Genomic DNA, 210,735 nt, shown 5'->3' on the forward strand with positions numbered 1-210,735 from the left:
AAAAGAAATAGCTAGTTTTAAGGTGAACTAATTATGCATTGGGTAGCTCACTAGAGTTGCCTTGTGAAAACTGCAGAAAGGTGCTCACAGTAATTCCTTTTGGAATTATTAGTTTGTAGGGATAACAGTCCTATTTGGCAGCACAGCAACATAAAGGCAAATATGTTTTATATGTAGGATTGTATGTATTTTACAATAAAAGTAATGCTATAAATTTTCAAATTAGTACTCAAAGCATTTAATGTTTTAGGACTTAAATTGATTCAGGCATTAATAGTTTGCCAATTACTTTGCTATTTCAGTGCTTAGCTTGTAGTTTTATAGTGTGCAATATTTAAATAAACGAGAACAAACGTTCAAATTTCTAATACAATACGTAAAGTGTATACATATTTATCCACAGGATGTGCTGGCAAATTTCGAAAAAGCTGTCTCTTACCATGACTCACTAAAGGAAAATAAATAATTATTCAATACACTGATACTGTACATGTCCAAAAATCAGGAGGAAAAGCTTTGATCTGAATTTGTGTGTGCAACTGATGGCTTCATGCATGTACCAGGAACTGTTTACTTACTTCATGCATTCAGTGTTTGGACAAGTTTCAGAAACAAAATAATTTTTCTTTAAGGGTGTGATGTGTTAATCATACGTTTGGAAAAATAGGTCATGTAAATTCCAGTCTAATGACTATGTCTTTATATTTTTAAAGTTGCCAAAAAAGAGGAAGAGAGAGGTTTCCAGTATGCTGGAGTCTGATAGCCTTCATTAAACTGCACTGCTAGTGGGGTTGCTGCTGGCACTTGATGCATGAAACTATGTTGTTCTTTGCCAGTTGTACATATTACAGTATTTGACACCATGAAAATGCCAGACTAATTTAGGTACTGGCAGATTTCTTGCTACCACAGTTAACACTTTAAACAGGAGGGATTTTGATGTCTACATAATTACAAGCACTGTATTAAAATTTCTTTTAAGTATGTGTGTGTCTTTTTTTTTTCGAATTTCCACAGAAACTTTTTCAAACTTAGCACAATAATCACCTATTTGCTATTGGGGGGAGGTATTCGTTGGTTTTGTTTGGTTGGTGTTTTTTTTTCACTCCTCTGTCGCTCCTTATGTCTACAGTTGGCGTGTTTTTACTTGGAGTGGCTTGAACATACCGCATGTAATCTGTGCTGTTTGGCTCAAGTGGTTAGTCTGGTCTTCACTGAATGCTTTAACAACAGATTTTCCATTTTAGTTTCTACACTGTTGCCTTCTCAAAGTAAAAATACTTTACTACGATCTTGCTTATGTTATAAATCAAGTTAAAATAGTATTATTACCAGAGTTGGGCCATAAAAACAAGGAAATGTCATTCCTTTTTAATGTTTCTGATTATATACAGCCTAAGTCTACTCAGCAAATTGTGATTTCCTTTCTTCTGCACTCAAATTGGCTTTGAGGGTCTATAGTTAAAAACAATTAGACTTTGATTTGCAAGAACAATTTGCAGCAAAATTTTTGGTTTGAAGAACATTCTGGTGTGGCAAGAAAGACATGTTTAACTTTGTCAGTTTTAAAGACTTATTTTTACTTACAGTAACATATTGAACATACAATAATAAATACTGTAGAAAAATGCCTGAGAAATAAGAGTGCATTAAAAATTCATGCCTGCCTGCAGCAAATGTGAAATAAGTTATCTTTCCAGGAACTTAAGATGTAGTTTTTATCCTTATTCAGAATTTTACTTTGGACCATTAATATATACAATCACAGCCCTAAAATATCATGGTTTCTTCCTGAGATGAAAAAAAAGCCCTCATCTAGTTCCTGCAGAAACCATTTTCACAAACATTGATTCAGTCCCTCCATGCTATAACCCTTCCTCTTCCAGAGGAGCCTTCCACAGCCTGAGCCAGCTTTAGGTTTCATTTACCACTGGGGGAAATAAAAAGTGTCAGCTTCTACTGCCCTCCCTTTTTTTCTTTCTTTTTTTTTTTTTTAATTGATTTACCTTAATGCTGATTTAAGATGTTTAACTTGGCTTCTTGGAATGTCTGTGTCTCCAGTTAATATTACTTTGCCCAAAAGCTTGGAAGTTTGTGTTCCTACAAAAGATAACTATTCCCTCAGCCAGCATGTGATTTCCAAAGTAGAACTTTAATTCCTTAAGTAAAAAAAAAAAGGGGGGAAGGGAAGCATAGAAGTTTTATAAAACTAAACAAATCAGTACTTTGATTCACCTACCTGTCAGTAAACCATCAAAGGCGTTTGTTTATAAGGTTATTGCTGAACATTAATAGTTGTAGATTTTCAAATTCCTGTTTAAAGGCATTCTAAAGCAGTATATTACTAGTCTGCATTTAACATACTTGTACTTTAATGAGATACTCCAGACATATTGCAGAACAGAAATCAAATTTGCTTATTATACTAAATATTGCCAGAATATATGGACTACAAAAGTGCTTGGGTTTTTGGAAAGGAGATGCAGAGAGATTATGACAATAAATGCTGTAATCCAAGAAGTAAAGAATTACACTTAATTGTATCTTCTCTGCAGGCAAAGAATGAGGTCATACTTACATAGCTGACAGCAGCCTCACTGCTGTAAGGATCTTCTGAATTTGAAATAAACTCACACTTCAGTTTTGATTTGTGGTAAATCTGATTCTGTATTGGATGTTCTCTGCTGTGCTATTTTTATCAATCTGATATGTCAAATTTTGTGGATATCAAAAATCCATCCTGATCTGTTTAAAAAGCAGAAAGGAAAAACCAAATGATGCTTAGTATGCCTCCTTGGCGCATATAAAAAGCATTTAGCTGACTCTCATTGTAACTACCATGGTTTTATCTTTTGAATATCACTGCCTTTATTTTTAAAAACTGCACTGATCCCATCCCATGGCAAATTTAGTATCAGAGATTTTAGAGATCAGTGTATTTAAGACAGGATTGAAGAATAAGGCTAATGGTAAAACTGCGTAGTTGTATTTCTGTATTATTTTTAAAAATCAGATTTAATTTATGTCACCGCAGTAATTAGACTCAGCGTAATGGAAAATAATAATAATTAAAAAAAAAAGGTAAAAAACCAGTTTGATACTTCTGTAACTTTACCATAGCCAAAATACGTTGTAAAAATGAAAGAAAACCCAAAACATCATGGGGGGAGGGGGAGGGTCCACTTTATACATTAATTAGCTGAGACCACCTCTCAAACAAAATGCAACAGCTATTTTAACTACACCATGCAATACTACGGAGTAGCTTAACAGACAATTAACTATCCGTTTGAAACTGCAGGAACTCTGTAAGTAGGGTGCTGTTACCTGAACTGGAATTTAACCAGGATGTGGAAGTTTATTTACTGGTTTTTACAAAACAACTGTTGTATGCTGATCAAGAAATAGGACGTTTCCAAGGAACAGTATTATTAATGGCCTCCATTCACAGGTAAAGACAGAGCCTTAAGAACAAAACTGCCCCAGGACAGAAAATCTCCAGGTTTCCAATGTGCAAGGTAACTGCCTTCAGGCAGTTGTTGAGAGGGCAGCCACAGCTGGAAGAAGTTGCACTGATTTTGAAGAAGCTATCTAAGAAGTGATAGCTACTGATGAAGAAGCTATCTATCTAAGAAATGCTAAGATAGCTACTGAATCGAATCATACTATGTTGGACTTCGTCTTTATTAAGGAAACAACAGGGCAGACAGAAAGGGAAAGAAGTGTGGTGGTTCTGTTGTTTTGTTTTTGTTTGAACAATATCATATGCATTAGGACTAAAATTATCTTATGTTCCTACCTGTTTAGTTTCACTGTGACAGCATGTAAAAACTACAAGATACCTTGTATTAGGATTTTATCTCATTAAGGTGTTCTGTATCACCTAAAGTAACTGTTTTCCTTAGAGCAGAACAGATGCTTTTCCTCAAATATATTAATTTGCAAGTATACTTAATGTGACTAAGTCATATTGAGATAGAGAATGAAACACTTGATACCAAACCACTTATTGAAAAAGTCAATTTGATATTAGTCAATTTGTATCAGTTTTCTTTTGACTATGTAATATTATATATGTATATATATGTAATATTACTTCAAGTGAAATTTTGGCTTCTTGTTATTTTATATCTTTTCATATTTTATGGGGTTTGTGATGTTAAAGGTTATCAGTCCACTTCACCTTACTAAAATACTGGGGGAAAAAAAAACATTAAAATTTTCAGTGATTCAGCATAAACCCCAGTACTTTCTTTCTACTGGAAGTCTGCGGATGTCTAATGTTTGCTCTTATTCAGAAATTTTTAAAAACACTGGACCTTGCTGCAGAATGGAATTTCTAAGTAGATCCAATGTTATGTACTTGTAGGCAAGTTTCATTTCATCTATTAGTGTCACCTGAATGAACAAATACTTTTACCTGTCAAGACAGACTCTACTCCACTGTCTGTACAATTAATTTACCAGAAGTTAATTGCTTGCCAATCATAAGTGATACATGAACCCATTTACCTCACACTGCCTGACCTTCAATTAATAGACTATTAAAACAATATAAAAATCTATTTCATTTCTTTCCCCAAAGGGTTTCATAGAGGCTTTATTTCCAAGTACAGATCCTATACAAACCTGCATATTTTACAGAATTTTCTGATACCACAACTCAACAACTTCAAAAGTCTACGATATACAAGTACCTTGAGGTATCCTGCTTAGTGTCAATTTTCCTCACTCATCATTTGTTACACAAAAGCTGGCTAGCTTACAGCAACCCTTGCACTTGACTTCTGTCACAAACATCTGCAAATTACTCCAACTGCTTATAAAAATAAATTAGGGAACTTCTTAAAGTCTAAACCCACTAGCACTCACTTATGAATTAAATTTCACTAACTAGTTTCCAAACTTGAATAATGTGCCACGCTGCACGTCTTATGCTGAAAAAAAAGACAAGGAGATAAGGGGAGCAGGGAGTAATGTGCATTTAAAAACACCTGTATAAACTGGTTTTTTTTTGAAGGAAATCCTTTGTTCAGTATGTGATTCTTTGTAACTGTCACATGATAGAACTTAATTATTTAGATAGGAAGCTGACTCCATGGCTATTTAGTTGCTGCTGAATAGGGAACAAGGCTGCCTTTTGCTTTCCTGTAAATTCTGACCTTTTTGTTTGGTTGGTTTTGTCCCTTTAAAATCCACCTATCCTTTCTACTTTTTAACATTTCACACCCTCTGTCACTGGAAATGGGGCCACATTCTTTCCCAGTGAATAACACCAGCAACAAAAGAAACTCAAATTTAGAAAGCCACAGGCAGCTAAGGACCATCTTGAAGTTTCAGAGACACAAAACTACAGTCACTCCTTGTAACAAGACAGTCTACAGTTTCTGATTTATTTGAGGACTAGGTAAAAATCAGTTAGCTCAGACCTGCCAAATTCACAGCAATTTCAAGTCCAGAGAAGAAGGGAGTCAGATCCTAAGACAAGCTCCACTCCACCCTGCTCATGACATTCAGACTCGTATCTGTAACCAGATTTAGCTCACATACAGAATTCAGGATGGAGCAGAGGTGGTGTAATTTGGATCTGGGCTTATCTGTAATAGATAACTTATTAAAACAAAACAAAACAAAACAAAAAAAAAACCCACAACCCCAAAACAGTTGATGTATCATGAAAAGATGTTTAAGCCTTCTTCAAATAGATGATTGAAAACTGAACTCTTTCAATTACTTTATTCCTCTGTTTACATTCACCAAAACTTGGAAGAATCATACAATTGTCTGAATCACAGAACAGTTAGCTTTGGAAAGGACCTTAAAGCTCATCCAGTTCCTACCCCCCTGCCATGGGCAAGGTCACCTTCTGCTAGACAAGTTTGCTCAAAGCCCCATCCAACCTGGCCTTGAACACTGCCAGTGATGGGGCAGCCACAGCTTCTCTGGACAACCTGTGCCAATACCTCACCACACTCATAGTGAAGAATTTTTTCCTAATATCTAATCTAAATATTTCATCTTAAAGCCATTCCCCCTGCTCCTATCACTACATTCCCTTGTAAAAAGTCCCTCTCCAGGTTTCTTGTAGGCTCCTTTTAGGTAAAAACACACTAACCTGGGCATAGTTCATATTTTCTATGTAGTTCTGCAATTTTCGAGCTATGACTTCTGGTTTTGTGCAGTGGTGATGGTTAGGAGAGAACAATGCATACTCCAAAACCAAGTAAGAATTTTATCTGTACACCAGTGTTTGTTATAAATTCGCCCATTTTCCACATGCAAAAATAAACTATACACAGTAATAAGAGTAGAAAATTAAAAAGGTAAGTACTCAGCAGAACAAATTTTCCCCTCATTCATACACACGTTGGTAATTATTTTCCTCAGCAGCATTACACAGTTTGTGACTGATGACTCTTAAAGGCAAATGTTTTGGACTCTCCTAATTGTTGGTGGTTACACATCTTCTTTTTGAATTCAGCAGCGATCAAAGGCACATACAAATTAATCCCTATCTGGATTATGTTTAAACCTATTAGGATTGAAATAGAAAACAAGCAACACTTTCATAATTTAAGCTTGTTTCATTTACCTTTCAACACTCTATGCTGTCAGGTTCACCCCTTTGAGGATGGCAGGTTATGTCACTCCCAAGTGTGACTGCAGCCACTGTCAGATGTATGTTCTTCTGCGGGCTCAGCAACAAGACATTACCAACCATGGCAGCACATACCCATAAACTAAAGCTCCCAATGTATTTTCACATAGCTCTTCACTGGATCTGGAACTCCCACTCATATGTAAACGGAGGGGGGGGGGGGCAAAAGAAATCCACAACAATCTCCTTTTTATCTCTGAATTTTAATAGTATGCCATGCTTTTTAAAAATCTTCTTGCAAGTTTGTCCAGCTAGTTTCAAAAAGTATTTTTTTTGTATCTTCCAAATATGCAAAACCAAAATCAAATTCAAAAGGAGCCTTTTACTTACTGATCACAAATAATGACACTTAAAATATACTTATGCTTTACTCAGGTCTATTTATTTCACCTCCTAGCTCTGCATCTTTCGTTTGTTAATGTGAAACTTCCTAATGCACAGCCAGCTGCAGACTGTCTACCACACACGTTCATCTTTGCTCCTTTGATTTCTTTTGCTCATTCATACCTTTTCTTGTGTTCCCATTTCTCATATCCAGCAATGGGCCAAGGGACAAACCTTTTAGAAAGGAGCAGAGAGAAACACCAAAATAAGGTTTTGGTAAGGCAGAATATTACCACAAATATGCTTAAATTCTGGAAAATATAAAGCACTTGGTTAATAAAAATAACAGATTATGTCAGCATTTGTGTACTTCCTTTAGAGTTACTTCTTGCTTGTTAAATGAAGCTGCTTCTTCAGGGAGATTAAGGCTCTATTGCTAGTTAACATTCTTCTCCCCTAAAAGTAACATTGCTCTGTTCTCTCTTACTATATTCGGAATTTGATAGACTTCTCAACATATTTTATCATTTAAATCTTTTTTACTATGAGGCTGGTGAGAGAACATATTGTTACAGGTCTTGAAGCAAGGATACATGCCTAACAGAGTGCATCCAGGCAGTGTCAAGCTAAAGGATACTGAAAATGGATGAAAAAATGGTTCACTCAAGTTTTCTTCTCATTGTGCTGGATGGTGGCTGCTGAGCAAATCTCAAAGGAAGTTTAAAAAATATTGATGAAGTATAGATCAATGGCATTCCATAAGCAAAAACTGACTAAAATCCCCCTGATAAAGTAGTGACTTAAATGTTCACATGCTGGCTAAAAGTCTGTGCCTTTTTAATGGTATCAGATAAAGAAAGTTCATGATTTTAGCATGCACTTCCCTGAAACTATAAATGATTAGGTATAATTATGCAGTGTCTGGAAGATAAAAAGAACAGTACAGAGGCATACTTAAGAAAGCAAGTGTTTATGTGCTTGATACAGTGTAGTTATACTACACTGTGTACACAGAGTACACATGAGCTGCCTTGACAAATTCAGATAGGATATAAATAGTGGTATTAGATGTTGGTGAAATTGTAAGTGGATACGTATCAGGCTACTTTACAAGCAGTAATCCCTCTGCTGGCATTTAATATCATCACTTCCAGCAATCACTCTACGATCATGAGCATTTTTATGTTCTGTCATGGAGAATTTTTGGTTAGAAATCTGACTACTGCGAACACAGCTTTTATATTACTAAGCATCTATGTTTGTCAGGAATATGCTTTTCCCAGTTCTATATTTGCTCATGCTTTGTCTAGCCTACTTCTGGCTTTATCTACTCAATACCTGATATTCTGTCTTCTCTTTAGTCACAAATTCATTGTCTGCTCTGTTAAATATCCATTCAAGTATTGGCTCAAATAACCTTAGATACCTTCTCTGCTGCCACATACCCTGAATTTAGGAAAATCTTCTTCCACTGATACTCAGTATTCTCTGCTGCTGAATCACCATATTGTCAGTGTGCTCCTCTGTCATACTGTCTGATGACCTGTGTTGATGTAAACACCCAGCGCATTATTTGTAAGGATGAAGTGACCGGAGCTGTACAATCCAAAGAAGTAATTTTATTTTGTAAATTCAAATGTAAATTGTTCTTTACAAGGGTTTGAAATTCCAACTTTCATATCCAAGTTCCCAAATGGTATAATGGTATAATGTTTTAATGATTATCCCCTCAAGCCATTCACAGAACTCATAGACTGAATGCTTTCCTAGCAGCATAAACCTATATGATCAATATACTTCCTTTGTTCAAAGGCAAACTGTAATGATTCTATTGCTCACAGTCATACCCAAACACTTTGATGCTTCCCCAAGTTTGATAAATGCAACCCCTTTTTAAGCCTCTGAATAGTATACCACATACCTATCCATTCACCATGAAATGACCCCATCATTACAGTACAGCTCTGAGACTGTTCATCCATTCATCAGACATCTTTCTTTGACCATAATGGTAAATTCCAAGTTCATATTAATTTGTAAAGTTTCATATGATTCTTTTCTGTACTGCAAGCAGCAGACATTGTATCTGTGAAAGAATTAGGAAGAGAAGCATCACAAATACAATCCATACTTTCCACAAAGGAACCTCTTAATCGGAGGCTCTTAACTCTAACATGTGTTAGTTCCACACGTTCTGATTTTTTAACAGGTCATAGGACAGTTCTCATCTAATGGGGCAGAGGGAGAGATTCTGCTCATACTGATTTCCCACCAGTAGGTAGCTGCCATGAGCTAAATGCATTGCCAAACTCCCAGTTTCCTCAGTGTTACTTCCTCTAAGCAGACCCATACACTCAGAAATTCCCCAGATCCGCCCTGTTATTTGAAAAAAAATACAGCAAACATAGAAAGCCATACACTACTACTACAACTATAGGTAATTGCAGCTTTCCTTGCAACCTTGCTGGGGAAAAAAAATCTGGGAAGGACTTTGCAGAATCAAAAAGATGAATTTGAAACAGACTCTTTTTAAGCAACCTTTGGCTGATGATATAACACTCTTTGTCATAACTGCTTCTACTGTGCAGCAAGTATTAGCCAATAAAAGGCTAATGAAAAAATACAGGCTATTCTTGAGTGTGCCATAAATAAAATAACTTCACTTAATTAACAAAAATAGAATATAAGCTAACATCATGCTTAATGATCTAACTACAGAGACTGTTCATAAATTCAGTTACCTGGGATCAAATTTACCCAATCAGAACCTGTCCAATAGAAACTGGAAAAATTTGAAGAATAGTCGATCCATCCACGGCTTCACTTATAAAAGCCTGGGGGAAAAAATCACCCCAAAAGTAGAAGACATGACTACTGAAATGCTTAATTTTTTGCTGTAGCTACTCATGAATGTGACTTTTGATAAATTATTGATAGTGACACAAAGCAAATTGAAGCTTTTGAGATGCGGTGCAAGAGAAGATTCTTGCCTGTCTCCTGGACAGAAAAGATGATAAATGCTCCTATTAAATATATTATTGGAGAAAAGTAGACTTGGTTGTCAGAAATGAATAGGTGTAAATGTGTGTGCTTTGGACACATCAGGAGTGGAGATGGAAATAACCTTGAGAACGTAATTATGTAGGGAATGGTGACAAGTCATCATAACAGAGAGCAGCTAGAAAGGAGGTGGACAGATGACATGCAGTAGGCTGCTGTGACTTCAGTTTCTGAACGCTCAAAACTAGCACTGGATCAAAGAGGCTTCTAAAATTCTCCTATGAAATCACCAATATGCAGATGCCAATAAATTGATTTTACTTCACTTGCAAGCAAAGGAAGCAAGTGCAATTGTTCTGTCAATACAGTATTTGTAAATTACAAGTGTATTTTCCAGTATACACTTTTCCATAATGGCTTAAATATACTGACAATGACCATCTCTGTCATTTCTGAATGTGTCTTGATACCAGAGGTTCGGTGACAATTCTGTATCATCTGGGAAGTATAGCTGTCTCTTGAGAATAGCCATGAGCAGGTTGATTAGAGACCAAGACAACAAAGGGAACCTTGTGGCTGGAGTCTACTAGAAGCCAGCAGATCAAGGGGACCTCTTATGGTTATCCTCATTATGCTATTACCAGGTAATAGACAGCCCTACCACAGGGGATGTGATACTGCACAAGTGAGCTACTCAGCAACATCAAGAGTGGAGGTAGCCTGCACTGCAGTGATCATGCACTGGTGGAGTTGCAGTCCTGAGGGATATGGGTCAGGCAAAGTCGGGACCCTGAATTTTAGGAAATCAAACCTCCAGCTGTTCAACGAGTTAGTCAACAGGTCACATCCAGAGGGTAGTTGGAACTAGATGATCTTAAAGATCCCTCCCTTTCAACCAAGACTATTCTAAGATTTTGTTATAACTGTCCTATCTCCAAGCGTGACTCAGAATAAGGACATTTTCAGACAGCACAGGAGAAAGCCCTCCTTATCAAACCCAAAACAAAATAACATGTAGACAGACTGTGGCTAGGGATCAGTTTCAAACGAGTTTCATCATACAGTTTCATCATACACTATTTGGTTCTTCCCTTTATTCAGAACTGGTGCTATTACATGAAAAGTCAGTTGAGTTGCGGGACCCTTCTCTTTTTCAAGGAAGCACTTTGTGTGTCCAACTGATTATCTTCATAAGATAATACACACAAGTCCTCCTCCACCCTTTCAATGATTTTGCTTTGTCTATGTAGAACATGGGAGATAAATGTAAATCCCTGTTTTTGGGATGAAACATGCTTCCTGGTCTATTCTAATATGAAAACAGTTTCACTGAAAATACCCTCCGGAATGGGACACCTTTTGGAGGTCTTCCATTATGGCAACCCACATTGTGAAGAAATCCACCTCTGACCCACCTCAATTTACAACAGATGTAAAATACATCAATTCTTTAGTAAAAATAGGTAGTTAAAACAATTAGGTGCTATTATCAAAGATATGTTACGCTTCAGAGTTTAGTTAGAAACCTCAGGAATATCTCTGAAGATCCAGGGCAGCAAACTTAAAGGCTGTAATTTTAACTGGAGGAGCTGCATGCAACTGCAGGTGGGAGAGAAGCAACAGACATGCAAAAAGAAAAGACAACCAGAAATAAGGACTAATACCAAAGAAAAGAAAAACTAACAGAAAAAGCTTCTACGTGAAACTGAAGACAAAAACTTATTTCCCAAGGTTTGATTTTTACTGAGTTCAGAGAAACTGGTGTATTGCAGGAAAAAAAAAAAAAAAGCATAACACTGAAAAAGTAAATAGGTTTTCATGAAGGTGAAAAAAACCCCTTCATGATTAGGAAGCAACTCACCAGAAATCAACCTGCTAGATATAAAAAACTGGCTAAATGCTAGACTTGAAAACAAGTAATTAAGCTTTTTTCCTCCCCCTCTTGACCTATTTGACTGTGACTTAAAAAATCTAATCGTGAAGGACCACGCTCTACAGCCTGGTTCTGCAAAGCAGGAGCTTTCAAGAGCACAGTTATTATTAGGAAGACAAGTGCTTTCTTAACCTACCAGATAGGATTTCTTACTTGTCTGCCCAGCAGACTGACAGATATGGCTTATTCTGCAATTCATGACATGCTGTTCTTAAAATTTAGTTCTTGGTCATTATTACTATCCATGCTTACTGCTCTAACAAAGACCTGAGGACAACCATTAAGCTGTTCTGGAAACGTGTGCATAGCTTAATTTAATCAACATGAATGAAAGGATTTTCTGTCTTAAAGTAATCACTCCATACTCTCTTCTGCTTCACCTGAAAGCTGTTTTGTTCTAAAAACCTTGTGCTACATTATTTCCCCTACCAGTAAAATCACCACATTCTTCTTTTCTTGGTACTTTCCTTTAACATCTCCTGACCATAACAGAGAATCAAGAGTGTTCAGCACCTTGTATTCCAGTCTGCTTATAAATTACACTTGCAGTGGTAGTCTAAAATAAGTTAATAAACAAACAACAAACATCCTGGAGTAAGTACATTCCAATAAAAATAATGGGAGTAAAAGTAAATAAACTCCAACAGAAATTTGTCCAGGTAGGAATTCAACAAAAAGACTGAAGGACTGGGTCTTATTATTAGACACAGCCATCCATTAAAATGCAAGGGATCATGTGAACCTGGAAGCAGAGTCCAAGTCAGATCTCAAATGCTTGCTGAAATTAGAAGGGTGAAGGTCAAACAAGCAAAGGCAACAAACCAGACACTAGCAGCTGTAATCATATCTGTGAGCAGACTTCAGGACTATTCAGATTAAGAGTTCCATAGGTCAGATTATCTGAAGCTTTTATGTTTGCACATTCTGAAAATGCCATGCGTATATTCAAGCTAATTGGCAGTTAAGTGTTCATTCATACCTCCCTTAATGGAGTGTGCTGTCAGAACCACACACTTTATTTTAGCCCTTTAGAACTTCAAATAGTGCAGAAGTACCTATCTTGCTGCTTCTCTTCCTGAGAAAAGATGTGACCGTTGCCTAATCATCCCAGAATTTGCACCTACTCCTCTCAACCACTTTTCTGATCATGATTCCACCAAGATTGATACAAAACACCATGTACCTGACTAGCAGCTTCTAAATTAAAGCCGATCCTCAGAGTGCTCTGATAGTTGTACAATACTGGGCTGGCAAAATACTCCCACCGTGGACCTAGGGTATGTCAGGAAGGTTGTGTTAATACCAGAACCTACAGTCAGACATTGAATTATACCAGAGTGGTGCAGTCTGCCACTAGAAACTGCATCTGTATCTAACGGCTGATTCCAACACTGATGCTGAGGGGTGATCCAGGTTTTCATACTTCTGATTAATCATTACCTATGAAAGCAGAAATCTAGTGTGAACCTCTCCTAGATACTCAACTTTCTACTTATGTATTTCAGGACTTTTTGTGTGATACTGCAGACACAAACCCTTGAGAATTAAAATTATTTTAATAATCTACAGTAATTGCTAGCTTCATTATTTATCTGAACTCTGCAAAAAGAGAGTTCTTGGTCCACAATCAAGAGTACTTCAGCGTAGGGCTTCACAAACAACTTCCTTGAGATTAAATAAAACTGTAATTAATTGAGCAAAATTTGACTTTTCAAGTGAAATCTTTCATATGCCACATCTAACTACATTAGTTTTAGTGTACATATGCCTTAGAATGCAAGATTTTATCTTAATTCTTCAGTGGAAAATAAAAGTGACTACAAGTGCATGCATACTAGAGGCTCTGCACTGTTTGTCCTTCACTTACTAAAAGAAAGTTGTAGAAGTGTAGCCCCTCTACCTTCTCATTCTCACTCCTACTTCATGAGCTGTTGTATAAAAATTTCTAGGTAAAGATGGCATCAGTTCATGAAAAACTTGTAACTACACACTGCGGATCACATTAATGATATACACAAACCACTGCTTTTTAATAATAAAAGAATATTTGAAAATCATAGAATACTTTGGGTTGGAAGGAACCCACAAATAAACATTAAAACCCAGAAGTTCTGAGTCTTGAGTGACATTTTTGGGCTATAACACCCATAACACTTCAATTCTGCCCAAAGAGAGGCCTGCCTCACACCTTCCTAGCTTTATGCTTTGGTCAAGAAAAAAACTTTAACAAAGGTCACTTCAAATTTATTTCTTGCATTATTTTTACTAATTGATATTCTCTCCTTTTCTATTTAAACTGAAGACAGCTCATACAGGTTCTTGATACATACTTTTTTAGTTACAATCTTCTAGGATCTGTTTTTGACTTATTCACACAAGTGTATTAAAATAAGGAATCTGCACCACATTGATGTGGGATGCAAAGTACCTAAATTAACAACTGTAAGAATGAAAACAATTTGTTAGCGGTGTAATAGTTCTGACAGTACACATTATTTTACTGACATCAAATAACAGCTGATAGCTAGTCTGAGTACTTCAGCTCTAAGGCAAATGTAAATGGACACTTAAATTGGGATTAGGAAAAAGATTAATCACTTGGTGTTGGCTTTATTTGTTTATTAAATCAGTACAACCTTGTTAAAAGTTATTCATGTATCCCACTCTTAAGGTCATCTGTCCATTGTCAATGCTCCAATCCATTGATCCTTAAGCCTCGAGAGAATCCTTTTATTTAACTTGGACTCACAGCTACATTTAAATGCTATGTGTGGTGGCACCCTTCTAGATTTCAAGATCAGAGTCTGAGACCACCTAAGTGTTCCTTCCAACTCCCAGTTATTTTCACAACAAAGAATCCTTCTGAGGCAGTTTCATAGAGGCTATGGACACTCAAGGCTTTAACTCCCTAGGACAAAACAAGGAACACAGGTATAGGAGAGCAATTTCCTACCCACATGCTATTGCACCAGAAACACTTGGGAGCGCTTCAGTCTTTGCACATTTCCTCCCACACCTTGTAAATCTGGAATTTGGCATACTTCACCATAATATTACTTACCTAGCCCTTTCCTATCATCTCGTCCTCCTGCATCTTTCCTGCATGACTGGCAGGCCATGTCAGCCCCTTTGCTGTGTCCAGCAAGGCCTCTGAGGAGCCATCTCTCGAAAGAGATCAGTGGTTCCAGCCTTCTACTTTTAATGTGCTCTAGCAAAAACTTTTTAGAGATTTTACAAACTGAGGAAAATGATACTTTTAACTGGTTCAAGTAACTGAGAGTAGTCAGCTGAAGACCCTAAATTAGTCTTAAAAGTCATCTTTCAGCTGTCATGCACCTTCCCTGAACAGGGTGGGCATATGGCAAACACTTTATAGCCACCTATGCTTCAGACATGCACATAATACAGACTGAAACCAGACAGATACATCCATCCCCTTTGCTACTGAGTTTCCAAACATACCCCATCTCTTGCAAATACTGAAGAATATTAAATTACAAAGACATTTTGCATGGAAGGATTTCCTGAGGTGGCTGGCAAGGGCTCCTCTGGAATGCATATTCAGGTTTCTCCTAGAGATTTATAACTAAATTCATGTTTGAGAAACTCATCTGCCAACAAGGAAGATTTTGGCATCAATGCGTGGATGCTGCTCTTCCCCCCAGCTTCCTGAAGAAGGCCTATTTGCTCCTTTGTGCCACAGCACGCTCTGTGCCACCCCACACACCACTCCCCCCATTTGCTGATTTACCAAGCCGACCAGGGCTCACTACCGACCCCCGATGCCTGAGAACCGGCCAGACGAGACCGCACGGCCATGAGCACGGCTCCATGAAGAAACACAAACATGTCTCTTCCCCTCTCGCACTCTCCGCTGCCGCCCTGCAGCCGGGCACCCGCCGGCCCCCTCCCCGGCAGTCGCGGCAGCCGGCCCCTCGGCGCCCCGGCATCACCCTCGAAGCCAGCCGTTGCCCCCCGCCGCCCGGGAGGAGAGCCCCGCAGAGTCAGGACCTGAGCCTCACTCAGGCCGCGGCCCGCCCGGCCCGGCTGCTCCGGAGGTTTTGGCGCCAAGCGAGAGGCAGCGCTGCGGCGGCCGCGCCCGGTACTACCCGCCGCCTCCGCCGCCGCCTTACGCAGGGCTCGGCGAGAAGCAAGACTTACTGGCCGGCCTCGCCCAGGCCCCGGGCCTGGGGCTGAGGGGTCCTGGCTGGGCGGCGCTTCGGGCCCAGCCCCAGGCCCGAGGGCGGGCGAGCAGGCGGGCAGGGGGGCGGTGCGGAGCCTCCTCCCGGGCTGTTCTTCCCCGGCCGGACGGAGAGCGGCACTGTGTCCCCGCGGCGCACGCTCCGCCGGAGCCTCCCCCTCTCCCCAGCCGCCGCTGCCGCCACCGAGCAGCTTCCCCCAACCCCCACCCCTCCCCGAGCAGGAGCCGCCGCCGCACCGCGGAGCAGAGAGGTGGCGGAGCAGTCAGGGCAGCGGTCGGCGGGGGTGGCAGCGGAGCGGCGAGGACCACCCGGCACGGAGGCTACTCAATGCTGCACCTTCCGGAGCTGCATGAGGTAAAGGCGGCTCCGGGTCCCGCTTCCCTCTGTGGCCGCTCCCCCCCTCCGCGCTGCCTGCGGCCGGCGGGGGTGTGTGCGCGGAGTCGGGTGTTGGGGTGGCTCTTTGTGGGTCCGGCTGGGCGCGAGGTGGCGAGGCGAGGAGGGGTGGCGGGGCGAGGGGCTGAGGGGACATGAAGTTGCGGGAACAAATGGAAAGTGGAGAGTGGCCTGGTCCCCTCCCCGGGGGGGCTCCCGGGGCCGCGGGAGGGGGCGGGTGGGGGTCTCGGCGCCGGGCGAGCGGGCCGGCAGGGCTGTTTTGTTTGTGCTCGCCGCCGCCTCCCTCCCTCCCTCCCCCTCTCCTGTTGGTTTCTCTGCCTCCTGATAGTTTTGAGGCCTAACTGTTTAGGCCTCGTCTCCCGGCTCCGGGGCCGGTGTGCCGGCGCCGGAGCACCCCCCTCGGGGCCGGGAATTGCACCCCCTCCCCTCTCCTTTGGCCGTAACGGGCCCTCGGACCCGAGGCATCCTTCGATCGACCCCGAAATTTCATTGTAAACCCGTCGGCTCCGAACTAACAGTGTTGGGCTGGAGCAGCCCCGCAATGAAAGGAGGCGCCCGGAGGGGAATGGAGGGGCCGGAGCTGTGAGGAGCGGCGGCGGCAGCGGCGGGCCGGGCCTCGCTGCGGCACCGCCTGGGGTAGGGGAGGCGGCGGAGGGGGAGGCGGCCGGCGGGGTGATAACCGGGGCCTTCTGCGAATTGAGGGTGAGAAATGGAAAAAGAGGGTTAGAAAGTCGTTTCCATTCTGCTGAACTTTTGTTTTCTGACCGATAGAGGCCGGTAGAGGACTGTGGAGAAGGAAAGTTTATAACCAGCAGCACCAGGATGGACTTCCCTGCTACCCAACCAAAACCTGCTGCCGATGGTAAAATCATCTACTATCCTCCTGGAGTGAAAGAGATTACGGACAAAATTACCAACGATGAGGTGGTTAAACGGTTAAAGGTGAGCAGTCCTGATCATCACCCCTTTTCCTGCAACTTTTGCTTGTTCAGGTAAACATTTCATAACTGGAAAGGAGAACAGCTAGAGTTTCCTCGGCACAGTTGAAATATCTCCTTCTTGCCTGCAGACCGTTGTGGGAATACCACCTCTTTACTTTTCCTTAAAAGAGGAAGAGTCATTTTTGTGATTCGTGACCATAGCCTTGCAAGTAATTGTAAAGCCAGAGTTAATACACTCAGCTGCTATTTTGTGTGTGAAATATGTCCAGTTTTGGAGAGAGGTCTGAAGTGGAATCATGAGTAATAATGTAGGATATGTTACTGAAAACTTTGGTAAGCTAGAAGAAGGTTTTTGTGGGTTTCAGCACTTTGAGCAAGCGTAGTTGAGCAAGGGAAACAAGTAGATCTAGTTAAGGGTATTCTTTACTGAAAAGATAGCACTGGTAGCAAACAGCAAAGTAATTTCTAGAGTTGGTAGATCGAACATTGAAGTTGTTTCATAGGTAAATCCTGTCTCAGATTTTAGAATTTGATATAATACTTCATATTTCTTTCCTGTTCAGTACAACTGGTACTTGGCAAAGTTGCAAAATTTTCATAAGCCAAAGTGACTGTTACAAAAGCATCTTCTCTGCTTGCTTGACAGCATCTTGGGGAGACTGAAGCTTATCTCTGTTTTTTTATTTTTTTAATCCCTTTTTCGACTGGAAACATGATATGCTACTGTGATGCAGTAGTATTATTACTTAACACTGTGCTGAAAATAGAGAATAAAGTTGAGCATCGATCAAATATTGACACAACTTGCTAGTTAACTCTGTGGTCTTCAGATCAGAAAGTTGTTGTAACATGGGATTTGGTCCTATGCCTAGGGTGAAGAGATAATCATAATTTTTTTAGAGATTGAAAATACTGCCTCTGCTGATGATCTGTTTCCCATCACAGCAGTGACCACACAAAGATTAAAAACCAGAAATCATGGTCTTGCCTAATCACTTAGTACACTGAAAAATCTCTTTGCCTATAAATGTGAAGAGAATGTGGGCTTTGTGCTTAGCTTTTAAAGCAGCAAGACACACGTCAGTTGTTTCTTTGAAAATGAGCCTTGTTGTCCAATTACATTTATGCAAAGTGTGAATGGACAAGTCCAGCCTAGTATTTTCAGAACTGTGGTGGAATATTGCCAGTTACAGGAGAAGATCCTAGAGCTTTGATTGTTTGAACAGAGACCTCGTATGAAAGTCTGTGTTGAAAGGAGTGCAATTTTGAGGTGCTTATTGAAATGAGTATTTTATTTTGTCCTGGCTGGAGAACTTGCAATGGTGAGCTGTGCCATTCCTAGGTAATAGGAATAATAGAATTTCAAAGTCATGCATATGTTGTGCTAAATTAATGTGTATGTATTGGACATAATTTTCAGGCTAAGAGCAGATCTTTTCTTGGTTGTGTTTTTTTTTGTGTTTTTTTTTGTTTGTTTGTTTCTGTCATTTCTTTTAATGAAATAGTGTTAAGGAATAAGGATGACTTCAAGACTGTAGACTGAATGGAACAAACACTTTGTTAGTGGACCTACCATCACTGAAACAACAGAGGAAGATTTTTCTTATCTTATTGGTATAGTTTCACCTGCATTTGAGGTTTGTTTTTTTTTTTTTTGTCAGATACTGGCTTTACTGAAGCATCAAGAAAATTAGAAGTTCTGTGCACTTTAGAACTAAACAAGAAGTCTTTTTTTTTTCCTTTATGTCTTTGTATAGACATATATAATCTTCAGTCATGAAATCCATGTTCCTTTGTATCAGCTTGATTTATAAAAACATTCATTTGGCATGCAGAATATTATGATGATGCAGTGCTTGGGATGGAAATGCTTAAAAAAGTGGGCTTTTGTTTTTTTTATTTATAAGACAACTTTCCATAACTTAAATATGATCTAATGATAAACGCTGGCTTTAACAGAATGTACAAATTCAGGCATGAGCCAGTCCTTGGAAATTGTAGGGGTTTTGCTGCTGCCTTGGCCATGCATGATCTAAAGATGCTCTGTGTGTCTCTTAGAAAAGGTGTGTGTGTAACTTTTTGTTTTGGCCACCAGGCTTTGGGTCAGTTCCTGCAAATTTTTGTTCTTTTAGCTTATTGAAGTCATGGCCAACTTAATTGGTTACAAATTTGTGTCTTCATTAGCAAGTTTTCTGATACTGCATCTGTATTTTTGTGTCCAGATAGCTTCTCGTAATGAAGGCTTTTCTTATTATTGGAACTTGAGACATTCTGGGCACCTGTCCCAGAGTGCCTGAGCAGCAGCTTTTGTGCCAAGGACTTCTAAAAAGAATGTTTTTCTATCCTTTCCTTCCTTCTGCTTGGGGTTGTGGGTAATAAAATGTAGGCCAGATTATTTTACAGTGTTTTGATATATCTGATAACATTAGCACAGTCCTGGAAGTACTGAGAATTTTAAAATCAACATGCACCTCTGAAGTGATGTAGAAAGGAAAAGCCTCTGGATTGCATATGTATGATGAGTGAAACACTAGTTCAGGTGCTTAATGGAGTCAAAAAGGTGTTTTCTGGCATTAAATTACACTGATGGGTCAGTGCCTTTTTAGAGTGAGGTGGTTATGTGATGTATAATTCCAGCTATTGAAGAAGTGATTTTTAACTGGTGTGGCTGGGGACAAGTGTTCATTTCATAGATCAAATAATATTTAATCAAACTAGGCAGCTAGCATGTAGTGGAGAGCTCACTGTACTTTGACTACAGAACAACTTTTTTTTTTTTTAGGTTAATGTTCCTCTTTAAAATGCATCTGTTCAAGTTATATGGTGATTGGTTTCATGGCTGTAAGTCAGGTGCTTGTCAATTTAGTAAGGCTTGTGGGGAAGGTGGTAACTTATTCAACCAAGTGACAAAGGTGGAGAAAACCAAACTATTACAAGGTAACCAAGTACTCCTCCTTTAGTTCCAAAATTGGGCCAGCAACTACATGCAAGTTGAGAAAAATTGTACTAGCAGTGTTATATTTCTTTCCAAAAGATAGTTGAAGGTTGAAAGAACTTTTAGAAACTCAGCATCTGCTTTGCTGCAGTGCTTCTCTCTGACTATTGGAATTGTTTCAAAATTGACTGTATTTTACTGCTTTGTCAAACTCCAGACTTGTATATTGCTGTCAGTAAACTTAAATCTCAGATACAACTTTCTTTGGTCACAAGAGACTATCTTGATCTCATTTATATAAAACCTTGTAATCACTATGAATAAGATCAATAGTAGTGTACTTAATTGTCAGATACAGTAAAAATAGCCCCATTGATCCAAAATGCCTGGAGACGTTCTCAGAGACTGACTTAAACACCCAACAGAAGTGGCTCACTCTGCTGCTTGTCCCAGGCTCTCTTCTGTACCTCTCTATAAGCATTTTGTTTTGCTGCATGCCAAAACGGATGGGTGAACAGATCTGGGTTAAATCTTCAGAGAAAAGAAAACAAAAAAAAAAAACCCAAAACAAAAAAAAAACAACTAAACAAAACAAATCTGTGTTAATTTTAGCCTGAATAATTTCCTTGCCTGATTTATCCTGAGAGCTCATAAATACTTGTGCTAGCATAGGGGAAAAAGCAGCTTCTTTCTGTGGCAGTCCTGCCCTAGAGTGCTGACAGAACTTCAGAGTTGATTCAGATGTTTACAGATGTTATCTTCTGAGATGGAGATGGGGACTTTTGTATTTTTTCTGCAAAACTATCTTGCCTGCTAAATATTTTTAAGTAAAAGAAATAATGCATGATGATGAGTTCAGATACAGCTTTGTACCAGCAACTATAGTTTAGTAAAGCATATGATGAGGCTGTAGAAAGAAAGGAAAACATTTGTAGTCCAGTGTTTGTTTTTACCCATAAATACCAGTGTAAGCAACACAAATTCATAAAATCTGTAAAAAGCACATTAGTCAGACACTAAAGATACAAAATTACCCGCACCCCTCAAAAAAAGGAGGAAATTTCTGAAACCTTCCAAAGAAAAAGGACTGATAAATTAGTTTCAGTACAGGGATTTTTTGACAAAGGTTTAAGGCACTGTAAGAAATATGTTTTTGTGAAATTGAGAGTTTATAAGTTAGAATTTAGTGAGGGCAATGAAGTTCTTTACCATCGCTGGTGTTGTTTACCATGCTGTGTTTTGTTGTTGTTGTTGCTGGGGAGTACTTTTCCTTTTTTCAACCAGTCCAGTAGTCTTTTTTGGCATTTTCTGTGAAAGTTTCTTTTGATTTCCATACTACCACTCCCCCCTTCACTGTCTTTCCCAATTCTTCCCTGCCACCCCACCCCAAGGCCTAGCTTCTGATCACCTGGAAAAGTTAGTGCATGTGTCTTGAAGTCTTCATTATCTTGTCCCATGGCATTTCTTAGTTATCTGATACGTGTTTGTGCCAGAGTGAAACAAACACTTTCCTTCTTCCCATTGTCTTTCTGCATGTTCCTCTTGTTATTGGATGTTGGCCTCTTTGCAGTTGGGCCTGTCATGTCTTTATCTTTGAAAGGTTATCCTTATATCACTAAAAGTAGTTAATGCTAATAATCTATCACGTTACCCATAGGTGGTTTTAGGCATCTGTTACATAATGTGAAATTTGAGAAAGGTTGCTTGTTTGCTGCTTAAATGTTCTGGAGTATGCTGGAGGTATGTGAAAAGAAAAAAAAGTTGCTCTTCACTCACCTGATGTTTCTGCATAAATTAATGGCTCCTCTCTGAGACTGTTTAGCTAGATGGACCTTTAATCTGACATGGTTGTGCCTAGGTAGTTGCTTTGAATGAAACCAAAAAAATACAAGTTAAAGTATCATCTGGGAGAAGAAAATCTTTTCTATTGTAATAGACTAAAATTTGGTACCTTTGAGGGGAAAAAGGTAAACATTAAGTATGCTGGATTATATTAGTTAATAAATACGGTTTGCTGTCAAGACTTAGACAGTATGGCTAAGTCCTCTGATTTTTCATGGCTAAGACCTCTGACTTGCATGTACTTACATGCTTATATTTAAGAATTAGAAGTAGCTTTGTGGAGGTCATATAGCCAGGTTACAGAAACGATCCACAATTAATTATTCTAACAATTAGAAAACTTACATTAATTGTATTTAACTGCAGACTGCAGTTTGCAATGTTCTTGAGCTATTGCTAGCCACATAAGCCTGAAGCCAAATTTCTAATTTGATTTTGCTCATAGTTTAATCTTTTTAATTAGTTTGACTCTTGTAACAATCAAGTTTTTCATTAACTAGGACAGGCCACTAGTCAGACACAGAGAAATCTTGTTCTGATTTTCTTTTTTTTTTTCCTTCTTTTTTTCTTTTCCATTTTTTTTATTCCAGTGGAATATTAGCTGTTTGCTTTGTAAATGTCCCAGTTTTCTCCATCCTTAGAGAAATAGACCATATGTAGGCTCACCCAGTTCCCCCAGATGCTCCTGAATTTCAGATTGATTGATGACGACACCCCTTTGGTTTTGTATCTGATAATTTTCTTTTGTTACAAGTGCATCAGTAATTAGTGGCGATTTCACATGTACAATATTATTGTAATGGTTTCCTGGCAACAATAAGATAAATATATTGTGAAAGAAAAGAAGCCCCAATTTAAAAGGGGGAAGAAACAGAAGCTGCTAAATTAGGAATGATGACTTATGATGACAGACCACCAAAATGCACAGGCTAGTTCAGAAGTCCTTATGTCTGGTCACCAATCTGTGTTAAAGATTCTTCATACAAGATTTTTTTCCAGACTGCAGTATCTTTTTAATCATCATTGTTACCTAGAAATCTAAAATGCATGCTTATTGCTGGTGTCACTCAAAGCAATGTGTATTCTATTAGAAAGCTCCAAAAAGTACTAATTTTATTCTTGCACTAGTACTTTTTTTTGTGGGATGGGTACATCATGTTAATCACAGTTTAAAAGATGGGGAACTGAAGAGCTACTGAAAAGGGAAAATCCAAATACAAGAAAGACAAGCTGGCTTCATATGCCTGAGTTGGCATTTCTAAAATGTGACTTCTGAAGTGACTATGCATTCTGTTGCACTTTGTGTTCAGACCACAAGTTCCTTTGATTTCAGTTACATTTCTGAGTGCCTAGCACTAATGTAAACCAGACCTCATTTTCTCTACTTAAGAACCCAGAAAATGACAAATGTTTTCTGTGAGAACTTTGTTATAGGCTATTTAACAAGCATTGTATAGAAACTTTGTGATAGGTGGCTTAACATCAGGCTTAACTGTTTTTAAAGATAGCATAGGATTCCTTTCTTGCAGTGTTTTCCTTCAGTTACAGCCTTCCAGCTTCATTTAATAAGAAAGATGGCCTTTGGGCAGTATGCTTCTCTACCAGACAACCTTGATTAACTCCAGATCAAGTCCTTTCTGTGGACTAAAGGAAGTAATGGCTTCAAGTTTTCATGGTGGGGTGGGTATTTTGTGTGTGTGCATTGTTGGTTTTGTTTGTGTGTTTTGTGTGTTTTTTGTTGTTGTTGGTTTGGGTTTTTTTGTTTGTTTGGTTGGTTTTATTTTTTTTTCTAAGGGGAAAAACCCAACAAAACCCTGAAGATACATAATCACTTACCAAAGAGTGCATAAACATTAGGATTGAGGAGGCTGACTGGAGGTTTTAGAAGCATAAGATTGTTTACTGTGGAAAAGAGATGAAAGGAATTATTGTGATAAAAGCATACAAAATAATGAATGACAGATAGCAAATTAGGAATTTCTGGTTTTGACCCCTTCCTGAAGAAAGAGCACTCGTTAAAATAGAAACTGGAATAATTGTTGAAGGTTAAGTATTTCTTAGGGTTATACTGGAAGGTTGCGGCTGAGTAGAGCTGAACTGGTGTTGTCTTTCATATAAGTGACATGCTTTAATCATATAAATCACTTACTTTGGGTGCCTGTCAGTATGTATTTTTATGGTATAATGTGGGAGACTTTTTTGTGTATTCACATAATTTAAATAAAGTTTGGATACAAGATCCTTGACATGTAGCTGTATTTTCATGAGGAGTTTGTACACAAAGGTCTGCAAAACAGCAGGAGCCTTAACTGTGCTCAAAGACTCATAAATGAAGTGTTAATCTCACACCAGTGAAGTGAAAGAAAAATTATCCCTTGGTTTGCAGAAAGTAATATGGAGATGATTGGTAGGAAGGGAAATTAAACGTTATCTGAGGTTACTTTTCTTCCTTGTCTACTTGAATAAATTCATATTATTTTGTCTGCTTAATGCATATGTGCATCTTTGCAACCAGAAAGAAAAATGACAAAATAATTAGCAGATCATTCGTTCATGGTATATATTATAGCCATTCTGGTAGTTAAAGAAACCAGACTTTTGCCTGGTCACCAATCTGTGTTAAAGATTCTTCATACAAGATTTTTTTCCAGACTGCAGTATCTTTTTAATCATTATTGTTACCTACAAATCTAAAACACATGCTTATTGCTGGTGTCACTCAAAGCAATGTGTGTTTGCTGGCTCTGCAGCTGCAGTAAACTAATGAGCTGTATTCCCTCTGCTGTGCTGACATCAGGATTTGGCTGTTGCAAAGATGTCTTAAGCATGATGACGTACTGTTAAAGGTAAACAAAGATAAAATTGGCACTGAGTATGTTCCTGCTTAGAAATTAATGTTGAAAACTCCGTGGTACCTAGATAGCATGGGATATTCTAAACATATGTTTTATTTATGTGAAACAGAAGATACATACTTATCTGATGAAGATGTCAAGAGCTGCATTGTTAGGATCAGCTTTGCAGCCATGGCAGGGGAAAAATCCATTAAAATTTACTGTGAAGACACTGGTCAGCCTTTTTAATTTCTTGGCTATTTTCAAGTGAGTTCCCACTTGTTTCTAGTTGTTCAGTCATATTACCTAATCTTAATGGTACTCTGTTGTCATGTATGAATAGAGCCTGTCACCTTTTGCTGCCACACAATTTGATGGTCATTAGCACTTTTAGGCCTTGCATTTTTAGTGTTGTATTTTAATATCTCATGGCAGAAATTACATCATTTATTCTCCAGGAGATTTATCAAAACTTTCCAAACTGTTGAAGCAGAGAAAAAGTTTTGTGCTAGCAAAACACATCATAAGCATTAAGGAGACATTGGTCTCTTCTATTTACAAATATTTTTTTTTTAACAGATACAGACACTGTAGATGGAAGAGAAGGAGAAAGACTATTTTAAAAGGAGTTTGGAGAAATCGGGTATTTCTGGAGTCTTCCCCCAAACCCTTCCTTGCTGGCTATAGCACCTGAAAAATGCACACGATTTTTTTTTTTAAAAGTAGTCATGTTAATGTGTAGTAGTGTTAGCATTTGCTTGGAGTCACTAAAGGATTCCCTTTCCTCTGTGATTGTAGTCTCTGTCCATCTGACAGCTTTCTGTGAAAATAACCTGATTGGCCATCAAGGAATAGCTTTAGATCTGCAGGTGTACAGGTGTGTTTTGTTTTGTTTTACTACTCTGTAACTTACTGATCTGTTTACTTTAATTGTTGCATCTAGCATGAGGGACCATCAAAAGGCCAACTTAAAACTTTTACTCATTATGAAAATCTTACTACTGCAGTTTTAGTGCCTGAGAATTAGTCTCATAAATGGAAAGAAAACATATTTGTGTCTTTCAGTTTATTTTGGGTATGTGATAGAGCTTTGTCTGGACAAATGTTTTTAGCTTGCTTTTCTAATGAATCCAATCAGCCAGTCTAATTTCTTTGTTCCTGATCTTCCCTGAAGTTACATTAGTTCAAAGTTTGCTGGCAGTTGGGCAAAGGTTTCAGAGATGAAAGATTTGTCTAATTGGTGCTGAGCAGAATAGAGACATCCTAATTCTGTTGATAAAAGGAAACTGGACCAGCACTGTTAAACATTTCAAAAGGCAGCAGCCCTTGTGGTAGCTGGAATAAATTCAACTAATGTCCACATGGGCGTTTCAGACATAGAGGGTATGCTGCCCCTTCCCCAGCCCTCCAGGCAGGGCACCCGGGGGAAGTGGGCAGGCAGTGCGAGAGGATGAGAGTGAGGGATACAGAAGGGGGAGTGAGTTGGCAGCTCTTCTGGGGGAGAGTGATGGAAAACAGATCTTTTGGAAACCAGCCATCCTTAATACTGTTGCGCATGATAAAACTCATTCATATAGCAGCAATAAAGGAGATAAAACACTAAAATGAAGCACAAAAACTTTTTAGTACTCTCTTAAACCACAGACTGGTAGAGGGCTGTGTATGGTATTTGAAAACATTACTAGTTTTTTAACTTAAAGCCAGTGGCTCTTTAGTTAATGTTTTCTATAGTATTTTTCTCACATAATTTGAGAGGGTCCTGGTGGTTTTTTTTGGCTGCTTAGAATCATGGTGATATTATAAATGCTGAGGCAAAATGTGTCCGGTGAAACTAGAATTGACCTTAGGAAGTGCTTAATATGTAGAAAATTTGCAATTTGAGCTTTATGATACAGTGTGGATGTAAAGTTTGTTAAGTTTTTCCTTGAAAAAAACTGATTTACTTTACTTGTGTTACTAATTTAATGAAAGTGCTGTTGGATATTTGCCCTTAAAATTTTTACTCTTCCTTCAGAGAGAGTATTCAAAGTAGGGTAAATCTTGTTGGTTTAGTACCATTTTGTGTTTTAACTGTGGTGTTCTGTTACTGTTTGAAAATACATGCATGTACTTAATTATCCAAAATGCAGTAATGGTTCTCCATAATAAACTCATTATTGAAATTTAATCAAACCATATGAATAATTTACTAGGGAAATATTGGAAATTAAATTTTGAGGACTATGAAACCTGTTATTTTCTTGTGATTTAGGAATAAAACCTGGTAGTTATTTAACTGTTACTGACTGCAGTGCTTTTCTGTGGGCTTTAGTCCTGATGTACTAGTCAGAAAGGATATAATTTTTCTTTTAAAACATTGTTTACATGAAACAGTAAAGAAGAATCATTGAGAAATTATGCCCCTTTGTACAATAGCACAATGTATTGTAGAATAAGTGAAGTTCAGTTCTTAAGCTGTTGAAGTAGTAAGAATGAGATGAAGTAAACTCAGTACTCTTTTGATAGTAGAAATAGAATTCAGCAATCTGGGGGGAGATGGAAAAGGCTACCCTATATGTTTGGTTTTCTTAACAGGGTGGTTCTTTCTCAGCACTGAACTGCTATACTAACAAAGCAAACCAAAGAACTGCTAGGCAACTTTAAAGCTTTTTTTGCTGAAAATACATGTTTATTCAAATACCTTATTCATCCTTTGTAAATGTAGTTGGCATGTGTTATTATTTCTGAAAAACTTCTAATCCATCTCTTCTATAAAGCTCCCGCTTCTGCTATCACCAGTAAAATTCCAGTGGCAAGAAAAGCAGAACTATTTTTGCTTGTGTGAAGTCAGTAAATTAAGGTCTAGGAGTTGCATTTGTGAGCTGTTAGCGACATTTTTTCTTCGAAAATGTAGAATATGAAAGAAGGCATAACTCTGCAGCCTAAGGGAAATTGGGAAATCTGGAAGTAAGATTGCAGCTTTGTTCCAGTTGGAACCAGTAGTCTAGACTGCTGTAAAATCACGAAAATTTTGCTTTAGGAAATGGGAGGGTTCACCCAGTACAAAATCTGTATCTTTGAAATGGAGTGAAAACCAAGTTAAAGCCTGTGTTTCTAAACCTCAGCGAGGGTGGCGTGTAATATTTTTCAGTTGCTCTCTTTTAGTCCTAGCCTTTGTTTTGCTTTAAAGGTTAAAACTCCTTCAGTTGGATTACAAAGTAAAAATACTGCCATTTAATTTTGTTTCATTTTGACATATTTGCCTGTTGTTCTTGGTTTAGGTACTTGTGCAAATTCGGAGCTTTCTGGTGAATTGGATTTGTTGTGTAGATTAAAGCGCATTAATCCTAGAGTTGCAGTGCTCTGTGCTGTTTCTGATACTAAAATTGGTTTGTCATGCCCATATAGAGCTGAGAGGATGGAGTTGTTCACTGCATTATATCTAGCAGTGACGCTGGTTTCAGAGACATCTTCAGGGACTGTCACACTGGCTCTGTCTGCCTCCTGAGAAATTGTACTGTTGAACTGTGCCCTAATTCACGCTGTCCTGAGACTCTTTAGAGTCAGTCTGACTCCAGTCTGTACGTGGGCTGTGATGAGTTTCTGTATACTATCTGATTTAACACCTGTCAACACTTTGGTTAGAAGCCTGGCATCATGCAACATCCCCATAAAATTAACCTTAAAACCAGTCTTGGAATTTCAGAAATGAGGAAAATATTAATTGCTAGTATTTTTAGAGGGATTGTTGAGATTTTTCCCACTGCTTTTCATAATTTTTATCAATCTGCTTGAAAACAAAACTGTGGGCAAAATAGGAAGGTGGAAAAGTGGAGGGGTAAGTAATGATAGGTTAGTTCCACAAGTCAGGTTAGTAATCTGAGCTGATGTGCACAGTGGGTATTTCAACACAGTCAAAAGCACGTTAGTTTATCTAAAAATAAAAAAGTGCAGGTCCCCTTTACAAACTGCCATAATTCTGTTTTGGAAGTCATCCTGATATTGTTGTACCTTGGTATTCGACTACTTTGAGTACTCTGTAAATTGACGCTGCTACTGAAGGAAACAGTTACTCATCTCCACTCCTGTTCAGGGAGAATAACGATTCAAAGTCATTTGCCTTATTGAGTCATAGAAACAAATCAAGTTGGTGAAGAGTAAGAAGGGGGAAAAAAAAAAGTTAAAAATAGAGGCACGCAGTGGTTGTAGGCAAGGAGGGGGAAAGTAGTGTAGTTGGAAATGCTGGAGTTGCTACACCAGTAGCTGGAGGAGTGCCCCAAATCAAGCCCTGGTATACTTCACTCTACTGGAATGCTTGGAAGCACAAACACCAAAGCCAGTGCTTTGAGTTAGTAAAGTACTCTGGCTTGCTTGTGGGCCATGCTTTTCCACATGCCAATCCAGGTGTGTCTCTGGCCTGCAGACTAGTGGATTGCAGAAGTGATCCTATTCAAAACCGCTTTTTTTTTTTTTTTTTCCAGGTTAGTTTTCACTTGGGTCAATGTGACTTAATGCAGTCACTTACTACCCCCTCCTTGTGTTGGCCAAAGCTATCTGACAGTCTTGGGTTGGCAGAACTGTATTTGCAGTGACAGCTTAATTTTAGAATACTGTGTTCATTGTGTTTGACCTTATTAAATCAACCTAAAGATTCATTAAACTGTACCCTAAGACTGGACTGAAGCAATCCTACTCTCCCCTATGCGTTTTTTACAGCTATGCAGCGAGCTGCTTCAGGAAGCAGAGCTATTTGGAAAGTAACCTGACCAACAAAACGGATGTTTCAGTGGTGTCACTCATCAGCTGGAGTAATGGAGGGACAGGTCTGACACATTTGGATTGACTCACACTGCAGTAAAACTGCACCTTAAGAAATTCTACAAACATCCCTCACCTCCCCCCCCCCCCCGCTTGATGAGGCAGTATCTGTCTACAAAATGGTGTCCCTTGTTTCAGAGAACTGCAAATATAACTGCAGTGAATGATGTGCTACCCTTCCACATCTGAAAAAGAAACTATGATACAGAAGAGACTGTTTTCTGGTTAGGAATAATTGAAATCAGTGCTGTATTTAATCACAAATGTGTGGATTGTGGTGGTGCTGGTAATTATGAGCGAACGTGAATGTTGTGGAATCCACGATGAATTTTCTAATGTTTTAGCTGACTGGCTGCTATAATAGATCATACTATTCATTCTAGTACATGATTGCTTTCAAAATAAATGGATTTCATATTGGAATTTAGATTTGCTGTGGTAATAGTCAGTGAGAGGTACTGACATACGCTTCTATATCTAGGGATGTTTGGTTTGCTCTTTTTTTGTCTTGTTGTCTTTCCCATTTGAACAAAAGAAAGATTTGAGGTTTCAGTGTTTTTCAGGCTTCCCTAAGCCCAATGGCTCACAGTTCTGTACCAGTATTATGATTATGAGAGGTGGTCTTTGATGTTTAGACTGGTCTTTTCCTGTTCTGCAGTCCAAACTACGAAGTTTTGTGCTGTGACTTGAACTGCAGTAGGTGGTACAGGCAAACAGGTTTGTCTTCATGTCAGCTCTCATTCTCATTTTTTTTCCCCCTACCTCCTAATGCCTGTAGTAGTTGCTTGTTCTTTAATTAAGGACTTAAACTAACCTACAGGATGTATAACTGTTTGTAGGGGAATATGTATGTGCATATGTACACATATATAAAAATCAGTCTTTTATTTCCATATAATCACACATTCAAAAAATACTGTACTACCCAGCAGACGGGCACCATAAATAGCTCTCACCCCCCAGGCATGAACTTATAAAATGCAAATAGTAGAATCTTGTGTGTCATCCCAAAGCCAGCATTGACACTCCACAGAGCTCATAGCAGAACAGATCATGAGTTTACTGTTGCACATGAAGCTTTTCCAGATTTATTCATAGAAAGTGAAAATGAGTCTTCTTTAACTGTTGCTCATTTAACTCTTATTTCTTACACTTAAGGGCCTGAGAGTTGTGCAGAATATATTGTTAAGGACTTTTTGATAGGCCAGAAATCTGTCTGCTGGTGAAAAATGTTTAAATATAATTTTGTTTATTCTTTGAAGAGACAGTGTTTACAGGGAGCTTGCACTTTTGTGGTGGTGTATGTATTGAAATTCTGCAGTTGCCAAACTTCAGCCAACCTTAGAACTGCATTTCACCCATATTTCTAGTAGTAAGTTGTTTGGAAACTTCTATGAAAATAACTGCACGGGAGTGTTGCCAGACGCTGTTGGATGAATGTTTTTAGATAAGAAAAGTTAAATTTTGTGCTTATGTCTCATGTATGCTTAAGAGCAAGTGTTTTATTTTGACAGTCACCTGGTCAACTAGTTGTCATTCTCCTGCAGTTTGAGAGAGATCTGTTTGTCCTTTATAGGTAACGCTTCCCCTCCATTTTTCATTTTCCCCAATTATTCATTGTTTTTTTATAATTCTTTCTAGTGTTTTAGTTGCTTTTTAAATCTCCAGCATATGAATGTGCTGAGCCTCTTCAATTTTCAAGTCAGAGAAACAAAAATAGAGAGTAAACAAATTCTTAAACAATGACTTGATTGTGGCTTCAGGCACTTCAATCCAGTACTCTAAAGTGTGTGCTTTCTTATGTATTCTGGGCAACCATAAATTTTTAGGCTGAGGCTTGCTGCCTTCTCTGTAAACTTCTTGGATTTCCCCTTGGTACTGTCTCTGGCACAGATGCAGACACTTTTGAAGTGACCAAAGCCTCTCCCAGTGGTTATCAAATTTATGCTTGAGTGTACAGGTTAGTATTTTCTCAGGTGTCTGATTTTATAGAAGGAATCAGCCACATGTTCCAACTATTTCAAGTAAGGCAGAACTTACTGCTGCAGTGTATACACTGTCTTGAGACAGTGTTACTGTTGGATTGGTAGAATTTATTGAATAAGTTTAAACTACTGTGAGACTCTTAGAAACTAATATTTAGTGGGTAACAAAATATTTCTAATAGGCTATTAAAGTGTTAAAGTAATTTTTGGAGCTTAACCTCGAGTGGATTGACTTTTATGGTTTGTGCTTTTAGTGTTGAAATTTCTCAAATTTTGTCATAGAGGGGATAAGTGATTTTCTGGATGAACATGACAAAGCGTTTTGTAAGTACAGAGCTACTGTGCTTCAAGTGTTGTAAGTACACTGGACCTGTAAAATTTTTCTGTGATTCCTGTGTTTGCATTTTTTATGAGAATATTGCTGGCAGCTGTTTGAATGGTATTTAGTACTTGCAGGTTGCTGATTTCAGCAATGTAGTTTAGTGAAGTGCTATTTTAATCTAAATTCAGCATGGTTCATTCTGAGACCCCCCCTTTTTTTTTCTTAGATAATGAAATTGTTATACTAAGCAGAGAGCTTCAAAATAAAGCAGAAGTGAATGTAGAGGTTAAAATGGGCCAATGTTGCACAATGCAGGTGATGTGAGTAACCAACAACTGTCTGGGAAATCTGCCTAATGGTGGGTAACGGATGTGCATAGTGGGTATGGTTATATCATGAAGTCTTTATCTGAAGTCAGTTTCTACCATGATTTCAGATGCTTTCTATGGTTTGGGGAACATCTGTGATCTTTAAATATTTCACAAATAAAGTCTTAGCACAAGAAGAACTTCTTACTGGAACTTCTTAAAAAAAATATGTCAGACATGTATTAACAACAAAAGTCTTACATTAATGTTTTATATCCGATATATTGCCTGCTTCTTATCCTGGCAAAATCTGTAGCTGTAAAACTGTGTGATTACATATAAGGAATGTTGAGAGACAGGTACAGTAGTTACGGGCATATTCTAGCCATCCACAAGGCAATAATTTGATGAAACTGATAGGCAAAATAGTTACAGAACTCTGATGGAGGAGATCAGGAGTTACTTAAAGTTCTCAAACTATTAGAGAAGAATTCCCAGAGAGGAATTTTATTAGCCTGAAATTCAGAAAATCAGTAAAGCCACCACAACTCTGGGAGATGACACATAATTCTTTAAAAGAGTATTGCTAGTCCAGAAAGGTAGAGTTCTGTAAGAGTAGTTAGTTTGATTATTTTGTTTTTCCCCTTTAGTTAGGCAAAAGAGAGACTTAGCTTTGAAAATACATGTTTTAGATGAGCGATAATTTTTGACCAGCTGAATGTAGCTATGTGGCTTGAAGATACTATTAAAATGTTTTGCCAAAGTTAGCACCAACTGAAAATACCTGTGATTGGGTGTAAACATCAAGGTTCAGCGAATAAAACCATATATGAGCTAGAGGCATGAATGGGAGTATCTGTTTCTTTCCAGTCTTCCTGTCTTCCTCAGTCTCCTGCTTTTGCCTTTTCCTTTGTCATACAAATGCACCTCCCATACTGAAAATGGAAAAGTCTACATTCTTGTGTGAGATACTGTAGCATGAAATGAAGAGTAAATACCTTAAAAATAACTTTTTAAATACTGTCATATAAAGTCTCCCAAAATGCTTTCTGAAAGTTATATATTCAATTTGAAATATTTCCACATTTTAATATTGGCAATTATGATATTACAGGTTTAATTTATTGAGATTTTTTTATGTTATTCTGTGCTGTCTACATTATAATAAATTACATAGGCTTGTTGTATTCATTTTCCAGGCTTATTTCTCAGAAACTGAATATCCTACACATAACCATTATGTCTTCAGCATCATCATATTGCTGAGCACTGTGGTTTTGATTTTCATATCCTTTTATCAGCAACATTGATGCCTTTTATTTTTCCTGTAGTCTCCCCATTTTAAAGAAAATTAAAATGGAAAAATTCTTAAAAATACTTCTTTATTCTTTTAAAATGCATTAGAAGTCAGTCTGTTACTAGGGTTACTTGCCATTGTTCAGAGTAAAATAAATTATCTTTATTAAAATAGTTAATAAATAGTTTTAAATAAGTTATCAAGCTTATTAAATGGGCTAAGTTGTACCTGGCTTTTAGTAACATGGTCGAGTGGAAAGTGTCCTGGCATCTGGCAGGGGGTTGGAACTAGATGAGCTTTAAGGTCCCTTCCAGTCCAAACCATTCTATGATTCTAATAGATGAATTCCACCAATAGAATACTTTTCCATACACTAATTATAGATGATTTTCTTACTCCTTATTTAAGAGTTAAATAAACTTATAGCCAGGAAGCCACTCCACATATGTTTTGGATTCAGTTTTTCACATACCAGTTCTTTTTCTGTCATTTAAGAATTTCCTGCAATGTTGTTTTTAATGGGACTACTTAAAAATAAAATGAAGCCACCAGCCACAAGGAGAGTAAGAAGATTTTGCTTTCAGTCCGTTCTAGAGTGCTCTGGTTTTGAGCTTGGTAGCTGCTTAATGAGAAAACTTTTTTTTTTTGTTAATAATACAGATAATAGTCCTCAACAGGTAGCAAAATTTTCTGATAAAGTAGTGCTTCACTGGAGAAAGCTAGTTTATTTGAATAGGAGTTCTTTGTCGCTTTATATGCCACCTGCTTTTGGATGGTCTGAGTCAGGAAGACTGTGATGTACCACGGGGTGTACTGCGCTGTAGTGTAGAAATAGACATGGATATAGCCTTTAAAACATTAGTATTGTGGAAAGCATAGCCTTTAGTTGTGTTTTAATGTGGAACTCTTAACATCTGGTTTTGTTGTGAGAACTGAGCCTAAATACTCACTTCAGAATTAATTCTTACAGTCAATTTACAGTAGAAATGAAAATGCTGTTGTTGTTCTTGTCCAGCACCACCTTCTCTTTGGAAGAGGATATGAATTATCACACAGCAGTGAGCTGGTTCTAAAGAATCCTCTCTCTCACATCTGGAGGCTATTACCAAAGTACTTAGGAAACTTTGTACGGAAATGGAAACTCCTTCACCTGGGGAGTACACTTTTAAGTTTTGGGGTTTTATTTTTTTTTTTGTTTTGCCCCAGCCGTCTGTAACACTTGCTACTATACCTAGGGGAAAAGGACTATTTAATTAAATGCTTCTAACTAATGGTGTCTTGAATTATCATTAGAACATTTAAAGACTAGGTTCTTCTTAGTCCCTCTGCAAATACCCTTTTGTTACGTATCTATCCATGGGGAAGCAAAGTTTCTGAGAACTTAGAACACTTTCAGTGTTTTTAATTTATCAACCTTCTTTAGAGTACTTAAACAATTGTCAGACTTTGGCAGGAATATTGGCAAGAATCCCGTTGCAGATCTTCCCAGTAATAGAGACTAGGTACTGCTGAGGACTCAATTGCTTTAAAAAATAAAACAAAAATGGGAAAATGGGTGCTGTGGCACCACACTGAAATCATGGATGTGTAAGAGATGGTGAGTGGCATGAGTATGAAAAGATAATGATCTGATAAATATGTTCACTGCTGTGTACTTTTCATTATTTGAGAATACATATCCATACATTGTTAAAATGTGTGATTTGATCCACAGTATTATAGCTGCGTAATAGAAAAATAGTGTGAAACCGCTTAAAACTAGGATAACAAAATACTGACAGGATTTCAATACGTATGGCGAGCTAACGATATTTCTTAATGTTTCTTGCATTAATATGACTTTAAAAGGTCTTGGGTTGAGTAGCCAAGTGTCATGCATCAAAAGCTGACTGCTGTCAAAAAGTAGATTTAAAGAGATAATTTCTGCTAATGACAAACCATCCAGTGACCTAAGGTTAGATAATACTCTTCATGCTTGGAAAGCTTTTAGCTGTTTGGGGAACAGAAAGCATGATGAGGTAGGTGAATTAGTTTGGTTGATCGTAACCAAGGAGGATTTCACAGAATTCCTATTAAGTCAGATAATTTAAGTGAGTAGAGTGAATCCAGTGGAAGCTCTTAGGTTGAATGTCAAAAGTAAGGTGAGGAATAGAGAGAAAACAAAATTACTTGCTGACTTTATGAAGTTGAAAAGGACTAAGGGGAGACTGATGTGTCAGTCTAGACCATTCGGTGAAATCTTTCACTGAACAAAAATACGATAGAACTTAATGCTGGGTAAGGAGCCAAATGATAAATACTGTGGGTATTATGTTCTTATATAAATTAGGCATGTGTGCTTTTTTGACTAGTGTGTGCATGTGCTCTGTACAATACTGCAGTACAGTGAACCTTTGCCTCCAAAGGTATGAGATGAGGATGTGATGAGAATAATAAGAACCTGGAAGCAAAATAAAAGTGATGGCCTAGAAAGGTAAATGGGAGATCTCTGGAAATAATAATTCAATTAAAAGTAATAAATGAATTGATTCTTGGGATACAAGTTTTGGAAATTACTGTAACAACATGTTTCTGAGACCTTGAATTTAAAATGATGCGTGCTTACATCTTATGCCAGTTTCTAATGCATAGAGATGAAGGTAGAAGGGGGACTAGTAGGATTTGGATATAGCTGCCTATTTCAGGCTTCGTGTGCTTGCCACTATTAAGGTTAAGAAGTTGTGTGACAATTAGGTTGTTAAGAGTTTATGTACCAGAAAGCTAAGTTATTCTTCCCACTATAGTCTTGGCCATTGAATTCTAACTGCCTGCCCTTCTACTGGCTCTGGAACCTATCAGATCTCTCTGTGATCTAATTATACCTGTCAGAAAACTGAGAGTTGTTCTGAGGAGGTTTTTGGGCAGGTTAGTGGATTAAATTGACTGATACTGAACATGTGTTGGGGCCAGCGCAAAATAAACAGTGGCCCTGCATAACTAGAAGTAGGACAGGATAAGTAATGGAAAAGGGAGAAGGAGGTAGTGGCAGCAAGTGGCTAAATTAGATCTCCATGGAACCAAAACCATAGATGCTGGGAGAGGGGATTTAAACTGTGTGCTGCTGTGACTCCTTGTTGGCAGACCGGTCTGAATTTCCATTTGTGCTTTGCTTCCTTCAGTGTTTTTTTTACCTTGTCAGTGTGTACAGAGCTGTAAGAAAGTTAGTACTCCAACCAGTCAGTTACAAGGGAAGTTGTGTTAAATTCCAGGGCATTTAAGCTGATTATAATCCACTTTATCCTTAATGAGGAATTTTCACATCACACGAAAGCACAGCCTGTTTTGATGGAGTGTTTTTTTTGTGGGGGGAGTACTTTTGGTCTGGTTTGGGTTATTTTATTTTTTTTGTTTGTTTGTTTGTGGGTTGGTTTGGTTTTTTGTGGGTGGGTGATGGTGGGGATTTTTGTTAACTGCAGTGGATATAAATGAACTTGCAGGATGTTTTTATGTGAAGCATAGTGGTACCTGCTTAAAGACAAAAGGAATAGACTTGCCTTTGAAGTATCCTTTGGCTTGGAGAAAAAAAATGCACTTCACTATCACAGATAGTAGTGAAGGAACTGAGGTTGCTCAAAAATTATTTAAAATCTTACTACAATAAAAACTTAGTCAAAGATACTAAAGTAGGCAGTTCTGAGCAAGATGTTTTGTCAAACTTGTAGTGATAAGGAAGGGCAGTGTAGTATTGTCCTTGCACATCACAAGTCTCATTTTTCCCATGGACTTGTTCATGGCCAGAGTACAAGATTTATTAAGTGAAGTGATAACCCTATTATGATTATCTTCTGCTGGGCAGGAAGGACACCTTTTACTTCGTTTTGTGCTGTTGTAATCTTGGGAAGCATGATTTTTTTTTTTTTTTTCAGCCTTTCCTTGCAGTAGTCCATACAAGTTACTGTAATTAAGTCAATGTTATGTAACTGATTTTGCAGGGCAGAATATTCCACGACTGTTTAAATTGCATGTTCTAACATGTACCATGAAAGACATTTTGGTTTAAGGCATTTGATTTTTTTTTTTCTCCCATTTTCCTTGCCATTTTGCCCCACCTGTTGCATTTATGTTACTTGAGGAATCTTCTAGATTTACAGCAGAATCGAAATTCTGCTTTGTGCTAATTGTGGAGATACAACATGTGGCTAATTGTACAACCTCTCTCCCAAATTGGTAACAATGCTTGTCCCGTTTTGATTATGGTGCTGTACATGTGTGATGCTTATTCATTATGTAGTTACTTAAAAACACACATCGAGGAAGTTACTTCAAATAATTAATGAATGGCTTGGTATACTGTTTTTATTACAAGTAATAGTCTTTATGCTTTTTAGTATGTCTGATTAATTTAACATCTGGGCTCTTGGGAAATAGTCCGAGTTGCTCAATGAAAGTAAAACAATACAGAATATGCTGTTCTACCCATGTGGAGGCAGTGGTAAATTTACTAATTACAGCAGCAAAACTTCACAAAAAATGCATAGCAACAATGAACTGGAGACAAATTCACATTATCATAGAATGGTTTGGGCTGGAAGCGACCTAAAGGATCATCAAGTTCCAGCCCCCCTGCTGTGGGCAGGGACACCTTCCACTAGACCAAGTTGCTCAAAGCCCCATCCAACCTGGCCTTGAACACTGCCAGGGATGGGGCAGCCACAGGTTTTCAGGACAACCTGTTCCACTGTCTCACCAGCCTCATATGAGTGAAGAATTTCTTCCAAGTGTCTAATCTAGATCCGTCCTCTTTCAGTTTAAAGCCATCCTCCCTTGTCTTGTCGCTGCATGCAATGTTAGTAGCTCTTCCCTTGTCCACCAATACTAACCCTATCACAGAAGGCTGCCAGATTTAAGGGGCATCGTGATTTATTGTTAGTGTAGCCATGTTGGCTGTCACCAATCATCCCCTTATTGTCCATGTGCCTTAACATAGTTTCCAGGGGGATCTGCTCAGTGATCTTGCCAGGCACCAAGGTGAGGCTGACCACCCATTAGTTTCCCAGGTGTTCCTTTCCCCCCCCCCTTTTAAAAATGGGGGTTATGTTTTCCCTTTTCCAGTCAGCAGGAACTTCACCTCACTGCCACAGCTTCTCAAATAGGATTGATAGTGGCTTAGTCATTTCATCTGCCATTTCCCTCAGGACCTGTGGGTGCAGCTCATCAGGTCCCATGGACTTGTGTGCCTTCAGGTTCCTTAGATGTTCTTGAACCTGGTCTTCTACAGCAGGCAGTTATTCATTTTCCCAGTCCCTGCCTTTGCCTTCTGTGACTTTTCATTGCCTCCACCTTCTGTAAGATTCCTTTTTGTGTTGGATTGTGTCCAGGACCTCCTTGTTCATCCATGCAGGCCTCCTGATGTTTTTGCCTGACCTTCCCTTTGCTGGGAGCATCACTCCGAAGGAGATCCTCCTGAGCTTGGAGGAGGTAATCCTTGAACATGGACCAGCTTTCTTGTGCCCCTCTTCCCTCCATGGTTTTGTTCCATGGTACTCTACCAAGCAGATCCCTGAAGAGGCCAGTGTGCTCTGCTGAAGTCTAGGGTAGAGAGCTTGCTGCACACCCTCTTTGCTGCTCTAAGGATCTTGAACTCCACCATTTCACAGTCACTGCAGCCAAGACTGTTCTGGAGCTTAACATTCCCCACCAGCTTTTCCTTGTTGGTGAGAACAAGGTCCAGCATAGCACCTGTCCTCATTGGCTTTTCAGTCAATTGGAGAAATAATTTATCATCTATTCTTGGAACCTCCTGGATTGCTTATACCCTGCTGTGTTGTCTCTCCAATAGATATTGGGGTGGTTGAAGTCCCCCACGAGGAGCAGGGCTTGTGAACATGAGGCTGTTCCTATCTGTCTCTAGAGGGCCTTGTCCACTTGGTCTTCCTGGTTGGGTGGCCTGTAGCATATACCCACTGTAACACAGCCTGACCAGAGCTTATGTATCAGGATTAAAGGGAGGGCAGTCCTCAGCAGCTTCAGTCGGCTGCTCATCCATCCCCAGATTAAGGTCTGTGCACTCCATCTGATCATTGACACAGACAACACCCTCTCCTCGTCTTCCCTGTCTTCCCTAAAGAGCCTGTCTCCTTCCGTTCCAGCACTCTAGTCACAGAAACCATCCCACCACATCTCCGAGATGTCAGTAAGATCACAGCACTGCAGGCATACACAGGTCTCTTAACTCCTCTTGATTATTGTCCTTGCTAGGTAGGTTTGTCTAGAGGCATTTAAGATGGGTCCCTGATGAAGCCAACTTACTGGCTGGAGTGGCTGGAATTCCGTTGTGCTATTCTTCTGGTGCTCTCCTGTTGACCTGCTATCCTTCTCCAGGCTGTGGGCATCTCTTGCTGGCACTAGCATCAAACTGGTTGGAGTGGGATGGATGGAGGTTCTTCTCCCATGGCAACTTTAGTTCAGGCGTGGTCTGTGCATTTCTCTGCGTTGGGTGAAAGGGTAGTGCAGAGTGACTGGTTGAGCAGTGTGTGTTCTTAACGCTTGGATGAATGCCTTCCTGAAAGCTTTAAATTCTTTAATTTTCAGTATGTTCATAATGTGCTAAGAGTGACCTGTGGTGGTCTTCACTTAACTATTGTGGGGTTTTTTTTGCTAGTTTGAGTGACATGTTTGCATTTATCTATCTCTAATGTAATAATCGAAGCATTTCACTTATATGTTTGCAGAGCCTGGGAGAGTAAAATCTTGGTCTAATAATTAGAATTTGAAGGTACTATGGTAAAAATGGCAATAATGAAAATTTATAGAATAGTTTTAACACTTTTATTTCTCCAGTCTAACTAAAGTACCTTCACCATACTTTCATCAGTATGTGACAACTTAATGGAGATACAGAATGAATTTAATAGTAAAAGTGAATAACTGGATTTTGTTTATGTTTGCTAGTAATTAGTGTTTGTTTTGAGTGCTTAACTTTTTGGAAAAGAATGGATTATGTTACATTAATATTTTTAAATAATACTCTTCTGTCTCCTGCTGTTTGCAGAGGGCAGTAACAGTGTTCGGTGGTGGGAGCTACAAAGTCTGTAGGGAATTATACAAATGAATAGTAGTGCTCTAGCTAGGGTTGTTTCAACTGTACAACAAAACTTCAGTTAGACAATAATACTGGAATTTGAAAAGTAGTGAGTTCATGTTACGGGGTGTTGGTTTAGGCTGGGATAGAGTTAATTTTCTTCCTAGTAGCTGGTGCAGTGCTGTGTTTTGGCTTTAGTCTGAAGCAGTGCTGATAACACACCAATGTTTTAGTTGCTGCTAAGTAGCACTTACCCTCATCAAGGGCTCTTCAGTCTCATGCTCTGCCAGTAAGGAGGGGCATGGGAAGCTGGGAGGAAGCAGAGACAGGACACCTGACTCAAACTAACCAAAGGGGTATTCCATACCACAGCATGTAATGCCCAGTATATAAACTGGGGGGAGTTACCCAGAGGCCCACATCACTGCTCAGGAACAGGCTGGACATGGGTTAGCGGGTGGTGAGCAATTGTATTGTGCATCACTTGGTTGTTTTTGTTGTGTTTTTTTTTTTAATTCTCTCTCTCTTTCCTGTTATTACTACTCCTGCTCCTACTAGTATATTTCACTTTCTCTCAGTTACTGAACTGTTCCCATCTTAACCTGTGGGTTTTACCTTTTTCCAATGCTCCTCCCCATCCCACTGAGGGTGCGGGGAGTGAGTGAGCAGCTGCATCCTATTTAGTTGCTAACTGGGGCTAAACCATGCCGTATGGTTTAATCACTATTTCCTGGACTAAAACCTGGCTTAATATGATAATAATTAGTATGTAACTCTGAAGTAGCTACTTCATTCTGCTAGAGAAATATTTATGTAATGGTAGATTCAAAACTTTGGGAAATTAAAACTTCTTCTAGATCTAAAATGAAAACCTTAATGCAGAGAGCAGTTGAGTGTGTGTGTGTGTGTGTGTGTGTGTGTGTTTGGCTTGGGCTTTTTTTTGTTTTTTTCAATTAGAGCAAGGGTGATTAGGGTGACTCAGATGACATCTTGAATATAATTTGCTTTAATAGAGTACCTGTAGTATGAATAACTTCAGTAAAGATTTTTCTGAACATGCAGATTCTTGGAAAAAATAATTGTTCTAAAACCTGTCTGGTAGTAGCAATTCCTATCTTCTCTCTTCAGTTGTATTTTTACTTCCTTCTGGTTCAATGAAACATTAACCACAACTTGAATTTTTTGGAGCTTATTTACTTTGTCATTTTCCTGCATTGTTGCATTTGTGTATACTAGTAGCCATATGAGTGGCTTTCAGATCAGGTTTAAAATTTAAAGACTTTAATTATTTGAGCCTTTTCTTTGTCTCTATAGAGTGTGCTTCAGGTTTCTAGGTTCATTAGCAGATTAATTTAACAGGTCAGTTTCTGACTGTCACAATTAATACTGGTGTTGCAGTGATGTGGCTAAAAATTTAACTATGAAAATCTTTCTAAACCCATTCTGAGCAGTTCTTCCTAAGATGTTATCAATATTTACTAGGTATCATGCAACTTGCATACTGCTGCTGGGTGTTTTAAGTTCCTATGACAAAACTCATAATTTGCAACAGGACATGGAATGGAGTTGTAGGAAATATAGAAAGACTTGCAACTCTGGCTAGCACAGAATTTATGTAAGATTTTCGGGAAGTATGCTTAATTTTACATGTTTATATTTCTAATGGTTCTGTGTATCTCAAGTAATACCGATCCCAGGCGATTAGAAGGAACTTTTCTTTGTCAGATGTTATCACAGAAAATAATTTGCAGTATGTTGTCATTTAACTTCTTTGGGTTATTGGGCGTATTTGTGAACTACGATCCTAGACCAGTTGCATTAAACAACATAATCGTGAAGGGAGGAAGGGAAGGTAGTTCTTGTCATAGAGAAAACAAGACAAAGGATAGCTGTAGAGAGAAATGCGAGTACCCCAGGGAATCATGGATCTATTGTTGGTCAGTGCGTTGTAGTTGAGGATATGTGGTTCTAGTATGAATAACTGATTTCATTAAACATGGACTGTCTTGTACTTTTACAGACTTAAGTTGCTTTCTTAATTGTTACTTGATAACTACTTTTTCAGTTTTGCTAGAGGGCAAGAGTACCTGTCCTGTAACTGATGAAATTTTGAGCAAGTTCTTGGCTGTCTGGTGAGTGTGAAGAGCCAAGCATGGTTTGTATTTAGTGTCTGGACTTTTTCTTTTTTAACCTTTTCTTCTATTTTAACAGTTAATTTCAAATATAGATTAGCAAGCATTTGGAAATAATTGTTGTGTGATACTGTAATCATTGTCAGTGTTTGCTTGGCTATAGCGACTACTCCCAGGCTGTAGGATTTTAGTTGATTGTATATATTCAAGAAATATGTAGAATTATTGTATTGAAGTATGATGACATTCCAACAAATTAATGGCTTTATTAATTCCATTTTTCCCAAATCTTGCATGTGCCCTGGTACTAGCAAGGATTTACATCATGATTTTAACTGTGGTCCAGCCCTGTGTAGTTTGTTTATATGTTACTTTCATTTTTATTTATATATATATATTCATTTTTTTGTGTGTGTGTACCCCACGTGTATTATGTATATTGCTTTGGTGCCTGGGATCCTAGATATAGACCAAGATACTATCCTGTTATCTGTTTGTGTGTGTCATAAACAGAGCATCATGCACCAAAGACTTGTTATAAAACAAAAGACAACACTCAAGAGCAAGCAGATATGTGTCTATAAAGAAACCATGGAAGAGAAGCATAGATCAGTATGTTAAATAGCAGTTGCAGCATGCCAATGGCCCAGTTACTGCCCAAGTGTTGTTTTGTAATAGAAAAGAAGTATCAAGGACTGCTTTACTGAGAAACAGAATGAGGTTTTGTGGATGTTTGTTGGCATTTCCTTCTGAAAACAAGAGCAGTACAGGAAAATCTGTAAGGCTGGTGTGTTTTCAAAGAAGCAAGACAGTGCCAAATACTAGTTTCATTACTTTAATCCCAGAATATCCTAGTGTTTTGTTACAGAGTAAGAAAGTTGTGTGTTTTCACAGCATCATGCTGACTTCCATGTCTGGTCTTGACATAATAGAGCAGGGATATATGCAAGATTTTATGCATATTGACATATGAACATGAGAACTTGTAGGGAGATCTGAATCTAAGTTTATGATATGCATAGGGAGAAAGGAGATCTGGCTTATGGGAAAGATCAGATGATTGCTTATATAGGTTATCTAAAAAATATTAAAATGACTGGTGTGGTGGTTTGGGAGGTTTTTTCCCCTTATTTTGTTTTGGGTGTGTTTTTTTTTTTTGTTTATTTGTTTTTGTTTTAAACCTTCCTTATTGAAAGAATCTGGTAGGGTTTGAAGCCTGCCTTATCTGTGGCTTTGATTCTGGTATATAGGAAGCACAGGTGATGGTGTGACACTTTGACAGACCTGTGCTGTAGATAAGAAGATGGTTTTGTCCTTTTAGCTAGTGTTTCAAAATGTATCTTTAGAATATTTTTAGGGAAACAGGCCAATGCAGGTATAATTTGGAATTTTACAGGCTGTGGTTGTAAACTTCTCTTTTATTCTATTATGTCCTCCCCGCTCCGTTCCTTTCATTTTTAGTTCTGCTTAGGTTGCTTCATGAAAGAATGTACTTGCACATTTTATAGAAATTGCGGAGGGTTTTAAGTAACGTACTGTGGGGAAGATTGTTGCCAAACATTTATTTTAATGTACAACATCTACTGTGTTTAAAACTGGGCTCCAAAACGCAGGGAGGAGGTAAAGCTGAAAGACAGTGTTTTCACGTTGGAAGTGGGGGCATGTTTAATAATGGAAGAACAACCTTGGTATGATTTGAATGACCCAATAACAAGAGAATTGTGGTAAGAGTAGGAGATGTGTTTATTAGCAGGTAAGCTCAATCTCTTCTTGTGTTTTACTGTGTTTTAGTATTCTAGAGGCAAATTTGACCTGTCAAGATTTATCATTCTGTGTTTTCTCTTGCATCTCTCTAATGGGTATATTAAATCCAACTGGTATGCAATATGGCTGTTCTTCACAATTTTAACTCTTAAGGATGCTCAAGCAACGTGGAGGACACAAAGAGCAATCTGATTAAGGTCATAGTAAGAATCTGTGGCACATCTCTCAGTTCTGTGCTGATGTCTTAGAAGTGATCCTCATTCTTTAACAAACCCTATTCCAGAAGCTGAACCTGCAGCTTTTTATTTGTTCAAACTAAATTTTCACTTTTAGTTCAGGTGACTCAATTAACTGGGGTTGTATAATAACTCAAAATAAACAAGTTTGGTGGCATTTCATAGGAATTGGTACTTAGTTGTGCTAGAAGAAACAAGGAAACCACATAGTTTATTTTTTTCATTATATAGATAAGGCTGTTGATGCAGGTTTCAGTCTATAGCAGGAATAGATATACAGCATTAGAGATGCTTTCCGTGGGGGATTAAATTCTTACCTGGTATCTAGTTTGACTAAACTAGATTAAAGGATTGTGCATCTGTAAAATAGTTCTTCAGCTCTGTGCCTTGATACAGGCAGAGTGTAAGACTGGCCTCTTAGGCTCTTCTCAAGTCATGGCGTAGTGGTTAGAGCAACTGCATTGTACTGTGATGTCTGCACTAGACCAGATGGCTTGCAGCCCCTCATGTTGTATACTGAGGCAAGTCGTCCCTTTGAAGAGGTCTGGGGCTGCTTTGGTGAAGAGGTGCTGCCATCTCCAACCTCACTGGTATACAGCAGTTTCCGTGCTGCAGCTCAGGTTAAGATTAACGAAAAAAGGAGAGCTGCAAAGCATTTTTTTTTTTTTTTTTTTTTAGTGTCTCAACTGTAAATACCAACTTGAGTAAGCCTTTAAGTATCAGATTAACGTTTCTCTTTTCCTGATGTTTGTCCTAACAACAACATTTTAGTACTGGCTTGTGCAATCGAAAATGTGTTGATGGTATTGCATCCTTTTAGAAAGTACTGTTTAGTAACAAGGAATAAAAGCAGAAAGCGCTCGAATGGGGTTTTTCCTGTGTTTTCAGATGGTGGTAAAAACCTTCATGGATATGGACCAGGACTCGGAGGACGAGAAGCAGCAGTATCTCCCATTAGCCTTGCACCTTGCATCTGAATTCTTCCTCAGGAATCCCAATAAAGATGTGCGCCTCCTTGTAGCGTGTTGCTTGGCTGATATCTTTCGTATCTATGCTCCTGAAGCTCCATATACTTCCCATGACAAACTTAAGGTAAAAATGCTTTAAAAAAATAAAGGCTTTCTTCCTACCTCTTTCTCCTTCTGTGGGAAAAAAAACCAAACCCACAACACCACCCCCAAAAACATCCCCAAACTGCTACCCGTAACTTTTATTTATTGCATTTATATTCACATTTAGTTTTACTAAAGAGATTTTGCTTTAGTCCTGTGAGTCAGTATAGTACTTTAAGGGCCATAGGTGTGTAAAGGAATGCTAAGTAACTGGTGTCTGAGTTGGTGATAGCTTTCTGTTAGTGCCTGAAAAAGACAATTTAATGTTCCCATGTCATGAGTTTGTAAATATGGGTAGATGTCATTACTGCAGGGTTGTATTTTTATTCTGTACTGAATCAAGCTTTAAACACTTTATTGTTTTTTTGACAGGACATTTTCTTGTTTATTACAAGACAATTAAAAGGCTTGGAGGACACGAAGAGCCCCCAGTTTAACAGATACTTTTACTTGTTAGAGGTAACACAATAATTACCATTTTCAGTAGATGATATTTGCTCTGTAAGCCTATGAAAAGTAATCAGTCTTTCTACGGATGTGCCAGTATGCTTGGGAAATTTCTTTTATTCTGTAAATTGTACCAGGCTCATTAAAGTTTGATGAATCACTTCTTCTGGGAGTTACAATTCTGTTTGTGTTTAGTAAGTTTATGCAGTCTGTAGTTGAGAACATTAAGCTGATTGGTTTTTATTAACATTTAGCTTTATTTTACAATTCTATACATTGTTTTTTGTATCATGCATCCTTGAATTTATATTACCTCATCAAAAGAGAATTTGTGATTAAAATGGTGATTAAAATGCAAATCTGCTTATATTATTGATGGGAGAAGGAATACAAGATTTTGGTTTAAAAACGCTAGAAAAATCTACTCTTGACAAGAAGTGTGGGGGTTTTAATCAGTGTGCATTTAGAGACAGTGTTGTTTGTAAACCTTTTATTGATGTTTAAAACTATTGTTTCATGGCATGAAGAAAAAAGTTGAGCAAGATGGATTTCTTACACTAACAGTTTCTGTCAATCAGCTTTTATACATAAGAAATAGGATTATTCTGTAGTTATTTTTTTCTGGATGCATATTGCAAAGCCCTTTTGTGTTAAGAGCTCTTTATATGCAAAGCAAATACCATCTCTTTCCCCAGAAGGTTTACAATCTATTGTATGTTTTTCCTTAAATAGAAAAAAATGTAACTAACATGATTATATTTATGTGACTTAATATGAAGTTTTAATGTCATTAATATCCTATTTTTGTTTTAGAATTTAGCGTGGGTTAAATCTTACAACATCTGCTTTGAGTTAGAAGATTGCAATGAAATTTTTATTCAGCTTTTTAGGACTCTTTTTTCAGTTATAAAGTAAGTGGAATTGCTTCAGTTATAATAAACTGTCAAACTAGCATTATTTTTGGGGGTAGACTGAATCCTTGCATAGCCTACAAATAAATATGACTGAATAGAGCAAGTCCTCATTCCTTCAAGCAAGGAGATACAGGGAAAGCAAATGAGTGTGAATTACTGACAATATGGAGGGGTGTCTGTTTAAAAGTAGGCACGTTTTAAAATTTCTGGCCCGTGTTTTTACAGTATGCTTAATTTTGACTCATTTATCTACAGTTATGTTTCCATGTTTGTTATTTTCTTCTTTTGTCTTGTTTTTCTTAAAGCAAAGCTGGGGTGTTACAGGTTTTCGAAGCTTTCTGTAAGAGAGGAAAGGCACATAAAATAGTTTCAAGATGTGGAGAGTGTAAGGGAGGGCAAGCTGGATATCATTAGGCATTGTTTCTTAACAGTGCTGTTAGTATTTGTTAGGGTCTGAAAATTCAGTATTGATAATATTCTTTATCATCTCAGTAATAGCCACAACCAGAAGGTACAAATGCATATGCTGGATTTGATGAGTTCTATCATCATGGAAGGCGATGGAGTAACTCAGGAGCTGCTGGACTCGATTTTGATAAACCTCATTCCTGCACACAAGGTCTGCAAAGTAAAATATTGTAGTAGTATACTATTATAACAGTATTTTTTATTGCCTTTTGCTTATTGTGTATCTCTGCACACACTTTGGCCATCACAGCTACTGTTTGATTGTTTAGTTTTTTTTTTTCAAAGCCTTGGGGAAGCAGTGGATTGAACATTTCCTTTGTTCATTAGCTGTGGCCAGATTATTCGGTATCAAGAGATTCTGCCTACTTGGCACTTCCAGAACTCTGTACTGAAACAGTAATAAAGTATTTTCAAGCAAATGTAATATATATAATAGGAAAATGTATCTTAAGGCTTCTTGGTTGTTTTGATTTTTAGTTTTTTTTTAGTTTGGGTTGGTTTTGTTTTAAATTGAAAAGATGTGAAGTATTAATTTTTTATTAAAAAAGAAAAAACAGAAGAAAGATAATTCCCTAAGACCTCTATGGTGACTTGCTGCTTGCCTCAGCTTGCCGATCAGACTCCCTTCCACCTCCCCCATTGGTTTGTTGATTTTCTTTTTTTTTTTTTTTTTTTTTCCCCAGTGTCGTCCCCCTTAGATTTTTCTCTTAGTAAAACCTAATTATTACCTGAAGTACAGTACTTTTTAAGTTAGTTGGTTGCTTTTAGTATCACAGTATCACAGTATGCTAGAGATTGGAAGGGACCTCGAAAGATCATCTAGTCCAATCCCCCTGCCGGAGCAGGAACACCTAGATAGTGTTACACAGGAATGTGTCCAGGCGGGTTTTGAATGTCTCCAGGGAAGGAGACTCCACAACCTCCCTGGGCAGCCTGTTCCAGTGTTCTGTCACCCTCACTGAGAAGAAGTTTCTTCTCAAGTTTAAGTGGGACCTCTTGTGTTCCAGTTTGTACCCATTACCCCTTGTCCATTCTTTATGAGCTCCATAATCATTCTGCCTTTTGTGAAGTTCAGTGTATCTTTAACTCACTTATAGGTGATCCCCCTCTCTTCCTAGAGGAGTCTTATTTGAGCTCCTCCCAGCAGATTGCTGCTGTCATGCAGGTGTTGTCTTAGCCCATCTACACAGCTACTTGGACAGGTTTTTTAGAGATGCCCGCTGTACAGTCAGCTCCATGAACTGTCACCGATTTCATTGTGTGAAACAACTTACCTGGTCACTGTGTCTGCAGTTGAGCTTTTGAAGTAACTTTACTGTAATGGGCAAATGAAGTTGAAAGGAGAATGAACACAACTCCCTTAGCGGTCAAATCAGGGAAAGTGAGGTGCAGGCTGGCGTTGCCCTGCATTGAACAAGAAAATTCCCTTGCTGTAACTCTTGTGCCTCTTACTGAATGTTGTGTGAAGAACAGTAAGTTTTAGTTATGAGCTACAGTAAATGAACGGTACTCTGATTTAAAATAATGACAAAATTAAGGCAGCTCCATCTGTGACTACATAATTAAAGTTAAATTAGCATATAAAAAATCAGGGATAATTCCTTTGGTTACCTAAAGAGGAAAAATTCCTGGAAACATGTATCACAGGAGTAACTAAGCCATGGCCATTGTGATTTACTTGCAAAATCTCAGCAATGGATGTATGAAGATGTCTATCTTCTCAGTTTGCATTTGTTTTGTTGTGACCATGAGGTAGGAATATCATTCTCTCAGCTCATTTTTACTGACAGCAACAAGGTGATTGATGCCTTATTAAAACTGTTAACAGGAAGGGAGGCATCTTATTCATAACAGTAGAAAAAGAGCACTTTTGAAAATGCACTGTCTTTGTAAGTTGCTTATAATCAACTATAGACAGTAGAGATCAGGAATGGGGATGTGTGTGTCAGGTGCCAGGCATTGCTCTGAGGATGCAAAGACCTGGTAAACTTTTTACAACTGAACAGTGTATTGTGACTACTTGGTATAAGCAAAGTAAAAGTGAGTATAATCCTTTAGCATTAACATTGTTAGCTTAATCATAGAATTTTGCCTAATTAAGGAAATTTTTAAAAAAGGCTCTGAGAAAGAGGGAGGAAAACTTGGTGTAAATGTTGGGTTGTACTGCATTTTTAGTATTTCTTACAAGACTGGTGGGCAGTCTTTACTGGCTCTTGGCCATCAGGAATGATCAAATAATAAGCTGTAGTCAGTGCTCAGTATCATACTTAGGGGAGTGTTTTGGTCTGTTCTGACTTGTTTGTTTCCTGTAACAACAGAACTTAAAATACTGCTTTGCCATGGTAGTTTAAAAAAAAACAACAAACAACCCAAACAACCCGAAAGTCCTTTTGTTTGCACTGCCAAACAGAGTTTGACTGCAGTAATTATGTTCTTTCATGAACAGATCTCCTAGGAAATTCTGTGTTTATATTGTTTGTCTGTAGGTATGTAAATCAGAAGCACCATAGCTTGAAAAGCAGTTGTTTTCTTGTGGAGAACATATAATAAATGTACTTTTATGTCTGTGCAAAGCAATTGAATACTAGTCATTCTTTGGTATGACATAATAAAATTATCTGTGTGATTTAATGGAAGTTCATCTTTGTAAAGGAGCTGAAATAATGTGGTTTGGATATAATGTATTCCACTTTTTTGGTGGGTTTGTTTTTTAAAAAACTCTTGCATTGTGTAAGGCAGTCCTGCAGTAAAAAGAAATATACCAGTACGTAGATGTGAAGTAAATTCTACTTCAGCCTGCAAATTATATTCATTTGTACCTCCATTATCAGTAAAGTGGTTTTACTGTACATTGTTCTCTCTGTCTGTGCTAATCTGGCTCTCCTCCAGTAAATCCAGGTTTTCAATAGCAGAATAGTATGTCACATTTTGCTCAGACCACCTATGGCATGAAACTGTAGTTCTTTTTATGAACTTTAAAATCAGTGCTATTTAGTGAATATTTTTCTTGCCACTCTTATGATCAAGGCTATTCCTTAAAAACGTGTATTTCATGTAATGAAAATCAGTATTTTCTTCTTCATCCTCTGTAGCATGGCCAATCCAGACCTTTAAGGATTTATTTTGTTTTATTCTCCAAACAGATTAATTATTTGTATATTACTTATTAATAGATACATTTTTATTTTATATATATATGTATTTTAAAAAAAAAACAACACAAACAACTTCAGTGCAAGAAATCTCTGAAGCTTTATTGAAGATCCAAACAAAATGTATTTTTTGTATGAGGTTGACAGTGCTTTAGTTTAATACAGACATATCTGCCAACAAGATTTTAATCATGGTCTGGTATGGAGAGAAACTTCTGGTTTGAATTTGAGAAGAGCTTGAACATATCTTGTCTGTCTGCTATAATGAGACCATCAGCTTAGTGCTGTGATGACTGAGAAGATATTTGTTGGAGCCTTTGACATTTATTTCTCATTGCTATCAGTTGATGAACTGTCTTTCAGTTTGTCATGTCATTAGCTAAAAGAACACGAGGGAGTCATTCTCAGTGTAGACTTGCCAAATACTGGCTTTCCAAGAATCAGTCATCCTTAGGCTTTACCTGTATTTTGTCTGCAGTCATTTATAATTTTCAGGGCAATCGCCTAATCCACCTTTCTCCTCCACCCTTCCCCCTTCTCCTCCAAGCTGCAATTATCCCTAGATGAGATAGATACTGGACATTGGATTTTGTGCAGATTTGGACAGTCACATTTTTCAGATATGCAGTTACATGCTTTATCTTGCTCAAGAGTAATAAAAACAATGTTCAGATTTGTTATGTTGTAATCAAATATTTATTTGGAAAGTTTGCAGCTAACTTTGCCCAAGTTTAGATGCTTTCTTTGGGCTATCTCAGACCGTACAGTACAGTCTATGGGGAAGTTAGTGCACAGTTACCCTGTAGACAGTGCCGAATTTTGCTACAGATTGTGCCTTTCATGAGTATGTGAAGGGGAAAAAATCTCACATTTAAATAGTAAGTTAGACTTAGTTAATTTTTCAGTTAATTACTGAAGTGTGCGTGGTAATGTTCCTTCACAATTTTTAATGTGATTGCATGTGGAAACTTTTTATAGATATGAATGCAATGCTAAAGGTAACAACTGGAATGATGGAAGTCTTAAAATAATGTGCAGAAGTGATGGTTTTGGGATAGATTTAAGTGTGTGGAAAAAATAGTTTTAAGATATTTTTTTTTAAGTCTATAGTTGTGGAATTAACATAACTGAACTTTGACAGCTTTGAAAACAAATAGATTGGTGGTAAAACATACCTTCCTATGGTCATGGTCTTTCAAGGTTGGGAGAGAAAAGTACAGTCACCTGAAATAGTTTGTCTCTAAAATTTTATTGTTATATTTTCTTTATTTCAGAACCTTAATAAACAAGCATTTGATCTTGCAAAAGTCCTGTTGAAAAGGACGGTCCAGACCATTGAACCGTGTATTGCCAATGTATGTAAATTATTTAATTCATGTTACCTACAGTTAACAAGTGTTCTTGTTACTTTCTTTATTGGAGATTTGTTTGCTTGTTTAAAAATGACTGTTTATAAAAGATACATTTTGCAATACAGCTACAAGAGTACCATTTCCAAATAGGATATTACTACCTTGGGTGTTAAAGAAGTATGTGAGGTGTTTCAAATAAGTAAAAAGGAAATTAATTTTTACTTATCTCAGCCTAAGTAAGGCAAAGCCTAAATCCTAGGCTGTGAAAGTGTGACCATCAAAAAAATCCTGTCGGAACAAAAAGGAATTGTTAGTACTTCATGTATCCAGTAACCAGACAGCCTCATTTCGTACCAAGCTGTAGAATGAAACATTTCAAACTACCAGCACTTCACTGGGTTTTTTTTTTTTCCATCCTAAACTTGTTTTAGTCATAAACAGTAAGGGGTTTCTTACAAATCTTCCTTCTACTGTAATGCCTTTTGTTGTATTTCAATGTTGTATGTTCTACTTACTAAAGCAGCAACTGCTGTCTTGTGGGGATGTCTGTTGCATTCCTTGAGTGCTGAAGCCAGTAGATTTCTTAGAAGTCAGAGTAGTTTAAAAAGGGAATTAGGCAAATTCATAAAAGATTAATCAGTAAGTATTTAAAAGTTCAAGAAGTCTCACTAACAAGTAACACTTTCAAATTCCCCTGTTTCTTTAAGCTTTTGTGATTAGTCATAGCTGGGAGGAGGATGGTGCTTAAAGTGACCTTTGGGTTGATTTAATATTATTCTTCTTACTTTCTTATTCAAGTGTATAATAGCTTCATAGCATTTGCACTGCTCAAATACTATTAAATCACAGTATGTAGTAAGTTCATATCCAAGCATATTAAAATCTAGCAAACGCAAAATAAATTATTCATATTTTAGTCTACCTTGTTTTTTTTTCTGTAAGATCACTGATAGCATTGATACATTATTGTCAGTATCGCAAGACGTCTCATAAAGTCATCTGACAGTCTTTAAAATGGATTAAAAGTAGAGAAGCTTCTCTTTAAATGAATATACGTTTTAAATTAACAGTTCTTTCATTTGCTGTTAATTTTGCTGTTAATTTTGCTGGGGAGATAATTACTGATATTTTGAATTATCAAATTACCATGGATTAATCCTGATGGAAGTAACAGAACTGAACTATGAACTATGAAGGATGTTTGTAGTTTACTTGAGCCATAACTGCAAGGGTGAAATGCTTTCATGTGATGAAAAAATGTGCATTGAGTACCTTCCATTAGAAGGTATGTATGAGGAATGAAAGTATGATACTACATTAAAATACTTTTTTTAAAAATAGTGTTTGCATTAGTGAAGGAAAACATGCTAAATAATATTGTTTGAATTCTAGTTTTTTAACCAGGTTCTGGTACTGGGAAAGTCTTCAGTAAGTGACTTATCAGAACATGTGTTCGACTTGATACAAGAGCTTTTTGCCATAGATCCTCACTTACTGCTGTCTGTCATGCCACAGCTTGAATTCAAGCTGAAGGTAGGTTACAATATGGCTTTCAACAAGTGATAGAATTTGTGTGGATATTATAGAGTGCAGATTTAGTTAAGTGTCCTATTGGAGGGATAGAATTTTGTATTTATCACTTAATGTTACGTTTATCCTTAAAATAAAAGGGAGGACATTTGAAAGTTGTATACTTTTGTGAGCTTTGCTATTATGCGCATAAAATAGATGATCATTATATGGCTTAACTCAAAAGTTACATGTACTTAATCTTTGGGTTTCACCTCAAATGTATAAAGTAATAAGGCTTTGGCTGGCTTATCTCATGAAATGCAAGTGTGTCATCTTCAGTTTTGATTTACAGATTTTTCTTTTGTGAAATTAATATTTAATAGTAGAGGAAGTATTTCCAAATATTTTCTCAGATCTGCATGATCAGCTAATAAGGCTTCTTTTGAATCCTTGAAAAGTGAATTTATCTGGATTTGGGGTTTTGTCTTTTGTATGATTGTACATTGACGAGAGAAATAACTGCGTGTGCATGTACATACAGGGTATGGTGGCAACAAACAACAAAGAAATACGTATTTAGTGAAATGACATGTATATTTTATTAGTACACATCTCTTTATAACAGCTTAGTTGGTGTCTTTTCCACATGCATGAAATAGTCTGAAAGTATGTTTTAAAACAAAAGTAAGATCAGCCATTGTTGAAATTAAGGATGTATATTATTCAAACTATAGTATGTGGGGGTTTATTCCATAAAGAGAACAAATTTGAAAGCACACCTATCTATTTAATATGTTAACTTAATAGGTGTTTGTGTATTTTTATTCATATTCATCTAATAATCTAATTAGGGACACTATGAATTATCAGAAATTATTTTAAACTCGCTTTTTTAGTCTAATTTACAAAAGCTGAAGGAAAAGGAACCCAGAAATTATCATTAAGATATTACAGGTAATGATTTACAGTTTTATTTTCATGTTTTGACTTTTAGAGCAATGATGGAGAAGAACGCTTAGCTGTTGTTCGACTTCTGGCTAAACTCTTTGGCTCCAAAGATTCTGATCTGGCCACACAAAACCGTCCTCTTTGGCAGTGTTTTCTTGGGCGGTAAGGGAAACTGAGATAGAATTCTGAATTTTATTTTTTTGGTTGGTTTTGGTTTTTGTTTTTTTTCCCTGAATTTTGTGATAGTATTGCATTTTCATTGTGTTCTTAAAGGATGTAGTTATTTGTATTTGAACAAGTTCTTTTATTAAATCTTTGAAGCAGAGACTTGCAAATAGTAGTATTTTAGAATGGAGAAGCCTGAAGGACTGCACCTATACTGCTGTCAGCTGTGGGAGTATAGGTTAGATGTATAGCACATTACATACATAACAGCAATCACATAATAGCTATACCAGCATTATCTGAAATATCATACTATTCCAGCTATGTCTGCAACTGTATCTGGTTTATTTGACGTTTAACTTACTGAGTGAAGAGAAATTTCATTTTAAGTAAATACAGGAATTTATCTTTAAAAAAAAGTGAATGTTTTCAAATGGTACATGTTATGGCAATTTATATTTTTATAATTTCATTTGTGTATATAAACATATACACACATACATGATTAACAGTGTATGGAGAATGAACAAAAAAACCTGTTTCATCCATATGTAGCATATCCATCCCTTAATTTTAGTCCTGATGTAATGTCACAAGAAATAACATAAGAATTTGTACGAGGTACATTATGGAGGTAAATACAAAACATTTATATTGTATTATTTAGCCATATAAAAGTATTCTAATAGTACAGCATGCTATCAGCACATGTCACTACATAGAGAATAATCTTGATCTGCAAGGCTAATTAAAAGTTAACATTCATCGTCTTCTGTCCCTCTAGGTTCAATGATATCCATGTCCCCGTGAGATTAGAGAGTGTGAAATTCGCCAGTCATTGTTTAATGAACCATCCAGACTTAGCAAAAGACCTCACTGGTGAGATGCTTATGCAGGGGTTTAGAATAATTTTAAGAAATGAGCAAGGAAGAATGTAATTATCTCGGTACACAGCTGTAGAGTTCTAAAATGTATCAAGTCCAATGCTTAATGCTGGATGGAAGAGCTGACTACCGAGGAATTGCTTTCTGCTGAAGGCAAACGGTAGCTAATAGAAAAAGGAGTGTGACATTGTGCGAACTTTTCTAGAGTGAGTCTTTAAGAAGCTACCCATTGCAGGATGAGTTTTAAAGTATTTTCAGATCTAATGAAACTTTTGGCAAGCCAAAGCAAATATTGGTGCAACATTTTGCTTCACTGTTCAAAAAATTGAGTGTGTTCCCCAGTACTCTCTTCCAGAGAGTTTAGAAAATGCCATTGTGCTAATCTAAACTATGAAGTTTCTTCATTCACTTCAGCATCATTTTTTCACTATAAGCAGAATTTCAGGCTTAACTGAAAATACTGTTCTTCTGATGCAAGCTAACCTACAGCAATTGTCAGTATTTTTCAGTTATTTGCCTTCTTTGCTCTTTGGGAATAAGAGTGTCTGCTCTTCTTGTTCTCACTCTCCCACCTCCTTTTATTTTTTGTATATTCTAATCGGCTTTATTTCACTTGCCGCAAATGAGGTTATTGTAAAAGCTGTGCACTTTTATATTATTCTGATACACTTATATAATTGCTCTATATTTAACATAGTGCTGGAGCAGATGTTTCCTGTAGGCAGTTATGCGTCTAATACATTATATGCTTGTGATATGTGGCTGTCATTTAATGTTTTAACATGATTAATAAATTGGAATACGTTGTATCTACATAAAAAGCCAAGTTTTTCATTGTTTCTGATCGCAACAGAATATTTGAAGGTTAGATCACATGACCCAGAAGAAGCCATTCGACATGATGTTATTGTTACAATTATTACTGCGGGCAAGAGAGATCTTTCTTTAGTCAATGACCAGCTGCTGGGCTTTGTAAGGGAAAGAACGCTAGACAAACGGGTAAGTGTTAATATTTCATCTTCAGGAATGTCTGCTGCTAATGTAATTTGGTAAAAGTAAAACAAAAGCCACCATAGAAATGGAGTTGGCTATTAACCCGAATGCTGTGGGGGAAAACCAGTTCTCTTATAGAACATCTTAATGTAGATTCCAAATTACGGAATAAAAAAGTGTTGTCAAGCAAATCGGATCATTTGACTTGTGAGGAACACAATCATGTTATAAGAACCTAAGACTTACTACGTATGTTCAGGCCAAAGGTCCCTATAGCCGAGTAGAATTCTCACAGCAGTCAGTCTTGGCTTCCAGCAATTTGTGATTTAAGGATTTCTTAAATCTTGCTTGATCACATTCATCATAACTTTTTATGGAGCTTTATTCCATGAACTTAACCAGGTTCGTTCTTTAAGTTACTTGGACTTTATAAAAATCCATGGAATTTGCATTGGTAAATTCAAGTATAATGCATTATAGAAAAAGTAACTTCACTTGTTTATTTTAAACACGTCCAGTAATTTCTCAGGGTATCTTGTTCTTGCATTATGTAAAATAATAAATATTATGACCTGCTTATGATTAACAAATATATATATCTCATCTTCTCCACTCCTTTGCTTTCTAAGCTAGAGTCACCTGATTAACTTCCACACAAATTGATAATTGCATGCTTCTGATCGTTGTTGTGTGGTTGTTCTATATCCTGTTGAAACCAAGGTGACCAGACTAGGCCATGGTATTTAAGGTGTGCACTGTGTTGTGTACATGCTTATGATAATTTTTGTGTTCTTACCCTTTAACATTCTGCATTTATGTTATTTTTGAGCATTGAGCAGACAGTTTTGGAAGATATCCATGTTGACTTCAATATTTTTCCGGAATAATTTTAGATGATGCATTTGCCTAATACTATACATGCAGAGTTAATGCAGGTGGCCTTGAAATGAATTTCTTTCATTTCATACTGTAACAATTCAGTAGCATGACATTTTTCTGCAGTTCTTCATTACAGTGTTGGATTTGACTACCTCAGTAAACTTTATGCACACTCTTCAGTTAATTTTCTAGTATTTTTTCATATGTTAAGTGTCACAGGTTCCCTGCTGACTCCATCAATAGGTCCCTTTGTTCCCATCATTGTGAAAACCAGTCATTTATTTCCACCCATTGACATTGTCCCCTGTGTTTTAGTTAATAATTAATTCACAACAACATTTTTATTTTAAGATCCTCTGATGTGAGACTTTGATGGAAGGGTTTTGGTATTTTAGTGCATTTTACTGATATACTTTGTGGTTCTGCTAAAATTAAATTTTTCTTGGGCAAAACTTCCCCTTTTGTAGTCATTCCCATAACTTCATTTTTCAGCAGTGTCTGCTCTTTGTTGTTACTGTTTTGTTTCAACCTGTTTGCCCATTCAAAATCAAATGCTCTGGTGAGTGGTGCTCTGTTCTTCTTGGGACCCTTTAGTTTCTTTCATATTTGCTGTATCCAGTCTGTTTATTGATAGATTGCAATAGCAGGGTAAGTTACTATTTGGCGTATCATTTCTAATGCCTGTAGAAGTTATGGATGGGATACTACCTGGTCTCACTGCTCATTTTATTAATTTGTTTTAAAATGTCTTCTGATGACACCATAAGAAAGCTCTTCAGACCTCCTGGAATAGATCTTGTTTGTCTTGCAGCCCTCTGGAAGGCTTCCTGCTTCTGGAGGCTTTAGTGAAGATGTTTTACTAATATGCCGTGAATAATTTGTTTCTGAAACTTTTGCCATACTTTATCAAGGTTTTATCTCCAACTTGCCAGAGCTTATACTCTTTGCTGTTTACACTCTTTCGGATGTGGCTCCATGCTCTTTAGAGGGTGATGTTGTAAGAGCAGATTTCTCTGTGCAACGTTGATTTTGGGTTGGTTTTTTTTTTTCCTTTGTTCCTTTTTCATAAGGGGCATCTTTCCTAGAACTTACGTCATTCTAGAGAGTTAATTTAATTATTTTAAAATTATTTTCTATTTTTTTATGTTTGCCTTTCAAGATGAGAATATTACTGTAATGGATTTTGAGAAGAGGATGTCTGTTGTCTTTGCACAGAATGAAATTGTGATTTTGAGTATGTTTGTTATTATAAAGAAATTGTACCTGCAGCTTGACCTTGCATGTTTCTCGTGAGGGATTAAGACCACCTTACTTCCTTCTTTTTAAGCCATTAAACAGACATATCCAAAACATCATGTGTGGGATATAAAACTTTTAGTGTGACCACCACTTCACACTGGGCCTCTCAGGATGGGAAGATTGTTACTGTGTCTTCCACGTGGTGTTTCTGTTCTACTTTAGCGTGTTGCCATCAGTAAGAGGCAGCCAGTTGTACCACTGTAATACTTATTTCTATGGAGCTAAGGATTTTTGGTTCATGTAGCCTTAAACCCAGTATGGTACTACGTAATGTTCTAGCATGTTTGATGTAGTGATTTCACACCAGGCACAGGTTTGGTAATACATTAAATTTCAAGGTTAGGTGCCTTTTCAGGCACTCACCAGTGAAAAATAATTTCACCTTTAGTTGATGTTTCTCTTACAAAAATCTCTGGAGAGAGCTTTAATGAAAATACATCCTGAGGAGAAATGAAAACTCGATGGCTGACTAGGAATTAATACACAAATATTAGCATTTGAAGTAAACCTAACAAAATAGCCTGTCTTTATGCATATCATTAGTGTTATAAAGTGTGTGTGGAGGCTGTGTGAACTTTCAGAGGGTGTTTTTTTTTCTTTAGGATTTTTCTGCAGTTTGGTAGGAGGGTATTGATTTGTCCATATAACTGTTTTTATATTTTCTATATAGGATTTTTGGAGTTCCAGGCAGAATGCATTACACCTATTTTAATTATTCTTTTGATTTAAAGAACTCAATTACATAATGTATTCACCCCATGTAGCCAGGTTTCTGCTGGGTGAATCTACTGCAAATTACTAAGTGATCATTTGTCAATTTGACTGCATCTAATTCTTTTCAGGCCTGCAGTCATCTGTCAAATGAGTATAGGTATTACTATAAGAAGAACATTTGTCCAATAAGCTGAAGTAAAATGATGATTATTTAAACACACTAATCTGTTATTTCAGTTCTGCCTTTTTTCTTTATAAAATAATGTGAAAATTTAAATTTAAATAATGCTGTTATACCATTTATTTAATCTGTTTTTTTTCTCCTGACCATATTCTAATTGGCACAGTATTAGTAAAGATAGACTAATAACTTTTTTTAGAGTAAAAGTTTTTGGCTAAAAGACAGTGCTTTGTTTTTTTAGAAAATATCCTTACTAATTTGATCTGTATGGGCATTTGCACAATGATTACAGCTATTAAAAAAACAACAACAAACCCAAACAAACACACAACCCCCTTAACAGCTGTAGTTTTCAAATCAATTTTTACTGGTCCTCCAGTTGGAAAAATAACTCTGGGAACAGATGCTTTCCAAAAGCTGAAATCCAGTGTTTGGTAAGAATGGTGAGGAATTTTTCCTTTGGAACATTGTCTCTAGGGTCTTTCCAGTGATTTCACTTTTCAGAACAGTCAGTTTTAGGAGACATTTAAAAATTTTATTTTATTTTTTTAATAAGCTTTAAAAATTTTTCAGGTACTTTTTCCTTTATACTGGAGTAACTTTAAAAACCTGAAAACTTAGGGAAGAGTTTTGACAGTTGACTTCTGTTCCCATTTCTCTCAGCAGCCTTTGTGGCGTAGGGAGTCTCTTTGTGAGAACAGGCTTTTTACCTCGTCAGCTTGAAGTCAGAAGCTATAGAATGAGACCCCATAAGAACAGACTCCCATCTTCTATTTCTCTGTGCACACTTTTTTCTGCATGTGTTAGTTTTGATGGCTGCTCCTCTGTGAGTGTTAAAAACCATCGTGGCTTTTTCCAGGTGAAGGAGAAAGATTTCCAGATGTTAATATTCTTAACTCTATGTAAGGAACAGGTTAGCTATTCCAGGAGGTATAGGATTGTCCTGAAATTGAATAACAGGTTTATTTTTTTTAATAACTCAGCCCACCATTCTTCAGTGAGGGAGTTTAATTATGCTGGTTAACCAAGGAAGCTAAGACTGTCAAAAGTAGTTTGTTAATTAAATCATGGTAATACTTCTCTTACCTGAGTCTCCCTTTTAAGCTGATCATCATGTTCCCCTTTATTTTCAGTTGCCTTCGTCTTTTACCCTCTTGTATGCTATTTGAGCTTTAATTCCCAGTAGCACCTGACTCTTATCCACCCCTCCAAACTGTATCTGCTCTTCAGTGACTTGCTTCCATTGTGTCTCAAAGCGTTCTCTGAAGGATTCTGTCCAGTGCCTTCCATCTTCTCATCTTCTGCCTGAAACTGGCTTTCTGCCTGCTCTGACTTATACTCTCTACAGTAGTTTCAATGATGAGGAATCTATTGATACTCCAAACCTTCTTTCCATACAACTCTTTGTTAAGTATTCTGCTTTCATTTTAGGCTTATTTTTTCTAGAATCATTCATTGCAATCCTTAATCCATTGTCTTCTGGTAATAGTTTTGTCATCCTTCTTGTCTTGCATAGGAAATCTGATTGCATTGTAAGGGTATATCTGAACACATTAAAATATTAATACTTTTCTGAAAATGTTTCCTCTTTCAGACCTTTATTTTCTTTAAAATGTGCTTTAGATCACAGTGGGTGAGAAGTTGAACAATTACATCTATGTATATCTAAATGTTTTCTCTTTTCTGAAAACAGTGTTATACTTTATGCTGTCAAAGTCATTGCCTGTTACTTGTGGTTTTAATATTTAAGAAATCTGTAGCAAAACACAATTCTATTTTTCCATCTTCTTGATATAACCTACTCCAGCAGCTAGTGGTGTGTAAGACTGTTGTGCTAACATATTATCTTCAAGATTTTTACTTTCTTTGCCCTTTAAGAAAAGGAAGTCAATCAGTAAAACTGTTAAGAAATTAAACCTGCAGTATCACTTAGTGTTATTAAAACAAACCCTCAGTGTAAAAAAAAAAAAAAAAAGTAAAAAATGATGCGCTGTGTGAATAGTAGTATCTACGTTTATGCTTGACAGGGTGAAATGATTTGAGTGTTGGTAGTCATTGGAGGTCAAGACCAAACCTGATATCTGGTGTGTTCTGGAAGAAATCCTCTTCAGTTTGAATTTCATGCATTTCTTTTAAATGGTGAGGGAAACAAATTTCTGCTGGAGTTGTCTCTATAAATAATTCAGTGGGAGGCGCTATTCTCTCTAGATTAATCCTCAGTCTGTTTTGGTATGATTCCTTGCGCAAATCATCATAGGGGCGGTTATGGATCTTGTCTGTTAAAGTGGTTAATAACGAGAGATTTCCTGTTTACATGAGGGAATAAAGTAGTGACCACCAAAAACAAGGATGAAAACCCAGGAATTCCAGCTGTGGAAGTTGTAGTCTGACTTTTTCCTGGATCCCTGGAGTCTTGCTGTGGTTAGTTTGATGCTTCAGCAAAAAGTGCCTTTCCCGCTGTCCTGAAAGTGGCCTGAGTTCAAGCTCTGTCAGGTTTAGCTAGGCCTAAGCTCTGGATCTCCCATTTCTAGACAAGTGTGCTGTAAGACAGTGTAAGGCTTTGTGGGGAGAAAGAAGTCTGCCACCTTTGCTTGGTGCCCGTTTCTGAATAGGTAAGTCTTCCTTTTTCAGCCAGTATTTGGAACTTATTCAGGCATACGTGTTAAGCTGTATTTTAAAAAATAAACTAGTTCCCAGATTTTCTTTTCTCAGCACAGAGGTTTACCGGATTCCTCTGTGTAGGCAATACTTCATTTGCATAGTACAGGAAGGAAACCCCTTGTGTAGTCTTTACAAATTCTCATTTAGAGGCTCTAAACAGCACTTTTCAGCTTTTGAAGTGTCTTAAGTGTAGGAGATCAGAATATGTTTTCATGCTTCTGTATCTTTACTGTGTTTTATGTATGTTTGGTACTTATTTACCAAAACCACTTCCTCACCTCCTTTTTATTTCTTCCTCCACAAGTGGCGAGTAAGAAAAGAAGCTATGATGGGGCTTGCGCAGCTATACAAGAAGTATTGTCTTCATGCAGAGGCTGGAAAAGATGCTGCAGAGAAAGTGAGCTGGATAAAGGATAAACTTTTGCACATATATTATCAAAATAGCATTGATGACAAGTGAGTCAACCTAAGCCTCCATAATTCTAGTTTTTTTATAGTGATAAAAAATACTCTGCAAATAATTGCTTATCCTGAAAAGCTGTTATATCTCATCCTGTATTTTTAGTTTCAAGTATGATGTATTTCATTATCATATCATATCATTAAGATATTCAGGATGGTTGCATTACTTGGTCATGTGTTCATTCTGTTTACTGTGATGATAGTAAATGGTCATTAACTAACTACTGCATGGAAAAAAAACTGTCAAATTTCTTGTTTACTGTACCCAGTTCTTGTTTGTATTGCTACTTCCCAGAAACTACAGTGTTAAAATGCATGATCTGTAAATATTGTGCATTTATGTACCACAGTATATGCACAGACATCTCCTTTTGGTATGCTGTGTAGAAATGGACCCTTCAGTTAGATCAAAAGCTGAAGAAATATCAAGGTGCTTCTGGTGTTGTCTAGTCTTACCAGTTTTGTCAGTCAGTCCCTTAATTTTTTTGAAATAATATTTTGGCTTAAAGCATTTTGAAGATAGTTTTCAACTCTCACTATTAATTCTTTGCTTTCATAAGGAGAGCCAAACTCTGCAATCATACAAAGGATTTCAGACTAGATTTTTAATACTGCAGACTCAGAAATTTCTTCATAGTGTTCTTTAGCATCTCAGTTATACAGTCTGCTACCTCAGTATGTTTCATAATCTTGGTGACTAGTCTTAGTGACTAGTGAATAGGCTAATAGCCTCCTTCAGTTGCCAGTTATGATAGTGAATTCTTACCACTGCAGTGGTGAAGGCTCTTATTTTGTTCATCTGGCTGATCATAATTACACTGCAAGTCTGCTGAGGTAGAAGTATCAAATAGTGAAAAATGAGGGAATCTTTACATAGTTTAAACAAAGCTAATTCTGCATATGTATCGGCATCAAATATACTTTAATTTGCATATTTGATAGATTCATTCGTGGGGTTTTTTTCTATCATGTTCATGACTTGCTGTCAGTACACAGGTTTGATGGTGAGCAGAGAATGAATCAGAAGTTCCATACTGAATGGTGCAGATGTTTTCAATGTTCCTGCTCATGAGAAATGTGGAAAACTGTCAGGGAAGTGAGGCAAGGAGTTTTAAACAAAGATTATGTCATCAAAACTGAGTTTCTTTGACGGGATTTCTTCTGAAAGTCTGATTAAGCCATTGAATCTGGTCTTTTCATTAGTAGGTATGGATTGTATACTGTTTCTTCTGTGGGTATCCAGTGGAAGATTGGCAGCCTGACTTTCAGTGTTTCTCTAGTTCAGTTTGGTACCGTGAGGGTGGTGAGGTACTGAAACAGGTTGCCCAGAGAAGTTGTGGATGCCCCATCGCTGGAAGTGATCAAGGCCAGGTTGAATGGGGGTTTGAACTAGTGGAAGGTGTTCCTGCCTATGGCAGGGGACTTGGAACTAGATAATCTTGAAGGTCCCTTCCAATCCAAACTATTCTATGATTCTATGAATTTTCCGTCAAATTAGACTGACAATGAAGTTCTTGCTCAGTCACAGCATTGGGTTGTTTTCTCCATCTCAGGGGATAATAATGTATTTCAATGTCATGATTTTCAGAATTAGAAAGTTAGTACTTTTAGCACCTGAAGAGCTGTAGATATGCTATGATCTTTTAAAAGAGAATCCATCCAATCTTTTAAATATGCAGGCATAGGTCATAATTAGCCAACTCTAGCCTGTGTTCCTTCCATAATGAGGGAGGAGTATAAAGAGTAACAATGAGCACCTGTCTGAGCCTTGGAATATTTTCTGTTGTGTGCAGAGGACAGCACAAGTTCTCTCAAAAATAATAGTACAGTATCACACACTATTCAGGCATGAAGTAGAACAGAACAAATTTTCTCCACACATCCTTAACTCTTTCACTTTATAATGATGTTACTTGACTATTGATATGCATGTCTACTCAAACAGTTCTTATGGTTAGAAGTTCTCAATCTTATCAGCTGTGTGCTCTGGGCTTCTTTGTCTTACAATAAATGCACAGAGAAAGAAGTAAGATAACCACATCTTAAATACTGCCCTGTTACCCACTCTTGATACACTAGCCAGTGTGACCCAGAGGTATTCCCTATTTGTAAATCTTTACCCTAACGAACGTGGACCAGGAAAGGCATGATACAGTCTCCCCATGTGGATTGACAGTTTCTAGAGCATATAGAATAGAATGACAGAATGAACTAGGTTGGAAGAGAACTTTAAGATAGTCACATCCAACTTTTACCCTGGACTGCCAAGTCCACCACTAAACCATGTCAACTAAGGGAAATGTTTCTACATGTCTGTAGAAACATGGGCTAGAGCCATGTTCATAAATTAAGGTAACTCCGATGCCACCAATCGCCTAGCATGTTAAATAAGAGATGGAGTCCCCTGAGATCTGAAGATCCCCAAGAGATTTAGTTCTTGGAGTCATCAGTAGTAAAATGTATATTTATGTATGTTTAAAGGCAGAAAGCCAGGTTTTCTTTAATATGTACAGGGTACCTTGAAATAGTTGTATCCATATTCATGGTCATACTTTTATTCTTCTGCCTTGCCATTCCTCTTGGAATTTTCTTTGAGCAGAAACAAAGTGTGTTTGAAACCTGTGCTGCCTTGTATGATCTTTGTATAAGACACTCCCAAAGTACTTACTGCTTGTGAATCATGGTGAAATAGTTTGTAAAATTAACTACACAAGGTGTTTGTCCATAAATATATCGTATAGTTTGAACATCGTGCACAGGTCTCATTGCTGTGGATTAAATGAATGCGTGAATTATTTCTTCATTTGGGGATGGTTATTAATGAACTGTACAGTCATATTTTGTAGTTCAAGTTTTGTATTTTATGTAAAACTTTAAATATGTGTTATCCTTTTTTTAAAAGGGGACAGTTGGAGACCATTTTTGCTGGTTTGGTTTGCTCTCACTTAGTTTTCCTTTTGGTGCTTTTGTTGTATACCTTCTGGTGCTCCTTTGTCTCCGCCTTTTTAATGCTGATTTTTAGCTCCTCTAGTAGAATACACAAATATAACTCCGGGGGGGGGAGGAAGTAAAAATCTGAAGTATCCTTGCGGGAAGCGTTAAGATAAAACTGAGGAAAAAAAGCAAAACATTTGAAACTACTTATTTTTCTTCTCTATTTGGGCTCTTTATTCTCTGTATCCCTCTGTCTTTTTTATGAGAGTGAACAAAGAATGGTTCTCAGAGCCTAGAGAAAAAAAGAGAATTTGGATGGTGACAAATAAAGCAGTTACTCCCTCTTAAAGGTAAATATGAAAGAACATGGACAAGCTCTCAAGAAGCAGTTCTTGCTAATCTTTCTATCAACAGTGGAAAAGATCTTTACAGATGAGAAAAAGACCACTACTTTTTTTTCTTCTCTGATGAAAAATCTAATTTCAGTGACTTCTGATATTTCTTAGGTTTTTCAGCTGTCTAAAAGTTATCACCACTTTTGGAAATGTACAGTTTTTATCTCTTTTCCTGCAGATTATTAGTAGAAAAAATCTTTGCTCAGTATCTTGTTCCACACAATTTGGAAACGGAAGAGCGAATGAAGTGCTTGTACTATTTGTATGCTAGTTTGGATCCAAATGCTGTCAAGTGAGTATAGTTTCTATTGAGAAAATGCTTGCTTTCTCAGCTTTTTCCAACATCTATATAATCATCCTTGTAGTATCAGCATTTAGATAAAAATATAAGTAATTGATGCTTAGTATTATTTGCAAGAGTATTTCAAAACATTTCTCTTTTATATAGAAAATCCACATGTCCATTAGACAAAACAATACCTTGATATTTGAAGACTGATTTTATCCATTTGTTTTCATCCAGTGACCATAATGCAGACTTAAAAATGTCCAACTAGTAAATTCTAGATTGGCTCTATATTAGGGTCCATAATGAAGGTATCTGTAACTGAATTCTTATTTATACTGGCCTGTGTTTTATGTTGGGAAATGTTATTTTCAAGATGATTTGTGTGTTTGTGAGACATACTGTGGCTGTCCCACATATGTGAAATTGTTCCAAGCAGAATAATAAGAGAGGGGATGTTCTGTAAAAAGAGAAAATCAGTTCCACCTTGTTTGGAACAGGTTTGTTTACTACTTGGTAGGTTTTGATTGTACCTAGCAGATGTTGCACTTGTATTAGTAAACAGGATTGGTTATTTATGTTGCATCTAGCATGTTCTTGTCATGGATAAATGGGTAAGCTTTTCTTTTCTGGTTTTGCACTTTTGCAGAGCACTGAATGAGATGTGGAAGTGCCAGAACATGCTAAGGAGTCACGTACGAGAATTACTAGACTTGCATAAGCAACCCACTGTACGGTTTTGAAAATATTAACACTTTATACAGTGGACCTGCTAGACTAATTTATCGGGGGGTGTTTAATACTATATTATTGTTTCTGCAATGTGAATTTGTTATTCTGCTGATTTCTATATGTAGAAAATGTTCTGTTCTCATGAAGTAAAGTTGATTTCAGTAATGCTTAAATGTATATGGTCTCCTAAAGTTTACTGTTATTTTATATTACTGGTCAGTAACTTTGGGAAAAGTAAAAAAAAAAAAATCATCGGCGTGTTTTTGTCTGCTTTTGACAGGCCTTTTTTTGTTTTCATTTTACAGTGTACTTTGAGAGCGGAATATGTTGTGATGTAAAGCAATGATTTAGTTGTTTGCTCGAAAACAAAAGTTTTTTAGTATTTATACTGAAATTTTATTTATAAGCATATTTTCTTCAAACTACCACAAACTTTAAGTAGAAGGGCATTGCTTTGGGGGTGTGGTGTGTTTTGGAGTTGGATATGGAGGAATTGTTTGGGGGTTTTTATTGAGGTTTTTTACCCAACAGCTTATTTTAATCTGTTATATGAATTAGTGAAATTTTTTAGCTTTTTGATATTGCAAGGTTTTTTCCCCCCTTATTCTGTGTGTAGTAGCTGCTAATGATGCTGCTATACTATTCTAGTGCTCATTCTTAAAATAGAAACATAAACCATAAGATTCCAGAGTAGACTGTAGTGCTGGAGAGCTAACAGATCAGCTTAAAGGTGTATTTGTGTAAGGGACATATCACTGATTTGTTCGTTTGTTTTTGCTGTTGTCCTCAGTCAGAAGCAAACAGTGCTGCCATGTTTGGAAAGCTGATGACCATAGCAAGTAAGTGCTAATGAGTTCTGTAAACTGTTATTGCAGCATTCCTGGAAATTTTATTTCTGTGAATATTGGCATACTGAAGTGGCACACTTTATCTTATGATGAATCGTGTTTAATCATACAGAAAACCTTCCAGATCCTGGAAAAGCACAAGATTTTGTGAAGAAATTCAATCAGGTTCTGGGAGACGATGAGAAACTTCGGTCCCAGCTTGAGCTGCTAATTAGCCCTACGTGTTCTTGCAAACAGGCAGATGTCTGTGTGGTAAGGAAATGGAAAAGCAAGCTTTCACACTTCAAATGTTTGTGCTTAAACCGATTCTTTGGAGTTCATGGTCTCCTTTGGTACTTTAACAGGATTTTTATTTTATGAAAATCAGAAAAATATACCTTTTTGGTTAACCTGTAGAGATTATGGAAAATACAGTTTATGATCATAATCTTGCTTCCTGTTGAAAACATTAGCTTTATTCCTTCCTGGAAATATGAGCATCAAGAATGAAATCTAAAAGACTAACATAGTCTTCTGTGGTTCTTAAATTGTCTTCTGACACTGGTGAAATTTCTGAGTACCAACAAGCCAGATATTATACTCTGAAATTTGTACAGGGAAGGGAACAGAATGACCTTAAGAACTATGTCCACATCACTTGATATAGAAAGTATGCCTCCTTCTAAGCTAGTAAACTTTGTTCATTGGGAATGCAGTGATGCAGTTTCAAAAGGAAGGTTTCTTCCCTCTTCCTGAAAATAATTTAGCATAACAGAACAATTTCCTGGTTTGTAGGGTCTGCAGCATTCAGCCATTTAGGAGAAGGAATGTCAAGAAGTCATTTCTTTTGAGAGATTTTTAGACTCGCGCTCAAAACAGAAAATAACTTCTTGTTCACCTTCTGCTGGGTTTGCAGCTGAATTTAGTGCTCTTGACATCTGGGGCATTCAGAGGGGAAAACCAGGTTTTTGGATCCAGAGCAAGTACATAGGATCTGAACATCTGTTGTAGCAAAGGTAGTGTGCTTCTGCACATCTGCAAGTAGTGCTGTTTTTTTCATTGTTTCTTATGAAACCTCACATATACAACAGGGCTACCTACAGATTTATGCGTTACTCGTCAGTGTAGATATTTAAATTGCATCTACATTGCACTTAGGTGTCCCTTGACTCTGTTTTGGTTCTGGCTTGCAATTCCTTAAGAAACTATGAAGAGCTCTTCTAAATGAAGAACATTTAGAAACCTAAATGCATCTTGCATTCAAGTAGTTTGTAAAGCATGTCTGCTTTCAATATAATGTGATAAAGATCTGGAGCTAACAGCCCCCCTTAGAATATGTTTCACTGTATAGACAATCTGTGGTTAGAAGAAGTGGCTATACTTAGCTTATTCAACATGCTTAAGAAGTAAGTAAAATGAGTACAATTCTTGTTTGTATCTAACATTCTTGTAGAGAGAGATAGCCCGGAAACTCGCAAATCCTAAGCAGCCAACAAATCCTTTTCTGGAAATGGTCAAATTTCTCTTGGAAAGAATTGCCCCTGTACATATTGACTCGGAAGCCATTAGGTAAGTTTCAAAGATCATACTAACTCATAATGATTGTAAAGATGATCTGAATGACGAGGGATAGGGGTTTTAGAAAGGGGGTATTTTCTTGGGATTTAGATTAATCTGTTGTAGAAGTAAAAAATAATACTTTTTAAAAATAAATATTTTATGTAGATGTCTTAGTTTCCAGCAGCCTGGGTGGCTGGGCTTGCAGAGGATGCAGTTTTACAGGGTTTTTTAATACTTCTTTGCAGTGTTGTCTGCAAATGATTTTTAAAAAATCAGTAGTTGTTCCTGGTGAAACTGCTATTTGTGGAACTTCTGGTGAAAATTACGATCATAATTTTCACATAATTAACTGCAACAGTCCTGCATATAGCAGGTGAAGTAATTAGCTTTTGTGGGATTGTGTAAGAGTGTTTGGATTTCTTTTGAGACTGTCTGGCAAGCTAATTGCATTCGGAAACTCATGCAACTGTGTGTTGAGCTGAATGCTGCCAACATGATGAGTTTTCTTTGGGGGTTTTTGTTTGTTTTATTCCTTCACCCTTTCTCCCCAGAAAAATTAAGTCTGTATAAAGCTTAACTCGGAAGAAAAAGGAATGGTTGAATACCTTGATTACAAAACAAAACCAAAAAATCAAACTCCACACAACCTTCCCCCATAACGAACTATTGTGTTCCCTTTATTTATTGTCAAAACCAAGTAATCTTTGTACATTGTCACACTCATTTGCTTTTTTTCTTTTTGTGTCTGTTATTTCAGTGCACTAGTAAAACTAATGAATAAATCCATAGAGGGGACAGCTGATGATGAAGAGGAGGGTGTAAGTCCTGACACTGCTATTCGTGCAGGACTTGAACTTCTCAAGGTAATCTACATTAATGCACCTATAGTTTGTAATGGAAGGGACAAAAGTGGTATGACTAATGAATTAATGTTAGCATGGTTTTAATAGTTATTATTTAGATAATTACTTTTTCAATGTATGAATGTGTTTAGTTATTTAATACTTGAGAAAAGAATAATGTAAGGAATGGTTGTGTTTTTTTTTAAAGAAGTATGGTTTGAAAAGGGTGCCTAGGCTTTAAATACGCACATTAAAGCAGAAATTGGTTTCTACTTAGGGGAGTCATTTAGAAGAAAGTGCAGAGGTAAAGTGAGAGGAACAGAAATGGGGAAATTAGGAGGGGTACATTCTTTGGGGCCTGTGTGATCCTGGAAGGAGGGCAAGCAATAAACTGAAGAGCCAAGTTATGTAGAGGGGAAAAAAGGAGGATGGAGGAACTTGTGTTCCCCGTGGTGATGAGAGATGGCTGGAGTAGAAAGAAGGATTTGAAATATTTGAAAAACATCTGTGATGGATTTGGCAGCTCACTGATGAGACATTACTTTTAACATGTTACAAAGGGAAGTATGAAAGCATAAGAGAGAGAGAAGGGCAAGGTTACATAATTTTCTTTTCAGAAGTGTGAGTGAATGAGGTGGAGTTTATGGAGACACATCACACCAAATTTGGTAATGGCAACCATGGTAGAAATAGTTATATGGAAGCATGCAAAGAAGTAATGTAACTTGGAAATCTGCCAGGGTTGAAGATTCTGTTGCTGTGACATGGATATTTTTGAGAATGTTATTTCATTCACTGATACTTGTGCAAGTGGGCAACTCTGATCAAAGAAACCAAGACAAATCCAAAGATTTCACAAAATACATGCAACTTTTCATTCTTCTCCCTACCTTACATTATCTGAAATTTAGTTAATATAGTTTTGCTTTGGGAGAAGCTCTTGTTCTCTCCTATGTTACCTTGAATGTCTGCATGCTTAGTTTTTTTGATGTTTATTCTATTTAACGGGGTGTGTTATATTTCATTAGCTTTAGATTAAAAGGCTAGTAATCCATTTTGTTTGTAGGTACCTTACCTTCCTCGATGTCTTTTCTGCTCAGAGACTATAGGTTCTGGAGAAGCTAAGATTTCAGTTCAGTTAAATTAAGTTGAAAAAAAACCCATTCTTAAGTATATTGTAATATAGATGAATACTTTTGAATAAGTGTTCATTTTAATAAATACATTTACATATTCAAGTAATGTAGCATCTTACAAAATATTTGGAGGATGGGAGGCCCTGAAGAACAAAGCATAGATTAGTTTATTTGAAAATGTTTATATCACATTCCCCAAAATGGACTTACTGAACGTAATAATCTCATGTGAGCATGTAATAGCTATTGATGATGATGGTAATGCTCATAAACAGCCATAATTTTGTTTTTCTGATGATTCAGTAACCGTAAATAAATACACCTTTGTTTTAATGTCTATCTGCAGGTTCTGTCCTTTACACATCCTACCTCGTTCCACTCTGCAGAGACCTATGAGTCTCTGCTTCAGTGCCTCAGGATGGAAGATGATAAGGTAGCTGAGGCAGCCATACAGATTTTCAGAAACACGGGTCACAAAATAGAAACAGATTTGCCACAGATAAGATCGTGAGTGTATTTCTTTACATGCTGCTTTTCATACCTAGATTTCTTCCTCTTGATCGTTTATTCAGTATGTTGCCCCTAAAATTAACTTTATAGTCTTGTAAATGTGAACAGCTTCTCTTCCATTATTTTGTATTCCTTTACTACCTTTCTGTCTCTTCATTTTTTGTGTTCTGGGAATGTTTGTGTATTTATTGAAGATGATAGGTGGTACTTAAAACTCTTCTTATAGTAGGCATATTAAAAGCAGTGTGTAGTATGTTTCCCAGGTTACAAAATAAGCAACAGCAAGAATATGCTGAAGATATAATTCTTTGGCATCGTTTCTACTCCTATCTGCCCTTCATGCAGTTTTTCTATCTTTGTAAGGAAGAAAAGTATAATCTGTGATGGCTCACAGCTCTGTTTGTTATGAAACAAGTTGGGAAACGAGATCCAAAAGCAGGCATGAATTTCTAACAAAGAATAATTGGCTCTCTGTAAGTCATCATTATACAATTCATGCTTTAACTGCTGATTAAAGTGGCATAATCTACTAGGTATTCACAAGCTATTGAAAACCTTGTGGGTAACATCTAAGACCTTAAAATTAGCCTCTTAGTAACTAACCGAGATTATACAGCACAGGTTTCAAATTCTTCTTTGTTGAAATAGCATCTGGAATATTACCATGCTGAATTGCATACCAGCGTACACATGAAGTTTTCAGGGAACTGAAAAGGCAACCTGAGCAATTTTTGTGGATTTGAGTCAGATTTTGGGCAAAAGAAAAATGTTGGAAGTTCACATACAAGACTCCTTTGAAGACACTTGTAGGAGTGAAGAGAAGAAAAAGCACAGCAATCCCCATTGCCAGTATAGTTCCCAGTATAGTTGTCTGTACTTCCAGTTGTCTGTACTTCCATACTAGAGTTTAGTCAAAACTGCACATTGCTGGGGTATGCCATCTTCTGTCAAAGGAGCTCATATTGCTGACGTTTGTTTTGTCTTCATGCCTTAGCAAGGTATTGCTGAAGTATAGTCTGGGCAGTCTCAAATAACTTAAAAATATAACTGTCAAAACGGAGGTTTAGCCTTTGGGATGGTTTACAAGCAAGTCAGGTTAATGTTCTGAAAGCCAAAACCACCAGGTCAGTGTGTTTACAGTGACACAAAAAGAAGTCTGAGGACAAGTAGATGTTCCAGATTTTATATTCAGAAATCTTTAACATAAATGGAAGATTTTATATAATCAGCAAGATAGTTTGTTTCAAGTGACCTGTGTTTTGTTGTTATGTTGGGTGTTTTTAAAGCACTTGTTTAAAGCAAGCAGGCTGCTTCCTGTCCTTTGAAGTAGTTTTCACCAGCAGTAGCCCAAGTTCTTCCTCATGTGGACTGCCATATGTATCTAGAGTGATGGAAGCATTGGGCATGCTCAGATAGAGCCTGTGCACTATGTGTAAACTTGTAGATGTAAACATTTAAAGGTGCATGTAAACATGTCAGGTTTCACCTTTTGTAGATCTATGTCAGTTGTGGTGTGAGGAGGTATATGGTGTGTAAATGGGGCATCAGTGCTTGACAAAGTCCCTTTAATGTGCCCATATTTACACTATGAAAACTGTAGGTTAAGCATTGAAGCTTATTTTAACTAGCTTTTACTGAATTCTTTGCTATTTTGGTTCTTAATGCAATTTGTGGAGTCTTGGCAGGTTTGAGAAGAGACATTTTTCGTACTTCAGGATACTCTTAACATTTTTCTAGGAAATCTTCTGTTTGTTTTGGGGTTTTGTATGTTTTTTGATGAAATTGCATGAGAATTCATTCTTTCAACCCTTCAAGCTGTTCTTCCACCTCGTTGCTCATCTCAGTTATGTAGATTGTGTCAGTGAAGGCTGGACACTAAATAATCCATGTACTAAATGCTGTATTGTTACTCTACCTCTCAAGAGCACAAGGAATTTTCTTTTAGGTGATTCTCTCCCTCGGACTCTTTCTAGGTAATTTTGTTTTCTCCTGTCAGTTGCTGGATGAGTTGTGTGGTAAACCTCATGAGTAGTGTCTCAGATGGTGACCTCTTGCTTTCCAGTGCTCTCATAAGTGGAACCAACCAGTCTCACCAACCTTGACCTGGGCTCTAGAGTGGCTTCTGCCCTGCTCTTGCCTTCCATGGCCTCTTAGCAGTAGATAGATTTCATGGAATTCAAATGCAAAAGCTCAAAACCAAGCAGTTGTTTACATGAGTATATGTTGCAGTTAAAGACCAAAGGTTAAGCAGTAAAGGCATATAAATATACTGCTGTTTAATGGTTACTCCTAGCTTTCATAGATTTCCTTCAGCCCTGTCACTTCAAAGCTTGGGTAATAACCCCAGGTGTTTACCTTAGCTGAACCTGTCAGTTCCCCCCACCTTCTATTTGGCTTCCTAAACTGCATTATTATGATCAGTATTTTCTTTTGTGCTTGATTTTTCCCTGTGGGCTTTTTTCTGCTTAAATGTGAACAGTCATATGTTCAACAAGTATTACTTAATACAGTTCCATCCTGCTTTTCACTTATGATCATGATCTTTCCTGAACAGACGTCAAAGGATGGTGAATTTTGAGGATAGATTTGTGTAGATGAAGAGCTTTATTTTTTTGTGGATTGCAAATTGCATTTCGAAATATTTTGTTTAACGTTCACAGAACACTAATTCCCATTTTGCATCAGAAAGCAAAAAGAGGCACTCCTCATCAGGCAAAACAAGCTGTTCACTGTATACATGCCATATTTTCAAATAAAGAAGTGCAACTTGCACAGATCTTTGAGGTATGTCTTTCTTTTTTGTTTTTACAATCTGTTTCTGTTGTTCTTAATTGATACTACTAATTAACATTAATTCAGACTGTTTATTAACATAATTTATGAGGTTGGGAAACCTACAGGTGCATGATAGTCAAGATAAGCTGTTAATATTACATAGCAAATGATTAATGTTTCTCTCTTATAGTCAAGATTTTGTAGTATTCTGATGCCTGATAGATTGGGTATTCCTTTTTTGTCTACACAGGAAAAGTTTGGGGAAAGTAAGCTAAATATGCTGGAATGATGTACACTAAATTCCATGAGGACATTTAGCAGATACTCAATGAGAGATAACATCCTCTACTTTCAAACTTCTATTAAATTGCTTTGCTTTAAGGTCTTTGCAGGTACAGCGCTTTCTGACAAAGGAAGCTAGTGCAGAATAACTACTTGACTCTTAGGCTCAGACATTAGCTTACTGCTTGCTTAGACAAGTTGTAAAGCAGAAAGTCGCCTTCTCCATACCAGAGGGTTTATTAATTTTCACTGTAATCTCTCAAATAATAACATTATTAATCTGCACTTGTCGAATATTTTAGGTCCTTAATCATGGCTATCTCTGAACCTGGTCATAATTCACAAGTGTGAAAAGCTTTGACTTTAAGAGTTTGGTCTCTGCTTAGACTTCTCTGAGAGTGCATGTTCCTTCCATAACACCAAAATATGATGTGAGGATGCTGGGTGATACAGTAGCACAGAATTATCCTGGTGATTGTTTCCTAGCAAAGAAATACTGATTGCTAATAGCAATGTCCCTAGTTGTTTCCAAGTGTTTTTTATTTTCTGCCAGTTGCAGTTACAATTTAGGTTTTCACAGCTCCTGAACAGCATTGAGTCAGTTTTTCCCATGTCTCCCAGGTCTGAATCTATTTCTCCATTAAAATGGGAAGAGATTGTAAAATTTGTTTTGCCCGTATCTCGTGAGATTTTTGGTTACTCTCTTAAATAGGAAATTCTTTCTCCATTTTTATTTGCTAATGTTATTAATTCTTATAGAAAAACTGTGAAACTCAGTAGCAATCCAGCAGGAAAATAAATTATTTTTAGGCATGCTAATTTACTTATTTATATATAGCTGAATATATAGCTTTTATATATATATATATATATATATTTGAATTTATTATTTTTTTTTCCCCCTTTCCTCAGCCTCTTAGTAGAAGTTTGAATGCTGATGTACCAGAGCAACTTATAACTCCATTAGTCTCATTGGGTCATATTTCTATGTTGGCCCCAGACCAGTTTGCTTCTCCAATGAAATCTGTTGTTGCAAACTTCATTGTGAAAGATCTTCTAATGAATGACAGGGTAAGATTTTTTTTTTTTTAAAGTCCTTATTATTCTATTTGCTTGTTGTCAGCTCTGTGGGGAGTAGAGCTTTTTCTGTTAAAGAAATAAATAAAGAAATGTTCTGTAAATGGCTAGCACAGTGATAATTGCATTATAAAAGATCTTTGTGTGAAAGACTGCTTAGTCCTTGATTTTTTTTCCATTTTTACTTCTGCATTTTCTGTATGAGTTGAACCAGTTCTTAAACTTACATGGATGTCTGTAGTCAACAGGTGAGAAAAATGGAAAATTGTGGTCTCCAGATGAAGAAGTTTCTCCAGAAGTACTAGCAAAGGTGAGTGATCTGCTGTCAGTAATAATGCCTATATTTGAGGTTAAAAATCTACTTTTTTTTCCAAGTTGTGAAACAGTATTAAAATAAATCCATTTGAGTACTTTTGCATTAGTCTTCTTAGAATATGCGGTGTTGTGGAGTTTTTGTGGATTATACGCACAGTTGTAGAGCTGTTGAAAGTTATGCATTTTGGTGTCTTCACTTACCAATATTAATTATGCTGAATGTTGAGAAAATTGAGGTTCAAAAGTTTGTTTTCCTTCCAAGAAAATAGATTTGACTTTACTGACTGTAAACAGAATTGAAATAAATTGACACCCTAATAAACTGTATTCATTCAGCTTTATAGGCTATTTACTGTGAACCTTATGGCCATTTCTAGAAATGTTTGTCTAGTTGCTCTTACCTTTAATCATGTAGCAAGTATCTGGCATCATCTAGATGCACATGGTGAGGACACTGAACCATATTTGAAATGTCCTTATGTCACAGACTGCTACTTCCTCCTTCACTCTGTAAATAGGTACTGCTTAGTTCTGTTCCTTAAAAATAAATAGGCTCAAAAAAAATAGGATTCTGTGGAAATGTCAGTTTGACAGCAGCAGGTTTTAGTGACTTACCAACTCTAGGAGGTAATTTCATTGTTGATTTGTTTGTGTTTGATAGGTGCAAGCAATTAAACTTTTGGTACGCTGGCTGTTGGGTATGAAAAACAACCAGTCAAAATCTGCAAATTCCACACTCCGGTTATTATCAGCTATGCTCGTCAGCGAAGGAGACTTGACAGAACAGAAACGGATCAGGTCAGATTTTGTTCCTTTCAGGCTACCATCAGTTTTGTTGTAGAATTTCAAAGAATATTAATTATTTTGGAGTTTCTTTAGAATTTTAAGGTGAGAGAAGTATTGGCTAATGGGTTGTTAGAAAATAGATCTGATTGGAATTCAGTATTAGAAGTGAAATGGCAGAACAAAAATAGGCTTGATACTCCTTTATTGTAATTTACTAATAATCTAACTCTGTAGATATCTTGACAGTAAAAGACATACTAGGAGTAAAAGACCGGCAGGAGTGTCTTTGAAAACAACTGAGTGATGAGATTTAACACACTTGGGAGTTGGGTGATTTTGCGTGGAGCTTTTTTATTCCAGCAGTGAGGTAACTTTGCACCTCATCTTCATTCTGAGGGTGAAGGAAGGAAAGATAAAACCTGTGGCAGAAACATTACTTTCAGTTAGACAGTGATGTGAAAACAAGAGACTTTACTCATTTCAGTGTTTTACTAGAATCAGTTATTTTGTGGGGAAAGCAAGCACCTTATTTTCACAGGTTTGGTTGGATTAATTTAGCTCAATCTGAAGTTATAGAACTGTGATCTAATCTGACAAAGGAAAGCCTTAATTGCTCATTGATCTTAAAAAAAAGAAGAAATCCTGACATGCAAGTAATTTAAGAATCATTGGGTGAGTTTTGTTTTGTTGTTTTTTTCCTCTCCTGTTTGTGTAGTAAATCAGATATGTCTCGACTGCGGTTAGCTGCTGGTAGTGCAATAATGAAGCTTGCGCAGGAACCCTGTTACCATGAAATAATTACTCCAGAACAGTTCCAGCTCTGTGCACTTGTCATTAATGTAAGTAACTGCATCTGAATTGAAGTGACTTTTAATTAATTGAGTTCAGAGTCCTTACATCTGAACTTCTGTTGCTGCTACACTGAGTATTTTCTATTTCTCATTGCAGCTTTTAAAAGTTCTCGAAATTGCAAGATACTTACTGTGCTGCACCTGTTGATATTTTAAAAAGTCTCCTCATAATTCCACCTAGAATGCCTCTTTTATTTTTTGTGTGGTTTTCTGTTTTAAACCCAAGATTTTTATAGTTGCGGTCTTTGTGTTTTGCTGTAGGATGAGTGCTACCAAGTGAGGCAGATATTTGCCCAGAAACTGCATAAGGCACTTGTGAAGTTACTGCTCCCTTTGGAATATATGGCAATCTTTGCTTTGTGTGCCAAAGACCCTGTGAAGGAGAGAAGAGCACATGCCAGACAGTGCTTGCTCAAAAACATCAGTATACGAAGAGAATATATTAAGCAGAATCCTATGGCTAATGGTTAGTATATCAGTAAAATTGTTAAGAATAGTCAAATAGTAAACTGAAAGGAATAATGGTTAAAACTAAAGCAAATTGCTTCTGTAAAGAAATACTGAATAAGTTTAATTTGTTTCCTCATCTTTATATTGGACACATTCAAACCTTAATTTACTTGGTTTAGCATAGCATAAACCATAAAATACTTTTCTGTACATTGCTAAGAATTACACTTGTCAAATATAGTGTTGTTACTGTGGTAGTTGTATTGCTCAAAAAATAAAATGGTGGTATTTGATATTTGAGGCTTTATCACAGTGTTCCTGACGTAAGATTAAGTAGTTTCTTAGTAGTAAAACTCACTAATTTCTTTTTAATGATTTGTTAAAAGTAAAATTTGTAGGAAGAAAATGCAAGTTGAAATTTTTACATTCCACATTTGAAAAAATAATACTTTGAAAAAGTGTTTCTTGTGATGTGCATGTGGGGGTATTATAGATGATATTTATGATTATTTTCTTTTGTTATTGTAGAAAAATTGCTATCCTTGCTGCCTGAATATGTGGTACCATATATGATTCACTTACTGGCACATGATCCAGATTTCACAAAACCTCAGGATATTGATCAACTTCGTGATGTCAAAGAGTAAGTGCCAAATGATTCTAGAATTGTTATGCTGAGAATTTTTCCATGCTTGGAGAAAACTGATTAGGAAGAGAGGTACTCTTCACTTCGTCAATGACATTTTGCAAAACAGTAATCATGAAAGTGTGTAACACTTTAACCAAGGGAAGAAGGCATCAACAATTGCTTAGCAGTATTTGTGAAAGCCCAAATGGTAGCCTGTAGGTCACACCATAGTATACCAAATAAGTGGAGTTGTCTTCTCATAAAGTGAAGTAATGATTTTAGATTCTTGTATTTGTCTAGGAATACCTGTAGAATTTCCCAACGCACTTACAGGATGCCAAGCAGTGTCAGTTCAGATATTATCAGATACAGAGATTTTCCAAGACTTGAAATCCAATTTTTTTTTCTTTTTTCCCCCTTATGCGAATCTGCTGGAATTCATGTTAAGTTTGCTGCTGACTTATCATTTGGACTGTATGCCTGCAGTGCAGCTTAGTGCTTCTTGATCTATTCAGCACAGATCAGTGTACACAAGCCTGTCATAAAGAAGCATGTTCTGTACTGCTTCTACTTTGAGACCTTCTTGTATGCCTCAAATAATCTTTAATACCTTAAGTATAACTTTTGTATTCCTTTGTGTCTTGTAATGAATTTTAAAAAATAGTTAAGTTTTGACACTTTCTAAAAGTTGTTAAAGCACACAGACACACACACAGACGCACAGATCTTTGGGTTCAGTGTTCTGGGGTTTATTTTTGGTGGAACTGTGAGCACTGTTGCTCTTACAAAGACATGTATAAGCACATACTACAACATACATCATCAGAAAAGCAGTTCATTCTTGGTACAGATAGGTGAGTTCACATCTTAATTCTTTTTGCACCTTCACCTGTGAGGGTCCAAGCCTGATTCTTTCTTTAAATGAAAAAATTTGTTTCGATTTCTGAGTTACTTGTCTCACACCTAGTCAGAATCTGAAGTCAGTGGAGACTTCTTACCTAATTATCAAGTCTGCATTTTGTCCCAGGACCCTCTGTTCCTTCCAACATCTGGAAGCATCCTCTAGCATGTGCTCTATCCAAAATACATTGAACAAATTCTGATTCACAGTTCTTGACTTAATACTTATCTGAGAAGTGCTTTCTGTAGTGCACTAGAAGTTTTTTTTGACCCCCTTTGTATAGCTTTTCTTTGTTGTCAGATTTCCTCCCTCATGTTTGTCACAGGCTGGCTAAACTAGCCAGAGAGGACTGCTCCAAACAAAGAAATACTCTGTACAGGAATTTTGGCAGCAGTACCTCTCTGAGTAGTCTCCTGAGATAAATGCAAAACATTTTTGTCATGTAATGTAATACAGTTTCTTGCAAGAGTTCTGAGGCTCATAGTGTTCACTTTAAAGTGTTAACATAGCCACTTGCAAACTTGGAAAAGCAAACTTGGCAGTGTGTTTTGCAGTTGTCTCCCTAGTTTGTCTTGGTTTTACATGGCCTAAATTCAGTCACGTAAAGTAAATACAATGCTTAGCGAGTTCCTTAGCTATAATCTGTGGTGCTTATCTTTAGGAAGTTTAAGATTGTTCTGCAGAGGTGTGTTTGAGGTTGTTTCTTAGGTTGAGACAATGTCTTTTTCTTCCAAATTCATATTCCAAAAATACTGAAATAGATACAGAGAATGAACTTCCTTCATGTGACTGTGTTCCTCTAGGTGCCTGTTTTTTCTATGTGAAATCCCACTGTTCTGGAAAGGTCTTGTTGGGGGTTGATAATGATTTGATTTGTTGACTTAGTGAGGAAGTTAAACTATTGAAGTTGATACATGTTAACTGGAATTACCAGAGTAAAATTTGTCCTCAGTAGTAATATTCGGTTTTGTAGGAGTGGGATCAGTATGGTATTGGTACTGTAATCATCCCATTTAAGTTATTGAGAATAGTGAATAGATGGATGTAAAGGTATCCAAGAGATTTATTTACTAAAGCCTTTATAGCTCTTTGATGCGTCAGAATATAGATGTCTTATTTTATTTCAACACCAGATAACTGTTGAAGTGTTTTGACAGAGCACAACCCTCTTTTACTTCGAGATCTTGAGAGAAATGTTCCTTCATCTCTTGTGTTACAATCTTTAATTTGTATCAGTTAAGAAGATTGGGGCTTTTGTGGACAGGGAATTCTGATGTTCAGCCATCCTGTTTTTCTAGTTTTTTATTAGCAGCTTTCTGCAAGATAATCTGTCTTCCAGAGCTTTAGAATTAAATTAGCTACTGGTGAAGCCTGCATTTCTCATACCCTCCCATATGTCTTTCTCAACTAAGCACAATTTTACCGTATTATGACTGTTGACCTCGTAGCCACGTGCAGCTGTAAATAGCAAATGATTGCGTGGATGAACCAGTTGTGCTTTATATCATAATTGAAATATTCTTAAAGCAAACTTTTTAGTCAAAATATAATGGGTTCTCCCAATCAATAAATAAGATTTAAAGAAAGAAAATTAGAAAAGCTAATTCCATTACGTCTATCTGTAAGGATTTCTTTTCCTCCCATATGGACCATTAGCAAAAATCTGACCTGCTCAGTTTTGGATCTCCTCTCCTATTTGGATTCCTGTATTAAACCACATAGTCTATCAGCAGTATGACTTGTTTAAGCCTGTTTTGAGTATGGTTATGGTTCATTGTTGATAGGAACCCCAAGGTAGTGATTACAGAATTTCATCTGTATGATGGTAGCACCAAGATTCTTGCTTCATATTTGGAAGAGGAAAACCTTGTTTGGTTGGGCTGCATCTATAGATAAAATACGAAGCACACTAATTTGGCAGATTTATTCTGAAAAGAATAATTAAGACTCTGTGCGTTTAAAGTCTAGATTCTGTTTCCACCTTCAGATGATGTTACCTGTTTATATCTTCAAATTGATTGTGGTTTCTTAAGAAAAGCTAGTACAGCTGACAAATTTTTAAGACATTGTTATGTTGGGGCGCTACAGTATAAAAGCTGGAATGTAATTGCTTGTGGTTTTATGGCTTTTTAGGTGCCTGTGGTTTATGCTTGAAGTTTTAATGACAAAGAATGAGAACAATAGCCATGCCTTCATGAAAAAGATGGCAGAAAGCATCAAGCTTACCCGAGATGCTCAGTCTCCTGATGAGCCAAAGGCAAATGAAGTAAGAAAAGCAATTCAGATAAGTGTTGTGAAACCTTCAGCCCATCACCCAACACTTGATGAACAGGATTTGCAGGAAATCTGAAAGCACTAGTTCAGACATTTTTAGGATCTTTTAGAGAGAGTGTTAATTGCAAGCATTGTCTGTATGTTGCCAATCTTATTCTTTCAGAACCTTGTTGACCTTGTCCGGCACACAATACCTAATGAAGTTAATAAACAAAATCTGTTAAATATTACTGTTTCTACCTGCCTGCCTGCCTTACTGTAACTCCTACTGCCTAGTTTCCCAACATAAATGTCTTCTGTGGTTTGGGGGAGGAAATGCTGCATTATACTGCTGCTGTTAAACCTCTTAGTTTCTAGCAGAGATTAGAAACCATTTATGGTGATTTGATTGAGCCAGCGATTCTATTTTACAGCATAGGCATTACTAGTTTTTTAAAAGTAAAGTCATATGAGAAACAGGGACTTCTGTATGTGGTTGAAAAGACAACAGTATGGTTAATGACGTAATTACAAAATACGTCCTTTGTGGTGGTTATTTCAACACAGATGAAATTTTTTTGAAGAATTCTGTTTTATGTACCCTTTAAAACAGTAATTCCTAAAGCATGCTTGTCTTTTTTTTTTTTTTTCTTCAGAAACTGTATACAGTGTGTGATGTAGCACTATGTGTCATCAACAGCAAAAGTGCTTTGTGCAATGCAGATTCACCGAAGGACCCTGTATTGCCAACCAAATTTTTTACGCAACCTGAGAAGGTATATTTGTTAATTTCCAAAGTAACAAGGGGAAATACCTTTTATTTTTATGTTTGAAAGCTGGTTATCTCCATAACTTAACATCATGAGTAGGAAAATGCATATATTTTATCCTCAGCTATTAATTTTTTTGAACATCAGTTGTAAGCTGTGCTGTCTCTTTATTATGAACATATGCCAGAAATGTTTGTAGCCAGGTGAGAGCTATGAGAATGTATGTATAAGCTGACTGTATATCTGCATTGGAATGCAAAGCAGACAGAAAAGAAAAAGGGAATGTTTTTGTCTTACCAGTGGTATGTTTATATCTGTCAGTAGCGGTTTGGCTGTTTTGCTTGCTGTACAATTTGGTCCTTTTGTTGTCTAGTAATAGTCTTAGTGAGTACAACTCAACTGTCAGCAATAGCAGTATGTGCTTTAAGAGGCATACTTCTAAAATGTGTAAGCAGAACCAAAGTAATTCCTTGGCCCAGACTTGATGTGTTGGCTGTACTGAAGAATATAATTCACATTTTTCAGTGTCTTAGACTGTTAGGTAACAGCCTTTCCAGAGTTTGTTTAAAAAAAAAGTTTAGAATGAAAAAGGTTAATCCCGACTTCAGGTACGACATACTGACATTCAGTAATGCTTGCTACAAATCTCCAAAATACAGTTTTGACCTATCTTTAGTAGATTGATTCATTTGCAGCACGTTGCATGGCGTGAAATGCATGTAGCACTTGATAGTAGCATCTAGTTTGAGAAGTCAGTCATGTATATATGAAAAAGCAACAGCAAGATTGAGAGATCAAAACACATGCTGATTTTTATTTTCTATACAGGATTTTTGCAATGACAGGAATTACATTTCAGAAGAGACAAGGGTTCTTCTTTTGACAGGAAAGGTACTGTATTTTGACATGTTACATCCTTTGAATATCACTTGGGATTTATTTTAAGTGTTATGGACTGCTGTAGTTTAAAAATGGTGTTAAGGTTTTGAGTACAATAATTTTTTTTAATGGCATATTTAGCACCTTTACCATTATGCCAGGTGAGTAGACACCAGGATTGCTACCTGTGCACTGAGACATAGATTCTTTCTTAACTATGTTTTTTACATAACCATAGGTTTTTCTATTATTCAGATAAGAGTGGCATAAAGCTATGATACAGATACTGAATTGTGACGCCATTAGCATAGGAGATCTGAAATTTTCAATCTCAGTATTTTTAATACAGCGGTTAATGCTGTTAAATTCAGCTGTAAATGTCTACACCTGTTTGCATGTCTTATTTTATTTCAGACATAATTTGGCTGATAACTTTCACAGGGGAGAGAAATTACAAAGTCTTGGTGGGGGGAATAACAGGAAAAAATACCAAAAAACCCAGAACCTATTCTTACACCTTTTACCATGAGCTGCCCTTTCTTGGGGTTCAGAAACTTTCTAGGTTTTCCTTTCCTATCTTCTGGTTAAATTACGTCAGAATCCTTTTTAGTCTAGCCCAATAAATTACCTCTTTTGTTTTTTCTTGAGCTTAGTGAAAGAATGCTGGATAACGTGTAAAGTGTAAGAATCCTTAGAACAGTATAAATCATGGTTTTAATATAAATTTCATGTGCATTTATTAGTTTTCATGTCCTGTGTTTCATGAACTGTTACTGCATTGGTTCCTGAAGTCTTCAGTTAGAGCAAAACTATGTGGTAATTCTTCATTGTAAGAGTAGAGACAGATGATCACTGTACATAGCTATATCATTTGAAATTGCTTGTTCTCACACCAATTTTTCATTTACACGAAAGGTTTCTGCTGTCAGAGCAGTTCATGTGAGTGAGGTTTGCTGGTGAGGTTTGCTCAGTGTCAGAATCCTGCCTTTTCCTTGTTCACCCTACGACACAAGCCTGTACACTACTCAGCTGGGTTGGAGTTACAAGTAGGAATGGAGGAGGCAAGCAGAAAACAACCTTCCTTAGCAGCAGCTGTTACCAGGCTGGTGCTTTAAATATCTTCAGAAGAACATATATATCTACTGCTGTAATTGTTTCACCTTTGGCAGTGTTCAAATGTAATGAACTAAGCATCTGAAGCAGGTTTAGTTGGCTGTGTAAACTTACCATATTTCTCATTTGATAAGGCATTCTGCAATGTAGGCGAAAGCTGTTTAATGTTCTGGGAAAACAAACATTTATTTAATGCCTAATAGAATACACAAGCATGTGCTTCTTTTTTTTCATACGTCCATTACAGAAAATGAAGATGTGTAAGGATACCCCCACTGACTGAGACCAGTGGTCCTTTTTGGCCTGGTATTGTTTTTCCAGAGGGACCAATACAGCGTGATTAGGTGCAAGTCTGGTCACTTTCTGCAATACATTCTCCTTCTTACTCGCTGAGCATTCATAATTTTGATGATGGGATGCTAGCCTCTGCATCTGTGCATGTTGGTTTTGAGATTTGCTTATGGAATTGTTACCAAAATTATCTGCTCTGATTTTAAACCTCTGGATGCTCTGACTTCAGAACCTCTTATGGCAGTAGGTGCCAGAAATTTGCAACATGGTTGCAAAATTCTGCACAACCTGGTTGTGCAGAAGCCCTTCCTCTCGAACTTTTTTTTCTCTCTTCTATTAGCTGTGCAGAATGCTGCATACTTTTTATAAAGTACTTACAAAACCATAGAATCATTTAGGTTGGAAAAGACCCTTAAGATCGTGTCCAACGGTTAATGTGGTACTGTCAAGTCCACCACTAAACTATGTCCCTGTGCACCATATCTATAGGTCTTTTAAATATCTCCAGGGACAGTGACTCTACCACTTCCCTGAGCAGCCTGTTTCAACCCTCTTGGTGAAGAAATTATTTCTAATATCCAAACTAAACCTCCCCTCAACAACTTGAGGCCATTTCCTCTTGTCCTGTTACATGGGAGAAGAGACTGACACCCACATCACTACAACTTCTTTTTAGACAGTGATAAGTTCTCCCCTGAGCCTCCTTTTCTCCAATTTAAACAACCCCAGTTCCCTCTTACCCTGGTAAGAGTTGTGCTCCAGATCCTTCACCAGCTTCCTTGCCCTTCTTTGGACATGCAGTAAATTGAGTTATTCAGTAAATAGAACAAATAAAATACAAGAATAATATGTTTAAGTAGATGTTGTGCAGCATTAGTAGCATGATGTAGCTACTGAACATGTGCTCAGTAACAGGCTGTTTCTGCAGAGATCATAGCTTTTTCTTTTTACTAGCCAAATGTTTCCTATCATCTGTGGTATCTCTCTCCTGCCTGCTCCCTCATAACTTCCACACATAGGAATTATATTTTCTTGTGGGAATGTTAATAAATTAACTTGGTCTCTGAGGAAATGTAAAGTTACATGAAGAATGTGACATGCCAGTTATGAAAACTTTTTTGACTACTCTCCAGAGGCAGAATAAAAACTTCAGGCTGCCTAGCCAGCCTGACCAGGTTGATTGGTCAACAGACACCAGCCGTATCAAGATCTAAAATACCATCGCTGTATCAGAACACAGGAGTAGATAGTGTTAAATATTTTTATGCTAGCTTTCTGTATAGTAAAAGTATACAAACTTCCTACTGTCGTAATGAACCTAATTCTGTATTACCTTTTGGAAAGCATTTCCCTGAGGTGCTTTGCTTTGCAAATACAAGGTGTTAGAATCACAGAATATCTCAAATTGGAAGGGACTCATAAGGGTCATCTAGTCTGACTCCCTGCTCTTCACATGACTGCCTACGGCTAGGCTGTATGACTTTGGAGTGCTATCCAGGTGCTCCTTGAAATCTGACAGACTTTGTGCATTACCACTTCCCTTCATTCTCGGTGAAGAACCTTTTCCTAATGTCCAGTCTGAACTTCCCCTGACACAGCTTCAGTCCATTTCCTTGTGTTCTGTTGCTGGTCACGGGAGAGGAGATAAGCACTTCCCCACTCCTGCCCTCCGTGAGGAAGTTGTAGACTGTGATGAGGTCACCCCTTGGCCTTCTCCACTGACCAAACCAAGTGATCTCAGCCACTTCTCGAAAGTTTTGCCCTCAAGGCCTTTCACCATCTTGATCGCCATCCTCTGGACAAACTGTAATAGTTTAATGTCCTTCTTATACTGAGGTACCAAAAGCCGCACACAGTACTCAAGCTGGGGCTGCACCAGCGCAGTGTAGAGTGGGACAGTCACCTCCTTCAGCCATGGAGGAAGTGCATGGAACCTTGATGCAGCTCAGGATGTGGTTGGTCTTCCTGGCTGCCAAGGGCACACTGTTGACTCATGTTCAACTTGCCATCAACACAAACCCCCAGCTCTCTTTCTGCAAGGCTGCTCTCCAGCCTCTCATCCCTCCCATTTGTATGTATAACCAGCAGTACCCCATTCCAGGTGGAGAATCAGGCACTTGCTTTTGTTAAATTTCATACTCTTGGTGATTGTTCAGCTCTCTAGTCTGTCCAGATCTCTCTGTAAGGCTTCTCTACCCTCAAGGGAGTCCACAGCTCCTAGTTTAGTATCATCAGCAAACTTAATGTACATGCAACTCCTGTGTCTAGATAATTTATAAAAACACTTAAGAGCTCTGGCCCTAAAATTGAGCCTTGGGGAACCACACTGGTGACTGCCACTGGCCTGATGTAACCCCATTTACTATGACTCTTTAAGCCTGACCCATCAGCCAGTTGCACACCTGACATATTAAATGGACTTACCTAGCTGTGTGCTGGACAGTTTATCCAGAAGGATTCTGTGAGACAGTATCAAAAGCTTTTCTAAAGTCCAAACCCACCACATGTACTGGCTTCCCTTGGTGACCTAGAAGGGTGACCTTATCATAAAAGGAAATTATGTTGGTTAAGCAGGATTTTCCCCTCATGAATCCGTGCTGGTTATGACCAGTGACTGTGTTGTCTCTCAAGTGTTTTTCACTAACTCCCAGAATAACCTTCTCCATAATTATACCGGCACTGAAGTGAGACTGATAAGCCTGTAATTACCAGCATCTTCCTTCTTACCCTTCTTGAAAACTGGGAAAGCATTTGTCAGCTTCCAGTTGACTGGGACCTCTCTGGTTTCCCAAGACCATTGAAAAATGATGGAGGGAGGTCCTGCACTAACAACAGCCAGCTTTTTTAGTACCCTGGGATGAATCCCATTGGGCCACATGTATTTATGTGCATGCAGCTGAAGCAGCAAATCTCAAATAATTTCAGGGTCTCCTGGAAGTTAATCATCCTCCCCAAGTCATAGTCATCTAATAAAGGACATTCCAGGGGCCATCACTGGTGTTGAAGACAGAGGCAAAGAAAGCATTAAACATCTTTGCTTTATCACCTCCTGTTTGTGAGGTGACCAACCTTGTCGAGCAGCGTCCCAGAGTTCTTTCTGATAACTGGCTCCTTCAGCAGCCTGAAGTCTGCTCTAGCCACAAGGATCAAAGTTTTGGTGGCAGTTTTTCTCCTGGTGCCAATGATTTGAAACTCCGCTACTTTGTCATCAGTTTAAGACAACCACCAGTCACCACTTTGCTCACAAGTCCCTCTCTGTTTACAAGCCACAGATCTAGGAAGGCCCCTTTCATAGTCGCCTCCTGTAGTACCTGCACAAAGGAGTTACCTTCAGTGTGCTTCAGGAATTTCCTGGATCTGTTTGACTCCACTGTATGATATTCACAGTTGATGTCTGGAAAGTTAAAATTGCCCATAAAGGCAAGGGCTGTTGATCTAGATTTATCCTTTATTTCCTTGTAGAACAAGTTATCAGTGGTGTCATCCTGCGTGGATGGGTTGTAGTAGATTCTCTCAACATCATCTGCTTTATTTGCTTCCCCATTTGTCCTTAGCCAGAGGCTCTCAGCCATGTTGAGACTAGTATTACCTAACATTCTGGCTTTTGTTGAGACTTCTCCAGCTGCTGTCCCTTCATGAGAAAGAGCAAGGCAATTCAGGAAGTGCTGTTAAATTATAAGAAATAAAAGTAGGACAGACAGTGTTTTTTAAAGTAAAGATGAGGTCTGTACCTCTGAGCTGGTGGCATTGGGATTGAGACTGTTAATTCAGAAAAAAGTACCTTAAAATACTCAAGTAAATATTTTAAAAATTAAGTATCTATGTGAAGTTGCTATTTCTTAATATTTAAACATATTCTTCCAGCCAAAGCCAACTGGTGTATTAGGTACAGTAAACAAACCATTGTCTGCAACTGGAAGAAGGCCATACATCAGAACTACAGGATCAGAGACTGGAAGCAATATCAGCGTAAACTCTGAGCTGAGCTCTTCTGCAGGAAACAGATCGAGGTAAAGGGGTTTGAAATTTCTTTCAGTAACTCTCTACTTCATCTTCTACAGTGTGCTTGCATGTTTTAAGACAGGAGATGATTCAGTTTGTGCCAGTGTGTTTGAAGAGCACTTCTATTTTGTTCAATTTTAAGAAATATAATAGTAGTCTGTAGGCAAAATTTCCATCTCTGCTTTTTGTTTTGGGATTTTGGTTTTTTTTTGTTGTTGTTTTTTTCTTTTTTTCAGCAGACAAAAATTTAGCCCAGTCTTTAGGTGTAATTACATGTAATAGAACATAAGATAATGTAAGAGATGCTATACTGCTACAGTCTGAAATGGTGGTGGTTAATATTCATATTTTTGTGTCAGAACTGAAGAGACCAGCCATACAGTTTTTGCAGCCCACACATCTTTTTTTTAATGTATAAATTAGCATTAATCCTGATTGGTAACAACAGACATTTTTGATGTAGCCTAAATGTTTAAGATTAAGAACAATTAAAAGGAACTTGCTGAAGAGGACCAGGATCTCAGTGGAAAGATGCAACATATCACTGTAATATTCGGTCTTTCTTCTACTAAGTGTTATTTTATGTGAATCCAGTGGTTTTAAATTTGTCATAAATCTGGAGAAACAGTTTACACTTTCAGGTTTTAAGATGGATTAATTTGGTTTTGAATTGGTTAACTGGCTAAGAGTTAAAGAAAGTAGAGAAAGTCAACTCTAGTTGCTGCATTTCATAAGGCCAAAAAGAAGTACAACTGCGTTCAGAATTTGTTCTGTAAGAGTGCATGATATGTGCTGTAATAATTGTATATTTTTAAACTGTATTTGTTTTAAAACTATTGTATGTTTGTGTAAATTAACTTGAAGTTGGTGGTGAATTGCTGGTCTTTATTTTGGTTCACTACTTTTGCCAGTATTGGCTTTTTCTATCTGGAAAAAGAACACAGCCTCATGTAGAGCACTGGTCTTAAGTTTGCAAAAAGCATTATAAAGCATTGTGTCGGTGATAAGGGATATGGCTCGGTAGCTAATCCCTTCTAGATCTTTCCTGGTTCTCAGAAAGAAAATCTGTGTGATCTTGGGCAAATTCATTTCTCTTTTTTTTTTTTAATTAATTTAGCCTGTCTGCATTAATTTAGCCTGTCTGCATTAATTTTTTAAATTTTTTTTATTATTATTTTTAACTAATTGCAAACGTCTTTTCTCTTTTGTTCTGTGTATTTTATTTTTTTCCTTCAATTATGCTACCAGGGAACAAAGTTCGGATATATCAGAAACTGGGGTCAGTGAAAATGATGAAAATCCTGTGAGGATTATTTCAGTCACACCAGCAAAGACGGAACCTGTGAAAAACAAGGTATGTCTGGGTATTTTTATGAACTGTACCTGTATAATAAGCTTGGCACTGGGGGTCTATTTAGTACATCTCACTGCAGTTTTAACTTATAAAACATACAATTGCATGAAGTTTAACAAAGGTAAATGTGAAGTCCCTGTGCCTGCACACAGCAGTACAGCAGTACAATTCAGGCAGCAGTACAACATTCTGGGATCTGCATGTCTGGGGTGTAACTTGCCTAAGAAGAGCTTGAGGGACCATCCCAGTAGACAACCAATGGAGCATGAGTTGACGGTGTGCCTTAGCAGCACTGAAGGCAAGCTGGGTCCTGGGCTGCATCAGCAGGAGTATAGCCAGCAGATTGAGGGATGTCTTTATTCCATCCTATTTGGCATTCACTAGGCTACAGCTGGAATACTGTGTCCAGAATACTGTGTCCTTGCCAGTTCAGCACATACTGAAAAACTGGAGAGAGCTTAACAGAGAAAGGCTTGGAGGAGTTGCTATATGAAGAAAGGTTGAAAGTGTTGGATTTTTTCAGCCTAGAGTAGAAAATCCTTGAGGGGATTTAATCAATCTTTCAATATCTAAAAGATAAATGGAGAAGATGGAAGCACTTTCTTCTCAGGGCTGCATGGTGACAGGACAAAAGGCTACAGGCAGAAGTTGCTTCAGAGGAAATTGTGAGGAAAATTAATCACTGGAATAGGTTGCCCAGAAAAGTGGTGGGATGTTGCTGTTCATGGCTTGGCTTGTCAAGGGCTCTTGATAACCCTGCTTTCAACAAGAAGGCTTAACCAGAGGATATCCAGAGGTCACTTCCAACCTAGATGGTTCTGTGAGTCTAAAATCAAAATAGACATTTTGTAATAATGTAAGAACACATAGATGGTTCATGCTGCATGCACTTTAAGTCATATTCCTACTCAGTCTTTTTTTGATTAGATGAAATCAGAGTAATAAGCAGGTGACTTGGGTTTGTATCATCATTTAGAAAAGTCAGGGGTTTTATTAATCTTTTAAAATAACATCCACATAATGCTCACACCTCTGAGCTAATGAAGAAAAAGTCTCAGATTTCAACATATGGTTCCTTTTTTGGTTCTTTCCCCAAAATAGGGTTCTTCTGAAAAGTTAAGAGAAGTTAGGTAAAGCCTTTATGAAATCAGTCTTCAAAAATGCTTTCTGCCTTCTTGAAACTTGGCTTTGGTTGAAATTATCGAAGAGTGGTTGTCTGTAAAGTTTTTGGGAATAGCAGTTGTAAATGTCTGCCATGAAGCTGCTGGAATGCTAATAAAGAATAGATACTGCCTGACTTATTTAAACATTTAAGAAATACTGGTGGAATGTTCAGCACAGAAGGTCTGTGGTTCAGATGCAGCACTTACATTAGTGAGTGGCCTCAGCTAGTTTGTTTGAAACTGCAGAGTCATCCCAGCCATACTTCTTCAGTGCCCTTTTCTCTGCCCCTCCTCCTAACTGTTCTGGAAGCCAACGTTCAAATGAAGGTCTAGCATCCAGTGGCTTCCTTTTTGTTTTCCTGTGAATACTTTTCTGTGTAGAGACCTACATTGCCACCACCCTTTCTGTTTCTCATACGCAGACACTGCTTCATGAAATTTTATCAGTTCCATTACCTTGTTCGGTATATTGAGGAAAACATGCATGTAGGCTGTACCTATTCAGACATGACAAAGAAATGGCAAAGGCAGCCAAGTTTAATTTGAGACTAGGTCTTGCTCCCTTTGTTATTTGCAAACCTTGGTGGTTTTTTTTTGCTTTACTGGCATTTAGGGCTTTAATAATCTGCATTTTACTGAAGGTTGGTCTCAGACTTTGCATGTATTGAAGTAAATATCATTTGCTGTACCAGCATCATTATTCTTGCTCCTCAGTTCTCTCCTGTCAGTTGGGAAAGAGGCAGTAAAAGGAACTTGTCCAGAAGCCTCATGGGAGGATCTGAGGTTATTAATCTTGCTGTAATCTCACTTTCAAGCAGCAAAAAGATACATTGGGAACAGATATTAACATTACACACAGTGGAAAAAGCCTTTTTGCAAGGTTAATGCCTGAAATCCCATTTAGTGAAAGTAGGCCTAAGATGATGTGATGTGTTTTTTGTAAGAACAGTTATTGTTTTATAAACTTGTGTTTCTGCTGGAGGGAGGTAACAGTTGCAGTTCACCTTTGGGAATCTTTTTTTTCTTCACATTCATGATTTTTACTTTATAGGAGATTAATTCTGATCAGGCTACACAAGGAAACAGCACTGAACGTGGGAAAAAACGAACAGCAACAGCATCTGGAACTGAAAATATTCATCAAAAACCAGAAGAAAAAAATGTAGATGAAACAGGACCATCACTTGCAGCAAAAACCAGGAGAGGGCGTCCACCCAAACCTGAACCTCAGGGCACCACTGCAAAAAATGAGGAAACAAACAAACCACCTGTCCGAGGAAGGAAAAGGGCAGCAGTCAGTCAAGAAAGTCCAGGGAGTTTAGAGGCAGGTAATGCCAAAGCACCAAAACAGCAAGACACAGCAAAAAAGCCAGCAGCAGCACAGAGACAAATTGATCTACAAAGGTAAAAATAAACAAATTATAAAACACATGGGTGGGGTGGGCTTTTCTTGTCCCAAGATATACCCTGAATGTCCAATTATAACAGGTCCAGCATAGTTAAAGGGCACAATTAAAACATGATGATTTTATGAACACTGTGGTGCAACATACATTATGTTGCGTTCTGGTTTTTAAAGGTACCAGGCAACTAGAATTGGAAAAACTGAGTTTATTTGGTCAGGACAGGGTAAACTAACCTGTTTTCACCAAATTTTACTTCTTTGTTTGTTACTTCATGGTTCCCCTTACTAGTCTTGCATTGTAAAAGGACTAAGAATTGAGGGTATTTCAGTGTGTTCATTAATGCCAAGTACACAGGAATTTAGGTGCTCTGTTCTGCTTCAGTTCATTGATAAAAAAAAGGCTTGAAAACTGTCCTTAGTAAACACAACAAATTGTGATTCTGACTAATTCTTTTATGATATTTTGTGTCTGTGCTTGTTTAATATTAACAGTATTTCCATATATATATATTTTAAGTAAATCAAAAGCAGAATTTGGTACTGTGTAAACTACAAAACAGCTCTTGGATGACGATTTGTTTTTCTGTACTTCAGTGTTTAAGTGTGTTGATTTGATTTCCAATATAAACAAACCACAAATGCACATAAACACTGAGAAATTTGTTTAGCTGATACAATGAGAATGTTAATGCAAAATTGTCCAAAGTTATGATGCAGTAAGAGATCAGCAAACCAGTATGCTGGAAGAAATCACGAATGAATCTAAAGGAAGAAAGAATCATTGGAGTGTTTTCTTTCTAGAGATCTTGTAAATTAAAGAGAATCTTGCAGAGAAACTCAAAAAGAATTACCTTTTCCTCTCACAGCAAGGTTCATACACTAGTAAATTGTTCAGTCATTCAAGAGAGTAGTATCTGTGTACTCCCTTGCAATGCTTGTTTTATATGTCAGGTTCGTTAAGTCTTCATATCAGACTGCACTATCCATAGCCTGTAATAAGCCATCTGTATCAGAGAACTTCTTTAAATGTGTAATACCTCAGTGTTCTTGGAAAAAATATCAAAACATTGTTAACGTTTTTCAGAAGCCAGGTGCTTGGAAGTGATGGAGATTCACTGTTGGAGATAGACTCAAGTCCCGAATGTTCCCAAAATGCAATGGATCTTTTTAAGGCCTGTGGGAGCAGCCAGGAAGATACTGAGGATACAGAGATAGCAGAGGGAGGCTTCCTTAAGGTGTAGCAGGCATCTTATATAGGACAATTCCGTGTTTTTTTTAATTGTAGCTTATACAGTAAGATATCAAAACAAATCTGTCTGTCTGCTAGGAAAACATGTGAAAATAGTGTGTCTGATAGATTTTATTACTGCTTTTAAGTAGATGCACAACTTACTGTAAATATTTGAAAAACATCTGAAGTAATGCTTGTTCTTAAGAAAGGCTATTTTTACAAACCTGGGTAATTAAATACAGTTAATTCTAACAAGTTATCATTCTTATTCTCCGATTCCAGTGAAAGCTATGGATAAGTTATGTTTCTGTTTATGCTGAAAAAACATGACTCGGTTATGGAATAATTATTATTCAACTTGCATATTTTCAAGTTTCTCAGGAAGTTGTGCTATAAAATAAGGAAGTGAAGTTCTATTCAATTAACTGTAATCGCTGAGAAGGTGAAAGATGGAGTTGGAAAAAGTCACATTATAAAGAGTGTAAAAGCTAAAATGTAAACAATATAGGTAGGGTTTTGCTGCAGAATTGTAATTTGCATGTCCTTAAAATTAACTTTTATTTTCTCTTCTCCCCTAAAAAAGGTAAAAAGAAAACTTGCTCGAAAAGGGAGGAAATGAAGGCCAAATAAAGGCATGCTCCAAGCTTCTGCAAAAACTAGGATTCAGAAATTTCCTGTACAGGAACTGAAATTATTTCAAAACACACAGCTTTCAGCTCTGAAACCAGAAGGAAAACTATGCTTCCCTTTCACATGAAATTAATCCTTCTCAATGGAAATGTAAAGCAGAAACTCTTGAGAAAGAGGCTAAAAGCATCTGTACTTATTTCCCCAGAGACTTTTTTTATGAAAAGTCAATAATTAAGCAAATTGCTTAACACTTGGTTCCAGTTGCTGCATTCTGGAGTTAAAAAGTGTATTTACACCATTAATTTTCATGCTGCATTTTTTTTTTTTTAAAGGAAGTCAGAGGAGGTCCTTACACTGACGTTGAAAATTCATGATTCTAGAGCCAGGTATTCCCATGTTTCACAGCAAAAGTCTACTGAATGGATTTGAAACAAGACTAGAGGAAAAAGAAATCACAAAAAGTTTTTTTGCTTTACTTTTGGAGACTGTTTTATGTATAATTCTTTCTGCCTGCCTACTTTTCTGCAAGAATAGGATGTACAGATTTCAGTTCCCTGCTATGAAAAGTCATGTGGTGGCAATTTTATAAATGTTGCTTTCTGATTTTTATCAGAGTGGGAAAGTAATCACTTAAAATTATTATAAATTCGCAAGTAGACATTTCATTTTTTAATTTCCCTCCATTTTAGTTTAATATAATTTGCAATAAATGTACATATTGATGTTTGTTTTATAAAAACATATATCACTTTTAAGTGTTTTTACTCCTACGGTTCTGTTGGAATATTCTAAATTTTAAAGGAGTAAAGGCAGTCCAGCATTTGATTTTATAATGTTTGTCACCAGATTTTTATTATTGATGTAAAGAAAACAAAAAAAAATCAATTTTTAAAAATAGTTGGACTTTGGCAGCTTTGTAAGGAAAGTTGGAAATGTTTAGGATTGCTCTCAATTTTAAGCATTGTGCTGATTGGAAGTAAGTCTGTTTTGCATTTTGTCTTCCTGTCCAGGCTCATTTTTTTAATGTTTATTTTAGAAGATTGTTGCATCAATATTATGTTTCCTGGCATTGTTCAGCATAGATACAGTGTACACTTTTATGTACACATGATCATATTTAAGTTTGTTGCATAAAATAAACGCTTCTAGGTGTCATGTGGCAGTCTTTTAATTCCTTTTTTTATCTTTTTTTTTTTTTTTTTGCAGAAAAAGATACTTGCTGTATCTGTGCATGGTCTTGGATGTTCCTAGAAATACTGAATTGAGCAGAGACGTTGTAATGCAGACGGTTACTAGTTGAAAAGGGGGTTTAGGTGAAGTTACACTGGGTTTATCTTGTAAAGTTTTATGGGCAGAAGGGGGCTGGTCTGCAGAGTGACAGTGAGCAAGCCCTAATGGCTTCCCCTGCCTCCACATTTTTCCTCTGCAGATTGGTTTGAAATCTCTTGATTCGTTGTGGAAGAGCTAGATACTGCTGACATTAGTTAGGATTACTTGCTCTTCTAAAATGGGTAGGGTGTGGTTCTGTGCTTTTAAGCAATGACTAAGTTTCTTAAATGAGTTTTCAACTGGTGCTACAGTTATTTTTCCTCAGTAACAGAGAAAATCAGACTCTCTTCATAAAGCAGCGCATGCTGCATTCTCAAAAGCAGCCTGCATCGTTTTGACTTGAAGGATCTGAAATGGCTTTGACAGAGGGGAGACTGGGATATTTAAAAAGCATTTAATGACATGTCCGTCAGGGCTTGGATTCCCAAAACTGAAATAATTTCACGAGATGCATTTAGTTATCATAGCGCAGTTTTCTTTTTTAGTGCCCTGGTCACATACTTCCCTCACGGAAAGTTACGGTATTTTGGTTTAAACTCAGTTTTAAAGTGTTTTTTCTAGATGTTTTTAGCTGCTATGTAAAAAAGAAACTCTTTTAGAAATGAGCTCTGGTAGCTACTGGTGTGCCTCGAACAGTGATTTGAAACTGGGACTTGACACATGTTGCAGATATGCAGAATTTTCTCCAAAAGCTTTGATTTTTGTGAAGTGGGGAGTTGCTGGGGTTTGGATTTTGGTTTGTGGGGAGGGTGTCCCCGGTTTTGGTCAGTTTTTAATCAGCTTAAGTGTTAAGTAACTCAAGGAATCATCATAGAATAGTTGAGGTTAGACAGTGTTCTAGAGGTTCAGTGCCATGCCCAGGGCAGGCAGTTGTTTTTGCACAGTTACGCAGGTTTTTTTGTGCTGTTTTGTGGGTTTGTTTGTGGGGTGTTTTGGGAGGGGAATATTTTTGGGGGTTTTGTTGGGTTTTCTTATTTTCTTAATAAGGAGACGTTTGCGTTATTCCCTTATGTTGATTATCAGTATAATTAAAGGTTGATTATCAGTAAAGTTAAAGGAAATCAGTCCATTCATGCAGCAAGTTAGGCTGGGCAGAATTGGCTGAGCAGAATGCAGCATGCAAAGTACAGGAAAGGTCTGCTGGTGGCCCACTGGTTTCTTGTCAGAACGTGCCCCAGAAAAGGCCCCCCACTGCTCCCTCTCCGAAGCCCTGAGAGGGCAGACACCACGGCACAGTTCAGAGTTGCCTCAGCAATGGACATTTCCTGTAAGCAGTGTCCTTTAAGGCCAGGGGTCCTTACAGCAGTCTCACTTGCAATAAATAGCAGGTCGTTGGAACCATCAGCCTCTATCAGATATGGGGAATACAGGCATAGTTTTTATAGATGTGTAATTGACGTGTTGCTAGCACGTCTGATGCTTTGAAACTATAATCTGTTACAGAGAAATCAGCATAAAACTGTGGAATTAAAGGCAAGTTATTCCAGAGACAGAGGTGGGGGTTTTGTACTTCAAGATTTTACATAAGAATGGGGATTCTCTCACTGTAATGAGAAGACTGATGCTCAGAGTTTTTCACTTGTTAATGTGTGATAAAGAATAAAGGGAAGCAGATAAAACCCAGTCTTTACGGCTTCTATCCAGTGTAGGATTTAAAGGTGCTGAGGTTTCACATTCAGTTACACAGATCTAAGTTCTCATCATCTTTAAGTTCCCATCTTCATAGAAGTCTGGCTTTGTTTCTTAGCAGACATACATTTATTTCTGTGTCTTTGTGTCCTCTGATGCCTGGACTGCACGCTTTTTGTAACAGTAAGACAGGAAGGCTGCTCTGAGAGTGTACTTTGTAATACACCAAATTAAACCTGAAGCACTCCACAAAATTAAATGTGAATAGTTGTTTAGACAAAATAATGTTTTCTAGAGCAATCTTAAACAGAAAAAATAATACACATTACAGATCTTTTCTGCACATGCTGAGAAGCCCCTAAGCTTCATAACTGATAAATAACAAATCCTTATCTAAAATGTACTTCCAGCCATCAATTAGGTACTTGGCGCATGTTGGACCAAGTCTGGCATCAGACTAAGGCCTGAGTTTCAAGTTAATCAGTGGGGCTGTCACAGCTGAACTGTCTCCTCTAAAGATGGAAAAAGATTTGGGATCACCAGATGTTTACAATACACAGGAAATGCTCTTCCATGCATGTGGAATCATCCATGTGGATCCTAGCTGGCTTCCATGTGTGCTCCATTATTACGTATATTGGCAGTAAGAGGTTGGCTTGTGCAGGGAAATCAAGTCCCAGATCAGTGCTCGGGGAAATAGCCAACACTGCAGAAGCTGGACTGTGAAGTCAGCTTGCCAGCCAGGCTGCAGGCGTGCACAGTGATAACCAAGCATTAGTCATAAAGTAGCTGGTCTCAGCCCAAGGAATTGCACCTTGTGCAGGAACAGGTTTGCATAGGGAATAGCAAGGTGTTAAACAGGAATTGGCACAGTCATTCTGTGCAGCAGCACTTTATATGTCCCTTGAAGTCTTCCCCTGCTTAGCTTCCTGATGAGGAAGTCGTCCTGCCAGTGGGTATCCCAGGTACTCAGATGGTCAGAGGGAAGCTCAAATAGTAAAATAAAATACTACCCAAGTTCAACAGCAGCTTCCACTCCTGAAAGAGGTTTTTAAGCACAACATTCCCTGGATCCATTTGCCTTAGGATCCATTTGCCTTAGTTCCTGGAAGGCAGCAAATGCAATCAAACTTCTTCAGGAGCAGAACATGGAAGTCCTGGTACAGAAGCAGAGGCTTGTCCGTTCCCTGCCGCACAGCCCAGGTCAGGAGAGTGCATCCAAAATGTCTCACTCCTGTAGTTCTACATGTGAGAGACAAAAGAGGGTGAGCAACCCAGTTTCTCTATTCGAGCTCCCCCTCTGTGGTCTGTTTCTGACTGAAGGTGGCCCAGTCCGATGGCTCCCACTGGACATTCCTTAGACCCAGCTCACTGTGATGACCCACAGGATGACTGCTGTCACAAATCTGACTCACCACAAAACCTTAAGTTCAAAGCAGGAACATCTCTCACTCAAGGCAAGTTTCCAGCCTTATTTCCTGTGGTCTGAAAGGAAATGAGCAAGTGTTTGGGATTTGCAGCTATTTGTAAAGACATGAGTGGGACCACAGCAAAAGGTTGGTTCAGGTTGGTTCAGATAAACCTGCCCCTCACCCAGCTACAAAAGCTGCAGCAGCAGCCACACGTACTGCAGTAATTGGCAGGAACAGCGTTGTACCTGGACTCAGCTTAATGATGGTGTGAGCGCATTCCTGGGGGCCTTGGTGTCGCTCTCCAAACTGCACATGAAGAGTTACTGGAACCATCACAACAGGCAGCATGCAGTCACCGTGCCATTGCCATGGAAGACGTCTTCCACCTGACCTGATGGAAAGACCTTTGTGACTTGCATCAGAGCATCTTCTCTGTTCCTGCCTAGCAAAAGACATGACGAACTGTGATCAGGGAACTGTGCCATGGCTGGATGTGTGAGCCAGGACGAGGAAGAGTCAGGGCTCATGGTGACTCCTTCAGCTTTGGCAGGAAATGATTCTATGATTCTAAGGCGCTGTTCAACTTTGAACATCACCAACTGCACAGCTAGATCCAAGGTCAGCAGAGCTGACATCACAGGCGACATGGAAGATCAACACAGGCAAGTCCTGTGTTACCTGATGAGGAGGGATGACCATCAGGAGACAGGTCTGCTGCTCGCTGGGGGCACAGAGGTTATCCAAGCTCATTTTTAACACATGCTGGCAGCAGTGTAGCTCGGCAGCACATCAGCTGAGGCCAGAAGTGTGACCAAATAACCTCAGGTACAGCGAGCGTCCTTCCATGACAAGGCTGTGATTTCAACAGCCACAAGAGCTTAGGTGTGTGTTCACAATGCCGTGAGGCAGGTGTGCTCCAGAACAAGAAATACATGTTTTGCTCCATCAGTTTGGGCATCTAAATCTCCTCTCACTGCCCTGGAAGCAGAGGTTGATGTGTGTTGACCCTGATGTGCCAAAGCTGATGCAAGACATGGAAGGTGATGGTGGCTGAGTTGCTTTGATGTTTGGTCCAATGGCCATAAAGCAGGTGGGCTGTCACTGCATGCTCCAGAAACTTGATGCGTGATACTCTGGTTTCTTACCTTGGCATGCCGTAGCTGCACCAGCAGCAGCTGTGTGGGCAGCAAGGCACAATACGTAGCTTGGGACCCTACCCTGAGGAAAGCTGGGACATCTTGTGAAAACTCAAATACCATTTGCTGTGCTATGTATTGAGGTACCTCTGCATCATCCATCTCAGTACTGCCCCAAGACCAGAAATGGAGTGGGCTTAGGCTAGCGGCAGAGGTCCAAACCATCAAAAGCGGGAGATTTACATGCTGTCTCCAGAGCACATGTGGGGTGCCCTGCATGGACGCAGCTGCCCGCTGCCCACAGATAAGCTTTTTTCCACTTTTCCTGTGAAATGAGGAGAGATTGTCCCTGCCCAGGTAATTCATGTGATCCCTCTGTGGCTGCTTCCATCCCCGAGTGCTCCAGGAGAGAAGAGAGCAAGCTGCAGCCTGGATATAAATTATTCTGGAGTCCTCTAAAATGATGATGATTGATTGTTTCCATCGCGCACTACTTGAGCTCGGCCTTACATACACAGGGTTGTGTCAGGAGCTTCACCTTATGATTTTCTCTTCCTGCTCATCCAGGGTTTTTTTGCCAGGCCATTGATTCATGACCCCAAGTTCAATGTGTCAGAGTGGAGCCCAGATCCAGGAAGGCCGCCATGTGGGAATAACGCAAGGGCTGTCTTGTATAATCTCCTGCAACCTTCAGGCACCAGCCCTGCCAAAGCACTGACGCAGCAGCTGTTACTGAAATCCTCCTAAACAGGATTATGAAGGGAGCGCTGACCTGCTGCAAACCCAGTAATTAAACCAATGCATTTATTCTATTGCAGCCGAGGCTGACAGCAGCTTCCTCAGTGCCTGGGCGGTTGTGTGCACAGCGGAGGCTTTGGGAGCAGCAGAGCTGTGATGGTGGCACTCTGCTGTGGAGCAGCAGGAGCAGTGCTGCAGGAGGTACAGCGTGGAGGTGCAAGCACATTAAAGCTAGTAAGACACTTGCCATCACGGTCAGATCTCAAGTCTATTTGTTATTTGGTCGCTCTTCACCGTTGCAATCCCGTAACAGCTCTGGTAAGGTGTTCCTTGTTTCTCCTGAGGATGGCTGTGGAAGCTGCTCAAAGCAGTTGGCCAAGCTGATACTGGAATGTCATTTGACTCAGCATCTCTGAGCTGTTTTCTTTCCAAAACATCATACCTTTTAACCAAAATGTCTTGTCTTCAGTCTCTTTGCTATCAAGAGGGCTTTGTCATTTCACATCTATGCAAAGGATGTGGCCCTTTTGTGTCTATTTGCTATTTTGGCAGAAGCATGTCTACTTCCAAACAGCTCTCTCTTGTGACAGGTATGGCCTAGAGCAATTTACTCCTGGAATTTTTGATGTGGTTCAGACCACTGAAGGAGTTGAACACGGCAGATGTTGCAGTGGGGATTGTGCACGCTAGGCAAAAGAGGAAGAACATCCCTGCCCCATCTCAGTGGGTCGTTCACCTCTAGGTATTTTGCACACATAATTCCTCTTGAACAGCAAAAGCCGTAAGCGTGAGGTGTTTTAATTCCACTTGAACCGACAGTTTCAGTTCCTTTAAGCCACTTTCTGTGCACCTGACATCCGACAGCTTCCCACAGCAATATGAAGATGTGTCGGCCACCACTTCCAGGAACACCAGGACCTGGTGTTCTTCAAGCTTTGTGTTGAGGGAAGTTTAAACCTATGGAGATGCCAGGACCAGCCCATTCTCTGAAACTTGCTGAACCAAAATCCACTTTGAAGCATACCTGTCTCATCTGTAACCAGCGAGGGTTACTGCTTCAAGGAAGCCTCATACATGCTGTGCACCCAGGCATGGAGTAGGTGTTTAGCATGGGGACAGAGCCCTTGTCCTGACACGGGCAAGAGCTGCTCCCACAACATAGAAATGGGACAACTGTGTGGAACTTCCCCAATCTCTCCAACAGGACCAGCAGTCCACCAGCTGTGAGAAGAGTCACTGGAAAGGTGGAGGAAGGGAAGAGGTCAGGGCAGGGAACCCAAGGTGCTGGCTGTGCACAGTCCTTGTCCTGCCTGCTGTGAGAGCACAGGGGTGTGGACTTGGGTTGCTCAAGGGTCTGGTCTCTCAGGTACCATCAGCACTAAACAGTTTCTCTCCCACCTTCTCCCTAGAACCACCAGGCTCATTTTCCCCTCCCCATCCCAGGCAATTACCCTTTATTTTACACCAGGCTGTCACAAACCCACCTAAAGGCTTAACGTATTTCAACACAAAGTAGCCACTAAGTGAAGCAATGTAATTTATTTGACATTATACCAGACACGGGTGCTCCAGATCCAGACTTGACCTTAAAACAATTTAAAATCCTGGATATGCTGCATTGGCAGTGTCAGAGTTACCTGCCCGAGAGCTAAACGTGTCCATGCCAGCTACTGAAACAGAGAATTAAGTACAGGAGAAGTTGAGCTAGTAAAGCACTGTCAGTCCATGACAACTGTGAACTCGCTTCCAGTGCTGGGGTGCTGGAAGAGATGGCAAAGCTGCAAGCGTTTCAGTATAAAGCAGCTCTCAGTTACTTATGTTACAGCAGTGTCTAATTACAACAATTAGGGATATGGATTTAAGCAATGTTTTTCTCAATTAATGGGCAGCCCCAGCCGAGGGGCTGGGGAGTGCTCCCCCTCCCTCTTAATGAACAAGGCACCACAATACAACATAGCTCCTGATGGCAGCAAGTGTAAAGAAACAAACAACAACCGCCCCACACCACTGTTTGAACATCATAAATTGGGCAGCACTGTCCCAACTGGCAGAACCTGCCCAGACACCTGCAGAACCCGCCCAGAGCCACACACACCTGAGCCCTGTAACAACGCGCTACAGCCAGTGTTACTCCCCGCTCATGGCTTCAGCTGCGCAGACTCCATCTTTCAAACCACTTTACTCCATTGAACAAATGCTGACAAATGCCAGAAGCAGTGGATAGTATGTACTGGTGGCAAATACATCCATAGTCATCATCCCTACCACGTTCTGCTACAGCTGGGAGACAGTGCTGTCACCCCCCGCATGCAAGCACTGTAGTTTAGATGAAGTCCGTAGTTTTAAATGCAGAAAGATGAGATGAACACGAGCAGTGCTGGAAAATCCAAAGAAAACTTTCTCCTCTGAGCTGTCTCCCCAGAAACAGCTTTTGAAAGGAGACAGAGGTGCTGCATCTGTACATGTTAGGCTATCACGAGGCAGTCAAGTTGAAGTAACGCGCATCATTACACACCTTATATTTACATCATCATCTCCACAACTTTTTCATATGCATCACAAAAACAATCACCCCTTACTCTCTCATAACAGACATGGAGGCAGTAGACCCTGTAACCTCAGAACAACTGGAATTATCAGAAACCAAATGAAAGCTGTTTTCAGGGAAACATGCATTTATTGTGAAGCATTCCCAGTGAAAATCAACATCTTTTAAAATGTGTGTTTATTGAAAAAACCGTTTGTGTACAAAAGTGTTGGTGTAGCTTTTATTTTCAAGACAAACCCCACTGACGCTGCATTCCAGCCCACCCGCTCCTCCTGTACAGGAAGTCTGTGCCTTGGGACCCAACCTCCTGCCATGGGTTGTATTGGTCTTTATCTCATATTTTCAATTAGAAAAGTCAGAGGTGCGGATGGAAGAGGTAAGTGAAAGCAGGGCGCTTCAGCAGTTGACATCAGCGTTTGTATGATGGCAGCCTCCTTCAGACACCACAACAGAGCACCAGCAGCTGCCGTAAAACGGACAAGTACAGCATTTTCACAGTACATTTCCTCATCTGTTGAGTCATTATCTTAACTCACATTACCAAAGGATGGCTCAGCACCGTAAGCGACCAGCTAGCTATTTAGATGCCTACAAAGCAGGAAACAGCAGAGAAGGAACATCACATCACAGTACAGTGCAGTGCAAATGATTTGCAAGAGTCTGCCCAGTGAGAACAAATCTGAAGTCAAGTTGCTACCTACAGAGCAGTGGAGCTGGAACACCCAAGCAAGAAGCAAACTGCAACCAGGACAGTTGGTCTTGTAAGTAAGTCTAATGATGAGTCTGCTGATGACACTACCACCACAAACGGGAAGAGCAAGCTACATGACTTACTGATGGGTTTGGAATAGACCAGGAAACTGTCAAGAAAGAAGCAACTGCCCCTTTGTCTAGCCATATGGGAAAGCTGTGCCTGGAAAATGAGGACAGGAACAGCAAAACCAGCTGTATGGTCTTCCCAGAACAAGCTTTAGGCACCCAAGGAGCATCTTTACTTTTACACTTTAGCTCTGCAATGCAACAGAGTCCATGATGAAACTCGCTTTTGCTACCTGTTGTTGGGCTGATTGCCCATCAAAGCCACAGGAACCCAATCCCAACCCAGCAGCCACGCTCACTGAGGTGCCCCTCATCAACACAACACAGCAGGAGCTGACACCTCATCTTCTCATTGCATCTGCTCATCAGCAGACGTGATGTTAAACTATCTTTCACCGCTAAAGTATTTAACAGCTCCCCCTCTGGGCAAGCCTCCAAGGCCAAGCTGGCTTGTGTTGGTCTTCAGGAAGGAAGTGAGGGACATGCACACCACAAGCTTTCCCTGTGCACTGAAAACGGAACACTCCACCTTCACAGCGCAGGACCAATGCAATAAATAAGAACTCCTACTGGAAACTGTGTGTTGATCCCCCCCTCCGACTCCCTTTCCCTATAAAATAAGCAATCCATATGCTCCGGAGTGCCTATTCTGATTCACAGCTGCTAAGCTTCAATTTGCATAGTTTAAATGTTTCTGTTACCCACCGCATAAAACACAGACTTGACAAGGTAGACCTTCTGTCTGGCTATTTAACTCGGCCTTTCAGACAACAAAACAGATCCTCTATTCCTTGTCAGTGTTCCAACACTAATTCACTTGGAAAACAGTTAAGTACAATGATAATTAAAAAAAAACAAGACATACTCCTACACCATTAGTACCCAATTGCTCAGATAAATAACACCGAACCAATTATAGTCAAGGCCCCATGTACTCTGTGGCAAGATAACGACAAGAAAAAACAAGTTAAAAGCCTGGGATATGCAGAATGAACAGCGCATGTGCCACAGCTTTCAGAAGGATATGTTCCTAAGTTCGTGTCTCCAAAACGTACCCATTTGTCACACTGAGAACACAGCTTGTTCACAGAAGCAACAGGAGGGAGCCGTGAATCGGCAGCTGGGGGTGGGATGCAGTCAGGGCTTTTGGCACTCACGGGAAGATGAGGCTTTTGGCAAGAGGAAAGGGCATTTCTCTGCCTTTGAACAAAGCTGTACTGCACTCTGAGGAACAGGACGAGGTAAGAGTTTCTCGTTCCCCACCAACAAAACAAAACGGGGATAAACCAACTTTCCTGGATGCACATTAGAACGCTCATCAGTGAAATACGACTGATGCTCTGGTAATCAGTAACCACCATTGCCAATACCTGGTTTAGAAAAATGGGGCCATTTAGACTTCAAAATTAGTTTCAAGCCATCTTGTTACATGATAGAGGAAGACAATGCAGGATTTATTTGTACTTTGAAACCAACTGCACCCATGTGTTATGTTCTTGTTGTAAGAAAGCAGTAAATGTGCAGCCCAAGTCCACAGCTGGAGTGGACTCCGTGGCAACTCCACATCTCAGAGAGCACAGGGCACTGAATATAGTTTAGTCATACAGAAAACAGAACTACCATTTTGTATGTACAAACTCATGATAAACTGAACATTAACAGCAAAATTCCCAGGGCTCAGCCCCAGCTGCAGTTAAACTAACCTCAAACAACATTATCCCTATATTCAACTCTGACTGATAGTTACCAGTACAAAAACATTCCTTATAAAGGACCCGCATGTCAAATTCAGAGGGACTTCAGACTGCAGATGTCTCCTTAATACTGGGTCGTGTTGCCTTCCCCACTCACTTCTGGAGAAGCTTCTCTTCTGCCAGCACCTGAGCTAGCATTAAAGTATCTTTGCTATCAAGTGCAAGGATGGAGGGCAAAACCCAGTAGCCATCATCTATACATAAGGGGGAAAGGAAAGATGAGTGTTTTGCAGTAGAGAATGAGGTAACTTCATGACAGAAGTAAAACCTAACAGCATTATTTCAGAGGTGACCGTGCTCACCTAAGAACCATTTCCTCTTCCCCCCCTTCCCCTGGCTTCCTTTATCCCTTTACATACTGTTGGAAAAACCCGCTGTCCTTCAGAGACTAATCTTATCAAAAGACACATTCAGAACTGGTAAGTTTTATGTCCCCAGGAATGACTTTCAAGTTCCTTCTTTTGATAAACAGCAGTGAAGAACAAGGGAAAGTAGTCAGCAATTTACAATTACCACTAGGGTAAAAAAACCCGGTGTTGATGTAATCAAGAAGTTCTTAGCCTGTATAACAGAAAAGACAGCAACTTGAGATTAACACAAGTGGCATTCTGCCACAGTTTCCTACAGTCCCTGGTTTTCATCTACCAAACCAGCTGAACAGTAGCAGTTCTTGTTAAAAAAATAAATAAATATAAGATGAAAACAACTCACTTCCTTTGGCATCATTGCAAATGATTTACACTAACTCAAGAAAACCGATCACTGACTACATCTTAAAAAGTAATATGTATAAAGACTAAGCAAATGCATTTAGTATTGCACTGATATGAGTTCAAAGTATTTACTGTCTGTGCCCTGAAATATTTTAGGTTTGGACACACTGGACAGAGCAGTACAGGGAACATCCCTGAACTAGCTACGCCTCTACAGCTCTATTTTCTAGTTCTGTTCCCCTACCACTATGCTCTAGATATTTAACAGGTACAATAATGTTCCTATTTCCTCTAGTATGATTTATAAACAGTGTGTCTATGAAGCGTGAAACTATTTCAACTTGTACTTCATAGCTCCAGAAACCCCCCAGACATGTATTTCCCCACCCCATTAATCCACAGTTTAGGAGAAAAATAAAACAAGTGTGGAAAAGATGACTTATACAGTACTCCATCACGCACAAGCCCCACTCTCTAGTTTCAGGATTTCTCTGAACTTCCTTGTCAGATATATTCTTAAAACTTAGCATCATATTCACAAAGACATTACAGCTCTCTTTAAATAAATGTACTAGTGTTTGAAGTTGCAAAACTAATAATTTTCAAGCTTTTGCACTCAGGATGAAATGTCATTTTAATACGAATAAAAAGACTGACTGTATGTACAAGTCAAGGTAAGACTTCAGTTCTCATTTATCAGAAACATCAATCCAAAAGAAAGCTAAACCAAGAACACACTTCTACTTCTATGTGCATTTGAAGTATGTACAGAAAAACACCAACACAGCCTCCATGTGTCAAGTAGAGAAAAACGCAAGCAATGATGAATTTTAAAGTACCTGGTAAGCAATCCTTAAATCGAAGCCCAAAATAAAGCTAGAGAACTGCTGCACAAAACAGCTGATTGCATCATATCGAGTACTCAAAGAAAATATTCTTTAATTCTTGGTACACTAGAGAACCAGAGTTTTCCTCCTTCAGACCCACTGAAATCATTTTATCCAGAATGTACTGAAGAACATTTTACATCTATTTCAGAATAAAAAAAAAAGAAAAGAAAAGAAAGAAAACCAGCTCCATCTTTTTGTGCTATATTGAGGCATACTCCTTGTGAGAGCGTGTGGAAAACATGATGGATGGAAATCATTACTGATAATTCAAAATGTGTTTTTTAAACGGGAGCCTAGACTACTGTAAATGGCACACATAATAACCAGAGATGATGAAACATGATCTAGTGAGGATTTTCAGCTATATGATGTAAGGGAGAGGAGAATTGAGTTTCCCAATTAATCAGCTAGAAAGAAACCAGTTCTGAATAGGTCACCATTTGGAACTTTGGGTAAGTCTTCAAAGTCTTTCAGGAAAAAAATAGTTACAAGAACAATCAAGTATTTCAATGGTGCTCTCTTCAGCAACCCTACCTAATATGTCTATTAAGTACAAGCATGCAAATATAGGTCAATCCACAGGCACATAGGATCCATGTTAAAAACAGTAAGATAGCTGTGATGAGTGGCACCAACAATTTTGATGACTAACACTCAAAAATGTTGCTTTCTGAATTACTAAATTGAAATCCTGAAGCAAGTTCCTGCTAGTCTTCCTCACACTGCTAAACACTAAAGTAGGCATGGGTTTTTTTTCCCATTATCTTAGCTGAGCTCAAAGAATTTTTACAATATTTAGTAAGAAAAAAAATTAAAGTATTTCCCCTTTTTAAATTTACACAGACGTTTAATTAGCTTTATTTACAGAGCGTTTTTTTCAGTCTCCAATAGTGCCTAGATAGCATCATCAGGTAAGAGTGCCAGTTTTAAAAGAGAATCTATATAGAATCCTAAAAATAACAGATGGTGATGCTCCTCCAGAAGGGGCAAGCTGGACTACTGAAGCAGCTCTCTCTACATGGCTCAGTTACTCAGGAGTAATTCTGTTGCAGTCTCTACATCCCATGATTTTGAAGACAAGGCCACTATTACTGCATTCTGCAATGAGAAAGAAAAAAAAGGCAATATTTTCAGTGTGTGAACCTGCAGCTCTGAAAAGTGGAAAAGTTCACAGATTAATCACAACACATTAGTTCACCATGTGTTAAATCCTAAGAGGTTACAGAAAAACTGCTTCAAAAGGCAGGTGTAGCTCACAAGATTATTAATAATGTTGTATTTTAAAATTTTGATTCTTACAAATAATTAGCAAAGCAAAGATTAGACCGACAAAGGGTCACGGATATGGCAAGACCACTTCAGTATACTAATGACTCCCTCTATTTAAATACATGTAATTGCTCTGCCCTACTGAAAAATACGTAAGTTATATATACTTACCCTATCAAAGCCCATAGCACAAAGGTTTTCTATTTTTTTGGTGTATTCTGGACTAGAAACTGGTGCTCCAGCATACACATGTGCCCAAAGTCGAGCTGTCTGTTTAAACATTTCTGGATTTTGTTTGTACTACACAAGAGAGAGAAGGGAGGAGAAGGGGAAAGTTAAAACAACTCAGCAATCCAACCAAAAAGCAAGATGATATGGCAGATTCCAATCCATCGTTCTTTCTACAACATCATCAGCAGTGCTTCACACCGATCATACTGCTAGTTCAGAGATGAAATCTGGAGGTGAGGTTTACACACAGAGTAAACCTAGGCAAACACTTCATTTAATGCGTTTGGCTTTAGGTTAAATTACACGCTATGGGTGTTCTAGTATGTATAAGCACATACTGCTCTCAACTGCACTGATGAAAAGTAGCTATGTTTAGCACAGCAACTGAAAATTTGTATTCAGTGTGGTAGAGCAAAAATTATCCCTATGTTAATATCTCCTGAATGTACATATGCATACTACTCTAAAGTATTTCTGTAATCATTTCAAATATGCCTGGTTTTATACACTTCAAGTAGGTCTGCCGGTTTTCCATCAGGGCTGACGTTTTACTACCAAGCCTCCTCCTGAAAGTAAGTATATTGTATGTGCAAAAGAAGGGCGGAAAAACAGGTGAGTATGTGCAAAAAAGCCAGGAAGCTGTAACTCTTTTCATGTAAGCTATTAATTATTGGAAAAAAAAAATCATGCAGGGGATGTAAATCTATTTTACAACAATCTCATCACAAGTTTTCTAATGAACAACTTTACCACACGGTTTTCAGAACTTGAAAGCCAAGAAAGTGGGTTATCTGTCATAAACTGTACTCAGAAAAGCAATGCGTTTTCTATTTTAGCAAATTCTGCATGTAATGTCAAGTTCAAGGGGGTTTTATATTAAAAAAAAAAAAAACACAACAAAACTCTTTCCCTTATTCATTAAAATGCAGGTATTCCCATCTTTGGAGAAATAAATTCTAGCTCTAAATAATAAACCAAGGTATTAAGAATTACATTATTTAAATATATAGATGCATTTTGAAGACAGAAATGTGGCTGATTATCAGTGTAAGCATTTTATTCATACATGAAAACAATCATTTAATCTATAAAGCACTGTCAAAGTGAATATAATACTTTTACTGCTGTACTTTTTAACCTTACCTCTCCTAAGCAACACACATCAACTACACTGCTTTGTGTGCTTTGTCCACTTCCCACTCGTTCTGCTCCACATAATTTGTATATTTACTATCTGACTATTAGCATTGAAACAAACATGGGAGACAATCTATTGTTGGAAATAACTCACTGTGTTGCAAGTACAGTGGTCTGTAATACATGTCTTTGGATGTAATGAGTAGAAAAGAGGAAAGATTAAGTTATGCATTAGTAGCATCCTCAAGTACTATGTTCTGCTCTTAAGAGATCTTCCCCCAATCATTTTTTTTATATGTATTTCAGAACACTGCCAAGCCTAGAAAGCAACTAACTGAAGTGTGAAGGATTAGTCATAACTGCATAACTGCATCTTATTCAGAACCAGCTTTCAGTGGCCTACAAATAAAATTCCTTTACTTAGGTATCCGTAAATACTCTAGCTTCTCACTGAATTGAGAAAAGCCTAAAGGCACCTTTTACTGATGTCTCTATGTCAGGAATCTGAGGCAGTCAATGCTGCTGTACTTAAAAAGAAACAGCAACCAGCTGAAGTAGTTCTGACAACTGATAGCTGGTGTCTGAAAATACTGCCGTTATTCCAACAGGATTTCTCCCTGGGATTCAGCTCAAGACCTTGTAGAACACTGCCATTTACCTGGACAGCCTCGCAGTCTAACACATAGTTTAATAAACAAACATAATGAAAAATAAGCGTGGAGGATAACAAGAATAATCTTGTGAATTTCTGGTTTTGGAGAAAAAAACCCCAACCCACGAAACCTCCAAACAAACTAGACCCCAGCACCAAATAAAACACACGAAGGAACTGGGTGTTTAGCACCAAATCTCTCAAAGATGTTATAATCACTTTTTATCTACACAGACATGCTTGTAACTCAAGGCCAAGCCCCAGTAGAGTTTCCATGCAGGTAACTGTAGGGAACAGGAGAAACTGAATCCTCCCCGTAAGCCAGACCACAGTCCCACTGGACACATCCCCACAAGCACCTGAAAGGCAGCCTGGAAAATTGCTCTTCTGAATCTAGGAAGTTTCATGAAGTTTTCTGCCTGAGAAAACACTCCAGCCCAAAAGCTTCTACAAGTCTGTTAGGATTCCCACACAAAATTCTACCACTCGGCCAGAATGGGAAACGCTATTCTTGTTCTTTGAGAGAAGGAAAAAGTGGGTTTGTTTAATAAAGAGAGGCTGACAGCCTAGGCACACATCTGGCAAGAAAAAACAGTGCAGGGACATGCCTGGTGGCCTCAATAGCCTCTGCAACAATCCTCCCTGCGCAGAGGAATTCAGTCTGACAGAACTGTTCAGGGACATTTGTTCAGAGCAGCCTTAGAAGTACTGCAGAATCCCACAAGCAAACCATTTGTACTACTGAGTACAGTAGTAGCAAACAACTCTCCACACCCAGTAGTGCAAAGGGCAACCTCTAAGTTTCTCTCCAAATCCTGCCAGGTTTGATAAACTGCTAATTTATCATCCTACACAGATTTTACAGGGAAGGAGTGCACACTGCCTCCCTATCTTGGAAGGTCCTGACTTACAGGAGATACAGATGAGACTGATGCTGGAAGAACCTTGTAACTGCTTTGTTCTTTCATTACTGAAATACACCCTACTACCAGTTGCTGGGGAAGCCAAGCCTTCTCTCTCTTTTTCCCCCAGAGTAGAAAGGAAAAACAACACACATACTTGGGACTTTGTTGAAAACTGTCAGACTATTAAGTTATGGAATGACTGTTCCCATCTTTCAACAACACTTCAAACAGAATGACATCATTCCTGGTATGGCATCAGACCCAAATGATATTTTGTTGGCATTTATGAGTTATTGCTACTGTCTGAAAAGTAACAAACCCTGTCGATTATAGAATTCTGCTAATACAAATTCAACCAGCGACAGTCATCCCAAGTACTTGCAAAGGCAAAAATACACAGAATGCTTCATTCAGATAAATCGCTCCTCGGGATTAAATGCAACAGTAATTCATCTGAAGTCACTATTCATAAAATTGTCATCAAATAAAAGGCTCAACAACATTTATATTCATAGGAAGAGGAGCTACATACCAAGCCATTTTCAAGGAACCCTGTCAAGTCAAAACTTTAAACCGATACAAATTGCTTTTCTTATAATAGAAGCCTTAGATTTTAAAAGCCAGGTTATAGTGGAAGTCATTTTACTATGCTGTTACCTTCCGACATTCCTGGCAAGCTAAATAACTCACACTTACTGCAAGGGAACTTTTCAATAAATTCTTTAAAAATCTTCATCTCCCCCAGGGTTTGGGACCTAATCCGAGTTAGCAATGGTTACAGAAGTGTTACAAATTCACAGTCAACTGAGTATCTTACCTGGTTTGCCACTACTGCATCTTGTGGATCATCTGGTTCTGCAGCTGCCAACAATGCTTGCAGCGATAACAACACCGTTCTTAGAGTCATTGCTGCTGCCCTAAAATTAAACATTTGAAAATGACTTCATCAAATCTCATGCTTGTACTCACCTTTGCTGCTGTACTAGTATCATAGAAGATATGAGGACATGTACACATTTGATATCTAAGAATCGTAATTTTAAACTGTTGCAGCTTATAGTTATTAGAATACCATTCTATATATTTCAATAAGGTTTTAAATGTGGACTTTCTTTTTAATATTGCTTTCTTCAGATTTTGGAAAATAAAGTCCTTGACCTGCAGATTTGACCATGCCCACTTAACAGAATTCAATTTATCTGAAAAATAAAAATGCCACTTTGAAGTTTGTGTTATCCTTCGTTACTACCAGTAACAGCACCATGTGTAAGGTACATACAGAGCTGCTAGCCCCTGCGTGCTCCCTCTGCTGGCACTCTGCATAGCAAACCACCATACACAGAACTAGGGACCTGTATTTTAAATACTTGTAACATATTAGGAATTTTATACGTTAGGTATCTTTAGCATTACACCGGTTTTAATACGACATTTTGCAGTAAAATGTGAACAATTCAGTGAATTAATACTATAGTAATAAAAAGGTCTGGGTATTACAGAATATGCAATTGAAAATACTAATCTCAGCTTCCTCTCATTTCAACTTCACATGACTGTCAGAAGCAGGAAAACATTCTGTAGTCATGACGGTGCTGTAAAGTCACTCTTTTGCCCCTGTGAAAGAACACTGTCGAAGGTAGCACAGGTCTAGAGTCAGAGCTTCTACGGTTCCAAGTTCTGATAATTAATCTTGATCTCAAAGCATAGTTAGACAGAGACCTCAATAATTTAGTAAGGGAAAACCAAGTATGTTCATTAAAAAAAATATCAATAAACACTCAGAAAAGTATGAAATGGTTACACACTGTAAATTTGGAAAGTTGTAACTTTTTAAATACACAGTTAAGTTTTGATCATGAATACCACCTCTGATCTACCATTTCACCATGGCACATACTGGAAGCCAAACAAGGACCCCACAGAATCCGTGGAAGTTTAGTATTTCAGCTGATTTGAAGTGTTAAGCAGACTCTTAATTGCTGTGGCAAAGACAGATGCTCAAACCAATACACAAAACTGCTTACTTTCCATAAGAACTAGTAGAAAGGTAAGTGGGGGAAAAGGTGCCATCTTGGATTTGAGTGAAATGTCAGAGGCAAGTTGTGAAACAGGCATCCAATTTCTTACAAACTGCTCCATTTTCAATCAACGGAAAATAGTTTCTTCTTTTCAAAAGACTGAAAGTAAACGCAGTCTGTTAGAAGAGTCTGACCTGACAGTCCAGATACTTAGGAAACAGTCTGCAAATCTATTTCCAGTCCCAGACTTCAGAAATGTATGTATTTTCCACTACTTGGGCACCAGTATTGAAGTATTCCAGCAGAGTACACTGATGAACAGAGAACAGATGCTGGTAAAATGCTTGATGTACGTTTGTGACACCCACATATTATATTCCTAGATCACAGAATCATAGAATGGGCGAGTTGGAAGGGACCTTTCATGATCATGTAGTTCCCACCCCCCTATAATGGGCAGGGACACCTTCCACTAGACCAGGTTGCTTAAAGCCCCATCCAACCTGGCCTAGAACACTGCCAGGGATGGGGCACCCACAGCTTCTCTGGGCAACCTCTGTCAGTGCCTCACCACCCTCACATTAAACAATCTTTCCTAGTATCTCATCTACATCTACCCTCTTTCAGTTTAAAGCTACTACCCCATGTCCCACAGCTACATGTCCCCGTAAAAAGTCTCTCTCCAGATTTCTGGAGGTACTGGAAGCTGCTCTAAGATCTCCCCTAAGCCTTCTCTTCTCCAAACTAAACAATCACAACTCTCTCAGCCTGTTTTCATGGAGAGGTGCTCCAGCCCTTTGGTTATCTTTGTTGCTTACATCTACAGCTCTCCTGCTATGTCACAAGCCATTTAAATACAGCATTCTTCCCTTATTGTTTCTAATTCTAGATGATTTTTCCTAGAAACTCTTTTTGTTTTCAGCTTGATAATCATCACTGAACTTTCACAGTACAGTGTTCTACATGAGAACGCAAGTGAGAAACATCCCAAGTGACTGAGATTTTAATTAGCACACATTGTCCCATTCCAACTGCTGCATCAGCTTGAAGTCCCTCAAGCTGAACTTTGCAGACTTAAATCATAAAAAAACCTTTGTGCTTTTAGATCCGGATTCTGACAAATCACAACCCCCTAACAACATATCATTATCTTTTTCCAATGCTACTTTTTAGTAACTAAACTTTAATTTTCTTCCCAGAATTTCAGATTCTCTTCCAGTTAAATTTAAGTACTTCAGGTTCCAAGTCAAATGCTTCTTCCAAGCCCAAGAACATTTCTTTAAATTATAAAGCTGGGGATTAACTAGTAAGACTGTATTTAATCTGATAACACCTGGTTACTGAAACATGTCCTCAGTAGCATTACACGAGCCCAGCTAACATAGTAAACTGAAGAGTACAAAGTATCTTGGTTGAATTGGAAACACACCCCCAAAAAACCTCAGTGAAAGAGCACAGAAATATTTTTGCTTTACCTATGCTATTATACTGTTTTAATTTCCTGATCTTTGTGATGCCTACTTGTTTATATGCTTGAAATTAATTTATTCAATGTACACATTGATTACTTCATTCACAGTGCTGCTAGAAATAAATCAATGTAATGCAACAGGTTGACTATTCCAGCATTCAGATGTTACTGAATGCTGAGTCTTTCAGACCTTCCTATGCTTGAATGGATGCAACTACTTTTATTTTTATGCAGTGACTTTCAGGAACTACCACATCCACACACTATAAAACCTAAAGTCTTCTTTTCCCAGTTAAAGATTTTAATTACACTATCTACTGCAGTTAAAAAAAAAAAAGACTCAACATGAAGTATCTATCAACTGTAACCGATACTAAAGTTACTTTCATCAAATAAAAGCTGTTCTGCATTTGCCTGTATAGAAATCCTTCTATTTTAGAGAGACCTGAAAATATTCCCATTATTTCAAGTAGAGAAGACACAGAAGGGGTCACAGCCAGTTCTGCCACTTTTGCATGCAATTTACTTCCATTCACACTGTACCTTCTAGGAGTAGAAAGTATACCTTGATGAGCAGGAAGCATTACTAAGGACCAAAGGTGCCATGGATGCCCAGAACAAGGGTATCTCTGTTCTGCTATGCCTGTGCCAGCTACCTCTGGCTTTCAAGACTGCTAGGCCCCTGCAGTCTTTCCTCATTTGTTATGTTTGTAGATTTTTACATAAAGCATACTGAGACTTGAACTTCTGTTCTGACATTCCAATTTCAAAGTACGCAATAAAAACAAATACCTCATCCATTTGGATATACAGATGAACGCACGCTCAGAGAACTCAAACTCTGAAGTAATAACTTCACAGACAAGACTAGCTACATGTGAAAAAAGGTTCAAAAATGTAGCTTACAACTTATTTTCAAGTTTCATGTCTCAAAACGACTTTCATATCTCACACATATGAAAGTCTTCATTAGACATAAATGTTTAAAGAAGTATTCTTAAAAGAAAACCTGTTTTTTACAGATTTTTTACATTTACAGAAAACCTGTTACTGCTTCAGCTGCTGTTTGTATTAAAAAGAAGAAATTAAAGCTTGTGATTAATGGTACAGGAAATCCAATGTATTTTGTGTAATTATTGTATACTCATGTAACATTTTCTACATTTAGGACACCAATTAGCTTTCCTGATCAAAGTAAGAAAGAAAGGCTTGTTCCTTTCTATGGAGCTTAGTCTTAATTTTTCAGACATAAATTAAAATTCTCAGAAGAAATCAGAAAATAGATTCTCACTTCCCAAGTACCTTAAGAAGCTCTTCTTCCTTCCCATTACCTTCTTTTGACAGAATAAAGTGAATGGAGATGACTGTCCAGAACTACATTTGCAGACACTCATAAGGTAGTACCTGTTCCTCATCAGCAAAGAGCACAACCAATTCTCATCATCAGTTCCAGAGGAAAATCTATGCCAACAGTGGCACAAAACTAGAAAACCAAACACACGTCACACAGCATCCCCACAAGCTAGAGAAGAATGTGCTGCAAAGAAAGTTGCATTTTCCTTAAAACAAACTTCCAGTGGAAAAATAGAGGTCTTCTGCATTTGCCAGTGCTTGTCAAGGGTTTATTTTTCCAGAATAGAATCCTGAAAAAAAACAGAAAGATTTCCAACCCTTCTTACATTTGAAGTTTACATCTAGGTGTAGGTTTATGAGCAAAATCTCATGGAGTTCAAGCAATTCCCTTTGCTAACTCAAGCTAGCTGCGGACTTGGATCTTAGTTTTTTTTTCTCCCCTCTGTCCCAAAGGCAAGGTCTTGTATCATTCCTGACAGACTTCTGTCTAATCTGTTCTTAACTGGAGCCTCACAGGTTTCTTGGAAAATATATTTTAATGCTTCACCATTGGTATTCTTGGTATTCTGCATGCTAAAACGGCTTCCCAATCTTTCATTATAGATCATACTTGCTTAGATCATATTTGCTTTTTATTTTATTCTGGATTTTTTCCTATGGTTCCCATCATTCTTGGAATACAATGCTTAAAGTGGTTACACTGCTACAATGGAAGCCTAACCAATAGTAAATAAAAAACGAGGCAACTTGTATCATGAGTTTTGCAGGCAGAACTGCCTACATCCTGGCATCCTATTTGCCTTGCATGTTACATTATATTGCCTTTGTCCCATGACATTACTGGTTCCTGCTTTCTCCTAAAGTTTCCAATAACCCTTGACTTCTGCTCCCATCCCAAAAAGCTGCTTAGCTATTGTGCAGGCTTGCAAGTTCGGCATCTCCAAAATGGGAGGAAAGGCCAGCAACATCTACCAGTGAGAAGCAGAGCTCACTACAGGGAAGCACTGTCCCTACGAGAACATACGTATTTTGCTCACTTACCATTTTTTATTTATTTATTTTTAGGTAATATCTTGGGGCATTTCCATTAAAAAAGAGCACCACTAGCTTGGGTGAATATAGTGATATTAAAAAGCACAGCAAGCCAGCTGTGCCCAGCATGCCTGAGGTAAGAAATCTCTTACCTTTTGATGAGCTGAAAGAGTCCTAAGAGGATTATGAAACACAGCCAGTTTTAGTTCTTCATTTTTAAAGGTAAGTAATTTTCCATTTAGGAAGTTTTTACTTATGCTCTGTACATTCCCCCCTGGACACAATCTCTCAGTTACTCCGAGAGGTAACCCAGCAGAACACAGGAACAGCTGCAGCCAGCAGACTGCTGCCCTGCTCTGTCAATCAAACACGGATACTGGTTTATTTTTATTATTATTTTAAAAAATAATCTGCTATATTTACTCCATTTGTGAAATAATAAGTTGTTTAATCCAAGAAAAAAAGCTCTGAGAACTTGTACCAGTAGCTTTTGGAATCTGGAAGGAGGGAGGAAATGAAAAAGGCCTTTGAGTGGAAACCCCTTGCATAGTCACTACAGGAGAAATACAAGACTGGGAACCCATCAGGGAAAGAAAAAAAAAAAAGAAAAATAGAACAGCTTTGACATAATGCAAGGGGGAAGAGCCTGCCCGCTTGCTGAACAGTTCCCTCAAACAATGTTAATATTCTCTGCAATTTTCTCAGAGCTGTAAGGAGGCTCAATGCTCCTCAAACACCCTGAACAAAGCACAGCAGTTCTAGGTGTCACAATACATAAATGAGTCCAAGATAATGATTCCTGTGAGCTGGCTCTTGCTTATGTATCTATTAAAACTCCAGTAGAGCCACTATGAAAAAGAAATATTCTGATTATTCACTTTTATTTCAACTGTCAAACCCACAACAGCCAAGAAGTTTTTGTAGCCCTACAGCCAGCCACAACACATTCACTTGATAATCACTGCTTAAAGGATTTAGGAAGAGCAGCTTTCAAGTAATTTAGCTATCGGGTTTCAGTGAACAGTATTAGATACATTTTGTATTTGAGAATAAAACACTGAGATAGAATACTAGCCTGGAAGACAAATGGAGGCCACAGTAGGTGAAACCACATAACAAAACTTGCATCAGACCAGAACAGTATTCCTTTTACAAAAGGATACACCTATTTTAATTCTACCAGCAAATGGTAGCTGCTTTGCAAAGAAACTGGCATAACAAGTATTTACAAATCTAAACATGATCAAAATCCACAGCTGCAAAGAATTTCAGCATCAAGCATATACTGTGGAGAAAAGATTTCATTAAACTCATTAAAAATCATTTAAAGATAATACTTCACAAACTGATTAACACCTCCTGCCAACATGCAGACTACCTCAACTATGCTCAACAGAAAATCGTTATCATGGGATAGGTGAGTAGCAAACGGCCTTCTTTTACTATACAAACACATTAAAGTCTTTGTATTCACCGTACATAAATGAGTATTTTATCAGTTTATTGACTCTAAGAAATCCTACTAAGTCCCATAGGCCCCAATTCTGTCCTCCAACTCCCACTGACCTCACTGAAAAACACAGCTATGCACTGGAATTTGAGACTTACATTTCAACACTGTAACAGAGCAGCATTATTCAGTTAAGAGCATTACAAGTCAACGAAGTAGCACTTCAGAAACAGAGCTTGTTACTAACAGATTTGGCAAGACAGACTGTGGAACTAAATATATTTTCTAGAACACAGCCATCAGAGTATTTTGGAATTTCATTTGTCCCATTTACCTTTGAATGCCTGTGAAATCAATTAAATATGAAATTATCAAGGTTAGGCAGATGTTCCTTGAATTTGTTTACTTTCTAATTAATCTATCATTTTATTCAAACCATTGTTCTACTTATGCATGCAGGAATCTTAAACATGGTGACATGGCGATTTCTCAGTTCAAATAACTAAACCAGCATATACTGAAGAACACTGAGCAATTAATTTTAACAATACTAACCATTTATATGGCTTAGGAAGTTTTAGGAAGCTACTCAGAATAAAGTCTTCTCTATCACAATACTGAAATCCTTCAAACAAGAAAGGATGGAGGTAGCCACAATTTTGCTCTATTCCAAAGGACCAGAGGCCTTGACAAGCACTTTAACAATGCTCAAGTAATTTTCATTTACCATTCCATGATTAAGAATCAAAACTCAGAAAAAGCACCATTAGAAAATGAAGGGATCACTACATTAAGAATTACAGAATTAAGCCTTCTCCTATAATACATTAAGAATTAAGAAATATGCCTCCTCTTTGCCAAGTTCAGTGACATTCTTTTCTTAGTGCTTCCAAGTGAAGAAAGTGCTTCAAAGGAAGAGTTTAAAAATACATACATGGCATAATATTGGTGCTCCCTGTGCTAGCCAGTTCAAATATACAGAAGGCAAGTTCTTGCTCCATTACTCCTATTTTGTCTACATCTCAGTGAAAGAAGATTAATGTCTTTTGTGGTTTAGTTTCCCTTCCCCTTGCACCCATCAGGCAGAACTGAAACACTGAAACACAGATTAAGTTTTCTGTGCAAGACCTAGCTTTCAAAGACTACAAGAACACAAGTCAAATCCTCTCACCTGTTCTTCCTTTCCAAATCCCAATACTTTTGACAAGAAAAAAAAAAAAAAATCAGGTGAAGCTCATGATTTTAGGTCTTTGTTGCATTTTGGTATTTTGAGCTTGATCAGCCACTGAAAAGGCCAGAAACTTTCCTCTTAAAAGCTATTAACTGCTTCATTCTTAAAGCAGCAGTTTTGGTTTAAGACTGAATTTTGTGAGACTGTTTCAAGTCACAATGTTTGGCAATTCTGAAAAGACAACAGAAGACCTGCTCCAGGGCTGGAAATCAAAATGTCTCCTGAATTCCAATCCTTTGCTACGTAAGCAAGGTAATCCATTCTTCTCCACAGAAAACACTAATTAGGGAATGTATTAAAGTAACATGAAGATAATAAGAAAATGTGAAAGAAAAAAAAAGTCATTACTTCAGTTTTAATTCAGAATCTGATAAATAAGCTAAATAAGCGTGACTTCTGCTACAGACTGCCGTTCTCAAAACTTCTAGGGAAAAAATGTTAGATAAGTGTTGGTTTTGAGAAATGTGATGTTTAGGGGCTTCAATATGGAAAGATTAGCCTTGGTGGTACATGCTAAAAGTCACAAACCTTGATACTATGAGTAAATCATATAGACAGTGCATAAAGGAGTACCAAAAGATGGGAGAAAAAAACCCCAAACCAAACTCTGAGCTTAAAAACTTTGAATAAATTCTTCCTAGGAGAGTATTAATGACAGTGAGAGGGAGTTCCATGTTAACCACCTCTGCTTCCAGAAATAAAGGATTTTGCCTCACCATATGCAATAAAAATAAAAAAATCCCAGCACACAACCCAACCAGACAACTTCATGCCCATTCACCCTCAGCTCATTCATGCCCATCTCGTTTAGAGTTCAGTCTCTCAGGAAACTTGCACAGCTAATGAGTCGTTAATCTCCAGTATAATTGCAGGTTGGTATGAATAACTAGGTGCAGGCACTGGCTTTACTGATAGGAAAATTATACCATGTACCACAGCACTTATGTTGAAAGATTCTACTGCCTCAAAGAATATCAAGTGCTCCGAGACTGTAAGAAAAGATACGCTGTTCCAGAAATGAAAAATACAACATGATCATTATTTCATTTTAGTAATTTACACTACCCTGTGCCACATGATTCACATAATCTTCTCACTCTGTAGAAGATGAATACATCAGATGTGTAACCTGCAAGACCTCAACTCAAGCTTTCTGCTCTTTCAAACCCAACTGACTTCTGCTTGGCCAATAGCAGTCTTGATGAAATTGTTGACTTTACAAACATTTGAACATTAGGTATTATCTGTATTAGGTATTATTTGAACATCAGGTATTATCTGTTGAGGAATTACAGTCCTATTCTTTTACAGCAGACATGGAGGAAAATAACAAAGCTTATTCCATTCATGTCAGGCATCATGTCTATGATACAACTGGTGCATATAATCTTCAAACCAGACAAAATGTATTACTGGAAAAACAAATGAACAATGAGTTCAGCTGTTACAGGTTGGACACTTACAGGTCTACTCCACAGATGTGGGCCATTAACACTCTTTCAGTAATATTAATCAAAAGTCAGCAACTAAAAAGCAAATAGTTTACAGAGGTGCAAATCATCAATATTATCAACAATGAGACAGATGAGCACAGTCTTTTTTTCTCCCTTTCCAACTGCTGACCTGTTACCTTTTACACTCCCAGACTTACTTCATGCATTGTTTTAGCTCTATCAGAACTAATTTTTATTTGGAAGTAGAAGTCAAGAGTGAAGATAAGCACTTGGGGTTTTTTTCTGCATACACTTCGGGAGGCTGAAAGGACAAAATTTAGGAGGCAACAGATAGATCTTTCCCATAGCCAAAAATTTTAAGACCTACAAACCCACCCAAAACAATGAAACATTCACCATAATCCTCGTATAGAATTTTTTGGAAGAGCTCTCTATGCTTATAATATCTACTTGGTGCTTTCCAAATTACCAATCTTTTCATTTGTATCTTTTCAACTTACACTACTGTACTGAAATATTGTAAGCTTTAAGGACATCTCAAATTACAAATGCAAAGCGAAAAGCAACATGATCTGTTGCTGCCCATCTAGGACACCAGTGTATCTGATTCTGCACATTTGAATCCGTATGGAATCTTACCATTGATCTTTCAGAATATCCAAACAAATGGCCCCAGTGACTGAGCTAATGTTAGGATGCCATATTTTGGTGATAAACCGCACCTAGAAGATAATTTTTAAAAACAAAACCAGTTATTAAATGGCATATATTAAATAAACATTTTAAACAATATGAAGAAATACTAATTTAGGAAATATCAAGCTAAAACCAGAACTTAAGACGTGATACCACTTATTTCAGGAGGATTCAAGTCTGCAAAGCCATTTGTTAGACAGAACCCTGCTTTACTCAAAACCAGAACTCAACTGAGGACACCAAACTCATCCCTAACTGCCTTCCCATATGCTGTCATGTGTGCATATCCCTGCATCACACAAAGCCCAATTCCTTGGTGGGTGCTACTACTTCTACAACCATCCAGTCTCATTACCTATATAGACAAAGCTCTTCAAGAAACCAGAATTTAACTAGATTACAATTATTTTTAACTGTTGACAGAATCTAGTCCCAGCATGCATTCACTGATCCTGTCCATGTTTGTACACTAAAATAAAGTGCATTCATGCTCACAAAGCACTAATAAAATCAGTTTGGGCTGGGTTTTTTTTTCATTTATTTGGGGGTCTATTTGTTTGTTTGGGTTATGGTAGTTTATTTTTTAAAGATGCTAGGAAAGTTAAAAGCAACATTTACTTCTGAAAGTCTCAACACCCAAAGCTGTCCTCTGAAAAGATTATATATACGCCTTTAGAAATTTCTCCTTCATTTTCTTCAAACCCCTTATTTCAGGTTGCACTTTAACTATCGTCTTCTAGTGACTCTGACCTGTCTCTTTCTCATCTCTACCTCCTCACTCCAAATTCTTTTTATATGTACCTTTCAACTTTTGCCCCTGACCTGCAAGCAAATCAGTGCAGAGAACATGTTATTTTTCAGACACTACAGCAAAAGACTATACATACAGGACTACAGAAATATCAGTACAATCATGGTGTATAAATAGGTAAGACCATAACAGTTTTGCTTTCTAGGACAGAAAATAAGAGATCATGTCAGCTGAGCCACTTATTCACTAGCTCAACTCTCTAAACCACTTTGAAAATGTAAAAAGCCATGTAAATACCAGGTAATTTCCCACAATGAATGACTGCAAACAGTGGCTGTCAAAGCACATTCTGAACAAGATAAAAAAATCTTTTAGATGAAAGGCAGGGCCAGACCCAAGCAAAAAGGCCTCCCATTCAAGACTACAGATTCCAGAATAAGCCCTACTATGCTACAGTGTGCTGAGCTTCTAACAGCTCCCTATAAACTTTGGAAATGGAAGCCAGCAAGCCCTAAAGCAGCAATTTAAAACCATGGTACATAGACCCATCTTTCAGTGTCTACGACCCATTTCAGCTCTCCTTTAGCTCTCTACAGAACACATGCAGATGAAAAGAACTGAAACCAACACACATTTCATTAAGATTTTCTGTGTCCTTCACTCCAGCCTCAAGGAAATCATTCAAAGGACAAAAGCCAAGGAGCTACAAGCACCTCTCCCTTCCTCCTTTATCCCCAGTTCCCTCCCAGTATTACACATCAAGGTGAAAAATTATCAAGATCTAGGACACATTCTTAGTTCAAAGACACCTTTCAGGCAAACAGAAAACCAATCAAGAAGCTGAGTCAGACAACTCAGGAGTCTGCCAATGTATCAGAAGCCACTGAAAAAAGGACTAAATCAGGGCACAGAAATGCACAGTTACAGCTGCACATGCGCTTATTCAGATTGATCCATTTAGGAGGGAAGTGGAATCACAAATTTAAAGTACTAGAAAGATATAGTAAAGTTGAAAGGGCAGGAAGTCGCAAAAAAGTATGAGTTACTTTACCACACTTATCTCTGTCTCTCATCCATGTGCATGTTTTATGCACTCCCTCAGTAAAGTTGCAGTAAGACCACTGTATTTCTCTATTGGGTCTTCAAGTCACACAACCGCACACCTCACTATTTAATTATTACTAGAAAATGGATAGGTTAGATCCAAGACTCTACTAAATATACCTTATGGAGTCCAAGAAATTAAAAGAACCAATAATTATTTATTACAGCATTTCTTTGATGATGGGAGTGACAGGAGAGAGGGGGAGAAGGAGGGATAGCCATACTCTCTACATCAAGTAAAACTATATGAAAACTAAGAAATTACACGAGGGTCAATAAGGCACAAGTTCCTCCCCAGAATTTGCCAGTTTGTACTTTAAGGAATAACTAGAGCATATTTCTGATTGGATATAGTTATGCATCCTGAATTATTTCTACCTAAATATAGCAGGTCCAGTGGCTGTCTAGAGAGAATTAAAAAAAAGAGATGGGTAATACAAAGAGACTACATACACAAGCAAAGAAATAAGAATGCTCAAAACCAACTTGTTAGCTGAATTACATAACCAAAAAACTGTTTACAGTACCTTAGGAGGATTAAATGGATACGTTTCTGGAATTTTTATCTCTAATTGATACCTTCCACCTGCAAAAGAACAAGTTGGAAATCAAAACAAAAGAACATGACAATAAAGCTTACATTTCTAAATGGACAGGTTTTCAACAGATACGTTAGCTATAAGATAGTTCTAAATTCCACATATTTTATTAAAAAATGCATTTAAGTCAATATAAGAAATATTTGCTTATGCAAATCAGAATCTGTATTTCCTATGTATGTTTAATGTGTATATTCTCCTGTAGCTTCTAATCTCCAATGTTGTAATTTCCATGCTCTATTTTAGTAATATACCAAAATATCAACCAAGTATCCCCCAAACAGATACAACAATAGGCCACAGGAACATGCAGCCTGAACATGAGATTACATTATTTTGCCTGTTTTCTGATACCTTATGCCAATAAATCTTCTTCAAATTACACCTGCAATCACAGTTGAAAATAACTATTTCATTTTAAGCTTTCTGGAACTCTAGAATGTTTAACTAAGTCAGTTAAGAAAAGATCCCACAATGTGGGAGGAAAAAAGCAACAACAATAAAACCAACCAAACAGAGCTACCAATATTACTTCCACTATGTTCTATTATTATTGTCTGAACTAGCTACTTCTGTTCCAATTCTGTAAACGCTTTGATACACTAGTACTAACAATACAGCTTGCAGGGTTATAGCATTCAATAAAGGATAGCATGAGCTTGGCAGACAGAACCATGCTCTACTACCCTTCCCTGAACATTTCTGTTTTCTCTCCATTATCATATCATTACCTTTGTCTATTTCAATCATAATTTTGTTAACGTTCAAGTTTACTATCAATACCTCCATTTTACACAGTAATCTCAGTCTGTCTGCCCACTGAAGATCATTTGCCAGGCAGCAGTTTAATGACAAAAAGAACACAGGGTAACAAAACATACACACCAATTTAGACATTTATTTTTTATAAAAACTGAAAGTATTTCTCCTCATTTGCTATTCTTTCAGAAAGAAACCTTTTAATATGCTTTGTTACAATCCATACATTTCCTTGAATGAAAATTGAAGTATCTGCAAACTATTTCCTCTGGGATTTCAAGAGTGATTTATTCTTTTGCAAATCACTGTATTCAAAACCAGCTCTCAAGCAGTCTCAATACAGGCTGCAAGATTCGCATGCAAGGAAAAGAAACCCTCAAAGGAATACTCTGAACAGTTATAGTCTATTTCACCTTTTTATCCATGCCAAAATACAGTTCAGCAGCTAACACCACCTCTCACTTTTAAGACGTAATTCAGTCTAATATATTACACCTGAAACTGATTAATATCACTTTGGTATTTTTACACTACATTCTACAGCTGGTTTTCCTCAATACTACAGCATCTTGAGATTATGTAACAAAATACAACAGAAGAAATCCCAATAAATACAAAATTATCATAGTTAAGATCCAAGTTGATCACTTTTCTGCTTAGAGGACAGCACAGGTGAAATATTTTTGTAGGCCTATATATCAACAATGGACCTTGAGTAAGTTTGCTTTTCTTTTTGCCTATATTGAAGCATAATTCACCAACAATTTTTCCTAAGAAACAGAGCTATTACACTGTTCCTGAATTGAAAAAATCTCCAGTCCCTGTATGATTTTACTGCTAACACCGTTCTGTAACGTATTATAAAACCTACATTTAGGTATTACCATTTCTTCTGCTTTCCATTAAAAATCGCCTTTAAAGGACAGACAGTTACAACTTTCTGCACAACAGGCTATTCAGCCACCAAATTTTTTCCACCTGCAATGTACAAGTCCAAAAGATTTTAAAATTGCAGGGACTAATGAGTTAGTAGTATTATTTTTACAATACTGTTGCCATCCAGTGAAGTTTACAGTTAAAAATACAGGCTTGAAGATTTAGACTGAACAAATCTGGATATTAATTTCCTTAATACATTCAGAAACCAACTGAGTTACATGCTACCTTCTGCATGCCAATATTTCTGCAGAATTTTTTTAAAAAGGAGTATGCATACGTGTGGCTCTTCCATACCTATTCAATACTTGAGATTGAATTAAACAGTAACGGCAGAACATTCCTTCTGTAATTCTACTGGAGCATACATCTCACAATAGAGTTAGGGTATTTCTTCAAGAAAAACAGTTAAAACTTGCTCTATTATAAATTTTGCAGTTCCTGTGGCTCACATGCAAGCTTGGCTTGACATTAATACTGTGGTTATACAGGGTTCAAAAAGCAAATCATAAAAATCTATCTATTGAAAAGCTCCTGAATCACGTAAAGCCCAGCAGCCATTAATCTAGACTTTCAAAGGTCCTCACTCCAAACATATATATTTTAATGTGGGATGCAAACATGTTTCAATTGAAGTTGTCTTGCAATATTCTGATAATTGATCAATGAGTTGACACAAATGACAGAAAAATAAAAGCTGCGCTATCTGTCAACAACTGATGGCATTCTTTTACTCAGTCATATTTAGCCAATGTCCAGACACCACCTATAAAAGAACTTTTTAACAGCAGCTTGCTTTCAGATACCTTACTAACTGTGGTTAGTAATGGTCCTAGAGTTCCCTCCCGTATCGCAGAATTGTCTGACCTGTACTACCACATTAATTAGCTTTCCTTCATAAAGCACTTCTTGCTGTGTCATTGTTTAGACTCCAGATGACAGGGATCAGCCAGTAATATGCAGCATGTATTACTGCTTTAGTTATAAAATTTAAACTGCACACACTGGCAAGCCCTTCATAATTACATCAGGGAATAAAGGCATAAAGTTATGTTAGAGAAATATTAATGTTCCAATGTAAATTATTCAAGTATCAGGAAACACCAGAGACTGGGCTGCCAGTAACTTCCAGTTTGCTCCTTGGTGCATACACCCTCCATATTAAAGTAAGAATACGATCACATTATTTTTCCATGAGATCCCTGACATAATCAGAATACATGATAGTTTTAGCCCCCCAAAAGGGCTATTTACTATATCCTCATCATGAAATGTCCTCACATGTAGGCAAGTATGCATGCCTGCATTTCAAGTCAACAAATTCCGCACTGAATGTGTAATGCTGATTTTCATTAGCAGGATATGCTGAATACGTGCATACACAGTGCTTGGCTTTTGAAATTTTGGTCTAGCTGAATTATCCAGCATCACACAGAACCCAGTTCTGCAGACAGGCATTCACATCTTTTTTTTACCCTCTTCATGAACTTTTGTGACACATGAATATATCTGTCATTTCAAATAACTCTCAATACATGCTCCAAAAATAAAAATCCATTTTATTATCTGACGTAATGCTGACCTGGAAGGGAAAAAAAACTGGCAAGCCATGACAAACCAACTCATCCAAGGAGGATTAACTCTGAATGGAAAAAAACTGAACACCAAACCCCCCAAAACAACACCCTCCCCACACCATTCAGATGTTTCCTAGTATCCAAGTACTTAATTTTGCAACATCTTAACATGTAAAACTAAGTCTTATATATGCAAGACCAACTATATCTGCAACAGAACCATAACACTAATACAGAATAGTCCACTTTCAAATAGGTCACAAGCACGACCACGTATTTTAGGTACACAGCATACTTTTACATTGATGGCATATGTTATAACCAGAATAAATTATCATCTTTCAGGACAACATTTTCAGTCAACTAAATACTAGCAGCTGATAAGATGAGGATAGAGAGAGTAGAAAGATGGGGGGGAGGGAGGGAACTGCCATTGTACATTAGAGAGCAGAGGAACACTGGGACATAAGTTCTGGAGGGGAGCATCCTTACCATTACAGATGCTCCTGCTTTTCTGTTCTCTCCCTTCCAGGCTCATTTCCTTTCTCCACAACTTCTAACACCTACCCCAACCCCACTCGCTCAGCCTCTGTTAGGCTGTTCCTCATCCTTTATCTGCTGTAGGTCTCAGCAGGGAAGACTGGGTAGCAAGCACTGGAGAGACTCTCTGCTCCCAAGTCCAATGCTAGTGCATCAGCAACTAGCCTGGAGAAGAACTCACAAGGGCTGTCCTCCTGAGTGAAGATGCAACAAGCAGACTTTGATCAGTAGCCACCCAACACATATACACACCTATAGGCACAGGTCTGGTTTCTGGACAATACTCAAGTCCCACTCTTAACTCCAAGGCATGGAGAAACGAGAGGCAATGAAAACTTGGCAAACTGTTTCAATTTCCAAGAAAACAATCTATTTGCCTGTAACATTCCTTGAGACTTTTTTTTTTTTAACAGGAAGTTCAAATTCAGGTTGAAATATATACCTCGCATGGAAATTCTCAATAAAACATCATTTAAAGTAAACAAAAAAAAAACCAACAAAAAAAAAACCAACAAAAAAAAAAAGAGAGAAAATTTAAAGTCAAGGATTCTCATTAAGGACCCTGAATAAAAGGTGTGCCTGCCAGCTCCATTATATATTATATACAAACAGAAAGTTTACAGGTACCAGCATTACTGAGTAATTTGGTACCTTAACGAAGTATACTATATTAGCTACTGGTTAAAACTTTTTGTTATTTTGCTTTTTTTCAGACTGAAGAGATGCATCATACCAGCTTTAATAAACAAGAAAGTCAGTAAAGTGCAATTTTTGAAAACATGAAGTTCTACTTTAGAGTCCCGACTCCAGTATAAATTACATATTGGGACCCATGGATGTACGAGATAAATCCCAAATGCAACTTGCAGTGGCATCTCTCCTTGAGATAGAAAAATGCAGCATGTTTTTGAACAACCACTACATTAGATCACAGAAATACATGTACAATTACATTACATTCTGAAGCTCAGTTTCTTGATGCTTCATGGCTAAGAATAGTTACATCAAGACGGTAAACAAAGAACTAAAAGTCAGAATTATACCAGTGACACTGCACAACTTATACCTGTAAATTAACCTTTGATATAGGATAGTCTATCCTCCTGTAGAACAGATCTGTCCTCAGGCAAGACAGAAGTTGAAGCTTAAAAATCTTTTTTTTTAATCAGACTATGTTAAAACACGCACCTCTACATTTTTATGTCATAAATTAATTTTAAAAATAAAGCATCTCAAGACACAGGATTTGAAGTGTACAATGATTGCATACACAAAAACATTACTTGCCTTCATATGGTGTGTCCGGAGGTCCTGCTATTTCTCCTCTTAATTCTGTAAAATTCTCATCTACAAGATCTACTTTAATTTGATTTTTGCTCGTCTTAAAAATAAACAGAGAAACAAAGAATCATAAGTAAGCATTTTACATACAGATTTCCCCCAAAATATGGTATTTAAAATTTTCAGAATAGTATTTTTAAAAAAATATGTAAAAAATTTAAATTTTAAAAATATAGTAACCTAAATAGCTATCTTCCAGTTCAAAATTTACTTCATTAAAAATAGACTATTTGTGGAGCAGTAGAAATTTCAGTATTATTTATACTATCACTACAGTAAGCAAAGCAACCTAATGATACAGTATCTACAATCATAGTTTTAAATCCATTGCATTTTAAGACAACTGTGATCTTTCCAATCAGATATTAATTCTACACATCTTAAACTGTAACATTAAACTGACCAAGTTACACATGGGCTTTTTTTGTTTAGAGCAATTTTATTAATAATTGACATGATTATCACTTTCACTGGAATACAGAAAGATTTCCCCAAATGGAGTGTTGATATTTTTAAACAATACAATGATCTAAACAGAATACTGCAGTCTTGCTCAAGATCATGTTTATCTTTAATATTTCGGGGTAAGGTACAATTTATTTATACACTTGCATTTCATTGTCACCTCCTCAACATTTTCACACCCCTTGCCTACAAAATAAAAACACTGTGTTTTGATACTGAAAAAAACCATATGCTTTCCAGAAACTGACTCTCAGAAGTGTTTAGCCAGAGCTACTCATTCCATTGAATCTGCTTTCCAGATCCAGTGAGCAGCATTTGTGGAATTCATACAAATCTTCCAGCCAGTAACATTTTTGCAGGGATGCAAAGCAGAATCACCTTTCATAAAGATATACCATGAAGTTTTTAGAGATAAGTAATTACTGATTTGTCCATTCTGTTGCTTCTGTGTAACACGCTGACTCCAATGCAGATTTCCTGAATCCACTGTTATTTTTTCCAAGAACTCAAGGCATCTTCCCAGATCCTTTAAAATTGTTCCAACTAGGTCTGCATCAAAAAAACCCCATGCAGTTGTGCTTCTCTCAGAGTAAACCCCATTGCTGACAGCTATGAGAAATCAGATAAAGCTGATGGCTGCCATCAACTGGTTCTTGGAGCTACCAACTATGTGAACCATCAAGGATGCAGAATTCACTGAACAGCTGTGAGATTACTTCTATTTCCTTCCTGTAAATATTCTATAGATTATGTCCTCCCAGCCAAAGAGGGGGCTCCTCTGACAAGAGATGCTCACAGATACAAAGAAGAATAAAAATTTAAGTTTCACCATGTAAAAGATCCTAGTTAAAAGTTTCACTACATTAATCCAATGGCAATTTGGGGGCTTTTTACATCTGTAGTTACACACACTTTTTTTTTTAAACTTGGGTAAAAAGCCTTCAACCCCCACAAAAGAGGCAGCACTTGCAACTGCACAGCTGAGTCTTAAGTACTGCACGTCAAAAAACAGATTCCAACCATGCTGCAAATGAAGAATGCACCATGCACCTCCAAAATCAAAAGCCAGTTAAATATTAAATGTAATAGTCGTTTTACCAATTTGTATCTATAAACTATTTTTTTTGTTTTAAGCTCAGCATCAGATCTTGTGTTGTCTTTCATGAGATTAGGTAAGACATCAGAGAAAGGAAGTTAAAGGAAATGATGAAATTATGTCTCTAAACATATTCTAGATTCATTTTCTTTCCTGCTACTGTTCATGTAAGTTGCCTGACCAGAAAGTAACTGAACACTTTTCTTTCAAAGCTTTGTTTCTATAATACTGAGCAGCAGAAGGACAGACTGTCCCAGCAAGACAGCCCTCTCCAAGAGCCAGGCACTATAAGAAACTCCCTCTCTGAATTCAAACTCAATCACAGGCACTCACATTCCTCTTGCAAGCTTTCCAACCACTCTAAGTTTTTTGCTCTCACTATTCCAACTGGCAGCTCATTCCATAGCCTCACAATTGTTAAACCTATTCAGGTTCTCTTGCTCTCTGCCTGTCAACATCACCTGGCAAGCTTCAAGTTGAGAGCAGTCCTTGTTCTTTGCAAGAAAGCCTGTAACTTTCCATCTAGAGGACTGAAGCAATCGCAAAAGGGATAAATTTCAAAGATACAATTTATGGTTAACACACGCTGCAGCTTGCTTAATTTTCTACTTAGCATTTTACTTTTTCTCAGTGCCCTGCACACTGCTGTAACAGCTTGGATAGTTAATATTCAACCTTCATATTCAATTTCAATTAGTACCACACTCACTGTTTTCCACAACAAATCCTTTGTGACTTCATAAATCTGGTGAAAAACAAACAAACAAAACCCCTATTGCTACGCTCAGTTTCTTGCAAGAGTCAATGATCCTGGTTCTACCATTTGAGACAACTGATTTTATTACTGCAGCTATAGCTATCGCCCATACCCTTATTTGCTTTACCTTTAGGAAAAATGGCAGGCTGTATTACACTGTTTCAGTATAAGGACTAACTTAAATTCTACCATGCCTTCTATATAGCAAATGCAGTTTTTCATTTACATAACTCAAGAACCTTTTTCATGCTTTTCTGATTGACTTTTTGAGGTGCAACTCAGCTTGACCTTGCCAATTCCTGCATTTTCCCTCATCCCTGGAGCAGTAACTAATATTTAACTGTACTGAAGTGAGTATTCATCCAATTAAACCTGGAGTATTTTCCTACAATGTTTTCCCTTAATAAGGATCACATAGGATACAATTACTTAATTTTAGCAGCTCAAACAGATTAAATCCCTGGCCTTCACCATAATCATCTGATCTTTCTCTAAAATGTTATTATCAACACAGTTTTCCAGAAGTGTGTCTGACACCAATGATCTCGGCACAGAATTTATGAATCAACTTGTGATCTCACACAACAAGTTGATTTGCCAGAAGCAGCTCTTCCACAAAGACCTCATTATGCTTCCATACGAAGTCTAAAACAGCATCACCTCCTGTTGATTCATCAACAATTTGGTGACTAGATCACTGGGCTAGCAATTCCTGAAATATGAGCCATGCCATCAATAGCAGCATTTCTTTCCATAATCTCAGTTTAAATTCTCTAACAATATAATTTCTACCGGCATTTCTTTCCAACACGAAAACACTCCACCAACACCACAATCCTTTTCTAGGAACCTACAGGCCCAACACTACACCAGCAGAACTTCCCATCATCACACCTGAAAATTATTTTGATCAAGAGTGGAAAAAAAAAAGAGAAAGTAGTTTTAATGTAGCATATTACATAATGCATGATACCACTCCCTCATCTTTTTTCATTCGTATTCTAGTCAGCTCATGCAAAGCTGTTTTTTCCTTTTAAATGCACCCCTGCTTCACACTAGGGCTCTAGTCAAAAGATTCGTTGTCTTGTAGACCACCCCAGCTGCTGAGACTCTATGCATTGCTATAGTCATGCTTACCTGATTTTAGTCTGCCTTGTGGATATTAAACTAAAAGCATGAGACAGAAAAGTTGTGAAAGATTCATATAAGGCATTCTCATGCATTACAAAAGCTTTATGTCTAAAAAGACACCTAAAGGAATCAATCCTTCAAGAATCATCCTATGAGCATCTCCCAAAGACTGGACACTCAATCACATTTATTACAGTATTTATTACTGCTATTGAAGGATAATACATGCCTGCCTCCTCTTTAAAAAAGATAACCCAGAATTAGATTGTCTGGTGTTATGTCTGAGTATCTTCCTTGTACAGAACAATCTGGTCAAGCAGAAACTTTGAAGAGTAAATTCTGCCACTGTGAAGATTTCATCACATACATCTCCATTTCTACTAAAACACTTTTAGAGAGCAGCTCTGGTCCTTGTAATATTATTCTCAGTTGACAACAAGCTCTTCTTTTTATTCACCATAGTCTACAGGCCTTAACAAGGAGTTCTTCATTAGAGGGGCCTGCTTCTTTCAGCAGTTAATCTACCCCTCTTCCTGAGCCTTCCACACCACCTCTTCCTCTCTTCTCTAATCTGCCTTTTAAAAACTCTTTAATTTATGTGTTATTCATGGCCCATTATCCTCTTCATGAGGCCAGCAACTCCACTCTTAAAAATCAAAGTTTTCCTTCTGAAGATAAAAGAGCTAGAAGAAAGCCAGGACAAAACTACAACACATAGACATCACAGAAGCACATTAAGACAAGGTGATAAAAACTGCACTGTTCTAAACGTTTTTCCCACATACAAAATACTATTTATTACACTTACAAAAAAAATAAAAAAATAAAAAATAAAGAAAAATATATATTCCAAGTTCTTCTAGAACCAACTAGCTCTACTTCCCACTGACATTACCTTAACATTAGACCTTTGATCCCTGCATAACACAATTACTCCAAAGAAATGTTAACAGGCCAGATTCTCCACTATGCAACCATTAGCATACATACTACGTTTTAAACTGCTGTGATTAGAACAAATAAGGAAAAGAAATTACATTTATTAGCAGTATTAATAGCTTCAATTCTGCACATTACTTTCTTAAAATAGTGTCAAAATTAATTACTGCTTGTGTGTTCTATGTAGATGGTAAATAAAGATTTCTAAAAACAAAAAAACATGCAAACAAAAAAAACCCACACTACTTTTACCAGGATTAGATTTGGAGTTTAAAACTCAATGGTTACTTCTGAATAACTGTGCATTAAAAAATAAAAAAGATTAACCACGAAATCCCACTATTCCATGCAGCAATTCACTATCTCCTATCTGTGATTTCATAGGTCCTGCAACATGATTTTCTTCCGTTAGGAAGTGGAACATACTTTATACTGGATAAAGTACTACTATTTTCTGTTAACTTCCTTTGTTTTTACAGAAAATAATTAATAGAGAAGTCTAGAAAAGTAGGTATATTAAATCCCTCCCACAAACAAACAGAAAAACCCTAACCTGAAAAGACACACATATAAATGATCAATGATGTCTGTAAACAAACAAGTCTAGTCACAATAAAAGCAGCTAAGTATTAAAACTCTGTAACCATTTAGCACTTTAAGACCAGAAGCTCACACATTAAGGAAAAGTATTACAGAACACACATGCCAAGATTTCAACAAAGATTAAGGAATAACTTTGAAAAATTTCTCCAGAATTTCCTCAACCAAGGACAAAGCCCACCAGCTTGCGAGGGCATCCACTGAAAACAAACTGTTTTCTACAACTACTTGTATCCCAATTGTGCCGACAAAAAAAAAAAGTCCCTTTTAATTTATCTTTCAGACAGTTTTTTCAAATTATTTTTTGATTCCTCTATGCAGTAAATGGGCAATAAAGACTTCCTAATCTATCTAAAATCTAATAATTTAGATGCTTCTTTAACACAGCTATGATTTACAAATGCAAAGTAGGTACTTCTGAACATCCAAACATTTTATACTGATGCTATAAGGATCAGTATTTGATAAGCCAAATTAAGAAAGAAATACTTTACCCTACTCTGAAGCCATGCTAGCAAAATTGATCTATGGTACTATAAAGTTACTAGTTCCTCATAAAACTCCTCTTACCCTACCCCCCCATTTTATATTCAACCACAACCATTCTACTCTACACAAAAGTCTGGCATGAATATCTCTAAACAGAGTTATAGAAAAAGATCATCTGATTACTATCATAATGAAATCCATGCAACACTAGTTTTTCACAAAAGCCATGAGTATTCCAAGTCAACATAAATGTTGAGCAGAAAAGCGCAATCTTTCAGTAGCAGTTTATGCCACTAAAATTATCTAGATTAATAACCTAAAAACCAAACCCAAGTTCATTCTTATTCTACTTACCAACCCCTTGCAAATCTGTAGATTAATATTCAAAGTAGTGTTTTGCCATAATTGACATTTCTTATACACTTTTGCAACAATACCACTAACTCTTTCAACGTAGTCCAAATGATTGGGTTCTCCCCCCTTCACTGGTATACCAGAAAGAGGATCCCAAGAAAAGCTCACTTCTTAGGCTGCTGTCAACTACCAGCCTCTCCCTCTCATCTCCTTGGCCTTACAAACCAACACTCTACCGTCTTAATCTTCTGTTACTCCAGAGTAGTTCAAGTTAAGTATGTTGCATCTGCTTAGCTCACTCCTTTGCAAGAAATGGGCAAACAGCACAAAAGCTGGACATATCATCCTACTAGGAAGCAAAGTGAAGGATGCTGTCCTGCAGCAAAATGGGAATTTGGTAGTCACAAAGAGCTACAAAAGCAAGAGGGAATAGTTCAATACTTCCTGTTCCTTCAGACTCACTCAAGCTTAAAAGACAGAATCAAGTGCATTTCCAGAGGCCAAGCTTGTTGTTATTAAGAAGACAAGTAGAAATGTCACGTAATTACACCAGTCATGGCTATGAAGTATAGTATGTGCTGCACTACCAGTTGAGATCAGAAGATCACATCTGCATTCTCAGAAATCGCTCTTGCTGACCTACAAAGGACAGAGTAACTCTCATCTGTGAAACAATCAAATATTTGGGGCAGGGAAGCAGAAGAGAGAAAACAAGTCTGTCTGAAGCACATTAAAGAGCAGTTTTCCTAGATAAGAAATGGCCAATGTAAAGAAATGCATTTTCTCAAAACGCTCCTGTGTTCTTTGACCCTACTATCAATTTCAGTCTTGAAGTTCCTCCACATTTCACGTTCCATTTTGTATCGCTGTATTCACATCTATTTTTTGCAGTTATGCCCCTTTTAGTAAAAAATACACGAGATTATTTCTGTATACTACTTTTTTTTTCATGTGCTGAATAATATACTATGTTACTAACACGTAACTTGTACTTTAATGTATCTAAAGAGCTAAAATCATGGATAATGTGTGAATTCTGCAGTACTGGTAACAGACAAGCTAGAATTTATGTATTTATCACAGTTTTACTAATTAAATGCATCTTAATCAGATTCTTTAATAAAATGTTTTAACAAAAGACTAAACCTGTGTCAACCTTAAAATTCTGTATTATTACACGTGTTTACAAACAAGAACAAAGAGGGACTGGGCTTTTTCTTCCAGTCAGCACACAACACATCTCAAATATTAAAAACATCTTCATTTTGCAAGAGTTGGTCCTGGAGCATCACCAAGTTTTAGTGCAATTTCTTTAAGGTTTCTAAATACCTACTCTCGCTAACATCCAGCTGTTAGAACATAGCTCTACAAAAAGAACGTACGAGACTGTACTCCCATGGTAAGTCAAACCAGTCTAACAGCTGCCATGGTCCTACTTTCCTCCCGGTCCTGGTAGAACTGATGTTGAGGAGGAGGCAGGATTTTGTGCAAGTGTTCACACAACTGAACAGCAAACATCTGAATTAAAACTTTCATTTTAACCCAACTCCCTTATCTGATTCACCACAAGCATTGCCAGTAAGAGAAGGAGAACAAAAGCGGGAAGAGAAGACCAGGTTGCAGCAGGAACGTGACACTGCTTCTTGGTACTGCTTTAAGGCAACTAAAAAGAATTCTGAAACTTCAGCTCTAGGTGGCTGTCTAAACTATTTCTAACAAAACTGTTGCATCAGCCAGGGATACACAGAGGTATAACTGACACAGCTATGCTGGCATAAATCCTGAGCACAGTTATATAATAATGGCTTGTCTCACCAAGAGACAGTGTGGCTAAACTGGTAAAGCTATGCTATAAAAGCTGCATACATACCAGCATGCACTCCCGTACTAGATAAGGACCCTTACACACTCATAAGCTACATCTAATTATGCAAGATTCTTACAGTGCCTAGGAGCATAAAGCATGGGCAGGACATGCAAGAACCTAATGAGTGCCACTGAGATACTCAGCATCAGAATAGGCACAGTGCAAGGGACTCCTTCTGGATAACTCCATCCAGGAAAGCCCCAGTGAACAAGCAATTCTGCAGGAATGCAAGATGCATTTTTCTTATCTTTTATGCACAGTTCTGTCTTTGATGCAAAACAACTGAAAACCCTGCAGATAACAGTATGCTTTAATAATCAGTTTGAACTATACTTTGAATTAGTCATTCTATAAACACACAAACACAGCAGACTCTGCAGTCAATTCTGTAAGGCAACCCTACTGAGGTTGCTAGTAATCCTACATATAAAGGAATCACAAGATTCATCTCATTTTAAATTGATTATGCTAATTCACTCACAGTCCCAGAGCTTGAAGACTTGCAGAAATAGCTCAGAACAGTTTTTCTGTACTAGCTTCCCATATGGACACCCTTATTCCAAAGTGGAAGGGCTTACCTAAACACCATGAAGGCCTATGAGTTTCCAGAAAGGGAGTAAATACAACACAGCTACCATGATTTCCATTTGCACATGCTACCTTATTTCACAATAACCTCCTGTACTTAAATACATCCTAACACAGAAAAAACTTGAGAAGACTTTCTCACAGTTAACTTTCAACTAAAAATAAAAAGCGATACATATTTTGCTTGAACTAAACTACCTATTTAGGTAAAGCACAGACTACTGCATTTGTGGGCTTGGGATTTACACACACACACACACTTCATAAAACACTGCACAAACATATTCCAGAATCTGTTGACCTTACTGGCTAATAATGAATAGAAATATTGAAATAATGAACACAAATTAGTTTTCTAGTGTTTTGTGACAACAAAGGTAGACAGGATAGCCCGTACTAGCATGCCAACAGAAGAACGATACAGTACTAGCTCAGCTCTCTTATATCTAAGCATAGCCAAATTGGAGTTGTACCATATGACTGACTGTGGTTTAGTGGGTCCAATAACGCACATACACTAAATGAAGCTCCTTTTGTAGCCAGGGATATTCACATCACTCTCCTGTGCAGACTCTTAGAATTCTGACTAAAGAGGAACAATCCATGGCCTGTTGTCTGACAACAGAGTACAATTCTGTTACAACATGTTAGATAACAGACACAGATCTGGTCCTCAAACAAGGTTACTTTTGATCCTTACAGATGTACTCAATTTATTATACAGATGCTATTTTACTAAGTACTCATGGCAAGCATACTCAAGTACTCCCAATTCAAATATTAAAAGCATTAACACTGATACAATCTGAAGGGAAAACGCTAGATAAATCAAGAGCACAAAAGTGGACTACATCCCTAGAGTGCCTTATAGAATACTGTTTCTCAAAATTCACACTCTTTTCCATAAAAGAACTAAATTGCTTATTTTCCTTATCTAAATTGCAGCAAAGTTTTACCTAGTTTGTTAGAGACAAAAAAATAATCTGCAATTATTAAGTTTAACCAAAAAGTGTTTTCTCAATTTAATACCTGCACCAATTACTAGTGTAAAAGTGATGAAGTACAGTAATGACAACTATCCTTACCAGGATTATGAAACAAGCTAGAAACCATTTAACAGCTGAATAATTCAAGAACTACCCTAAGTATCTGCACTATCTTAAGAAAAACATTAGACAACTCAGACTGTTAACCAGCACCTTCTTGCAATTTATAGTTAACACAAATTTAGTATGCTAAAACATTAACTCTATTTAAAGTTCATACTGAGTAAAATGAACTAACCTTAGGACTCGTACACTTCTTTCTATTAAAGCCAAACTCCTGGAAACAAATACAGAAGAATGAATGCGAGACTGGGAAGATGAAAGGACTGGCTCATTTCTACTATTCCTTAGGTCCACAAAGAGTTGTGGTCAGGGAGTACCATCTGGCAGCTGCATCCTAGCCTCTAATCCTAATCTGAGTAACCCAGTCCTGTCACCAGACACTACTCTCTTCCCTCAGGTTTTTAAGAGATTACCAGAGACAACCAGATGACCCTGACTTAAATGGAGACCAAGTCTTTTTTGTTTTCCACTTACTCCCAAAATCTTTCAGATTCTGTCAACTGGTATGTAGACCACTTACTATATTCCAGTCTCAAATGGACACATGTTAACACGAAAAAATGTCACTAATGGGATACAAGGATGAGCAACAGATATTGCAATCTGTTAATGAATATCCCCACTACCAATACTTGGCCAGCTCATAGGTCTGGTCAAATGATTACTAACATTATAAGTTAAGTATTTTGAATCACACATTTAAGTAGTAGTATGAATACTAGTGCTTATTAGCATCTACATGATACTGATCCTAAAAGTGCAATGGTATTATATTCATAGAACTTGAAAAACTGATATATGGTTCAGCTAAACAGGTGTAAAACTACAAGTAAAATAACAGAAGTGAAAATAATAAGCAGTTTTCTTAAAAACTTCCTAGCAAATACATTTTGTTTTGAGCCAACTATTCTTTAGTTACCAAAAAAGTGACTTATAGACAAATTCATTTGAAAGCAAAGATCTACAGATCCTTTCTGCATATTTTCCAGTACAAACTGGAAGATACAACCAAACATCATAGATGGAATTATAAAAACCAAAGATGCATAGTAATGGTAGTTCGGTATCCTTTTTATATAATTATAGAAAGCAGGCCTAAATGTCTTGCCTAAAATCATAGCCACGGCTTAAAATACACAGTAGACAAAACTCTTTTTGGCAATGTACAAAGGATCTCACAAACAACTATTTCAAAGTTGAGATGATCTTAACATTTCAGAGAAATGCAGCTTAAAGAGGTTATTACAGATCTCTCATCTGTACCTTCAGGCTCCAACCCAGAACTTGCCTAAAGACCCTGACAACTTCGCATCTACCTGAAAAATTCAGCCTCTAATTTGAAAAGAAAGATGTCTTACAATAGAGGAAACTATTCTGAACTAAAAGGAACAAGCCAACTTTAAAAGTCTTCAATTTGTTTACAGGGGAAAGTTTTACCAGGTGTGGCCACAGTCTTGGAGCCTCTCTATGTTTTATTTAACAAACAGAAAAAACATTAAAAAAGAAACATACTGGAAATATATAATCATGTAGGAAGAAACCTGCATGGCCTCTAGTCTACCTCCTGCTCAAAGCAGGTCCAATGAGAGGCTGCTCAAGAACTTGTTGAATTTTGAGTATCTCCAAGAACAGATGCCACAAACTTGCTGGTCAATTAAAAGTTTGACCACTATCATTTTAATTTTTCCCAGTGTCTAATCAGAATTTCTCATGTTTCAGCTTGTGTCTATTACCCCTCATCCCATCCCTGTGCACTTCACCCACAAGCTTGGCCTCTTCTCCAGAGCCTCTCCACAGGTATTTGTGGGTGACAGGAAGATATCCCTTCCAACAGTTCCTTCAACATCAGTTCTCTCATCCTCTCTTCACACATGTGCTCCAGCCCCTTAAACACCTTGGTGTTCTGCTGGGCTCACTCCAGCATACCAATGTCCTACACTGGAAAGTCCCAAACTGGACAGAGAACACCACACATGGCCTCATAAGAACAGAAGAGAGGTGAAGAATCACTTCTGGCAACCCACTGCCTACATTCTTGATAATGCAACCTAGTATGTGGTAGGACTTCTTTGCCACAAAAGCACTGCTGAACCATGTTCAACTTGCTCTTCACTAGGTCATGCAAGCAGTCTTCTGCTAGCCTGCTTTGTTTCCAGTCAGTCACCAGTCTGTATGTACTGATGCATAGTGCTTTTTCCTCCCAGAAGCAGGACTTGGTTCCTACTTCTGAACTTCGAAAGGTTCCCATCAGCCCATTCATTTCTCCAGGCTACTAAGATCCCTTTGCATAGCAACCCTGCACTGCACTCCAATGCACTGACACTCCCCCCACTTTTGTATGATATGCAAGTCTTCCGAAAGGCTGAACAGAGATTGGTGCCGACATAATGACAGTTTGAAAGTTCTCATCTTTACACTTTTTTTAACTTTATACTTTTTAATTAACTACGCACACTTCAGCTTTATTCACACAAACAAACAGTTGTCCTGCTTTCAGCTGGGATAGAGAGAATTTTATTCCTAGTAGCTGGCGCAGTGCTGTGTTTTGGCTTTAGTTTGAGAACAATGCTGATAACACACTAATGTTCTAGTTGTTGCTAAGTAGCATCCTGACCAAGGACTTTTCAGCCTCTCATGCTCTGCCAGTTGAGAAGGGGCACAAAAAGCCGTGAGGGAGCAGAGACAGCACAGCTGACCCAAATTAGCCAAAGGGATATTCCGGACCATAAAGCATCATGCTCAGTGTATAAATCAGGGGCAGCTGGCTGGGAGGCACTGATCCCTGCTTGGGGACAGTCTAGGTATCAGTCACTGGATAGTGAGCAATTGTATTGTGTATTAGTTGGTTTTCTTGGGTTTTATTCTTCACTCTTTCTTTTTGTTACCTCCCTTCTCATTACTATTGTTGTAATTATTATTTTATTTTACTTTATTTCAATTATTAAATTGTTCTTAACCCAGTTCTCTTCCCTGTCCCGTACAGGGAGTGAGGGAGCAGCTGCGTGGTACTTCCAAGTTGTTGGCTGGGGTTAAACCACAACAGTCCCACTGCACTCACAAAACTTCTACTAATTTCAGCATTACTGTTCTTACAGACCAAAAGTTAACCATACACATTGGCAGAAAATTGATACTGTTTAATAAAATATCACTGATTCAGGAGCCATAACAGAAGACATCTCATTCTTGTACATCTGCATTGGCTCTATATGATAAATGGGAAGAAAAACAAGCATCTGCAATTTCCAACAGGCCCTTCTAGCAATATTAAAGCACAAGTATTACTAAAAGTTTCCACCTTGGTGAATTCAGCTTCTAGTACCCAAGACTGCCCAAATATAAACAAGAAAGTATGTTTTTCTGAGCCTGGAATAAATGCTTATAGTTTCTCCAAATAGCAAGAAAATTGCAGAGATGCCCCTCAGTATCTTCCTGTAGAGTGACACAAATGACAAGACCACTACACACAATGATAATAGCAAACACCAGAGCTACTCACTAGAACTTTAAAAGCCTAAGGAACACAGTATGGCAGACTACTGTTACCTTTTCCTTCTCCCTTCCTCCTCTAAATTACAAAAGCTCAGAGCGGACCTCAAAACAAATACCCACTTCCTTCAACTTTGCCATTAACCTACTGTCTCCACTTGGAATGCTGTTCTGGATTCAAGCAAGTTACAAATTTTAACTGCCAATTCAGATATCTGTTCATGCAGATATTCGTATTCCACAACTGCAGTCAAGTTTCATTTACTCTCACTTCTACCTGGGTTTACCTCCCATGCAGATAAACCCGTCTCTTCATATTTGTAAGAAAAGAACATTCTGTGGTAGAGATACCAACTCTCTTCTTGCTAGGAGGAAGCTATGTTTCCCAATGCGTTACCTTCAGTACCAGAGTAGTGGTTTCACTGTAAGGAATCTATTAGCCTCTTACTTACAGATGGCCAGAGAACACCTTACATTCCTACATGATAAAAGAAACTGGATAGCCAATTAAATAATGAGTCCTTCGATGCTAGCATAATATAAGTTCCTTAAAGCATAACACTGATGCTCTATTAAAACACGAAAACAAGTCACGCATTGTTTAATACCTGGTAAATTTCAACCACTTCTCAGCATCAGTGTTTAAGTGACCACAAGACGTTTCAAAACATTTCTATTCATTGTTAAACACCAGACTCCTCCTCTCATAAGATAGCTGCTTATAAACAGACAGCAGGTAACTGGCTACCCACTGCAGCATTCCAGTAACTCTGTTTTGAAATAGTATCAGTTAATCTTCACCAAAGCATTCTCCCACTTATCAGAAGAAGGATACTATTCTCCCTCCACCGATTTATGGTTTCTCCATCACACTGTAGCCTCATACTTTTGTTCAAAATATGTTCTGCAGCTTTAGAATTTCAGCCCATAAAATCAACAAGATAACAGATGAATGAAATGACAGAGCAAGAGAATAAATCTGACCAATTGATGCCTTGCCTAGACTAGGATTTGAAGTATGATCTAATGTACTGCCTAGTCATTTTAGACTTTTAATACAAGCACAGTACAGTAGCCTTAACACATATTTAACCAGTCAAGTTATTACCTAGACTAACTTAACAGCTTCATCTTTGTTAAAGACACAGGACCTCATCTACCTTCAAATTTTAAAGCTTTTTCCACACACAAAGGTAAAGAGTTTCATTTTATTATAATAGTTTGGAGAGCACTCCTGACAAAAAAAATAGTTGTACTTTGATCTATTTAATTCAAGTATTAAAGAGATGCAAAGTTACAAGGAACTCTCTTAAATACACAGTATCCCACTCCATAAGTTAATGTGTAGGGCTTATAATAAAACTAAGAGACAATAAAGTAAGCAGAGCAAATACATTTCTCGTAAGTGTGAAAAGAATGCTTTTCCAAAACATGAAGAAGCCCCAGATTCAACTTAAAAAAAAAAAAAATCCTTCATAGCTTATCTGTAAGCCAAAGAAAAAGACAGTCTAAAATACACATTTTGGCAATTTCCCAGAAATGCCATTTAAGTCAAGGAAATAGAAAGAGCTAACTAACATGAAAAGTACACTCAGTCAGATGAAAAGCAAGGATCCACCGCATCCTTGACCAAGAATACATAGATCCTTATCCACAGCAAAGATAAACACACTTTTCAGAACTCTTTCTTCACTGATATTTAGAACAGAAATTTGGTGCTTACAATATGTACTTCAAATGCAGGAGGAATTAACTGCCATCCAGCTGCTCCCTTTTAAATACACTTCTGGTTCCACCATTGTATTTCAGTCCAAAAGTGAGCACTAGAAGAAGCTGAATGATAAACTTCTTATGTATTATTTCCAAGTGTGCCTGCCCCCTTCGCAGGTATTAGTGCTCATACTGCACATACAAGGAAAAAGGGGTGGTTGCTCTTCAGACATAGCTCAAAGCATCAAATCAAGAATAACTTAAGTGCAGACACTGTGAGCCACCTTGCCTTTGGTAGAGGTTCTCAGAACTTCCAAATAACAGATTCAGCATCAACATTCATGAAAAAGTTGTCTTTAATTCTTTTTTTAAGAAAAAAAAAAGTTTAATAATCATTTAAGTATACAAAACACACAGAAAAACACATTTTTCTCCTCTGTGATTTGTAGTATTTAGTTACACCCCTATTCACCACCTTACTCCATATGCTTTCATGCTCAGTGATACTAACACCATAGTTTGACTGCCTCTGAATGTATAAACATTCACTAAAACTTTGCTTGCAACTTGGACAACCATTGAGTAACACTGAAATTTTGCATTCAAGACAGGGAAATTTGTGTAGTCTGTAAACATCAATTTTATACATACTGCTGTATCAGTAAAACACTCATATTTAGCTTCCTAATGGTACAAAGAGAAGTATCAAACTCTTCAGCATTGTAATTTTGAAATTCCACCATTTTCATTTCATAAGAATTGTGGCCTTATTTTTGGGAAGCTCTGGGCAGCTTAAAGGCTACTTCACAATATTATTTATTTCCAGCAGTCTGTACCAAGCCCTTCAATGCACAGACTAAACAAATGGTTTAGTCTATGCACTGAAGCTCACTAGATCTAAGAAAATCTAGCATAAATTCAAGAAAATCTAGCATAAATCTCCCCAAAACCTTTGCCAATCACAGTTTCTTCTTCTACATAAAGCAAAGGGAAAGGGTCTTGAAGCCTTTAGACAGCACTTTCAAATAAAGACTCCTTTGTTCCCATAATACCAGCCTGTCATATGAGGTACAAGATCTAGATTTTCTAGCTTTGGTATAAAGGTGTCCACCTAGAAATTTCTCCTAGTTTACAGGCAATTCTGTATTCACTGTGGAACAGCTTAGCTCAATCAGCCTAGGCTCTGAAGGCATCTGTAAAACAAGGCCCTTACATTTTTCTAGGGGCTCGTTCAAGCTGCATAGCAACAATGCTGTTAGCACACTCAATTTAAAAGCACATCAACTACTGTTGCCCTGAACATGTTTTCCTTAGATCATTAGTATCCTTCAGAAATTACCCTCTTGACTTCCCCTCTGTGAATATGTCTAGATTTCTAAAACACTAGCTTTAGGAGTTGCATATTCCCATTAAAATTTCACAAGCATCTAACCTGCAACATCATCCCAAGTAGGACGACAATGACGACACAACCATTAAAACCTATCTGGCTGACGTCCACCAACTCAGACACCGACACAGCAGAATCTGTACTAATGTAACCCTGCAAACGCCGATATATAACCCCCCAAACTGACCAGAACTTCTTTCATGTCCCCCTGGAAGTAGCCAGCTCCTCTTACTAACCACCTCAGAACATACTATTCAGGAAACGAGGTAACATGACTGAAATGAGGGAGGCATTAAAAGCATCCATCTGAAGGTGAGTAAGCCTGCAGTGGGATAAAGGAAGTTCTATATTAAAGTAACCTAAATAAATAGGGATCTCCTTGCAACCCTGTAAGAGAAACTAATTAAAGCCACGCTCTGCAGCCTCCGGACCTGAGCGGAGGGATGAGCTACAGGGAATGTGTGAGACCACCAACCCCTTCAATTCGCTTCATCACCCCCCGACTTGCACGGAGGTCTCACACCATCCCCCTTCCCGCGGCCCTTCCCCCCACCCCACTCCACCCCCTGACCGAGGGGCGCGTGGGCCCGACCGCGCGCGGGCGGCGACACTCGCACGCGCGGAGGGACGCAGGAGAGCTCGGTCCGGGGGCGCCCCGAGCCGGGCAGGCCCCGCCCCGCAGCCTCCGGCCTGGCAGCGCGCTCCCGGGTGGCGGGGACCCTCGCCGGGGGCCTGCCTGCCTGGCCGGCCTCCTGAGCCGTGCCCCCTGAGCCGTGACCCCCGCAGCCGCCTCCGCCACAGCCACCACCACACTTCCTGGGCCCGGCCCGCCGGCCCCGCTTCCCCCTTGGACGGCCGGCAGCTCCCGCTGCCCGCTGGGGGAGGGGCTCCGCGGCCCCCTCCTCCCCCCCCCAGGCGGCTGGCGGGTCCTGTCTCCCCGGGAATCGCCATACCCCTCCCCGAGGCCGTGGGACGGGCCCACCCCCATCGCGGGTAGGTGGGGCTGAGGGGGAAGCGGGGTCCCCACACAGGCCGGAGGGGCACCCGCACCTTCCCTCGCTGCCCACACTCATGCACATACACGGGGAAGGGTGGTGGCGGCGCGCAGGGGTAAGGGGAGAGGTTCTGACCTCCTCGCTCTTGAGCACCTCCTTGAACTCCCGCTTGATTCTCTGCACCGCAATGTTGGCCATCTCCGCAGCGGGCACCCACTCGCCGCCTCCGAGCCGGGCCCAGCGAGCTCCGCCGCCGCTCCCGCTGGATAACTCCCGGCCCCAACCAAAATGGCGCCCGCCCCGAGCATGCGCGCTGAAGCAGGCGGCTCTGCCGCCGTTGCTCAGGAGGGGCTGCCGGGTGCGCGGAGCGGGCACCGGGGTTCCCCGACGGTGGGGGCCGAGCGTTGGCTAGTGGAGCGGCTGCAGGCGCGCTTGGCCTGCCACCCTCTGCTGCCCCCGAGGGTAGAATGCTGCCGCCGCCTCCTCCTTAGGAGGTGTGGGGGTTTCGCGTCGCTCGCTGCCTGCCCCGGGAGACGCCTGCCTTCCTGCCGCCGCTCGCCGTGTTCTGGTCCGGGTGGGTTCCCTGGCGGCGCCCGGCAAAACCGTGAGGAGAAAAGTCTGCAGGTAGAGCCCTGCCGCCGCTGGCGGCGGCGAGCCCCGGAGCAGAGCTAAGGCTGTTGCGTTGTCATGGCTCCCGCCGCGGGCAGCGCCGCCCGCCCGGCATTGTGGCCCAAGGCGTAGCAGCGGGGAGCCCTGAGGCACCGGACAGGGGAAAGGGGTGAAACGGTGCCTTCGGGAGGGCTGAGCTGGCCACTGGGCTGGACCAGGGGGGTCCTGAGGTCGCAGGGGAGAAGTCTGAGGTGTCCCTCAGGAAACAGTTGGCTCAGGGAACAACTGTCAAGTCTTCTGCTCAAGTCCTGAGCAAAAATAACCACGGGGGGTTTTACATGCCTTGAGACCGCGCAACCTGCCCAGGCAGCAGTACTCATCCATTTTTTTCTGCTCACTGGAGAAAACTGCAGCTTCTTACACGTTTCTTCTGAACAGGTTCCTTGCTTTCCTCCCACCCTCGCCATTCCCGTGGAGACGCAGCTGCCTCCTCACACGGCACAGGGGGAGCATACAGGCCCGGCAGGCCCAGAAGCATCAGCCTCTGAGGAGGCAGCCTAAGGAAGTTTTTATGGATTCCGTTACAAGATTTTAGAAGTAGAGTAAAAAGTGAATGTCAGTCCTGTCTATTTGACTGTTACGTTTTATTGCAGAAATAAGCAGCAGCCCACAGATACTGCTCTGTTTAGAAAACTGAAATAGGGGACCAGTAACCATCCCTGCTAGCCTGAGGTGCACAAAATACGGTGTGGTATGGAAAACCGTAGGCAGATTTTCAGAGGGGACCATGAGATTGCATTTACAACTGTTGTTTATTCAGGAAGTAGAGGCTTTCAAGACATTAAGGTCTATAGAAAGATTTTATAGTGCCTTAATGGTGCAGTGCAGGAGGACAACGTACAACATGGACGTTTATCTCAACAAACATCTGCTTCTGGTATGACTGTCAGCTGCAAATGCTGTTTATTTATCTCCATTAGTATACACAACATTTTGACTATTATGTACACAGCAAAGAAAGGCCCAACTGATAAAAATAAAATACCTGTCAATATAATATATACAAATGTATATATTCCTTTTACTGTGTGCTTGTTCTTCCTCTGTGGTTTGGGTGGAAAAAGTCCATTTTCCTTCAAAGTTGTTGTACCATGGGCATCTGTTCATCGAATTAGGCCACCTTCAGACCAATACTTGGTTTTAATGCAATACACAGTGCAGTTTTTCAGCTGCAGTTTTCAGTACTTTTTTGAGACGGCCCATTTTGCATTAGGCCTGATTTTTTTTTTTTAATGTCTTATAGTGCGAGCTTGGGCCTTCATCTTTAGAATAATTTAGATGTCTAAATCCCACTGATAAATCTTAAGTTCCTTTTGAGGAGGTAGGCCTTGGATTCTCTGTGCCTTCTCTGGGCCTTAGGCTCTTATTTGTAAAGTGAAGGTAGTAACTTCTCTTCTTCTTAGAGCTCATAGATGGAAGTTAGGTTCATGGTCTGATGAGCTCCTATTGAGAACTATAGACAAAAATTATAAAGGTATTGCATAAAATCTCTGGGTTAAATGCCTCTTGTCTTTTCAGACAGCTCATAGAAAGAAGCTGAGCTTCTAATATTTAGATTATGCTCTGAATGGAGTGGAAAACATGACCTTTATCAAGCATCAGAATCCTTTGTGTTCCTGTTTAGTACACTTGTATGTTTTAGGTAGTAGACATCCAGTAACTGCCACAGTAAAGGGCAGTGATTTTGCCTGGTTTGTATCTAGGTTCATTTTCATGTGCTCATTTGGATTACAAATGTCAGAGTCTGTTACTGCAAAAAGCAAATCAAATTAATATGAATTACTGTATCTCTTTACCTTAGTGCACCACACTCCTTTCCCTTGTCCTTAAATAGGCATCTTTCAGTTATCTCACAGATGTGTCATATTCACTATGTATTGTGTTACTTTTATCTTTGGTAAAAGCTACAGATAGGCTTTTGGGGGATAGAACAGAGTAGTGGTGAGTTTTGCCAGGATGAAAACCCTGCATAAACATCAATACCTTATGTAATCATCATGCTAGGGCTATCCCTGTATATCTCCTATGCTATTTTGTGCTTTACTAGAGTTTATTATTTTACAGAAGACTCTACAGGGTTTTAGGCCAGTACTGGGCCATAGTCTAGCTGTCTTTGAATAGGTGTTGAGGGGTTTGGGTTTTATTGTAGTCCTGTGTCTATTCTCTGAATTAAGTTCTCATTAGTCTTTCACCCTTAGAAAAATCCGAACACAAAATGTAAAGCTGTAGTCCTTTGAAGAGAGTCAGCTCACTTTTTGAATTACAGAATTTTATAGTATATTTTAGTTCAGGAGATAGTTCTTTCATTGATCCCATCATCAATTTAGCCTTCTAACAAGCAGTTCTTTCCATAGCAGCTTTCAAAAACTGGCTGCAAATTGTTCTATACTTTTGCCTGTTGGTATTCATCATAACTAGTAGAGTGGGAGATACAGTTCTGGTTATACACGCATTGTTTAGTGTGTTTGGCATGCTGCTTTGAAATACTTTGGGAAGTGGGAGCAGGAAATATGGTGCCTGTTACTGCAAAAAGCAAATCAAATTAATAATGTTCAAACTATATAAGATTACTGCAGGAGGAAAGTTAAAAGGATCAGTGCCTATAAAGTAAGATCAGTGACTGTAGGACTTCAGCCCAAGCTCTCAATATAGAAAGGCTGTAAATATTCATTATCTGAAGCTAGGATAGCCAAAAATCCTAAATAATGTATCATCTCCCATGTAATATGGGATATATTATCTATCCTGCAACCTGTATGTAGGAAAGTTCTCCTTATTCTAATGGAAAAGTGGCTCTTGTTCATGCACAAATTGTACATGTTGGACTCACTGTCCATACAGAACAGTCACTATGTGCATGGTTTATCTGTCTGAGACTAGAGATGCCCCCCAACCCCAGTACACTGCTTGGGGCCCCCAAGATGCTTATGACAGTACAAAGTATGATTATATTTCTGTCAAGATTCTTCATGATCTTTTTCTCATTTACGCATTTTTCCAATTTTATCCTGTTCATATCAATAGGATATGTTTCCATTAGAATTACTCATAGGGAATTTGGAATTGTTGAGATTGCTTCCTGTGATTAGGAGAAAATGCCATTTTTGAAACTATAACTTTCCAGCATGCAACATTCTGATCCTCTTTAGCTGCTTTGTCCGTTGCATAACAAGACTCATCCTCTCCTCATCTTGGCCTCTTTCATTTAGAAAAATCAAAAATATCAGGCTTGATCTTCTTTCATTGTTGCTGGAGCATTTCATATTGGAGAGGAGAGCTGTCTCAGGAGGTATGTATACTGATTTCAGGGGGTTAACCTGTAACATATTTTTGATTCTTATTTTGTTTATTTCATGAGGCATCTATATGAGGATTTACTTTTAAATGCAAAGTGCATTTAAATGTTCATATGCTTATTTATAATAATGCTTTATTCAAAAAATTAGCAACAAATAATATTCATAAACCAGGTTATTTTTAAACTTAACCCTCTTTTTCAACCAAAGGTACACCTCTTTCTATCATTCCAGCATTTAACAGAGGGGCCTACATGCGAGAAGTTGTCTTTTTTATCTGAGTATCCTTTAGCACATTTCAGAGACTACAAAAAAAATTTAGGCTGCACGTTTATTGTCTGTCATCTTGTGTTTCTGTTATGGCAGCGTCTGGATGACTCAACTCATGCCGAAGATTAGCTTTATCATAAAAATAACCAACTGGTTGTGCAAGTTGACCGAGTATGAATTGTCACCTTTCCTGTTCTTCCTATACGCGTCCACGTCCGGTTGTGCGGCCAGGTGTAAGAGTGCCCTCTCCTGGGCGAAACAGGGCGCACTGGCTTGCTCCCATGAGACGGATCTTGCTGCTGGGAGCTCTTTGCCTTACGAAGAGTTCCGGGCGCGGCTGCTGCCTTGTCCCGCGTTCCCTGTAAAGGTGTTGAGGAAGAACCTGGAGGAGGAGCAGGCAGAAAGTTGAAACAGTAGGACAGAAATTGTTCGGTGTTCCTGGCAGGGAGAGGAGGTATTCACTCATGATGTCTGCACTTTCCAAATTGTATTTTTCATGTCATTAGCAGCTTATTGATATGCTTAAAAGGGCAGTAAGTATACCAACTAAACATCAGTCATCTGAAGTCATTCAGTTTGAATTCACATGATGCAATTCATCTGACTTAGCAGAGTTAGATCACAAATTAAGTCAGCTATTGATTTTACATCAATCAGTCTATGGCTTAAACCAGATTTGGCAAAGTTTTCATTAAATAATGCATGTGCAGAAGTTTGTTGGTAGTTTAAGAGTAATACCCTGCTGTTCTTCACTTGTTAAGGGCTTTTATTAGAAATTGACAGGACACCCTGGACTTTTCATTGATTTGGTGGCCTGGCAATATCTCATAAATTCATGCTATATCAGAACCTGGTGTTTTTGGTAGGAAAACCTAGATACAAACAGCCCCAGTGCTTCTAAGTCTGTTAGCAAAACAGACTTAAACTTCCTCTTCTTTGTGGAGGGGTGGTTTTCAACTGATGCTACGTACACCTGAGGGCCTAGGGGCTGTGTTGTGGTTCATGAAAGGCAAAAAAAAGTGCAGGTTCAGCTGTGAGATAGTTCTTGTAATTCTGCAGGAGGCCCCGAGTTTATTAATATTCTTAATAAGCATCTACCTTGCAAAATCTGGCATCAGCAGACTGATAAGTTGACTAAAGGAAACTAAACACATTTCTTACAAAGGAAAAGGTGCAAAGCTATGCTCCTTTCTTCTTACAAATAGAAAATAGTGATCTTTTTGAGGGTCCTTTCAAAATAAAAGGAAGATGGGAATATAGAAATAGTTTTCACAATCTAACATGGCTATTATTATCAGAGTTATATATTATTATTAGAATTATAATGAGTATTAGAGTTCTAAGGGAAGAGAGGATTTAGCCAATAATATAAAGCATATAGTCACTGTGCTATATTGCTGGTAGATTGTTTTCTAGTCAGAAACATTTTCTGCCCTGAGTGAAGTATTTGTACCATTTTAAGCATTTTGTATTACCACCTCTTAATGTAATAACTTACAGTACAGTATCAAACCTATGTAACTTTGTTTAGTTAAATACTGCAGTCTTCATAAACCGTTCCAAAGGGACTTAAAGGTCCCCTAAAAGGGCAGCTGGACAGCATTTCCTGGCCAGCTGGATGACATCTTCTCGTCATGTCTGTAGGATCTGTGAGTGAATAACAATCCCTGTTATTTTAATGAGTGTAGGGGCTGAAATAAGATTCATGATGATGCTCAGAAAACCTCGATTTCATAAATGTCATTAGGATTGAAGTACATAGGACCCCGAAGCTGGAAGCTTAAATTGGTTGTTCACTGAAGTGGTAGCCAGGGAAGTACCTACATGCCGCAAGTAAGTAAGACAGAAGATAAGGTGGCAGTAATATTTTGGAATGATTGCTCTGGGTGGAGTTAGTCTCTCATTAAGACAGTTGAGTTTAGAATTAAAACTGGAACAACAAATAACTATGAAGCATTAATTGAATGAATATGGAAATCCAGAATAAATAAAAAATTAAACCAGCTTCCTTTCAAGGAAGAGCAAACTCGGTCACAGCCTAATTGCACAGCATTGCTAGTGGTCTTTAATTGCTAAAATATTTTCATATTCCTGACAGTGTAGTTAAGCTAACTGCTGGAAAGCTCATTGTGTACAGAGTTGTCCAACTGACAGCATGTAGATAAAATTTGCATCTCCAAGATGCTTCCATCTGGCTTCCTGCCTTTTCCTTTGAGAGACAGACAACACTTATTTAGGGAGTGTATGTTGCAAACTGTCCTTCTACATCATTGCCAGGCCTTCTCAGGAGAAAAGGGTGAGACTAGGCACTTTGTCCTCTTCATATATGCAACCTCAGACCTTGAGCCATCAATGCAGGCTGCAGAGAGGTATATGCAGGATCAGGCTCCTGCAGGCATTAGTGTTGTATGGTATATGGGCTCCCAACTCAAAAAAGGTTTCCAGCTGTAAAAGAATATGGATTGAAGATGTATTAATAACCACAGTATAATACAAGAATATATGCAGCAAAATTGGAAACCTACTAGAAGCCAAACCACAGAGAGAACATACTCCAGTATACTTTGCATCAAATGTTATGAATCCCTTCAATATTATTTGTTTTGTTAAGCACAAGACTTTTTAGGGATCCTGAAAGGTAGGAAAATACAATTTTTTTTAATAAAAAATAAATCTGGAGCTCTTGAATTCAGCTATTATTGCTCGATATAGCAATTTTGGGATTCTGAGGCTTTTTGAAAATTCTAACTAGAATTTGAACTTATTTCTATCAATGGCTGTCTTGCTAAACTACAGTATGATCTGTCATGCTAAACTACAGTATAATTTGTCATGATGGGCACCAAGTCTGCAACTGATGGAAGTCTTTTGGAACTGTCTACAACAAAAATTTACAAAATAGTGAAGTTTGTTAGAGATCATCCAGAAAGAACTCAACCATGACAGACTGGTAATTTATCAAGCTGTACTGCCATTGATACCATCCTAAAATATCTGCATTTTGGAGACTAGAACAATTTTGTTTTAGGAAAAAAATCAAAACTTTTCTATTGATCTTACTACAGTAGAATAATAATTTAGGGCTAGATCGTTAGATCTAAATCATGAGGCACTGTTTCAACCACAGTTAATTGAACTACATTCGAAATCATAGAAACCAGTGAGGACCAATTCAAAGAATACAAATTAAGACAAGCTGCTTTTGTTGTTTTCCTAACCTCGTCTCCAGTTTGGCCATGTGGCTAGGAAGAACATAGGATGTGGCAAGTTATTAGAGGAGAACATTGAGGATAAAGTCAGGTTAAACAAACAAGGCTCAAATAGTGTTTTGTTAATGTATTAATATATAGTTTCCCTGAACACAGCAGAACTAAGCAATTTCTCGGGTCTTTGCATCTCTATCAGGTGCACAGTGTTTCACAGAACAGTATCTAGAAAATCCCTACTATTCTTTGTGCCTGTCTTTTCACTAATAGCATGTGCCTTTGTTTAGGTGAAAAATCTAGTTTAGATGTAAAGAGTTTCTTGTCTTGTACATTTTTATAAAATAAGGGGTAGCAATTTTAGCAGTTTCAGTGCAATATAAGCCGTCTCATAAAATTCCCTGTAACAACTTTCCCATCTTCCTGACAGGTGCAAAAACATAATACTGTAAATTGGAAGTTGTCACTTATTAAAGGCAGTATTCTAGACTGTATCTATCTTTCCCCAGTTAGAGGTTAGTTGTGCTGGGAGATATTCAGTCATGCTCTGTGACTGTCTCAGAGGATTTTGCAGATCCTATCTCTTAGTCCCAGGAATCATGTAGTGTTGCATTGTTGGTCCCCTCTCCAAACATTCAGCAGACAAAAGATATCAACACCACATAGCGTGTGTATATATAGTGTCTTCCTGCACAGATATTTCTAGGTGTCTTAATGTCTCTTTTTCTATTTTAATATCACCCATCCCAAATAATTTTACTCCCACTGAAGTTACGGAGAAAGTGCTCTGCAGATGTACCTACTCCTGGGTTCCCTCTGGAGTAGCACAGTACCATAGAACCACAGCATGGTTGAAGTTGGAAGGGACCTCTCAAGATCATCTAGTCCACTCTTGTTAAAGCAGGGTCAGCCAGAGCAGGTTGTCCAGCAAGACCATGTCCATTTGGGTTCTGAATATCTCTAAGGATGGAGACACCACAGCCTTTCTGGACAACCTCTACCAGTATTTAACCACCATCACAGCAAAGAAATGTTTTCTTATGTTCAGCTGGAATGTCATGTATTTCAGTTTGTGCGCAGTGCTCTTCCCTGTCACTGAGTGCCACTGAGAAGAGCCTGGCTCCCTCAGTAGTTTCCCTTGGGAGGAGTTGGACTTCTGCTGTAATATGGCACTGTTTTTTTCAGTAATTACCTCCAGTTTTAGAGACATGTATGTCCAATTTTGACCTTAGTAGCTTAACACAAAGTAACCACAAGAACCCATTTAAATGCTGAAAATGTAAATTCACACACTTGAACACTGAATCTGTGCAGTGTTTTTGCACATGAATTTTGCATTACAAAATTTATAAGCTGTGAAGTGTGAGCTGAGTACTACAGACAGTAGTACTGACAGTGTTATCAAGTTCTGTAAATCCTAATATTTTTCTTATACCAAACCACTTGTAGTGTTTACAGCTCCTGTTCAATAGGTTTGACATACTGCAGCAAACAGCCAGCTGACGTGCACAAGCTCAAACCCTAGCATTACGTTCGCACAGATCTTGACCAGCTGAAAGAGCAGTCATTTCTAGTTCATTTGTCAATACTCATGCCCTAAGATCCAAAATGAAAAGCATGACTGAATGTGCTACAGAAACCAGAGTAACACTTAAAGTGATAACAGATCAGATTCTTTTCCAGCAATTTGATTTAATTCTCTGTAGTCCATACAGAGATGCTGTCACATTTTATGTGATGAAATAGTGATATCCAGGGACTGACTGGCAGAGTTATGCTTTTTGATACACCTCCTCAGTGATGCATGAAATATCTTCTCTCTTTGTTCTCTTTTTTTCTTGGTAAATAATGCCGTGCCTTTTAAATGGATGGTTACTCTTAAATTTCAGTCATTTACTGAGTACTGCAAAACTGCATATATCCATTTCAGATCAGAGTAATTCCCAGCTCCTGACCAGGAAATTTTAATTCCTTGCTGCTTCTTAGTTAGATGTAGTAGTGTCTGTGTGTCATTCGTGTGTCCGTCCCCCCCCCGAAAAAAATCCATTGGGGCCTTATTTTCATTTTGTTCTCTCGCATTTTCTTCTGCTCTAACATTCATCAGATCTACTGGCTTGCATTTTGTGCCTGGTTTGTCTGTTAGATATGGTGGCTTTTATCAGATGTTCACTTGGAAAATGAACAGGGATTCATTTTTATTTCAAGTCTGTGAGGACCATAACAGTTGAGGGTTCTGACTCATATTCAGAGGCAGTTTCAGACTGAATGCTGAAATGGCTCTGAACATAGAGAGAGGGTGACATGAGATGTGTTTTTCCCGAGTGGCAGCAATTTTCAGATTAATATAGCAGTGTTAGTCGCTCTTAAGTTTATCGCTGCGGATATCTTATGACTATGAATTGCAGTTGCTTAAGAAGCAGTTCACACTATTTCTCATCTTTTCTTTGCAAGAAAGCCACCACAATCATGCAGCTGTTATTATGGTTTCTGCCCCAAAGGAAAAACAATCTCTTAAGGTTATACAATTTTGGTTCACATAGACCATATTTTTAGAGGGGATATCCCAAAGTATTGCAAAATATGTTCCTGACACTGATTGCATAATTACTAATCACAATGAAATTTAGTGGACCTTTGTCTCATTAACTTGCGTGGTTACTGAGAACTTATTGTTCAAATTCTACAGACCCATTTCAGCCTAGTTCAGAGGGTATATCTTAACCAGCGAGTGTTATCATTAACACTTTGGTGGTTCACATCTTTATCCTCTATTTTGAAATGTTTTTTGCAAGCCTGATCTTTTAAGCATCCCAGTTGGCCTGCTTGCATTTCATAGTTACTCTAAGTTGCTAGTTGATATTCTAGTTAAGTGTAAAATAATCCTTGTAATTCCCTCGACTTCAGATTTCCTTCCTCCATTTCCTAGTTTGGAAAACTTCATTGGCAGCTGTGATCTGGCAACATTACAACAATCCTTTGTGATCATTTCCCCCAGACCGTGGCTAATTTATCTCAAAGTCTGTGTTGGTGTATTGCTGCTTCTGGGGCACAAAAGACCTCCATAGAGCCTATGACAATTTCAGTAGAGTTTCTTCTTTCCACCAAGCCATATTTTTGCTGTGAGTTGTGACAGCTAAGATTGTGGTTGGATGTTCATTAAGCTTGTGTCTGTACATTCACAAAAGATCTGACAGTATAAATTTGGTTCCCTGGTGATCACATGGCTAAATTTCTGTTAAATTACCCTAAGTACACAATATAGCATTTGTGCCAGCTAATTCACCCACTTGCTGCCTAGTATCCTAAAGTGCTGCCTAGTATCCTGAAGTGCTTTACAGTTCTCCCGTGCTTCATGAGATGCCAGCCCAGCTGAATTCTAGGAATGTTTGGGAGCAATATTTCTAAGGAGTTGGCTTCTTTTCCCCAAATTAGATCCCTCTTTCCAAAAAAACGGTGTTGCTGCCAAAAGGACACTCCTAACTTGCTATTGCCAGGGTACTTCATAATCTTTTCCTTTTCACTTCCTGGATGCCACTTTCAGACCATGCTGCAGACGTCTTCCAAGTGGCTCTTCAGTACTAAAATTTGCAGTAGAGTTTCATGTAGATTCCTTCTGGAAATAGCGTTGTCTACTCATTATAGACTGCATACAAGAAAAGAGGGAGCATACAGGAAAGCAGTTACATTAGAGGATTTGCCTAATTTCTAAGTAAGTTTTCAGATTTCGTGAAACTGCATGAATTGCAGATGAAGAGTTCCCACTCCACAAAGTATCTGGATGTGAGTGATACAATGCCTAGTGGCATGAAGTACGCAGCAAAGATGAGAAGAATGTCAGCAGAAAGAACTTCAGAATGGTAGAAGTGATGTTCTTGGGTATCTGTAAACAAGCTCATCCACTATCTGGCAAGTTAGATCACCGCATAACTCCTGCTTTTCCATTGCCTGTCAGGGCAGAAAAGCTGAAAGCTAGCACTGTGATGTGGAATGTGTCACCTGCCTGTTGCTTTACAAAGTGCCCAATGCACACTGCTTTCAGATGGTGGATGTAGAGAATGTCATAGTAAATTTTGCTCAGCTCTCACCCTCCTCCATTTCACAGGGTTATTGGTGGAACATTACCATCTTCAGCCCTTCAAGCAGAGTTGTTTTCATAGTTTTAGCTTGGAGGTGGTCAGCACAATTCTTTTAGTGTGACAAAATCAATGGATTTACTATTCTGTCCTTGTTACTAGCTGATCTTCAGTGCGTTTCATACCTTTGTTCATGAAGTAGCCTAAGTCATCACTGCTTTCATCATAGTTTGACTGCCAGAAAGGAGGCTTCATAAAGTGAGTCTAGAAACAGCCTCTGTATCAGGATCTCATTTTACTGCTGTATTGTGCACTAAATTTGTGAGTGTAAGGGCGAGCAGATGGCTGAAGCCTGGGAGTAGGAAGATGAGATGGAATCAGTGCCTGCTATGACTTGTTCATTTGCCCGTGGAAACCAGAAGGGCCAAAATATGAGGGATTCTCTGGCAGAATGTTTTATGCAAAATAGCTAGCTACTTTCTGCTTATATATATGCACTTGCTGATTTGAAAGCAATAAGCTTATGCATTATTTGATTCAAAGCAAGAGGAAGAGGTCACAGCTGTAGCTGTAAGTGCCATCATTGCATACTTGCTTTCTTGTAGGTCTCTCAGTCATTATCCCAATCAGCTCCTGCCTCTCCTTTACAGACTTTTTGCACATTCATATTATTTCTGAGAAGACATCTGAGTCTTCCTGTCCAGCTCATAGTCTTGCCCTTCTAGTTCTAGAATTGTCCAGTCAATCACAATCAGACTCCCTTCTCAATCCCAAGTATGCTTGCCACCCTTTTATCAATAGCAGGCTGTTTGGCCTTACCCACAGGCAAGAAAATAGAAGTGACCAGTGCTCCTGCATCAGCTTGACAGGAGGAACCTTCCTCTCTACTACTGTGTAGTTGCTGTTGCTCTCCTCTCTTGTTTTAGCTGGGACTAGTGGTAAGCTGTGCCTGTTTTGGAGATTTCAGGATCTCAGATCAGTTTTCTAGAACAATGACTAGCCCCATGTGCTAGGTGTAGGAGACAGGTAGGCAAGACTGCTTTATAGTGTCGGGAAGCTGTCTCTGCTTGCTTCTAGGATGGCTTGTTCCCTGATGAAGGGTTAGGATGGTTGAGGGAAAAGCGGGAGGAAGGATGCAGCAAACAGTTGATCATTCAACTGCTTATGACCACCCTCTGACGCCATTGTCTTGCATAGCTTTGTGCTTGGCCAGGACAGCCAAAGTGTACTTCAAGCCAAATGTACCTTGGTGTCGCTGATGTTCATGGGTACTGTTGCATTATAAACTTCTAGACAGACTGTCAAGAAACCTGTTCTCCCAGGAAATATTGTAGAGATGTAGTTTCATATTTCCAAATTAAAGGTAAATTGTAGTGTCCTTTGTGCCTTACAGGGGGTTCAGTTCCCTGGATTGAGGAAGACAAGAAGACACAAACTCTGCATAATTTAGATTATCTGTGTGATGGCCTGGCTTTGTGTCAGTGCTTTGATTCACTTGTCAGTATTGCCACTGTTCAGTTGGGAACTAACACAAGAGAAAGGGCTGAAACATGAGAGATGAGAGGCTGAGAGGCAAGATCCACAGCAAGTCAGGACTACGTGGCATGGCTAGGCTAAGGCAGCCTGCCTGCTGTCTCTCAGAAAGTGGAATGGTTATGTCCAGGCCAGCCCTAAATGAGCAGAGTTAGCCTACCCATGTCTTACAGCAAGAGGTGTCTCTGCACACCAACGATGGATGGCTGGATGTGCAAGGCTGCCAACTGGCAATGCACCTAGGACTTGGCAGAGTAATGTAGGCTTGATGCCCAAGGCTAGAAAAAACTTCCAGGGAAAAACTAGCCATGAAAGGAGGCTCAAAAGCCCCATGACAATAGGAAAGAGGGATGAGAACAGCCAAGCTTGTTCCCCTAGATGGGCCACATCAGACTGTAGGAGGCACTGGTGCCATGAGGAGGTACTGACTGGTGAGAACTCAACTTCCATCCAGTCTTCCTTTCTCACCATAATTGTAGCATCGTCCTTGTTTTCTGGCTTGAAGGAGGTAAGCTACCCTTGGAAACACTACAGGACAAGATTTTCTTCCCTATGCAATCCCCACTTCATTATGACATGGTATCATGGTCCCCAGGCCAGGATGTGGTCCATCTTTCCATATGGGAGCATGACACCCCAGGTCCTTGGCTTGGCAAAGGTAAACCCTGACATGAGAAGTCATGATCTGAAATCTTCCTTTCTAACTTCATGCCACAACAGCTAACTGCATACTCTGGAGGATGTTTTAATTGCTGAGAAGCCTTGTGAGTCATGAGATCCTGAACAGGCTTTAGACTTCTAGGTGAGAAACCACACTGTAAATTTCCTCATACGGTGAAGGTGATGGCTAGTGGGCCAAGCCACCAAAGTGACAGAGCACGAAGCCCTGACCGCGGGACTGTGGCAGACCCGCAAGCACACCAGGCCCCCCAGGAGCTACTTTTCCTGCACCTCCTCAGCTCTCACTTATTGGGGCTTTATTTTAGGGCCCACGCGTTGCGCCCCGGCACGCTGCGCTGGCGCGGAGCGCCCCAGCCTGCCCCGGCCGTGCCGCGGCCGCTCTTGTCTGGCAGCCATGCCGGAGGCGCCGCCGGCGGCCCCGGGCTCCCGTGCGGGTGGCAGCCGCGCCGCGCAGGGGCGGGCGTGGGGGGCGGGAGCCGCGCGGCACCGCCCCGGCCCCGCCGCTGCCGCCGGGAGCCGGCAGATCCGGGTCTCGTGGCGCGGGCTGACGTGTGAGCCGGCCCGAAGCACGGGGCCGAGCCGCGGGGCCGCCTCTGCCAGCCCGACCGCGCTGCTCCCGTCCCCGCCCGAGCCCCCGCAGCGGCGGCCAGAGCACGGTGAGCGGGGGCACCGCGGCGGGGAGCGGGAGGGCATGGCCGGGCAGAGCCGGGCGGGTGTCCGCGGACCCCCCCGCCCGTCGCTGCCTCCGCCGAGCGCGGAGCGGCGCGGCCCCAGGGGGTGTCCGAGGAGGGGGACGGGGGTAACAGCAAACCTGATGAAGTACGGGAACGTACCCGCTGCCGGGCGGCTGCCTCGCCTGGAGCCCGGGAAGGTAAACACCGGGAGAGCCGGAGCCATTCCGCTCTCTTATTGGAACCGGTGAACAGCCGCTGGGCTTCTTTACAGCTGGTCTGACTCGGGGTTTTAGTGCAAAGTGGCACCCTTCTGTCGGATTGGTTTTTTAAGGGATCTCAGTGCGATACTTTGAGCCAAAGGGTTTTAGCTTTATGTCTGTAAAGAAGCTGGCAGTGGCATGCTGACACTGGGGTATGTGCTCCCAGGCTGCTCCCCGCTTTTTGAGAAGTGGGAAAAATTGGACAGTATCTCGTGAAAGATAATCTCGGGAAAAGGACCACGTCACACTGCCATTAATTGATTAAAGATAGGATTCCTGCCAGGAACTCTTCATACGTGTGCTCCTAGATGTGATTTGTAGCAGATTACAGTGTCTGCCTTGAACACCACAAAATACCGTCCGCGGTCACTCCTCCGCAGTTGTCAGCCCTCCAGGTTCCTCAGGTGTCCTGCCCAGCAGCTCAGCCGCTCCGTCCATGTCAGCTCCGAGGCCTCAGCTAACCACCACTTCTATGTGAATGTGGTGCGTGACCTGCATCCAAAACTAGTTTCCTGGCAAACACCTGTTTGTCCAGTCAGTCTTCAGGACTAGGTGATAGATGTAGGTGATAGTCCCTAGGTGTAGGGACTGTGTCGTACGGTGGCTGAACATCCATGTCTGTGCATGTAAATAAATATCCAGTTTTTAGAGGTGAGGACAACTAACTTTTTTGGTTTTAACAGCTTATTAAATTAACGTTATTAGTGTGCCTGCTGGGGAAGGTGCGTATCTGCAGTGAGCATTAATGGATTATGTTTTAGAAGTCTTTACATGCCTAGCTATTAGAATACTATTCACCTTTACCAATTTCTGTTACTTTCCAAAAGCAGATAGCAGCTCAGAAAAATCAAAGTGAGAAGAAAAAAAAAAAAGTCAATCTTACTTTTGATTTTTTCCTATACAGAGTGAGAGAGAATAAATCCTTGATAATTCCATCTAATTTGTGTGACCTGTTGAAGTGAAAGAAAGCAAGCTATTGTCGTCAGTCACTGATTTAAAAATGTGACCCTGTCACTGACAACGTAGGTTGAAATTGTAGAAACACTTGGCAAAACAGAAGTGGGTGTAGTGTTGGCAGTGCATTAGTTGGTTCAGTTCTGAGGACTGTTCCTTCCCGTGCCACTGAGGTGGCTGAGCCCAGCCTCTTTGGTTCTTTTTACCCCGTTTTTATAAAATACAAGATTTACAACCCGTGCCTAACTCTAGAGTGGTATAAAGTCCTGTATTTTAAGTAGTTTAAGATCATTTTGTATAAGGAGCTAAATGAGTGCAAAGCCCTGCTGGATGTTATTGGTCATTCCATGAAGTACTGTTGCGTGTGCTTCTCTGGCTGGCAGGGACGTCCCTGACCCACTCAAGACCACAAGCCAGGAAGGTCTGCTTTAGAACTGAGGTGGTAGTAGAAGCTGTTCTGGAGCTCTGGGATGATTTTATTTTAGCCTTGTACCATGCACATTGTGATAGTTTTTCATAAGGCGCAAAATAAGCTTCAAGTCCAGTAAGGCTCAAGTGCACAGCCTGGTTACATGGGCAACATTCTGCAGTCCATGTTCTTCTCTCATTCTAAGGGAAAAATGAAAGTAACAGACTTGTTAAAGAAGTAGTCAACATAAAAGCAGTTTCAAAATGCAGTATGGTTTTAATCACTCTGTAACTATAGTACTTGCTTTCAAAAGGTCAGGTTTTGGTTTTAGAGAAAGTTAGTTTCTAACTGACTTCTTGTTTTGTTATTAACTTCTCATTTTTACTTTCATATATTCAGACTTAAGAATTAGTGATATGTGAATGTTATTTGCTTAACAGATATGTAATAAAACAAAGTCTGTATTAGTGTTTCAGAATTTTCCTTCCTAGATATTTTGAGTACTTGAAATACAATATTGAAGAACAAATTTTATCTCTGCTGAAGTTCATCATAGCATTAGTGAGCCTAACAACATCATGAGTCTTCACAGAACCAGTACAATGAAAGTAGCAAGATCTTTCCTTTCTTACAAGCATGTATGAATGGAGAAGGTGTACATTGCCCTGACAAAACCAAGTATCAGACTCTCACTCTGTATGTTTTGAACATTTATCAGATTACTTATCATAACAAATAGAAAATATTTTGGCAGGTACATTTATATATAGAAAAATGGGTAATATCTGCCCATATTCTGCTTGGGAAGCAAATCAGAGAGCCTGTGAGCCTGCTTTGTATACATGTTATTATGTTTGTGCTTTGCATACACACTATTACACTTGATGTTAAGCATGTTTTCCATTTAACTACTAAGGCTATAGATTCAGTTTATTAATATGTAAAGATCTATCTAGTTCATGAGGTACCTGATACTGCAAGATGCTGAGTGCTTCTTGGAAGAAGAAGCTCCCAAATCCTCCATAAATAAGTACAGTGGAAGCTAGGAAAGCTTTGTAAGATTATACCACAGAGCCATGTCCTGCAGTCCTGGTTAAAGTGAAAAAAAAAAAAAAAAAAAAAAAAAAGAAGAAGAAGAAAACAGGAAAAGTAATTATTTTTCCAAAATAGCTTCTGCTTCTATGCAGGTAGCTTCCCCAGTTCCCAAGGAGCCTCATTTGAAGAAAGACCCCCTAGGTCCTTATTGTGAAGGAATAGAGTTAGGGATATGAGATGGATCAGCCTGTGTTAGCTATCTTAGTCTTACTTCTGCTGGACTTCAGTACAGTGAAGGAGAGTAGTCCTGTCCTCCTCTTTCCATCCTGTCACCTATGCCACAGTATTGATGGGGGCAAGAAAAAAGTCCTTTAGTAATGATCAATACAGCTTTACGTGGAAGGTTTGAAGGTGCTTGGGGAGCAGCCTCTGGCGTGATTGAGTGGTTGTACATTTGCATGGTTATTAATTGAACAAATATGCTTCAGAGGCTTTAGTCGAAGTGTTTAGCTGGTATTTTTACAGATAGTGGAACAAATTAGACCCATTTGGGTGGGAACAGATAGAATTACAGTTGATAAAAGTTTCCCTCATTAAGATCAGTTCTGATTCTTCTGCAGTTTTGCATGCATTAAACCCATGGCTTTCCGGATCTAAATATAGTTTTATTCTTAGTTTATAAAATTGCTAGACAGAGGTCAGATTCAGAGCAATGAGCTTTTCTACAAAAGAGAAGATTTTTATCAGAAAGAACAGAAAAGCTGTACAAAAATGTAGCACCAGCCATTTGTATGATACAAGCAGCTGCGATGCTTTATTTGTTGAATCTTTGTTAAATAGATTCAACAAATTTGTTAAATAAAGACCTCTAATAATAGAGCTTTGGTCTTTTTTGTTCATATACTCACATGTATGTATTCATATATTTCCTGTTGGTTAATCATAAAAGCTTTATTTTTAGCAAGGCAATATTTTTAGAGAACTTGATAAAACAGTTTATGTCAGTTTTCATACACTAAAAAGTTAGTTTAGGAAAAAACTCTCCAAATGAAATTACATGAAGATGTAAAGAAAAGTTGGGGGTTAGATCTTCAAATAGTTGGACTAAATCAAGTGTGAAACAAAGCTTTCTGGTGTGAGTGGCCTTAGTTTAACAAGAATTCTTGAACAAGTGGTTACAGTGTCCTTAGGGGCTCATCACTTTCATATCTAGAGTCATTAAATGGTGCCTGTCATTAAGCACCCCTGTTAAAAATACTACATAAAGCTTTTGTCAGAGAGCTCCATGAACTACAGGAGTATTCTTATACATAGACTTTTCTTGAGCCATGAAGATTGTACATTCTATGTACATTAGTACATAGAACAAAAGTGTCTCAAGATGAAAAATACCTTCTTTCCTGTGGGATAAATGTGGAGCTGAAGGTGAGATACATGTTACAAACTAATCCTGATCTTGTGAAGTAGTGCCATAGATTTTCCTTATGGAAATTAATGCAACAGATTTAAAAATCTGTTGCTAGTAGATGCAGGGGAGATTTGTATAATTTGCATAGCACTTTCCTTTTGATAATCTACCCTGTGAGTCTGCTGAATGAGATGGATGTTATTTGCTGGCAAAAACTGGGTCATCTTTTAGCTAAACATATGTAAATAAGCAAGCCCAGAAATCCTGTTAATTGCTACAGATTCCCTCTGGTATAAGTACCGATTAGAAATATCCTAATTGATAAGCTTCAAATTGTTTACTGCAGGTATGTAGAAAACCTAATTCAACTTCCATTGAAGTTGAAGACAGGCACCCGCTAGCTTCAGATAAAATTTGCTCTGGCCTAAAGGGGTTGGGAGTAGGGCTGCCAGGGAATAGAGCTGCCTTCATCCAAAAATTGAAAATCCTGCTATCTTTCTCAGCATGCTGCTACCCTGCTAAATCTGTTAGCTTGGTGGCAAGTTATTAGAAACATATGTCGTCCCTGGAGAAAAAATAATGAAAATATCCCCAAGAATTTCAGTATAGTTTTGTGTTTTTATGTTATTGGAGTAACATTAAGTAACATTAATTGTATTTTTACAGTTTTAAGGATTTAGGAAGGTATTTTGTAACCTAAACAATTGTACTCTTGATAAACAAGTCTCAAAGAACTTCATAGCTCATGGTTTAGGGCTCCACTTGCTAGCTCAATATGGTGGAAAAGCTTTCATTTTTATTTCTTTTGAAACTGTACGTTTTGTGAAGGAGTTAATAACAGAATTTTTTTAATCTTTATTTTTGCAAAGAGATGAAATGTTTGAAAACTTCTGAATGATTGACACCACCACCCCACCCCCCAAAAAATACTGCAAAATAATGAGTTATTGCAGGTCACCTGAGCTGTGGCAGCTGCCTTAGTGCTCATGACTAGCTCACGGCAGCTCTGGAGTGTCTTAGCTTAAACCTTTTTCTCTTACACGCTAAGCAAAGTTGTGTTGGCTCACTGTTCCCATGGGTTAAGAGCATGTTTGTGGACCATTGCCACATATTAATCTCAATCTCAATTTGTAAATCTTGGAACAAGGACAGAGCTGTTTTATGGATAGGTTGCATAGTTTGTTATAGGAACATATTCTCTTTCCATACTTAAGTCTTTTAATGTAAATTATTGGGTTTGTGTTACGAAGCTGAAAAGTCAAGTGCAAAACATTTCTTGGCCAGGGTAACCAACAGCAAGTTGGTTTCTCTGTTCTACTTCCATGGGGAGGCTTGTGCGAGATGCTCATCTCTGCTGTTTTCCATCTGCAAGGGAGTACACTTTATCCTTGTTTCCTTGCTAAAGTCTGTCTCCTGAAAGGCCAGTTCCTGTTTAATGTGTAGCCACTTGCTCAGAATCAGGCCTGCCAAGCCATGCCTGGTCAGCATGGCACAGCATGGAAGTCCTCTCAGTGCTCGTGCAGGAGTGCCCATATTCCACATGTGTTCCTTCCAGCAGCAGTGTATCACTTGTATGGCTGCAGGGGTGCTGAATGTAGGAGATTGGTAACTGTGGCTGGCGAATGGGAAGAGGAGTGTCAAAACAAGCAGTGGGGCAGTCTGTAGTACCAGACACACTAACCAAGGGCAGGAGAGTAAGCACATTTGCCTAGGAGCTGGCTCTTATACTTGCCACTTCAGTGGAAAATCCTGTTAATGAGAGTTCTTGCCTTACTGAAAACCACAGGAGAGAGTTCCTGGCTTGTTTGGTAAACTGGTTAAAATACAGTGTGTTAGTAATTTTACAGAGGATAGCCTACCCTTTTGCATTAACGTGTGTCAAGTGAAGTGATTGAATTGCCATTAGACATTCAGTGCAACAGAAATAACTCTGTTGTCCTAGACCATTATCACAGTCTCCTACACTACAAATAAATGTTAAGGTGAAGCTGAAGCATTTACTTAGCAGAAATAAGGTATTATTCTTGGACAATGTTCTGTGTCATTGACATCTTCTCTTTATTAGCTTTCATATTCCAAAAGATTTCTTCCATAAAAATATCATCATTTTAATGAAAGGATGACCAAATGCTGACAGCTGGAGTTTGGCAATAATATTCTGTATCAAATACCAGTAAATGAGTTCTAAAATAGCTGGACTGCTTTTTTGGTCCATGACTGGATGTGCATAATTAGCTCCTTTTCAAGTGTGTTGCCCAGAAAAAATGTTAAGCCACCTGCATGGGAATAAGTAAAAAAGCTTTTTTTTTAGCCTTGGTGGGTCTTATTTAGCTCCCCTGGGGAGTTCAGTTTGGATCACTGACATCAGCCTTACAGCCGTAAAACCTGAAATCTCTCTTCACATATTGGCAACTGGCTATGAAAAGGAAGGTGGGAAACAGTACTGGTACCGTACAGGGTTTTAATGTGTGTATTCTTGTCCTTTGAGAGTTACACTTGACACTGACAAGCCTTAATTAAACTGAAAGAAGCATCTGTGTAATCTTCTATATTTGCCTGATACCCCATTCTGCATTGAATTGATGTACCTCAGCATACCTGTAACCTTGGTTAGCCTTGCCCACAATGTTAAGTTTCCTACCAGGTTCCTACTAGATCCTTCCACCCTTTAAAGCAGTGTCAACATTTCATACGCTTCAGTGAAAGAAGAGTTGTGAAAGGGCTTTGACCATAGTTGTAAGTCTTTTAAGTTTTCATGCTCTGGCTCCTGCTTCACTGCTCAAGGTGCTAGTGCTGGTGGCAGAGCTGGCAGTAGAATTTTCTGACCGGCTCAGAGCAAGTCTGAATGTCCACATTGGGGTGAAAGTGCTAGTGGCCCAGTAGTGCTCAGTGCTGTGGTGGTCACACGGGGTGGACCTGTACTGTGGATATAAGGGATGTAGTCTTGTGAGACCATTAAAAAAAAAAAACCGAACAAGGAAAATTCCTTAGCCCATACTTCTCAGTTCTGAGCCTGTCTCTGCTCAAAAACTCCTTCCCTGATTTTTGGCATGTCACTGTAGTTTCCTTCAGTGACTGGCTCAGCATTTCTTTGGCTTTGCTCCTATTTTTAAGGAGTTGTTTTGTATTAAATTAGCATTTGTAAGAAGCACCAGATGGGTGACACTGGAAAATTAATTCATAATTTAACAAATGGTTTGTGAGGCAGCAGCAAAGTTATCCAGTAGCATGCCTTGAGCACAGTTTGGCTGGGTGAGCAGTCCTCTTGTGGAGCTCCTACTGGTCTTGACGTCTTTGTTGAAACCAACATGAACATCACCAGTTGCATACATCTGTGTGCATGGTTAAGCACTGACTTTTCCATGAGGAAAGGAACTGGCTTAGCTTAATCTGCACTGAAAAGTTCATTTTAGATCTTGTTAATTATCCTGAGAAAACTCATAGTGCAAAAATGCACTTGCCAACTCATTAGGCTACAGCTGGAAGTCTAGGGAGACGTGCTGATGCTTTCAAGTACAAAATCAGCTGTACAAAATTCCTCCCCCCACCCCCTGGAATTATAATGTGAGCAGAGAGGATTGTTTTATACTCTGAAAGTGTTGCTATGTCTGAGAACCCTCTTTGGGTATTGTATCAGCCATCAAAATCATTGTGGCTCTTTTTCCTAGAAAAGCCAAATGGATGATCTGAACTGGGACAATTAGTTGAAGAAAGCTGTAATTGGAGCCACACTTTACTGTGACAGTGCTCCTCCTGGCAGGACCCACATTTGTATCCTGCTGTTTTGCTTTTGCTGTGCAGTCAGTCAGTTGGTTTTCTTTTGTCCTGAAAACTCAGTTTTATGCCCAGGAGGAGGCTGGGTGGAAAAGGGTCATCATTAGTCCCCTAGAGATCCGTGACCTTGCAGAACTACTGACCAGATCCTGGTCTGCTGATGCCAGTGTGAGTGCTGGTATTTGTTTCAGCAAAAGTAGAATGGAGCTGTAAGTGTGAAAGAAATGATGGGAGAGATGCTTTTCTTGCATTGTGAATAAAAGGGATTAAAAATTACCATTGTAAAAAAGCCAAGTATAATGTTGCAGTGTTTCAGACTTCAGTTCCATGAGGGAATATTTACTTAACTATCTAAATTACTACAATAGAAGATGACTGATCCTTGGAATGTTTTAATTTATATACAAAGTTTTTCTTTTTTTTCAGAACCTATTTTTAGCCTTGTCTGAATAGTGGAAGTTGCTTTGTAAAGGAAGCTTCCTTAGAAATCTTCAAGCTTATTTTTCCCAGCCCTATAACCCCTGTGGTTTAAAACGCTTGCATTAAAAATGCAGACTACCTCCACTGGTTGCTTAGGCCATTGGCTTCTGGATTAATTTTCATTTAATGAAATATCCTTCCCTATTGCCTTAGAATCCATTAACTTCAGGCAGAATAACATTTACTTATTTTGAAGTACTGCTTATTCTTCTCTTTATATTCTCCCTATTTCTGTTGTTCCTTTTGTGATGTTTCTTCCCTACTCAACTACAAAAACTTTTGTTTTCTCACGCTGTCCTGTAGTTTTATCGTGTGTTTAGTTTTTCCCTTCCTTTGCTCTTTTTAATGGCTCAGTTACTATTTCTGCCTTGTTCCTCCTTTGTATTGGCTCAGGTGAGATGAAATGTGCTGCATTTCTGTAAGTAGCAACTGAAAAAAAATAGATGTTTCACAAAGATCTTTGCAGGTAAAATAAGCCAGTCCTGTCTTCTCAACTCTCTGGTTTGTTTTTTTTAGGAGAGAAACCCCAAATCCATGCATATTATCTTTCCTCTCTGTGCTGTAACCCAGTCTGAAGAGAAACTTGATGCTGAAATCAATGGATAAAATTCACTGGCCTGTCTTACAAAGTTTAGCTGTGCAACTGAAACAATAGGAAGGGAAAGAATAGGCTAGTGAGTTGGATGTGGGTAGTTTAGCAAAAGACTAACAAAACACTTGGGATTCCATGGGAGGGTGGATGTGCATGAAGCGCAAATATTGTAGAAGATGGAAATCAACAGGAAAAGGCATTACATAACACAGAAAATTCTGAGTTTGGCTGGGATTCACTGGATTTGAATGTTTATGCTCCTCTTGGTTGGCAGGGCACTAGTAAGCAATATTGCTCTACTGCAGATACCTGTGATTTTTTTTTGCTGTATACCTAATTGATACTGAATTGGATTTTGTGTGGCCAGGCAGGGTTCAGTGAATCCAGTCTCTAGAAGAGACAGGATTAGATGAGATGTCTAGAAGAGATGGGGTTACTGTCTCTTTTTTGGACTATCCACTGGTACCAGAAGTATTTTGAAGTAAAGAGTCAACTGAGGTAACAGTTGCCCCTGGAGCACTAATGGTAGCAAGGGAACAGAGTGGCCAAGGAGGAGAAGAAAGACTCCTATAAAATCAGTGATCAAGAGCTTTATGAGGAGCTGATTGCAGCAGTCTCTTCTTGCTTTAACTGAAGCAAATTTCCAGCCCCAGAGTTAGTGGATTCTACAATCACACAGCCCTGGTTCCTGGTAGTTTCTTTGGAATAGGACTTCATGTGCAGGATTGCAAGGGTGTTATGTTATGCGAGGCCAGTATACAGGACATTTTAAATGTTAGAAGAGAGTACTTGGAGATCATTTTGAGATGGGTAAGATTTTGCGGAAGAGCCAAACTTGGGGCATGCTGTGAAGAAAATAATTACAGAAAGGGTCAGGTATTGTAAGAAACATGCATACTAAGATGGTTTAGGTGCAGGTAAAAAGGCAAGAGAGCAAATCCTTTTTATGGAAACCTGGATCCTTCAGGAGATCTTGGAAGAGTATCACAGAGAGGGTTTCTGCCTCTGACAGTAAGATAAAAACAAATATTTTGTCTTTGGGTCAGTGGATTGTTCATACTTTGTCTATGGCTTTTGCTACCTTAGTCCTTTAACATTTTCCCAAATGCCTACAGAGGCATAACAAGTCATTTGCTTTCTTCCTACATTTTAATTTTAATTTTTATACATATTTTCATTTGTTCTCCCACACTTCTCTCAAACTGAACTCAGAAACAAAATTAACTTAATGGCTTGTTAGAAATATTTAATGATTGTGCTTTGAGTTATCACAGTTGGCTGAAAAACAGTAATGAGGAGCTGAAGAGGGTTTTGTTTTTCGTGAAAGTGATGTGGAAACTGTTACTTGTCTGCTGTACCAAAAGGTGTATTTTGCTCCCAAGGATTTCTTATCTTCAATCTTCAACAGCAACACAGCAGAAATAGTTCTTAGCAGGGGAAATCTTCCGCCATTCTATGTATCGTGAGCATGATAGTCTACATGTCAAAAGTGCCTGTATCCAGGAAAGATAAGACTCAATGGACTTAAAGTTGTGATTCTGAAGATGCCAGGTTTAGTCCATAATAAATCTTCATTGACTCTCATTTATGTATCATATAGAGTGTTTCTTTGAATACTGGAATTATAAATATTTGTACACGCTGCTTTATTCCAAGGAGTAGAGATCGCCAGTATATATACTTTAAGAAGCTTGCTAATCAGCATCATATTGGAGTCCCAGTGGAGAGCATCCAGCACATGGAAAATTGACAAAACTTCTTGTTTGCCTTTGTGCTAGAAAGGAATTCAGTTTTGTAATGATGAGGGTGGAGAGAGGCAGAGTATAATTTCTGTCTCCCAAAGCTCACCAGCTGCATACTATTTACTCAGGAGAAGTGTTACTGAATTGGGAAATAATATATAGTCATTGCAATCATTTAAAATAGAAGAGTCTCCAGGTACACAAATACAATCAGATTGTAGCCATAAAGATTGCTTTTTTGATAGTAGAGTGTGTATAATACACAGTTGTAGGGCTGGGATTGGGGAAGATAATAAAAGAAGAAACAATTTGCAATAATTACTATAACTGAGAATCCTATTTTTTAAATCACGAGAGACTAGAAATATTTTTCAATATGGTTTCATTGCCTGCAATTTCAAATAGATGCTCAAGTCAAAAGGTAATGGTGGCCTTTTATTTCTTTCTTAAATTATCAGAGACCATCCTCCAGTTTGCTCCCAAATTACAGTAATTCTGGCTCTGATTGCATTATTTTAATTTCAGTAGTCCTGTTTGTGATTGCCTCTGTGGGCCTCTTTACACTGGAAAGGTCATATTGACTCCTCTTTGGTACATCATATTTGTTCACATTTTCTAATTCTCTCCTTTATTATGCTTTTCATCAGTTTACTTAGTCTAGAGGCCATAATATTTACCTTCTCAGCTGTTATCAGTGAGAGCTTTGTCATATTTGTAGAACATATCTTCCAGCTGTTTTTAAACCCTGTGAATTAAATACTGTGCTAGCAGTAATATGGCCAAACCAAAATACTGTAATTTAAAGTAGAGTAAAACCAGCTCTCTCAGTCAGAGTACTTGCAGGTATTTGACATCATAGCCTCGCCAATTGCCGTGGTCTTACAGTTCTCTATGATAAAATCCAAGAAAAACAAGGTAACAACAGGAAAACACACAGAAAAAGAAGTAAAATAAAACTACAGGTTGGTTTTTCTCTTTCTCTGGGTCACGAGGAAAAGACTGGAGCATTTTCTGTGATAGATTGCATGTAGAACAACTGTATTTGCAAAAGGTGGAGAGCTGCTGTGACTCACAGCAAAGAGGTCAGAGCTGGGCAGAACAAGTTAAGAGCTGACGTGAGATTGCAAGTACTGGGAGGCATGCAGGAAGTGCACTGCAGTTCTGGAACAGGATTTTGATACAAACAGGCTGCCTAAGAGCACGCAGTGGAGCCAAGGAATCCTGCTTCATGATATATAAAAATACTAGTTTGTTATTACCAAATCATATGCACAGTCACAAAACATTATAAACTTAAGGATTTTATTAGAGTTTAGTTGATATTTTGTACTTCACGCATTCAACATGTGTTAAAAATGAAACAATTATTAAGCCAAGATGTTTTAATGAGGAATACAGACATGATAGTGTCACTTTAGAAGTGAAAATCATCACGGTACAGAGCAGTTCTCTCTGTAACTGGTCAACCATATATGAAATCTCCGCTTCTGCTAGTTCTCAGAAAAAAAACAATTGCATAAGGAGGATCAGTTACCTCGTGGGTTTTTTGTTTGTTTTTTGTTTGTTTTATTTTTTGTTCTTTTGTTTTGGTTTTGATTCTTTTTTTTTTGTTTGGGATTTTTGGGTGTGTGTTTTTTTTTTTTTTTTTTTTTTGCTTGTTTAAGTAATAAAGCAACCCAGGTTTAGTGTCTGTATCAGGGGAAAACCTAGTGCTGTTCCCAAAATAGATGGTCTCTCTTTGTTTCTTTCCTGATGAAGAAGTGAAGCTTGTTGTAGGCTTGTTATAGGCTTGTTACAGCTTGGAGGAAGGAAAGATAAATGATGATTCCTTTCAGCATCATTTGAGAAAACTTGTAAGGGATCTTTTGTTGAAAGCTTGGATAACATTTTACTTGATGTCATGTGTTCTGCTTTATTTTAGCTCATTAAGGTAATTTGTCATGGAAAATTCAAATGCTTCGGGGTATATTCCTTCTTGAGCACCTCCACTTCAATTTATGATGTTGTATGAGAGATTAATTTTCCCCATTTATTGTCTAATCTTTTTTAGTTGTCTGTTCTACAGAGAATGTTAGTCTGGTGTCATTGGTGATGACTCTTATCTGATGTTTCGATTTCTTGTAGTCATATATAAATAAGCCTATTGTTTTGCAACTTTACTGGTTCAGATACCTTCTTTTGGCTGTCAGCGTTATGTCTAGAGAAACCATTTTGCACTATTTAGTAATCAGAGCTTTTACCTGTTCCTCATGCTAACAGTCTGGTTGATGTGGCATATCATCCAGCAAGCTTGTGTAGTTAAAAACTTTCTTCTACTGCTACATGCAGTTCTAGTGGTTCTGAGATGCATTCACAAAAGTTAGTGTAGTACCTTTATAACTAACTCTCAAAAAGAATCATTAGATCATCTGCTGTGATCTGTATGTTGGAGAACATTATATCTGAAGTTGCGTGCTTCTGTACTTTGCTCAATAACCTGTACTTGACTGAAGCACATCAGAATGCACTGGGAGACAGGAAATCCACCCCTTCTTTTGCGGTTTGTTGCACCAGTAAGTTACTGTGATAGTAAAAATATATTCCTTGCTTCTCTTTTGAATTTAATTGATTACAGCTTCCAGTCATTGGTTCTTGATCACCTCTTCATTGAAGAACTTCTCAAAACTCAGGTTTCTTTTTCTATGCAGAGGTACTTGTATTCTACATAATCAACTCGTCTCTCAGTTGTCTTCTTGTTACATTGCCAGATTACTCTTCCTTAGTGCCTAGGCAAAAAGCCTTCCCTTCATCCCATCAATGTTATTCTTTTTTGCTCTTTTTCAGTTTTCAGTATTCTTTTTAAAAAGTGGAGACTGTAGCAGATAAAGGGCACTGATGTTCATACTCTATAATGAGATACGGTTGTCTCTTAACCTTCTTTCACTACCTGTCTCTCTCCACAGTGGCAGAGGGTAATACAGAAGAATAGTGGACATTGGAAGGACAGAAGTGCATTTCCTTTTTTCCATCTCTTTCTTCCTCCAGAACGAAAGAACTATGTGATACATTCTGTTGAATGAAGATATCTTACATCCATATGGGTCATTCCTCTTTCTCCTAGTAAGGTTAAAACATGCTTATGTGTGATCAGGGCTGTGAGTTTTTATAGGTGATGACTGCAGAATGCATCTGTTGGTTCAGCACACCCTTAGCAAATGGCTTGCACCTTCATAAAATACTTGTTTAAAGAAATTGAGAGGTTGTATCTGCTCTTTTGTACTGCTGCGTTTGTTAAGCTTGCCAGTTATCTCACATTAGGGCCCCAGTGCATGCAACACAAACAAAATCTGAATCCAGCTTTATGGATGCCAAATTAACAAAAATATTTTGAAAGTATTGTTACACAAAACTGATCTAATACATTTTAAGAGTCCTTTGAGAGAAATAAATCTCTGATTTGACTACAAGGGTAGAACTGTCTTGCAATTTGCTACCCATTTTGACCATCAATTAAGTCACTAAGGAAGCTATTGGGAAATAGTAAAGATATGTTTGTATATGCTTGACATGTTTGGTATAAGTGGTTTTAGCAGGTTAGTAACCTAGAATTTATTCCCTACCATGTCCATTACAGCTTTGAACTTTCTGTATTGCTAAGTGAATAACCTACTTCTTCGATCTAAAATTAGTGTGTGAAGCTCCATTTTTGAAGTGTATCCAAGTACATCCACTTTTGCACCCCTGCTACTTGCTTTCATTATACAACAAGGGTAATTGTTTCTCCATTTAGAAGAGAACTTACTGGGGTTTAAATTATTTTCCTGTACATTCATCCAGAGGGAGAACGTAAGCAGTTTGTTAGGGTTTAGGAATACAAGTTCACCTGACTTTTCAAGTAGTATTCATACACTTAAGAGTCCCACTATGCAGATGAGAGACCAGAATTTAATCTTTGTGTTCATTGCTCATTAGGATGTAATTCATTGTGGTATGTGGGAAAACCCAGGGGAGACACAAATTCTTGCCAAAAAAATTATTTGGCTCTCTAAGGAAGCCCATGTGAGACACTGCTTTCAGCAACATCAAAATGTTACTGCACATACCAGACTTCTTCATTCATGCTGCCAAAGGAATAATAGGATTACCCTGATTTGTTTTTCTTTTTTATCCTGGCATTAAGTAAACTGAAACTTGAGGTGAGAGTCTCTGGAAAATAAGGGCAGTTGAAAAAGAGTTCATTGTCCTTTTATTTTTATTCTTTTTAGGTGTTCACTGACAAGTTCAGGTTTATCCAGAGAACCATGGCAGAAGGTGGATTTGATCCTTGTGAATGCATTTGCTCGCATGAACATGCAATGAGAAGACTGATTAATCTGGTAAGGATAACATGAGGATATTTGGAAAGGTGGTTATTCAGACATTACTTCAGCTCTTGCAGATTTGCAGTGACTGATGTTTTTGATTCTGCTTATTCAGTTGTGTGTACAGTTAGAATCTGTGTATCTGACTTTCTGATGAGCTTTTGATTAGTTAATACAAATGACAGCTTTCTGTTTATTTCCCAAGGCTGCATTTTGACACTGTTGACAGTGTTTCTATGGAAATGTTTCTTTGTAACCCTTTTTTAGTCTGCATGAAACCAAAGCTACCTTGCAAACTCTTTGAATTCAAGGTAATATCTATCACACATAGAGTGCCATTACTTATAGGTCAAGATAACAATGTCTAAATTTTTAAAACTAACCTTGAAAAATTTCTGAAGTTGAGAATACAATGATTTTTGAGTTTTGAGTTCTGTTTCTTGCTGTGCTGTTGATATGGTTGAGCAACTTCAAGCAAGTCATTACATTGCTGTAACTGTGACCTGTAAAATAGTAATGGTTCTTTGCTTCCATATGGAAGTTAGTTCATTGTCCATTGAAGAAAAAGCTACAAAGCACTGTTTTTTTTCCTAAGTATATATGTTAAAAAAATACCTTTAACAATTGTGAACTGCGAGCAATTAGGTGGACTTGATTACAACTCTAATTTGGGTAAACTGTTTTTTAAGATCACATTTTACATCAGCTTCAGTTGATGTACTTCCTTGTGTTAATTTTAATAAATTTGATTTTATACCATTTTCTTTCTTAAGGCCTAAATTAATATCCTTTTAAGTTACTGAGGACATCAACTGCTCAAGGCAATATATGTGAAGAGCATCCTTTCTAGGAGCAGGCCCTTTTCCAAGAGGTTTCTTATTAGTATTTTAGGGAGGTTATTATAGGAAAATGTGGCATCCACTGGCTGATGCTAACAGTAGTGGTAATGTTCAAGTCCCCAGTGTATGTATGTCTGGGAGTAAGGAATCAATTTGCGTGCTTGACCTTAAAATAAAACCACTTCTATGTGCATATATCCACAAAAGAGCAAACTTGTTTTAAGCAGCACTTGAACTTGTGCCATAGTGGTCTCACACTGCACCCCTGGGACTGTGCATACAGAATGCCTCCCGAGAAACACACAGGCCACACTGGGAGCCAAAATACCCCAGACCAGGTTCTCATGGTGGGAGGGCTACGTTAGTGGCTGCAGCAGAAGGCAAAATGATCCCCCACAAGGGTAAGAGAAGTGACCAATGCTTGTTACCTCACAGACTGTGAGACCCTTGGGCTAAGCATCAAAGCTGGAGCTGCCAAGCAGCAGACATCATGTAGTGGCCACCTGCACCTAAGTCCAAAATGACACCAGACAAATAGAGCATGTTTGCATAGGCAATTGCATGTGCTTTATGAGCCTAATACTATTTCCCTTTGGTAGTTCCCAAGTGTGGCACAGCCAGTGCTCTCCTGGTACTCACAAGTAGAAATAGATACTGCTGGACAAGCAATAGGCTTGGGATATGGAGGTGCAAGAAGTGAAAGGGATGTGTGCCCACTTGCTGGTATTACCAGTATTGTTCAGGGTGGAAGGGGCTTCAGGAAGTCATCTAGGCCAACCTCTTGCTCAAAGCAGGTTCAACAGTGAATTCATACCAGGTCATTCAGGACTTTTATTCCAGCTGAGTCTTGAAAACCTTCAAGGATAGCAATTCCATGGCCTCTTGGGGCAACCTGCTCCAATATTTGACAATCCTTGTGGTAGAGAATTTTTTCCATCCACTGTTTTAGTTGAATGCCTCATACCTTCTGCCATACAGTGCTGTGAAGAGACTGTCTCCATCCTCTCAGTAACCTTGTAAGTAGTGGGGGGCTTCTGCTAGATCTCTTCTCTGAGCTGAGTGCTGCAGCCCCTAGTAACCCCTACTGAATTCACTTCAATATGTCAGTATGTCTTGTGCAGGAGAGTTTGAGACTGGATGCAGTATTCCAGATATGGGTTTCAAGTGCTGAGTACAGGGGTGTAATCACATCCTTCAGTCTACTTATGCACTGTTTAAAGGTCAGTGCTGTTGGCACAAGGGCGTAAAAAATTGAGGCTTCTGTGGAGCCTTTACATCAGGGCCCAGCCATCCTAGCTCATGCTTCCCAGTTCGAGGCACAATTTCAAAATAATCTGAGCTCTCCCTGCTACCCCCATATGGATGCTCATATGCATGTTCTTTCACAGTGTTTCCCTCTTGTCTTCAATGTGACATCTGTGCTGTATCCCACAGCCGTGTTGATTCTGGACTGTGAGGCTTCTGGGCACATGCTGAACTGGTGACAAAGGAAACCCCAGGACCAAGTTCCAGGAATTTAGGAGGGGAAAAAAGCGGGGTGTGATGCCTACCCTTTCCTCTGAGGCTTGTCAGATACAAATCTGGACCAGTATGGTTCAGACTTTTGACCCCCATCCAGCATTTTTTAATCTTTTCCCTTTTCTGATAGAGGATACTGACAGGCAATGGAAGCAGTCAGACAGTTCTTTTCATGTTGTGGCTGGAGGATTCTAGGAATGAATGATGCAAGCTGTGTCCAAAGTCGGAAGTGCCACAAAGGTCTCTGAGATTTTGTTCCCAGGCTGCTCCATAAAGTATAAGGTGGGTGCAGACAGGTCACCTGGAGCCACACTAGTTCCTGCACTGTGAATGTAAATAGAGCACATCATAGGTGCATGCTCTTGGGTATCACCAAGACCAGTCTAATAGTGTTTCTGTGTAGTTCCAGGAATGGAATTTATTGCTCAGTGTCCAGCTTCCTAAAAGATCATACCAATTAGCACTGGAAGTTGTTAGGAGTAAGGGGAAATGACAAATTTCATCTCTTCTAAAAAGCAAAACGATGCTTCTAAATATTTATAAGAGCAGATCACTAGCTGCAATAATTCAGCAGAATCTAGAAAGGAGAAGTCTCAAAAGTCTCAGTCAGCATCCAGATTATCCTCAAGCAACCTGTTATATGATTTTAGCAGGAAGCTTCACTATTCCATCTGTAATTTCCATTCTTCAGTAAGAGTTTGCTTTCTAAGTTGCTGTTTTCACTCAGTCTTACACAACAGGGATTTTACTATTTGTTTTAAAAGGAACCCTTTAACATCAGTTCTCAAAGTTGCTGAACCCTACAGATCTCAATGGAGACTGAGAGCCCACTACCTCTAAAAGCTGGATCCTCAAAACCTCTACTCCAAAACCATTGTGATACAAGAAAAGCAATCCATAGTTGTTCAGCCTGTGGGGGTGGGATGTGTATGTGGAAATCCAAACATGCTGTATACACAGAATGGTTCCCTATACCTACTTAATTGTTGTTTTGTTGTGGTTTTTTTTTCTTCTTAATTCATAATACCATGAAGATTTTACAGAAGCGGACTGTATATCTAGAATGGCATGGTATTCTTTAAAGATTTTTTTGCTGCTTATGAGGTTAATTGGGAGATATTGTTCATACTCACAGTTCTTAGAACTTATATATACATACTTAAATAGCATTAAATTCTCTTATGCTGAATGTTCTATCATTTTACTGAAGTGGATTTTTCAGGGTTCTCCTTGATGTCAAAACATGAAAATTTCACCCATGTAAACTTCTGCAGTATGGCCACTGTGAATAATGAGCAAATATTGTGATTTCCAAATATTCCTGGGAAACAATAGAAATCTGAAGTCTTTGGCTGTAACTTCATAAGTATAATTTTAAGTGTGTAATACCCGTGGAAACATCTGTTAGGATTTGTTGCTGTTGTGTAACAATTTGCCTATTGTATGTTGGGCTTACTATTTACTCTGTGGGATAGCAGATAATTGGTAACTTCCATAAGAGGAAGTAAGCATAAAAGAAAAATATCACAAGAGTTTCCATCCTCTGCAGATACACAAGAGTTGACAAAAGCCAGTGACAGGTCTGTTAGCTTGTATGACTTTATCTCCTTTTCAGTCTCTTCTATCTGCAAAACTTATTTTGACAAGAACAGCCAGAGTTCAAGAATGAAGAACAACAAGCAACATAAAGGACGTTAATGGGGGGCTTTGTCAGACAAGAGGACAGCTGTTCGAAAGAGTCACAGTGAAAGACATTCCGTGGTATCCACAGGAAATAGTTCCTTTTTTAATTGTGGCAGAAAATAGTAAATCTCCAGATAAGAATGATGGTATATTTAAACCTTTTTATTTCCCTTTTGTTTCACTTCTGTAAAATAAAAATCTTTATTTTACTCCTCTGGACTTCCATGTTTTCTGAGTAAGCATGGCTGATCCGTGGAGTGTCTTAGTTCAAGGCTCAGCTCAAGTCTGAAAACTAAACTTAAAACTCTCTGTATCTGGTGGAGGGGGATAATCAAACATAGAGCACCTTCCATGAAGCTTGAGACTATTTCTGTGACCACTTAGGGTGGCCAGAAATATCAAAGCAAGCCAGTAGCACACATAGCTTTGTATGATGTAAACGTCCTTTTTTTCCCCTGCTTTGATACAGTATTATTTGCTTTACAGAAATGATGACTTCAGAATTCTCTCACAGCAGTTTCTCTGAAAATGTGCAGTATGTTCTTAAACCAAAGCATTTCTAATTGTGTAATACAAAAGGACCCATTTTGATGAACTGCCAGCAGTTCTACTGTAGAGATTTAATGGCCTTACAGACCTCTGTGGGAATTACAATCTTGTGTTTTGTTCTTCTGTAGCTAATTGCAAAGTAATGGCCCATGTCTAGTTGTGTTTCTGTATCAGAAGTCTTGAATGTCTCAGAAACTCTGGGGGATACAAAACCAAGCATTGTTTATTTCAATCTCTCTTGTCTTTTGAGGTGTTACTAGATCTTTTATAGCAAAAGTTGCAAATTCTCAAGCTATTTCAATGCAATTGCTTCAAACACTCTTTTGTCAACCAAGTTTCCACATAATTCTCCTGGCCAGGTCATTATCGAGTCTTACTGTTATAAACTGGCATAGTCTGAAATAGAATCCAGCACAGCCATGGATCTTGGCTGAGGGCGACTTTGTGCAAACAGCACAGAATAAACACAGATGACTAAAATAGATCAGCTTGTGTGCCACAAATGGTTGAAAAGCTCTCAAGATGCCAGCACAGCTAAGCCCAACTTAAATAGTCCTTCAGGCAATCAGCAAAAGTGAGTCAAGCTCACTTTTGGCCTTCTACTGAAAGCACAGCAGAGCTATACTGAATGCATTTGTGATAAATTAAAGTGACCTTCTGAATATGTTTCTCAAGACTTCTTACGTGTTTCATTTGCCTTCTATTTTTTTTTTTTTTTAATAGCAGTTGCTATTGCTTCTCTAGCCCTTCTTAGCCAACCACCCCAAAAGCAGGAAGTTGCATTTTGCTCTCATTTGCCCCTTTATTTTCCTTGGTGTTCAAGCTGGTTCAAAAAGGACCTTTCCGAACAGCTGAGCTTTAGGTTGGTTGCTCATTAGGGCAAAGTAGCTATCATCCCTCTGAGATGCAGTGGGAAAGACTTGGTGCACCTCCTAAGGCACTGGGCCAAAAGAATAAAACATAAGGTCGGAGTGGCAAGGCATGAGCCTGCTCCTGAGTAATTCGTGCTCCATTGACTTCCATTTCCCTTCCTTCACCTGGTGTTCAAGGTGCTGGTGTTGCTCAGGTTAAGTCCCCAAAACTCTATCACAGAATTCATGCACTGCTAGTGGTTTTTAATCTAGGAACTAGTTCTAGATCAAGCAGTGTAAGTAGAGACTATTTTCTAGAGAGTTAAAGTGAATGTTTTTTAAAAGTAGAAAAAAGCCATGAAAAGTGGTGTCCACTCGGGTCCATGTCCCCTGGAGACCATTTTTACCAATAAGGGGTTGGGTATCAGGGCTTAACAGAAAGTTGAAGGTGCTTGTCATTCTTTGCATTTCCCATTCCTGAGCTTTGTAGTATGCTGGAAGTGGCTGCTTCTTAACCAGTGTATGTATACATATATATATGTATTTAAAAATACTAATATATATATATATTAAACTGTCAGTCACACCTGACCTGAGCATCGTAAAGCATGCATATTGTCACAGTATTGCAAGCAGTGGGAAAAATAATGCATTGAAAATTCTATCAGCTTGATATTCCAGAAGTAACTAATAGCTATAACCTGTATTATGAATGGCTGAACTCTAATGGTCAGAGCTGTGTTGTAGCCATCTCATTTGAGGAAAGGGGAGAAAATTGTCCTTTTTCTCTCAGGCCACATCAGGATATAGTCAACACTTAGAGTGAACTGTACTTTTGTGTTGGAACTGCTAGTTCTAAGACTTTTCCTCAAGACTGTCTATGTGGGAGTACCCTTTTCATTTGCTAAAATACATCATTTAGCAGAATATACTCTCTCTTTGGCCAAAACCCCCACATGTATTCTGGTTTTATATTTTAGATATAAATTTGTTAATGAACTCCTGGGAGTTAGAGATGCCTCTGTAATAATACTGTGTAATATTCTATCCCGTCCATTTGTTGTCTAGTATTTCATGCAGTCAGAGGTGCTGCAAGTTCCTTATAATGATCCTGACTATCACACTGCTTCATTTTCTTTTCCTTGGCTCTCTCTGTTCTGCTTTGCGTTCACTAAAAGTAGGACGTCAGTGATATGCCAGGTCCTCAAGGCCAAATTATAAAACAGTCATGCACCTGTAGAGCGTGCAGCAAGCTCACTGCCCTGGACTTCAAAAGAGCAGACTTTGGCCTCTTCAGGAACCTACTTAGGAAGGTTCCATGGGATATAGCCTTAGAGGGCAGAGGGGCCCAAGACTGTTGGTTGATATTCAAGGATCACCTGCTGCAAGCTCAGGAGTGTTGCATCCCAGCCAGAAGGAAGTGCAGCAGGAGGGCCAGGAGACCTCCTTGGATGGATAAGGAGCTCCTGAGGAAAATTCAATTAAAAAAAGAGGCTTATAATAAGTGGAAGCAAGGACAGGTGGCATGGGAAGAGTACAGGGATGTTGTCTGGGAAGCTAGGGACCAGGTTAGGAAAGCTAAGGCCCAGTTAGAATTAAACTGGCTAGGGATGTGAAAGATAACAGGAAGGGATTCTATAGGTACATTGTGAATAAAAAACAGACTAGGGACAACGTAGGCCCCCTCAGGAAGCTATCGGGAGAACTGGCTACACAGGATTTGGAGAAGGCTGAGGTTCTGAATGACTTCTTTGCCTCGGTTTTCACTGGCAAAGGCTCTGACTGCACCACCCAAGTCTTGGAAGGCAGATGCAGGGACTGTGAGAATGAAGACCTTGGGCCCACTGTAGTAGAGGATCTGGTTCGAGACCATCTTAAAAATCTGAACGTGCACAAGTCCATGGGTCCTGATGAAATCCATCCGCGGGTCCTGAAGGAGCTGGCAAATGAAGTTGTGAAGCTGCTGGCCATCATATTTAAAAGATCATGGCAGTCAGGTGATGTTCCCGATGACTGGAAAAAGGGAAATATAACCCCCATTTTCAAGAAGGGGAAAATGGATGACCTGGGGAATTACAGACCAGTCAGTCTCACCTCTGTGCCTGGCAAAATCTTGGAGCAGACTCTCCTGGAAGGCATGCTAAGGCACATGAAAATCAACAAGGTGCTTGGTGACAGCCAGCATGGCTTCACTAAGGGGAAATCCTGCCTGACCAATTTGGTGGCCTTCTACGATGGGGCTACAGAACTGATGGACAGGGGTAGAGCAGTTGATGTCATCTACCTGGACTTCTGCAAAGCGTTCAACACTGTCCCACACGACATCCTTGTCTCTAAATTGGAGAGACATCAATTGGATGGATGGACCACTCAGTGGATAAAGAACTGGCTGGATGGCTGCATGCAAAGAGTTGTGGTCAATGGCTCAATGTCCGGCTGGAGACCAGTAAGGAGTGGTGTCCCTCAGGGATCGGTGTTGGGACCGGTCTTGTTCAACATCTTTATCTCTGACATGGACAGTGGGATTGAGTGCACCCTCAGCAAGTTTGCCGATGACACCAAGCTGTGTGGTTCAGTTGATACGCTGGAGGGAAGGAATGCCATCCAGAGGGACCTTGACAAACATGTGAGATGGGCTGATGCCAGCCTCATGAAGTTTAACCATGCCAAGTGCAAGGTCCTACACCTGGGTCGGAGCAATCCCAGGCACAGCTACAGGTTGGGCAGAGAAGAGATTCAGAGCAGCCCTGTGGAGAAGGACTTGGGGGTGTTGGTTGATGAGAAAATGAACATGAGCTGGTAGTGTGTGCTTGCAGTCCAGAAAGCCAACTGTATCCTGGGCTGCATCAAAAGGAGCGTGACCAGCAGGTCAAAGGAGGTGATCCTGCCCCTCTACTCTGCTCTTGTGAGACCTCACCTGGAGTACTGTGTGCAGTTCTGGTGTCCTCAACATAAAAAGGACATGGAACTGTTGGAACAAGTCCAGAGGAGGGCCATGAGGATGATCAGGGGACTGGAGCACCTCTTGTATGAAGACAGGCTGAGAAAGTTGGGGCTGTTCAGCCTGGAGAAGAGAAGGCTGCGTGGAGACCTCATAGCAGCCTTCCAGTATCTGAAGGGGGCCTATAGGGATGCTGGAGAGGGACTCTTCATTAGAGACTGTAGTGACAGGACAAGGGGTAATGGGTTAAAACTTAAACAGGGGAAGTTTAGATTGGATATAAGAAGGAAATTCTTTCCTGTTAGGGTGGTGAGGCACTGGAATGGGTTGCCCAGGGAAGTTGTGAATGCTCCATCCCTGGCAGTGTTCAAGACCAGGTTGGACAAGGCCTTGGGTGAGATGGTTTAGTGTGAGGTGTCCCTGCCCACGGCAGGGGGTTGGAACTAAATGATCTTAAGGTCCTTTCCAACCCTAACTATTCTATGATTCTATGATTCCATTATAATATGAATCTAAAGTGAGGGAAGTGTGGAAAAGTGGAATCTGTATGATACTGAGGTGAAACAGGAGAAATGAGAAAATAAAGGGAAGAATGTTTTCTTGCCCAAATCAGGGCTGCTGTTTGCACAGTGGTCTGACTTGTGTATCTGCTGCATAAAATTTCGTGTCTTTCAGTATGAAAGTTAATGGTCTCCCTCTGTCATAATTGGCTGATGGTTATGTTTCTTAAGAGTTGGTTTGTAATCTAGTAATATTATTCTGAAAGGTACCAACCATCCTTCTTTCTCATATGCCATGAGAAAAAATGACATTTCACCTCACAAGACCAAACTCCAGATTTTTATCGCAGACTGTTATTGTGTCATTGTATGAACAATCATTTATTTTATTGTAATTCTGCATATGATGATAAAAAATGTAGGAGTGGGGAAGGCAGTGTTCACTTTTTTCTTGTTTGTTCCTCTAAGAGAAACTAATGTTGTTTAAGACACAATTCAATTCCATCAGTATGTTCCTCTTTCTCCCTTATTTTTCTTGTATTTCTCTTGGCCAGCTTGTAGCAGAGTAATGCATGTAGGTGTCATTTTTTGCATCTTTAAATCTGAACTGTACAGATAATGCTACAATTCAGTTTGCAACCTGGCTTGTATTCAGGACTGGCCTGACTAACACAGCAATTTATTTATGTTGTTTACTAAATCGTTTGTATACTTTGGACAGAACAGACATGATTGCCAGCAAGGCTTAAACAATGATTTCATTACCCAGAAGCATGAGAACACAGTCGGGAGTGTGCCATGGTGGTGTCATCTTCTGGCATCATTCAAGAGAAAAAGCAGAGCATACAATTGGTCTAAAGTGAAAAAAAAATATTTTCACAAGTGGTGATATTTTGCCCTTGTTTATCACGTAACATTTTCTATCGACAGTCTATGATTCCATTTTAAATTTACTTTTAGGTATTTAGGTACTTTTAGGTATTTATCCTTGCTTCCTACTTATCTATCCTTTTATTTTCATTGCCACCATTATCCATTTCTGCTCTCTTATCTCTATACCTAACTTACCTGTTTCTTTCACACATTTCTCTGGGCTTTCTTCCATCACAATTTCTTGTATGGAGGTCTTTCCCTGACCTGGCTCATGAACGCATTAATTTTTCATTCATGTCTTTTCTGAGGACTTACTTCTGCATTGAGCTGTCTCAAAAGTTACTCAAAAGGGCAATTATTTTAATTATCCCTATATAAATAATTTACTTTCATCTTATCTGCCATTCACACAAGACTTCACTGATTATTGCACTGTGTTCCTGCCACTAGTCCTGTTCTTCTTGTTTTGCTACCTCCTTATTGCACCATTTCTGGTGCTGGAAAGCGCTTTTGTGATTATGCCATTATTTCTTCTCAAAGATGACAAACCGGTGACCTGGCTGATCATTGGTATCTTTCTGGTATTTGTATGCTTTGTCTTTTTTTATTTTTAACTCTTAAATAATACATTTAAGTCTTAAAAAGAAAAAGTGTTCATACCGGACAGAACTCTTAATCTGGTTTTAGACAGGATGCCATTTACTTGAATTGAAAAAATAAAAAAGAAGTCTGAGCAGAGACTGGGACCAGCCCAAGGATTTGTGAGACTGTTGGACTTTGAGGTAGCAAATCCTGAAAACTCCTCTGAAGTGGAAGCAAGGGAATTGACACAAGAACGAGTTACTGTGAAGGTAGGCAGAAGTCTGAATTTCCTTCTCCACAGTAGCTATCTGTGATGAGCAGTAAATGCAAAGTAGCTTAACTTCTTTCATGGGAAGACTGAAACGATCCCAGTGGCTGAGGTCACTGTATTGGAAAAACAAGTTCTCTGTTTAGCTAGATGAAGCTGTTTCACAGGACTTACTATTTCACTTGGACCTCAGTGATTTTGTGGAGCAGCTAATATGCAGTTAAAGTTCACGCCCTGTTTTCACCACACAGTGGTACGTTTGTGTGCCCACAGTGGGTTTGCACATGAAAAAATAGAGGCTTTGCTGAATATAGTGACTTCACAAAGAAAGTTTCCAGAGGACAATAGCAGCCTCCCTTTACTGTGACTGTTCGCATTTTGTCCACAGCTGGGATTGTGAAAAGTGGTGGCTGTCATTGCTAAAAACTGCAGGCTTCTGTCAGAACATGGCATTTGTTCTAAGGGTAGCAGCAGAACACGGTCAGGTTTCAGGTATGCTTGATGGGTCGATAGTGTTGATCCACAAGATGGCATGTTAAAACTGTACTTTATATAAAGTGTCAAAGGAGCAGGATCTCAACACTGTTTGTTAGCGTGAACTGGGGCTAAAAGCTTTGTCTATTGGAACTAGCAGCCATTTGAAATATTCTATTTTTATTTTTGCAGTGCAAAGTGTGAGCATTGTGGGGAAAGAGTGAAGAAACCCCCTTTTCTCTTCCCGCTGGAAGTAACTCAGTTTCTTTTTTTCTTACCATTGTGTTGGGTTTACATTCAAAATACGCCAGTAAGTGGACACTGATTTGCTCTAATTCAGGCACTGGTGCTTCCTGGTTCCAAGAACTTATGAAGGGCTTCATAGAAATCGAGTACTCATATTGACCATGAGTTCTTGTGGTTTCGGGATTATTAATTTAAATTATTTTAACTTAAGCTGTTCAAGGGTTTAAATGTACTTGGAGGGAATTAAAAGATCATGGTTGTATTTTAAATTATGTGCATTTATAATTAATATTTTTACTTGTATTGCCTGTAAGTTTGCACTGTATTAAAACTGAACATTTTTGAGCCTTCTTAGCTCTCTTTTAGCTTTCATGATGTTTGCAATTTGTGTTTGCTTCATTTTGGACAATAAAAGATAAATTAGTTAATTTTTTGGCTCACATGCACTAAGCCGTTTACTGTATTTGGATGACAAGCTGCACAGAGAATGTTAAAATTCAAATATAATCCTCTTCATTTAAATGGAAGAAAATAATAATTTCTATAAATATTTAGTTTTGCAACATTTTTCACTCTCTTTTGTTGAATAAACCCCAATGTTTCATGCACCGAATTTCTGTGTTCTTCTTAAGGGCCTGTTCCAGAATATATTGAAAAACATGAAAAGGCTGTTGCTTTTAGTAGGTCAACTATACAGGCAGTCAACTATAAATCTTCCACTAAATTCACATTTTTGACAGCACAAGGATCTCAGAAAAATTAATAAACCCAAATTCACAATTAATAATGTGGCCTTTAAGTATGTAAGAGCCAACATACTCTAATCTCTGTTGAGATTTTTCTCATCAGCTCTGTCCCCATTTTGAAAAATGTTGAGTGTATTTGAACAAGTCTTTCTGAGGGTTTCATTGGGAAGAAGGCAGGTCTCGTTCAACTTTTTGCTATTATTTCACAGACTTTCAGACAAACTCCCCCTTCACATTGGAATAGAAAATCTGAAAACAAAGGTCTGTTTATTTCAAGTCCCTGATAATTGCTCCTTTTTCCGTTACCTGACAATTGAAATGCCTCACATCCAGGGTTTTTCCAACAGTTGCCATGTCCCTTAAGGGTGTAGTTATCAAGAAAGAGCTAATTGGTAGAAGCAGCATTCTTGTTTCAGCAAAAGGCAGTGCCTTTCCCAACCATTCAACTTAGGTGAGCACTTCATACATGTGCCAGGATCATTTCTCATCTTTTGACTAACTGAGTGACCGCAAGGGATCAGATTTCTATTGGGTATCAGAGTTATGAACTAGCTCATCTGTGTGAATTGAGGAAAACCTGTTTCTACTGCTGGTCATTTTCCACCAGCTGTCATGTTTCATCCCGAGAGAACAATATGTAGCCTGTCACTGAGGTGTTAAAAAGAGATTTGTTACATGGCTCCATGGCTTACAGAGCTGTCCTAGGGCTTCTCTGCTCATGGACTACTGAGATGTTGCATGTGCCTGTAGTCAGGAGGTGAAGTGAGCATGAGGAGATACTTGAGTGTCATTTTTATCACGCGATCTATGTCATCTTAAAACCTATTTGAGTCTTTGAGTGGCCCTGCTCTGACCAAATCTTCTCCAGCACAAGTAGTTTTTATAAAAAAAAATAAATATTGCCTGGAATAGTTGAGAAATGTTTCTGATAAATATTTCTAAGTAATACTTGTCTTTCTGGATATGAGTATAGGAGAGAATATGAAATGTAATATTTTTAGGTGGGATCTTTCAATCTGCATGATCACATTATTATGTATTGTTTTCAATTTAGAGGAATTTTATACAAATTATAAAATATGCAGGGTTTATACTGTTCTCTTGTAACTGTTTCACATCATTTGATGTTTCTAAACCTACCTTGTACAGTGAATTTCTAAATCCCCATTAACAAAGTGGCATATTTGTTGTCCAAGCCCTTTGGAAAGCACAGCCCCATTATCAGACAAAGTACAGATGGTTACCAATTTTGTAAAGGTTCCTCTGTACATGGTTCCTCCATACATAAGCAGACTTCTTTCCATATTGGCAGAATATAATCTAATACAAGCATTTTTTTTCAGCAGAGGTTTGTAGATCAGCCCGTAATGGTATTTTTCTTAAGACTGCTTGCTTACTGGAAGATTTCTGTCATTGGTGTTTCCAGCAGTACTTTTCATTCTAAGGTCTTGGAGCCTGTCCTGTCCTTTGGGAAGTAACGATGGATGCCTGTAGGATAAAACTCAGTATCTGAGCGTACCCTCTGGGCACACAATCTTTAGGAGTTGATACATACAGTGTCTTAATTCAGGTGGCTTCCTACAGTGTGTAGGCTCTTCATGAAGAAATGGTCAAGGTAGTGGTAACTGATAAAGCACAGTGTGATCATGGTCATGGCCGAGACCACTCTTCAAGAAAGGCATAGCTGTAGCCAGAATACCTTTCTGGTTTTGCTAAACAAGCTTCTCTGGTGGTTAACATAACCATGTCAATCAAAGCTGAAGCTCTGCAATTTTTTTTGCTGTGGTAGCAGTGGAAGCCCATCTGGTAGGCAGGTGAATGTTAACAGCAACAAAAAGTACATGCACCGTGTTTTGAGTTGGCTTTTAGAGAAATAGCATGGTTTTGAAAAGTTGTATTTGGACAGAGAGTAACACGTAGAATGGGAGATAGCTGATATTGTGGGTAGAACACCCCACGGCAGTGTTGCCTGTCTTGAGCAAACTAGATAAGCTGTGTGAGTAGAAGCCATCCTAGGGACAGAGGGATAACACAATGTTTGTATGTTTCTGATCATGCATATTGCCCATTTTAATTTTGGGCATCGTTCTGTGTTGAAGAATACCTGTAAACTGTGTTACACAAAGTAAGGATTATAAACTAAGCCCTTTCCAGAATTAAACCTTTATACAAACAGAAGATAATTATGTTGCTGATCTCTTCAAAATGTGAGTATAGTGATATCCAGTTTCCCCAGTTAAGGTATCTCTCAGTGTCAGATATTCTAAATTGGTACTATTGCTAACATAAAACTTCCTCGTTGAGAATTACTTCCAAAGTTTGAAAATAAAATGAGCTTTTACTTTTATACAAGGAGGGCAAAAATATGCATAGTGTGATAGATTTTTTTATTCTTTTTTAATAAGGTAAGTATAAGTCTTCTGTTTAAATTTTGCCTGCTGATGATTTTAACTATAGAAATAGCTGAAAGGTTAAATCCAGCCTTCCTAGTACTTCCTAAGGAACTTCTTTGTAGTCTCAGTAAATTTGCTAGCATATTAACAAAAATTAATGTGATCAATCTCCAATTAAGTATTTTTTTCTTTCTTGAATGTGTGAGTCATTGAAAATCATGTATCATTACATGATAAAGGTAGGGACTTAGACTTTTCCAAATGTCTTCCTCATTTGATCACTGCTCTGTTTCCTTGATGTGCTTTGCATAACACTATGATTAGATACAGCAAATCAGTTATGCCAATACAAAGGGAAATTTGGTTTGTAGAAATTGCTCATGTATTTCTTTCATAAGAAACACCGTCTTTCCTTCTTTTTCACATTTGTATATTTACAGTAATAATAAACAGATTAGCCTGCTGTCACAAAAAATGTTGGGATTTGTGACGCTACTGTGACATAAAACCTGTCAAAACACAAATATCATTTCTATCTGAGGCATTGTAACAATTCTGTACTTTAATTGTTAAGCTGCATGGTTTACCTACCTAGGCAGAGGATAGAACCTATTTCCATAATGCAGCAGATTAGATTCCATCCATTTACCTCTCTGTGCCTGATAAAGAATGTGATGTTTGTCTTTCTTTTTTGATTCTGTCATCTGTAAAATACTGATTTGCAGGTTGCAGTGTTGACTTTTCTTGCCGTTAGCAAGCTTACCTAGCCTGTAAATGCAAATAGTCATTACAGTTGTTAAAATCATTTTAAATTTTACCCATCAGTAGAGAGAAAAGAAACCAGTAAAATACATATTAAAATCTGCTTTTTAAAAAGAGATCTTCAGTGGGAAAAATAATAAGTGCTAAGTTTAAGTATGAAATTTTAATTCAGCCTCTCTGTGCATGACTGTTATCACAGTCTGATCATTTATTGTTACGTAATTACAGAGTATTTTAATGTTACTTGATCTAGGTAATAGTAGTAATGCCTACCCATTATAAATCCCAGAATGTGTGTAGAGGCTATACCTGTATATAACAATGTCTGTATCACTATAGAGTTTTAACTTGAATTTTAAAAGGCATTCAGTGGTTGCAACCTGTGTGGAAGCAATAACACTTTGGTCAGGTGACTTAAGGGTTATGTAAACAGCATTCAGAAACTGACTTTGCACACCATAAACTAAGTGCGATGCAGTAAAGGATCAGTTAGAATCTTCCTTGTCTTGTCCTTGTGCTCTGACATAATACTAAATCATGGCTTTGGTGAAAGCTGACTGAGTCTCATTGCTAACTGTCATGCCTTTCTTTTACTCTCTTTCAGCTGAGACAATCCCAGTCATACTGCACAGACACAGAATGCCTTCAGGAATGTGAGTAACTATTGAGATCAGGAGCACGGAAGTAAAATAAATAGTAATTAAAATACAGTCTGGCCGGTATTTAAAATGCAGCAGTTGATTTAATGTTATAGGAACATACTAGTTATATCAAATACTACAATACTAAAATTGCTTCATGGGGGAGGTAATTTCTGAGAATCTGTGATACAGGTGAATATTGTACATTAGAAGCATTGTATGGAAGCAGCAATAGTGATGAGGCTGGAGGTGTCAATACACCAGCATGACCATTGATCAGGCCCCAAGCGCTACTGAATCTTACCATTAGCCTCCAAATAGGATGATTTCATTTTTTCCTAAGGAGAAAATTTGGAGGGGGCTGTATTTGCCCTTCTTACAGTCATAGCAGCCTAACCACAGGAGACTGGATATTCAGCACAAACCCTGACACGTACACATGTTCACAACTGGGGCTGGGTGACCTGCCATCGATACTGTGAGCCCTCTACTCCACTCTGAGAGAGAGGAGATTCCCCACCAGTGACTGGCAAGTTTACATACAGCATGCCAGCATTTCTATTGACTTGGTGGCTGTGTAGCTAATGAAGCAGAGCACTGAGGTGTACATTTCTTGTCATTTGCCATGAAATACATCAAAAAAACTCTCCTGAAGGGTGAGCATTTACTAGGACAAACGTTAGCAGCATCTGCAGGGAAGCGTAGCTGTGAAGAGCTTATGCAGTAATGTAAGCTTGCCCTGGAGTGCTCTGTTTACACTTTTCATGGTCTAGGGGGAATGTTGCCAAATGCTTATAAATAAAAATGAAGTGGCTCTGTTTTTCCTATATTGCTTTACCAATTGAGCATATGAACTCACTCAATTAGCCTGCATTAGGACTACTGTAATGCTCAGAGGGAGGAGGGAGCACCTGAGCAGTGTTTGGGAAAGCAACAGCTGCTGATGCTTGTGTCTTCTACAGCTCTAGGAGCAGTGCAGTCAAGGTTTCTAGGATCTGTGATAGAGAGCATGCCTTTGTTCACTCTCATGTTCCTCCGTCTTCACTCCCCAGTAAAACCTGTTTAAGGTTAGGCATCTAGGTTGGACTTGCAGTAAGACTTCCCAGAGTGAAACAGTCCTAGATTCATTGCCACACTGGGTTGAAGGGGAAAAGCTATGAGCTTTCCCACATAAACCCTGAAAAAAAGAGAGTGGTGCACACATATGCCGTACAGTGCTGCTGGCTTTACTCTTTGTATGTGGGCTTTCCAAGTTATGCTGTGTGTCTGTGACTTCTAGCACCCCTCCTCTCCCAGATGCACCTGTCCTGGGGCAGACTTCGGGACTCCAAGCATTAGACTTCTGTGTCCGGGCTGTTCTTTTTTTTTTTGGTGGTGTTTTTGTGGAGGGTTTGTTTATTTGTTTGTTTACTCACAGGCATGTAGAAGAGGCAAAGAGGCAGGTAACAGGAGGCAGAATATTTTCTGTGTTAGAAATAGGCACAGACTGGCTGTGCAGCTTTCTGAGCTTTAGTCTGCAGTCAAAATCAAGTGATGGTAGGTCATTCTGCTCAAGCCTTGGGAGTCTTCATTTAGGGATGTGACAGCGGCAAATGAAGTTGTTGGAGGGTGAGGGCTGGTTACGCCCCAGAAAGAAACCATTTCCTCCCTTCCTGGGAAGTTTCCATTTCCAGCGTGCCGGCTTTGGCTGCCTGATCCCCCATCTCCGGTCCGGGGCAGCCCGGACGACTGTATAAATGAGTGAGTTCTGTTATGTATAAATGAGTGAGTTCTGTTATGTATGGACACAAAGCTTACGGGATAGCTTTCATGCTACCAAGCTATAGTACAGTGGGGATGTCAATGCTTTGTGGCAAATAGCTTTCCATCCTGACAGGGATGCTTGTGATAACTGTGCAGATGCAAGCAATTTGGCAGCAATTGTTCCAAACCAGTGGTTTGTTTCAAAAACCAAAGCAAAAATTGTAGAGTAAATCCTCTCCTATGCTATTATATTGCCTTAAATTTAGTTCCAGCAAAGGTATTTTTCTGCTGATGCAATGACACTGGCTGCATATTTGTCAGATTATTTTGTGATGCTTCTGTGATTCTGTGCTTGGGCAAACATGAACTCTGTAAGACTGTCAGGAGTCAAAGGCAAAAATAAACAGGCTGAGCCTGGAGAAGCTTCTAGAGGTGTTTTCAGAGGCAGATTGAAACAATTCTGGGCCAGTCTTCTGTCCATTGCTTCATCCTGTTCTGATGAGCTTATGTTTGAGGTGGGTCTCCTCTTCCTTAGGTCCCACAGCTTCATTTCCTGTTACTCGCTGACTTTGATTCCGTATTTCAGGACCTAAATATGAAGAAGCTTGTTTTACTACCACCCATTTGCTCATTCCCAGGATTTCATCTTCCATCTGGAAGCACAGCTGGGAATGTTGTCGTACACAAATTCTTAAGTTGCAGGGCTGTGGAATAACTGATGAGATGTATGTGGTTTTGCTTTGGGAGGCGTCAGGGCTGTGGTTCAACCAGTGTCACAGCAGCGTCATGTGTTACGCTGTTCCTACCAGCTGGAAGTTCTCAGAAACACCCTGCTTCGAGTCTTCCTGAGCACAGTTTGTTTTTTCAACCCTTCATTTCAGATCTCTCGATTTTTACAGCCAGATCAAAGCAGTAACTTCAAGGCTCCCCCATTCCCATTTTCGTGTTATTAGCTCTAAATTCTTATTTATCGTTGCTGGCACCATTATATTGCAGTGACTACCCTGCAGAGAGTTTCCTGCTATGGTCAGAACCAGTGCTTTTGGATTTGTACTCCAAGATCCAGGAGGATATTAGCAGCACTTCAGAGAGCATTTGGGCACTCTGCTTGATGGCTTTTTCTCTCCTGATTTTCTGCTGTCCGAATATCTGCTGTGATGATAAAGCATCAATCAGAATCTGATGACTGTTTCCTCCATTCCAGTGGGTGCCTTGGAGAAAACAGGCCTCAAGTTTTGAATATGCAACACATTTAATATTCTGTTGGGATTGTTTATGCTCAGCAAATCAGAAGATCTTACATTTTCCCCTGAAATGAGGAATAAGAGTGATAATTCTTTTCTGAATTCTGTCTAATGCAGGTGGGGCAGGGAAGATTTCTCTGAAGCATGTGGCAGTTGCAATATCAGCAGTTCATCCAGCCCAGGGAGGATCACAGTTGGTACTGAGCTGCTCTGATGGCTCATGGCCCTTCGCAGACAGCCTTCCATGTCAAAGGAAATGAGGACTACCGCCTTGGTTTTTACTCTGTTTTACTAGTAAAATCTGGAATTTACTAGTAATTCCCAGATGTTGTGACCTGGGTTTACCACATTCGTATTTTCAACATTATTCTCATGCTCTGCTAGTTCATAATATGGTCATAGATGACTGTCTCAAATGTTGTCTACTCTACTTCCAAATTTTTATGTATTTTAAAATGAATACATATCTGTGATTCATCTTGAGCTGTACTCACGTAGGGGAGTCACAGCAGCCTGAAATGTCTGCCAGCTCTTCCCTCCCTTTTCTGGTAATTCCCTTCTCCCTTCTGCTCAAGTCCTTTTTGGCTTTCTTCAGTTTCCTTATCCCTGCCTTTGAGAGTGTCAGCTTTCAGGGAAGGTCCCACATGCCCTTTGTCTTCCCTCATGACTCATCTGTTAGATACTTCTCTTTGTCCGTTTTCTCTGCCTTTCTTCAGAGAGCAGGCAAGGCTAAAAACACTGTAAAAAACAGGCGGCACAAGTCAGAGAGCATGCTCTTGCCTTTTCACATGCAAGTGTTAAACAGTAAAAAGCTGACGATCCGAAAGGAGGTATTTGTACCCTGAGAGGGCAGACAAAGAGCACCACACAGAATATACTTTTACAGTAAAAGAAATGCAATCTTTCCTCTCTTTCTTTAGAGTACAACCTCACTCTGAATGAAAAATAGCACTTCAAGAGAAGAGCTAGGTTTAGGTGAGGAGTATTTAACAAGGACATTTATTAATTTTAATATTGTATTCTTGAGATTTCAGTCACGATGTGATTGGCCTTTAATCTTTAGAAATTATTTTTACCAAACTCCTCATTTTAACAGCTTTGACTGCCTTCGAGTAGAACATTAAATGAGGTGGCAAACATCTGTCACAGGAGATTCCCACCACCACCCCCCTTCCCATTTGTCTCCAAGAGAAGACTAATTTATGTGATCTTGTCTATGTTTCTATGGGAAAAAGCAAGTCAAAGAACTGTGTCTTGTACATGAGGCAACAGATAGGATTCACCAGTCGTTAGCTCCCGTGGGAGTTCATGCCACAATCTCAGACCAGGTCCTCATAATGCTTTTTTCTGCCTGAAGGTAATTCAGCTATAGTGTAAAATAATTCCCAGTAACCAGAGAGGCAGAACTGTTCAGTGGCTTCATTCAGAAGTCTGTGGATATATAGGTGTACTGAGCCCAGGGGACCAGATGCTCTGAAAATAAAGACCTTGGGCTGGATGCAGTGTTGTGTGGGAAAGCGGGTTAGAGACTAAGTTTAATGCTACTCAGTGACTCAGGAATATGTACTGCTACATTCTGTACTAGTTGGTGTCTCCCAGGCACTGGAGATTAATAACCAGATCCACCCATCAAAATGGGTGGTGGTAGGAACATTTATCTGTGAGGTCAGAACAGAACAATTTTAAATCCATCTGGAAATATTAGAAAATATCACCCACAGGTTCTCTGAAAGGATAGCCTTTATTCTTCAAGGAATCAAAACCCCACTTCTAAAATACCTGCAAAATACCAATTCTAGGTAAAAGCACTGTGGCTTTGAACTCTCAAAATAAGATTTTTTTTGTTCTGCCTATCAGCACAGATTCCATTCTGTGTGCTTTCAGCTTCACTCAACTGTTCTTTATCCGCAAGATGGTCTTAGCTGATTGTTTTCTAAGCTTAGTGATGGAGGTCTTTGCAGCAAAAGATTGTTGTCTTCTACATATTATTGCTCCCAGTAGCTGAAACAGCTTCTTTTCTGTTCTCTTGATTTGTGGTGCAAAGCTTTGAAAAGTGTGATTCTCCTTATTTATGTGATATTTTGCTTATGCTCATCTCCTTCTGTTAAGAGATTAAAGTAACAGATTCTGAAATATCTCACATCCTTATTAAAACACATGGTCATTTGTGAGAAGTGTGGGCTTAGCGGTTCTTGAATAGTGTAAACAGTGTTGTGGCTGTTTAGTATCTGGCATGCTTTGAGTAGGTAGTACAGAGTCAAACTGATCCAGTGATCAGCTGTTGTCTTGCTTAACTTAGTTTAGAACATGTTTCAGCTCACTTGGTTACGTCTAAACTGTATTACAGCGCAGGCTGGAAGAAATTGTCTTGCACAAATGTGTGTGGTTTCCTTCTGTGGTTCCTTCTGCTCCCTTCCTTGGCCTGCAGCATGAGCTCACCTAGCAACATTTACTTATCCCAACTTCTGTTTAACCACAGACCCTAAGTGCCCTGTCCTTCAGCAAAAATTCCAGAAGGCAGTCCTACTAGTCCCTGTTTCTCTTTATTGTATGGGGGATCCAGCAGAACAGGTGATTGGAATTTTCCATGTGCTACTGAGCATACGCACCAAAGCTGTCTTATGTGCTGCTGAAGGTAGTTTTAGACAGCTGTTAATGTTGTCTGGAAGCCCCAGAATAAAGCAGTTCTTTTCATGCCAAATTATATTTTAGTTCACTGGATTGCATATATAAAGGTCATTCAAGATTTAAAATATGATGGTGATAACAGTGATATTTTCCCTCAACACAGCTGCAGGTCTAAACTCTTAGCTGCCCAATTCCATATTCTTTCTGAGTCAATTACATGTTAGTGTAATGAATTAAAAGACGAGCATTCCTATTTATTTTCTTTGCACTATACCTTCTCCTCAAAACCAGCACACTTTATTCACTCATATCCCCAAAAGAACTGTCACTCGTAATTGTATAAACTCCTAGTCATATAATTCCTCTACATTAGCAACTTCTCAAGTTTTGAGATGTCTGTATTTTGAACATTTGAAAGGCAAAAGCTGTATGGCAGTTTTCTTTGCTTATACATGTGAATGGTGGTTGTGCTGTCAGAAACATGAGCTTCTGTAATGTTTTTTGATGTTTTTGGGTGCATGTGATGTCAGTAAAGGACATCAGTCGAACAGCCCCAATTCATGAAGAGTTCTCATGAGCTCATGCTAGTCACAGAACAGCAGTATTGCGAATGTCATCTCCACAAGCTTTCACACAGCGCCCCTTTGCTGTGTTGAGAACAAACCATTTTCATGTGTTAAAAATGCTACCCGGTATGACAGTGGGGAGGGTGGTTCTTTGGTATCAGCACTGACCTTCAAGGAGATTACTCCAGCAGTTCGCTGTGTGTATGTTACCTAGCGAACGTTACGTAAGAACAACTTCCAGCTGATACTGAATCCAGACCTGACTCCGTGATGAGATGATCCAAATGAGTTGGGACAACTGAAAAATCTGAATGATATGAGTGTCGCCAGAGTTTTACTAGATGTTAAAGTTTTCATCTTGCATCATAAAATAGAACAGCTCTTCTGTTTCTGGAATTATTCAGTATAGCTTGGTATTAATTGCTTTGTATTAATTGATCATCTATATCATTAATGAAGATGTTAGGTCTTTAGATACTATTGTGAATGGAGCCATGGAAGTACCTGTTGTGGTTTAAGCCCAGCTGTAACTCAGAACCACGCAGGCGCTGTCTCACTTCTCCCCTTTCCTCCCCCCGGCTCCCGGGGGGATGGGGAGGAGAACTGAAAGAATGTAACTGCCATGGGTTGAGATAAGAACAGTCCAGTAACTAAGGTATAACACAAACCACTGCTGCTACCACCAATAAGAATAACGATAAAGGAAATAACAAGGGAAGAGAATACAGCTGCTCACCACGTGCTGACCGATACCCAGCCTGACCCGAGCAGCTATCTAGCCCTTCCAGGTAACTGCCCCCAGTTTTACATCCTGGGCATGACGTGCTGTGGTATGGGATACTCCTTTGGTCAGTTTGGGTCAGGTGTCCTGTCTCTGCTTCCTCCCAGCTTCCCCTCCTCCCTGGCAGAGCATGAGGCTCAGAAAGTCCTTGGTCAGAGTAAACATTACTGAGCAGCAACTAAGAACATCGGTGTTACCAGTGCTGCTCCCAGGCTGAAAGTCAAAAACACAGCAATGCACCAGCTACTAAGAAGGAGGAAAAAATGACTGCTACTGCTGAACCCCTTATTCCATACCATGCACATCATGCTCAGATCCCACATTTTCAATATACCATCACTCTTATATATATACATATATATATATATATCCATCCACAGAGAGAGAGAGATTGATCATTCTTTAGTGCATGGACCAATCCCTGTAAAGCTGCTGAGTCCATCTGGTCCATGATGTCAGGCTCCATCTCTTGTAACAGTCTTTCAGAGCAGGAGAGAGAGCGTGATATAGTCAATCTGCCAGGCCTCCCCATATTTGTACTTCAGCCATCATCCTCCACACCAGAGAGGCTTTAACTTCTTGGTTTGTTTAATTGCAGCACGTTTCAAACTCGTGAATAACCTGGGCAACAGTGTCCCTTGCTAAGTCCATCCCTTGATCATGAGTCCATCTATATGCCACATCTCTGCCCTGATGGCCTGAAGTGTCATGGGACCATCAGGCTCAAAATAATTCACCGTCCCCTTCAGCAGCTTCTGCAACTTGTCGCTGGGGACTCCATACAGCTGCCTTGCATCTCCAATGCTTCCAAAGCACAGGAGGGGCCCACTGGCCTAGATACTTGCCCATGCTGTCCCACACACCCTGCCACTCATGACTGTCCAGCCTCAGGGAAAATCTCTTGCTCCTCCTATATCGTCATCTAACCTAGACAAGGCCCAAACGTGACTCCGCTTAACTTTCGAGATCAGACAGAACGGTCGTGGGTAAAACACACTCTGTATGTGTGCCAACGTGGTTATCCCCATTACAATCAGCAGGCAGGTCTCAAGGGTACCCAAAGGCCATCCAAAACTTGCAGAACTCTCAAATGATGCTGCTGTACTTGTCACCCTCATAGGCTGACCACCCAAGGAGGGGAAAAAGATGCGTAATTGCTATACACTTCTACTATATACCTCCCAAAGTATAGAGGTGATGACCACACTGGGAACTCAAGCCAGATCAGTTTCATGATCAATGATTCTATTGTGTTACAAGTCATTACCATAAAGTACAATGAAACAAGAACCTTAGCCCAAGGCCCCCAGCCGATAAACACTAACACAGCAAATACTGGCTGTAAGTAAGGTACAACATGCTGAAACTGTGAGATCAAGAGCAACAACTTTGAGAGCCAATAAATCAGCGTTGTGACGCGTGATAATTAATCCAAAACAATAAATGCTTATCATAAATATGATTAGACACACTCTGGTCAGATCTGTCGTTATCTCAACCCTTTGTGCCCCATGTTGGGCACCAAAAGGAACTGTTGTGGTTTAAACACAGCCATAAATCAGAACCACGCAGCCACTCTTTCACTTCCCCCCCTTCCTCCCCCCAGCTCCCAAAGGGATGGGGAGGAGAATCAAAAGAATGTAATTCCCTTTCCCTAGAAACCAAACAAATGCACAGCCCAAGTGGCTCCAAGTGGCTCAGGTTGATCATATTATTGAGAAAAGAAAATATACATAAGGGAAAGAGAATACAACCGCTCACCACCCACCGACCCATACCCAGCTCAACCTGATAGATACTGTTGTCAGTGGAGCCATGGAAGTACCGTAGATAATTAACTACACATTGGCTTACACTTCAGCTTACATTAGTTACAGTTTGATTATTTGGAGTTATGCTTCAGAGGAGAAAAGTTGTTTTCAGATCTGCAGGTATTGGCAAGAGGTTCTGGATCCAAAAAGACCAACCAGCTATGTCCAGTCCGAGGGGGTTTTCTCATTTTTATTTCAATGTTTTGATGTCTCAGCCATTCTGCATGGAAATTAGGTGTAAAAGTTTTATGTTGTATTCCTTGGCTTCACTTTTTCATTTATCTCATCATCATTTTTTCCCCTCCTGACAGATAGGTTTTCTTTGATGCTATCAGAAATACCACATGACCTGGATAATCAGTCATGGACATCTGGCGTATTGACACTGTCACTTGTTCAAATAAACTCTCAAGAAATAACTTACTGTAGCCAACAAAATTATAACAATTAGCTTGCTCCCTTCTTGCTAGAATTAGTATGTTCTCTGTGGGGGGCCTAAAAATGGAGCCTAAACTTTCATCTCTTTAGTCTTGTTCTCCGTTTCAAACAAACGAAAGGTTTTGAGGTTTTTGCCTCGAACGGGCAAAAATCAAACATACAAATGGGGGTTTTCCCACATAAATATATTTTGCATCGGTTTTGATTTCTTAAAAATAAAGTTTGATTTCTTAAACACAAAATATGTGTTTATCATCTCCAGTTCATTAGGAGTGTGAACTAAGAAATATTTATGGTATTTCTGAGTATTCCAGTGAAATCTTATGAAATAGATTCTTTTTTCAAAGGGATAAGAAATGTGATAAAAACCTGATGTAATACTAACCAAGAATTACTTGTCTCAAAGCCAAAAGGAAGCACTAATCAGAAAACTCAGCTGAAAAATACTTCCGGGCTTTTTTTGTGAACCATATGTGCGGTTTTGTTTTAATTTTTTTCATTCTGGGGGAAGAACTCTGCTGTCACTCTGTGTTATAACTTGGGTTTTCTTTGTCTGTAGTGCCAGGACCAAATTCCACCAGTGACAATGGCATCAGCTTTGCCATGATAATAATGGCCTGGGTGGTGATTGCACTTGTCTTGTTCTTACTGAGACCTAGTAATCTGAGAGGACCCAACACAGCCGGAAAGCCAACCAGCCCACAGAATGTAAGTGCATCTCCAAATGCCCTGCACAGAGACTCTACAATAGCTTAACTGTATCTTGTTTTATCACAGACTATTTTAAAGTCAAGTTTTCCTTACTTTTTCCCCCCCCCTGTATTTTCTTGGAACTCCATTAACAATGAAAATGAGTAAAACCAAACTGAAAGTAGTAGAATCATGAAGGCCAAGTGAGGCCTGCCATGGGATAGAGCAGGTACAGGTGACTAAGTGTGGGTCATAATGTCCTCTGGACACTGGCTGTCCCTGGCTGGAACTGCCTTCTGCTTTCTTATGTACAAGGGGAAAATCACAACCTTAAGAGAAGTCAGTAAACAGAATTACAGCATGAGACTGGGAAGGTTGTCTTTGTCCTAGGTGTGGGATCATGGGAAAACCCCTGTTAATGCAGGAAACAATATTTTTTTTTTATGATCATTTACTCAGAATATCAAAAGGGATATTGAAAGGTCTTAAAGGAAAGTGTAATATAACTCTTCCAAGTTCTTTTATTGCTGAATTATTTTGGGTGAAGCACTGTTTCTAATCCTGTACATGTTTTGTTTCTTTCTTCTCCTCCTTCCTTCCCTAGGGACAAGAACCACCAGCCCCACCAGTGGACTAGAGCATTCAATATTGGAAAAGTTCAGTAGCTAAAACCTTGCACGACCAAATGGACAAAGTGACCAGATTACTCCTAAACCCCATTCAATACTGTTTTCTTTTCTCATTTATATAGAGCAGAATTACCATTCAGCAGTTATCTTAATGAACTGCTTTTAGCAACTTCAATTTTAAGTTTATGTTATTACAATTCCTAGTAGATTGTAATTTGAATAATGGTAAGGCATTGCAGAGGTTTTTTGGTTGTTGCTGTTACTGTGGACATTCCGCTGAGTCTCTTTCTGTTACAATGATCTTAATTTCTTTGCAGTGATTTCTGATATGCATTGAAAGAAAAGAAAAAAAAAATCCCTGTGCATCTATGATAATGGAAGGTTACTGACCTTTCTTCAGATTAACCCATATTTTTTCTCCAGTATGCTTTTGAGAGTTCTACTATGGTTGCAACTATGAGCTTAGTTATGTGGTGAAAAATTGAAATGATTTTATATTTGCCCTGGGTTCAGAGCAGCTTTTAGTCTGGTCTTTGGACCACTAACATAGTTTTCAGGGTTGTTGGCAGAAGCATGGATTGTCCACTAGAATTATACTCTGTGTGTGTGTGTGTGTGTGTGTGTGTGCACACACAGAAGTGAATGTGATAATTGCCACTGTCAAAGCTTTGACACATATATTGGAAACTTTACACAAAAGATTTTACCACCAAAAAAGAAATTAATTTAATCTTGTTCATTAATAAATGATATATGTTATTCAATATGTTGTCAAAAAAAATAATACATATATTCCAAAAAGAGATTTGTTTACTTATAGACTTTATGAAAGAAAATGTAGTGAGAAGAACTTAGTAGAATTTTCTGTCCTGGTATAGTCTTTTAATAATAATTGGTATCTTAACAAGTTTTTATCCATGATGTAAGGTGTATTGGACAGAATGAAATAATACCAAGAGGTTACCAAGTTTACCAACTTCTGGTATACAGCACATACTGGATATTCAGGTTTTTTCACTTGTATGTTATCAGCAATTCTTAACATTTCATCCTTATCTGCTGGTTGTACTTGTAGAATAACAAACTTGCAGGTGACTAGATATGGCATGTCTTTTCCCTATTTGTGTGTATGTGTGGGGTGTTTATGTGTGCGTATGTGTGGCTGTGCACGTACCTGTGCACATCTCCCATTGTGGCAAATGGGAATGACTTTTTTATGTACATTAACTTAAGAATATTTTAAAGATGTACAGAAAACCAAGACTGTATATTTTTCTTGATCAATTTGAAAAATTGATGAGAATAATTGTAAAGAACATTTTTATGTTACCAACATGAAGCTTCTTTCCATAAAGGTCAGTAGAACAAACATATGGGAATTCAAAGCCTTACCCTACAAACCTTTATTTCATGAGGACTTTAGTTATGGAGCTGAAGGGACTCACTGTTCAGATGCACAAAGGTTTGTATGAGTGGGCTCTAACAAAAATCTCACATCAGATCCCATGGTTGACAGGCGCAGGGTTTTCCTCCTCAGGGTAAATGGCAGGCAAGCCTCCTTGTAAAGGTACAGCATAGACCTGAAGAAAGGCTTCTGTAATTTGACGGAACTGCCCTTTGAATCTGTGTGGAATAGTGTGCTCCTGAGCACAGGGGCACATGTAAAAAAAAACAAAGTTAAGCAAAGAAGATTGGGCAGATGCTCTCAGTGAAATCAGTGCAGTGCCATGTACAGCAGTGGGGCTGCAGCAGAGACACTGAGAGAATTTGTTCTGTTATGTCTAATGGTGTACAGGCCACAGACACTGTGTAAAGATGTCACTGGGACAAGCAGTCTGACTGTGCTTGCTTTTTGCCTTCTGTGTGTGTTTATGTTTGGGATACTGTTTGGAACAGAACAAGTAATACAGCATCATTTTATTGACCCAGCAAGGAAATATATATAATCTCCTACACTGACCTTTTCTCCAAGGATTTTTGGCCAGAATTCTTCAGTATCAGACGCATAAAACAGGCTTCCAGTTGATTAAAAAGTCAACTGAAACGGGCTTTATTTCAGACAGTGTCACTCCTCATCCTATTGGAAGTTGGTGAGATTCATGGCAGATCAGTCTCACTTTACTTAACTGTCTGTGTATGTATCTATAAAACTCACCATGTACACCCGGCAGAAACAGTCTTTGATAAATGAACTTTTTGTTCAGAGCAGTGTTGTGTTTTACATCTAAATGAACTGTCTTTGCTTGAAATTCCTCAAAGTTATTGTCCCAGTGATTTTATACATATATGCTTTCCTCATGTAAATTCCTATTTTAAATTTTCTATGTAAAAGAAAAAACATTGGAAATATTTTATTGTAAAATGTTTTACTAAAGAGCCAGGCCACTATCCCACGTCAAAATGAATGCCTTTTAAATTCAGATACTCTCCCCAACGTATAACCTTCGGATCACCACTCTTAATTAAAACAAAAGTAACTAATTGTAGGACTGTATTTTGCCACTCTTATTTGTGTTAAATAGTGCCTTACTCATCAAGTAGTTGCACTGAAGTTTGTGCGACTACTCTGAGATAATGTACTAGTAGCAGCTTTAATAAGGGTGGCAGAAATCTGGCCTCTAGTGATGTAGTTTGCAGTTAAATAATTGTATCATGGTTACAGATGTTAATGGTAAATTTTGAGAAGTGTGGAAGAGATTAGTGGTATATGAAGCTTCGGGATATGATTAATTCTGTAATGAGGGTTTTAAGTTTGCTTAGTAAGAGATGCAAGTTGTAGCAACTTGGGAAATATGGAGGGAAGTTTACAATTATACCTTAGCTTAGAACTCTGTTAGAACAATAGTATTTTTAGAGTCTGCTTAACACAATTATTATACTCTGAAATGAAAAATCGTATGTATCCATGTCTTGTCTGCAGATCACTTAGCCTTGTAATGCTCATGATTGAAAAAGGAAGAGTGATGATGTGATGTACCTAATGTAAATCGGTGGTTTAAAATGTCTGAATCATGCCAAACAAAAAATCATCTGTGCCATTTGCGGTTTCCTAGTAATCTTTTACCGAGTACTTGGATTGGGATAAAGGGCTTGTACTATGCACTTTTTATTGACCTAACAAAATAAATAGCAATCATTAGTAACCTTTTGTCTTTGTCTCTAAGTCTTTGTGTAAGATGCTGCTTCCTCACTGTTCCCACTCTTCCTTCAGCAGCAGAGCATGAAATGCTGAGCACTGCCCCAGCAGCAGCTCAGATCACACATTAGGGATTCCTGTGTTAATCCAAGGAAAAGGAGGAAAGCACAAGGGAAACTTTAGGGTTTAAAATAATATACACCTGTTTAAAGATAGCAGTAATAAATACCAGAGAATCAGAAACAAAATCTGAATTTATTTTTAGTAATAATAATAAAGCATAATAACAAATGAGTCAACTTAGAAACTGTATTATCTTAATCAGAGATCATGAATGTCTGCTCATCAAGATTTACCCTTTTACTCAAATATTAACCCCTAAAGCTAAACTTTACTTACAAGCACACTTGTTAAAATGTTTGTCAAGAATACACACGCCTATTCTGAAAAGTGATGCAGAAAGGAAATTGCCACAAGTCCAAATTAACTATATTGACTGGATCTGCAAGAGGCCTAGCAGTTGAAGATCACCAGATCAGGTAGGTAGTGATTACTGTGCCCCAAAACCTGAAAAACAAAAAAAAGTATTTTATCTAAGATGTTTGGGAAAAATACATCAAATCATTGCAGCAAAACATTCCATGAACATTAAGTGGGTTCCCTGTGAAAATGGACAACTTGAATTCTTTTCTCCTGTTAACCCTTACTTGTTCAGTACCAGCCACCAGCCTACAGTGCAATTCACTGCAAAGAGGTGGGCCTTGGAGTGGGGAAAGAGGTGGGATGAACCACATCCTCCCTTGTACAACAGCATGACTCTTACTGGCTTCCAGGGATTTACACTCATCAACATCAACTGAAAATTTGTTTCTTCTCATACAAGAAAAGCAACTGACCCCGTGTTACTTGATCTTGTATCAAAATTATTGCCAACTCCCATAGCAGGCACTTTGAAGTTAAATATAATAACTAGAAGAAACTGGCTTCTGCATTACCTTTTTAATATCCATGGATAAGAGTGTTGGTGAAAGGCGGTATCTGAAACAAACCCATTTCAGTACATTACAATAAATATTAATTCACCATATACATACAGCTTTTTAAAAGTTTCACTTGTTTGCATGGAAAGTGATATTATAAATATTTTACACCATGGTAATTGAAAATACAGCAGTAATTTCTAATCAAAGGTCACAAGTAACAAGCTTTAAAATAAAAAGTTTTGCATTTATGTGTTTTGTTATTATGTCCTCTAGGCTATAAATGATGAAACAGAAGAATAATTTCTGTGACTATGTAGTTTCCAGATTTACACCTGTTTAAAAATTGTTGAAGATTATTAATTTCTTCTGGTTCAAATAATACTCTTAAAATGGAAGAGAAGCTATTAGAGCCGAGAAAACACGTTTCCTAAGCTGACCAACAAAAACTCTCACAACTGTACCACATTTGGAAGGTCACAGCCATTGCTTCAATATAAAAAGCAAACCTCAGAAAAGGTGTAGGAGGTCAGTTTGGAGCAAAACTTGTAGATGAAATAAATGATAATATGATTAGCAAGAAAATGATCCATAGAAGCCCTCACAGGACTGGACACTACATCAAGCACTGCATGGAACACATCAAAATCTGCTTTGTTGTTGTGGTGAGGGTGAGTAAAATCTGGTTCCTTCACTTCTCCTAGTGATTTTCCACAGCCTTGTTTTCCATCCTCAGTTTTATATGGGTGAAATCGAAAATCCAAATAATAATTTTCCCCCTGCATCAAATATTAGCTTGCTATTTGAATCGCAAATCTATCTTGTCTCTGACACCCCTTCTGGCTCTACGCTTCTGTTGGGTTTCAGTATGTAGGGGGGAAGAGATTACGCCAAATTTGCTTTATAACAGTGGATCAAATCCTCACCTTATTTTATGTGAGCAACTGTGAAGGCAATGAGACAGCTCAGCTGAGTGAAACCCTTCAAAGAAGTCATGCTGCAAGGCGATTTCTCTCCAGTAGGGCTGTGATAAAAAGCAGTGTCTTATCTGGCTGTTCTTCCTTCCATTCCATGAGTTTTAGTATTTAAGGCTTCCTTATTGTTTTATTGAAATGGCTGTTATGCCTGAAATGGCTCTCCTGTTGGGAAATTTAGCATGCTCTTTGTTCAGAAAAGCAATGCTGTTGCCCACAGCCCTGCTTCTGAAGGAACAGCTTTGATGTCTGGTGTGATGTGTGTGGTTTCCAGAAGAACGTCGGAACAGGAGGAAAAAAATGAAAAAAATAAAAAAGTATTTACTAAACAATAGATAAGGCTGTCAAATGCAATCATGCCTGGGGGGGGAGTGTGAATAATTTCTGTGTATTCTGAGAGATTTAAATAATCTAATTAGAGGAAGGTCATATACCAGAAAACAAAACATTGATGTTCAGGAACTGAAAGAATGGACAATCTCCTCAGAGTTTCAGGGTGGCCTTCCTCTGATTTTTAAACATTGTTTTAATCCTGTGTGGCTTTTGGTTTTTATTTATATTGCAGTATTGTCCACAAGTTCAGCTGAAATTATTGTCCAGATGTTCTGGGCCCTATAAAAACAGGCACATTGACCCTGAGCAAAAACCACTGTGACTGGGACAAATTTAGCCAATAATTGCAGTTTGGGGTGCTGATTGTCAGTTAACAAAATATTGTATCAGATTAATCACAAGTTGTTTGGGCAAACTGTCAGATCAAACAGCAAAGTCAGAGTTCTGGTGAGCTGGAGATGTGGAGGTAAGTAGGAACACACCAGGTGGAAAATGCCTCTTGTAACAACTCGTAATGTTGGCTCTGCGCAGTTAACTGTTATGGTTGGCTCTGAGCTCAGCCACTTGGCTGCCTGTGTCCAAGCCTGGTGCACAACCTGCTTTTTGCAGCTGTTGGAGCCTTTTCCAGAGGAACACGCATGCCCAGTCCCACATGTCCCTGTGTACTCTCTTTAGCTGGGTCTCCTTCCTTCCTCTTAGCACTGTAAAAAAAAAACCCACAAACAAAGCATGGATTCAAATACTGATCTAACTGGTCTGTGGGCAAGTCTTCTGGATGCTTTTCTGCCTCAGCCTGGGCCTGTTGCCAAGTAGCTCAGATTTCCCTGTTACACATGGGGTTGCCTCTTGGTTGTGCTGTGTCTAACGTTAGAGGGCTTAACAACAGTGGTTGTTGAATCTGTGTGAGATATCAGTGTCACAAACTGATTAGACAAATACGGCCACCTTTAGTTAATGATCAGCTAAACCTGGTGGGGGATTAGTCTGACGTTAAACACTCCCCAGACATGATACAAAACTTCTTTCATATCCAGTGTTCTTGCTGGCTTCTCCTCTCATCTCCAACATCAGGCTGCCAGCCAGGAGATTACACAACCATGCACTCACTTGCTCTTTCTTTTCTTCCCTCACATTCCCCTCATCCCCCAAATCCTTCATAAATGATTTCTCTCTTGCATAATAGAACAGCTTGCACACAGGAGGTGAAGAGTGCCCCCTCCACCCAACTGTGGCATTCAGATTGCCCTTTGCTCTGTGGTTTCTTTAAAGGCAGAGATGTGGCCTTGAGCCCACTCCTCTATTTGCCACAGAGAGGAGAACACAGGATCCAATCTCACACTTGTACATGCTCTAGGCCTTTGAGACATGATATTAAAAAGACACTACCACTTCCCTTGACCAAGATTTTTGAATGAAGCAGCCTTAAATGTTTTGACTGCATGCTGCTTGATCCTGCGGGTGTTAGCCCTTGCCTGAGCACACACTAAAGGCCAGGTTGAGTGACAGCATATAACAAAGGAATTGCTCTTTTTCAGGGTCAGATCAAATTTAGATATGAGGCAGACAATGGAACTGCTCAGATTAGA

At 38.8% G+C, this 210,735-nt stretch overlaps 3 protein-coding genes across 9 annotated transcripts; 2 read left to right on the forward strand and 1 right to left on the reverse strand.

Annotated features, from left to right (window-relative positions):
- The first annotated feature begins 16,128 nt into the window (after positions 1-16,128).
- Positions 16,129-96,639, forward strand: PDS5A (PDS5 cohesin associated factor A). 3 transcript variants are annotated; one of them, XM_057407560.1, is made up of 34 exons: positions 16,129-16,471; positions 17,282-17,452; positions 45,852-46,055; positions 46,448-46,534; positions 47,336-47,433; positions 47,929-48,055; positions 52,331-52,411; positions 53,801-53,941; positions 54,915-55,030; positions 55,818-55,912; positions 56,771-56,916; positions 62,949-63,100; positions 66,614-66,727; positions 67,371-67,452; positions 68,244-68,292; positions 68,414-68,553; positions 69,734-69,849; positions 70,598-70,703; positions 72,165-72,325; positions 74,989-75,112; positions 76,298-76,456; positions 76,704-76,772; positions 77,439-77,575; positions 78,279-78,402; positions 78,676-78,880; positions 79,393-79,507; positions 82,527-82,659; positions 83,303-83,422; positions 84,245-84,307; positions 89,564-89,709; positions 90,950-91,055; positions 93,270-93,622; positions 94,708-94,858; positions 95,438-96,639. In XM_057407560.1, the coding sequence occupies exons 1-34, from the start codon at positions 16,445-16,447 to the stop codon at positions 95,471-95,473; spliced, it is 4,254 nt and encodes a 1,417-aa protein (XP_057263543.1). In that variant the 5' UTR covers positions 16,129-16,444; the 3' UTR covers positions 95,474-96,639. The 3 variants fall into 3 exon arrangements, with proteins under 3 accessions (XP_057263543.1, XP_057263546.1, XP_057263544.1); XM_057407561.1 differs by lacking the exon at positions 94,708-94,858 and having other exon boundaries at positions 16,137-16,471; XM_057407563.1 differs by lacking the exons at positions 94,708-94,858; positions 95,438-96,639 and having other exon boundaries at positions 16,133-16,471; positions 93,270-93,626.
- An 11,539-nt stretch (positions 96,640-108,178) lies between these two features.
- UBE2K (ubiquitin conjugating enzyme E2 K) lies at positions 108,179-148,298 on the reverse strand. Of its 4 annotated transcripts, none has more exons than XM_057407564.1 (7): positions 148,073-148,271; positions 130,905-130,998; positions 125,734-125,792; positions 123,295-123,377; positions 113,464-113,563; positions 109,893-110,021; positions 108,179-109,550 (listed from the first exon to the last, which is right to left on the reverse strand). In XM_057407564.1, the coding sequence occupies exons 1-7, from the start codon at positions 148,133-148,135 to the stop codon at positions 109,476-109,478; spliced, it is 603 nt and encodes a 200-aa protein (XP_057263547.1). In that variant the 5' UTR covers positions 148,136-148,271; the 3' UTR covers positions 108,179-109,475. The 4 variants fall into 4 exon arrangements, with proteins under 4 accessions (XP_057263547.1, XP_057263549.1, XP_057263550.1 ...); XM_057407566.1 differs by lacking the exons at positions 130,905-130,998; positions 148,073-148,271 and adding exons at positions 128,976-129,082; positions 129,570-129,757; XM_057407567.1 differs by lacking the exon at positions 130,905-130,998 and having other exon boundaries at positions 148,073-148,298.
- Positions 148,299-149,190: 892 nt separating this feature from the next.
- SMIM14 (small integral membrane protein 14) lies at positions 149,191-203,910 on the forward strand. 2 transcript variants are annotated; one of them, XM_057407569.1, is made up of 5 exons: positions 149,191-149,292; positions 177,235-177,345; positions 193,160-193,208; positions 202,967-203,115; positions 203,702-203,910. In XM_057407569.1, the coding sequence occupies exons 2-5, from the start codon at positions 177,271-177,273 to the stop codon at positions 203,732-203,734; spliced, it is 306 nt and encodes a 101-aa protein (XP_057263552.1). In that variant the 5' UTR covers positions 149,191-149,292; positions 177,235-177,270; the 3' UTR covers positions 203,735-203,910. The 2 variants fall into 2 exon arrangements, with proteins under 2 accessions (XP_057263552.1, XP_057263551.1); XM_057407568.1 differs by lacking the exon at positions 149,191-149,292 and adding an exon at positions 162,131-162,318.
- The last annotated feature ends 6,825 nt before the right edge of the window (positions 203,911-210,735 follow it).

Source organism: Pezoporus wallicus, unplaced genomic scaffold (assembly GCF_028554395.1).
Source record: "Pezoporus wallicus isolate ANWC-B61680 ecotype Strahan unplaced genomic scaffold, APGP_CSIRO_Pwel_v1 contig_2492, whole genome shotgun sequence".
Classification (NCBI taxonomy): domain Eukaryota; kingdom Metazoa; phylum Chordata; class Aves; order Psittaciformes; family Psittacidae; genus Pezoporus; species Pezoporus wallicus.

What these genes read in the sequence shown, in the direction of transcription:
- SMIM14 (XM_057407569.1), top strand. Translation starts at nt 177,271, where the DNA reads ATGGCAGAAGGTGGATTTGATCCTTGTGAATGCATTTGCTCGCATGAA. An exon ending in TGAGAAGACTGATTAATCTG is followed by an intron (nt 177,346 to 193,159) that starts GTAAGGATAACA and finishes ACTCTCTTTCAG; the next exon opens with CTGAGACAATCCCAGTCATA. An exon ending in AGCCAACCAGCCCACAGAAT is followed by an intron (nt 203,116 to 203,701) that starts GTAAGTGCATCT and finishes TTCCTTCCCTAG; the next exon opens with GGACAAGAACCACCAGCCCC.
- UBE2K (XM_057407564.1), bottom strand. Translation starts at nt 148,135, where the DNA reads ATGGCCAACATTGCGGTGCAGAGAATCAAGCGGGAGTTCAAGGAGGTG. An exon ending in AGGTGCTCAAGAGCGAGGAG is followed by an intron (nt 130,999 to 148,072) that starts GTCAGAACCTCT and finishes TTTATTTTTAAG; the next exon opens with ACGAGCAAAAATCAAATTAA. An exon ending in TCCGGACACACCATATGAAG is followed by an intron (nt 125,793 to 130,904) that starts GCAAGTAATGTT and finishes GTTCTTTTGCAG; the next exon opens with GTGGAAGGTATCAATTAGAG.
- PDS5A (XM_057407560.1), top strand. Translation starts at nt 16,445, where the DNA reads ATGCTGCACCTTCCGGAGCTGCATGAG. An exon ending in ACTCTTTTTTCAGTTATAAA is followed by an intron (nt 47,434 to 47,928) that starts GTAAGTGGAATT and finishes TTATCATCTCAG; the next exon opens with TAATAGCCACAACCAGAAGG. An exon ending in AAAGAACGCTAGACAAACGG is followed by an intron (nt 56,917 to 62,948) that starts GTAAGTGTTAAT and finishes TTCCTCCACAAG; the next exon opens with TGGCGAGTAAGAAAAGAAGC.